At 41.8% G+C, this 287757-nt stretch overlaps 16 protein-coding genes, 1 long non-coding RNA gene and 1 other non-coding gene across 25 annotated transcripts in view; 9 read left to right on the top strand and 9 right to left on the bottom strand.

Moving 5' to 3' along the window:
• The window catches only part of ntm (neurotrimin), a 492089-nt gene extending 460131 nt beyond the window's left edge, over positions 1-31958 (bottom strand). Inside the window, exon 1 of the mRNA XM_085798695.1 lies at positions 31718-31958. Within this exon, the coding sequence (XP_085654821.1) occupies positions 31718-31778 (61 nt within the window). The 5' untranslated portion in view covers positions 31779-31958. The remainder of the gene's footprint in view (positions 1-31717) is intronic.
• Positions 31959-121114: 89156 nt separating this feature from the next.
• lim2.1 (lens intrinsic membrane protein 2.1) lies at positions 121115-125462 on the top strand. Its single transcript, XM_085796886.1, has 5 exons — positions 121115-121252; positions 122546-122727; positions 123383-123532; positions 123961-124095; positions 125296-125462. The coding sequence occupies exons 2-5, from the start codon at positions 122553-122555 to the stop codon at positions 125355-125357; spliced, it is 522 nt and encodes a 173-aa protein (XP_085653012.1). The 5' UTR covers positions 121115-121252; positions 122546-122552; the 3' UTR covers positions 125358-125462.
• Positions 125463-130139: 4677 nt separating this feature from the next.
• Positions 130140-132104, top strand: bsx (brain-specific homeobox). The gene is made up of 3 exons (XM_085798700.1): positions 130140-130412; positions 130978-131168; positions 131780-132104. The coding sequence occupies exons 1-3, from the start codon at positions 130169-130171 to the stop codon at positions 132029-132031; spliced, it is 687 nt and encodes a 228-aa protein (XP_085654826.1). The 5' UTR covers positions 130140-130168; the 3' UTR covers positions 132032-132104.
• Positions 132105-135188: 3084 nt separating this feature from the next.
• On the bottom strand, positions 135189-154615 carry jhy (junctional cadherin complex regulator). Its single transcript, XM_085798687.1, has 10 exons — positions 154528-154615; positions 153738-154120; positions 149906-150608; positions 146465-146560; positions 145255-145697; positions 144637-144934; positions 139969-140031; positions 137538-137645; positions 136482-136697; positions 135189-135273 (listed from the first exon to the last, which is right to left on the bottom strand). The coding sequence occupies exons 2-9, from the start codon at positions 154049-154051 to the stop codon at positions 136488-136490; spliced, it is 2235 nt and encodes a 744-aa protein (XP_085654813.1). The 5' UTR covers positions 154052-154120; positions 154528-154615; the 3' UTR covers positions 135189-135273; positions 136482-136487.
• A 1950-nt stretch (positions 154616-156565) lies between these two features.
• LOC146974963 (heat shock cognate 71 kDa protein) lies at positions 156566-160913 on the bottom strand. The gene is made up of 9 exons (XM_085798689.1): positions 160824-160913; positions 159664-159873; positions 159070-159275; positions 158827-158979; positions 158183-158738; positions 157727-157929; positions 157420-157618; positions 157100-157332; positions 156566-157011 (listed from the first exon to the last, which is right to left on the bottom strand). The coding sequence occupies exons 2-9, from the start codon at positions 159866-159868 to the stop codon at positions 156814-156816; spliced, it is 1953 nt and encodes a 650-aa protein (XP_085654815.1). The 5' UTR covers positions 159869-159873; positions 160824-160913; the 3' UTR covers positions 156566-156813.
• LOC146974964 (small nucleolar RNA SNORD14) lies at positions 159351-159443 on the bottom strand. Its single transcript, XR_015037656.1, has one exon. It is a non-coding gene; the product is annotated as a small nucleolar RNA SNORD14 (small nucleolar RNA).
• A 668-nt stretch (positions 160914-161581) lies between the features above and the next one.
• On the bottom strand, positions 161582-168091 carry crtam (cytotoxic and regulatory T cell molecule). Of its 2 annotated transcripts, none has more exons than XM_085796884.1 (10): positions 168029-168091; positions 166082-166222; positions 165791-165943; positions 165519-165638; positions 164737-164892; positions 164130-164351; positions 163076-163144; positions 162805-162954; positions 162430-162516; positions 161582-161923 (listed from the first exon to the last, which is right to left on the bottom strand). In XM_085796884.1, the coding sequence occupies exons 1-10, from the start codon at positions 168072-168074 to the stop codon at positions 161775-161777; spliced, it is 1293 nt and encodes a 430-aa protein (XP_085653010.1). In that variant the 5' UTR covers positions 168075-168091; the 3' UTR covers positions 161582-161774. The 2 variants fall into 2 exon arrangements, with proteins under 2 accessions (XP_085653010.1, XP_085653011.1); XM_085796885.1 differs by having other exon boundaries at positions 165791-165898.
• Positions 168092-170545: 2454 nt separating this feature from the next.
• Positions 170546-175267, top strand: LOC146974961 (heat shock cognate 71 kDa protein-like). The gene is made up of 9 exons (XM_085798688.1): positions 170546-170761; positions 171863-172074; positions 172269-172474; positions 172569-172721; positions 172795-173350; positions 173471-173673; positions 173781-173979; positions 174067-174299; positions 174969-175267. Exons 2-9 carry the CDS (start codon positions 171870-171872, stop codon positions 175212-175214), a joined length of 2001 nt encoding a protein of 666 aa, XP_085654814.1. The 5' UTR covers positions 170546-170761; positions 171863-171869; the 3' UTR covers positions 175215-175267.
• Positions 175268-177035: 1768 nt separating this feature from the next.
• Positions 177036-177947, bottom strand: h2ax1 (H2A.X variant histone family member 1). The gene has a single exon (XM_085798683.1). The coding sequence runs from the start codon at positions 177846-177848 to the stop codon at positions 177462-177464; it is 387 nt and encodes a 128-aa protein (XP_085654809.1). The 5' UTR covers positions 177849-177947; the 3' UTR covers positions 177036-177461.
• A 217-nt stretch (positions 177948-178164) lies between these two features.
• hist2h2l (histone 2, H2, like) lies at positions 178165-179066 on the top strand. Its single transcript, XM_085798684.1, has one exon. The coding sequence runs from the start codon at positions 178212-178214 to the stop codon at positions 178590-178592; it is 381 nt and encodes a 126-aa protein (XP_085654810.1). The 5' UTR covers positions 178165-178211; the 3' UTR covers positions 178593-179066.
• A 5120-nt stretch (positions 179067-184186) lies between these two features.
• On the top strand, positions 184187-191003 carry LOC146974958 (zona pellucida-like domain-containing protein 1). The gene is made up of 10 exons (XM_085796883.1): positions 184187-184280; positions 185468-185694; positions 185778-185962; positions 187277-187349; positions 187897-187994; positions 188193-188273; positions 188646-188817; positions 188933-189053; positions 189149-189169; positions 190846-191003. The coding sequence occupies exons 1-10, from the start codon at positions 184187-184189 to the stop codon at positions 191001-191003; spliced, it is 1230 nt and encodes a 409-aa protein (XP_085653009.1).
• Positions 191004-193382: 2379 nt separating this feature from the next.
• Positions 193383-212804, bottom strand: hyou1 (hypoxia up-regulated 1). 4 transcript variants are annotated; one of them, XM_085798679.1, is made up of 24 exons: positions 212616-212804; positions 211492-211570; positions 210504-210597; positions 210268-210346; positions 209967-210121; positions 209666-209742; positions 209383-209564; positions 207898-208013; positions 205442-205628; positions 205172-205306; positions 204181-204263; positions 203931-204063; positions 203139-203323; positions 202818-202956; positions 202315-202372; positions 200981-201057; positions 200687-200845; positions 200398-200573; positions 200228-200315; positions 198796-199052; positions 198619-198703; positions 197270-197531; positions 197071-197178; positions 193383-195214 (listed from the first exon to the last, which is right to left on the bottom strand). In XM_085798679.1, exons 2-24 carry the CDS (start codon positions 211559-211561, stop codon positions 195162-195164), a joined length of 2958 nt encoding a protein of 985 aa, XP_085654805.1. In that variant the 5' UTR covers positions 211562-211570; positions 212616-212804; the 3' UTR covers positions 193383-195161. The 4 variants fall into 4 exon arrangements, with proteins under 4 accessions (XP_085654805.1, XP_085654804.1, XP_085654807.1 ...); XM_085798678.1 differs by having other exon boundaries at positions 203139-203303; positions 203908-204063; positions 211492-211568; positions 212617-212804; XM_085798681.1 differs by having other exon boundaries at positions 200398-200570; positions 203139-203303; positions 203908-204063; positions 211492-211568; positions 212617-212804.
• Positions 212805-214627: 1823 nt separating this feature from the next.
• On the bottom strand, positions 214628-227351 carry vps11 (VPS11 core subunit of CORVET and HOPS complexes). The gene is made up of 16 exons (XM_085798677.1): positions 227186-227351; positions 226161-226309; positions 225933-226068; positions 225686-225849; positions 225288-225535; positions 223405-223606; positions 222130-222281; positions 221794-221980; positions 221483-221626; positions 220586-220783; positions 220288-220449; positions 219283-219416; positions 216296-216498; positions 215646-215817; positions 215266-215488; positions 214628-215146 (listed from the first exon to the last, which is right to left on the bottom strand). Exons 1-16 carry the CDS (start codon positions 227325-227327, stop codon positions 214982-214984), a joined length of 2781 nt encoding a protein of 926 aa, XP_085654803.1. The 5' UTR covers positions 227328-227351; the 3' UTR covers positions 214628-214981.
• A 166-nt stretch (positions 227352-227517) lies between these two features.
• Positions 227518-240726, top strand: LOC146974955 (F-box only protein 40-like). Of its 2 annotated transcripts, none has more exons than XM_085798676.1 (9): positions 227518-227610; positions 229772-229808; positions 230861-231437; positions 232256-232737; positions 232891-233070; positions 238619-238860; positions 239421-239552; positions 239649-239931; positions 240020-240726. In XM_085798676.1, exons 2-9 carry the CDS (start codon positions 229806-229808, stop codon positions 240230-240232), a joined length of 2112 nt encoding a protein of 703 aa, XP_085654802.1. In that variant the 5' UTR covers positions 227518-227610; positions 229772-229805; the 3' UTR covers positions 240233-240726. The 2 variants fall into 2 exon arrangements, with proteins under 2 accessions (XP_085654802.1, XP_085654801.1); XM_085798675.1 differs by lacking the exon at positions 227518-227610 and adding an exon at positions 228292-229256 and having other exon boundaries at positions 240020-240725.
• A 5558-nt stretch (positions 240727-246284) lies between these two features.
• On the top strand, positions 246285-249696 carry LOC146974954 (coiled-coil domain-containing 92B-like). 2 transcript variants are annotated; one of them, XM_085798673.1, is made up of 4 exons: positions 246288-246598; positions 247012-247160; positions 247310-247357; positions 248489-249696. In XM_085798673.1, exons 2-4 carry the CDS (start codon positions 247031-247033, stop codon positions 249196-249198), a joined length of 888 nt encoding a protein of 295 aa, XP_085654799.1. In that variant the 5' UTR covers positions 246288-246598; positions 247012-247030; the 3' UTR covers positions 249199-249696. The 2 variants fall into 2 exon arrangements, with proteins under 2 accessions (XP_085654800.1, XP_085654799.1); XM_085798674.1 differs by lacking the exon at positions 247310-247357 and having other exon boundaries at positions 246285-246598.
• On the bottom strand, positions 249130-251253 carry LOC146974953 (uncharacterized). The gene is made up of 3 exons (XR_015037642.1): positions 251156-251253; positions 250871-251028; positions 249130-249272 (listed from the first exon to the last, which is right to left on the bottom strand). It is a non-coding gene; the product is annotated as an uncharacterized LOC146974953 (long non-coding RNA).
• A 462-nt stretch (positions 251254-251715) lies between these two features.
• Positions 251716-269399, top strand: LOC146974952 (clustered mitochondria protein homolog). Of its 2 annotated transcripts, XM_085798685.1 has the most exons (30): positions 251716-251944; positions 252223-252299; positions 253116-254434; positions 254938-255101; positions 255203-255374; positions 256386-256526; positions 256623-256753; positions 256842-256996; positions 258359-258484; positions 258620-258767; positions 258935-259027; positions 259129-259347; positions 260546-260721; positions 260822-261133; positions 261230-261318; positions 262836-262937; positions 263045-263145; positions 263286-263438; positions 264979-265041; positions 265136-265377; positions 265466-265550; positions 266131-266284; positions 266870-267009; positions 267187-267267; positions 267399-267524; positions 268036-268157; positions 268267-268360; positions 268437-268571; positions 268659-268732; positions 268862-269399. In XM_085798685.1, the coding sequence occupies exons 3-30, from the start codon at positions 253159-253161 to the stop codon at positions 268986-268988; spliced, it is 5001 nt and encodes a 1666-aa protein (XP_085654811.1). In that variant the 5' UTR covers positions 251716-251944; positions 252223-252299; positions 253116-253158; the 3' UTR covers positions 268989-269399. The 2 variants fall into 2 exon arrangements, with proteins under 2 accessions (XP_085654811.1, XP_085654812.1); XM_085798686.1 differs by lacking the exons at positions 251716-251944; positions 252223-252299 and adding an exon at positions 252538-252601.
• Positions 269400-270303: 904 nt separating this feature from the next.
• LOC146974951 (lissencephaly-1 homolog A-like) lies at positions 270304-285910 on the top strand. The gene is made up of 11 exons (XM_085798693.1): positions 270304-270438; positions 276711-276999; positions 279555-279639; positions 279744-279818; positions 280108-280314; positions 281524-281692; positions 281965-282067; positions 282318-282546; positions 284035-284136; positions 284219-284375; positions 284493-285910. The coding sequence occupies exons 2-11, from the start codon at positions 276968-276970 to the stop codon at positions 284564-284566; spliced, it is 1233 nt and encodes a 410-aa protein (XP_085654819.1). The 5' UTR covers positions 270304-270438; positions 276711-276967; the 3' UTR covers positions 284567-285910.
• The last annotated feature ends 1847 nt before the right edge of the window (positions 285911-287757 follow it).

Raw genomic sequence — 287757 nt, 5'->3', positions numbered from 1 at the left:
CAATCTTTGGTGTCCTCCAAGGGACAACCGTCTTTATAGATGAATTGAGGACATGAGGAAGAAACCTGTAGTCATTATCTCAACACCACCTTCACTCTGAGTTAAAGTTTTAAGAGAAATACTGGGCCTTCTGGAGTCTACAGCGGATGACAAAACACCTCTCCTGAAGAACAAGTTCTTCCTGAGCTAGTCTGAGCTGGAGTTGGAAACGGAGAGATTCTGTTTACCTCAACATGTTCTGATAATTGGTGATATCGATCTGGTTCCTTCTACAAAGAAAAAGAAACCTAGCAAGCTTCAGAATCGGGCCCTGATGAGCTCCGTGTTTACCATTCTGCAGGTCTGACAGTTTCCTCCTTCATCCTCCGAGTGCACACTGCAGAGCGCTTTTGTGTTGGTAAAAGGAGAAAGCACTGGATTAGCATGAGATGCACGAAACGGTGTGTGTGTGTGTGTGTGTTTGACCCAAACCAACACTGACCAGCTTTATCCGCTGCAGATACTGTATGCATGGCAACAAAATCCTATTATAAACCCATATTTTAAGCCCTCTCATTCAAAAACAGTGAAACTTACCACCTGATTAGACAACGGCTGTGCAGCTCTGGTCTGACCTGAAAGCGCTGTGTGTGAGTGTGTTTGAGAGTGTGTGATCAGTGTGTGCGTGTGGAGGGCCAGAACACAACATAGGTTTAGAAAAACAAGAAAAACACAGCTCTCCAATCCCAAGAAGAAAAAGGAGGAGGACTACATTCAGTGCCAGCTCAACAAAGACATCATGTGTGCGTATGAGAACATAATGAAAAAAATATTGATCTTATTATGTATTTTTCTTCAGCATTTGGGGATCAGAAATAATAGCTGGTATTTCAAAGATGATAAATTGGCTGTAATTTTATTCTACCCTGTATTTCAGTTGTTCCTCAAATTACAACAATAGTCTGGGAATTCAGTAAGCGCAGTTCCAACACATTATGCTTTATTATATCATTATTTCTAACGTGTTCTAGTTGCTAAACAAAATATTAACTCCAGTGCAAGAATCTCCTGTGTCTCATTTCTCAGGACTGTGAGAGCCATTTCAGAGATATTCTCAGCAAAGTGCATGTGAGAGCCGGATTGATCTGAAGCTGAGATTGTAATTACCAACAGAAAAACAAGTTTGCTCCCTCCCCCTAATGTTCTCTCTTCCTGCTCGTCTGTATCAATATAATGTCTTGTCTCTAACATGACAGCACCACAGCCATCTCCCACACTGCCTTTAGACTTAAGATGCAGCTGATGCCTTCATAATTCTCAGGACTCTTACGGGTTTACTGCAGGATTTCCCCTAAAGACCATGCACAGACTCATTTGTATTTTTGGTTTAACTCACTCTCTTTCTCTTTCTCTCTCCTTCTGTTTTGCTCGTCGAGGAGGGGAGGGCAGCGTACAACTTTAAATGCTGCATTTCCAAACAGCAACTGACAAACCCTTGCACAGTGTAGCTAGATTTCCATCAGTGTCTGACCTTAAAATTAGACAAAGTTCAGCTACATCTACTTTTGAAAAACCTTTAACGCTACATCAGACACACACGCAAACTCATTTCCACAAAATAGAAGTTGAAACCAACCCAATTTAGCATCACAAAGAAAGGTCAGGAACTGAACCAATAGTACAATTTTAAGAGATACCAATTATTTGTATATTGTCGGAACTGCTGTGAGCTGAATTCGTCTGTCATTCAACCTTTCAATAAGTGACTATAGATACAGAGTGGAACAGGAAGTAAGTCTGTTCTTTAAATGATCACTGTGGGATCAATTTGTCATGGGTGGACTGTCAAGTTCTACACACACACATCTCAAGGATAATCAAAGCAAAAAGGAAGCACCTGAATACAGTTCGGAGCTACAGTAAATGAGAGATTTGAATTTTAGAATTTTTATTTCCAAAAAAGATGTTTTGTGTTTTGTCATTGTGGGTTATTGACGGAAGATTCATGTATCTTCTATATAAACATGAGTGTGTGCATGTGTGCGTGTGTGTGAGCTTTCAAACTGAATGTGTGCATGAAAAGTGTTTCACGCAGCATCTGCCATCTCTCACATCAAGCAATCTGGATGCAAACTGTTCATGTACATTTGTCCATGTAATTCTAATGCCCCCACTGTTGAAACATGTCGCTAATTTGCATACTGGCACGGAGTCATGATGCAACTCCTGTTATTTCATTTCAGGGAAAATATATGGAGAATGTGGAGGCTGCTGTATGTGACCCAATCCGCCACACTGAAAAATAACTTCTCTCTTTGCGTAACTGTGTTGAAAGCCAAATGCTGCTACATAGGAGTTGGTCCAATAAAAAGAAAACAAACAGATGCAGGTTTCTGAAGCCGGGTGGCCTGTACAGGTGAGGACAGGTGATTTCGCCCCCCACTTTGAACTTGGTACCGCTCGGTGGGTGTGCTCTATATGTACTACAGAAACTGTCTGATTGGGACAACACAGAGAGGACGAGTGCAGGCACAGCATGCAAGACAAAATATTGATGGCCAAGCCTCTACCTCTGGTTTGAGCTGGGAAACAGACAGAGGGGGTGATTGCCAAGCACTACACTAAAGCCACTTCTACTTTATCCCCCAGATGGAAGCCTGTGACACGACTTCACAAATTCACTGCAAATGCTCCGGCACAAGCGAACGTGCACTGGCTGCACCGGACCGCCGCTCCGTATGTGGAAGGCAGGTATAGTATGACTTTCCTGAGCACTAAAATGTGATTTTTAGGGATGCAGATTTACCCCTGCACAGTTTTGCCTGTGTAGGATTTGATGAGAAGCCAAAATGATGCAGTGATTCATGTGAGCACGTAGGCGGGAGAGCCACTTAAGAGAAATCCTAATCACAAGCCTCCCCTCCGGCTTGCTGCAGGGGGTTTGTGGGGGATTTAGAATCACAACCACTTAGGAGTTACTGTTAATTAACTTTACAACTAACTTGCTTGGCTTAGTTAAGCACATGCAAACACCCCAACCCCACACATAGTCCACACAAAACCCATTTTAGACCCTAATTTTACAATAGCCCCGTTAATCCTTACAAGGAAATATGAAACGTGACAGAAGAGTTGAGCTGAGGCAGGAGCTAAGGCTCTGTTTGAGAAAGAGAGCAACTGAAGATGGAGACTAGGTTTGACTTGTATGAATCTAAATTTGCTATGCTGAAGGTGTCACACACCAGGTATTATTTGGTTTGAGTTATTTGGTGAATAAATTAAACCTGAATGGAAAATGGAAAATTAGGCTATTTCATAATTGTATGCAGTGCCTCAAAACTAGTGTCTTTTTTGCTGAATTTTTATTTGTGTATATTTGTTGTTATTCCACCTTGTCACAACCAAAGGCTGTGAAAAAGTATACTGAAAGAAATCACATTGGGTCTGTTCTCCTGTAACAGGCTTTAAAATCGGTATGCCTGGTGATCGCTGTAAGTCAAGCATCACAAAGTATAAGAAAATCAATAGTTGAAGAATTCATTTGACTTCTACTCAAAGGGCCTGTGTTGTTGAAAGTGAGATATCTGTGTGATGTCTTTTTTAAGATGAAGCTGTTTAATAAATACCATCAGAGTATGAAAACGCTCTGTCCACAAAGAAATGCAAAGACCATATTCAGACGGTCACCATGTCACCACAACAGCCGCCACCATCTTCAGCCATGTCCCCAGCACCAGCCCCCACCATGTATTCACCCAGTCCATTAGTGTTGTGTTCTGTGTCTCCAATGATCTTTCCAGCTTTCAAAGCTTTTAACACTTTCTTTTTTCTTGCAGAGATCGTTTGATGAGTTCCGTCTTGCCTTATTAACTTTGTCATTTTATCAATTGTGTTGTTTTATGAGTTACACTTGGACTGAATTCCAGCCATTATAAGGCCTGCGTGTGTGCCAACTGTAAACTCACTCACTTACATACACTTAAAGGATGATATCTACTGTCTGGACGCACAGCTTCAAATATATATATAAAAAAGACCAAAAAAAGATGCTTGTCGGCTGTTATCCAGGTAAAGTATATGTATTCTCATTTCAGCACTGACTAATATCGACATAAGCTTTTACCAAGCAACAGTAGCAGGCTACAATCCAATATGAGTCACTCAGAAAACAACACACGAACACAAAACACCCTGTTTTTGCTGGAGCTCTGAAGAGAAACATGAGATGAGGTGTAGAACCGCACTGAGGTGGATCCTATTCTTCTACTATATGCAATCAGTATATTAGTGTAAGTGTAAAATGTGGGGCCTTGAACAAAATATCAAGGTTGAGACACAATAAGGGACAATGAAGGTGCCTTGAACAGGAAAGTGTATCCTCTGTGAATGGAGCAACATGAGACTCTTTTTAAGAGCAACTCAGAGGACGAGCGCGAGGGCCTCTCTATCATTACATGATTGCAATCTATCTGTCCTGACCTTGAGTTCTTAATGACGTCCTCCTTTTGCTCAGGTTGGAGAGTCTAAAAGGTCAAACATGTCGGACTCTCAGCCTCATAATAAGCCTGTCTGAGGGACCCACGAGCACTGCTTCTGTCTCCTGCCAGTAGGAATGAGTGTGATTATTTCCATTAATTTACTGGTTCAAATTTACATGACCTTCCATCAGCTTATCTACGACATAAAATCTATGTGTTTGGAGATGAGCAGATAGTTATATCAGCAAAATAAAATAATATCGAGAAGTGGTTTAAGTCGGAAACCGGACATCAAAGATGGGAGTTTGTTTTTCCACCTCCAAAGTGATGAAACGTTATTCACAATAAAGTCGCTATAAATGCAAACTGTACGCAGAGAGTTGGGAGTTGTGCCAAAAAAAGTCACTTTGTTCATTTGTTGTCACTTGTCAAGGAGTCCTACACAGCGTCTCCTGTTCTGTCACTACCTGCCACTCCGTCAGACAGTGACTAGCATGATGGCCTGTGATGCATTTCTAACTTTTCTTTATGGCAAGTTTTCCTTTATTCTAATATCAGACTGTGACAGCAAACATGGGAGAAGATGGTAGGGAAACTTTGGTTACTATGTGTGCTTATTAGACCACTGCTTCACCAAGGTGTTCCAGCTGCTTAAACAAGACTATATGGATTATATAGCGCGTAAAGACAAATTTCCAATTATATTATAATAGTTTTCTGTTGCATGCACCATATACTGTAGAAAACTAATGATTGTTTGTTATTCAGCTAAAACTGCCTTGATGTGCTTCTAAATCTACCTTAAATTCCACAAACCTTTGGCCTAACCTTCCACAGATTACTGATGCTCATTAAAACATATGTGCAGAGTCAGGCTGTCTGTGTGGACAGAGCCGCTTCATCATAAGATAAAGGCGTTCACTCAGAAATGGTATATGGCATTTATCAGTGTTTACCTGCCCTCTGAGGAGCAGAGATGACCTAAACCCTCACAACAATAATAAAGACCTCCACATAAAGGTTTAACGTTTGTTGACCATGATATTGGTTTTCTTGGTGTAATCCTCCACTTTGCCTTTGTGCCCAAAAACCTCCTTTCGTCTTGTGTAACCTTATTTTGACAGTGAGGGGTGTTATTGAACATAAATAGAAGGTTGTTTTTTTTGTTTTTTGTTTTTCTCCAAAAAGGTCAATCCTTGGACTGTTTACAAGAAATATATTTCCATACACTATGTGTTAAAAATTGCTATCGAGCATCGCTTCTCCCTCCCTAATTCCAGTAATCTTGTATAGATCACGCTGTCATGCCCTGCATATTTCACATTGAATGTATACGTCTCCTGGGATGCTGGATACAACACAAAAACTTGCACCACAATAAGTGTGGATGTGATACAGTATTGATTCTAATGTTGCAGTTTTTCCCCTGTAAGAAGGCCTCATTTGAATTACCCACTCCGGTTAGGCAGAAATCTGACAATGAGTCAGAGCAAACCAGCCCAAGGTTTATGAAAAAAAAAAGGCGGCCTTAGCATCTCTTTGCATACTAATGCCAATATAATTTCCCTGTGCTCGTGGTACCTAGTTATAGAGCAAAAGGAACCCCTGTGAAAACAACTTCCAAGAGGCCCACCATCTGGTGGGAGAGATACAGCGTGTCAGGATTCTCAAAGAGGCGCGGGAGAAAATGCTATGAGACAGTAGTGATTCATTTCGGTCTCACACGTCCCAGAATTTCCTGATTTAGATATTATTTTAACCTCTTGGCTGCACCACCACAGCAGTGTGTCAGCCTATTGATGATCCCAGTGTGGGCTTGCCTTATTTTAGAACACCGCATACATACCAATGAACCTGTCCACCGTATCTGCTCTGCGTGGGAGAACGTTCACCGAGCGGGGGAAAGGCGGCACAAAAAGGATGCATTTCACCATTTATGATACGACTATGTGCCTCTCTGAATGGGTCTCAGCTGACATTTGATGATAGGGAGACATCATAGTGCAAGCATATTGTAGGAGGAAATCAGACATGCTGAAACCATTAGGCAATCAGCCTTCATACGGCAACACGCACCACAGCTTTTACCATGAGAGAAAATCAGCCTCTGTCAATCTCCAATATTGAGCTAGATGAACACACAAAAGGTGAGTGCCTCAGCCTATTTTTTCCCTGTGTTCCCTGTCTGGGACACTCTGGCGGAAAAAAAATTATGGATGGCACCGGCTGGCGTCCACCCTCCCAGAGGGCATTACCAATGCACGGCCTTCAGTACAGCCGCAGGGTAGCCTCAAGGATATGACTGTCCCAATCTGAGAGAGTTGAAATCTGATTCTGCATCAGCCGTTTTCTAAGTAACTTTAAATATCTGTGTGCATAAATTACAGGATCAGCATTATCAGGTATTTTGTGTCTTTTTTTCACCCGCTGAGAAAGAAATACAGGGATTTATCAAGGGAGTGGTGAGGAGACAGACAGAAGCTCAGTCCCACATACCAAGCACACCAGTCCCCAAATCCTCTATTGTGTCATCTCTGAAATAATCCCCAAATATTCTGCTGTGCAGTCAATATAGTAAGTCACATGGAGTTTGAGCAGTGATACCTGTCCTATATGCCTACAATGGTTCTATTACACTTTATTATAGGGCCTAGGAAATTGATAACATAGTATCTGTCATGAGTTTTGTACTTCATCAGTACAGTGGTTGCAAATCACAGAAGAAGTGGAAAATTGCACGACGCTGTTTGGCCAGAACTATGTTTAGATGTGTGTTTTGTGAAACAGTCTACTCAGAGCACAGAGGGATGATGCAGAAAGCCGACTGCACCAATGTCAACCAGCACTTGAATTAAGGTTAATGGCTAAATTGTGGAAAAGGAAAGAGCAAACGTAGTCGTAGTAGTTTAACCTCGTTAAATGTATGCAGGTGCATGGACTAATATCCAGTAAGAGGATTGTTATTGAAATCCTCCTTCTGTCTCCCTGACTGGCAAAATGTGAGAACACATAAGAATCTATTCTAACAAGGAATGAGGAGTTAAACCCTGAACAGGCGTGGTGTTGAGTGGCAGTCGTCCTCTGTAGTGTCCCCACTTCTCATCCTGATTTTCAATCATTGCATGACATGCATAAAAATATGTTTCAGACACACATAGTGAAGCTTCAATGACTGTATGAACTGACGAGGTGTAAAATGTCCAAAACACAAACACATTAACTCATAACATTATGAAGAAGCTTTGTACTATCATATTAATTACACCTGTCACAAAATTTGATTTAACGTTCAACAATACAGTATCTGAATATTATTTTACAGCAAATTAAAATGCTGACAGTACTTCTAATTTTACCAATATGCAAAGAAAACCAGAGCGGCATTCACAGACTGCAAACATTTACCAAGGCCATCGTCACACAAACCTTACAGAAAAAACACATGAATTTCATATGTGATTCACATGTGAAAAATTTTGCACATGGGAAACATGTGGTTTTGGCCCAATTTTATCTGAATTCCCACGTGAACCCATTTTCCACATGTGGTAACATGTTTTACACATGTGCTCTACATGGTAACATGTGATCACGTGTTACCATATGTGGAAAATGGGTTCGCACAGGAATTCACCTGTGATTCACATAAAATTGGGCCAAAACCACATGTTTCCCGTGTGCAAAATTTTTCACATGTGAAGTTCATGTGGTTTTTCTGTAAGGGAACATACACCAGACATAAAAAAACAGATTCCAATTCAAAGTAAATGATCCAGATCTGCTACAAAACTTGAATGGGTACTTTCCTAACCTGTGCCCCGTCCCTCCATGAAGTTCACTGTAAATTTGTTGAGTGTATTCTTCAGTAATCCCGCCACAAACAGACATACAAGGGTGGAAACACAAACTCCTTGGCAGAAGTAAAAATACCCAGCGGAAATAATATGTGTAAAAAAGTGTCTGCTTGATATTTCAGTCAGCTGTTGGCCAGGTGCGACTTTGAAACTGGCTTTGAAAAACCTCCTTTACCTGTCTCTCCCTCTGCTCCTTGTCTCCCTCAGCCCGTCTCTGTTGTTTGGAGGGAGCTGCCACTGTAAACAATGTGCAGCTCTCACTATGAAGCTTTATTTATAGAGCTCCATCAACCTCTAGAGCTACACCCAACATCCAGCATCCTGCACTCGATATTATGCAAATGTAACTAAATCAGTGATAATAATGAGGCCATGGATATCTCTAAAGAATTCACAGACGCTCAGAAAATGACCCCACATCTTACACACACACACATCACCAACAGCTCCAACACACTGACCACGGGTCAATTAGAAATGTCACTTTTACATAATGTGATCCATCATGATTAAGTGAAGAAGAAATAAACAGTGGCCACACAATGCAGCTGCTGTTCAGCATGAAAGAGTTGAGTTTTGTCGCACCTTTGGACCGAGCCAGGCCTGCTGTCTCCCTGATTCCAGCCTTTATGCTAAGATAAGTTAATGGCCCACTCACTGTGCTCATGCACCACTCATGCAGACAGGTGGTAGAGGAAGAAGAAACAGCATTAGGTGTCTTAGTAACCACAGCAGCATCGGTGCTCCTTGTTATTGATTCTAAGTCTCTGAACTCCACTGGAGGGATTATGATGGTGGTCCGGTGAGTGTCAAGGCCACAGCCTGTGATTCACATCATTTTCATACTCATCACACCTTCAGTGGCCTTGTGTGTGTGCGTGAGTGAACTGTTGCTGCTTTTATTTTATTCTGTTTCTTAATTTCATTGACAATTCATCAAATTCATTAGTTGGACAAACTTCAAATCTGTAGAAATCGCAAATCATGGTCTGATTTTTGATTATTTAGAATAAATAATATACATGTATCGATTTATTATTGAATCAGTAATCTTTTCAGGCAATAAGGAGGAGATGTTCAGTTCATTACGGCAAAACGGGGAATGAAATTAGGGAAAAGACTCCTTAAAGTCAGATGTTGAGATATCATTGCTCAGATTATCGCTGATGGCGCCTACAGAGATATATTACTGTACATCACACTCAGCAGCTGTCTACATTCACGCTGTTTAAGAATTCTCCTGCTCTCATTGTTAACTGGTAAAAATGAAAAAAAAAAAAACTTAATTAAGTTGTTAAAAAATGGAGAAGAGATCAGCGATCTGGGAGAGGAAACATCCAGATCACTCTGGGTATATGAGCACAGGATGTGCAATTAATATACTCCAAAACAAAGAGATGAAAGAGAAGGCAGGCTGCGGCCACCAGTCTCTTATTGGTCTTTTTCTGCCTCTCAACAGATGGCAGCAGGTAAGCCAGAGGAGTAGGTGGAGCAGTTGGAGGCCAATATATGAGGCTGGATTTGAATCGCATCTGCTAAGTGGCCAAATAAGCCAAGTCACCCGTTTAAAGGGAGGCGACAGCTCCCGGCTCTTTGCTGCGTCTTGAATCATGATTTGTTTTGATCAGAGCATCTCTATGAAATATTTTTTTATGCCAAAGATAACATGCAAAAAAAAAAGAGAACCATGCTGTTTTTTCAGCTCTGAGTCAATTACGGGAAGCAGGTATGAAATATTAAAGGCTTGGAGTGATCCTACTCTGAAACAACAACACTGCAAGGAAGAAAAAAGAAGAGGAATTAATTGTGAAGCCGTGATGGTTGGCTGGTCAGTAACACCTGATTGATGAAAGTCCGCTCTAAACATTCTTCACTATAAAGCTTTTATTCACTCAAATTGGATGTTTGTCTTTCACTTTGTTCTTTGATTTTAACAGCAGTAACAGTGTGGTACTTTGTGTACCTTGTGCATAAGTATGCGTGCACAATTATCATAATAACCCTGTTGTGTTTAATAAGGTAACCATGACACCCAAAAAGCAGCACATATGCCACTGTAGGAGATGCTATATGGTAGTTCAGATTGGAGGACTTGAGTCTGATGCAGAGTTTCAGCATTAAAGGGGACCTATTATGCTTTTCCAGCTTTTCAGACTTTTATATATGTTTAAAATGTTGGATAATGGTTCTAGAGGCCGTGGAAGTGTCATATCCTGAGGTTAATGCATTTGGAGGTAAACCCTGCTAGATAATTGGGATTTCTCTGCACACCTGTTACACTCGGTTGCGCTGAGTTTTTTTTGACATGAGCTCGCGTCTACGTCGATGCGTGCCGGACTCCCCTACATAGTCATGCCGAGGTCTCTGCTCCAGCCGGCCCCGCCTCCCCCCGTGCTGCTCTGTTGTGGCTGGTGTCACAGCTGAGAGCGGAGCGGACTACTTCCTGCTTCTTCCCTGCCTGTTTTAGCGCTGTAGCGTCACTTTACTAAGTTTTATTTAGAAGTTTACGCCGACGTTTCATGTAAGTGAAGCTGTACCTGTGTGAGGAGCGACGTACCGCCGGGGCGACGTTGTTCGCCGGACCGACGTAACGCTGGACCGACGGAGCACCGGAGCTCCGGAGCTGCAGCGGCTCCTCACACAGGCAGAGCCCGTCTGCAGGCCTCCTTGGCCGGGCAGGCGTCCGTGCTCATCGCGGTAGAGAAAACCATCGCTAATAAACATACCCGCAGGTTTTTTAGACGTTTACCGCCGTGTGGTTAGTCTATTTAGCAGAATGTTGGTCTCATTGATGAAATCTTGTGGCAGTTGAATTAGTTTGAATGAAAAGTGAAGCTGTGAGAAGGAGGAGGAGAGGAGCAGTGCTGCTGTGGTCTATGTGCACAAATCACCACATTTACATCAATAAATAACTGTTTTACAATGAACTGACCAGTCTGCATATATTTTTAATTTATTTTATATATTTATTTTTGCATTTTTATATTACATGTTACATGGTTACAGTAGCCTACATGGCAAAGACTACTCTATACCATCTTTGGTTAGGGTGAGACTAGGTCATGGGCACATTTCATTACACAATGTAGACTGGTCAGATGCAGACTGGAGATCTGGCAATTTGCCTACTGCAGATTTAGCTTTTGTTTGCATACTACATTTTGGCCAAATCAGTATAGGTACTAGTAGTAGACATCGTCATGGTAACGCAATGCTGAGGGAGTGGTTCATTTGCATTTAAAGGGAGGGGCCACTGAAACAGACCGTTTTGCAGAGCCCTGTTTTTAGAATGCTGTGATGTTTGATCTTTGGGGTATTTTGACCGAAGCACGTCACAGACATGTCTTTAAGACACCCAGGAACTATTTTAGTTTGTGCAAAAAGGAGCATAATAGGTCCCCTTTAAATCTTTTTCTTTTTTTTCACGAGCCTTATGATGTCACAGTGAAGTTGACCTTTGACCTTTTGGATGTAAAATGTCATCACATTTATTACATGACATTTAATCCTATCAGACTGTGAAATTGTGTCATAATTAGCATAGAAAGTCTTCAGTTATGGCCAATGACTTTGACCTTTGATCACCAAAATTTGATCGGTTCATCCATGAGAATGATCGTTTCAAATTCGACCTTACAGACAACCTGAACTCATAATCCCTCCGGCCTTGGCTGCCACCGCCGCCGAGGCATAAAAAACGTAATAAAAAATATGTTTTGTCATTTGTGGGTTTAACAGTGAATTTAATGAAAGCATAAATGGTGTTGAATGTTACAGCTGCAGCACTCTGTCAACCTCCTTCACAGCTTCTGTGAAGTGGTGACACAAGTCAACACAAGGAACATGAATCACAGCGGTGAAGGCTCAGCTCTTCTCCACACTGCACCACACTTCACTCCCCAAATGTTTCCAGCCATCTTGACTTAATCTGACCAGTTGCGTGTGGTTGCTCCAGGATCCAGGCTGAAGCACTGGGGAGACTGAGCCTTTTTAAGCAGCCATCCAACTCTGGAACAAGCTCCCTCTGCATGTCAGGCTGCCCCCTCACTGACTGATTTTAAAATCTGTGTCAGAAAACATTCATTCCTCGTCTCTTCACTATCAGACTTACTGGATTGATCTTTTGTCTTTTAAGCCAGGTATTATTGTGTTGTTTTTATGTCGTTGTTTTATTGTATTCTATATTTTTAATACTATTTTTATTAGTTTTTCAATTTTATGAGCACAGGCATTAGAAAAACAACATATATCTACATATGAAAATAAATAAATAAAAGATGACAGGAGACAGGAAAATTAATAGCACACATGAAATAAATTAAAGAGCCGTCAGCCCTCATCTTCCAGGGACAGATGGTGAATAATAGTTTCTGTAAGAAGGAATGCAATGGTTCCCAGATCCTCACAAATTTGTCCGATCTGTGATTAAGGTCATGAGTCAGCTTCTCAAGGGTAATAAGAGCAGAAATCTGTGATATCCACATGTCGACTGTAGGGACCTGGGGAGTTGACCACCACAGCAAGATACAGTTTTTAGCCATAAAAAATAAAAAATAATATTATTAACAGAGATTTGGTATATGTGTCAACAAGAAGGAGTCAGCAGAAACTGTTTAGTGACCTCCTGAATCTACTCTTTAAAAAATATTTTATTTTCATACTTTTTAATCTTTAATGTGCTTTATGCTGTACATACATTTCAATTACTCAGGTTGATGTAATTAACACTAGAACCGCCAAGACGGTCTCACAGACCGTTTGTGTTTTTCATATGTAAATTAGGTTTGTTTACATTAAACCTACAGGTCTTCCAGTCCGTGACTTTTCCTAAATCAATGTGTTTAATGGTTTCTGAAGCTTACAACTTATTAAAATGAAACACACTCGATTTCTGAGCAATTATACCTCGGACCGCCAGCAGCGGTCCCACAGACCGCTCCATATAAACGGCAGTTATAGATCGCTGTGTCCAGCTGTGATCACACAGCAATTATTACAATGTTTCCATTTTGCAGTTATTGCGCTTCTTTTTTTCACTTATTGTTTTCCTATGTGGCTATATTTATTTTTATATGAGGAGAGAGAGAGAGAGAGAGAGAGAAAGAGAGAGAGAGAGCACGAACGAGACACCGGGTGTATACGGGCAATAACTGAAACAGGCCGGTTAGAAAAGAAAAAGGAAAATTAGAGAATACAGGATATGTCCAGGAGACTCATTGGGACGTGAGGGAGGGATCGGTTGGTGGCTCAGGTAGTGATGAGGAAATTGTAAGCTGCATTCTACACATCTGTCAGCTGTCAGCTGACGTGTGCTCCGTGCAGATGTAACGGAGGTGCGCGGAGCTCCGTTACACAGACACTTCACAAACTTTATTTTGTGGGCTCTGGACAGACTAGATCATGATTAGTCGGTGTTAGATATAAAGCGCCATATATATAGCCTACTCACTCTCGTTTATAATGATTATTGAATTATAACGTAATAATAGCCTAATTATCTCGGCTGCTGTCCAGTCCGGTAATAACGGGTTTCTGTGGGTGTGGAGCCTAAACTACGTAATATCCAGGTAGAACAACTGTAAAACACTGGAGTTGATAACAAACAGGCCTAGAAAAAATAAAAATCCAGTGAACAGCGACATTGACTCTTGACATGAGAGCAGCACACATGTCCAGATGCGTCACTTTCAGCTGTAGGCAGACGTGTGTGCTGTAGGTGCAACAAGCGGTGCTGTAACATCACTCAGTCTACCCCCCCAACCACATCCAATCAAGACCCCAACACAACATAATCTCGAAAGGATCTTGATATCTGATGGAACTGAATGATTTTTCCTAAGAAACAAAAAGAGCAGAACTTCCTACTTCATATTGAAAAATGTAAATCATGGTTTTCATCCACTGTACTGGTTCAGATGACAGATTGTATTTGGTGTTTACTATTCTAAAAGCTGTGATATGGTGTGGTTTATATTCATGATCATTTATATACTATATACACTGTACCAATTTATGTATCTTGGAGTTTTGCAGGTGGCGATGCTGCTTTTTATCTTTGGTATCTATGGTGATCGATATGTCTCTATGGAAACCAGGAATTACCTGCTCAGAGAGCTCACGATCTACAACTATAGAAAACCTATAAAAAATAGAAAAGAATACAAAGAAATTCATCAATTTGACAATGCGCGCTGCAAAAACTCACAACCCAACCAAAGTGTTTCTAGGGGGCACAAAAAAAGTGATGAACCCGGCTGGGATGCATTTAGCTTCTGTGCGCAATTGTTCAAAGCTTTTAACTTCAAAAGTCACAACAAGGCACCGAACAACAAGTGTGTGTCCCAACCGAGTTTGTCACTTTTTTGTGTGTCCCTTAGAGACGCCTCTGCTGTGTTGTGAGTATTTGTAGCATGTGTGTTGTCAAATTGGTGAAGACGTTTTCTGGATTTGTTTGTGTTTTGCCTGTTGTGTCTTTTATTGCAGTTGCAGTGCAATAAACATCTTCAGACACCATTAGAATAATAATGTTGTATGACATGTTGATTCTGATTGACTTGGACTGAGGCTTTCACACAGCCAGAGCCACAACCATTGACACAAAGATGGTTAATTAACTTAATTCCTGAGCAGTTTTAATACAATATGCTATGCAGGAGATCAAATATAGTAAATCAATGTTTCATACAGTCCAACAGTGGGTTTGTTTGTGGCTGTCTCAACATTAAACATCGTGCATCAAAGGCTCCACTTCAGGTGCATTGACAACTGGATGCTGAACGAGGAGACGACTTGACTCACACTCCCAATTACTGTGTGGGAGAGCAGATCACGTAATAGCAGCCGATTTCATTAGCTGGAGCTGATATAATATGGCAGAGTCGAACATTTGAATGATTAGATGGATATTTTACATTTCTCCTCATTTCCACAGAGTACTTAAGTTTCCTCCGAGAACTTTTTTTTTTTTTTTTGTAACTTCATGAGAATTGTTTATTTGCAAATGCAGATTCCTGAGAGTATTTTGAATGCGTCGTGTGCATGTTCTGTATAAATTATAAACTGGTCCCAAAGTTGAGAGTCTCACCAAATAAAGTTGCAACCATCCTCTTTGTTTATCTGCCTGAAGTGAGCCTTCATTCTGACTGCGGAGCCGTGATGCTACTCGCTCAGGCTGAGAAGGGTTGCATTATGGGGATGAGAATAACAAGCTGGATCTAATATAAACCGCGATGAAAGCTGCCTGTCACATCACGCCTCAGGTATGCGGCTGAGTTTTTACATCACTTACAGCACGACGGATAGATAATTACAACATTACGTGGCGTAAACTGTGACTGAAGAGTGGCAACATGTAAGTGCCACTATAAACATACAGCAGTCGGTCTGTTTGTTTCCAACAGATGGACTTGGCATTTATGTAAATCAGACATTTGTTCTCACCAAAACAAGCTCAAATGGTGGTGTATTCCAATAAAGAGGAAGAAAGCAGCTGTGTGTTGTGCTTGGCTTTCATCTCTGCGGGCTCTGCCTTTCAAAAGTCAGATTTACATTCAATGCAGCGGCGCATGCTTGCAAACAGACATCAGTACTTACCACACGGCACAAAAAATAACTACATCACTTGGTAAGCAGCTCATTATAACGGTGACTCACTTACTGTAAATCAGAAAACAGCTATTTACAACCTATAGCAGAATGCTGATATCTGGGTTAAGCACTTGTCAACCTGACGTGTCACCAGTTTTTTTTTTTTATTTCCATGAGAAAATTACACACAGGAGGCGCAGCGGCACACTGCAGGAATATGATGAAATAATCCAAATCCGTCTTTTGTGCCAATGTGAAGTTTGGTAAAACAGTTTCTAGGAATCTAATAACTTGTGGCTGGGTGTATGTAATTTGTCACCCTTAATATTTTCCGCTCTGTTGTATATGGCTCTGTTTTGCATACTGATGAAATTTCATACAGTTCAGCCTTCAGTCCTCAATGACCAAAAAAATACATCTTAAATTATGCTAACAAAGGCTATCCTGCAGGTACTTTGCGTCTGTGCTATTATCTCAATCCCCCGCAGGTAAATCAAGAATCATTCTTACTTTATCACACTGAGATGCTGCAGATGTGGAATTAAAATGGATTTTTCATTTTGCAGTGCAGTGTGATTCTGTCTCTAACAAGCTGCCTATACCTACTGTACAATACGCCCATTTAATCAATCTTAGAATGAGCATTCATGAAAAGTTACATGTTGCAGATTAATATGTGTCATATAAAAAGATGATATGAGGCCTTGTCAGTGTAGAGTAACAGAAAAGTTCATCTCAAGATTTTAAAACTTATCCGTTTTAAGTCCCCCTGCAGTCAAAAATGTTTTTCTCAGTAAGTTAACTTTGATGTTCAGAGGTGGTGGGCGGAGGGTGAGAGGATGTGTCTGTTATTCTCATGTTAAATTTAGAGTTCAACACTTTTGTGTTCAAGCAGGATTTTTGGAGTGTAACAACTCATTTGGAAGCCAATCTGATATGCAACACCTGCTGATGCTGTAAGTTCACAGTGAGGTCACTTTGAAGAGAAAACTTCACAACTTGTGTTATTTTACATTTTTTAATTTCCTTTTTTTCCTGCTGTGTGCACAGGGGTAGAAAAAAGTAGAGTCTGATGCACTCAGCTGATGACATGAGGTCACACAGACCTGTGGTATGTTCAGAGGTTCACGGTAGGACAGAATAATGACTGGGATGTAATACCTGTAGCTAACAGCTGCTAATGGATAATCATGGTTTGGGTGGGGCGGAGTAGCATGTACTGTAGGCAGTTGTAGCTGCATGATTGTGCTCTGAGTTTGTTTTATACTTGTTTTTTTCCATCTTCCAGTTATTATTTGGTTTGGTTGTTGTTTCCTCACACCAGGAGCAGTAATGAGCAGGTTATACATGTGGTTCCACCCTAAAATGATTATTATTGCTCTTGGTCAGGGCCCAATTTAACAGAAAATAGCCACTGGTTTTATATTTTAACTGCACTCCCACTTGCTTTTGTACTTCCTGTAGAGAAGTGACTAGGGAGCCTTTCTTAAGCAGTGTTTGTTGAGTGAAGCTTTTTTTTTTTTAAACTGAAACTACACTGGGCTTTCAGCAACAACACACTGGCAGAGTGATTTTTTACATGTTTTTTGGTCTAAATGAAAAGTGTGTTATAAGAAGAATAAGAAAAAGAGCTTAGTAGAAATCACAACAATGGGATTTTGATTAATGAGAAACATTCATTTTTGTATTGACCATTTAAAAGACTATTAAGATTGCCACTCAAGCGTTGAGCATTAATTATAAAAGCAGGCCTACATAAGCTTCCATGAAATTTAATGAGCATTGTAAAGTCTAAAGTAATGAAAGGAGCTTTGTAGAGAGTCAGGTGGTAAATAAAGTCCTGAAGCGCCAGCCATATCCCATGCCAAGTTTATTTTCAGTGCACATACTGATGATACCTCCTTCTATTTTCTCTGAGAAATTATTGTTATTCATACACACTCACTGCTCACAATTATTACAAACTGCTGAGGAAATAATGACTAATTCTCACTGAATATAAGTAATAATAGAGTATCGCTTCTTTTTAACAATTAGATCTTCTGCAGCGCATTTGTGGTTGGCAGTGTGTGGCATTATTTTTTTTTTTTTAAAAACACCTACCTCACACTGATGTGAAACCCAGACAAAAATAGATTCCTCATATTTTCTTGTACAACCATGTCAACGCAATTAGGCAAATGATATTAGAGCAGTTGCAGCACAGCCGGGTACATTAGACCTGCTGTTGGTCATCAGCGATGTTTTACCACCAGGAAGCACAAACAGACTAAGAGCTGCGCACTCGCTGAGCACCACACGTTCACTCTCATCAGCCTTTTAAATGCCATTAGAGTTCATCTTAGACAGATGCTGCTGATGTGATTGCAATTAAAGCGCTACTTTAGTGCAGGTGGAGGACCACAACACAACACAACACAACACGACACGCCGGCCCAGATGCCGACAAGTTCTCGGATAGTTGCGCGCATGAGCTGGTGTTGTCGCTCTCCATCGGGTCTCCGTGGCAGATTTGTAAATATTCCCAACACACAGGATGAGCCTGTGAATGCCACGTGTTTTGTTTCCTCAGACAATTCTCTCACAAAGACCGTCATAACATCCATTATGTGAAAGATCCTGGTTAAAGTATTCATGAGTTTACACTTCCCGACATCAACAACGAATGTATGAACAAGCAGCAGAGATACAGAGCTGGTGAAGGCTCATAACTCCTCACTGCTGTCTCTCTTATCAGACCTTTCTGACACAGCCAGAGCCCATGGGTCCCTTCCGGAGCTATATCAGCTATATTGATCTATTAACTTTGCATTCATCAATCGCAAGGTTAAGGCAGTGATTTAGATAACATCAGCATACTCTGTCCTCTACCCCCGAGGGATCTGGCATTATGTCACCTTTGTTTGTAGGAGTTACACATCATCTCAGCCGACACAGAAACAAAAGGGAGCTTTCGTAAGAACTGGTCAAACAGTTTAATATTTCAACGACAAGGTCTCCAAGGAGGAGTAAAAAAAAAAAAAAAAAATCTGACTGCATCTTTGATGAAGATTTCCTTCTCTCAGGAGGCTCACCTGTTTCCTATTAACACTCCTCCACATTCTACCACAAAGGGCTTTTGCCAAGGGGCTTCCAGCCCAATCAATGATAGCACTAATTGAAATATTATCTCTTGTGCTTCACACAAATGCCCAGTCAAGCCCCCAATAATTGCACACAGATTATTCCACAGACCACGTGCTTGCTAACCGCTAACTCGAACATCTGCTACCGAAATTGCAGCCATGCCGCCGCGCTAGTTTAACACCCTGTACACAACTACTCAACTCCCAACTGTGAGACATATACACCCTGCTGTTAATGCATGAGGATAGGCCTTATCACAGTGTGTTGAAGTGAAGGATCTGGGCAGGTGAAGGTATGTGATGGATGTGGGTATCTATCTACCGGCTGCTCACCTAAATTATATATCTGTTTGCCTCTCTTGAGATTTCAAATCAGATAAAAAAAAGAACATATGGAAGATTTGGGAAAGTATCTCAGCCTGTAAATGCTCCTGAAAGGCTGGAAAGTCTCCACAATCAAGTGGATAAAGAACGGCAGAAGGAAACAGGTTGATTGTATCGGCACTGAAGGAGGAAGGAGAGGGATATTCTGTGTACTCGGGAGAAAGCCATTACACATTCTAGACACTGAACTACAGGTAAGCTGATTATGATGCAGACAATGGAATTTCCCATATCATGTCAAGCCCACTCTGATCAGGTTGGATAGCAGGACGGGAGGATCTTTTCTTCATCTCAGGGTTCAAGTTGAGGATAGCGTCCATTATTTATACTGGACCGCATTGGCTTCTCGCTCAATAAACTGTTGTTCCAATTTATTTCATTATCCTCTGGCTACTCAGTCAGGCTGGTTTGGGTCCCTCTGTTAGTTACAAGAATAGTCCTCCAAAAAAAATGAAAATACCATTTTCCATTAAAGTTTTTCATGTGTGGTTCCAAAGCTCTCCCGCGGCCGGGGCACGGGAATCAAAAAATTGTTCCAAATGGTCCAAACCATCATAATTGTACATCCCGGGGCTAATCAATTCCTATTATCGAAGCCTGCACTTTTTCTTTTTCTTCAGTGCTGAAGTGGCTCACAGGGTTTGATGGGAGACTTTGATGGGAGGATGAAGCCAAGCAAACACCATCAGAGTGAATTGCAGGAACAACACTCGTTCTGAACTTGTTCTGTCCAAGTTAAATGTCAGCAGGTTACAGTGGGCTAACAGTAAGTGCATCTCTCTGAGCATTGTGTCTTTCTCTGCATGCTGCTTTTTCAACCACTTCCAGAGTCGTTCTCTGTCTGTTTCCGAGAGTCAAAGTACTATTTATTATGTTTGATAAATGCCAACGGGCGACTGTGTCTTTAAACTGCAGCTCGTAAAAGATAATTGCGCCTATTGAAATGTGTGTTTTCCTGTAGCTTCTGTAGGGACCACAGGCAATATGGTGCACATCATTAGAAGACAAGACAATCACCTCCTGTCTCTCAGTCAGGGAGTATTTGCAGTTTTGGTCAAATGCAAGATGACATTGACACTGACATTGACAACTGATTAAATATTGAATGTAAAATATTAATTAGCTGAGCAAACTGGCAAATCTGCACACCTCTCAGTAAATAATAACATCATTTCTTGAGCCAAGCCTTATGATTAGGGATGTAAGTGATCGACTATCAATATTGAGTCGACAACAATTTACTTGATTAAATTAAATAAATTATCAGTTATCGATCCTTTTCCATGGGAGTTTTTTTTCTGTGAAATGTAAACAAGCAAAGCCGACATAATGTAGCGTGATCTCTGTTTAAAACGGACTTGTGTACTGGCCTCAGGCGTGTACGATCGCTAAAACGCTGACGAAAGCCGCCGACACCGATCACTGTCTGAAGAGTTTGAAGTATAACTTCATATGAACGCAGCTCAAACCGACCCGGCGCCTCAGCACGGTGACCAAGCTCTGATAAATACACTAGATCCGCGCCGGTACAGCGTGTCCTCCCGTATCTTAGAGTTAATATCATCATTATCATCATCATAACAGTGTAGTGGCAGAAAGACCAGGCTATGTATCAAATATTGTGTTGGTCATAATATAACAACTTACCTAGAACAAGTTACTGCTTGTTCGTTGATTTTGAAAAGTTGAATATTTCCATATATGACCCATTCAACAAAAATGGGTCACATTGGAGCCTGAACATTATTTAAGGGTTAAATAACATGCTACGTAAACATTATTTATTGTGCTCCAAAAGTAAAGTAACAAATGTTAGTGTAGAGCCTATTAGCAATGTTCAGCTTTTTATGTTATAGACTAAAACCAAGGGAAATGTAGGTTCTCAGGAAAATCGCCGCTTATCAATTAATCGTTAATTGATCAACAATGTTAACCAACTAATGATTAATGAATTAAACGATAATTTGCATCCCTACTTATGATATTTTATATTTTTTTCAAGTACATTTTGTTTGACTGTGTGGCACTTGACTTGGCTGCCTGCTTTTTTCCTAACAGACAATTAATAATGAAGTGTTGAGTTAATCAATAAAGAACTGGTTCAATTATGGCAATTTTCATCTTCAATCAAAAACACAACTACAGTGGCTCCAGTGTTTAGTGGCCACCACTACAACACTGTGTCCAGAGCCTGATCAGTGAGTTTTGACAGTCGTCAAACCGGCACTGCTCCATCCTCTATGAAAAAACATGAAGTAAACAGACCTCTCTGTACAAGCTGTTCAAGGTGCCAAGTTAAGTCCATCTCACTGTTCTGTGTGACAGATATGAACACACACGTGAACACACATTTCTCACAGAGACACACACTGTGCTGAGTGCAAGCTGTGAGTTTCTCAAGGAGGTAGCATTCCTCAGACACGACAACCTGGTGAATGGACATAGTCTGAAGTCACTATCCCCGTTGCTTATTAATCAGCCCTCCCTGGCAAAGAGCTGTGGCCACGAGTCACATGATCACCTCACTGAAACTTAGGAAACTATGTGAGCCGTCTCAATAAGCTCTGCCTTCACTTTTGTGCAACGGTAGGTACTGTCGTCGCGTGATGACACTGCATTATTTGTTATCCAGGAAGTTCAGCCAAAGCCATGTGCAAACTAAAGACTTTATTCAGCACATTCCCATCAGCTGCAGTATGAAAAATAAACAAAAATCAGATTCGGAGAGCGTTTTCCGACCACGACACGTTTACGCCGCAACATTTATCTACTTTTCAAATATCAGCATTTTAGAACTTCCTTCCACAATAAAGTTTGTCTGTCTGTCCATCCGTCTGTCTGTCTGTCTGAGCATGACAGGAGGGAAAGGTAGGATTCACACAGTAATTTAACAATATGTAAGTGCAGTGTTTATCTCAGCATCTCCTAAGATTTTCTGTCCCTTCTCTCTCCCTAGGTGTAGCTCTAAAAGCCATCTGTGACCACAAATTGATTATAGACACGATCAAATAATGAGCTACTTGCTCAGGCCCACATCGAACAATTACAACTAACTTTCTACAAGCCAGAAACGATTTATTTGTGGAACTAGGAAAATACCAAACACAGGGAGAGGAAAAAAACAAAACAAAAGTAATACTTACAGAAATAGAAAGCAACACGGAAATTGCTTCCCACGACAGGAATGAAAAAGACAACTGGATAACAATTACCTCCAATTTGCAATTTGCCTTTTCAGAAAACAAATAATGCCTCTTGCTGTTTCCATGAAACAGGCAAAGTAGCAATTTCACATCTGTGGAGTAACAATTCTCAATTACAGACACTCATCATCTCATAATATCTGTAATTTCCTTAATATTACATTGTGATGGTAAGCACCATGAACTTTAATTGAAAAAAAATATGAAGGAAAAAAAAATTAATATCCACGACAACCTTGTGGAACAACAATAACACAAAGATTGCTGTTGGTGATCAATCTTTCATCCTTTTGCTTCGTCCCGTATTTTTTCTTATTTCATGGATGTCAAGTCCAGATATTTCCAACTTATGCAGAAGAAGTAGAAATACCAATTTTACCTGCAATATCACACTCAACAGACCAGAATGCAATGCAGCCATGAGACAGTCTGTATCTTCAGTGCAGCGTGCGTCACCAAAACTCTCTTGCTCATTTCCACCCTGTTTCTATTGTTCTGCCTTCTGATACTTGTTTTTTTTTAACATCCATCCATTTGCAGCATGTGAGAAAACTTAAATATGGGGTTTGTAATTATCTATCTGAATTCAGTTCATACAATGAGAGAAACAGCCCACAGCTTATTCTGTAGCTTTGTTCCTACTTTGTAACATACAATGGGGGTTGATAGGTTGACACACACACACACACACACACACACACACACACACACACACACACACACACACACACACACACAGAGACACACACCCTAAATGACAGAGACTGACAGACAGGGCTGGTGAGAAGAATTATGTGGATGTTTTTCATGGTCTACCAGCCCACCAATGCAACAGGATTGCTGGTGGTGCTCCCCATGGTCAGTCCGACTATGACAGACAAGTGAGTGAGAGAGAGAGAGAGAGAGAGAGAGAGAGAGAGAGAGAGAGAGAGAGAGAGGGAGAGAGAGAGAGAGGGAGGGACAGAGCGAGGGAGGGACAGAGCGAGGGAGGGACAGAGCGAGCGCAGGGCAAGAGATACACTGATGGCATTTTTCTAGAGCCCAATTCTATAATTAAAAGCTACAAAAACATTGGATGATTGTATTGCATGTTCATAATAAAACATTAACTATTAAAGGGATACTTCACCCAAAATCAATAATTCACCAATTTTCTATTCACTGTCATGCCAAGAAAGGGTTTGGAGAACTTTCTGAGTCATCAAAACGCTTTTGGAGTTCCAGGGTGGGTCCGGCTGGCAACGGGTTTTCATATAAAGGCGGCGGATAGAGCTCACTTGTAAAGTTTTTGATGTTGATGTTTGTGCATAATGCACAGGATTTGCTGTGAGATGTTCTTCCGTGTTTACATCATACATCCAATGGTTTACAACGATGAACGAACATCTCGCAGCAAATCTCGCACATGCGCACAAACATCAACAGAGCCACTGGGAGCTACTGCTACAGTACAAGGATAAAAACAGAGATCAAATTAATTTTTTAAAAACAACTTTTTCATGTGGTGGCTTCAGGACACTTGGGTCAGTAGGACGAACAGTATGTATCTGGATTTTTCATAATGTGTGTTTGGGAGGATTCAAAAGTGAACTCTATCCGCCGCCATTATATGAAAATCCATTGCCAGCCGGACCCCCCCTGGAACTCCAAAAGTGTTTTGATGACGACGAAAGTTCTCCAAACCCTTCCTTGGCATGACGATGAGTAGATGATTGGTGAATTATCGATTTTGGGTGAAGTATTCCTTTAACTGTAAACTGACCGGACTCTGTTTTCTAGTTACAACTCATTTCATTTCAAGGTTGCTGACTTTTGTCCACAGCTTACCTCGGCCACACAGTAAGTATCACGACATGAACCACATCTGACCAATTGTGCTTTTCTTATGGCCAGCACATCAATCACTGAATGGGAAAACGCTGCAGCCACTGCTTCATAATCGATGTTAGAAAAAGCATCAAAACTGTTGCTTTATCCACTGAACAGAAAATGATTTGATTAGTTTTTATTGAATGATTTCACCCACCAAAGCTTCAGAGCATGGGCACAATGGAGCAGAAGGTGAGGACACCGATTGGTCATTATAGCTGTAAATGAGTTTAAAGAAATATGAACAGATAGAGAGATGACGAGAGGAAAACTGACCGCCACCAATGACATTCCAAAAACTCTTCAAAAAACCACTCTGTGCCCTTTACAGTAACATTGCCATGACGACAAATCTGAGGAGTCACCTGTTAGTCAAAGTGAAGATCGTACAAAGAATGCAGCCTGCATTGCATTTAAATTATTTTGAAAGCATTAGGTGTTTGTGCACAATATCCATTCTAACTTTATATGTATAGCGCAGGATCATGGCTCCATTTGGAGAGGGGCGGGGTAAATCCCTATCTGTGGTAAAAGTAGATAAAGAAAGTTCAGGGAAAGTGCATCAGAAAAATAGATCCCACCGCTTCATATTGAAATGCAGTCTCCCAACAAATCTTATTGTGTTTGTGAGCTTGAACTCTGACTCTCCAGCGCGGAGGCTTCTAAAGCACCTCACGGCCAATTTACATGATATTCATTTAGAACATTTTTGATGTGAGGCCGCTGTACACAGATGGGGGATATCTACCTGCCATTGTCTGCCATCTGCCTGCTCTGCCCCGACATCCTGCAGCATGACTTCATGTGGGCCGAGCACCCGAGGGGGAATGGACACAAACTGACTTTTTTTTTTTTACAGCAACAGCTCTGCCTCTTATTCCTTGAGATCCCTACAGAATAGCTGTAGCCCTGTGATAAGAAAAGAACACACTCTACCCATCAACAATGATCCCAATGTCTTTAACAAAAGGCTGCATACAACGAGCACACCACCACGGCTCCCTTACCACCAGCCCTATCCATCTCTGCTCTCTCAGCTGGTCATCCAAGAACAGCTGTTGCTCCAAATTTCGATCTAAACCGGCTATAATTCTCGTCTTTGGCTGTCATGGGCCGACGGAGGAAGGACAAGGGCACAATGCACAGGGCACTGCGAGGGCCTCGGCCAAAAAAAAAAAAAAAAACCTCAAGAGTTTGAGCTGCACCCTAGCAACACAGCCAGCACTGTCTTCTCCCAGCCACATACAGAGTGAGAGGGAGGGAAGCAGCCCGCTTAGACAATGAGGCTGCCTCATTACCAGTGTTTATCTTAAGCTGGATTAATACTCCAGTAAGAAATGCCCTTCTTTTCTTTGCAAAGAAAAGAACATGTTCTGCTTCTTTCGGGGCAGTTTCATATTGGAGTGTTTTGCTGTATTTAAAATTTCTTTTGTTCTTTTTTCTTTTTCTTCACAATTTAGTTTCCTTTTTTCGCAGAAACACACAGAAAAACACCCACTGATGTCATGCGTTTGATTGCCTACCACCTACCCCCTTCACATGTTGGAGTCTGTTCACTCTGTTTCTGGTGGAAGATGATCAGCTGTCTGGGTTCAGATCCCACCTGCTTTCAGGAAACGTTCTGTAGCTACTTCCACATTCAGTCCGCTGACAGAAACAGTACGACCAGCTGCATAAAAGCAGGATCCACTCTTTGTCTGAGCTGCATTTACTCCACAGCTTCACCTCGCAGGAAACACAAAAGGATGTGTGCTGCAAACTCATTTCAGGCACAAATTCCTTGTACAACTCTTTTTTTTTCTTTTCTTCATGTGTGACTCTGGTGTCAAGTGTGAATCAATTCTGTCATGGCGGATGCGTACGGCGGTCTGTGCCAAGCATATTAGATGGGAGAAAATAAAGCGGGGGACTGAATCCATCGCGGTGCACTGTAAAGCTGACCTTGACACATCCACAAATGTTTTTTTCCCCGTGAGAAAGCCAGAGGACAGTGAGTGTTGCGCTCTGATGTGCTGTACACCGCGCAATGTCGATTGCGTCGTTGGAAAGTTGTTAGTGTATAGAAAGTGAAAGAAAAGAAAAAGAAGTAAGGAGGAAAGTACATTAGCAGGAAACTGAAGCCATCTCCACTTTGAGACCCAGCCTCCCACCTTCTGTTCAGTGAGCTGACGCAGCCCCGCAGCAAATTTAGCCTGCGGCTCATCCCCCCTTGAGGAGCGCCGAGGAGCGCTTCAAGCACTTGCTGGTGTCGCCTGCCATCCAGATGTACAGCGCTGGCTGCCACAGCGGCTCCGGCCTCAGCCAGCCAGCTAACAGAGCTTACTGTCTCTATCAATCGCTCCGCATTGTTTCTTGCATACACGCTCCCTATGATCTGCCCCTGCTCCTGCTCCCTGCTCCCTGCACCGACCCAGCTGCCTCCCTCGCTGACCCCTCTGCATATCTCTCCACGCGTCTGTGCACGAGCCAAAACATCATTATTTCTCTCGTAGCGGTCGCAGTGTTTACACGCTGCGTTCAATTCTGATTATGATCAGGTTCAGATCACGAGAGCAGCTACTTGCTATTTTAAAAACATACCCACAGTCTTGCATGTTTCAACAGTCGTGACAGCATACTTGGCAGCTAAACCTCTCCCGCTATGAAGGGGAAAGGGGGAAGGTGTCGAAGAGGAAATATTAACTTTTTACATGAGTAGTGCTGGCTTCTGGCAGCAGACGCTGTTCCCACTTTGCATCAAAATCCTGGTTTAAAAAAAAATGACCTGGATTCAGATTTCCAACACTAAAGAAACTAAGAGTCCATCACCCCACTCATACTGTATTAGCAAAGTGCAACACACATCTCATTCAGGCAATATTGTATAACAGGGGTGTCAGAAAATATCAATACAAGTTTGTGCCCCCCAACGAATGGTAATGTCTTTTCTTCGATTCTATGTAGATGGTTGGAAGAACTGTAAAATACAAATGCAAGTGCAGCTCTTCTGAGTGGGAAGTCATAAAAAATAAACTGTAAGATGCATACAACATTGTGTGTTCTTCATATTACTGTATGAGATTAAAAAGAAACACAATAAACTGCCTTGCGTACACTGTCCCAATATATGCCAATATCACCACCCTGCAGGGTATGGATCATATCACCTGATTCTTCATTATACACAGCCATGTTGTATAATATAACACTATATTTGGCTTCTCAATGTCATGTTTCAAATAAAAAATGTTGCACAGTGGTGGAAAAGTAACCAAGAACATTTGCACAAGTACTTTTTCAAGTTTTCAAGTACTTGCTCTTTGCTAGTCTGCTAGTATTGTAGTTATAAGTGTAGTTTACGACTCCACTCCATAGAGGCTCACATGCTTTGGTATTCTGAAAATATCTGCCAAGATCTATGATGATTGGACAAAGCGTCAGTGAGTTCATGAACTTTATTTGTCAAAAAATTTAACAGGATCTCTATAAACTTTATTCAACTCTCCTGTCGAATCTTTCTAGCTGACTGGAAATTGAGCCGATGCTGTGTAATAATAACAACAACAAAAATGATGGTGATAAAGAAGCAAAACTAAACGCTTTCAATAGGCTTTTTGATCTATGAGAACTGCCTCCCTCTGCTCACCTGTAAATCAGGCTATTTCAATTCATTTCTGATTTATTATCCTCTATATGTTGTTTTGGAGGTTCTGTTTATTTGTAATCTTATCAAAAATTTGCCTCGTTCCTTATCTGTGCCCAATTCTCTTCCTGCAATGACCCATTTTCCCCATGGGCAGCATTTAAGTTTCATCTAATCGAATCTAACACATCTCTGATTCTGCATGAGATGGGCTGATATGCAAATGACTTCAGCGCAATTTTGTTGCTGTCTGAAGAATGGATTGGACTCAAAATGGGGAGAAAAGGGACAATTTCTCCAGGTGTATTAAAGGCAGACATTTTTAATGGTGCAGCGGTGACACGGCACATCGTCTCCCTGGCTGCTTGTTTCCGCGGTAATTTGTGTATTTTTCTAAATATTGTCAGGTAAGCAAAGGTCTTCTTTCATTTGGCGCTGCTTCTTGCCTGCAAAATAATGACTACACTACTTTGCAACATAAGTAATAATATATGGTATTGACAGTGACAGTATGCACTGAATTCTATTAAGTGGGGTTAAAGCAAGCGCTCTCTGGCCTACCAAACCACACAGAATGAGTCATTTGATTAATTCTATCTTTCTCTTACCACTGACACATCTCAAATACATAATTAGGTTGAAAAGTGCAAAGACTCAGCGCCCCAGTTTTTTTCTGATTTTCATCTGCTAAAATAGTGTGTCACGTAACATCACACTTTAAGTTTACCAGTGTCGTTCATGGTGTTCTCATTTAGTAGAGCTGAGGATGGAATAAAATATGGTAATAGAGAGATACCTTTACAATGTGTGAGCATTGGTAGAAAGGAAGAGATGCTAAGTCTGAAAATATAATGATCAACGAGGTAAAACCTGTGTAACCTCATCTGTTTGTGTTAATCAATCATGGTCTTTGATTTCTTCAGCGTCTTTAACACCGTTCACCCTTCCATGGCGAGGCAATGACTGCCACACAGGCTGATGTTCCTCTGGAGTCCTGGACCATGGACTACGATACCAGATCACCTCAGAGCTGCACAGTGATGAGCAGTACTGGACCCACACAGACCACTTTCCCGTCCCCTTGTTACCCCTGTACACACCAGACCTCAGGTCAGACACAGGAACCTGCCACCATCAGGGGGAGGACGTGTCAGAGGGTCAAAAATAGATGGAGGAGGTGGCACGGGATGAAAAATATTTCAGGTGTCCACTTTGAAAGCAGAGCAGAAAGGGTCAGAGCAGGAACCCTTAAAGGGATAGCTCAACATTTTGGCAAATTGGCCCATTACCATACAGTAATCCCCATAGTCTTAGGAGTAGGTTTGTTACCTTTAATTGTCAGTGCAAGCTAATTTTAGATCAGCCGCGAGCCGCAAGCTGCTCAGAGCTACACTACGGAGGCTAATGGGATTTCTTGGTTTCCCTCATCAAATACACAATCCAACACAACAAGTTGGACAAGTTGTGACCTGCACAATCACCACGCTATGAGATAATAACGGAACGTTATGAGACAGAGTTGTTTTCGAGGCAAATGCAGAGGCTGCTTGCTGAAAAACTGCCCCCAACAGGAACGCGCATCAGCTGTTTTGCATGAATTTGCCTCGAAAACAACTCTGTCTCGTAAACGTTCTGTTATTATCTCATAGCGTGGTGAATTTGCAGGTCACAACTTGTTGGATTGTGTATTTGATGAGTTTGATGAGGGAAACCAAGAAATTCCATTAGCCTCCATAGTGTAGCTCTGAGCAGCTCGCAGCTCTGCTCTGCCATTCTAAAAATAGCTTGCACTGACAATTAAAGGGAACGAACCTATAAGCTTATTAGGGATAATGGCATTGGGCCAATTTGCCAAAAATATTGAACTATCCCTTTAACATGTTCCTCACCATGCTGCAGATGTTTCTACAGCCTTCTCCATCTTCTACCCCCTGGTTTGCCGGGGCAGAAATCCGAGGACGACAGACTACCAACAGACGCGACAAAGTGATTTAGTCCTGGGACTGCATGTAGTCTCAGAGAGGAGGATGTTGTCAAATCTACTCTCCATCATACACAACATCTCCCACCCTCTACCCAGCACTCTGGTTGACCAGAGGAGTGTGTTCACACACAGACACAGAAAGGCAAACAGCTCCACTGACTGCTACAGCAGCTGCTTCCTCCCACAGACAACTTCCACAATCTACTGCTAATTTGTGCTCAAATTAATGCAAATTACTTAATTCTTCATCTTCATCAGAGCTCTGCTTTTAACTACTGTTAACATTCCACTGCTCATCCTGGTAACTTAGCACATTACTGTCAATTTACGATTTGTATGTTTCCATTTTTGCTGTGAATTTTGGGTGCTCTTGTCTTTTTGTTTAGGTATATAGCTATGTATCTTTACATTTCAATTCCACCTTTTCCATGCATTTATAAATGTTACTGTTTTACTCTTACTAATTTACCTCTTGTTTCAAATTGTGACATTGGAACAAAGCAATTTTCTTGTGCAGCTCAATAAAGCTTTCTTCTGTTTATCTCTGCCTTCAACGTGCATTTATGTAAGTCTGTATCATAGGGGCTGCTGGCCAAATGAAATATAGTGAGGTGATAAAGAAAACCAACCCCCCACTGGTCCCTGCTTCATTGATTCATCCACTTCATTCGTCTGTTCACACTCCTATTTAACTGTTTACTTTAGACGTCAGGGGACATTATCATGGGAGCATTTCACAGCATTAGCCTTCTCTCCAGTGTCCATTTTCTCATCAAGGAGCTGGAATAAAGGCAAAGGTAACTATACAATGAATTCCTGGGCTGATAAAGACGCCCTTTTTCATCCCCCTTAGTTGGCCTTTATTTGCATGTTTTAAGCGCGACTCTATCCAGACACAATCTACTTATTGGATTGAATTTTTAATGTCAGGTGTAAACAAGGTCAGGAAGACTGAGCTGCTTCGCTGCTCCCCGCTCCCAACAGCAAGCAACTCTTGCCTGCTCGGAGAATACACGGCTTAACTTGGATGACCTGACCACGCAGTCAATATGGATTAAGAACTAATGCTTAATCAACTTTGCAGCAAAGACCTCCCGTCCGGCAGATTTACCATGCGCCTCTGTGATCCGCGGGAAGCAGGAGCCAAGAGCCAAGGAGCGCAAAAAAAAAAAGGACAAACTGCACAGTGCAGGTGCGTTTAAGTACAGAGAGCTGTGTGACTGGAGGCTGGAGAGGCACAGTGATCAATGACATTAGTTCTGTTCCTTTTCCCCACATGCAAAATTACACAACAGAAGCAACGCTGATGCTGCTGGGAATTACCTAGGCAGGATTAAACTTTGACAGAAGAAAAGAGGCTGCAGCCGAATATAACCCGTGTAAAAATACATTCAAAGAGGCTACTTTGAGTCATGCCACTGGCACCAAGACAGCTCAACTGCACTTCACTAATCGCTTCATTTAAGCTGCGGTTTAGACGGCCAAGCGTCGGGCCAGAGACCGTCCGCGGCATGCAGAAGCCACTTAGTGAACTGACAACTGACAAACAGGCGCATCCGAACACAAGCCGAAGGCAGCGATAACAAGTGCTCCATGGAGAACCAAAAAAAAAAAAAAAATCCCAGCACTTACCTTGCTCCATCAGCAGGATGGTCATCCCGACCAGCAAAGCCCAGTACAGAGGATTCTTCATGTCTGCCGATGCGCTTGTCTGCCGTGCGGTGTCGTCAAGGAAAAAATAGCCTGCGAGTCTGTGAAAATCCCGAAAAGTGCTTTTTCTTCAAGTCCGCGGTCCTGCTGTCTGCCTGTAAAGCATCCACCAACGCTGCGCTCCACGAAGTCCCTCCTTCAACTGCGAGGTTATTGGCAGCGCTGCCGCGGACAAGCTGACGGCGATCGACGCGGCTGCTTCCGCTCCGCCTTCTGCCGGTGTAAGGAGCCTCCGGAGGGTCAGGCTGCTGCTGCGTTCAGCCAGCGGGAGCAGCGCTTTTATTTTGAAGGGAAATCTTCCAGACTTCCTGTCCGGACCCGGTTGTTTGTGTGGAGCTTAACGTGGTGATTAGCGGAGAGAGACTTCTTGAGGAGGCGCTGCCCTCCCGCAGTCCATCCACCTCATTTACTCACTCATCGCGGGTATTTATCTTCATTCAACATATTAACTGCGAGCAGAGCTGTGACGCAGAAGCCTCGCCTTGACTTAATCTCAGGAGTTTTATTTTATTTTTATTTTTTTTAATGTTTTCAGCGCCCTTTGGAAGTCAGTAAGTGGCCATTCATTAACATGGCTAATTTTAATGAGCAACAAGTCGAGGAGAGATTCTCAGCCCCAAAACACCACAAGTGACCAGAATCAAAACAGACTGAGTCACGGAATGAATCAGAGGCATCACAACATGAATAGCCTATGTAGGGATTTGTTTTCTTTTGTTTGTTTGTTTGTTTTTTGCTATTGTTGAATTTTGTAGGTGTTTCTGTCATATTCATTTTTTCAAAAGGCTCATTTTTGAACTGCTCAATAGGCTACATCTTGACAGACTGGATAGCATCTCATTTCAGCTGTGAAATGTGTGTGGTCCTCATTAACTCAACTTCCCTCATCTTCTATCATACGTGGGCTATTTGACATTTGTATTGAAAAGTTGTAGCAAATAAAATCCTCTGCACCAGCTGCCTGAATGAAATGTCTAGATGCTATGGTTCTCAAAGTGAGGTCAATTTAGGGGTCCTTGATGTAACCACTGAGAACCACTGGTCTAGATCAGATGCTCCAGCCTCAGACGCCCTGTCAATAACCTTTGGTGACCAGATCATAAGTAGAGGTGTGACTGCACCCAACAAGCTCTGAGGCTGCACACCACATTCAGACCTAGCTCTGCAGCATACGGCTGCATTTCTTTCAATGTGTCTCAGCTGCACTGAAACCTGCACTCAACTGGTGTCTGTTGTGTTTCCGATGTTCTCATCAGGGCCAGACTGAGACATATTTCTAATGAATACATTTTTTAAATAGATTCAAACTTAGCTGTGCCAAGATGGGAGAAAATGTCCAATATGACATATTACAAGGCCACATTGTGCATCAAACATATTGGCTGATTTGGTTGTCTAGGCTACTCCAAGAAATAATCTTAGTATTGCTCCCTCCTGTTGCTTAAAAAGCAACAATACATTAGGTCTCTGCAAATGGAAATAATCTATGCATTTATGTGCATATAGAGCAGAGAATGGAGATCTGATAATAAGTAGTGACTCAGGATACACACATCTAAGATCACCCAGGATGTCTTTTAATACCAGGTACGATCAGGGAATTGAATTTAAAATCAAACAACAGACGAGTGGTGCCCAAACCTGCACAAGAAATCCTGATATATTTGCCATTTAAGCCCATTTTTTCTGAATTCTGACAAGATGTTAATAAAAAGTAAAACTCTCTATGACAGACAGCAAAGAGAAATAAAAAGTAACAGCGGCTTGTTTGCCCGATGCCATCAGTGGTCATAAAATAAAAATTCTAAACTCATCCATGAATTCATGAATTCCTCCGTCAGAAGGTATTTCTGTCTCAAAAACAGGAGAAATAGTTCACAGACTGTTTGACAATTGCAATCCATCATTTAAACTACAGGCAAGTGTATTAAAGCAGCGGCTTGTTTTCCTATCAATACAGCGCAGACTCTATAATGGCAGTTTGTCAAAAGTTGTCCCATTCTGCCATAATAGAGTTTAGTCCAACATCAGAGATGACAGACTTCAATTCCTCACATGAACAATGCAATTTATGTGTCCCGTCCATCACATTACACTCATGCCATTTTTTAAACATGCACTGTTTTCCTGTCCTCACGTTCAGTCACCTTTAGTACAGTGTGTTATCACTTAAATAGAACAACACTTACTTTTCTTTTTACAAGGTTGGGTTGCTTGTGATCTGCATGTTAACAATATCTTGACAAAGCATTGATCAATTAGTAGCTGGGGATGTGAGAAAAGGCACATGTGGCTGTAGGGGCAAATATGGAGTGAAACTAAAATACATAAATACGGTATGATCAGTGTTGGGAAATAAACAAGCGGTTTGCTGTTATGGCTCTGACCTTTTTTTCCACTAAAATTCAACACAGATCTCTCTAATTTGCTGCTTCCCCCTATCATTGATAGTGATTGATATAAATTGTGGGGTGGGAGGAAGTGAACTGACATGCAAAAAAAAAAAAGAAAAAAAGTGAGAACCAGTGATCTAATTCAACTTGTCTGACAGCCATGTCCCTGGATGACACGGCATGTCACCACAGTGATGGTCTATTTAAATGAGTGCAAGCTCACAGTCACTCCTCTGCTGTTTCTGTCTGTTACCTCTGACTCTGCTCTGTCTGGACCGTGAAGCCTCTTTATCTCTGACTTAATTCCATTGGGGAGGTTATTTGCAATGCAATTCCCTCATGTTACTTATAATGTTGCACGGTGTGTTTTTGCTGTTATTCTGCAGTGCCACATAACCTCTATTCTCCAGTACTATAGGTGCCTGTTAATGCAACCTCCATTTTTTTTGCTTTAAGATGTGTTTTGGGTGCTCAAACCCAGTGCTGCATGAAAACTCTTCTGAGCACATTTCCACCCCATTGCCTCATGGGATATGTTATTTTCAATAAAGCCTTGGTAAAAGTGATTAGAGTCATTTATTCAGTTTAGCTCTGTCAGCGAATAATTGATTATTGCCATTAATAATAATCAAAAATCATTTAAAATATGTTTACCAAAATCATAGAAGATTAGGAACGTGCAGTGAAAACAATTTGGTTGGTGTGCATCCCTCCTCGTTCTCTGCTCTCCACAGACCAACAACACCGGGTGAAAGCAAAGCTGAGGACACAGTTGAAAAAGTTGTGGGCCGGCTGTAAACAACTGTCAGTGGAAAGTAGCTTAAGTAGCTAAATGTCACGAGATGACGGATACAATGATATTCACGTTGTCATTGCCTTATCAGAATCCAGCCCATGGTGTCAGCTGTTGCAGCTCTTTATCTGTTTGCTCCTCTACTCCACTCTCACATTCAAATGCAGCTAGACTCACATTAAAGCTCTTCTCAGTTACATGTTTTTCTGCTTCTATTGTCAGACAGTGGACCAAGTTTGAAATATTTTCCTTCTGTTACTTAAAGGAGACATAATGTGGAAATATCACTTTTTGAAGGCTCTTTAACATATATTTGGGTGTTTGTCTTGCCTTCAGGCCCCCAAAATGTGAGAATTGACAATAACATCTGTAATGTACAGGCTCCCGATTGAAATCCATGTGGTTTTACGAGTTGTTCCCTCAGTTTTCTTCCAGTGATGTAACTAGCTTTTGAATTTGCATAACTCCACCCCTACCTGGTACCAGTAGAAGGGGCGGGGCAAGCAGTGTTTCATTTGCATTTAAAGAGACAGGCATTGAAACCAGCTGTTCTGAACAGAGCTGTTTTGAGAGGATGAAAAGAGCTGTGATGTTTGATCCTTGGGGTATTTTGACCAAAGCATGTCACAGACATGTATTTAAGACACCTGGGAACTATTTTAATTTGTGGAAAGGGGACAGAATATGTCTCCTTTAAGGGACCAGTGAAGCCCACAGCTTAAGGGCTGCATGATCATCTATACTCATAGAAAAATAAGTTATAGCAAGTATTTCATGATGTGCTTTGGCCTTTACAGTACACACACATGTAACAATAAGTAAGTCCATCCAACCAACCACACAGTGTCATATGCGTCTGACCTGCACACATGAAAAATATCCATACATATGAAGGGAAGCCTGGCAAACAAAAAGACCTGCTAATGCACTGGAATATTTCTAGGAGTTGATGTGCAAGTTCTAGGAGTGAAGTCAGAGTGTGAGACAGATTTTTTATTTTTGGTGGTTCTGCTTCTAACACCAATACCTGACTTACTGCAGACATCAAATTTCAAATTTGCTAGTTTAATAGTCATGATAAGACAATTGCTCTGGGCAAAACTGACATTTTACATTAATATTTGACTGCCGTAATCTTTGGCCCCTTGTGTAGTCAGGGTAATAAACCAGCAGGCCGGTTGGCCCAGAATGGCTTACTCAAATCTTGACTTTTCCCATTATGAGCCGGTGACATCCCTAACTGTTTGCTGCGGGTCTGACAGCGCTGACTGCAAAGCATTGAACAAGCTCCCACATCCAAAAACATGCTATAAGAAGCATTTCTATATACAGCAGGCCACAGAAAATGCTGAAGACATTTGTAAATTAAATGTGTGGGTTTTCTCGCTTCCTCCCACAGCTCATTAGGTTGATTGGATACTCTAAATTTCCCATAGGTGTGTGTGTAAGTGTGTGTTGTTGTTGTTGTCTGTGGGTCTTGTGATGGACTGGGGACCTGTCCAGGTTGGGATTGGCTACAGGCCCCCTGCAACTATGTGTGGAAAGCCGATGGATGGATGGATGGATGGATGGATGGATGGATGGATGGATGGATGGATGGATGGATGGATGGATGGCAACCACTGAAGAACTGCATAACACACATAATTATGTATCACTTCTCATCAGCCTATCCTGATTCCTGTAGATTATGCCATTGGTAATTATGATACAGTATGCTGCTGTATTTCAGAGTGCCTCTTATACGGTACATGACTGCTGACTGAGCTGTCAGCCAATATGGTGATCAAGTGGAACTGCTTAAAATATAAGTACATACTGAAATTAGACACTGAGACGTGTAATGGATACATTTCCTTTTGTCTGGATTCAGCTGTGCAGAGGAGCTGCCCACTCCCTCAGTCTCTTTACATCCACACACAGATAGCAACGAGGGTTAGGGTTGGTCAGGAATTGAATTATTTACATTGCATGATGAGATTTCTTCCTCAGTTAAAGAGAGATGGGTACAGTGTTATGCATTGTAACACCAAGAGATATCAGATAGAGCCATATACACACTGGCTGGAGGGAGGGGTTGGGTGGATGTCACTCATAGAGTATGGTGGACATGATGCCAAACACTAGCAAACAGGAGGGAAACTTGGTGATTGAAGCACAGGGGGGTGGGGAGGCCAGGGCTTTCCGTTTGCTTCACCCAACTCATAACTCACTGAGAAATGAAAAACTGAAATCTCAGCAGCCATAAATGTAACAGTACTAATTGGCATTAATCAATGCATACCAAAATAACATACAACAGAATGTTTATTCAAGTGTCTCCTGTTCCGTAAAACACTTTGTCAGGTTTTCACCCAAATGCAGACAGAAGAACACAGCTTGACGGGTAGCAAAGAATATTTATGGAAAAATAGGGGCAAACACAAAAAGTCTCTGAACAAAAGTATCAAAGAAAAGGTCAACAGGCCTAAGTCCCAGACAAACACCAAATAGGAACACAGTGGGTCGAAGTAAACATCAGAAAATCCGAAGGAAATTATAACAACTCAAAATAAGACACAACCAGGGAGCCACAAGGATCAGGAAACTGAAGAGAATCACACAGGAGGGTAGAAGAGGGGAGTATAATGCTGCTTTCGAAACAAGTCGGAACTTGGATTGTTCCCAGTTGAAAACTCCGATTTCCAACTTCAAAACATTTGAGACACATCACACCGGGATAACCAAAAACATGGCGGACTGGGACAAACTTTGCATTCAATGTGTTTCACTAAAGGCATAAAAACATTACAAAGGACACAAAACGATTTAAAAAGAACATTTTAATGTATTTTGGCATTTAAATGCATGTTTTACAGTCGGCTGTGTGGTAGATTCTTTTTCTGAGACTTCACCAAGTGGGAGCTCCGACTTGAGGTGGCGTTCGATTACACTTTTTTAAGTAGGTCGGAAAGATCTGAGTCTGGAACACAGCATAAACACAGATAGAGAGACAATAAGACACAAGTGCAACACATTAGGGTGGGACAGGTGCTAATTAAAGGAGGGAAACACAAGATGACAAGATACAGTATATTTGAAAATAAAACTCTGACTAAACCAGGGACATGACAAAATAAAAATACCTCAGCCAATCACCTGATCCACAGTATAGCAGCAGACATACTCCTCACAAGCCCTTAAAGCGCTTTCAGTCACGACATGTACAGTTTATGAACCCAGAGGATTTACTCTTTCAGCCTCTTCCCATCATCAAACCATCCACTGGTGAGGACACAAAGGATCCATCTTTCAAAAACAGACCATTGTCAGAAGGATGCATTGCCAAAGCGTGGGTCAAAAGGTCATCAGAGGATCAAGTAATATGGACACAGGGCAAAATGGGAGTAAACAAGCAAAATCTCCACTCCAGTAATAAGACTTCATCTCTGAATTGGTATTTGACTTATGTAACCACCACAAGGACAGTTATTATCATCAAGATGTGACCCCTGGACTTCGTGTGTCACACAAACCCAAACTGATGTTTCTGCTTTCCTCTCTGTCTCTCTCCCTAGATAATGGAATCATAAATCACAAGGAGTGCTGTTTAAACCATCTATTATACTGCTTGACCATTTAAACATGTTTTATGGTTAAGGTTTTGAATGAGTAATACAAAACCCACGGCTGTATTATGCCTTTTCTCTTTTTAACGGCGCCATTTAGTGGAAATCTTGTTGCATTTAATGTTTTATGGGTCATGATGGAAGGTGGATGTGTCATCTCTGTGGGAAAACTCCAGCTGAAACAACGAGAAAAGATGGGAACAGTCCTTGAGATGTATGTCAGCCCCAAGGGAAATAAAACCACAGGGATCACTCTTTTTTCTTTTTCTTTTTTTTTGGCGGCTTTATACTATTCTGCGTTTTTTTGCACTTGTTTTGCCTTTTTATTTTGTTTTTGTTCAATCTGTCTTTTGGAGAAACCACCCATCTCCAACAAGTAACAGCTACAGCTACACCACCACACACAGTGGATGAGACAATCTGAATCATTTATTGGTGTAGCCACATGTTAAACAGCCAAAACATTTTAATTACAGTTTTTTCACAGGCTGATTAACACTGTTTTGTTGCCCCACTTTTCATCCTTGTGATTATCAGAGATGCATTTACTCAGCAGCAGTAGCAATCAGTTAAGACATTTTATCATTTAGACTGAGTTGTCATCCTGTTGTGTTCCTTTGAAGTAGATTAATAAATGATATAACATATGGCTGGGCCGCCTATGGTCAAATCCTTCTTTTAGAGCTGTGACAGTGTCTGACAAAATCATCAGAGACATAAATTAAAGACAAAGACTAAGCTGTGATCTTTCCAGTGCTTTAAGTGGGCCGGTACTCACCGGTACGGAGTACCGGCACTTCTAGATTTTAACCCCCGGCGTACCGGGACTTTTTACGGCGTACCGGGGAGTACCGGGAGTCTGGACATACTCTGTCCTGTTCTCATTCTCTCTGACCGATTTGTGATAGTGATGCCTCTTTCACCCTGAGCGCCACGGTTCTGTTGCCCTGTTCTCCGCTGCTCCTCTGTCTCTCACTGAGGGGCGGGGCTGCCGCGCTGTGCGCTCTCTCATCCATGACTCTCTCACATGCACGTACGGAGCGCACGCCGCTGCCTCGTCATAGTATAACTCCATGTGTCCAGACGAGATGTGAATGTGGAGCGACTAAAACCTTCGTGAGTTACAGTGTAAAGCCATTTACATGACTTTCCAGTGGTAGCCTACCAATAAGTAGCCTTCCACTTACTGTATTCAACATGCTTAAATGTGAGTCATATTTCCCAAAATGCTTAACACTACTCGTTAACAAGAGCAGAGTAAAATGAAAGCTCTTACTGAGAAACACTGTGAAACTGTTGCTGTCAGCTTGTTAGAACAATGACAGCTGTCTGTGGAGGCTGTTTATTTGGCCACAAATCACAAAAACTTCTTGATTTTAGTGAAAATTTTAATTTGGCAATAATTTAGGACAGCAATTAGGGAAGGATAGAGATACTTTATGAAGTGGGTAAACTTAAAATAACAAATACTGATTCATTTGTCGTCATACATTATTCACAGATGGATTTTAACAAGAAAATACTTTTTAAAAATCTTTCTGGAAAGTTCAATTGAACGTTTTTCTTTTTTTAATCAACATCATATTTGAATGTAAAGTAGCCTGTCACTTAATGATGTGCTGGTATCGACCGCCCACCGCCTAATTTACCAGCCAACAGCTGAAAAGGGGAGTACCGGCACTTATTTTTTCCCACTTAAAGCACTGCTTGTGCCCAATTGGCACGTAAGTGAGCCAGCGGTGATGACTATATTTCTTATTTTGTCTCTCTCTCTCAGCTCTTGTTCCTTTATTTATTCACTCCAACTCCAGAATGTAATGGACTTTTATTAGAGGCAGGTATTTATGTCTAACTCCCCCCTGTTTGATATGTAGAGTTGGTCACAGTCGATAGGACTGTTGACTTCTCTCTCTCCCTCTCTCTCTGCTTGGTGTGTCTGGTGCTTAGTTATTCCTCTGCCTCTTATAATAATAATAATTATACATGTAATGAAAGTAGTTCATTTGCTGTAGAAGAGGCGGGCCCAGTGTATTGTCAGTGCTCCTCCTCTTCCCTGCAGTTCCTGAGCAGCTGAGAACCTCCCAAATACCTCCTGATATCTTTGATGTTGTAATATCCTCCTGTGAGCCAGGTGAAATAAGGTTTGGAAATTTAAATTAACATTTTCTTAGAAAATATAAATATTGTGACAAGTTGCATGTTATACCCATAACTCTAAAAGTTGCTTCTTATCCTAATGGATGATGGATGCTGTCACTTTGTCCATGTTCAGGCTCCTTGAAAGGTGACACATCCTCCTCTGAGCTTTCACCTTCCTGCTCCACTGTCTGTCCCTCCCCCACCTCCTCTCCTGACAGCTCCGAGTCTGACTCCCCTTTTGACAGTTCTGAGAGAAATCCTCTCTGTCTCACTCAGCCCTCTGCTTCCTGATGAAAGGAAACCTGTAAAAAATTGGAGTTGGTGAGTCATGTTGTTCACGACAAAGGACTCTGAATAAAAGTCTTCAAAGGGTTCAAATTACTGCACATTTCTGAAATTTTACTCAACTTAAGACACAGTTTAATTATTAGTAACAGATATTATTTCACGCAAAAAAACAGATCAGTTACCCTTAATGCCATAAAATGACAAAGTTGCTCTTTAATACCCTTATTCTAACTAAATTAGAAGATATAAATGTGTTTGTTTTTTTTAATGTGGATAAACTCCAAACTAATTAACACCAAATTTCATTTTAAAACACTGTTTTAGAATGCAAACAGTCTGTGACAAGTGTTTGAAGTATCTGTTTGCAGATAAATGATCTCTGTTGACACTAACATCTACATATTTTCGTTAACACATACACTCAGCATGTGCAAGGAGGTGGAAACAGGAAGTCTTGTCTTCTATGTGGTTGATAAGCTGCAAAAACCACAAACAAGGAAAAGCAAATGGTTTTTAAAATGCAGAATTTAAACTAAACAGCAGCTGAAGCAACAACAAGACGGTGAGTCACACTTTTACTTCATTATCCATGCTGTTTTCATCACTTGTAGCCGAGCAAAACCCGATAAGGCAGCGACCACAGTTCTTGTACGTTCCAGATGGCTACATGTGTCGATGTGGGATGGGAGACCAAGATACAAACACAAGTTTTTGTGCTCTGAAACATGTTACAATACAAAAGGGATGAAAATTAACCTGGGTGCTGTGTTTACATCCATGCTTAGGTAAGTCATGAGGGAACTCTTTTCCATTGCTGACAAAAACCCAACAATAGTATGTTTTATTTGTGTGTGTGTGTGTGTGTGTGTGTGTGTGTGTGTGTGTGTGTGTGCGCGCGCGCGCGCGCGTGTGTGTGTGTGTGTGTGGTTTAGCCACACCCCTAAGACTGTGACATCCCTAGACAGCTTTCTTGACAGCACCGTAGGGCTGGAAAAAGACTGCATAAATGGTGCTTGACCCAAAGAGAGGAAGAAAATAATTGGACCAGTGTACTAGAAAGCTTAAGTTCATGCGGGAAGTCTAAGTCTAGTCCACCTACTGACTAGGGAACTGCTCTGTCTCTATCTCCTTAAAGAAGAGGTGCTTAGCTTCTAACCTCATTGTGAGCTCCAGGAGGAGTTTTCAAGAAACTTCAAAAGCTTTAAACAGAAGCACTTGATTCATTGAAGAGAAGAGTGAGGATCAATACAACTTAACCAGCAGTGCCATCCCAAAATCTAAAGCTGTCTTCTGACAAGGCTTTTTGCATTCATACAATCACAGGCACACATTCACACAGTCCTCACGATACATCTTCCACTATACAGACATACACACACCTCTGATACACCAGGGATCATCAAGGACACTCCACAATGTGAACCACTGACTTTACAATTAGCAGTGTACCAGCTCTACCTCCTACCTCTGTCTCAAGTGACCGTGAGATGAGCCACCCGAGCTGGTTGATATGGCTATCAACTTCATCACTACTTTCACTGCTCTCCAGAGACAGCGAACCATTGTCAAATACTAAATGGCATGTGAACGACCCGTGTGCAGACAAGAGAATACACACTAATAAAAGAGAGTAGGCTTAATGGAAGAAAATAGTCCTAAAAGAGGAAAAATCCCCCACAAAGCTCTACAAATTGATGTTTTGGACTTGTATAGTGGGAAAAAAACACTTCTATAACTTTATGTCTGTGCTCAGAAATCAAGCCACTGCTTTCATATGAGTGGGTCGGTGACATAACCAACTCAACAACAACTGTGAGTGTCATCAACACTTGTTTCTTTTCCTGTGTTTTGGGGCCAGTCATTAGTGGAAGCAGCCTTTGTAAGCAGTGATTCTTATAATGCATTCATGTTAAACCCTGGGGAGAACGCTCTTATAGGATGATTGTAATGAGCTACTTGAGAGAGAAATACAAAAGAGATATGTATATTTCTTTGTGAAGATATTTGAACAAGGTGTTAGTTCAGGTACAGTAGCAGGTAATTTATGCAGCTCGTCAGGTGGACAACCTGTTGTCATATGAACATGATTTAATCTTTGAATAATTACACAAATGTTTCTTCTTCAAGGTAGAGTCTGTAGATTTATTTGATGCAGTTTGTAAACACAATATTAAAATTGGGCCCCACCTCTTGGGCTCAACTCTTCCCCCTGCTGCTGTTTGAATATTTGCACACACTCACCACCACACAGGATAGAAGCATATAGGTGATGATTAAACAGGATTTCTTTTGTATAAATCTATATATGTATTTTTTTTTAGGAAAACCCTACATACTCTACCTTTAAGTCCCTGTCTGTGCTGCTTCAGTGACTAATAAGGTTGCTTTTTTGTTGGCCTATGAAACTCTCAGTAAGCTGTGTGTCAGAAAATCTGCCACACACTTGTATTGGCACAGAAAATATGTAATCGCTAATACTTTCATATTATTTTCTTGTACTGGATAAATGTTTGACCTGCTGTAACAGAGCTGTGTGTCAGGATGTGTAGAGGACTGGACCTGAAAATGCAGACTTGAACAAAAACCAGTAAGGTGAAAGAAAACGATTTATTTAACCCACGGGGGACACGGCATGGATAACAGGGAATACAATGCAGACAATCTGACAAAGACAATGGGAATACACGAGGACAAACAAGGCACAGGTGGGGAAATCAACACAGGTGAGACACATTAAGTAATCAAACAGGCGGGAAATCTGACAAGAAGACAGGGGTAATGCTGCGTTCGAGACAACTCAGAACTTTGAATCTCCCAGTTGAAAACGCCCATTTACGACTACAAAGCGTTCCAAGACGCACCACGCCAGAATAACAAAAAACATGGTGGACAAACTTTACATTCAAAGTGTTTCATGTAAGGCATTAAAGGTACATTGTGTAAGAATTACTCCCATCTAGTGTTGCGGTTGTATATCGCAAGCAACTCAATCGTATTTTTCATGTTGCAGCTTGCCCGCTCCATGTATATATGAATGATATGAACGGCAAATTCAGAGCTTACCGGAACACTTAAGTTTGTTGATGGGATTGATTACTGATTAATGAAAACATACTTTTTAACAAAATAATCAATTTTCGTGAAGTTACGCAATGTCCCTTTAAAACATTACAAACGGCAAAAAAAAAACAATTAAAGACTGTATATTTCATAATGTTTTAATGTATTTTGGCATTAATAATGCATTTTAAATGCTTTACCATTGACAGTGTTGTTCTGCGCAGGTGCAGATTGTTGTGCGACGTCAGACAACTGATTCTCGGAGAAGTCGGGAGGTTTTTTTCTCCGAGTTTCCTGAGTGGGAGCTCCGACATAAGGTGGCATTCGATTGCACTTTTTCAAGTAGAAGGTTGGAAAAATCCGCAGTCCAAGTTGTCTCGAACGCAGAAACAGCCTGGAAGTAATAAGACAAAGAAAGAAAACTTAACTGAAATCCTCATAACATACAACATTAACTGACTGGTCTTGACACTGACACTGTTTACTTTGTCCGCCTCTCACTGCTCAGATCTAGTGTCATATAACTGAGAAGTTTACATCATCCCCGCCATCTGTATCAGCATGATTCCCCACACCCACAGGGACTGAACAAACACCCTCTGAAGGCAGCGACTGCAACAAGCTTCAAATACTACTACTACTTTAAATGTGTGAGCATTAACACAACAGTTGCATCTATTTAATGATACTGACATATTCTTAAGTGACACATAAGTCATCAAACATTCTTTGTTAATATACCTGGGGGACTTCCCAAGCTAAGTCTGTGTGTGGGAAACACTGATGCAGTCTGTTTTGATGAGGTGGACACAGCTAACATTAACACTGGTGAGTAATTACAGATCAAATCAGCTTGTTATTTCCTCATAATATGTCAGGGGGTCTTATGCCTTATTTGTATTCTACATTCCCTCCTCAGTGTTTTTGTACAATGTGCTTCATCTTATCTTTTGTTTACCCATCGCTTCAATCTAGAAATGGGGTTCAATATTTGCGTGATGAAGTTCAAAATAAATGATAAACACACAAACACATGGACAGGGATGTACTCTACATTGATATGCGCATCATGTAGACTCTTATTTATCCAGGAGCCAACTCAAGTGAAGTGTTTGTGCATTTTTCATTTTCCACAACAGGACGTTAGGACATACACTCACGATCAAAGGCTGCGGTCGTGATGTCCTCTGCGGCGATATACAGCTGAGACGGTCACTGTGACTGGAAAACTTATTCCAAATAGATATTTTATTGTATTAATGAATGCAATTTGTACCAATTTCTCACCAATTTTTTTTTATAGGAAGGACACTAATTAACTGCAACATCCCCAGGGCCACAGAGAACGATATCATTATTGTATTTCTGCTGCTTCCTACGGGGATTTACAGCTTTGAGTTAGTTTATTGAGCTCTACTCTTCTAAAACGATGAGTGTCATCATACAACGTTATACAGACAGACAACATGAAGTGGATTATGCTTTAGGCGTAGTCTGAAATGAAAATGTGGAAAGTGAAGCTGAAATCTAATGATGTTGTCTGCGGTGACAACTTGTTGCCTTTGGAATCCACTCCTGGAAAGTTTTCCACCAACTCTTGTTCCTAATGTTCCTATTACCACTTTGGACTTCTCCTTTCACATCCGATTCAGTCATTCTTTCATCCTCTTGCACTTGTAGTGCTCCTTCCTGATGTTATTGTTAGTTGGGATTGACACATCTATCACAACTGTCCAGTTCTGCTCCCTGTCAACCACCATGTGTGGTTACTTTGCCAGCAGCTACTTGTCAGTCTGGAACTTGAAGTCCCACAGGATCATCGCTCTGCTGTTCTCAGCCACAGCTGGTGGTGTGTTCCACCAGGATTTTATTATATATTTTTTAAATTTTGTATTCATCTGTATATTTGGCATTACGCTGCACTGTGGTACTGCGGTTAGCACTGCTGCCTCTCAGCAAGAAGGTTTGGGGTTTAAAGGGGAACTATGCAAGCCCAGTCGCTTTTCCACTGTTTTGCTAGCCCTCCTCTCAGCCATATGCATTTGTTTACAACAAAGCCAGCAAAAAATCAATACATAGAGTGGTGGATAACGATATACAGTATAACATACAGTACAGGCCAAAAGTTTGGACACACCTTCTCATTCAATGTGTTTCCTTTATTCTCACTGAAGGCACCAAAACTATGAATGAACACATGTTGCTCTGATTACTGCTTTGCACACTCTTGGCATTCTCTTGATGAGCTTCAAGAGGTGAACCGGAATTTCAGTGAGAATCTACAATGTAAATAGTCATGAAAATAAAGGAAATGCATTGAGTGTGTCCAAACTTTTGGCCTGTACTGTATACAACGTGTATATCTGTGGAGTCTTAACTGTCATAAACAAAAGATTACGGGTTACGGAGCGTGTTTCTGTGGCGGTGCCGCAGAAACGAGAGCTGTGACACCGGGGCGGCGACCAGGTACTACACTGTGGTTACAAGGTTGGTTTATAGCCATGAGATGCCAGGTGGAAGGCAGAGAGCCTCCATTCTCACCTGTAAGTCACAAGTCATGCAGTTAACTATCACAATTACTCTGGAGCTTTTTAATTAAGGTAAAAATGTAGCATAGCCATGGAAGAAATCCTGCATAGGTTCTCTTTAAATCCCAGCTTTCTGGGTGGACTTTGCATGTGTGGGCACTAGACTCTAAATGCCTGTAGATGTGAATGTGTGTGTGTTGTTCATCGATATATATGGCAATGTACTGTAATAGACTGGTGACCTGTCCCACCTGGGATTGGCTCCAGCCCCCAAGAGACCCTGCATATATGAATGATTGATGGATGGATGTACTTGGCATAGATGTTTTAGCCATAAACTCACTTTGGAAAATCAGTGATATTTGCAGAGTGCCTTAAAATCACCGAGGCTCTCCCACTGTAACTGGGGTCACACAGGTGAAAGTTCAACATTGGAGTTTTTACTTTAAAGTCAATGGCTGTACAAAGGAAACCAGTCAGTATGGCAAAAAGGCTAAAACTGACTAAAGGTCATACACAAGAGAACACAGGTTATTAAGAATGACTTGAAAGTCTGGCTTACACAACAAAAAGGTAATCGGGCATAGAAAAGGGTGAAGGAGTGTATACACAGAGAAACTAGAAGACACAGGTGACATACACATGCACACAAGGAAGAGATTATCAGAGTGCTATTCACACTCACAGAGCTGATAGATGTGTGGGGAGCAGGCGCCAACACACCAACACTCAAGAGCTGTCATCTACAATGGACCTGTTTGAGTCTGCCTGGTGATAGATTAGAGATACTTTAACCCTTAAACAGGCAGGAGATTTCAAAATTCAAAATATATATATATTAAATATTTTGGATTTTATGAGTTGTATCTCCCGGGATACGTTGCCCTATTAAGGTATAAAAAGAGCCCTAATGCTCATTTTGATGAAGATAAGTTATACATTGTTATATTCCTTGGTCATTTACATTACACATAGACCTTTTAAAGTTGATTTTATAAATTTTTTCCAATCCAACTTTGTAATCTCATTAGAAAGCAGTCTCATTGTATTCTAACATTTTGCACATGGGAATGGCAGAAGATGGCAAAATACTTGCTTGTTTTGTGCACATAGTTAGGAAAAGACTGAAAAACAAAAAGACCAGTCTTGTGGGCTGCCTGACTCAGGTGTTTTATGTTTGTGTCTTAGATAATGTCTTTTTCGCTGTAGTTTCAGCCTCAGCAAGGTAGGGATCTACTTGTTAAAAACAGAATTGTTATAATTGTTATAAGCTAAGAGATATGATTTTGAGTTGTGCATTTTGAGCCAAAAGTATAAAGGCCCCAAGTCAAAAGCTTTCAAAACTTCTATGTATAGGAAATAATAAAAACGAACTAGTGAGATTGATAAATCTGTGCAGGAGTGTTTTGCTTCACAAAGAAAGAATAAAAACACTCTCTCCAACTTTTGCAGTCCAATTGGCTTTATGCACAGTTCCACTACTTCCTGAAATAAGCCAGCTCCTTTATTTCCTGTCTTACATTATTGGACCCACTGATTAATACAGGTGTGTCTGACCATTGTTGTGAGGTCAGACACACCTGGATTAATTAGTGGGTCCAATAATGTAAGACAGGAAATAAACGAGCTGGTTTATGGAACTGTGCATAAAGTCCATTTGCAGTCAAATTGTTTTTCATCAACAAAAATTTGTCACACAGATCTTCATTGGGTACCCCCCCCCCCCACACACACACACTTTACATTATACCGTGACTATTTCATATCGTGAGTCCTATGTCGTATTTCGTAAAGTATCGTGAATTGACTATTTGTTACACCCCTAACTACATACATACCACCAGTTATTATTTATTTTTAGCTATTTATAGTCTGTATTTATTGTTGTGTTGTGTGTGACTGGTTCTGTGACAGCAGTTGACCACATCCTTTCTTTTGTGCATGATAATATCTGATACTGCAGTAATTATTAGCATGCCTTCCAGTTTGAAACAACATTTTGAATAATGAACATTGACCAAATTTCTACCCCTAATCTGGCAACGTATCTCATGGGATACATACATTTCAAAAGCTGCTAAGTAACACCACAAACACAGTTGGAACATTTTTTCTTCATGAGAATGTTTAGACAACTGTTCTAATTCTTTTTATTGAAAATAAGTATGACTAATATATGATTAGTTCCATGGAAGGAAGCAGGTTCTCCACCACTGGCAGCCATGATGTTTTCAGATCAGGCTGACGAAACGATGAAAGATAGCCTGAACCAAATCATATCATCTAGATGCTAATACCAGACAAGACTTTTGATGAATGCAAACTTAATTAGTGAAAACCTCCCAGCACACCCCCTTTAAAGGGATAGTTCAACATTTTGGCAAATTGGCCCATTGCAATAATCCCTATAGTTTTAGGAGTAGGTTCGTTCTCTGAGCAGCTCGTGGCTCTGCTCTGCCATTCTAAAAATAGCTTGCTTTGCTCAAACTATAGGGATTATGTCAATGGGCCAATTTGCCAAAATGTTAAACTATCAATTTAAGTGATTAAAATGATGAATTCAGTTTGAGCATGAAGTTCGCACTTCTGCTTCAGATAATTTCTCTTTTACAGAGTCAATCTACTGCAGATCCTGAGACAGCTCGAGTGCACCATCGCTATATTTTTCTCAAGAAATTTCAGGTCGTTCATAATAAGTGTTGTGCTAGTTACTGAAAAATAGTAACTAGTTACAGTTACTAGTTACTTCATTAAAAAAGTAACTCAGTTAGTAACTCAGTTACTTAAACCAAAAAGTAATGCGTTACTGAAAAAGTAACTTTTTCGTTACTTTAAAACGTTTTTTTTCCAATGCTCCCATTAAATAAAGGTTGATTGAATCCCCCTCTAACTGTCATTTCAGTTCTGTAGCTACTGATGCTGATGAAAAAACGTATTTTTATCTGTAAAATTTTACCATCATGCTGCATGATGTCAGCATGTAGGACAACAGCTTTGACTTAACAGAACTGCAAAAAAATCTTGAGGATAGATCTTACTTTGACTGAGTTACATTCAAGAGCCTGTTTTCAATGACGGAAATAAATTCACTCAGGTGGTAATTTTTTATCGATCGATCAGCTGTGTTTACCCGGAGCGATCAGCTGTGTTTACCGTTTCATGTGTCATAATTCGAGTCCGTCTGTCGGACTCTAACCGCTGCTGCTCGGGTGGAGTGGCTGCTTGTGTCTCGCTGTGACTCTCGAGCTGTGTCCCGGTTCAGGGGCTGCAGCCTGAACTGACACACAGCTTCGTTCTCGGATGCTGCGTTAGCAAAGTTACCTTAGCTCGCCGTCATGCCCTGCCCTGACCTGTCCAGTCCTCTTTATGGAGCGAGTTTGATTAAGTGTGGGACGCTAGACGGCGGCCGCAAAGTGCTTTGTTTTTCACAGTGTCACATTGCGCTCTGTCTTTCTTTCAATTCAATGAAACTTTATTGATTGCTAGGATGTTATGGGACGTGTGTGCAGCTGTAGAACCTCACCCAAAGGAACGGAAAGGAACGGAGTAACGCAGCGTTTGGTAACGGTAACGGAGTTACTGATTTAAAAAAACAACGCGTTACGTTATTAGTTACTGAAAAAAGTAACGGCGTTACGTAACGGCGTTACTAATAACGCGTTACTACCCAACACTGTTCATAATATATTTTGTAAAAGGATAGTTCCAAAAATGTCCAGAGAGGTAAGTGTTGCTTTAACTGTCAACATCTTATGTATGTCTTCAACTAAAATTTGTATCAGTTTATTTAGTTTATAAGTAACTATGCTGTTATTTTACCTGTCCATCCCACTTGATCAAATTGTTCTGTATGTGGCCCCTGAACTAAAATAAGTTTGACAACCCAGTTCTAATTAAATTCTTGGAGGGCACTGTCATGGGGAGGTTTCCTTAAGAAAAGACGAACAGGAAAGCTATTCATTTCATATTCAAGTTCATGAGAGAAGCTATTTGGAGCGCATCACATTCAGGAGTGTGTCCTTGTGAAAAACAGCTCTCATTTTTGGTTTGTTTCTCAGTAAAACCTTTAATTTTCTTGTAATTATCCATGTTTTAACCTTTACTCTCACACACACCCACATGCACAGACAAATTAGATTTTGGAGCTCTTTTGTGTAATTGGACCTATTTTTAATAACATATCGAGGCTCTTGTTACAATAGAATGGGCATAATTGCTTAATATTTTCAGGCTCCTCTGCCTCTGTTTCCATGTGGAGTGTGCAGTGCTGTGCAGCCACTGCGTTGTTCAACAACATCATGATGAAGATACTCCCCTAATCTTAAGGAAGCTTCTGTTTTAGGCCAAACCACAATCTTTACCTAAAGCTCCTCACCTACCTAACTGTGACCATCCCAAAACCTATACTGATGATGACAAGAACCAGGGCCGTTGTATAGGGAAGAAAGGTGATGATAAATCTAGGGGCCAAGCACTAATGGGGTTGTTCTATCGCCACTTTGAATGAAGTGTCATTGTCGATGGAAAACCGATGGACTGGTTCACTGTAGAGTCTGGCGTGCAGCAGGGGTGCACCATGTCTCCCATCCTCTTCCCATCGACTGGGTGATGAGGAAGACCACAACTGACAAACCCAGGGGCATCCAGTGGACTTTGTTCTCACAACTCGAAGACCTGGACTTTGCTGATGACCTCGCTGTACTCTCCACTACATCCACCCACCTGCAAGAGAAAACTGACAGACTCAACCAGCATTCGAAACAAACAGGTTTGACCATCAACGCCACTAAAACACAAGTGATGTGCATTAAGGTCACCCCGGAGGCACAAATCACGGTGGATGAAGAAACCCTCGACTATGTTGAGGAGTTCACCTACCTGGGAAGTGCTGTCAGTAAAGACAACTCAACACAAAAAGACATCAGGGCAAGGCTAGGGAAGGCCCACGGTGCTTTTATAAGGCTCCATCCGATCTGGAAATCGAAGCAATATACTGTAGCCTCAGAACAAAGGTCCGACTGTATAAACAGCAACGTAAAATCAGCTGTACGGTTCGGAATGCTGGCGAGTGGCAACATATGATATGAAAAAGATCGATGCCTTACATAACCGATGCCTCCGCAAAATCTGTCGCATCTTCTGGCCTGAGAAGATCTCAAACAGAGAACTGCACAGGATGACCAAGTGCACCAGTGCTGTGACGGAAATTAATTACTCAGAATGAATGAAGACCGTATCCCAAAGGTCGCACTGAGATGGACCCCAGCTGGAAAAAGGAGTCAAGGCCGACCTAAAACAACCTGGCGACGAACCGTGACAGCCGAACTAAAGGAGATGAACCTTACATGGGACGAGGCGCAACATGTAGCGCACGACAGGTCCCGTTGGAGTCAGATCGTTGCAGCCTTATGTCCCACTGGGGACGAAAAGGATTAAGTAAGTAAGTAAGCACGCAGTAGGGCCCACAAAAAACCCCAGTAGTCTAATCTTTGTATGACTGAATTATTCTGTATAAGACCCTGACTAATACTCATAGTAATGCTGCATTAGCATCAAAACAAAGTAGGCTAAATAAAAAATGATAATACATAGTAGTCTACAAAAAAAAGTGGAAAAGTCAGGGGCCCACTTTAGTATTCTTTCAGGGGCCCCAGAATTCCTAGCAATGGCCCTGACAAGAACAGAAGTAAAGTGTGAGTTCCAGAGGATCAGCACAGTAAAACAAAGACGCCCTGATCAATTACATACAGGAAGAAACACTTTGCTTTTACTTTCTGAATTTTAGAACTAAACCATTCTACCTTAAAATCTAGTCCATGCTCTATGATCACTAAGAGCTGATGATTTCAAGCCCTCCAAATGTTAAGATAAACTATATTAGTGTCTTTAAGATATAGCTTTCCAAAACATATTCCTAAAAAACTAAACTTGAATTGCCTTTATTTTTAATGGCTGTTGATGTGTAAAATTAGTCAAATTTGTAATTTCCCAGCTCGGAATCAATAAAGTCTATCTATCTATCTATCTATCTATCTATCTATCTATCTATCTATCTATCTATCTATCTATCTATCTATCTATCTATCTATCTAAATGGTATTGTAGTACAATCATATTTACTACATTATAAATATGTACTTATTCCCACCTATAACCATATGAAATGAAATTATAGTGAACAGAAACTCTTTATTTTTAGCACAGCTTTTGCTGCTGTGTATTGTATCATTTCCGATTGCTGATGTTTCTATTGTTTACATCCTATTCAGAGATTCTTTCTAACTGCGTTTCTCTCTTCCTTACTGCTTTTTTCCTGCAGTATGTCTTATCTTCAGTCATTCCCCTGTTGCCTGTAGTGATAAGGGTACTTTCACAAATGCAGTTTATTTGCCCTAATGGAAACAAGGTTCACTGAATCGACGGTGCAGTTCCACCTCCCTGCAGTACCTGAATAGCCAAGAAGCTGGGGTGCCCACAGTTCACACACCTACATGGTCCAGCCATGTATAAGATGTATACTTTATGCTATATGAATGTATCTCTCTATATATTTTCTTTGTTTGTATTATTCTGTTTTAGGACTGGATGTTGAAAGTGACTGATGATAAATTCCACCACCTCAAAGAGTAAGCACTGAGTCGCAACACTGATATACAATCCTATTAACCCCCAGCACATGCATTACTGTCATGGTCAAGGTGCTAAAAGTCTTATTTTATGTACCTTTACATAATTACTTTTTGATTTTTTCATTTTTTTACTGGCAGAATTAATTTAGCCAAAATCAAAATACTGTTTTGCTTTGTTGAGTTTCTAATTAATTAACCACACAACCTCCAGTCCTTTCCACATTTTGTCCTGATGTAAGCTAATGCAGTTAACATATAGTCCATGAAAGCAGCCCCCTCTCCTCTAGACACTGAAATACTACAAAGCAGAAAGGGGGTTGTATGGACCGTATATCAACTGCAACGATAAAACTGGGGCAGGGAGTAAATCCACAGAATATTCAGGGGGATTAGGAGGCTGACATACCCACTGCTCAAACAAAATAACTGGTGCAAAACCCCCTTGTTATAATGTGAAGTTAGCCTTAAAGGACACTCAGTGTTAAAAATGACAGTTCAGTTTATGTCAATGATTTCAAAAATATTTACAGTGCGTCTGTGACTGAGCATGAACAGAACAGCTGACAGCTGCTAAAGAGCTGCTGCGGTGTAATCACACAAGCAGGTAGGGGAAGTACATCCACTAAACACTGGCAGGTTATTAGTACACAAGGCGGTTCAAAAGTCCCAGACCTGACCTTTAATATAATAATGAATGAAAAGTTAAAATGTGTGAGAAGTGAAAATGTGAATACTAGAGGGACTTAGTTTGAAATTACAGTGGTCCACTCTGTAATCACAAATAGGATGGAATAAATGACCAGACAATTATTAAATGAGGTGTTCTGGTGGCTCGGTGGTTTCAGTGTCACATCACTGCAGTGGCCTTGGTTTTAAATCTGGACTTGGACCCTTTCTCTTCTCGGTTGGTCCATTTAAAAAAGAAAGGACAATTGAATAATTTACAGCATAAAACAGAAAGTAGCGGCAGAGAGCATGTGTCTAGCTGCCCATTTATTTATGAGCTATATTTGGAGAAATTGTTGAGAGCAACAAAATCACAACAACGCAGAGATTACAACATAAGATTACAAAACCATTACAAATAGTTACTGTGGGAGATAAAAACTAAATAAAAATCACACAAACTCAGGTAAATCACTGATGGATGATCACTGAGTAGATTCCTTGTGCAGAGAGATGCTACTGCACTGATATCAAAAGCAGTTGTTCCAAGGTCAGTCCAATTTGACCAATGCCCCACAGATGGGGGGCATGGTAGCAGCAACCAGGGCTTTATAGATTTACTCTACACACACCATTGTATATTGTGTCTGTCAGTGAGAAACATCAAACCAAGATTTTCATGGAGGCTCCAGTCCTGAGTGAGGAACCTCGGGGCTGAGTGGTAAACAGAATCTGAGGCTTAGTGAAGAGGCAGCAGTGTGTCTCCAGATTACATCCCCACAGCCCAGACTCTCAACAACCCTCCTCTACAAATGATAGGAAAACTGCTTTTGTCTCTACATTTAAAGGCCAATCTTTTGTCGTATTTTGCTGATGAAGTTCCTAATGTGGTGTTTAAATGTACATTTGTCATCAAGCCAAATGCTAAGATAACAATACTTGTGTAGTGTAACCCTTTGGATGTTTAAGCCTCCCACAGTATAAATGCACAGATTGCAGTAGTGTGTGTTGGGGATATTGAGGGAAACACACATTTTGTTTTAGTGCCATCATGTGTCAGTGTTTATTAAAGCAGAAGTAAGCAATCCGGTCGTTTTGGCTAACTTCTTGTCAGCCGATGGAGTTAGCAGTCTCCGCCCTCGTCCCTACGTCACCACATTCAGGCGCATCCCTTGGCTGCACACACAGAGAGGACCGCCCCTTTATGCCGTTCTCTCTCCTCATTGGATAAAGGTTGTAGGATACAAGGAAAGTTTTCTCCTCGGCTTACAGCAGAGCAGAGTGACTGACAGACCCGTGTTTCAGACCAAACACTCTATATATACTTTAAAGCAGAAGTAAGCCAAGGGATGCGCGTGAATGTGGTGACGTAGGGACGAGGACCAATAGATCCATGACGAGGGCGGGGACTGCTAACTCCATCGGCTGACAAGAAGTTATGGTGCGTTCAAGGCAACCCGTAACTCGTGTTTTTCCGACCTGTGAAGTCGTACCAGTTCGATCTGGTACGAGTTCACGGGTCGGAAGTTATGAGTGGCCGTTATAGTGCACTTTCACAGGCAACAGGTTAGAAAAACACGAGTTACGGGTTGCCTGGAACGCTACAAAGTCGTAAGTCGTGACTTGAAGCTGTAACTTACGGTTTCAAAAGCCTGCCTGGAACGCAGCATTAGCCAAAAACGACTGGATTGCTTATTTCTGCTTTAACTTTAAGAGTCAGAATGAGTTCTAGTTCTCAATGGGGCCGGACCAGGCCAAGCAACCCAACCGGATGTGCTGTTTCAGGCCGAAAATATATACAAATGACTCTGGTCAGGCCTTAGGCTTCCTTCTTCTTCTATTTATTTATTTATTTTTGGATGCGTTCAGGCCGACAGTTAATGCCAGTGAGTCGACCCGCGTCGGATCCGGGCTGCCACACCAGCAGTAGGGCCGGGTCGGGTTTTAATTTTCAAGCCCATTGAGAACTCTAAACCCAATGAAAGTCAACATTACATCACTTTACAACATGCTTGCAGTAGCAGGAGGACTTGCATGTATTATTTTTCACACACAATTCAAAGCACTGAGGATCAGTGGTTCTGCTCAACATCACCGGGGGTGGGGGCTGCTTCACTGGATTGCTCAATGACAAACAGAATTCGTTGTACCGATTCGTATAGGTCACTCGGTAGAACAGGCGCCCCATATACAGGCATTAGACCCGGGTTCACCTAGCGGCCCTTTGTTGGGTGTCATTATCTCCTCTGTCTCTCCCCATTTCCTGTCTCTCTCCAGCTGTACTGTCAAAATAAAGACATAAATGCCTAAAGAAAAAAAATACTCAAAAAAAAGAAAAAGAAATGTCTCGTCAGTAACGGGCCCCTGTGGCCCCTTGGCCGGGGGAGTACCACCTTCTCAGTCCCACCTGAAGCCCTGCCCCAGCAGTCACACTTACTCACTTACTTTTAGACAAATTTAGCAGCAACAAGTGAGTTTTTCTTTTTTACTTTATAGTACAGAGAGTATAAATCTGACAGTTTGGGCCTTGTAAATATTCTTTATATATCTTATTTTGAAAAATGTAACAAGTGGCTTAGCTCAGGGAGGACGATGGTACAGTCAACAGACCCACACTACTTTTTTTTTTCCAGCCATAAAAACAGTACCACTCCTATAATGTGATGCCAATCAGACCAGCTGCTTCACCAAACCTATTCATCTCTGTCACCACTGTACTAACCAACTAATATAAAACACAATTTCTTGTTTCTGTTTCTTGGGTTTTGCTCCATCTCATCTCAGCCTTTTTCCACTTGCTGTTGAATTTTAAATCTTCCTCCTATACGTAGAAAACCTTCAGTGACCACGCTCTGTCAAATTGTTTAAGAAGTGGACCTCTATATTCAGGTCTGCTGGTGGTTCCTATCCTTCTTCCTTTAGGCTCCTCTCCTGTGGAACCAGCTCCAGTTTGGGTTCAGGAGGCAAACTCTCCCTCTCTACATTTAAGACGAGGCCAACTCAGGTGAGTCCTGAACCATGCGTTAGTTATTCTGCTATAGGCAGATGCTGCTGGGGATTCCTATGATGTTGAGCACTTCTCGCTTCTTCTATCTTCTCTTTCTCTCTCCCACCCCATGCATAAATATCACACCGCTGCATATCATTAGCTTTGTATTTCCTCTCTCCTGTAGTTTGTGCTTCTCTGTGTCCTCATTCCGCAGGTATCTCTGACTCTGGAACTGCAGGAATCCTGATCTGACACAACTATAGCTGCCTTCACCGACATCAATTTTGTTATTATTATTATTAATTGGTGCTGTGAATCATCGCTGCTGTCATTATTAATAACAATACTGCCCACATTGCGTGAGTGTGATGGCAGGGGTTGGTGAACTGCTGCAGAGAATCACACAGGAGTGTGTAGGGTGGGATGTTCTCTTCATTACGAATTAATCTCTGATTTATTTTTGTCTCATCTCTAAAATGCCACTGTCTCTGCATGCAGCTGCCGAAGTGCTACATACTAAAATATATTTATAGCTTCTCATGTCTGTATTGTTTACAGGTTAAGCTTAGACATAGACACTAGAGGAAGGTGTCAGTTTGTGTGGGAGGTTGCTGCTATGTTGTGAATGTGACGCCAACAGGTCTTCACAGCATGAAAAATAATAAGCTCAATATATGGACTTTCATCAGTTCTATGCTGATTGGTGAGGTGGATGTAAGGTTTGTGCAACTAAAACCTCTCCCACATGTCACTGCTGTAGAAGGAATTTCCAGGGCTCCATAGTCACTATAGTCATAGCAGTAGGTTTGATACCTTTAATTGTCAGTGCAAACTATTTTTAGAACGGCGCAGCAGAGCCGTGAGCTGCTCAGAGCTACGCTACGGAGGCTAATAGGATTTCTTGGTTTCCTTGATCAAACTGATCAAATACACAATCCAACAACTCCAACGGGAACACGCATCAGCGGTTTTACATGAATTTACCTCAAAAACAACTCCGTAGCGTAGCTCTGAGCAGCTCACGGCTCTGCTCCGCCGTTCTAAAAATAGCTTGCACGACAATTAAAGGTATATTTTTTTGGCTTTTTTGCCTTTATTTGATAGTACATAGTGATATAGACAGGAAAGGGGGAGGCAAAGAGAGGGGGAATGACATGCAGGAAAGGTCTGCCCGACGCGGGATTCGAACCGGGGACGCCTGTGTTGAGGACTGTAGCCTCTACATGGGGTGGCCGCTTTAACCACTACGCCACGCACCGCCCCTTTAAGCACTTTTAATCCCCAAAAGAAAAGTCATAATTTACAAAAAAGCAAGAGACCAAATCTCTAGATGACACCGTGCAGCAGCAACAGCAGCCTGGTGACTGGTGAACAAACAAACTGAAGCAAGAGTTAACTTTGGTTTTGCTTCCCACTGCTGGAGACAGCTTAAAATAACGACGTTTCCCTCATTTTCTTCTTTTTGACATGACAAGTTACAGTACGAGTTCTTCACTTGCACTTACCATCTGTCAGACAGCTCACACCAGTGCTCCATAAACAGCAATCACACCCATGCTTTGGTAATATGCTGTGGGTTAAAGCAGTCTTTGCAAAGACCCTCCAGCTCTGTACTCAGCTCCGTCACAAACAGCTGTCATTTGTATGCTTGCCTGCTTTAGTCCCAGAGCTCTTCCGAAAACTCTTAAGCATCTGTCAAGAGCTCTGGCTGCAGTCCCACATGAACCGATCCTTCAATCGATTCCCCGCTATAGCAAAATTGAAGAACTTTGATGTTCCTCATGGACCGCCGGTCTAAATTTTGGTATAGATGCATGCTCTTCTCTATGAGAGTAGTGCCAGCAGTCTTTAGAATTATGATGCCGGGTTGAATGCAGGAGCTCAAATCCATCCCATCTGAAATGGCCTTCTACAGAGGATAAATTGTACCTGCCTTTGAAAAGAAAGAGGAGCCAATTGTTGCCGTATAATAACTCTACCTCTAAAGCATTTGTAGTACTCCAGGATGGTAGATTGGTCATGGCTCCCTGTCTCCATGGAGGCTGTACTGAATTACAAAAGCAAACGCATTTGTATGTGTGTGCGGGTTCATATATGTGTGTGTGTGTGTGTGTGTGTGTGAACCAGAGGTAAGTTTTTACTTGCTTCCCCCGAGAAGACTCTGACCAATAAAAGAATTAATTTGGTTTGATCTCTCCATTCCTCAAGGTCAAGCACCACCTTTAGCGATGTTGCCGTTGATAAATAGCTTCCAAGCGTGTTTTGATGAGACGGTAAAATGCCCTACTGGAGATACCGAAGGGAAGTTCACGTTATGGATGGCGGGTTCCCTCGGCTCGCACTTGCTTCAATTACTGCAGCCACAGGAAGGAGTCAATAAAATCCCCGCTTTGGTGAACCTAGCTAAGTTATGAATGTGTCCTTCAAGTTCAGGTGGCTTGTTCAGAAGACCAGCAAGAGGTAGCTACACTGAGCTGAAGACCAACAACCCAACATTTAGTGAATGAAAACTGTAAGATCACTCAAACATGTTCATTTACAAAAGGCAGCAAATTAAACAACTCCCTCCATGCCTCTGTTCGGTCTCCTCTGCGCAGGGCAAATGTTTTCGGCTGCTTTCTGCGAGAGAGAGAGGGATACTAATGAAGTTTGAAAATGTCAAGCCACTGCAACAGAGCTAAAGATTTACATGATGAAATCTAACGGTTTATCACCTGCAAATCCTCACAGAGCTCAGAATGAAAATGGATACGGAGAGAAGCTCCAGCATCAAAATTGATACAAGTTCTGCTTCTCTGTAAATATGCAATAGTTAATTATTAAAAGAGCATACACGGCTGCTGGTGCACGCAAACGCACACACACACACCCACAAGTCAATGTAGCAAATTATTCTTTTCTTTTTTTTAAACTGGATTTAAAATGTATTTTTTCATTAATACTGAATTTCCATGAATTTTAAACTGGTTCTCGTTCTGTGTCGGCCACTTTTACTTTTGTAATCTGCAGTGTTAATTTGAATAACAGTGGGTATTACTGTCAGCCCTGAAAGCTCTGAACACTTTTGGAATTTGCATGCACAACCGCTCGCTACTTGTTCAACAGACAGCAGCGGGGTTTCTGAAAAATCTGTCAGTCATCAAGTCTTTAGTGTCAACAGCGCTCCAATCAAGCTAAAACGTGTCTGCTGCCGGACTTTTATTTCCCCGCTTCGACGTGTTGAAATGGCTCTGCTTTCTTTATTCTTTGAGATCCTGCTTTTATTTTTAGTTGAAGATTTTTTTTTTTTTTAAATACGCACTGACGTCTGTGAACTCAAATTCCCAAAGATCACCTGTCAGTCACAGAGCTGTAAGAGCTGTGATGTCTTTTTTTGTTGAAATAATCTTGCAAGTTCTGGTATTTCTCCCCAATCAGGGGCAAGTAATTGGAGCTCAGGTGCTCCAACCCGCTCAGCTACTGAACAACACTATGAGATAAATAAATGCTGAAATATGCTGTGAAATAGTCCCCAAAACAAACCAAAAAAAAACATGGAAATAGTTTAATTAAAATGAATTAATTAATTAAAAATAATTAATCAATTTCACTTGCAAAGTGTAACCTCTGCAGTTAGTCATTAGTCATACAATGCAAATTAATTTCCAGGAGAAGACTATTCCGCTGGAAATTAGGCGGAGAAGAGCGTGAAGGAAGAGCCCTATTGCTTTCCACTCCAAGAATCTACCCATGAACACACAATGTTCAAAGCTTTGTCTTGAAACAAAACAACAAAATAAACACCGAGTGTCTCATTTACATTCTGAAAGAGTGAAGTTAATGAGAAACATGCTAGAGAGAGGAATTAGTTTTGCTTAATGAACTCTTAGTCACACAACGTGGTGTATTAACAAGCGATATGCACTGACGGAGCGTTTTTTTTGTTTGTTGCTGTTGTTGTTTAGTCCTTGCAGAAGACGTTCTTTAACCTACAAGAGATGAGGCTGGTTTGAAAAAGAAAAAAAAAGGTAACTGTGGGAGCCTTTATGAATATCACTGCGTCTCTCAGTCTGAAGTTTTATCCATCTTCTCCTCCTGTCTCTCTCCTCTTTGCGTGGTCAGGACTTTTTTCTGTTTGATGTCTGCTTTGACAGCCAGTGTGGTTCACTGACAGCACCTTTTGGGTTTGTCCTTGCACAAGGTAAGATTGTCGAGAAACAGAATAGAAACTGGCCAGAACTGAATCTATGAGCAGAGGGATTCAGGTTTATGTAAAAATAACAATAAAATAGCTTGTCATTGAAATTATCACAACATAATTATAGTATGTGGCTTCAATTATATACGATTTGTGCACATGATGTCTCAGAACTGCTGAAATGAGATAGATACTGGATCATGATGAACAATAACCAACAGCTACAATGGCTCATTCTGTACCTTAACTAACAATATTGCATGTTTCAACACAATGCAACCCACCTGATGACACAACAGAGTGTTTCATCTTGATTTCCTTCCTTCTTAGCCTCAGGTGCCAGATGAGGTGAGTGAATCGATGTCAGAAATCCATCATAACAACATTTCATGGCCTTTGTGTTTTGTCAGAGTTACTTTGTTGTCACATGATGCAGACGCAAGCAGATATTCTTTTAAAAGCTCATCCCAATTATTCCTTCAGGGACGTTTCAACATCTGAAAGCGGAGAGATTCTGAATAGCAAAACATTTCAATGCAACAAACCGTGATCTGTGTGGAATCCTTTGAATTGGCTAGACATTATCCAGATTTGGTTTTCCAACAACTTGCTGCAGCCAATCACCGGACTGCTCAACAGTCGTCAGTGTTTGGATGTCAGGGTGTCAGTGAATGCATCATGAGGTACATGTAAAATGTCTGCTTACTCACTTGCAAGTAGGGCCCGACCGATATGGATTTTTTGGGGCCGATGCCGATTATTAGGGGGGAAAAAATCAGATAACCGATTAATCGGCCGATTTTTTTTTTAAAATAAAGTTTTAAAATTGTATCAATTTAAGTAGCTAATATCTATATATATTATATAATGTATAAATTAGGGCTACCCCCAAATGGCACTGGTCAAAGTGAAAATGGCCAAAATTTCATTGGTCGATTGGTTGCAGGAAAAAAAACAAACATTGGAACCCTGTCTTGTCAAAATTAAGTCAAAATCAATATGACTGAACTGTATATGAAAAGCTAGAGGGCTTTTATTTTAAAGGGCCAGATACAGGAAGTCATGACATGTGACACTGTTGTTGTTTTTTACATGGCACGGTCTCTCTCGCTTGCTCTCTCTCTCTATTTTTTTTTTTTTAATCAAAAGCGGCTTTTTCCAGTGTTATTCCAGACGTTTCTGGTTTGTTGACTCTTGAGCACTGGAAAAGAGAGTAACGACACCACCATTGACTCCCGTGGTAAGGGTTTTGCACCCCGAGTGGCAGGATATGCATGCAAAAGCGCCCAGAAAACTCATTCACTCCAATGTATGTGTGTTGCCCTCTTGCTTGTAAATTGATGAAAACGGCCGTGTTTTTGTTTTTAGGTGTCTTGGTCATATCAAATTATACTTATAATTTGTTTATTACAAAATGTAGATTGAAACATTAATGTAGACAACTGTTTTTTTTTTTGTATTTTACTCCCCTATGTGTTAATGTTCATCTGTAAAGGGTCCTCAATGACGCTATTAACGTGGGTGATCTATAAATGTCCTTAAATTATTGAAAATACCACACTTGCTGATTCACCAACAATGCAGAGTTGTCAGTTCTTGGGCGCTTTTGCAAAACCCATATTCCGCCATCAGGAGGCGCTTCCATTGAACCAATGCGTGTCGTTACTCTCTTTTCCAGTGCTCTAGACACAGCAGGTCTCTCTCGCTCGCTCTCTCTCTATTTTTTTTTTAAATCAAAAGCGGCTTTTTCCAGTGTATTCCAGATGTTTCTGGTTTGTTGACTCCGACGTGGAAGCACGTAGCACTGCTGTTTCAACGCTTAGCGGGTGCTGCCGACCGGCTTGTTGAATCTCGGACCCAACACGATTAATTAATTCACAACCCGACCGCGGTAAAAAAAAAAAAAAAAAAAGGAAAAATAAAGCCAGCGGCAACTCTGGGTTTGAGACAGTTAACAGTTAATCAAGTTGTTAATAAACTGTGTGATGTGTGTGAGTGACGAGGCTATGGCGGAGCGTGTCCTGCTGCAGATCAGTCACTCTGCTGTGCTGTGAGGTGGTTAGTGGATAGTGGATGCAGTTGGATGCGCCCTCTGCAGGATAAATAGCCTAATGTCGGGGAATCTTTTCAAATGGGGGAACATTTTCAAAGTAAAACCAAATCTTATTCCCTGCATTTTATTTCTGAAAATATTGGCGATAATCGGCGAGTTTTGGCCGATTATCGATTATTCTCAAACGGGCTATAATCGGCCGATTTAATCGGCTCGCCGATAAATCAGTCGGGCCCTACTTGCAAGTGCAGCAAAATACAACGCAACTCAGTGTCAGTGGCATGCCGTCAGGACAAACAAGGCAAGCAACTTTTGCCCAAATTAGAACAATACTGAAGCGGAGGCTAACTCTATCCTTACATCTGATCTCAGAACAGCGTTGTGACCCATCCATACTGTCCTCTTGTGGCTGCAGACTAATGTCTCTAGAAGCCAGCTTGACTGTTAGCCGTTCTATATTTTATATCATTTTCATGGGTGGAGCCGTGTCCCATTAAATTCACACACTGGGAATAATCTTGCGATGTTTTACAACTGTAGCCATAGTGTGTTTGCCTATTTGCCCTTGACTTAGCCTCCATGGCGCTGAGATGCTGAGCTATGGCTCTGAATACATTATACACATGTGGAAATTAAACTTCCAAAGGCCTTTCTTGGTGGGTATTAAGCAATAGAAGGTAAACAAGTGAATTACAGTACACTGTGATTTATCATCTGCAAGATCTGCAGTACATTTGAGAAGTTTGAGACAGAATATTGTTGCAAGAGTAGAGCAGCTCCTTTTAAGGGCAAGAGAGACAGCAGGGAGTTAGCAAAAGGGCAATATAGCTCTGAACATAACAGTAAAACCTATCTGTGCTTTTTGCCATCTGTCAGTAAACAAGTACCACACCTCCTAAGGACCTGGTTCCCTCATCTCAGAGAGATTTAGAAATAGATTTATCAGAGAGGATGAGAGTCCGAGGAAAGATGCTGACCCTGCAGGAGAGTGTAAAAGTTCAGATGAGGAGGAGCCAGATGAGGGAGATGGAGACACAGAGCTGATGAGTTGAACCATCGGTCTCTATGGGACAAAACCAAAACGTAGGGTTTGGAGGATTTTAATCAGTGCAAAATGAATGCCTACAGAAACATGTTCCAGAAAATTAAGCCCATGATTTTATTCTTGACTCTAAATAAATGATAAGTCGATGAAAAACATTCATGGATGGACAACAACCCTTTTGTTATGGTATCAAGCAAAGGAGTATAAGATATAACCTGTTTGTCTTTGTCTCTAAAAAGTCTGAATGATCTACTGTATGAAATACCACCTCAGGAAAAATGTCTAATAATGAAATCACAAAAGTAAATAGTATAGTTAATAAAAAAAAGAATGAAAACCCCATAAATTATATTAGTTTATATGTTACTGTACTTTACTGGATAATTCTAGTCTTTCCATCTACATAATAAGCATCAAAATATTGCACAAAATGTGTCCACTACAGTGGGCAACATGGTTGTTAAATTAAAATGGAATTAAGTTTGTATATTTTTTAGATATTCTTCTTCTGTACTCTTTGATGTGTTTAGTGTTAATTGAATGGAATAAGTGTGATAGTTGTTCAACCAGGAAGGAGTGCAGAAGGGTAAAGATGTCCAGACAGGGAGGGGCCAGATGCAGCCTTCCAGCGAAGAGAAAACAAGCAGCACGGGTCATGTGACAGGACAGACCCTGAGTTTAAGAGAGATTAACTCCCATGGTTCTCCAGTACTGGACTGCAGCAGAGTAGCTGCACAATATCCAACAGCCTTGATAAATGTAATAATTAATTGATGTGTATTTTCATAAATGAATGCATGAGGTTTAACATAGAAAAACATTATATGTGAAATGTGCCAGACACATAAAATGACATAAAATGTATTGTACTATAATTTCAGGGATTATTGTGTGGCATGAATTCATAACAGTAGTGCAGTAGTGATGCATATTTCAATGAAAATTGTATGAATTATTTTTTTTAATTGGGTCCCCTGCATTCCCTCTGCACTCTCCCACTCACTCACTGTGCTGGTGTCTATCAAATATTTCATTTGTGAGGCCACCAGATACATTATTGATGCACTATTAGTACCATTCTGCTTTGAAAAACACAACCATCTCAGTAGATAAATATGCAACGAAAGAAATCGTTAAGCAGCCCGGCCAAGCTTGACTGCCATGAAGTTCAGTAAAGTGCAACAGCAGTCAAGCCCATGTGTCTATAAAATCCCCAAGATCAATTCAAGAAATCAGAGACAAATCCCGATTGGAATAGCACAGTGGTTTGGCAAAAACTAAGTCACTGGGGCAAAATTGATTATTTGACAGTACTGCTTAACTCCACACATCAAGCAAAGCCTTATGGATTATCATTACACTCATGGACAATCACTCACACAAATAGTGTGCCGGCTGGCCTGAGGATCAGTAACAGTTACGTGCAGCACAGCAGATAACACTGTTGCAGTGGACGACCGATGTCCAACAATCTGATCTCTACATGTTGAATTAATCGCCAACAACCAGCTTAATCCACAGTATCTGCCTCCTTTCAGCCTCTCCAACACAGAGAGCCTTTTCAGAGCTGTGTGAGAAATTAACCTTTATTTCATTTGAAACTAAACAGAACTGTTTTTTCTAAACCTATACCACAACTAATGTTACTACTAGACTACCACAAACTCAGAGACATCAGAACAGTTAGCTTGGGTACAAAAAAGTCATCAGTGACGCATGCATCCATTGAAATCTGTTATAATAGAAGATTCTATTTTAATAGAAGCTGAAGATCTGCAATGCTGAGGTCACCGGATGGCAGATTTGTCATTATGCAGGACTGAATGGCTTTCAGGGTCAGACCATGGACTGTAAAAAACATGGACATAGCATCCGTGACGTCACCCATTGGTTTTGGGGAGTCGTTTTTGTGACTCAAATATGGCGGCCTGAACAGCGCCATGTTGGATTTTGGTGGGCGTGTACTTTCCATATTTGGAGGAGAGGCGGTAACTCAACGGGTCAACCGGCCGAGAACCCGCCCACTGGCCTCGAAGCAACTGCTCCAGACCTGTCACTCAACGTTTCCACAACCTAATTTATGCGAGAATTAGTAAAACGGTAGAGTTTTTAAAAAAAATCACCCCCCTCAGAGTGTGTGCGGGGGTGGAAACTTTCGGTTGAGACCAAAAAACGTGATGACACCAGGCTTTGATCATGTTTATTGAGGATGTAAAATTGGCTTTCTGACACCAGCCCCCAGAGGAAGCCGAGGGGATTGCAGGTGCAAGTGAGCTTCACTTCTCAGACCGACAACTCTCCCGTTGGGTCACACCCAAGGGGGCAGTTGTGGGTCTGAGAAGTGAAGCTCACTTCCGCGTTCAAAAAACTACAATCCCCTGGGCTTCCTCTGGGGGCTGGTGTCAGAAGGGAGCATTCCCCATAGACCCCCATGTTAAAATCGCCGATTTTACATCCTCAATAAACATGTTAAAAGCCTGGTGTCAGAACGTTTTTTTGTCTCAATCGATAGTTTCTACCCCCGCACACACTCTGAGGGGGGTGAATTTTTTTTTAACTCTACCGTTTTACTGTTATTAGGTTAAAACTCTGACCAATTAGGGCGCGGAAACGTTGAGTGACAGGTCCGAGCAGCTCCGTGGACAGCTGCTTCGAGGTCAGTGGGCGGGTTCTCGCCCGGCCAATCCAACATGGCGCTGTTCAGGCCGCCATATTTGAGTCACAAAAACGACTCCCCAAAACCAATGGGTGACGTCACGGATGCTACGTCCATTCTTTTTACAGTCTATGGTCACACCAGGCAGAGAGCTTGGCTACAAACACACACGACATTCTGGCAGAGATCAAGTGAGATTGCACCAGTTTAAATACTGAGGGACTAATGAGCAAACGAGCTACAGGTGAGGAGGTGGGCGGGGACAAGCAGGTGATGGGGATGAGTTGATTGCTCAGCTTGAGAGGGCGGATCTGAAATGATGGAAGTGAGAGATGAGACCTGGAAACAAATTCAAATGAAGTGTAACTACGTTACAGACCCTGAGCAGCTGGATACAGCTCCTTGATCTGCCAGTTTTTAAATATTGCATAAAGTCTTAATTTACAGAGAATTTATTGCACCACTGTCTGGCTCAAGATAGTCAAGAATTGAAGGATGAATTTGTTATACTATCTAGTGATTAGCCTATATCTGAGCCACAGTCAAAGTTTATCTTTGAGAAGCCAGCCGCAGAACACACTCATATCATACTGATATGCATCACTTAGTTTGTTGTGGTTTTATTATACGACCTAGCCTGTATTCCCTTCACTGACTGTTTTTGCTAAATGGTCTTTCTCTAACTAAACTAAAATATGCAAGACTGACTGAAATATTCAGGTTTTTGTCTAATAGCCACAGGAATGGACAGTACCACAGAGGTCTAGATGCTGATGTAACTTATGTAGACCTTTCATAGCCCCAGCTTTAAAACTTGTTAATGGTCTGGTATTGCTACATAGCCAACATTAGCATTAGCGCTGTTTACTTATTTGTCTAGAGGACTAATAAATAAGCAGTGTTGCTTTCTAATGTTGGAAAGTAACAAACTTATGTATTAGTCTATTATCTGTTGTTTTCGGCCTTTTTCTAACACTTCACCTCTATGAAGGTTAGCATGCAAAAACGACAACAAAACGGCTGCCATCCGACTGGACCATCTGGGCACTTTCCACCTACTGACTAACACTGTAGCCTTCAGTGTGCTGTCTTTCTGATGAAGGATCGCTCAGAGGACGGGCTACAACCTTTTTATTTTAAGAATCTAACAACTCGACTGAAGCTTTTGACAAAACTTGTTAGTAACCTTGATGCTAACGCTAACTGGGTAGAAAGAGCAATATCTGTCAGACAATCTGTGTTGCTGCTCCACTTTCATCTAACAGCTGAGATGTGGACCTGAGCCAAGTGATGTGAGTGTTAGCTGCAGAAGTGATGGAAAAGGTGTCATGTTGGTGCCTCGAGAGTCAACCGCTCAGCTCAGTGACCCATCAATTACATGTCTAACTGCACTAGTTTGCCCTCAGTGTACGGATCTACCAGGTCATGTATCACTGTATGCATATTTCAGCCATCTCAAACCGATGCAGAATTCCTCACAGTAACCTCAACCCCACGTGGCACGACAGCCACGGAGCTGACAAAGTTAGATTCAGTATTTCACGCAGCAGCATTGAAAACAGAAAAATAGTACAGTAGCTCTATTGGTTCTTATGATTCAGATTCCTGAACCTCCCAGAGAGTAAATTGCACTTTGTCATTTTTTTTTTTGCTTGTACATCAGAAAATAGCAACCAGATCTCTGTATTCCCGCAATTCTTCCAGCAGTATTGTTAGAGAAAGAACAATTGTTACCATATTTCAGCATTTCTGGTAACTGCTGAAATCTAGCTGGAGAGAAAGGGATGGGACTGATTTGCAACAGACTAGTTTTGTCGGAAGCAGTGAGAAAGAGAGCAAAAAGATGAATATGTCAGAGGCTCCAACTCCGGGGGCCTGGGGGAAGAGGATGGCATATTTAATGCCAGAATTTTCATGCATTTTTATTCACCACCAGCATCTCTTGTATTGCATACAAAAGCGACCCCCTAGTCATATTAATCCACATGTAAATTTTAGTGTCAGTTCTCTTTCATAGGAAGTGCACAGGGATTTTCAATAGCTGCAAGAAGAAAATGGCAGATGGGAGGTTAGGGAACTGTAAAAATATGTCTCTGTGTGTTTGTTGGGCCTTAAAAAAAAAGGAATCCTATCACTCCGAGCTGGATAGAAATGTTTAAGCTGTAAAGTTTAGGACGTCCAATGCACCTGAGATAGAAAAGAGGGGTCGGAGAGATGGCACAGCGCTGAGAGAAGTGCTGTGCTGCTGCCGCTGAGCAGAGGAAGCCGTGCTGCCTGCTAATGAAGCCCCGAATTCCGTTTGATGAGATGACAGCTGTTGCGTCCATGTGCTTGAACGTCGTCTAGTCATAGTTAATCTTTTTCATGGTAAATGACGCTTCCACCCGAGAGAGATGGATGAATGGCCTGACTTTTTCTGACATTTATTTGTGTTGCTCTTTGGCATGATAATCACCACCGGCCATCTGATAGGCTGGCTATCAAATCAGACCTCACTAACGGCGAGGTTAAGTAAGGAGGGATTTCATCTCGTTGTCAAAGCGCCGGCTTCGTGTCTAATTAGCCGATAAATAATGTGATGACGGTAAAATAGCCGACGGATCAACAATGTGTTTAAATCTTTGCAAAAGCTTGGTTGAGACTAATGGCTTGGTTCAAAGTACAACACATCACAACAGAAAGCGGAGATAACACTCATTCTGTTCACTTATGGCCATTTTCCATTAGCACTACTCGGCTCGACATGACTCAGTTGTTTTGCTTTTGCACTAGGGACGGTAGGCTACCTGGTAACTGGTACTTTTTTTTGGCAACACCTCAGCTGAGGTTCCAAGTGAGTTGAGCCGATAATAAAACATGACGTCAACCGGCTGCCAGCCACTGATTGACCAGAGTGTCATCACTGGAGGAGTCAGAAGTGCAACATCCAACACATGAATCAAACACTGTTTTTTAAAAACGCAAAGGCAACAGCGCCCACTGATCTGTTGGGACTGTTGTTATTCCTTCACCTGAGTTAAATGGCTACAGTGTGGAAAACCACACCGTGGTCCTTGCAACCGACTGTGTTTGGTGGCTGGCATGAAGATCCATAAAAAGAGAGCTAGACAAAGCAACCGTAGCAGTCGTGCTATGGCGACCTTGCCAACATTGAGGAGGTTTTATGAAGTACTTACTTGTAAGGGAAAATGACCAAAACCGAGTTGAGTAGTGCTGTAACTGTATAATGTAAGAGGGCCATTGTTGTAGGTAGGAAAAGTTGTTGTAGTGAGGACCACTCAAGTTCATAAAAGAAAAGTAATAATAATGTGCTTAAAAAGGATCTAAATGTTGCCTCTCTTGTGTCCTCAGGCGTACGGTCGCCTGAGAGGCTCTGCGCTCAAATGACTAATAGACATTCAAATGTATCTTCAAACCAGAGCTCTGCTTGTAGAGCCTGAGGCAAGAAACCTACGGTTTACTCTTTTCAAAAGCAACTAGGAGATTTAATATAGATTCAGGCCAATCCACATCCTGCTTTAAAGTTTAAAAATATTAATTTAATGATGATTTTTAATTTGGATTCTTTTGAAGAGTCTCACTTTTCCACTCTAAAGCCGCAGTGGGGTGAATCACAAAGTGAAAATAAAAGACCATAAACTCACTATTTCTGGTTGTTTTCTAATGTTCAATTTATATTATTAACTTCCTCTGTTCTCCTTCCTTCTCTTTGTCCTTTTTACTACCTTAAAATGATTTGATGGTGCAGGTTCTAAGGTAAATCGGTTAAGGTGGCAGATTTTAAATGAACCCTGACAATCAGTTTGGTTCCTTTCACTGATGGTAAATCTATTGTCAGGGTTATTTATTTAGCCCCAAATCACAGATTTGCCTCAAAGGACTTGTGCACAGCCCAGAACACCCTCCATCCATTGACCCTCGATTCAGATAAGGAAAAACTCCCCCAACAAAAATCTTTAACAGAGAAAGGGGGAATCTCAGGAGGAAGGACAGCACGGGACAGAAAATAGATGTTGCGAGTGCAGCACAAGCAGACATAACAACAGAAAAATTACAATACGGCGAAACAGAATGATACTATTAGATGAGTGGTAAACATAAATGAAGATTATACATCCAGGAGAATGTCAAGCAGCAAGGACCTGAGCCACACTACCTGCTCTGTATCACAAAGACCTTGACGGAAAGAAAACAACGCACACAAACACTGACACAGTCAAGGATGCCATTCATACAGAGGGACAAAAACCTTCTCTGTCCATTGTATTCTCTTTTCATTTTCGGCAAGGCTGCCCCAGCCTAAATAACATTAAAAAAACATTTAGTTATAGGCCCAGAGGCCCAGAAAAGTGTCAAGCCACAACTGGTCATGCTTCACGGCACCGCCATCAGGAAAAATGTGCATTACTATTAGAGGTTTACAGTGGAAACACACAAAGGAGGAGGAAGCATAATACTTTAAACCACATGAAGAGGCTTGAAAATGGATCAGTTCATATGCATGCAGAGTTGGATGGTGTGTTAAACGGTGCTATGACAGGACTTTCACCTATATATTATGTTGCGTCTATACGACAAGGTACCAGCTCGACTCTACTTGCCCTTTTTGCATTTCCATTGGGTAAAAGTACCTGGAATCTGGAATCAGCTGAGCTTCCAAAATGGGTAAAGAGGTACTAAAAGGTGACATGCAAACACTGTAGACGACTGAATGGATGAGAATCGTTATCGCATCATTAATGTGCGGCATGCACGCATGACCTGCTCGGCTAGAAACTGTTTTAATTCCTGCTGTCATGCTACATGTAACTTTAATCATTTTTAATATTTTTTCAGTGCAAGAAAGTAACCGTTAGAGCCCAACATGTGGTCAGTTCCTTCATATATAACGCCTTTTTGGACATTTGCTCTGACGTGTTCAGAGATGTGAAGAGCCTCAATGGGACCAGCTGATTAGCAGCATTAACATAGAACAGTGAATCTCCTGAGGTGATCTGCTGGTCAACCTCCGTCATCATCCCGTGGGGAAAGCGATCTGATGAAGTTACCAGCAGCTCTGTGGAGATTTATCGCTGGCTGAAATTACTTTTGGAAAATATATGTTGGTCTTAAAGGTGAAATCTAACAACTGTGGCAGCCACTGGATGTAAAGTGAGGCTCTACTGTATGTTTGTATTGGGCTGAATGGCAGCACTGTCTCAGGGGCTCTATGTACAGATATCACCACATTTCAATAAATACATGTTTTAAAAGGAGCAGATCAGTCTATATTAACTCTCTATTCCAGAGATGATATTATCCTGTAATGGAAACGACCTCCAGAATAGTACCTGGTACCAAAGCTGAGTCGAGCTGGTACCATGTAGTGGAAACGCGGTATTATGTATAAATAGTTTCCACAGAGAGTTTCCAAAAGGATGATACATGGTTCAAAATATTGAATAAAATATCCAGTAATAGCATGATTTGGGGATCAGTTCGGCTTTCTGGTGTTTAGTGATTGAATTATGCTGCACATTTCTGTTATGATGAGCTCCTAGCCAATTTTTAATCTGAAAACGTCTCATTTAACACAACATAAGGAAGCAGTTGCTTTTTCATTTGAGTTTTCTGCGCAAATATACCAGTGTTTGATCAGTTGATGAAACAAAAACAAAAGCTCATCCGAAAAAGTTGGTAATTAGAGTCTGAGAACAAAGTTGGGCTAACAGCGGAGCCTTTGCAGGAGTCACAGTCAACCTGTGCTGGGGCAGCTTGAAGATGGTGTAGTTCTGTTCATAACACTGATGGAGAAAAAAGAAATCTGGGTAGAATAGAGTCAGAAAATTGGATGGAAATGAGAAGCATAGATATGATTCATTGTCGAGCATGAATAAGATTAAATAATGGGCGAGGAAGTGTTTGAGACGTGTAAATGGTGGACGACGGGGGTCAAATGAAACACTGATGAATTTGGTTCATGCATGTGGGGACTGGGTGGACTGGGGCCATTACACTCACCTTGATGGGCAGCCACCCTGGAGCAGCAGTTTAAATAAAAGTTGTCCATAAGTTTGGCACCATTCATGCTTATTAAAATGCACCCCCACTTACACTGTTCGTCTTTGTGATCAATAATTAAGTTGTCCCTGCAAGTCACATACAGTACCACTCAATGGAGCCATTAACAAAGGCTTCTCTGTTCTGAGCAGAGTATTACGATGTGCATAATGGTCCTGCTGAATCCTAATGCAGGGACAAGTCAGATCTACATACAACAAAGAAGGGATGAGCACGGTATTAGAAAAAACGGAAGGGAGGGGAAGGGTTGGAGAGAGAGTGTTGTTTCAGCAATATGAAGTTCACAGCGCCGCAACAACTTTTTGCCTGTCATGATTTTAAGTTAGTCTCTGTGTTTTCTGTCGGATGCACAAACTGCAGAAAAATACAAACTCTACCAGAGGTCTCTGTGACCACTGTCAGAGCAGAAACTAAAAGTACACAGAAGTGGATGCTTTCCCTTGGTTTTATCTCATTAGATCAATGGCTAATTCCCTTAAGTGAAGTTTATTTTGTCACAACTCAAATTAAAACCTGCAGCAGAGCCAAGCTTTGATCAGAACTGTGAACTGATACTAGAACCAAAACCAACATTTCCCCACACTGCCACTACAAAAACAAACCTTTTATTTTTATTTATTTTTTTGGATGCAGCATACTGTATATCTAGGTTGCCACTCTTACAGCTCAGAATCCTTATTTTCCTATCTAATTTGTGTTTTCCTGTGGCATTAAAACCGTCTGCCGCAATTAGCTGCTGTATATGTTAATGCATATTTTTTTTTACATCTTCATTTAAATGTTCTTCGCTTCATTTGTCAGTTTTAATGTCACTGAAGACGCATCATTCACCATGAATTGCTCTCGCTCCTTATCCAACACCCACTGAGCAGATGTATATACACCGTATCTGGTACAAATAAGATCATATCAGGAGAGAGTTTCGGGTGCCGTTTTCCTCATCTGATCCCACTATAATGCTGAACAGTATTTGCTGCCACACGCCCACAGGAGCAGTCGATGGAGCTGATTAGAAAACTGTCTGATGAGGTTGAGGGATGAGCCTCCAGACCTCCATCATGTGGATAGAGCCTGCAGACGAATCCACTGAACTTCATAAACAAACTCAATCAATTGCAACGAAAAGACCATTTGGATGAGTTTGCTCTCTCAGCACAGGGGAGGAGGCTGTCGGCTGTTTTCAATTCAAGGACATGAATATTTTTGGCTATAGCCACAGATAACTAGAGTTTCTGAATAATGTGTATGCTGAAGCTGCTTCCCGACAATCAAGAAATGAAAAGCAGTTGTTTTTGTTGTTGTTTTTAGTTTTATTAAATTAGTTTTCAAAAAATGTTCTCAGAGGAAATTCAGCTCTCATCAAATCTGGACAAGTGAGCTAAAGAGCTAAAGCAGCATTAAGTGAAGTGGGCCGAGAGGGTCCAGAGGAAGGTGGACAGGACTTGAGTCATGTGACGAGACTTTGACTTGGCTTTGATGCTACTTGAGATGAAAAGTGCCATGTCTGGATGGCAGATGAGAGCAGGCAGCAGCAGCAGGGGGGCAATGAAAAAAGCTGCAGTGCAGTTTCCAGCAGTTTTGACTTCACTTCAAAGAAATATTTACATCCTGTTAGATCAGATCCCCAGCTAATGAAATAAATTCATCAGATTATTCTATTAGTTTATCCTCAGCCTGCACTGATTGTTGTTTAAATGATGTTCTTTGGAGGGGTGGTCCCAGTGGACTCTGGAATCACCACTGGAGCTGCTGGCAAGTAACGTCCAAAGAGACATTTCCAGTCGGCATTGATGGCCACAACGTAATAAATAATCTGGCACCAACAAAATACTGTATGAAATCTGGACTGTATATTTATAGCTTTTTCAAAAGGAGGCAGAGGCCAAAGTTGGCTGTGATCTTAAGTGAGCAGCTTCTAAATTGATGTCAAATACGTGTGGAATAAATTATAATCACATAATTATAATAAACTCAAATAGTGCATTTGATAAATAGTTGACTTGTTGAGGCACTTGATGTAGGAGCAAGGAAATGTTGGGGGTACAGGTTAGTTAGGTTTTGCGCCACTTTCAGGTTTTTCTTTTGTGTCACACTAACCTATGGATGGTGGTGTTTCCATTAAATGAGACATATTATCCCCCTTTCCGCGAATTAAAATAGTTCCCAGGTGTCTTAAAGACATGTCTGTCACATGCTTTGGTCAAAATCCCCCAAGGATCAAACATCACAGCTCTTTTCATCCTCTCAAAACAGTCCTGTTCAGAACGGCTGGTTTCAGTGCCTGTCCCTTTAAATGCAAATGAACCACTGCTTGCCCCACCCCTTCTACTGGTACTGGGTAGGGGTGGGGTTATGCAAATTTGAATCCTAGTTACATCACTGGAAGACAACTGAGGGAACAGCTCATAAAACCACATGGATTTCAATCTAGGGAGCCTGAAAATTACAGATTTATTTTGTCACTTCTCACATTTTGGGGGCCGGAAGGCAAGACAAACACCCAAATATATGAAGAGCTCTTTTCCAAAACGCTATAAATCCATTTTACTAGTTTTCCAGAAAATGACATTTTTTACCTAGACCCACCCATTTTGTTAACCTGTTGCCATTCCGACGGCCCGCCGGCGGGCCGTCGGGGGGGTTTTAATCAGGGAGGTGTCATAGAGGATGTCACCAGTCACTTGAAATAGTCATGCCACATATCGTTGGAAAGCTAAAACTCTTGTGATTAAAGATATGCCGACCATTCCTAAATATAATCATCACAGCAACACTCGAATCAGACTATAAACATGCTAACAAAGTTCGTAAAAAGCCGATATAACTCACGATTTGTGTCAGGGCAGGCTCAGGATCACAGGGTTTCCCCACAAACTTGGTGTCGTTACATTCAGAAAAGTCCAGTAAATCCAATCCAGTAAAGTATTTAGTCCAAAACACACGGTTGTACCGGTAGATAACCTCATCCCGCTGCTGCATCTTATGAAATTACGCATTGTATATCCAGTAAATCCGTTTATTTCTCCTCATAAGTCCGGCGTTTACATGAAAACAATGTTTATTTCACTTCACAAAATGGCGCTGCGCTCTGAGCTTTCGATTGACAGCTCACTCGACCAATCACAAGCTCCCTTTCCCCGGCTGCCGCCTGCAATAGCGAATGAGTGGCTGTGTCTGTATGAGGAACATCCCCTCCGACAGCGCTGAATGGCTTCAGCCAATAGAAACGGATCCCGATGACAACTGGAGCATTGAATAGCCAATGAAATTCCGAAAAAAACGATGTGCTGCATTCACGGTCCCTGGGAAAAGGCAGCACTACCATCTTCATGCGTAACTTGCAAAAGCTGCACTTTGGCGCATGTATTGTTTTGTCAATGGCAACTTTAGGAAAACGCCTAGATATACACTTAGAAAAACATGTGTAAAATACTCATTTTTAGCAGGATTGTTATCAAATTTGAACTGGGGCCAGGTAAGGCTTCATGCTGTAGTCCCATTGTGTTTTCCAGCTAAAATTCTCAGCTACACTCATCTTCAGGCATCTGATTGCAACAAAAAAATTCAGGCGAGAATAAAAACATTCTAATTCAGTGTGCTCCCACTTAGATTACTCAATGATAGTAGCACTTATAGTGATTATTTCAGTTTGGGGAAAAACTTCAGAGTGATACCTTTCAAAAGAGACCAAGCCCATCCATATTCTCCAAACAGTTCAAGAACAGCATTCAATTTACTTTGGGTACGCCTTGGATAGGCGAATATTACAGAATTTATAGGAGTAATTTATCCTGTTAAAAATGATTGTTGGCTCAGTCTGAACATGTTGAACAATGATTATTAAATCAAACAACAATATTGTTGATTAAAAACTAAAAGTTAATTTTTTTTTCTTCAAAACGCTATAAATCCACATTAAAAAAAAACAAAAACTGATGGTTTCTGTCTTGAAAAACCAACCAACAAAAAAAGAGAACATCACTGAGTTGCGTGTGTGTCTCTCTGTGTGTGTGTGTGTGTGTGTGTGTGTGTGTGTGCGCGCGCGCGCGGGGGGGGCGTCGACGGTACTAGTCTGTCCATGGTTACTTAACCAAAAGTCTCTTGACATGTTAAACAAAGACAGCTATGGACTATGGAAGTTAAAATACAGACATTATCATGATGCGAGCACATGTTGCTGTAAACAAAACTACGTCTTTGCTGTAAAAATAAAAAAAAAATCGATCATTGATTCGGAGCGGAGGACACCCGGCGTTACAGGCGGGTGGCGGGGGGGGTATGCGGGGGCTGTGGGGGTATACTTAACGACACAGTGTGTCCACCACATTAACAGATAATTAACACAGAACCCAGAAACTACTGAATGAATGACTGAAAACAGACCTGGGTTCAGAGCACCGCCATGTTGGACTGCATGGAGCTGCTCATAGAATTCTGAGGAGAGGGAGGAGATGTCGCGTTTTGGCTAAAAATAGACTTGGCGCTTATCGCGGTTTGGAGGAGAACTGCATCTTGCGGTGCCTTTTAAACAGGGAAATGTAGCGATTTGACGTGATACGTTGATGGAGCAGTGAATAGGCTCAGTACACAGCAAAATGGCGTGACAAACTAATTTTTTTTAAATTTGGCGTTTATCGCGTTTTGGAAAAGAGCTCTTCATATGTTAACACTAGAACCGCCAAGGGGTCATTTTTACCCCCCTGGTGTTTTTAAATATGTGTAACTCTGTTAAAACAAAACCTCCACTTCTCTCAGTTCATGACTTTTCCTAAAATGGGTTCATTAATCATCTAGTGAATTTTGAAGTCTGTGGGATAAAAATATATATATATATGACCATTTATACCTAGAACCGCCGAGGGGTAATTTTTACCCCTAATAGAAAACAGCTGTTTAGTGCCGTGCTCAACATTCACGCCGCTGTCCGGTTGCTTAGCAACGGCTATTACACGCCGTTTGACAAGTAGCCTAACTATCCTGCTGACCATGCCTGAAGAGAAAAGGAGGAAATGCAGTGTTAAAACGCACTAAAAACAAAATGTCAACAATGTGCATGAAGAGCCTGTGGACAGGCAGTGTGTGGATGTTCCGTATCGGCCCGAATACAAGACGATCGCGCGTGTGTGCAGCGTGTGTGTTGCTACTGAAACTGCAGAACCACGGAAAGCGCCTCAGTCAAACCATACACGTAAGTTTGTTTGTGTATGTGTTTGTGTGTGCCTGTGTGTGTGTGTGTGTGCGTCTGTGTGTGTGTGTGAGTGAGTGAGAGAGGGAGGAAGAGGGAGAGAAAAAACGGCGAATTGTATTTTTGACGTTTTCGATTCATAACGAAATAGCTAAAGCAAATGTAAAAATTAATAACTATCCCCATAGATTCAAAATTTAAAAGTATTTTTATCAAGCACTACTTATTATTTAAAAGAAATGATGAAAATGAACAACTTTACTGCTTAAAAAAAAGGACATCCTTGTGACTGATGACGGAGTGGAGGCGGGGGTAAAAATGACCCCCTTGGCGGTTCTAGGGGGTGTTGGAATGTCGGCGGCTCTAGTGTTAAAGAGCCTTCAAAAAGTGATATTTCCATAATATGTCCCCTTTAAAGAGTCTGTAGTAAAGAAGTAGGTTGATGATTTGACACCTCCCGCTGCGCCTCACTTTGTTCCTGTCCTCCTCTTTGTGCTCTCTTGTTATCAACTCTCTGACCTGTCTGATTATATTCATCATAAAGTTGACTTACTGAATAACAATGTAATGATGTAGGTTCTGAATGCAGACAGAGGCTCAACTGGTAGTCTGGTCCTAACCAGTCTGTTGGCCTGTCTATTGAGAAACGTTTACCTCCTGGTAGGTGGATACTCTGTTGAAGTTTAAAACTATTGGATCTGCTTTTACCCAGTCACTCACATTTTGTTGTGATGCATGAACCAGCCACAACACAGTGAAGCTGCTGCACACTGTAAAAACGTCCCCCATTGCAATGAACAGAGCAAAGCGAGTGTGTGCTGGATGTCAATCAACGACAGCTGCAGATTTTGCTGGACAAATGCAAGTTGCCACAATGGAACGATTGACTACATCTTCAAACTAGGCAGATAACCTCAATGTCATTGTTCTCCGCCACTCCCTCTGTTTGCTTATTGGGCTGTAAAGCCTCTGAAGAAGAAAATCTGAGGAAGCATTTCAATCCCGGGCTGAGTACTAAAGGGAAATGAAAATGGAGCGTAAGTACGTTGGGGACAGAGCTAGTATGGTGAAAAGAAAAAATAATTTATTCAAATTACAGGGATACAAAAAAAGTCACTGGCAAAAGAAAATGCAGGAGCACACAGGCAACACCGAGAAAGAACGTAGAAAACACTGAGGATGCTTATTAGGGTCCACTCTTCTTCCTATGTTCCAGACATGCTTTACAGTTTAAAGTGTTACATTCTCAAAAGACAGCTGTAAACAGACCCCGGCTACTTCCTATCATATGTTCTGGTCTTGTCCGAAACGTGTTCCTTTCCGGTCATCATTTCTGATCCAACAGGATCTGTTCCCCCTGTTCATTTACAGGGGGTCATTGACTTTTCCTCATTATTAGCTAGACACTTGATTTTATTCAAATGAAAGGCTGATAATCCTCCATCACATCCCCACTGGATTAGGGATGTTATGCAGAACCTTAAAGGGGAACTATGCAAGTCCGCTCTCTTTTCTGCCGTTTGTTTTCAGCCGTGAGACGCCAGGTGAAGGCAGAGAGCCTCCGTTCTCACTCGTAATAAGTCACAAGTCATGTAGTAACTATCACAATTACGGAGCTTTTTAATTAAGGTAAAAAGTAGCATAGCCACGGGGAAAATCCTGCTTAGTTCGTCTTTAAACTGGCAAAGATCAGATGTACCCTCAACGGTTCCATCAACAGATTCCACAAAACCTGGGACCCTAATATGTGAACAATTTACCTGGAATGCTTCCACCTGCCCCTGAACAATCCTGTAATAATGGTGCGTCCCAGGCAACCCGTAACTCGTATTTTTCCGACCTGTTCCTATGGTTACCCGTTAGAATGTACAGTCAAACTCTTAACTTCCCACCTGTGAACTCGTACTAGATCGATCTACTCCCAGTTCCCAGTTAGTAACTCGTAACTTGCCTGGAACGCTACAAACTCGTAACTGGTGACTTGAAGTCGTGACTTACGGGTTAAAAAGCCTGCCTGGAACGCACCATTAGAAGTATTAGGTGCAATTGTTTGTTTTGTTTTTTTTTCTTCTTGTCTTTGCCTGTCTGTTGTCTAGTTTGTCATGTTGATTTTGGGTTTGGTCTGTCTTTGTTTATTGTCGGGATTGTTTTTTTTATGGTTATTTGTAATGATGTAATGATAATAAGATTGTTTTACATGATAATTGAAAAGAAAATAGAACACCACAAGGCTCCAAAATGCTGGTGTGCGAGCCGTTCTATTTTCTTTTTAATCTTTGCACGTCTTCGACTCAGCACCTGCCCAAAGTTATTTTTATTTTTCTTCTTCTTTTTTCTTTTTTTGATTACATGATAATTGGAACATTACAAATAAAGTGTTTTAAAAAAAATAAAGCACTGAGGATGAACGCAGACGAACCAACAAAGGGCGATGGGAAAACACTGGTAGAGCAATCAGAAAGAGGTGAGACACAGAGGTAATCACAGGAGGACAAGACAGGGGAACTTCAAAATAAAAGCACCTGGAGACAAGCCATGACAAAGAACATCTAAACCAATCAGCTGTTCGATCAGGGGACAGCCAGGTGTCTCTCACTGTGTCCTTCTGTGGCACCTTGTTGTTTTGCAGCATAGTGGCACCCTGGTCCCAAAGTCACCTGCCTCATGGGTCCCACGAGGTCGTTACCGTTGACATTCACATGATGTCACAGTGAGTCTGGATCAGCCATGTGCATCGTGCAGCGATCACCGGTGATCGATCGTGCGCCGGCTTGGCTCCTCCTGAACAAGCCTAATGATTCAGAGATTGAGCAGGCAATCTACTGTCCCCGACTATCTGCTTACTCTGAACAGGTCTATAGACACATCCGATAAGACAATTTGCAAGCAATCACATGCTGAAATAACAAATTTGCCTCAAAGGGCTTTTACAATCTGAACAGCACTCTGCACCTCCTGTCCTTAAAGCCAAAAGACAACTGTGTGTTGGGGTCAAAGAAGGAAATCATTTTTCAGAGTTTGTTATTTTTTGCGGCTACGCCTAACAATCGCTGATCCAGGCTGCTGCAAGATCAGAAAACGCTTTTGTGTGTTGGAACAGATGGCTGCAACAAACCTCCATCTGAAGATGTTCTTCACGCACTTGAAGGCACAGCGAGAGGTCAAATTAATGATAATAACGATTCCAGATGTGAATAATTCCAGACTTTGTACTTGTAGACTGTGCAAATTAAATGTGAACAAATATCTGTGGTGAAGCAAAGACACAGAATAAAAGAAGAGCTTTATGAAGATGAGATAGATAGCAGGGAACTGCGTGTATAACTCAGCGCTCAAAGTTCCCACACTGTGTCACACCAAAGTTAAACAAGAACAGATTTTATTCACTGTCTTCTTTTCTTTCCAACGAATACAAATCTGTTTTTACACATGTATGAGTTTCATCTTCCCGTGCAAACGCATGTTTACAAAGGCTGATTTGCAAATGCAATCTTAGAACCTTCACAAGCTCAAAAATCTTTTCTGTTCTGGTTTGAGCACATAGATCATCTGCTCTGCTCCCAAGAGGTTTGAAACCAAACCCGACCCCCGCGTTCCACCACAGAGACCACACCTGTCTGATGCTGCAGTCACATTAAAGCTCTGCACACAGCGCCTCAGACAAACACTGCTGTCAATATCCAAATGTAGGGCATTTATGGTTATGTGCAGTAGTAGGACTTGTGGAAGTCATGTGTCTTTCATGTGGGTGTCTGAAGTTATGTGTGGGATAATGAGGCAGCGTTGTGTAGCACAAACGGGACCAATGCAAATCATTCGGACGAGGCAAGTGGGTGAGGAATGTATCTACACCAACAGAAGCCACAGGGGTTATCCTGACAGAGCAGGGGGCTCGTTCTTCACTGTTTGGTTTTCATGTTGAATGCATGAACTGAGTGTTCCCTCCTCCTCCTCCTCCCCCTCTCTTCATCTGAAAAGACTGATGAAGTCAGTATCTGTCCTGCTACTGTTCCGACTGATAAAGAAAACAGTTGTCAGAAATATTCTCTGTTAATCCGGTCCTTGTTTACAGGTTGTAATTCCATAAATCTGCACCCTGAGCTCCAAAATGATGGAAAGACATCTTTAGTGAATTTTATTCTCCTGTAATGAACCCACAATGCCTTTCTCTTTTATTTATCGGTAACACAACTGTTGTAAAAAAAAAATGAGCAGTGTTTCATGTCTGAATGTTGTACAGCACAGAGAGAGGACGGACTACAACACAGCCAACAGACTACTTAGTATAACAGTGGCGATTTGGCCAGCCGGAGGACTGAGATAATTTCCAGTTCAGTCTGCTGAATGAGACGATGCAGAAAGAGCATTGTAGTAATCTGTCTGTTCTTTGCCAAGCCATTTGTGAAAATAATTTAAGAGAAGGACAAGCAGTGGTAATCTTTCCTTTTTGACTACTGATGAGCCACAACGCAGCAGTGGGGAGGCTGCTTTGTTTTTCTACATAAGCCAAGGTGTCAAGTACGATTTTAACCCAGGAAACTTCATGCAAGAGCTGAGCAGTTTCTTTAATCTGAAAAACAGAGAGCGGCTTTAACTTGTGTTTTTATATCTTTTTTTGTTTGTTTTTTTAAATATCTATCTACAAGTATAAAAAAAACTAGACTTTAACAGAACAAGTATCATATTTTCTAGTTGTTCTCTTGGACAGTGGCCAACCACAGGCAGACCGTCACCTGCTGCCATTGGGAATTAGTATGCGGTATGGAACACACGCATTGTATGCTATGGACATATGTTGCCGATAGGAACGGTGACCTTTCAACGCTGGCCGTGCTGCACATGCTGCTGCGTAAACATAAATATCACAGCGGAAATTAATTTATTTAGCATTTTTAAGCATTTAATTATTTATTTTTCTATTCATGTATTCATAATCGTCATTTTTTTGTCCTTCACAGCGGCAACCTTCGTGGTAACAAAGACGCAACATATGGAAGGGTAATGGTATGGTTAGGTTTTGGATCAGGTTCAGGAGAAAATGGCAGCTTCATAGGACCTGTGTCTCTATGGTTACGGTAATAAATGCAATTAAGGTTGTGGAGTGATGGCTGAGTGAGTACATGAATGTACGCAGATGATTTAAAGTGCTTCCACAGGCAGAAATCCTTTGGTTTCATTGATTAAAAAGATGTTCTTGTGTAAACGTATTAGTGACGCTGGACTCCTGAAAACTGCATGACTCTGCTGAGGTCACAGCTCAACAGTTTTAGCTGCACTAAGCACCTTTCCACCTCAGACTGAAAAATCTCCAACATCATATTCTCTCTGATCGCTCTGTCTTCAGTGGCCTGTGGGGCTCCAAGCTCCTCACTGCTGTTGATTAGAAAGTTGTTTTTGTTGCTCTTTAGTTTACAGTTAAAGGGATAGTTCAACATTTTTGGCAAATTGGCCCATTGCCATAATCCCTATAGTCATAGCAGTAGGTTTGTTACCTTTATTTGTCGGTGCAAGCTATTTTTAGAACGGCAGAGCAGAGCCACAAGCTGCTCAGAGCTACACTATGGAGGCTAATGGGATTTCTTGGTTTCCCTCATCAAACTCAACTCTAAAACGCTCTTGTGGACAAGTTGTGGCCTGCACATTCACCACACTATGAGATAAATAACAGAATGTTACGAGACGGAATTGTTTTCTAGGCAAATGCAGAGACTGCTCGCTGAACAACTGCCCCGATGGAAATGCGCATCTGCGATTTTGCATGAATTAACCTTGAAAACAACTCCTGGTAACTGGTAACGTTCCATTATTATCTCATAGTGTGGTGAATGTGCAGGTCACAACTTGTCCACCAGAGCGTTGTGGAGTTGTTGGATTGTGTATTTGATGAGTTTGATGAGGGAAACCAAGAAATCCCATTAGCCTCCGTAGCGTAGCTCTGAGCAGCTCGCGGCTCTGCTCCGCTGTTCTAAAAATAGCTTGCACCGACAAATAAAAGTAATGAACCTACTGCTATGACTATAGGGATTATGGCAATGGGCCAATTTGCCAAAATGTTGAACTATCCCTTTAATGTCCCCTGCAGCTAGAGAACATCACCTAAACTCCAAAAATGCAATCTGGGCAAAGAGGGTCCATCTGGCATCTCATTAGCAGTCCTGGGCCTGTTGTTGCAGCCCCACCTTGTTATTTAGATGGACAAGACAAGTATGTTCAACTTAACTTAACTCTGCTAACTTTAATCACATCTAACCTCCATGGGAGCGCCGACAAATGAGTCTGTGCAGGAGTCAGCGCAGCACGCCACTATTTGGATATATATTGATCTCCAGCTCCAGTCTGTCTCCTACATGAGCTTATCACCTCTGGCAATGAGACCTCCAGGGTGCCATTTTCCACAAACCTGTATCTTGTCGGATAGTTGGCAGTCGGCGCAGTCTGTGATGTATAAGGCAACAGAGGTGAGAGGGGCGAGAGCGTGCAACCTCGTGTCAGATGAGCCAAACCGTGCCTTTGAAGAGCAATGAAAATAGGTTATGGAAAAACTTTCGTTACTACCCTTCTTATTTTATGTGCGTGGAGCTGTGTGCGCTCTCAAAATACAAACTTCCACCACAGGTGAAGCTGCTATGTCTGCATTCACGCCCAGATCTGCTCTCCCGGTGGTGGTCTTTCTCTGCTACAGATGTTTACCTTCATTTGTCTTGTTGTATTATTGATAAATCCATTTTCATCTAACAAGCTATGCAATAGCAGGAGGGAGATGGAAAAAAAAAAACATGCTATATCCTCTTTGTTAACAGAAAGAACATTTCTCTCACCCAGGATTTCTGTTGTAGCCGGCTGAAGAGCTGCCGGGCTTGTTGTCTTGTAATGTTTGAAACACATTTAAAAGGCCTAATGAGATGCCTCATTTAACCTCCTGTCTCCATCTGTAGGGGTGGAATATGATTTTTCTGACTGCAATAACAAATTCTAGTCTTTTCTATTCTATTAGCATAACAAGGCAAGGTTCCCTGTTTATGCATTTCCTTGTTGATATCTTGCAGGTCTGAGTGTGTGAAGCTCTGTGCAGGAGGTTTTTTTTCTGTTATTTCACCAGAATATCAAATCAGAGGCAAAGCCCTGAGGTTAAATTTCACTTAAAGCATATTTACATTCAATGAAAAGGCTCATGTTAATGTATGTAGGCCGCAGAAACATTAGTGCGTGTGGTTGTACTATAATTACATTGTGTTCACTTCTTCTCTGCTTTATTTGTCTCAGTCACACTCAACATTTCACAACGATTTTGGGAAGAAAGACTCACTTCTTCTTTTACAAAAGCAGCTGTCGCATATTGTGTTGACAGGATGGAGACGGCGCGCACAGTCATTTTCAAAGGTTTGAGCAGTGCACCCTCTGCTGCCGCTTCCTGAAAATCACACCTCTGACAGGATTTCATCAGCCATCCATCAGCAGGCCAGTCACAGCATGTGGAATTAGGGCGAGAGGGAAAACACACCTGCCTGGTATCACCAACATCCACAGCAGCACCAACACCTGAGGTGTTCGCGATATACATGTCACGCATGTTGGTATACTGTCAGACGTGCTGGTGAGATCACACACGACAGGTTTTTACTCTATCAATATTTGCAGTTGGAATTCCATCCATGGATGGATGGATGGATGGATGGAATATTTGCAGTTGGAATTGGGTTTTGTTATTTCTCACCATCCGTGTGAGCTGATCTTCACTGCTACTCCCCTTCCCTCCGAGCCCTCCAGTGCCACCACCTTTCCTGTTCAAATCTAATGTAAAAGTTATTTAACAGCAGCAGCAGCAGCAGCAGCAAACAGCAGCAGCAGCAAGTGATTGTGATGTAGCCATGCATACATTTGGACCAAACCTCTCAAGGGTATTTTTTCATGCATTTTACAAGCAGCTTAGAGTTAATAGGGGCTGGGAGGCAAACATTACCTAGAATAACGACTTGCAAATGGGTTGAAATAGTAAACAGTATATCAAATGAAAGGAGACGGAGCAAAATGATGAGATGAGGCTCAGGCTTTGTAACAACAGAGTGATGCTGTCTGATTCCCATGAGGATCTTAGTGGTGGAAATGGCCCTAAATCGAGGCTGAGGTTTGTTTGTGTACTGGCTGCAGTAGTTTAGGGTGAAAAATATGAAATGGAAAAAAAAAGAAAAGAAAACATCCATGAAAAAGAAGAAGGGCTTTTATTTATCTGCTAGCATACAGTCATGCATATGCAGTCCTGCTGTTCTCCGATCAGTGCTCTTCACAAAGTTGTTCAGAGATTCCTGTCAGCCTTTGACTCTCAAAAAATCTCTTAGCAGCTTTTGAATTATTACTTCTTTACCATATTTCCAAGTCCCAAACCTTCATAGATACATAGATAAACCATAGCACAACAAGGATGAGATTCAATAACTAGATTAAGCTGTAATGTCACTGTTTTATTGTCAACAAAGACAAGGCTGTACTGGGGGTATTTGTCGCAGACCAGCTATACTACATTTCACAACATTGTACGGTTGTAGCTACCTAACAAGACGTCCAGCAGAACAGAACGGAGCTGAGCAGAATAAGTGTGAAGAAGAGCTGACAGTTGTAGGTACCGCTAAGGGATGTCACACTAACACGTCATTCCACCGTGTTTATGCTACATTAAAGAGCAACTACACAGGATTTTTAGCATAAGTATGCTACATTTTAAAAGCTTTGGAGTAAATTACGTGTAACTTGTTACAGGGAGAATGGAGCGTCACCTAGCGTCTCTTGGCTGAAAAACAACTTTGCGAGATCAGTGCCTCTGCCCTGGTGGCTTAGCCCTCGTCACTCGACACAAACATGCCCCGTAACCCATAATGTCTTGTTTATGACAGGTAAGACTACCAATGTACACATTGTTACATTGTATATGATATATAGCCTACCATTATGTATACCGCTCTTTTGATTGATTTCTCGCCGGCTACGTTGTAAACAAATGCACATGGCTGAGGGGAGGGTTAGCAAAACAGCAACCGGACTTGCATAGTTCCCCTTTAACTCACACTGGTCTGCAGTCATCTTTTTAGCACGTGAATGTTTTCATCTGCACCATAAAGCCATAGAACACTTCTCAAGTCCATTAGCAACTTAAAAAGACTAAATTCTGAGGGCTATACATATATTGGTGCTGTGGTAATGCCTTGACCTAGTGTTTCATTCTTATACAGTAAACAAGACAGCTGACTGAATGTTGAAATTTCAACACAAATGGTTCTTGGGTCTAAGCAGGTCAGACAAACTGGAGATAGTTTCAGTGTTATGAGGTTAAACAAACAAACCAAACACTAAGGCCAGCATCAGACTGAGGCAACAGCTCGACATACACCTTTGATGTAATGTAGCCCCTATGCTGTGAATATCACATCAACAGGTCTATTTTTGCTGAGAGCTGCACATGGCACGCATGAAAAATGGGACGGAGGTTTATTCTGTAGATCACAGGACGCAGCTAGTGTGTCGACTCTAATCCGTTAACCTGGGCGCCCAAATAAAAATCGATGGAGCCGGCGTGCATGATTCCCTGCAGCAGCTCAACTACCCAGCGCTTTGGTTTGCAGCTGTAAAGATTTGAAATGACCTGTAAACTGCTTTCAGTGAAATAGTTGAGGCAGGCTTGGTGAAAAGGACCTCTGGCACAAGATGAAGGCCGGGAAAGCGCGGTTGCCACGGCGCGCCAGCCACTCAGAGAAAAACGTTCAGAGGGTGCCGACATATGAACTCAGTGAGAGGCTCTTCTGTATTCCGCTCGAGGAGGCAGGTTGACTCAGCTGATTGAATAGGCAGCAATTTTCGACATGCTTGGAGGCTTTTCTTGCGATTCCCCGCTGTGTCCACCAATCTCCACAAACACGCTCCATTGTTGGCGTGGAACTGCTGAAAGGCTTCAAGCGCAAGAGCCACAACTTCCTGTAGACGGACACACAGTGATAACAGTGTTGGAAATGATCCACCTGGAAAGAAATGGCACCAGGCAGCTGATCAATACCATTGACTGGATTATTCATTGTCTTTGCATCTAATAGATCTCCACTTAATATTTCCCTTCCAGGTGTCTGTCTCTGTTGTCAGGCAGCTGGGAGCTCCCTGAGCTGCTGATGTTGCAGTTGCAGCTGGTCACCAACAGAGGTCAATGACAATCTGTCAGAAATAACTCACCTGTGGTTCCAAAGTCCTGATAGTGACTTTGACTCTGAATATTATTCATTTTAAACATTATGTAATGTTAATTAAATATTGATTGATCAGCGTTATGAAAGAGCATGGCCACAAGACACATTTAACATCAACGACAATGAGATTCGGCCACAATCCAGACTACATATAAGGTCACACACTGCCCCCTAGTGGCAAATACATACACTGCATCTAATTTGAGAAGGTCAGAGGCTGTGTTCTCTCGTTTGGTAGTGTTGGACCACCACAGGGCTCCAGTCAGAGCAGCAGCAGCTTCAGTGACTCCAGGAGGGATGAACCATTCACTCCCCTTCCTCAAGAATATATCCCCTCTAAATCTGTTCCCTCATCACGACGGTTTAGTGTGCTGCCAAGCATGTCAATCCAGTCAACCACAGGCGAACAGCTGGGTGAAAGCCTGCACATCATTCTGGTGGATCAGTGACCCACTCTTGCGTGTGGAAACATCTGCATGCACCATGAGTCTCCACTATCTTAAATATCAGTCACTGTGACTGTTGGAAGGAAGGTTTGTGTTGCTAATTCATGATAGATGACTGTCACTGGTTAGTTGCCGTGTTTTACATGAAGTCACACTGGTTTTATTTTATCCCTTCGGCCGGGCACTTAACCTTTTATTGAACTTGACTGTTGGGTGGCAGTCCACACATACATTCATGGTGCAATAAGATCTAGGGGCTGTGGCAATACTAAGGGCAAGATGCAATAATCCGGGTAGTGCAATAGTTATTTACTCCTGTATTGTGAATTTAGTTGTACTGTTCGTCCGTAAGTGTTCCCTGTTGATTGTGTATGTGTGTGTATGGTGTTTGGTTGAATGATTGCTGACTGTAGCAAAGCACGGTACTGATTGTCCAAGACAAATTTCCCTCCAGGAACAATAAAGTTTATTTTGATTGATTTGATTTGATTATAAAACACAACTATTACATGTTGTGTTATATTGTGACTGCTTTTTTGTAAGGTATTTACTTATAGTCTAATGGTCTTTTGCCATGGCCAGAGAGCAGATATGTTATCACATTATATCAGATCTTATATCAATTATATTACTGGTATATTATATATTATATTGTATTGTATTGTTTTGTATTATACTATATTATATCTGCTTATGTAGAGTGACGTCCCTTTCATCTCTAACCAGGAAACTGCAGCTAGTTGGCACCTGCTGACAACAATTCAAGCAATTGTCAAGGACTGACAGAGGACTGACTGTTGTAAAGCAAGAGAGTGAATTGACTGTTTGAGCTCATAGGTCTTCAGTTCTGTTCGGCAGTTCATTCAGACCCACAGTTACTGCCAGGTGACCTGCAGTGCAGAGGAGGAAGTCAGTGGAGAGTGACAAAGGCTGTGCTACAAGGAGGCTGGAGCGGATGAACAGCATTACAAGACAGGATCTTGCTGGAGAACACTGTTTGTTCCCTGTGTCTTTATTATTCTAACAAACTTAAAGGTTCTCACATCTTAAATGACATTTGAACTACTTTTAAATAAAGATCACGATTGTTTCCTCAACCTACTGCTTTTTGTATTTAAACATAATAACCAAACCTTGACTGTTCCACAACCTTAACCATAACATGAGTTTATTATTGGCTCGTATCCAAGACAAGTGGCCTCTACTGTCTTCTGATCAGCATCAACATCAGAACATCTGCATCTTGCTTCTTTATGGTTTCTGATTTGAATCTGATTCATAGGCTTTTTCACATCTTGACTTGTCACAGAAGAAAGAGCATCTACAGTATGTAATGGCATTAATGATGCTCTATTCCAACAATTATTCCAGTGCAATGTTATCAGTCACATCTGGGTTTGACACATTTGCTAAAACGCAGCATGTGATAAATCTGTATCAGCTTTTCTTCTTATGCTATTTATTGTAGCAAAGAATCATTATGTAAACTTTTCAGTTGATATCCGCGCCCCCTCCACCCGCTGATTTATACAATCCTGCATCCCTCATCTCTCCAGCCTGACTCAGCCCTGCTACCTCCTCGGCCCACTTTCCTCAGCCTCTGCGTGTAATCTCATTATCGACTTGCCAGTGGAAAAGGGATTTATTTAATGTATTTGAGGAACAAACCACCAGAAGCTTAAAACTTTTTTTTTTTTGCATTGTTTTCCTAAACCATTTCAAGCCACAAGCTAAGTCTGTTTGACTCCCATCTCTTTTCGATCTCATGCCTGTGTGGCTGCCAGGAGTAAGTCATCACACGGGGACAGATGAAACCTGGAGGAAGAAATATGAAGTGATTAACTCGTAGTCACTTTATTCCCTTTCAGTGGGTTTGGAGAGCCTGCCAACAACTCCCATAATGCCGCTGTCTGCTCTCCTCGGAGGGTTTTAGCATTTAATTCACATTAAGGGAGTGGAATGACATACATCCTCCCCAGCTCTTCCACCAGAAGACAGTTATGACGGCACGATGAAGTTTAATTAGTGTGCGAGTTGGTTGATAGTTAAGGGTTAATGGGTGAAAGGTCTGCTTGTTTCCAGACGTGAGCATTAGACTCCAGTTTCAGCCGGATCTGCAGCAAAGAAGATCACTGTAGAGAAGCCTTGACTAAAGGGATTTGAAGGAGAGCTACTGCAAAGATATCTTATCCCTCTGCCTTTAAAGTGGACAGCTAATTGGACTGTCTGTGTTTTCCAACATGCATTTGTCGATTCACTACGTTGTTACAGTCGGCTGGAAAGTGAAGTAACATCTCTCTCTCAGACTGACACATTGATGCCACTAATCAAGACACAATCAGCCGATAAACAGGCCGGCTGGATCGGAGCACTTCTCCAAGGAACTGATGTGATGTGATTTTATGCAGCAGGGGAGGGACCGTAGCATGAGCAATACAGAAAATCAGAGGAAGAGAAAGTGCCCTAGCTGGACAGACCATGTGTAGAGAACACTTTGCATTAAAGGTCCAGTGTGTAATAATTGTCAAGGTTTATTGGCAAAATCTGAATATACTTCCCATGAATATATTAGTATAAATGTATAATCGCTATAAAATAAAATTTGTTTGGTTTTCGTAGCCTTATAATTCATCTTTTATATTGCAAGGGTCTTGCTTTAGAGTGTCGCCATCTTGCGTCGTCATGTTTGTGCGGCAGCCCGAATGGAAAATCCAGCCAACCAGAGAGCACGTTTCATGAGTTTCGCGTTCATAAATAAACCAACGACGAAGTAGGCGGAAGGAAAGAAGAAGGATTAGGAAAGAGCTGACATATCATCACATCTTCAACTCATCTGCTCTCCCCTACAGTTATGTAATTGCAAATACAAGTCTCAAGTTGAGCCCGGCTCACGGTCAGCAGTACACATGCATCTGTTGACAAGCTGAAGGACAATGACGCCTACCTAACCAGCTAAGACATAACTTACTACTCCAGCAAGAAAAAATGGTGCATTCAGTGTCTTGTAAGTAAACGAATAAAAGCCGGTCCAAGATCGTATCCTCATCTGAACTTTTGCTCGACTCCTCTCTCTTCCTCTGACATGTCTGTCTTCTTTGGTCTCTTTGTCCCCTCTGCCATGATGGACATACTGAGAATAAGGCAAGGCAAGGCCATTTTATTTGTATAGCCAGTTTTTACAAACAGTTTGTCTCAAAGGGCTTTACATGGCATCACAACAACATCCTCTGTCCTTAGACCCTCACATCCACTGAGGAAAAACTCCATGGAAACCCTTTTAACAGGGAAAAATTGGAGAAACCTCAGGGTGAGCAACAGAGGAGGGATCCCTCACCCAGGACGGACAGACGTGCAATAGATGTTGTTACAATAATGAGCTAGCTAGCCTCTTGTAGCTAGGAGGTGTTGATGTCGGTCTGTGCCGTATTGCTATAAGGCAATATATGCTGATGCAACAAAAGTTACATGCAGCAACAGACATGCTGGGCACTGATCATGACATGGTAAAATAGGTAAGTAGTGTAGGTTTAAATATACATAATTACAAAATAAATAAAAGCCTGTATTACTCTAAAGTCTATGAATAAAGTGTTTAATCTGGAGTATACATAAATATTCCTTTTGTGTCCACGGTCTGTATTGTCACAGTTACAGCGTTGAATGAGACTTTCACTCCTCTGCAGTGAAAAAAAGAACATAAAAATAGACATTTATAACAACTCAAACTACATAGCTTCATGGTTCCTTGTATAACTCATAGGCTGTTTTTATTACTTGGCTCACTATTCAGAATGATTCATGAATGATTTTGAATGTGTCACCAAAGGAAATAAAATATATATGACCATCTGTTGTTAACAAAAGAATGACAGCGAGAGCTTCTCTGTATGACTGAACAGCTTAATGATGATTTTAAATATTCTATTTCTACCCTTCACGCTCTTGTCTGTAGTAAAATACAATTCCAATGGCATGGAGCCGCTGGAAATTGCTTCACGGCTGCACAGCCGTCATAAAATTTGTATGATATTGTGAGAATTTTAAATTAAGATGAGGAAACCCAGCATGTGCACTTATAAATTCTGTAAGTAATACTGTAAGTGGGAGTCATGCGATGAGCCAACAGATTAAAAAGCATCCCGAAAAGTTTTAAACACACAGATTTCTAGATTTTATAGCTGCAGTAACTGCATGGGGTCATTAAAGGGATCTCAAGGAAATTTAAGTCAAACGCAACTGTTATGATGACTGACTTAAATTTCCTTGAGATAACTATGACCTGGATGAATGAGAATATTCACAGGCTCATTAAAGGGATTGCCATAATCCCTCTAGTCTTATTTTGAGTTGTTGGAGTTGGATTCTCCAAATCAAGGTAACAAATTTACTCCTAAAACTATAGGGATTATGGCAATGGGCCAATTTGCCCAAATATTGAACTGTCCCTTTAAGCATGTGGTTGGATCTGTGGTCTTATTTGCCAGGGAAAGTCATGAAAACACAAGCTGTTTCAGAACTTGTAGGATATAGTCTAGAAAAGAACAGTATAAATATATAAATATCAAATTAACTATTAGATAAAAAGGATGCCTTCTATCACTTCACCAACACAATATTTGTTTCCACTCTGAGCTTCACACAACCTACAGGATGGAAATCCTCAGGGCATCACACCAGGAGAAGACTTAGACACACATCTGCTGTGACACTTAATATGTAAAAAGTCTTGTGGCTTATTAGTTGTGTGAATGATTTTCTATTTCAGCTTTTTTGATGAATTTGGGATTGACTTCCAGTGTAAGTTTCAGTTTGACTGATTCTACACTAGAGGGCACTGATGTTAAAGCTTAGAGCAGAAACACACCAACGAATGTCCAGTCTGCAACAGTACAGAAACCACATGTCTCTGCTTTTCTTTCTAGTCTACCTCTCCTTTTTTTAGTAGTACTGACAAACTTCAAACTTTAGGTGATCTGTGAAGTCTTCATTGTGTCCAGAGCACATCGTGCCTCATCACTCTGATCTTCATGGACATTTCATTCTTCAGTTCCTATCAGAAGACCTTGGCATACCCATGCATGTGCCACATCGATCAGGGAGGAAATAATGTTCCTCAGCTCACTATGTAGCTGGTACAAATTATACATTCACTTCAACTGGGCACAAACAAATCTGGTGGAGGTGAGAAACTGGAAGGTATACAATATATAAATCTGATAAAAAATTATATCTACAAGCTCAGAGGAAAAAAGGCTGTTGACTAAACTTGTAATAATCTTAATTCAGGGCATAATAATAATATCTGACTGTGGTACAACATATGTTTCAGGCATGAACGGACCTACAGGTTAACTGAGATAAAAGCTTTGTGTGTGATGAGCAGCTGTTAAGTCCAAGCATGTGCATTTACTGGAAGAAAGTATGTTTTACTTTGGCAAAATGGGCATTCATGGGGAAAAAACATAACTATTTCACATATGAGGATTTGCTCTCAATTTGTAACCTACTTTCTGTTATGTTTGCATTGTGACTGTCTGTTGTATATAAATCCCAATACTTACGCTACCTCTCTCTGATCTAAGACCGAGCTCATGGAAATTGAACGAGTGAGTAAACAGAGGAGTCATGGTGGGGGAATGAGGGGTGGTGGGTGGGTGGGTAGGGGGGCAGTAATTTGATCAACAACAAATCCAATTATCTCAAGTTTCTCATACACTGTGCATATAAATGTGTCATTTTCATAGATTGATCATAACATTGCTTCTGCCGCAATTGAGGCGCACACTAAAACAACAGACTGAGCAGAAAGGACTACTTCATAATAAGGTTATTTATTAGTATTATTAAGGATTTATGAATGGGTAATAATCAGTAGTAGAACCAAATAGTTTATCAACACTTTATAAATCATTCTTAACCTGTTTTAACACATAAGATTAAAGTTATGCACTAGCCTCATCGCCATACTCTGCTGTCAGCAGCCGTCCTCACTATAATCACAGGTGTTGATCCGATTGTCTTGCGCGGTGGATATTTACATGGAGATCCTTGTTGTTAATTGGTCTCTTCTTCTGGACTTAAGCTCTGCAGCTGTACCTGGTGAACTGCTCACGGATTCTTTGTCCCACTGTTCACATTGATCTGTGGCCTGCTGTTCACTGAGCTGATTCTCCCTCCGTCGTCTTCATTGTTTCTTCATCTTTTTCTTCATTTTTTTTTTACAACCATTTATTTATCAGTTACATCCGGTTAAAGGAGACTGATGCTTAAGTGTAAAAAGCACCAACAAGTCATCAATAAATGATCATGTGTTTTACATGTGTTTTTACCAATTATAAATATAAGTAGGTATTAAGCTGACTTTTCCAACTAGTGAGCCTACATCAGTGTATGAAAACATGTTATAACATGTTTATAATTGCTTATGATTCTAAAGTGTTAGTAACTTAATTAATAACCCATTTATAAACCATTTATAATGTAGTCTTATTGGAAAGTATTAACAGTAATGTCAAAACATGGTTGAGACATATTTCTTTGCTAGCTCTTTTATTGATTACCAAATTAATTTGAAGGTTTTTAAGCTGCTAAATCTAATTAATTCATTTAAAACAAAAATAAGAATGGTTAAAGCATAGAATTGGTAAGAAAGAAATACGACCACAGCGTTAGCCCCACATCGATAGCAAGGGAAGCTGAAAAATATGCTGTGGCTATATTATGTTAATTTAGTCTTTTCTGCTACAGACCCAGGTTTTGTCTGAGTGGGCTACAGAAACAATTTGTATTCTCAAGTCCGAATTTTATCTGATATTTTCTTATTCCATTGGTTAATCACTTTTAGCAGCTTTATCACAGGCAACTGAGAAACATACAATACCTCTTTAAAAAAAAAAAAAAGAAAAAAAAAACTGGCTTCATCATTGTTATTTTTCCACATAAAATGTCCAAGCAGATGACAATTATTTATGGCAAAATGTGCATGTTTTTTTTTTTTTCCATTGGCGTAGCTTGTACATATTGGTGGAGAGAGTGCAGGTGAAAAGCTTAAATGCACCCACATATGGCTGATTGTCCGGGGACCATAGCTACCTATCTGTATCCTCCTTAAGAGCCAGAAAACAATTAATGCAAAAACAGCTTGTGATGTGGAGCAGGGGCAGACGGCGCTATGGCGGTGGAAGGGGGTTGTCTGCAGTCTCAGGGTAGAGGTAGGGTAGAGGTGCATTAGGGCATACTAAGAGAGCACTTAACAATACTGACGGGGGCCGTCTGAGTGAGGGCGCAAAACTGAATAAGAACACAAAAGCAGAAGAAGTGGTGTTTTAGTGCTGTTCCAGGCCTATAGGATAAGCTCCTGTCAGGCGGATGACATCAAATGACCTTCGTAGCACACATTCAGAGCAGACGCAGGCCCAGAACAGCCACAGTTAGCAGCTCAGGTTCCAATCCCTGGCTTTTCCAGGGAACACACATCACCCCGGCCCCGCTCAAGGTGAGTGTGTCGCTGGCCGAGGCTCCTTGGCCGAGCCACTTCAGCCTGGTCCGTGACAGACAGCTCTGCTCATCCCCATGTGAGTGTCTGCCGCCTGTATCGACTCCCCTCCAACGCATAATTCCATTAATCAGTCCAATTTCCCTGTGGGCAGTGGTTTATTTCCGTCATCAAATGCCTGATGAAATCTTTAGACGCTGTGTATTAGGGAACAATCCCTACAAATAGCTGATAGTGTTAACCAGTCACAAGCTGCGCCAAGGCATCGCTCAGCTCTAATTTGAAAGGGAGTGAGGTGATAATGCGATGTGTCATCCTTTTGTGGGCGTGCATTAATGGCGCCAGCCAAGATGGCAATTGATGGCAAATCAACTTCTTCCAGCGGGAAGGGAGGAGAGGAGGGAGGGGGAGGGGGCCCGGGATGGAGGAGAGCGAAAGAACATTGACTGGCAAACTGCAGAGCCACAGCGGCCTTTAATCCATTACTTCTCCTGATGGGGAAGGTTTAATGCATCTCAGCCGTAGATGGCATGTGCATTTCAGTCTCTCTCTTTTTTACTCCTGCTCTCACTCTCACTCTCTCTCTCTCGCTGCCTGAGCCGCCTGTTACCATGAGGGTTGATGTGCGGTATCCAGGATAAATGCTCTTAATTCATTCTTGTCTTGTTCATTTGATTTTCTTAGCAGGAGAAGTTTGGAAATCTCTATCAGGGCTGAATGAGCATGTTGAGGATGCACGATAATGGAAAACACTTACTTCAATCTTCCTCCACGGCATTTCCATGGGTGAGAAAAAAGAGCAGGTACCGTAAAACAGTACTGCATTAACCTGAAGACAAAGAGATTAATGTGTTCAATTCACAGGCACAAAGCATGTTCAAGACCGGTGGAATTAAAGGAGGCCTTAAGACGAACGCAAAACACGGAACATCAGACGTGGATACAAAGAGACACAGTGTCAGCAAGAGCCACATCGTTCACAGTCTGCTCTCTTCATCAGCTTTAGATGAGCTTCAAGATGAATGCAAATTCTCACCATAATGATCTTGCCAATAAAGGATGCAATGACCTGGAAAAGTGATTGTGATTAAACAATAAACGCTGATAAATGTCTGTTTCCGTTGGTGAAGGGACATTTTTAAAGCCTAATGAGCCTAATGACATCCTTTTAACACTGGAGGCTGAAAGTACATATTTAGGAACCACGTTTAAAGTATCAGAGAAAAAAAGTCTCCAGGCTTTCAGCTTTATAGATTTCACTAATTCTTAAAAATGACCACCAATACGCATTTTTGAGAGGTGAACTGTGTGTTTATCATACCCTAATAAAAAACTACATGACTTGTGACTTAGAATGGAGGCTCTCTGCCTTCCACCTGCATCTCATGGCTAAAAAACAAGTTTGAAACATCAGTGTACCCGTCGCCGCCCCGGTGTCCCAGCTCTTGTCTCTGCGCACAAACGCGCTCCGTAACCTACAATCTTTCTTTTATGACAGTTACTGTAAGACTACACAAACATACACGTCGTAACATCTTATATGTTGTAACGTTATCCACCACTCCATGTATTGATTTTTCGCCGGCTTTGTTGTAAACAAATGCACATGGAAAAACACACAGAATGTCCGCACACTGCTATAATCAAGCTCCCAAAAATGTATTAGGACAACGTTTCGACCCCTTGGGTCTTCATCAGGTCATCTGATGTGTAGGGGGTGGGGCACATAAATAGGGGGAGGTTGCCAATAATTAATATCACCTGTTGCCCTCCCAAACTAATCACAGGCGTTACATCCACACATGTTTGCACATCCATAACAATCCATAATCCCAGGTCAAAGTTTAAAGTAGAAGGCCTGGAACAATTAAAACATCCAAAACATCTCATGGATTGTGTACATCAAAAATCTGAGCGATTACAAAGAACATAACATGATGGGACCCACTTTTTAAAAAAATATATTTTTCTATATCTTTCTACATATTTTTCTATTTATTCTTCTTCTCATAATAGCCTACAATTTTTTGTATCTCTTGTTACTGATCACCTCTTGTTTAGTATCTGATAATATTTTGGGCTATGTGTATATGTGGGTCCCATCATGTTATGTTCTTTGTAATCGCTCAGATTTTTGATGTACACAATCCATGAGATGTTTTGGATGTTTTAATTGTTCCAGGCCTTCTACTTTAAACTTTGACCTGGGATTATGGATTGTTATGGATGTGCAAACATGTGGATGTAACGCCTGTGATTAGTTTGGGAGGGCAACAGGTGATATTAATTGTTGGCAACTTCCCCTATTTATGTGATCCACCCCCTACACATCAGATGACCTGATGAAGACCCAAGGTCGTTGTCCTAATACATTTTGGGGAGCTTGATTATAGCAGTGTGCGGACATTCTGTGTGTTTTTCCTTCTTGTTGTTTTTTGTTTTTTGTCCTGCACCTGCTCACTGTCTTGGATGTGCGTGCACTGTCCTCCCTTGCAACAAATGCACATGGCCAGGCGGAGGGTTAGCAAAACAGCGGAAAAGCGACTGGACTTGCCTAGTTCCTCTTTAACTTGAGGCTGGGATGTTTCCATCTCCATGATAGACTGTGCATACATACTGTACATACGTAGGCTGTGTTCTGTTGTGTGAGCAGCACATCATTTTAAGTGATTCATACCTCTCCACAGCCTCTTTATCTGCCGCCCACCCAAACACCCTCAATCGTGTTTTCATCATAACCGCTGGAGCAGCTGCCATCTGTCTGCTGGCTGAATCCACCTCCCAGCTGGGTCACACCACCCGCTGGATACACAGCCGTCATATTGTGTACAGATACCACATGTACACACATTTCTTCACGCAAGCTACTGGGGCTTGTCTTGACTGAGTGTTGTCGTTCCACTAAAGATAAACCACTGTGACATCTTGTTTTTATTAGACTACTGTGTGATTTACAAGTGATGCCACCGATTCATCTGATCATGATGTGGAAAAGACAACACAAGTTTGACCACTCAAGTGATTTACTCAACTTTCATTTCTACTTTACTTGATTGTTTCCATTGCAGCTACTTTTTACCTGACTACATTTACCTACTCTTCAACGATTTAAGATTTGAGTATATAGTAATTCTTCATTGGCCAGCTTCGACATAAAAGGCTGCTGTCTTCTCTCCAAATAGAGTACTGTATGCTGTGGTAACACAAACTCTGTATGGATCTTAACAACCAGTGGTGTGTCCCAAATCGTGCACTTCTGCTCTTACACTTAATATATTGAGTACATAAGTGCATTCACACTAGTAGTGTGCAAAAATGTAGTGCGCTATGCGCATTCAATTGGCGCACTCAAACGGCCGGAAAATTGAGTATGGATCATTGGACACTTTCGCCATCCGCCATCTTAGTGATGTAGCGGAAGCACGTCACTACTTTTCAAATGGCGGCAGTTGATTTGTAACTGGATATAGTTTGTTCCAACTCTTATTATGAACCCTTACTATGTATTAACTGAAAAATAATCACAATATTATCAGATAATGTTTTACTGTAACAGCATTTATATTGTGATAGAAAATTAATACAGTTCAATCCAATCCAAGAAGATCAATTCATTGAATACACTTGTCGACAAACTAGAAAACAACAAGACATATGAAGGCATCTAGAGCTAATGTAGCTGTATAAGACAGAAGATGCAGAGTTTACTGATGACTGTGGTCCATATTCTCCAGCTCTCATGGTTTTCGATACTGTACGCCGCTGCCAGCATCTGCAACATCCTACATCTGTTCTTTGTGATTAGAGTTGGACACGTCCAATCACGGGGAAAAAGTGACAACAAGCTCTCAGAGCATCCAGCAATTGGACCTTAATATCTGCATTAATATATACACAGCTTCTTATCACAAAGACCCGTACTTCATGCGGCCGCCTCCAGCCTTTTCCAGTGTACACACTAGCACCTTATTTCCCTATGAGAGGCGTCTTTATAATAGCCAATTGTTTCTCCATCACAACAAACGCACAAACCTCAGCCAATAAAGGAATCTGAGTAACCCTATGCACATTTCATCACACACCTGCACTGAGTGTTCCCACAGTATACCATTACTGATAGGCAGGCGTCAGACATGAAGAATGAAAGTAATATGCACAGGTCCTGCCCTTAATTTGTACATACATTCTTCTATATTTACACAAAAAGCAGGTGGGGGGGGGGGGGGCACGGGCTGGGCTTTGCTTAGATTCTCCTCTTTGGCAGCTCTACACTGAGAAAAGGCAACAGCTGTTCATTTGATGCCGCCTGCACCTTTGCTGACCCCATTTCCGTCTGTGCGGTGGCTGAGACAGTGGAGAAATTAGTTGTATTACCCGCTCCCTACCGTGGCAGGTCTAGCTGTGATTCTGCCCAGATTCTGTCCATTACAGCGGCCCCTCTGTCTGATTAGCCCCAACACACTCACTAACATGCCAAATCACTGCTTCGCTCGGCCGTCATGAACCTCCACTCGCTGACACGCGCGCGGAGGAAAACGGCAGCTCCCGGCCAGATAGGCAGCGGTGCGGATGACAAATGTGCTTACTTAAATGCACAAGGCAAAATGAAGTTGTTTTGTTCCAGAGCAAATGTCTGGAACAAAACAAAAAACAGATACATTTGGGATATAACTGGCAGCGTGTTCACCAAGATAATTTAAAAGTGAAACAACATATTAAGACATTGTCATTCACAGAGTCTAACAGCTGGGTGTGTTATTTGTGAGAATTATTTCTGGTTTTAACATTTGCTTTTTTTAAAAAAGGGATGAACTATTCCTGATGTGTTAAAACACAACCAAACGCACTTTGAATGCATCATGTGCAGGCTGAACAAGAGTTTCCAGGAAAAAAAAGAAAAAAAAAAGAAAAAACTAATAATTATTTACCAACACTGATGACTTTGGTTTTAATTACGGCTGATGACGGCTGCAGAGCGCTGATCCTAAAACTCACAATCACATCACTGCTGAGTCTGAGCCTCTGTCCAACTCTAGTGAACTGTCTCCATAATCGGTTCTCACTGCTTCTCCTCACCCTCTGTACTTCCAATGTTCCAGTGTAACAGCATCACAGAATAATTATCATCTTTAAATAATTAAATGGAGCAGAGAAATCATTATGAAATGTGAACACGACACAATGTTTATCATCATCATATGTGCATACTAAATGAATCACTCTTAGTTGTATAGCTGTCTGTGTCCTTTCATACATATTCTTTACTGACTCAGTCTCTGTAATTGTAGAGTTTTGTTGAATTTACATGCAACGTCTTGTACTGTTGTTTGTTAATCACCCACGCCGCACCCCTGTAGTATTTGATTGTATGTCTTTGAACTATATGGCAATTTTAAAAATTACATGCAATGTTTTTCTATGTAAATCTGAAATTGCGAGTGTGCATAGCATTATCTATCTTCAGCTGATTCCAGAAAAAAAACATAGCTATAGATATATTATATCGATATATACATTTAATTTGAATACTCATTATGATATTGTAAAAAAAAAAAAATTTAACTACCTGTGGTGACTTATAAAAACATTAAATTGCTCAGTGTGAACACACTCATGTACTCAAAATATTAGGTGTAAGAGCAGAAGTGCACGATTTGGGACACACCACTGGTTGTTAAGATCCATACAGAGTTTGTGTTACCACAGCATACAGTACTCTATTTGGAGGGAAGACAGCAGCATTTTATGTCGAAGCTGGCCAATGAAGAATTACTATATACTCAAATCTTAAATTAAGAGATGCAGTATCACTTTACATATTTTCTGTATTATTTAATTCTATGATTATGTAGAAAATTAGAAAATAGACAGACATTCTGTATCAAAGGGTAGCTGCCTCAGTGTCATCATTCCCTGTGATAAATATATCTATATTTAACTATAGATGCATATCTTATTACTATCAAGAACATTGTTTGTCATATAAATTACTTTATGTTTAGCAAAGTGAATAATGTGTGTAAAATAAACCTCTGACGCAGTGGAAGTTCTGACATAAATGGAAGGCACCGACTTGTTGCACATTTAAAATGTTAGAAGGAGAAAAAAAAAAGCTGGGCTGGAGACAGAGATAAAAGAGCTGTAGCGTGTGGGGGTCGAGAGGGTCGACAGATCACAGAGGAAGTAATTATTTTTCTCCACAGCTGACATTATTCATACCACGTTATTGTAATTATTGCAACTATTTTCAAGAAAAAACCCATGCAGATTCTACAAATCACATGTAGCGCTACAGTCCGGAGTGTATGGCCTCCACCTCCGTCCAACCCCCGACCATTTTTATTGACTTTATGCACAAGAGACATTTTAACCGAAATACCCTTTTTTAATATTCACTCCCAACACAACAGCAGTCTAAGTCATATCGATTGTGGTTGAATTAAAAGTACCTGATGCAGGGCGTCTCTAATCCGCAGGGTCTTTTAAGAGTCACCTGGTCTGACAAATGGGCCCTTTTAAAGGAGTATAATGTGTTCTTAAATTATTTTATTGATGGGAGGGGGACAGCCTCTCCAGGTACCCATACAAACTGACTTAACACGCTGTGAAAGGGTCAATTTGGCCTCCATTTTCCATTTCTTCGTTATCTGCATTTGGAGTCATGCTGGCGGGCTCGACGTGAGCTGGGATGGGCTTTGAGGAGGTTTGGCAAATTTCAGCATTTGCTCACATTTAAGAGGTTCTTCTATTGCACTAGAAATTTGCTAATAGTCTGTGTTTGCTTTGTTCCAGGCTTGTATAAGGTGATGTTGACTGTTTCAACCTTGCAGAATTGTCATGTTTACAGATGTATAGATTTCTCCATTTATTTACTTAGACATTACATTTTCAAAGGAAAAGGGCAGGGAGCAGTGTTTGGCCTTTTTCATTAGCTTTCACTTTGCAGAATGATGTTTACTGCAAGTGAAAATTAAGGCTCTTTAAATTTGAAAAAGTAAGTGACACCTGTGATTTTTTAATGCACAGGTTGAACCACTTGATTCTCCCGAGCACAGTGAATCTAAAGTCTGCCCCCTCCTACAGCAGGTTAACACATGACACAAAGCTTTTCAACTCTCCCCATGTACGTCTCATAAATCCACTCCAAGAAGGAGCCTCATGCAGCGGCCAGTCAGAATGACATTTTGTCTTTCATAAGCCTGGCAATTTCCCCCTGAAAACGACTGATTAATGTTGAATGGAGGGGAAAAAGGTGTGTAACGCTTTTCAAATCAAGCAGACTCTGTAAAAGGGAGAATGCTAATTATCTTGCTGTTTGTATGACCTCTTCTAAAGTGCATGAAAGCCTCCTACAAACGACAGGTGAAATTGCATTTTCAAGTAACATTTTAAAGGTCCGTGTGGGCACTCTGCCTAATAAAGCCATTTGTAAATGACTCCTCTTTTAGAATCCATTAGGAAGTGGAGCGAGGAACATTTCGTCATAGGATTCAGAGTCAATAAGCATGTAATCAGGACGTCCAGAGAATGTAGCAACCAGTGAAGGGGATAATTAATGAGATTGCCTTATGAACTGCTTAATTACTGACTGTTGGCCTCTTCAATTGTGCCTCCAAGTGCTGCATTTGTTCCCTTGTTGCCATTAAGGCTCTGATTGACAGAGATGGCAACCATGGGAGAGAATTGAGACATCTGAGGGTATATTAATGGGCTATTTGCACACAGAAACCAGGCTGACAATTACTGCGACCAGTGACTGATATGTCTCAAGAGGACAGGTCAGGCGGCAGTGAATGAGCCCTGCTGTGTAAACACAATGCACAAGTGGTCAACAATTATGAGACACTGATATTCGTCTGGATATGACATGCTGTTGTGACTACATGTTTACCTGCATTTAAACCCTGAAGACCCTATTCTGTCTGTGTGTATGTATTTGCTGGTGTAAAGTCAATTAGTTCTATGGTGTTAATATTGTCATAAGAGATAAAGTATAATAAGAAGCAAACAGAGAAAAAAAAAATGAAATAAATTAAGTATAAAATTGTGGTAATGGGAACCAAATGTCATAATGCATTACAGTATTACAATGTTTCAGATTAGATTAGTAAATTGTGCAAATATGCAAATATCTATCTAGCAGGTAGGGAATGGTAAACTATAATATGTAAAATATGACAAGGGACAGAACAAAGAGTCAAAATTCAAAAAACTACAATTAAAGGTCTTGAGTGCCACAAAAACACACACGCACACATTTGTGTTTGTGCTTAATGATCAGAAGAAGGAGATTGAGGGAGAAGAACCTCTCCCAGTTTTTCAGAGTGTGTGTTCTTTGAGCTATAGACCGGGGTTTATTCAGAACCACATGAGTCCTTCCACCTCAAAAGTCCAGGACTGGGTCTGGATATCCACCTACCCCCCCACCCCCCGCACGCATACACAAACACGCACATACGCAGCCTGTTAGCGGGTGTGTGTGTCCGCTGACCCGTGACGACCTGTTCTTTCTGAAGGCAACAAAGCTGGAAGTGAAGGAGGCGTGACACACACACACATTTAAATCAAGTGTATGAGTGCTCTTATTGGTGTGAGACCCACTGGGGCGAACACTGACAATGTCCTGCTTGTTCGCCGCCTCCGCCTGCGTCCAGTCCGGCCTTAAGTGGCCGCGGTAACTGTTCAGCGGATTAAATCATTGTTTTTACGCCGCGCCTATTGTCACCATGTAATTAGTTCAATACCTGTTGAGTAGATTGAAAAGATTGACTGATTGATCACTGGTCTCTGTGACAGCCCTCATCCTCAAACTGTCCCCTTGTCTGTCCACATGCTGTCTTGTCCTGTTTAATGAAGAGGAGGTACAGTACTTAAAGAATCACATTTGTTTAGAATTAGTACAAATCAGTGAATATTTGACACAGGTCTTTCTGCCTCCATGGAGCCCACATGTTCAATATTAAATAAAAAAAAAGACATTGTAGGATAAAATACAAAACATGAATAAATTGTTAATTTGTCATTCATTTTCACAATAACATGTCACAGATCATTTTACATTTTTATGTCAAAGGCAATAATGACATTTTTTTTCCCTACGACACTTTCCTGTCCTTCCATTACACACTTAATTTGACATGACCGTGGCATTATCAACACTCACAACCCCTTAAACTGCCAGAAAATCACATGCTCCATGCCTCATAAGAAAGTCCAACTGCAGACGTCTCATCTGGGGACACCGGGTCAGCAAGCTAATGGTATGATGTCAGAGATCCCACATCCCTGCCTTTTCTAACACCTACAGTTTTTGCTCAGAATGAGTCATATTATATGAGGTGGTTGGTAGAGATGGGAAAGACTCAGATAAATGATTTGTGTGTTTACATCATCTGACCAAGTTCCTCTCACTGCAAGCTACAAACTCCTCCATGTATCAACTCAATGCTGTGTGATGATTGGTTGTTGGTGAAATAAAACGCTGCACACATTGCTCACCAACCATAAAATAAGATTAATATACATAAGAAATAAACTAATAGAAAAATGAAAATCCTGTCTGTCAGAACACTAAAGGGTATTACTTGAATGTTTTATATTTCTAGTTTTGGAGAAGAAAATAAACGCTAAAATCAAACCTCAAGCATTCGCTTGAAAAAAGTAAAAAGCTTTGTTTTTTCGAGTAATTTTTTTTTTCGAGTAAATTTTCTCTCTTCTTTTGGAGTATTTTTTTTTTTTCTTTGAATGGACAAGATCCTTCAAAATCCTGCGAGAAGGTCCCACCTGCAAATAACGTTGAACTGTTGTGGCCAAGCTAGCCTCCACTTCGAGAAATACAGTCAAGCTAGCCCCTCGCATTTTGTCCCTCTATATTCTAGACATTACAGTAAGAGCGTATAAGGACAATCAGGCAACCTTCCAAAACATATTAAAATTGCATAATTTGCAAGTTGTTGTAGAATTTCAAAGTAAAAGCCCACTGCTTTTTCTTATTTTCACTGTGTTCCCTGTAAATTCAGATTGCGACCTGTTATCATAGAAAACCACCTCAAGGTGTCACTCAGAAAATATCGGAGCAATCTGATGTAGCATTTCAGAAAAAAGGCCTGTACAGTCTTCTATATTTAGACTGTGTTCCGTGTATATTTGGATTGATATTAAATGGAAACTATCTGTTATTAGTGGAGTACATGGAAAGTAACCAACGTTAAAGGATAATTTCTGTTTTTTACAACCTGGACCTTATTTCTAGCATAAAATAAGATCATTTTACTCACCCAGACAACTTTGGTGTCATTTGGAGTTGTTTTGACGAAATTAGCCCCAGTGGAGCGGCGCGTATATCCGTATAATGCGAGAACACGGGGCACGCAATGCAGCCTCTAAATAACACATTATCCACTGCAAAACTCGTTCATTTCGCCAATATTTTGTTGCTAGTTGAGATAAAAATGGACCCGATTGCCGAAGCAGAATGATTATTATCAGAATGAGCCGGGCAGCGGTCGGAGATGACATCATCCAGATAAGAGGTTAGTAGGTCAACCTAGAGACCCCGGATGTTGATAACATGCCACCACGGGCTCGGAGGGGAATAGCACTAGTGTATCATAACAAAATATTGGCGAAATGAACGAGTTTTGCGGCGGATAATGTGTTATTTAGAGGCTGCATTGCGCTGCCCCGTGCTCTCGCATTATACGGATATACGCGCCGCTCCACTGGGGCTAATTTCGTCAAAACAACTCCAAATGACACCAAAGTTGTCTGGGTGAGTAAAATGATTGTATTTTATGCTAGAAATAAGGTCCAGGTTGTAAAAAACGGAAATTATCCTTTAAGTCATGTTGTCTGGAGAAGCAGTTCCCAGCCATGAGCTCCACTGTTGAGTCTGCTCCCTGCTGCTTTTAAGCTAACAAGCTCAGCACCTGGTACCACATTTAGCCACAATGAATGACATGGTAACAAATGTAATTGCCTGGTCAGAGGCTACTGAACTGCACCAGAATCACTGAGAGGAGCTTAGAGCACACAACACACATCCTGACCTCAGCCTGTCTCACCTGGGTGTGGGGTCTACACAGAGGGCCCTAGTTTCTTAGACCAGGTGAAGTCTAACATCAGCGCAGCTTCGCCACGCCAACGGGGTCCATTTCGCAAGATTGGTGGGCCGCGCTGTCAGACTTAGACCAGCGCAGCCCCTCCCCTCGTCCCTCCCACCGGCGCAAACGGCAAAGAGGGAGGAGAGAGGGCGGGAGGGAGACAGGAGGAGGAGAAGTGGGATTAACACAGCCGATTCGGATCTTCACCAATCAAAGGAGCTCCTCTCCTCACCTTTAACTGCTCCGCGGGCGATGCGCACTGCAAGTTTGTCATTTTATACTTTGACATGGACGGAGGAAACAGCGACACCAGAGGCCGAACCTCTCCCAGGAGGAAACAGCTGTTTTGGTCTGGAGGTCCGAGCTCAGAGTGACCAATAATGAGTTTACTAATATACTTAACCAGGATTGATCTGATACACTGAGAACCCCTGCCCAATGTAAGAAACAACAACTAATAAACTAATGAAGAAACTCACATTTATTCATTTCAATGTATTATTCCCTGTGTAAGACAGATGAGAGGTGTAGCCTACACTAATCACAACATAAATCAGCGTAAAGAACGCGCTCTCTCTCTCTCTCTCTCCCTCTCTCTCTCTCTCTCTCTCTCTCTCTCTCTGTCCGTCTCTTTTTTCTCTGTGATAGAGATGCTGAGTATACTGTAGTAGGCTATATACTGACTATCTGATACCGAGGCTGTTGTGGTGGACTAAGAGAGATGATGATTTGTGTTTTGTTTTGCGTGACGCGGTCGCTCGAATTAATAAGTAAATAAATAAATAAAGCATCATCACAAGGGCAGAGTGGTATCTCAACACGGCAGCGACATGCAGACATCCACCCTCAGTCCTGCTTGGGACATCCACAGCTGCTTTTCAGTGCCAGTTCGTCCCTGCTGTGTTAATTCAGGTGGAGTTTCCTTTACGCACCGACAGCCTTTGATCTCTGCTTTGATCTGACTCAGATGTGACGGGACAATCTATATAGATATAAATTCACGTGTTGATTCCGTTAGTTGCATTAAATAGTGGTTATTGTGGATATTTATTGCATTGAAATGTGTCTGGAACTGTGGAAATCTGCCTGTGAGGTCTTGGTGACGTGTGTGCACTGCAGGTCAGTCAGCCAAACTTCCACTGCACCTGCTGCACTTCGCCCTGCGCTGAGATTAGACCTGGTTGGAGGTGGCGAGCTTTCAGCGCAACCTCGGCGGGACATTTTCCCACGAAACTTCCACTGCACCAAGCTGAATCTGTGACGCCTCCCCCTGCTGCGCGGCCACGCCTATCTCAGCGCAGCGCGATCTACGAATCTTCCAATCTGACTTTGCGCTAGGCTGCGCTGGTCGAAACTTGCATTAGACCGGCTGCGCTACCTTGCGCCACCTGCGCTGCGCCAGCAAACTAGGGCCCAGAGACACAAAAACATCATTACAACACTGGAGTCACCATTAGTGGATATGTAGTTAAAAACTAACCTTTTCTGGATTGACAGTATGTTCAACATACTCACTGCTGCAAATTCGCTATTAACCCTAGAACACTAACGTCGGGTGATTTTCACCCATGAAATTATTGTTTCATAATTTTCATTATGTTGCTGTTGTCTGAGTTTCGTGGGTCCCTGGGTAGCTTCATACTGCTCAGTGACGTCATTGAAGGTAGGCATGTTACCCTGCTCCCATCCCTAGTTTTTTCAGCAGGCACATGTTCGGGTGGATTTCACCCGACGTTAGTGTTTATGTATCTAAATCTGGCGACCATTTCTGGTGATGCTGAAAATTCTTCTTTTTTCTTTTTACTCCACCAAATAAGGCTCAAATGTCCCACAAATGGGTGGTCTGAAGGACAAAGTCCCAGCTCCATTAGTTTTTTTTTAAGGAAGTTTTTGTTAAAAAAAAAACAAAAAAAACACAAATTTTGGACATTTTTTTATAGGGTCACCAGGATACCTTTTTTTTCATTTTGTGAAACATTGTACAGTGGAAAATTAAGGAAGTGTACTTCAATTTGCCATGTATTGTTGTATTTTAATATACTTTGGTGAGAAATATTTTTTTATGGGTATATTATATCGGGTAAAAAATACCCGGCGTTAGTGATGGTGTTACTTTTTGTAACGTTAGTGTTCTAGGGTTAAGTGTAGAAAATATGATTGGCAGTGGGTCAGTAGCCTTGTTAAATGAAAACAGATTTCACTTTTTTTTCCCCCTTTTCCTAACATTTGCGTTTTATATAAATATATTATACTATTTTTATTGTTACATACATTATTGTTAGTTTATCATCTACAAACCATAACAAAATTGCGATTTATTTATATCTATCTAAAAATATATATATTAAAAAAAGAAAGAAATGTATGAGTAACACCTGCTTAGAGGGTCAGAAAGGCGAACAAAAAAAGCAGCACAGAGAACAAATTGTGTTTTCAGATGTCTCCATGTAAGCGTGAACATTGCCTTAGTTCTACTCTCCTAATTTCAGATCCAGCCCTCTCTGAGACAGGAAATGTCGCACTCGGGGGGGTAGCGTGTTGCCTGAATTGGATCGTTTCCTCTCGGAGCGGCGGTCCCTGGCGTCTTGGTGGATCCCTGGTGGAGCAGCAGAACAGGCCTAAGCCCATCTTTTCTCACTGCCTTGCCTATGGATTAAATGGCTTTTGTTTGCCCCCTCCTTTTTTTTTTTTGCTGGCTGTTGACAGGGGTGGCATTTCACTTCTTCTTCCCATGGCCTCAGCAGATGAAGCAGTGGTTTTCAGTTTTTCTTCTTGCTCATTTGGAAGTAGAAAATGACCAGCAAGAACTCAATTAGTGACATGTTCCCTCCTGGCCGGGGGGTGGTGGTGGTGGTGGGGGGGGGGGTCCGAGGCGCCGCTTGTTCGGTCTGCATCAGAGATCAAGTTGGCCTAAGTGAAGTGACAGCAAGCAGGAGGAAAGAGTAAACGAAGTGCTGGGGGGGGGGGTAGGCAGCATCTGCCCCCATACAGATTTGCTTAATTGGGTTTGACTCCCACAATTACAGGGTAATAATGGCCTTTTCAACCCGGCCACGTCGAAGTGAAAGGCAGTTGCTCCGCGCACCCGCATGCTGTCAGATGGTTTATAGCGGAGAGTGAGCGGCGGAGGGAGAGAGGGGAGAGAGAGAGATGGGGGAATTGGCAATGGACTTTGGTTAAGCAGTGGTTATTGAGTCTTTGATAGGACTCCGGGAGGCCGGGGCAGCAACAATGACAGAATTAATGGGCAAGGCACGATGAGAATGTCAGCTCAGCAGGGGGCTCCTGTGGCCTTTGAGCTGCCTTCTGACGCCTCTGTGATTGTGCTCTCCACAACACTGTGAAAAGGCTTGACCTGTTTGTTGGTGGATCTGGTCTTGAATGCATTTTTTTTTTTTTTTTTTTACAAGCTATTGTGCTTATCGTAGCACAGTACCTGAGAGTTGTCCCTAAATGAGTGAGGTCATCATCAACTGGACGTAAATGTTGCTAATGAGACTGTAAACAGTTGTCAAATAATGACATGCTATTCACAATGAGGTGAAAAACACACAAGCAGATATGAGAGTGGGCAAAGAATCAGTCAAACATCAGCTACACATATTAAACCCTTCAATGTGCAATAGTTCAATAGCTCTGTCCCACTGTACTACTCCAGTTGTAGCCTTTTTATGATTTTTTAGCTCATATGTTTGCTTGTTTTTTAATGTATTTAGTATTTATATGTGATATATATGATATATATGAGATTATTGGGTGCCCTTATCTTAATTTATATTGTAGATAAGTCTGTAATTCTTTAGCTAGATCTGTTTTTTTAATTTTCTGTTTTTACAAGTTTACAAGCGAATGAATGATTCATAACAATTGCAATTTCTGTATAGGATTATTAAAATATCTATCTATCTATCTATCTATCTATCTATCTATCTATCTATCTATCATCTATCCATCTAAATATGCAGTGTTTTTTTTGTTTTTTAAATGAAAAAGTGGTCATGCAGACAAAGCATAGGGAAACTGAAAGTCAAGTAGCCTAAACAGTGAATTTAAACATGTGGTTTACAGCCTCGGTGTTTGGCCACTGGTGAGAAATTGTTTTAATTGAACTGTTTCACTATAGTGGATTGTACAAATGTAATTTAAAGCTAATGACGGGATTAGTTTGGAAATTTCCAATAATCAAATCGTCAGTGTGCGAACACACAACCAGGCTGGCGGCTCAGTGTAATTGTAGTTCAGATACAGCCTCAATTACTGGCCTTATTGGATTAGATTACATTATTAGCTCACACATTCATAGACTGGGATCTAGTTCCCAGGAGCAGACAAGATTAGTTTTCTGCCTCTATTTCTTTTTCTTAAAATTCAAAATCTTTCTATTTTGCTTTTTGTTTTGCCTTTTTGAATAACTACATTTTGAGACGAGAGAAAATACAAAACATCAAAAAAAAAAAAAAAATCTCAGTCTACAAAGCATTAGTGTGTATAGGTACAGAGTGTCACTCTCTGTGGTCAGGAACAAAAAAATAACACACAAAATGACACACTCAGGCACACACACACTCACACAAAAAAGTTTCCAGTGTGGGCCAACTTGTATGGACTTTAAAGCATCCTGCTGCCAGTCATGATTAGCCCTAACGATGGGCCCATTTTGACACTTCAGAATCAAGTCTTGGCAAATAGCCCTGGGAAGAGGAGCCACATGCTACGAGATGGCTTTTCCCTGATATAATTTGTGGCTGCAAATTACAAAACAGAGGCAGAAATAATGTGTAAAGTCAAGTTTGGTGAGGGAGAAAATGGAAAAATTTAGGGCTGTGTGCCACTCTAATGGATATCCTTGTGTCTGGGAGAAAATGGGACTCAATAATGTGTCCTTAATGTCTGCCAGCGCTGTTTCAGGGAACGTATCAGAAGAAATGTCCCCTGCCATTTCTGCAAGCAATCACTTAATGGGATGGGCAAATCTCAACAAAATTGATGTACTGATCTATTTCTGGTCCTGACAGATGGAATGAATCTGTGGCTCTTGGAAGACAAAAAGGAAAAGGAAGAAGGTGAAAAACAGAGCAGATAAAAACAAGCCTTTCACGGTTCACTCAGCTGTGCAGCATGCCGGCGATGTTTGTGTGCGGCTTAAGTGCAGACACTGACAGGAATTTCAATTATTTAATTAGAGAGGGAAAATGAAAAGACTTAAGTGTTGTCATTTCTGCAGTCTTTCATAGATCAATCTAATGTGCACTCACATTGGAAATCAACCAAGATGGAAGAGGGGCAAGTGAAGTAGCGTCTTCCCAAATCACGCAATTAAAATGGCAAATTAGTTTCTTGATATATTCATTTAAGTGGTTAAGTGGAAAGGTTTCTCTCCCCGTCCACGCGGCTGTCTCATGGGTGGGTGCAGAGAGGCAGAGCCGTCCACATGCTCGTATGATTAGAGCTGCCGTTCATTTGCTGAGAAAACACTGAAAGCACTTTTACACAAATTAGCCATTTGAAGGCTTGAAAATTCAATTCCGGGGAGTTGATTCAAGCATTTAGGCGAAGCGCGGCTGGAATGTAAAGATTTAGAAGCATTTTATCGGCTAATGTCGATAACTTTCAGAGGCCATTATAGGTTTTTCTTCTTCCTTTTTTTGACCTTGTGAACAGCACAGCTGGAAAATACCTGTGTTTCTCATTTTTGGTTCAGTTCTGTCTCTATTCTTACATACATATCTATAGGCTGCTTTCCTGTAGTATATTATGTCATTGGGACATGCCGTCCATGATGAAAGGTCGTTTGATGCTCAGTCACTTATTCCACTGGAACAACAATGGATCAACGATGAGATCCATACATGCAGAGAAATGGCCTGTGGTGTTGAATTAGTTGAATGCAGAGATGTATAATGAACTGAAAATTATAGACAGAGCTTACAGAAAAAAAAAACAGACTCCACTGCAGTGTACCAGAATAATTATACAACGTACAAGAAACAAAACATGCATGTGAAGACAAGCTCTCATATGTGTGTTACCCTGGGAAATGCATAAAAACTAAATATCGCAATTAAAAGCTGGTAGCCTAATGGAAACGCCAACATTTCGAAAAACCTTTCAAATATCGCCAAAACATTTTTTACGGACATTTACTTAAATATTTTTTCAATCAGTCGATATTAGAGTGTATCGCAAAAGTGTCATGGAAACACTTTTTTCGCATCCACACAAACACGTGTACTGTTTTCACTCAACCGGGTTATTTTAATAAAACTTTGGCGTGTGAGGTATAATCATTCAACTCAGTCTGATAACTCAGGCGGTGTCACACAATAACATGTCTGTGTGAATAACCAAACAATAGTTCCTTCTGTTACAGTCACGAAACTAGACTTTACGAGAATGATGGCTCATTCGCAAAGCACTTTCAATGGAAACACCTGCGAATAGGAATTGTACTTGTACTACTGAAATTTTAGAAATATCGCTTTTATTTTGCGAAAACCTGCAATGGAAACGCAGCTACTGTCTCCTATGTCGTCCTATCTCTATGTATCGCTTATTCAGTCCAACATATTCAAGCAGGCTCACCACTGCTAATGAAATAAATAGCCATTTAAACACCTGTAAAGCAGACTAATACATGCAGTATAAAGTCCAAGTTATGGTATATTCTATTCTGTTGATATCTCAATGATAGTACAACACGGTTTCCACCTGTAGCCAGTTGGTGTTGACAGCAGTCAGAGGAATCTCTGCCTACAGTACAACACCTACACCAGCTCTAAGGCTTTATGTGCTACTTGTCTCCATCAATCTGCAATATTTACCATGTCTTCATGAAGTACACATGAATTGTGTCTATAGTCAATATCCAGGTCCACCATCTGCATGCAAGTAGTCAATACAATGATAGATAAATAGTCTTTGTCCCCAGACAGACTCGTCCAGATCTACACATTGTTCCACCACAGCTGGAGTCCATGTCGGTCTGAGTCAGTCTGGTATTTTGTACACACACACATTTTGTGATCTAGTCCACTATGGTTGGTGTCAGTAATGAACCACAACAATGTTTCGCTAAGTAGCAGTAGACAACAAATAACAAGACATGTTTGGCTGCACATGGACACAAGAGAGACATGAACAGTTGTATCACATGGACCAAAATGAAGACACAGATGCAGAAGGTATTCACTTTACACCAAATTTAGAATATGTTAGCTTTTGTTTTGTTTTGTGGAAAATTCAAGCCAACGTGGAATCCCTACTAATGTTTGTTTTTTTCTTTGAATTCTGGAGCCAGTCAGTCACAGTGAGTCAACAGATTTTCAAGATGTCCAACTTTACAGCTTGAAGGAAATAAACCTGTTTACAGCCCAGGATGAAAACAGACAACTAGACCACTGTAAGAACACTCTTGTGTTCACATTCTACTATTAGGTTTACTTTTACTTACAATCTAGGGTGTGGTCGTTTTGAGTGACAGCTGATTTCTTTTGCCTTTCTTTTTTGATGTCACAAACGTGTCAGAAAACAGTGGTAGTGAGGTATTCAGCTTGAAAATAACTGTGCAGGGGCTTTGATCTATATTAAAATATCAAATTAATCAGTTAGTTTCGGTCATATTTTGAAATGAATGTGGAATATAAGTATGAAGAGGCACAAGCAGTATGGAAAGAGAGCTTACTTTCCACTGTGAGTATGAGTAAAGTCAACACAGACGTTGTCACTTGCAGCAGCAGGAACAACTGAATAATCTTATTGCTTCACCCCCACAATAGAACAATTTGCTCAGCCCAGGAAGCCTGTAATGCTGTACCTATGAAACCAGGTGATGAGCTCCTCAGTGTGGTGCCTGGGCTCTGGAACAACTCACAATCTAAAGACCAAAAGCGACAAAGGAGTGTGTGGAGATCTTCTTCTGAGAGCTCGTGCAGGAGGATTTCAGACTTGTCGAAGTTTGGTGTCTTTACACAACAATGCAGACACGCCGGCTGCGCTTCACTTTGTAATTACTCTCGTCACATTACCCTTCCCGAGTGCTGCGCGAGCTCCTTACCCACCGATGACACCACATAAACGTAGACTTTCCATAACAAAATTAATCTCTCAAAAGCTGGATGGATTCAAGAAAACGTGGATTTGCTCTTCTGTCACAGAGACATATTGTCCACTTTGATGGTGCATGGGAGTGATATCAAATGCCCTCCTGGCTGCCGCACTCCAGATGGAAGAAAATAGGCTGTGGTCTATAAAAATGAAGTTAGATGTAAGTACAGCACTCAAATCTCAGGGAGAAAAATGCTTTTTCTGGGGCATTTTGTTGTCAATTGGTCTGAGCAACTTGCTGTAATGCAGGTAATGGAGCTACTCTTCTCCTTTCATCTTCGGGGGTTTGTGCCTGTGTGTGCCAAAGCAAAGGAAGGCCTGGCTGGAAATGAGAAAGAGCCACAACAGGAGGAAATACAGCGAGATGATGGACAGAGTGAAGGAAACATCAAGCCAGAGCACCGTGAAGGGATCTGCACCGGTGTGAGCTGCTTCTTCAAACATCTGCCAGCTCCATTTACCTCCATTGCCACCAATTTAGAAAGTGGAATTTGTACGAATTTCAAGTATTTCAGCAAGCAAATGTTGTAATACTAGATAGTATTCTGACAAATGAATGATCACAAATTCCCAGGTCCCCAATGCTGTAACACCGACACATATACATGCACCATGTAATGTTAATACTTGATTACCGGTATACAACAAGTAGCTCCGACCAAGCAATCTGATTGGTCAACTGGAAATTTAGAACGTGCAAATCAGCATAACAGCACGCCTGACTCATCACTAATAATATTACTCCGCCATATCATGTTGTTGTATTACAGTAATCCTGATGGTAGCCATCCATGGATTAGAAACATTATTTTACTCATGAAAATAAATCACAAACCACATCAACCTCCTGTAGAGTTTTCCTGTCGGCTGCCAAAGTCACATTTTTGGAACAATTAAATCAACATATTTTAATTAATATGCTGCAAACTGCCCCGTTTTCACCAAGAGGGTATTCCCTTTGTGTAAATAGCTGGAGAGACAAGCTGTGACTGCGGTGAAAATGTTTTTGCTGAATATCTTGTCAGATAAAGCGGAAGATATTACCTCTCCTTTTTCTCTCTGTTTTGCGACTTTTAAATAATCGTATAATAAAAGTAATCGAAATGTTTGACTTTCTCCACCAGCTGTGTCAGTCAGTACGTTTACATGCAGAGCTTAATCGAGCTATGCTCAAAATTCGATTTTGGCGTCAAGTCGGACTTCTGTCCTTGTCCCAGTTTACATGCAACTGAGAAAACCGAATAACTGACGGGCTCCGCCCCCTCATGCGGCGTCACCCGTCGTTTCAGCGGGTTAATACGCCGCCTGTCCTGTTGACTTCTCTGTCACCTCGTAAAAATACTGAATATAAACAACTTAGTAGCTTAATAATAAATTCTCAACTGCAGTTCCCGACCAGACGCGTCAGTCTGGGCCGGATTCACGCTGAGAATAGGATACAGGCTTCCCCCCCCCTCCCCCCCTCTCTCTCTCTCTCTCTTTTAAAATAAAACACTCTTGCTGGTTGCGCTGTGTGAAATGCATTGAATCGGCGCTGACGTTGGGTTTTTTTTCTTTACTTTGCGGGGTTCGGGCGGCTTCTCTGCTCCACTTTGTGCCGTCTCTACTGTTGTGGAGCATGCGCACATGCATTGTCCAGCTTCAGTCCGACTAAGGTGTATACCTACATGACGGAGAAAATCGAATTCCAATCGCATTATCTGGGTGTCTTAATCGGAGTTCTCCAACTCCGATTTCAGTCGGACTAAGGTGTTTACATGCACTTCAGTTGTCCAGTTATAGTCGGATTAAGGCAATAATTCGGTTTTTTCAAGTGTCATGTAAACGTACTGAGTGACACGGTATTGATTTAGTTGGGGAAAGTCCGAGACTGTGATAAAACATTAACATCAGCTCAAAGTTTACCTGGGACTAGAAAATCCTTTCTGTTGCTAGGTCGTTACTAAGGGTCGGATTATTTGCTGAAGTGGTAAACTATGTTCCATTAGACATAGGAGTCTATTAGTCATATCCCATGTGTTTCCATGGAAACGCAACAGCACTCGCAAAAACTTTTTAAATTTGAAAGCAATTTGTCCATCAACATGGATATATTTTGATTTTAGTTAATTTTATTTTTGGGGTAATAGTTGTATAATCACAACATTGCTAAATTACGCCCTGCCTTTTTCATCATCTATTTGCTGCTTGGTCCATTAATCTAATGTTTGGCTACTTCAGAAAAGCTGTAAACACAATATTACAGATATTGTCATCTCATGAAGTCTTCCCACAAAACAGCTGCAGCCAGAAACCAACAGTAATGAGAGTGAACCAGCACAGCAGAGTCGACTCACATCAGTCAGCTGATCAATGACAAAAGCACAGACTGAAGCTGAATTCTCACGTCCGTATTTGGTCAGTGGTTTAGGACATGAGTGTCCTAACTTAGGTCAAGATAGCAATGATACTGAAGAACTGTGTTTATGGTCAGTGCTCTCGAGTCCAGACTGAAGAGCTAGTTGAAGGTGTAAAAGAGAGAGATGAAGAGCTGAATGAGCACCAAGTGTCTGTTCACGTCTGTGATGGCTGAAATGTGGCCATGTGGATTTAACAGCAAATACGAAATAAATACGACTGACGACCAAACAATTTCACCATTTCACTGATGTGGATATAAATGGCCTCAAATGAACGCTGGAAACTTAGATAGTAATTTGTAATCCATTGAATGACCCACACAGAATGTCAAAAATAGAAACTGAAGCAATTCCATATGTAGGCTTTGACTCTGCCCAGAGAAATATGTATATTTTTTATATACGTATATGCTTAAGTACAGACTGTTATTACTACATACTGCATATGATGTCAAAAATAGAAACTGAAGCAATTCCATATGTAGGCTTTGACTCTGCCCGGAAAAATATGTATATTTTATATATGCTTAAGTACAGACTGTTATTACTACATATATGATTGCAACATCTTATACCATGTGAAAAATCATTATTTTCAGTACATAACATTATGTTATATTTTCTACAGCATTTATAGGCTATCCTACATTTATTTCATGTGAGGGAGCAGCGACTTTTCGATTTGACAATGAAAATTGAATCTTGAATTAACACATTTTTCTGTAGCCCAGCCACTCAATTAAACTTTTATACAGGATTGTTGCAATACACAACTTCACACGCGAGACTATTTTGCATGGAAGGAGAATTGGTGAGAGCTACTAAAACATAATAGCCTACCGGGATGTGTCTGCAGTTACAATGGCATATGACTCTGACTGGGGTTAGAGAGGCCAAGCCGGCTGAATGAATAGCTATACACTGGTAGGCTATTGTAAGCTTCAACTCCCATGCACACACTCTTGACCAACACTACTGCCCTTATTTTTAACCATACATCACTGGCTGTCACATTAATACATCATCTAACAAAAATAACTGTTAATATATCAATCAATCAATCAATCAATCAATCAATCAATTTGTTTATTTCGGGCATGTCAATTTAAATCATCATCATCACACTTCATCTTAGTTCAAATAATACAATAAAAGGGAAAGCGGGAGAAGCAAAAGTTTATCTAGTCCCGCCCCCATTACCCACAGAATAAAAATCTTTATTATAATCTTTTCTTTTCTTTTTGCTTTTTTTTTTTTGTTTTTTTTTTACTATATACACTATTCATAATATAAATGCAACAATAGAATCAACCATTGTAAAATAAAAGTAAAATTCTGTGGGGCTGTTTTGTTCAGTTGCCATACTCTGGCGCGTTGTGGCAGCTCATTAGTAATCCCAAAGGAAAATGTTTCTGTACTCACACTTCCGCTGAAAACGCAGAAAGTCGTCAGTGTCCGTCATTTCAAACCGTCTGTCGAGCCTGGCGATGAAGAAAACACGTGCAAACACACACAACTGGCAACCCCAAGTCCTGGGCACTTGTAGTGCAGCAGCAGGAGGCAGAGTCCGAAGCACACTATCAACAAAATGCATAAACTCTGTTAAACGTAAACGTTCACATAACTTTCAGGGTTGATCATGGATGATTATGGGGTTGATACTGACTCAGAAGCTGCGTAGAAAACGCGTTAATGTTTCCACGTTTCCACACACTCAGTCCGTTCTCCCTCCAGCACAGGACAGGTAGTCGGCTAACAACCGTTTGTGCTAATTTAGCAACATTAGTGATTGGAGAACACTCACTCGCCTGTTTTACAGTTACGCAAACCTATAAACCTATACTTTAACCTAGATGTACACAACAGTAACTTAATAAACATACAAATGTCTCAGTATTTTTCGTTCATGCTCTTGTTCCATCAGTTTCCGCTATTCCTTTAGCCCCGCCCTCCCAGAGATCCGGTAGGTTGAAATATTCACCTTCGACTTGGCTCTGATTGGCTGCTATGACAAATTGACACCTGGCTAGCCACAAAGAAAATTAAACTGAGAAGTTCAATGTCTACTTAAAACATAGGAATTTTCCACACCTCACCAAAATTATGCATATCAATGCAAAACAACATAGGCTAGGCTACTTCTCGCGACTGATTAGGCCTACTGAGCCAGTTCATATTTTAGATTTTCTAATGTCTAAATACTGAACCGAAATACACTGCAAATAAATCATTTGTAAACCAAATGTTAAAAACTATACGTTTGAAGGATGATATAGGTATAACAGGTGACATAAATGCCAGCATCACTCACTTTTCAGCTTTGTTCATGTCCCAATGTGTGCATGTGAAATGTTTTGCTCACCAAACCTGCTGAAATAAAGTAGCCTATTCAATCATACATTTTTAGGCCTACAGCTTTTTACATCTGGTATAGGATAGCATTTTGCATTGTTTAGCCTACTTCTTCCACACTTTTCTCAGCTTTAAAAAATAAAAACTTAAACTGGCCTGACATGAAATGCACACTCACTCACTTCCTTCAACATATTTTTTCAGTTCATCACATGAATACATCCCAATACATAAATAAGTACATACACATACACAAATGCATCCTCCACATTCAGTATACTGCCATGCAACAGTAGTGAGAGCAACTGGCATCATTGCAGGATGTTTAGATGGTCACCTTGACCATTTATTGATTAAATGGAAATCAGGAGTAGCCTAATAGAGATTAACAGGTGGTTAAATAAAATGTTTAAAAAATGCTTCTTTAAAATACGTATGAGTAGTAGTAGTTGTGTTCATTATTTGAATGCCCTGATGTCCTGTTCACGCACATAAACACACACATACACTGCATTACTGCATCTTTGTGATTAGTTTAGATTAAAGTATAATACTAGATCTGTATTTGTGGAACACAGTGTGTGTGGTAATGTCATTTCATAACTAAAATTCACCGCAGTAACTGTACAAACATCAGTCAAATATTTAAACTTAACAGGAATAGATTTAAACAGAGTTACAACATATATTTTAAATGAGTGTAAAATCAGAAGCAGACCATTTCATGCCTGGCTCACCCTCCACTAAAGCCAGTTCAGCCCTCCACTTTCAATTAAAACCATGCAGTCATCAGTATTACTTCAGCTTGCCAAGCTTCTGTCATTTCTGTTTTTTCAGCAGATTCCCAAACCACAAAACTGGTTGATGCTGATTGGCCGGTGTCCATCCCGGCCTATTGTCTCAGCGCTGTGTTTGTTGTAGCCCCTGTTTCCCCCCATTCACCCCATCATATGCTAGAGCTATTAGCCTGCTGGAAATCTGCCTGGGTGGGCATTACAGGATCTTGTTGTATTTTGTCAGGCAGCCCTGTCTTAACACACGTCTTCATTGAAGGGATTAATCACGGTAAGACTATATTGGATTTTGTCCAGTAGCCTAACTCTTTGACTTTGTTTAGTTATATGTGTTTACATTTTGTTTTTATGTCTCTTGCTGCATTTTCCTTCATGTAGAGACAAAACCCTGAAGCTGCAAATATCAGATAGCCTATACTGATCCATCAGAAAAATGTGGACATGAGTTTTTGGTCTCTTATTACTCTTATTTAGGCTACTCTTATACATTTTGGTCTTTTATTGTTTTGTCAAATATATATTGTTTTAAAATGTAATGTGGGTTTCATGAAATGAGAAATAGAGATAGAGAAATGTGCTTCTAATTTCAAAGTGTTTCAGTCATACATAGAGGTTGCACTAAATGATTATTTAACAAATATGCACAGCATTTCTCCTCCTGGTGGGGCCGTTTTCTCACATTTTACAGGACATTTGAGAGAGTTGGAGAATTTCGGTGGAGAGGACGAGTGATGTGATTGTGTGATTGAGAGGAAACCATCAGACCCGAGGTCAGCGGCCGCCGCAAGCAAGGCCTCTGAAAATTAACTTAGGTTAGACAGGTTTCAGGGATTTTTTATCTAGGTTTGAAAGAAAACAGCAAACTTAAAAAAAAAATAAAATAAAATAAAAAAATACAACTGTGTTGGTTGGAAGTAGTAGTTTTCTATATGCCACATAAAATCAACCATTTTCATTTGTTTTACATGCTGGGGTTCAGATTGAGCCAGCTGCTGGAAGTCACCAGAGAGGATGCTCAGGGGGGGAAATGTGATCCAGTGGAAATATAGAGCTCTTCAATGAACACACAGAGCTCTTCAATAAGCATCTCGTTCAGATTTCAGACATAACAAGATATATCTCTCTATCATCCTTTTCCATCCAAAAAAATATCCACGACAACTCTCCATGAGAAAGAGAGGGCGGCTGCAGGATATTGCATCCAGGTGGAACAATGAGCAATAGATGTATCAAGTATCAAAGCATCGCTGCATTTGGTGGAGGCTGGATGTGTGTGTGTTTGTGTGTGCGCATTGTGAGTGGATGTGGGGGGGGGGGGGGGGGTATGTAAAGCCTTCTTCAGGGACTGATCTCTCAGAGAACAAAGTGAAGCACACACACACAGGCGACCCACGGCTCAATCCAGTGGAAATAATATGTTCATTACAACGCAATTACTGACACTTACACCCTCTCTCCCTGAAGTGTGTGTGTGTGTGTGAGGTGGAGAGGAGGGGGCTTGTCCACTGACCACTGAGTCTAAGTAACCATATGTTCCTCCATGTGTGTGTCTGTGTGTCTGCAGGTGCAGGATGTACAGCTTTATGGGTGGAGGGTTGTTCTGTGCAGGCGTGGGGAACATCCTCCTGATTGTTTCCACAGCAACCGATTACTGGATGCAGTATCGGCAGTCCAGCAACTACATGCACCAGGGCCTGTGGCGCTACTGTATGCCGGGAAAATGCTTCCCGCACAATATCAGTATTGGTAAGACGACCGACTTGTGTTTTTTTCACTTGACTAACATGTTAGCATCTCTGAAAGCTGTTCTGAAATCAGTTCAGGCACAGAAAAGTTATCTATGGTGTCATTTTAATCCTGTGTAACTTCCCTGTTCAGATAAACAGCGTCTTCATTCAAAATCTTATCTGAAAAGGTCAGCGACCTGACTCTGAGAGCACATATCAAATGCTACAAAAATGAAAATATTTGTTTATTTATATGGAACTATAGCATATAGCTTAGATTGTGGTTTCATTTTTGTTTCTTAAAAAATAAAGTATTGTTTCTCCTCATAGCTTCTTGTCACAAACATTAGAAAATAACAACACATGTGCTTTTCTTCTGTCTCCTCTTTTTTAATATAACTCCTTTGTCTCTGTGCCTCCAGAGCAGCAGGTGTATTAGTGTTTTTGTATCAGAGTTTGTGTCATGTGTGATCATCTCTGTCAGTGAAGTGATAACACTGTGGTCCATTGATCCAGAGATTTCCATCGGGCAAGTCTGACAAAATGACTCATCTGCCATTCTCCATCATATCTGCGTGTTAACACGGCCTCGGCATGTGCTGCATGTGAGATCAATTCAGCTCCGTCGACTCGCGCTGACCCCTGCGGTGACTGACCTTTGACCTTGTCCACAGCTCACTTAGACGCCACCCGTGCCCTCATGATCCTGTCTCTTCTGGCCTGCTTCATCGGTATCATCATCGGCATTATGGCCTTCATCCATTACTCCTCCTTCGACAGGTTTGACAAAACCTTTGCTGCAGGCATATTGTTTTTCATCTCATGTAAGTTCACCTCTCCTATGTTTTCACTTTGTTGTGGTGTTGTAGTTTGTATTTTACTTGACATTAATTGATTTCAGCATCCAAAGAGTGAAGGCTAAAGGCAAGATTTTGAGAAATAACAATAATGACCTCCTAATCATGAGCAAATGGCTTTTTAATGAGTCCTTTATTGGCCTAATTTCACAACACAGCTGCTTATTACATTCATAAAAACACCTCATTTGTGGCACAGAGTTTTCATCAAGCTACTGCTTTAAATACTATGTTTTGGATCATTCATAGTGGCCTTTATTCATGATAAATGAGATCATTTGTTGCCTGTCTGTATTTAGAGTGAATCACTTGCTCTATAAACTATAACTCCCACGAGCAGCAGTTTGTAAAATCTCTCTCAAACATTTTCTTTTCTTTTTTTTTTTATCTGCCAGGCTTTTTAGTGTTTCTAGCAATGGCAGTGTACACCGGGGTGACCATTAACTACTATGGGAAACGCTACGGAAACTGGAGGTTCTCCTGGTCCTATATCATCGGCTGGGTGTCGGTGGTGCTCACGTTCTTCTCAGGTAAACCAACAGAGCAAAATTCCTCTGGTTCACATTCAGTCATATTTTGTCTAGTTTCATTTTCAGCTAAATCTAAAACTCCATTAAAGCTGTAACCTTGGTGAGTTCCTGGATACACAACTAATGCACTGAGGTGTTGATGAATCTCCTGCTGAGGGGGAACAGATTTTATGATGTCATGGTTTGCAGCTGGCTCAAAATACTTTTCCTATTTACTGATATTTTACACTAAATCCTGTAGCAGTTTTTAAAAATGAGTACAGAAGATAAAATGATGTCCACGTCCATATAATATCAAGGCCTCAGCTCACAACTGCACGTCTGACTAATGGCGTTCATGCTCAGGTGCTGTGTGTAATAAAGAACACAAAAAAGAAAATATGTCCCATGACACAATGCGGCGCTCAGCAGCAACAGTCAAAGCATACATGGGTTAACCCATAGTCAAGCAGCCGAATCAATGATGTGACATTATAAGTAAGTGATGCTTTTAGTAAGTGCTCATCCCTGAATCCTCCGCCATGCTGAGCAGTACCTGCTGATCAGCATGCATTTCACTGCACTGAATATGAAAATGGTCTGGAGAGAAACAGCATATTCAATATTCTGGAAATATCATTGTGAAGTTAAACTGTTTTTTTAGTGAGATCAAAAATATCAGCAAAAATTATCCTTGAGAACAGGAAAAGATGGAAAATAAGACCATGTGTATATAGTAAATATCTATTTCTGTGTTATTTCTCATTATTTTCATTAATTAATTGAAGCCAAATACACAGCAGGTGTATAATGTGCTATTGACTGCACTACAACATTTTTCCACTGAGCAGAGACCCTCAGTGTGTCCTCATCATTCACATAAAAAACAAAGCAGCTCCACACACTCAAACAAAGGGAATGAAGGAATTACATTGGAATTATATCATATTATAGCCTTTTACAAGATTGTATTAAATATTTGATTATCTTGATTATTTTCTCATATAACATAATTAATTTACGAATTACTGAACAAATCCCTGAAGCAGAAAATCACCATCATCTTCATGTTTTACTGTTGAAATAAAATCTCACTGTTTTGTGTCAATAAACTGCGATAAAATATAAATCTACACCTTTTTTTAACGTGTAAAACGTTCATTTGAAAATGAATGCATAAAAATGGATGATAAAGACCTATACCTCCTCTTTTCTTTCCAGGTGTGTTCTACATGTGTGCCTATCGGATGCACGAATGCCCCAGGGGCGCTAACTCTCATTAGATGACTTCCAACATCCTCCAGGAACAAACCATGGATCAGCTGCAGAGTTTAGCTCTGGAGCATGGATGATGACCAAAGTTTAAATGATTTCAATAATAATAATAATAAAAAGATTGCGGAAAATGTGACTCTTCTTTTTCATCCACTGACTGCACTCTGCGCATTTTACTGAACCAGTCACACCACTCTCTTATTAACCTGTTATTATTATTTTCTCACAACTATATTTCTGGTGTCAAACAATGAGATTTACTCATCCATTCTAATAAAAAAAAATGTGGGTGCACCTGACCTGAACCTATGAAGTTTCACCCAGAATGTATTTTTATTCATGAATGGCCCAACATGCCGATACATTTCCCCGTAAGTTTGTGTCCTCCTCTCCTCCATCCCTCTATTCCTTTGCTCTATTCTTCACCTCCACCTCCATCCAGCATGTCCGCTGCTCTGCTGACTGTAAACCCACATAAGCCAGTGCACCGCCGCAACCCTCTTATCCAAAACGTGCCACTTAACGGAGTGACGCACAGCAGCTGACCGGCTCAGAATTTTTTACTTAATGAAATGGCCACAAAAAGCAGCTTAACCGCGCCTCACCAACGGATCCTTAAGACGATTTCATCACCATTTGTTTCATTTACTTTCTAATTTTCCGCTAAAAGCAACTTGTTATCCTGGTGCGCTCCGTGAAAGGGATTGACGCGCCCGCAGCCAGGTGCAGCGGGGTCACCTCCATCTGCTGTGGCCGCCACGTCCTTAAAAAGCTCTTTTCATTTCTCCCGCAGTTCTTTAACTTCACCTGTAGAAAGAAAAGAAAGAAAAGTTTTAAATGTAGAGTTAACTCCTACGGTTTTGTTTTCTTTGAGTATAGATCTTGAATAAAACCGAGCTACTTATTTATAGTCCATATAACCTATATGCTACAGATTATGCACCTTCTGCAGCAGCATTATTACTGTGCCCTGCTATGACATCAGGTACCTCTAATGTACAGCCTTTACAATACCAGTCTTTGATTTGCAGAAAACCAAGTGTGCTAATTTACATTATGAGCATACACGTCTATTTAACACAAACCTATGCGCAGAGCAGAGCAGAGCCTTTTTCCGGCCTAACTGATTCCCAGTAATGAATTTGTTCTGGCTGCATCTGATCAAATAGAAATTCTGTCCTTCAGCCCGAGGATTACAACTTCCGCTCTAACATCTCCCTTAATTGCCTAATAGCATTGCAGCGTGAATTCTGCCTACATTAAGACACTTTCACATTAACTGGCCTGATTGGAAATGTGATGACAACACCATATCAACAAATTACAGCGCACCGCTTTCTTTCGCAAATGGGCACAGGAGCGGCACTTGTACTCTCCCAGATTTTAATACCGACAATTACAGCCAATTTGGGCGGAATTAGACAGACCTGTAGCAGCCTAATCCTCCTGTGACACGGGCTACATCACTTGATTCAAAAGCTACTAACACGGAGGAAGATGGCTGATCAGAGTGAATCTCTCGGACAATTAAAAACACTGCGTGTGGCCGCATGCTCAAGTTCCAAGACAAGTCAATCTAAAGTTTTGCCTCTCAGACTTGTGGAAAGTCATTACAGAAGTAGACCAATCAAAGAGGGAGGCCACGTGAAACCACTGAGGTCCAAGCATCTCGTGATGTTGAAGGAATATCACAGTTATGCCATTGGAAATAAGGACTATAGGGCCTAATAATTATGGTCTATACGTGAGATGGATGCCAGTAAACAAATACACACAATGTTGAAGCCACTGCTGTAGCTACACTGTAAATAAAATAAAAAAATAAAAAATAAAAAAAACAGTCAGTAGAAACTGCAAAACTATGACAGTAAAAAAAGCTGAAAGGTTTAATAAAATCTTATTAACAGTGAAACACTGCAAATATAAACGTGAGTATAACTGTCATTTCTACAGGTTTTTTTTGTTTGTTTGTTTTTTTTGGGGGGGGTACATTGCTCCACAGTTAAATAGCTTATAATAGAAATATACAATAATTAATAGCCAATAACAGCAAATACTTTTTTTAAACTAACTAACTAACTAACAAATAAAACATTTGTCTCTGTTAAGTTTAGCCTTTTGTTACTGCTAGGCCTATAAGCTGTAAATACAACACAATATAAAATGTTATTAGCAAAGTCGCTCCTCCAGAAATTTGTACCATCAGCCACCAGAGAGAGTTGGAATCAAATGTAACAAGGTATCCTAAACATTTTTCAATTTCCATTAGCTAGCATTGCCAGCGAATACTGTATTGATCAGCATTTCAGCTGTGTCCAGATGTTATTAGCTCCAAGCTAACTTATAGCTGGTTCTGTTCAGTTGGCCGGTAGACATGTTTGTTTTCTTGAACCCACAGTGACAGCTGACGTTGATATTTGCCATCAAAGTCAATGTTACGTTGTTGCGACTATTACAGATGGATGCTGTCTCCTCTTTGAAGTGACATCTTGTGCTGTGGCCGTTGAGTGTTTTGACTGTGGCACCATATTTTCCACATAAGCTGTGCATTAGGCTATGTTACTGTTCAAGAAAACTGCATGTTCTTGTGGGTTTGTCCAGGAAAAAGCATTTTACACTGTGAATGAGAAGTTGTTTGCTGATGCAATGCTAATCCAAACACCTCAGTGGTCATGTGATATAATGGACAAGGGGTTGAGTTTGACTGGAAATCCTCTCCCAGCATGAATCCTCACCACAGCCCACCTCGGCTTGCTACATGGTAGTAACAGTTACATGCCCTCTCCCGGATGGTGTCAGGTCCAGAGCTCCAACTCAGTCCACTCAACCTGGTGAAACCCTTCATGTCCACTTTGCTGCTCCCTAAGATCAACTGCTACAGGATGGAGCAGGTAGAAGGAAAACATCCACACTGAAAAAGGACAAATATGTTAATGGAAAATCTTGGACCTGTATCTGCCTCTGGACTATAAGCCATGATGCTAGTTCTATTCATTCACTGTTACGTAAGCACAAATTGCCAGTGGAAGTTCAGTCATCTTAACGATCACAATGAGCAGTGAGTAGCCTAGTGTGTGTGCGTGTGTGTGTGTATTGTGGACACAGCTACTTCATCTGGCACCTGGTTCACCTCCATAGCTGCCTACATTAAGAACCCTGCTCTCCTGCCACTTGTTGTCACATTGTGCTGCCTTCTCAGTGCTACACTTTCAGCCAGCCAGCTTAGGGATATAGAGAAATCTATGTTTTTCTTTTTTTTTGTGCTTTTGCTTACATTGTCTTCTCCTGAGCTCCAGGACTCCTTCTTATCGAGCTATCAACAGACACCACCTCAGCTCTTCTCCCCCAGCCGCCCCATCCTTCTCCTCTGGCTGCTCCCGCTCTCACCACTCCATCCTTTTGTCGCAATAAATCCAACTTATTCTCTACAAACACAAACTGTGTCTACTAATGTGTTCAAATCAACGGCCCTCACATTAACATATTGCAAAAAAAAAAGATGTATTTGACATTTTAAGCCAATTTATTAATATGATAAAGTAATGTTTTATATTTCACACCAACAGAAGCACATTAAAACATTTATTTAGTTGTTTCTGTTGTTTTTTAAAGTAAACCCATCAATTTTGTATTTGGAAATTGGCGGCTGCCAGAATTTTACTATGATAAACAGTGGGCCCTTGTTAGTTATTTTTGATTTCTACAAGGTTATGAATTTAAAACCATATCTTACCATATGAATACAAGTCTTTACCATAGAAGATTGTGCTATTTTGTCATAAAATTCAAATTAAACTCATCTTATTTATATCATAAATGGCAAAACAGTGTTTTGGAATTTATTTATTATTGTAAAATTCTGGCAACCACAGCTGTTCTATAGTGTTAAAAAAAAGTATCTGTATCCTTTTTTTTCTTTTCTTTTCTTTTTTTTTTTTACAGTGTAGTCTATAACCTCATAAAGCCACCTGATGCATGAACCCACTGTTACTTTCTGCACTGACACATACAGTGTATGGAGCTACATTTTTCTACAAGATTAAACCACTGAAGTCCAGTATGAGCCTCCACCTGTTTCAGTCTGGGAAAAAACAAGGTAACCTGCTCTCTGTTTTCTGTTTAATAGCCATTCCAGATGTTGTGTAAAGCCAGCAGTGGACACACAGACCTGAAGTGACACTTAATTAATCTGCCCATAAAGTAAAGTAACTAACTAACAGCTCCATCTTTACACTAAAGCAACATGGCCTAGTGGGCTCCATGTGGGACAGTGAGCAGCCTGCATCTCTTTTTTTATGGATGTAACATTTAATATTAATTCTGTTTGTAAACTATTTGACAAAACATATTTAGGGTACCTTTTTTAAAAAAAAATAGGCTAATTACGTACAGTGCTCGTGAGCCAGATGAGAGCATCGTGGTTGCTAGGTCACCGCACGAGCTGCTCTTGCCCGAGCGGTGATGCTGGTCACAGGTGCGCTGCTGATCTGGAGTCTGTTCGCTCTTTTCACTATAAGCTTCGATCGCGGCTCAGCCAATGGACGCGAGGAACCAGCCCCTCGCGGCTCCCCCCACCCGCCCGGGCAGAGCTGTAATTGGCCGATGTGCAAATCAATTTCCACAATCCGCTAGTGTGTCTGAATAAATACTTGTTGGATGTCCGCCCTCCCACCGACTGCTGCACCACTGAGCGCACACAGCGGCTGCATTTAAGCTGGGAGACTTGGAGGGGAACAGGCAGATGCTGATGCAGGTTTAAAGGCAGAAAAGAAAAAAGAAAACAACAACAACAACAACATAGCAAAAGCAAACTAACATCATGAGTATGAATTACGCATCTGCGGCGCCCACGCAGAGGTCGACATCGTTTTTCATTGAGGACATCTTACTGCACAAACCCAAGCCGCTGAGAGAGGTCATCCCCTCGCCGTTCTGCAGCTCCCTGGCCTCCCGGATGCCCATCCTGGAGTATGGATACCCACTGATGCCGACCCCAATACTGGCGCCACATCCGCACCATCCTCTGCACAAGCCGGAGCATCACCAGTACTTCTTCACATCTGGTAAGCACCAGAGAGGCAGAGGCCTCCCGATGAGGAAACTTCAGATTCCTCAGATAGCTTACCTGTTAGTTACAAATGTAATATTATTAAATGCTCTAAAGTAAATGTAAATCTTCCCATTTTCAAAACGCTGTTTTTATCTGTGCATTTTAGCTGTGTCATAGGATTCACCTGACAAAATGCAGTTAACTGAACAACTCAGTAAATAACTATTACTGATGTCTTATTTTACAGCAGATGTTTAGGTTTGACCTCACCACATTAAAATATAGGTGTAAGTGGAATTAGGTCATACACTTTTATTAATGTGAACTGATGTCAAGATTTAAAAAAAATGTTGGCAAATGGCAGTTTTTAAAAGCGATAGCCTAATCAATCTGCTGCTCTAAAAAATGAGGCTACACTGAGTTTTTGTTATTAAATTCGCCTTAAATCATGTCACATAACCAAAAAAAAAAAAAAACCTATATATAAAAAAGGAAAATTTAGTTAGGAGTTTTCTTTATTTATCTTCATTTACTTATTTAAATCTTTCCCTTTCAAACCACTGTCCTGTGCCCTGCAGGGATGCAGATGCCGGCCTTGTTCCAGCACCACGCAGAGTTACCGGGGAAGCACTGCAGACGCAGGAAGGCCCGGACGGTGTTCTCCGACTCGCAGCTGTCGGGCCTGGAGAAGAGGTTTGAAATCCAGCGGTACCTGTCCACGCCGGAGAGAGTGGAGCTGGCCACGGCGCTCAGCCTGTCCGAGACTCAGGTAACCCACACCAGTACAAGCATGTGATGTTTTAGTCAGACTAAAGATGGATCCAGGGCAGATGCTGTATAGGGAGTCTGCTCAAGGGCACTTCGACCAATGCAGGATGTTTGCGCAAATGTTTCTAAATAAAATTGTAGCCAAGAAGTTCGACCAAACTATAAACACCTCAACAATACAAAAATAATAATACTTACACAACAGAATATGGTCGCAGACACTCAGTAGGCTGCAGGCTAATATAAGAACATCAACTTTATTATTACACTCTTACAATTGTTTGTTCTGACTCATAATAGCTATTGTTGTTGTTGTTATTATTGTTATAATTATGCTTTTATATTATTATTATTATTATTATTATTATTATTATTATTATTATTATTTTCAATATCATTGTTGTTGTTAATGTTGTTACTATAATTGCTGTTGTCACCTAAAACGAATGTAAAATAATTTTGGCTTTATATCTAGCCTTGGATTTTCTTCAGACCACAATATCAGAGCATCACTGTGTCCTTTGTTTTATTTTTTATTATCGATTTATTATCTAGCCTATATAATATTCTTTCAATAACTCAACACACTCTCGTCCTTTTCCCGGCGCGCAGGTGAAAACGTGGTTTCAGAACCGGCGGATGAAGCACAAGAAGCAGCTGAGGAAAGCGCAGGACGAGCGGAAGACGCCCGGGGAACTGGAGCGATCCGCGGAGAACTCCAGCGAGAGCGAAGTGAACGAGGCGAGCGCCGAGGAGCTGAAACACGGACTGCAGCCGGACTCGTACCTGCTGGAGGAAAACGACGACGACGAGGACGACGTGGACATCGAGGATGACATTTGCTCCCCGGACCATCTACTATAGTAGGCTGAGGTTGATTCATAAGCTGCGGCGCGCACCCTGTAAATGTACTGTAGATAACACACTGATTTCCTGTTTTAAACTGGGCTGGGGGGTTCGTCTATACAATACAATGTCAATATTTATTTAAAAAGTGGGCCTATTGATTTTTTGTTTACAAGTGCCCCTTTAACTTTGTACAGGCTGTGGGAATATTCGTCTTACATGTCTGAGAACAGACTATTAATGTTATTATTATTGTTATCATGGTTATTGTTATTATTATTACGACTATTATTATTACAGTCTGCTGTTTATTTTTTTATTCACATTCACACAGAATAAAGCCGAGTAGGTCTTTGCTGTGTAACATAGGCATCATGCTTTTTCAGCCTTTGCACTTATATCAACATTTCCATGCTGCATTAATTTAGCTCATATATCCTGATCTTTGTCTGACATAATTGTCTTAATTTTACAATATTGTTTTTGTTTTTTGTAAAACACTACCTACTTCATTTTTTTTTGTTTGTCTATGCCGTTGGATGTTTCGTTTTGGTCGCACACGCAGTGCCTCATTAACTGCAGTTTATATTTTTGTCTGTAAATATATATATATAGTATATATAAATGATGAATCCTTTACTTGGCTCCGTTTGTTCTGTCACATCTTTTCTACCGGAAAGCAAGCTTCTCTTTCCTGTTTTCATTTTCAAAGTGAGCAGGGATGGTTTAAGAGTCTACCATCACATGAACAGAAACATGCCATAGATGTAGTGTTGTTGTTGTTGGTGTTGAAGCTGCCCATGTGTGGGTGATGAGCTGCTGGCTGCAGGAGGAGACCGTGTTCACAGCGTGGAGCTGCAGCTCTGAATGAGCCGCTGCTGCTGGAGCCCGCTGAGTTTACACCAACACACACACAGAGACACAAACCACGACCAACAGTCGGCAAACAAACTCTGACTTTAGTCCAGACGGTGGTTATGGTCATCTCCAGGCAGGCACGAGCCTCCACTGATCTCTGGTCAGGTTTGCAGTTCAATTCTGCTTCTTGATGAATTTCATCACTGAGCTCTGTTTTATCTCCTTACGCAGAAATCCAGTGAAGTGACCGTCACTGAAGGGCAGGTGGATTAAAAATATTGAAAATTCAAACCCACAATATTTTAATATGCCCAAACATGCATAGAATGTTTAATAATAAAATAAAAATAAAAAAATAAAAAGATATATGCATTTAATGCATTCCTTGTTTTTTATGCGGTTTTTTTTTTTTTGCATCCACTGTTTCAGGCTAAATGTGACCATGGAAATGTTATTTTTTTCTTAATGAAACCTGTCAGAATTGAATTCTGCGGGGATGAGTGTAATTATTACACAGTTCATTTTGCTAAGAGCCAGAAAGATCTGAATAAAACTAAAAAAAAAAATCATTCTAACAAACAGATTAAATACTATTTCAAAACATTTTCTTATTTTTTTGTGAACATTTTAAAGAATGGAGCTGATTATTTATCTAGGGGTTTAGTCTTTTTGTGTCATTTGATTAGTTGATCACATGGAGCTGGACTTTATTTTAATTTGTCCTAATAAATATGGTGGATGCATAAAAACTACATTAAAATCCCTTTTGAGCTGATTCTGTGTTATTTCATTAATGCACTCATAAAGTCATTTGCCTTTACTCTTGATTTCTTGATCAACAGATGTCCATCAACCAGACACCACACTCTGCTCCCTCTGCTCCAATAATCACAGCTGCTGTGGAAGCAGATTGATGTTCACAGAGCTGCAGTCAGCTGTTAACTGTCCACTTATTACTGTGACCACAAGTATTTATGGGCATCATAAATTGAACAACACTTTATGAAAAATGTATTTAAGAGCCACACAAACATTAAGATAAACAGACACACACATACATTTGGGAATCCTCAATCGGCTTTTATTACATAAAGCAAATTGTTGTCCCAAAAGCTGCATCTCTCTCTGGGCTTTTGCACAATAAACCTAGATCCTCTCTTGTCCTTTGCGCTGGATTTTCTATCTGTTTCTGCCTTTTGAAAAGCAATTCACGTCATCTTCAAAATGTGATTCTGATTAACAGGCAGCCGAGGGGTGGGGGGAAACCATGCGGAGAATAGGCCATGCAGAAGGTGATCAATTAAAAGATTAAGCGTTTTGCAACACATGGACGCATCTGCATTTGGGCCTAATAGCAGGGCCATCAGCTCATTTTCAGGAAGCTTGCCGCCTACTGAAAGCGCACTTCTCACATCAAAGCATCCACGTCTGCCTTAGCTTCCCAATGGGCAGAAAGGGATGCTAATTTGGCCCCCTTCATGTATAGCGGTGAAAGACTCCTTCAATTAACTGGATTTCAATGGCAAAAAACGAGTAGGTGGGACCCAAAAAAAAGGATGCAAAGAGACTCAGTCTGGATAGGCAGCGTTTCTCATTAAATTAAAAAGGGCTTGGTCATTTGTTTCAAACAGCGCATCTGAGGACTTAACACTAAAAACACAGAGCTTCAAAGAGTCCATGATGGGTTAAATAGAGACTATAATCTAATTAAAATATTGCACAGAGGTAAATAGTGCTTTGATAATGATCTGAGGGTTCAATTAGTAAAATGAGCTGCTTGGGAGTGTTGTGTGTTGGGGAGGAGTTACTACTTTCGAACATGGCTACAAGACATGGAATCACTGAATGGAATAAAAAAAAAAAACACCACAAACATGGACAGTCCAGATTACTGTGGGTTACACAGTGACGTGAATAAAGTGATGTGACTAAAAAACTATTTGGGAGGGGGTGTGGGGATTAGTCAGTGGTCTCAGACAGTTGGAAGTGGACTATACAATGACAATAAAAAAGGCTTAGAGCTGTTGGTGACTCTATTCTGTGTCACTGTTGACACTCTACCACCATTCAATCTAAGCCCAGTAGGTTTTCAGTGACATTTATCCTGCCAACGACACAATGACAGTCTTACTTTACAGTAATATCCTTCCAATGAGCAGGTGCGTACTTCTATATACAGCCATTAAGTCTGATCACATATATTATGTAGAAATAAGTCAAGTCTATATAGTGGACCTATATTGCATACAACATATTTAATTTTCACCAGTTTGATTCAGACAAAGCAGGTTCATCCCAACAACCACAGTCAGCACTGGTCTTTCTTGGGTCCTGAGCAGTACACCCAGCAGTGTGTGGGTCGTCTGATGTGGAGGAAAGTGCTGCCGCCCCTTCTTTAAGACCTGTGCATTAAAGGGATAGTTCAACATTTTTGGCAAAATGGCCCATTGTCATAATCCCTATAGTTTTAGGAGTAGGTTCGTTACCTTTAATTGTCGGTGCAAGCTATTTTTAGATCGGGGGAGCAGAGCCGTGAGCTGCTCAGAGCTACGCTACGGAGGCTCATGGGATTTCTTGGTTTCCCTCATCAAACTCATCAAATACACAATCCAACAACTCCAAAACGCTCTGGTGGACAAGTTGTGACCTGCACATTCACAACGCTATGAAATAATAATGGTACGTTACGAGACAGAGTTGTTTTCGAGGAAAATGCAGAGACTGCCCCCGACGTGAACACACATCAGCAGTCTGCGTGAATTTGAGGGAAACCAAGAAATCCATGAGCCTCCGTTGCGTAGCTCTGAGCAGCTTGCGGTTCTGCTCCGCCGTTCTAAAAATAGCTTGCACTGACAATTGAAGGTAACGAACCTACTCCTTAAACTATAGGGGTTATGGCAATGGGCCAATTTGCCAAAATGTTGAACTATCCCTTTAACTATTTGGATATCACTTTCCCACATAGATGTCACATCAGAAAATATGATGTGTGGCTTTAAATATGTTTCGCAGACACTAGGCTAACTACTAATGTGTTACAGGTGCTTTATACGTTCTATTCATATGGACAGTGCTTTATTTTGCAACACTTCTAATGAACATTGAAACAGTACAGTATCTACAACCAGGCAATGAAGCCAAACTCAGTGTGCCTTTAGATGTTGTTCTAGTATCAGACAGTTGAAGCTTGTTTGTTCAGTGAATCTGGAGATGTTGAGATCTTATTAATATCACACGTCCTCCTGGCAGTTCTGAGTCACATCCACTCTGGCTTCCCCTTGAAACTAAATCTGTCTTTTGTGGCTCGATGATTGGCAGATTTCAAGAACAAATCCCAAATCCCAGCTTCAAAATGACCACCAGGTGACATTTTTGGTCTCAGTGTTATAAAAACATTTGAATTGATTTTCTGAGCTGTTCACACACAGTTTAACAGTACAACATTGTCTTTATCTTCAGTATTGGAAATAATTTAAGGTCAAGTGAAAAAGTATGTGGGCCTGTAGGTGTGACTCTGGGTCTAAAAAACTTTGCAATGGAGTAAATATCTATCAGAGCCTGGGATCCATGGGTTAGCCTATCAGTCTAATATGAATAATGCAAACTGCACCTGGCTTCAGACAGCATGTACTTTTCTGAGAAGCGACACCGCCTGCTTTTCCTCCTCATGCCGTTTTCTGAGGTGCTCCAGTCTGGTCAGCTGGGCCACATCCAAGTCCTGCAGGTAAGGAGCGTGTTCAGTGAAGCCTTCAGACATCTGTCTCTGTCTCTGCTTTGGTTGAGATGGGACAGGGGGTTTGGCTATGGTCCTGGCGTATTCCAAGGCCTGACAGAGCGACAGATACAAATACAGAGATGTGAGTATGATGATATATGCAGGGTCTGTATACAAACTAGAAGCTGTAGTCAAAAATGGCCAATGTCCTTTACACTTTCAGTACAACATCATTTATCCTCAGCCAGCATTCACAAGTAGAAAGCTACAACAATAAAGTAACATTTCAGGGGACACTGAAGTACATCTTGCATACATATGTATTTAAATTTACCCTCAGTGAATGAAGTTATCTATCTATCTTTACTCATTAATGCATAGAATATACGCAGGTGCTTCAAATACACATGTATTATGAATTTGATTTTTTTTTTAAAGAAGAAAAGAAACTTAAATTAAATGTTTTTAAGAGGATGATTATTATTATGGTTATCATTATTAGCAGTAATAGCGGTAAAAGCACTAGTAATAGTAGCAGTAGTTGTAGTATTCATATTCATACTAGTATTATCATGTTTGTTTAAAACTACATGAGTGTATAACATCCACAGTGGGAGATGGGGACCTCTGCTGGTGACTTTATAGATGCTCTTTATTTGGATAGGGAACATGGAGAAGGGGCATCAGTTTCCACAATCCTGATTAATAGCACTCAAATAAAATAACATCATTATAAGATGCTAATTTAGCTAATCTGAATTTACAGGAAACCAATTTCATTCATAAGGCGCCTTGTTCTACTGACAGTGAAGTTTTCACATATTCAACTTCAACTTTTATACAGATTCTGATAAAAGGGGAAGTAAAGGCACAACATCCCCATATGGACTGAGGTATAGAAAATCAGATACATTTACACAAACTCTCTCAAAAGTAGATACACATACACACCTTCACCCTGGGAACTTTCTTGTCACTGCCTTCCGGGTCCTTGGCCGGTAGAAAGGGAATCCTACTTATCTTTTTGTTCTGCTCACGGATCACATTTGAATACAGCTTCTGTCGTTTCATTTTCTCAGCATGATGACGGTGAAAGAGTGAGAGAGGCAGTGAGAGAGAGAGAAAAGGGAGGGGGGGGGGGGCAGAAGCAGATTATAAAAAGAGGGTTTAATTAACAGAGCCATTTCTCCCTTAAGGCCCTTCTCTTTGTGTCTCCTCCCAGCACAGCCTCTACACAGGGCTCAACAAAACCAAACACAGCGAGCCATTCAGCGAGCCTATCAGCATTTACACATATCATTCACTAATAGGCTTGGCCCTGGAGATGCACAGGGCTCAGTCTAGTGTAAATTGGCCGAACATGCTCACTTTTTACAACTGGGTTTAACAAAAGATATATCAAAGCACAACGAGCACTTAACTTCTTAGGGGTGCTCTTTGCTTTGTATATGTAAGTCTGTCTTTGGACGACATGGGGCCCTTTAAATGATGAACTCCAACAACTGGAAAACGGTCAGTGAGTACACAATGACACTGGTGAACATCAGGATTTGGCCACTGAGAGTTTGGCCAGAAGGAATTACAAGTAAAAATTTCCCTGAAGCTGATATAGCCTGATTGAAAATCTATATAAAAGCATGAAATATAGAGAGCAAAGAATGTTGATGCTAAGTAATGCAATGCTACAAACACCGGACAGTGAACAGGGAGGCTACAGGTCTGATGTGGTTTCTCTCTGCCCAGTAGGAACAAAGAGTGACTCCACCTGTCAGTACAGTTTATTTTTGAGTTTATTTAGTTTTTTTTAATTTATCTTCCAGCAATAAAATCCAACACTTTTCTACATGTGATGAGGGAAAACAAGAGTTTGGAGAGCACGAGTTGAGCTGCCAAATGCAGAGGTATCTTTCTGTGGCCAAACACAGACTTGGCAGTGTGTGTAAATTAGTGTGTATCTGTTTGTTTGGGGTCCATCTGTGGGGGCTTACTTCTAATTGTCCTTTTAATTGTTCAGGTCTATTCATCATTCAGGAGTTTCTACATTTTGCTTATGGCGTGGTTTTAGCTACAAAGCCTGTGTTGGCTTCTTTATGATAAATCTGCTGTTCAGCATCGCACATTCTGTATAAGCTGCAGATTCAATGTATCTATGTTAAGTGAATGCAATCAATGATACACGTGTAAACCTGAATTGCTTCCAATATTATTTTGTGATCATATTCCAGAAAATACAGGATGTGGTGCCACCCTACTAAAAACCAAGGGCAGTATAGCCAGATTGGTTTGGTTTATTTCAGTCTTTGATTTAAGACTACTCAACATTTGCACAATAGAAATAATGGTAATACTTTATAATAAGTACACACTATTAAGCTGTTAGGCATTAAAGGGATAGTTCAACATTTTGGCTAATTGACCCATTGCCATTATCCCTATAGTTTTAGCAGTAGGTTCGATACCTTTTATTGTTGGTGCAAGCTATTTTTAGAACGGCGGAGCAGAGCCGCGAGCTGCTCAGAGCTACACTACGGAGGCTAATGGGATTTCTTGGTTTCCCTCATCAAACTCAGCAAACACACAATCCAACAACTCCAAAACGCTCTTCACCATTCACATTCACCACGCTATGAGATAATAATGGAACGTTATGAGACAGAGTTGTTTTCGAGGCAAATGCAGAGACAGTTTGCCAAAAAACTGCCCCCGACTAAACGCACATCAGTGGTCTGCAACAACTCTGTCTCGTAACGTTCCATTATTATCTCATAGCGTGGTGCAGGTGCAGGTCACAACTTGTCCACCAGAGCGTTTTGGAGTTGTTGGATTGTGTATTTGATGAGTTTGATGAGGGAAACCAAGAAATCTCATGAGCCTCCATAGCGTAGCTCTGAGCAGCTTGCTGTAAAAATAGCTTGCACTGACAATTAAAGGTGATGAACCTACTCCTAAAACTATTGGGATTATGGAAATGGGCCAATTTGCCAAAATGTTGAACTATCCCTTTAATAGATACTGAATTCTTCATTTATAACGCATGAATACTCATTAGTATGAGTATTAGTATATAAATACAGTTAGTGCTTATCAATGATGAGTAAAACATTTTTAACTGTGTTTATAAATTACATAATGAGTATTCATGTGTATTATTACACCCACCCTTTTACAAAACAAGTTAATTTACCCACACACATACAGTACAGGCTACTCACAGCCAGGTTGAAAAAATGATCGATATGCTGGTGCAATATCTTACATCACATTTACCTGTGCATCCTTATCTTAATCTGGACAAAAGTGACCACACAACACAAAGTGGTTGTGTAGTTACTTACAATTCCTGCTGATTAGACACTAACTGATGCTGCAGGTCACTACTTACTGTGTTTTCAGCGCCTGTGTAGTCAGGATGCAGGCCTGTGTCTGTCTTCACCTGCTTGTATGCCTGACAGACAGATGGACGGACATCACATCAACATTACAGTCATGACTGCAATTTTGATCCATTTGGATGTTTCTCATTGGGTTCAACAGGTTCAGTGAAAAAAAAGGGGAAAAAAAGGATCACAAGTACACCAAATACTAGGCAAATGCATGGCAGATATCACAAAACATCACAAAAGACAGAATCTGTGAGTGACACCGACACACTGAAAACTCCTTTATGCTTGTTTGTCCATCTCTGGCAGAAATTTACAAAGCCACTGACAAACAGAACATTATAGTGCTGTGGGGTGTCAGAAAGTGCTCAGCTGTCACTGCTGCTGATGTATGATACACTGATGACGTATACTGCTGTGGACCTATTGTCTATGTAACTATGTATGAAGAAATACGTCTCAGATGACATTTCTTGAGACAAAATCTAATTAAATGGGGCACCGTGACCTTATGTGTTTGTATGAGGGGTGTACTTGACATGAACGCATGAAGCCTGATTGTATTTCATGCTAAACTGCACACTGATTGTTTTTATGTTTTTAGCTCTGCCTGTGATGTGACTCCATGGATAGTAATGATGGTAGGTAGGCCAGTCCACCATTATGGTTAACAACTATCAGACAGATCATCATGAAAAATTGGTTCAGTTGCCCAGTGACGTCAGTAATCCTGTCTTTTCATCCTGACACACTCATCAGGGTTTATGAGAAACTGGACCCAATTACAGACCATGACACTGAAGACAGGTAAAGTGGACAATGAAAAAGATATTTGCTCACTAATAAAAGGCAGGGACACATGACAACAACACAGAGTACCGTATGAACACAGTCAAAGGTCAGTGGGAAAACAGAGCTAAAGTAGACAAAGGAGAAACGAGACACAGGTGGAACAATCAGACACAGGTAGGTAATCACAGGAGGGAGAGCACAGGAAGACAAGACCGGAACTTCAAAATAAAACACAAACTAAACAGGCAACGAAAGACACAAACCATGACACCACTGGTGGTGCTAGATTTTCACTTATCTCAGCACCATTGCCTCTTAGCAAAAGGTTATGGGTGGAGTTCGCCTATACTCTCCCTGTGCCTGGGTTCTCCAGCTTCCCCAGACCAAAGATATGCACACTAAGTTGACTGGCATCTCTAAATGTTGCCTGTAGGTTTGAACTTGAGTGCATAAATGTTGGCATGTTGGCCCTGTGTTCTGATGAGTTGCCATGAAATTTGACATATTTTCCCCTCAGCCACATGATCAATGATTCTATTGATTGAAGTTATTGCTAAAAACATTCCCCTCATTTGTATCTTTGTGTTGCTAATTCGCAAATGTTAGCATGCTATCAGACTCAATTAAAAATGTTGATTATGATGAACCTGCTACTCCTATCATTAACATGTTGCACTGTCATTCTCTGTGTATTAGAATTAACATTTAGCTGAGAGACCATATGACTACACATGCTTGGTATTGTTTGATGATGCTTGAACATTAAAGGGATAGTTCAACATTTTTGCAAATTGGCCCATTGCCATAATCCCTATAGTCATAGCAGAAGGTTTGTTACCTTTAATTGTCGGTGCAAGCTATTTTTAGAACGGCGAAGCAGAGCCTCAAGCTGCTCAGAGCTACGCTACAGAGGCTAACACCCCGTCCTGACATACAGCGATGCGACAGCGACGCAAGCGAGTGAGTGAGGAAAAGTGATTAGAATGCGTACTTTTCAATCAGCCTGTCCTGACGTGCCGCGAGTGACATCGCTCGGTCCAGTGATGTCGCTCAACCCTGAAATTATCGCTCACGTTGTCTCTATCTGGACGACATTTCGCGGTGGTGTCCCACCCCTAAACACTTCTTATTGGTTGAAAAGTACACGCTGCTTTCTGTTGACAAGCAAGTTATCAGAGAGAGGAGAATATGAGAGGAATAACATAAAAAAAACACTCACAGATGTAAAAAACAGCAAGCAGGAAATGCCAGGAATCTCAAAATAGCGCCACAAGTTTGTGTACGTCCCTCGATAATTTGATTGGTTTGGATTCTGAACCAATATACTCGCGACAAAATCGTCACGCTGCATATCAGGACACCTTCGCGCAAGTTTTCGTCGCCGCTTTGCTCGCTCGCTGCATGTCAGGACGCGGTGTAATGGAATTTCTTGGTTTCCTTCATCAAACTCATCAAATACACAATCCAACAACTCCAAAACGCTGTCGTGGACAAGTTGTGACCTGCACATTCACCACGCTATGAGATAATAATGCAACATTACGAGACGGCGCTGTTTTCAAGGCAAATGCAGAGACTGCTTGCCAAAAAACTGTCACCAACGGGAACGCACATCAGTGGTTTTGCATGAATTTACCTCGAAAACAACTCCATCTCGTAAGGCTCTGTTATTATCGCATAGAGTGGTGAATGTGCAGGTCACAACTTGTCCACCACAGCGTTCTGGAGTTGTTGGATTGTGTATTTTAATGAGTTTGATGATGGAAACCAAGAAATCCCATTAGCCTCTGTAGTATAGCTCTGAGCAGCTCACGACTCTGCTCCGCTGTTCTGAAATAGCTTGCTGCGACAATTAAAGGTAACGAACCTACTGCTAAAACTATAGGGATTATGGCAATGGGCCAATTTGCAAAAACGTTTGAGCCATCCCTTTAACCCTTTAACATCACTACTGTGCAGCAGTTTGTGTGCATCAGTGTTTTTCTCCTCTAAAACTCAAATTCAACATGGCACAACCTTCACACTGCCCTAAAGTGTGTGAGCTTTTCATGGACCACCATATACTGAATCACATACAGTGTTTCCCGGTTTGCCTTATTAAGTGATATGAGCACAGACATTTGTGCTACGTACTGTTTTTTGTTTTGTTTTGTGTGTGTGTGTGTGTGTGTGTGTGTGTGTATGTGTGTGTGTGTGTGTAGGTGTGTAGGTGTATGTGCCCATGTGTACATGGGTGCATGCAATCCACATGCTCTCCCAGACAAAGGGGAGCTAATCATTCCAGATTGTACTGGCTCCTTTTAGGAAGGAGGATTTTGGTTTGCTGGAAACAACAGGGTACCTTTCTTTCCAAGCCCTCTACCCTCTCTCCCCAACCCCTAAGTCACGCTCATCTGCTTTCATGCCCCGGCTCTGCAGCCAGACTGCTTTACAAATTGAGCCTGTAATCTTGTCAGACATGATGGCTAACATGGTGTGAGAGATGGAAGGTCAAGGGGTGGGGAAGTGGTGAGCACCGCAGGAGGACTATGGGAAGGTTGCATTGTGAATAACAACTTTAAGCATTTAATCATACGTCCTGTCCTGGACCCACTTATCTTAACTGTTTATTGTAGGTTAGTGTAAAAATGTATACATCATTTTTTCATGTTATGAATAATAAAATTGCTTCTTTTGAATGCTTATGTAACAATAAATGGGGCATATACCAGAACTGTCTTGTTTGCCTGCCCTGCGGTTGGTATTGTAATGCTGTTGAATATGGATAGTGTGTAATTTGCTAAGAACATGGTCAACCATGTTTACGGCTGTTACTGTCAGATTTCCCATCAAACAAAGATCACATTATTTACTTGATTTAATATTTGTATAATTTGTGCTGTCTTGTTTACATTCAGTTAAAACCACTGTCTTGTTTTGCCAACAAGACTCAACCAGAAGAACTAGTGTTTTTTGCAGCACTTAACCTTATTGATCAAACTATCTAGAATTAAGTTGGTTGTGTCAAATAAGAACCCCCTGGAGTCATGGCATGAATCCTAATTTGACTATGTTGTAAACTAGTATACATGTACACATTTATAAGATTGCTGAGTCACTTTCCACTCAATGCCCAACTGCACAGCTCAGCCAGGGGAGAAAACAACAGCAGCCAAATCATTAAATGCAAATGGGCTTCTTTAGTGGCCCTGCGCCTCGCAGACTCTCTCCCTTCTAATCACCTTATTCTCTAACACATCTTCAAATGGCTTTTCAGAGCCTGCAGCCCTGTGGTTTATACAGTCATCATCTTATAGCAATTAAGTGTATCTTAGTGGAGCTAGACAATTAACCTGATGTTTTATGCCCTCTGTTACCAGAACACTCCTGCTGGATTAAGCAGTCCCTGCGTGGAGACAGCTGAGGGGATTATTTGGGACTTCAAAGGGGCATTTATTTGTGTAACCTCTCGTGGATGTGGGGATTAAAGGTGAATGCCACTCAACTGAAGAATTCACATGTTACTTTAGTAAGGTGAAGCTGCATAATGTGTTCCCATTTTTCTAGCCTGAACATGATAATACACCATGTGTTGAATGAGTTTTGTGTCGTTGTCTAAAAAACAGTTGCAAATGCAAATGAAGTGCTTTCTCCAAAACCAACCTATCCCAAGTCACTGCATCAATGCTGATGGCCAAAAGCACAAAGGAAGGGTGCATAATGGATTTATTTGTTAATGATGGGAGTAAATGGTTTTATGGTGATTTGGGATCAAATATTTTCATTGAAACTAGCGCCAACCACTCCACAGAGAGACTCTAACGAGACTGTTTCAGACACACAATTATAAGAAGAAACATGTTAACAGGACACAAATAAAGCTCAGAGACAGCACCAACCTTGTTGATGCCCCTCGCCTTCAGCTGCCTCTGTTTCTCCATCTGAACCAGGTAGCTGTCGGAGCTGCTTCCAGGGACGGGGTTGACTGTGTTCACGCTTTGACCTGAGCTCGCCTTAGGCCCCTTTCCTGCAGTCGGCTTCCCTATAGGGGGAAGAACTGTGTACGAGCCCTGGCCCTGTGATGAGGCAGTTGTTGGTGTCCTGGTGAGGTGTTGTGGCAACTGTTTGGTGTGAACCTCATTAGAGCTCCAAGTCTGGTCCTCTCCTTCACAGGATAACGGCCACTGTAATGTAGGTCTGAAACACAGTAATTGGTGGATTGGTGAATAAAACCACCTGTAATAGAAATTTTAGATATTATAATAGATCATGATCATGACAGGATTTTCATAATATTTAACTAATTTTTCTTAATCTTATTGGGAGTGCTGTCATTTTACTACAAGTTTGCTCTCTATTATTTCCAATTATTGCTGAAGTGTGTGCACAACCTTTTTCTTATTTTTTGCTTTACTTTCTCTATTTTCTATTCAGTGCCATAGTCATCCAGTTTTAACAACTTGATCCTTAGAATCTTTCCCCTCTCTACTCCAAAACAAACAGTTTGACTGGTTTACCTTTGCCATGGTTCAGGGCTACCCTCCAGGATTTGTCGGTGAAGCTGAGCGTTTAGCCTTTCCTCAGACATGAGGGGGAACTTTGGATTTGTTTGTTGAAACCTTGGGTGAAAGGCAAGTTGTTGTTCAGATGTGGGGCTCCATAGAGGATGACCATGAGGAGACGCTAAGTTGATGATAGCATCCTGGCCCTTCTGGTGGAGTAATGAGAGAAGATGGGAGGACGCGTTGAGGTTAATGTTGAGCTGGATGGTCGGGGGCAAAGGCTGCGGCGGGGTCGCGTCCTGAGGCCTTGGCTGAGTCACTGCGGCTTGTAAGGCTAAAGGAGAACTCAAACAGTCTCTCCGCTTAGCTCTGACTGCCAGGGCAGGGGCCGCCTGCTGTCGAGAGGGGCCGGGGTATTCTTTCCGCTGGGCTTTCTTTCCCTTGTTGAGCTGGGTGACCTGGGGTTAGAGTAGGATTAACAGTTTCAGGTTTTTTTTTCTTTTCATTAAAATAGGATGTGTATATATAAAGCACAGTGTTTAATCGCATAACTCAAACATATGGTGTAAAGATTTATATTTTTCACTTCCCGGTGTTTCTGTGAGATATGATAACCTATAACATTTAGCACTGCCAGCTATTTCTGAAGGTGGATAGAGGCACAAAGGGAAAAATCTAAATCTAAATCTACCCATTTACAACACAAACAAAGCAACAGCAGACAAAAACAGACAGGCTCTGGGTAAGAGGCACAATTCTTTCCCAGGAATAAGAAGAGCTGGTGCTGTTCTTTGCATGATCTGAGCAAATTATGTAGCGAAGGGCCATGAGCTTGTATCTCATGCATCTAATGTGTCTGATTTGGCAAACGCCAGCTTTTCCCATTCCAGCGGGAAAACATTTACACTCCACTGCTTGGCAGTGTGAAGGTGGCTGCTCAAGTGCTCAAAATAAAAATGCTTCTACAATCCCCTCCTTTTTCACTCCGACTCTCTTTATTTCTTCATGTTTTTTTTGTCGTCTCTGGAAAGCCCCAAGTGAAACTATGCCATTAGTGACTGGCTCCACATTCCCTGGAGCAAACTAAAATCTGGGGTACTATGCAGCCATTAGATGGACCTTGTTAGGAACCCACACCCACAATACTGCAAAAAAAAAAAAAAAACTGCACTGATGTTTCAGAATACAGTGTAAACCAAGTGAAAATAAAAGAGGGGAGTCCCACCCTCAACTGCTGCGTCTTCTGGAGCCACCTCAGCTCAGGGTTGGAGCTGTCCTCTGGGTTTGCTACAGTAGCTGTCTCCTGAACAGTTTCATGCACCTTTAAACAAAACGCAAAGGAAACGTCAAGAGTTGATATAGTAACATGCTGAATAAGCCCTTTATATTTTAGTTCTGTCTACACGCTGGAAAAACATTTTCATAAAGACCAGCACCAGCTTAATAACACTATCACATTCACACAGGGGTGTCAAGACGGCATAATTATCAGTGTTTGTCTTCTCTGACTGCATCGTGTTACATCAAATTACTACTTGAGTTGTTTGCAATCTTTCTATTTGTCGCATGAAATATGTTGTGTTAATACTGTAATGAAAAATCATTTTGTTAACTTCCGGTGTTCCCCTGGGGGCAGAGGACCATCTGAGTGGATCGATAGTATTGACAGGCTGAAGACTTTTCACTGAATGCACCTAATTCTGTGTGGTCGAATCGGTGAAGGTCAGAGGGAACAAGTGGACCCAGGTGTAATATTTCTATCAATAAATGTGTTTGTGATTTGATTTATTGGGCTGAAATAACTGAAGAATTCATCCCACCGCCCAGCCCAGACGTTGTTTCAGTAGCTTTGGAGCTTATTTTGATGCTTTTTCAACGTCCTGAATTTACAATTATAATATTTTGTTTTTTACAAATAACTTCTAATCATATTGCAGATGAACAAGCTGTCTCAGGAGCAGATGTCAGTGACTACTGTATGTCCAGCAGTGTACGCACTATGCACTCCAACAGACACACAAACGCTTTGCCCCTCTCACCTTCACCCATTCCCCCTGCCGTTGCCTTTTGTCGCCCATTATAAAAATCCCAATCAGTTGGAGCAAATCATCAAGCCTGTATTGCATTTTGAGCATGGTAAGCTGTGTAATATCTTTTCTACTAAATTGGGAGGCCCGTAATTGCTTCTCTGCGAGACGATGTCACAACAAAGTCTGGCAATTGCGGCTAGCTGTATTACCTCCTGTACCCGGGAAACATCTGCTTTTCGCAATGAAGACTTCAAAGGGGCTGTGGATCTTGAATTGCATTTAGCTGCTATTGTGGCCAGCCCAGGTAATCTTGATTAGGTGTTTAGACTGAGGCAGGGTATACAGTGGCAGAGAGCTCCCCAGAGCTTTGGTCTAAAGCTATTAAAAGATTGTACATTATGTTCCCCTGGCTTTGAAGTGAGGGCCTGCAAGAGGAGAAGGGACTCTGAGGGTTGAGTGCAATAGCAGAAGATTGATCTGCTACTTCTGTCTTTATCAAAGGAGGCCCATGCCCCGATGGATCCAATCATTGCTACCGCCACTCTGCCACTTGTCCGGGCTAAACATTTGCTGCATTAGGAAGTTGTGTACATTTAATAACACGTCTAATTATGACAAGTTGCCTTCAGATGGCTGCTCTCTTCAGAAGGCCCAATGGGTTATTTTAAAAGGGTCTCGTAACAACTGGCTCGTCTGGACTCGTATTGATTTGTGAAACTGATGCGATTTGTACATGGAGTGTCGCTGTCATTGCGAGGGGAAACGGGCAAAGACAGGTTGAAGAAAAAGCAAGTTTTGTGATTTTTTTAAATTTTTTTTAAAAGTGTGGTTATCCTAATCATGACAAGATTTTTTGGTCTTTGGGGCTCTCTAACATTCACATTTCAATTTTTAAAAAAATGCAATATATCTATTATTTCTTTGATTGTCAATATTCAATTCAGTGTGTGGGAACAGCTCCTTTTCAAATCATGAAACCAGAGAACAAACCTCCAGTCTGGCTAAGAGTTATAACCAGAAGTTGCTACCTAAATTGCTAAGTAGAAACTTTGTGCATTTCCTTATGCAGGAGCGACTGCCACAAAGTTAAATTAACTCACTGTCATATTCATTAATTATTAAATAAGTCAGAGCAAAGAGAAGCTCCTAAAGAGTCTTGGATCTTTGTTTTTTTTGGGGGGAAAAAAAAACTGTCCAAACTGATGCAGGTTTCATGTGTGAATTCTGTTTGAGGATGATCACAGTGCTGCTTTGACACAGATTGTTTATGGTTTTAAAAAAATGAACCACATTTCTTATAAGCTTTGTTGATATGTTTCTGCCGTAACACATCTGATTCATAGATTAATCCTGTAATGGCACAAGAAACAGACTACATGCAAATTGGTGCCCCCTTCTTTTATGCCCTGTGTCCCTCATTAAGTGAGAGACGTCTTTGGGGAGACAGAGAAATGGAAAACTAACAAGCAAATTCAGAGGGAAAACGACAATACACAAGGGTTCAGGAGAGGGAAAGGCTCTGGCTCTGTTTACCATTGCACAAAGCTAACGGCTCTTGACTATGTAAATGGTGATGATATGAGACATTGTAGAGGGCTGGGGCTCAGATGGGTGAACAAGGTTGTTGGTATTATAGCCAGCAAACAGTCTTGTGGCCCAACAAATGGGGAATGCGGGCCATCCCGACCAATTATGCCACTGTGCCAGGTGCAGGGATGTCTAAGAGCCTATTGGTAACCATGCGTCTCTGATGTTCTTGTTGTACACATCAGCTCATAATAAGCACTGCATAGCCAGACATGGCTCTTTTCATAAGGTGGAGGAGAAGGCAGATGAAAACAGCTATGCTCCTTTGCCAAATTAATTTTCCAGACTGGGCCAGAGCAAACATCATAGGGTATTCTCTTAGTTGGGTGAAATGACAATACAAGGCTTAGAGATCCCCACAATTTTGCTAAATAAGCATAAGCTTGGCTGAGACAGAGGGAAAAACAGAGCAAAACACAAAGAAGCTTGTTCTGCTCATAAAGCAAGCTGCATTCAAGCAATTGCCCATTAATAGTGTTCAAAATTAGAGTAAGCTTTCTGCACACAAATACAGATATAACAGTCAAAATGAACAACAGCATGTATTGAGCAACTCTGTTTACACTGTTAATGAATGTAGCCAAGGTGCTGTGCTTTAAGTCACTGCAAAGCCCCAGCCCACCATAATGAGGGTCCTTAATACACTTTATAATAGCCTACGACAAAAGTTACTGCCTAAAATATACATCACAACCTCATAATGAGAACTACAACCACAATGTTCTGCTTTTATTTTTAATCTGAAACAACCTAAACTATAAAATTGTAATTTTAAATAATCATAATTTTTTATTTCAGTATTTCATATGGTCTGTCCCCAGGCAAAAATATTTTTAACCCATGTACCTGTAACAATAGCTGGACGGCCCAAGAATCATTATCAATGCTAGTGCAGCTCCTGGTGTCTGTTTCTGTAATTGCAACCTGTTTGCAGTGAATGTCTGTCTGAGGATGAGACCTGTGCTGCGTGAGTGTGTGTCACATTTCAAAGTTAAAATTCTGATCAACAATAAGGAGACCCTATTAGTTGGGAAAACAGTAGTTCTCACCTCAATCACAGTATGGGGCATTTCCTGTTTAAGTGAATGCACCTTCACATAGGAGCCATGTTTGGATGTGGTGCGCCCCAGAGTTATTTTGTTGCGCTCCACTATGTCTTCTGTCAGCGTTCCAGGCTTTTTGTTCGCTTTAGGACTTGTCAGTGCAGATGCATTTGTTTTCTGGATGGGTCCTCCTCTTCGTGTGCATCTCAGCTCTTGCTGGTTGTGGGTCTGAAAATCTCTAGCAAGTATCTCCTCAGTGAGCGTAGTAGACCTGCTACTATTTGTACCAGCACCATCATAGTTCTTCTCGCGCACCTGCCCATATTCTCTCTGTGATGTGTTGCCACTCTCATCTTCAGTGAAAATCCTGGGTGATGTTGAAAGGTCAGTTTGTGGTGATCTGCGGTTGTGATATGGCGTAGATGTTTCTAAAGTAGTCTGACTATCTTGAGGATGTAAGCAATATGGCTGCTGAGAGTCCATGCTTGTCATATGGGAGGTTTGCATAACAGTTGGGTTTCTGTCCACAATCAGTTTGTATCCTCCCTTTATATTGCCATACGACTGACTTGAGTTCTCCACAGGGACTTGGTAATATTCCTCAACAGAAACCTTTGAACTGTCATTGAAGCGGCCAGTTTCCTTCAGTTTGGTCCTCCAGTTGGGGTCGTAGCGGAGGTCAGAATAGTCGTCATCTGACAGCAGGAGGCTGTAAGGAACAGAATGAAGATCATTTATAAAGCATATTATTTTATATGTTTTTAATTTATTTATTACCTGCTGTTTTAAACTGTGAAGTCTATTGTGTTGTTTTGCTTTCTTTTATCTTCTTTTAAATGCTTGGAGACGCACAAACAAGAATTCCAATGTACCTGTATTATGACAGTAAATTCTATTCTATTTGTTCAAAAACAACCAAGAGACTGATATTTGCATAACTTGTGGCTAAGATCAATTAATTATACAAATACAAAGTAAGAAATGAAATGCGATCATGAAATAACATGTACATATAATTATACAAAATATATTTAAATGTTCTTAAAATATTACTAGCAGATGACTTAATTGTTGGTAAACTACTTTAATAATAACATTTCCATATCCAAAGGAAGTTTTACAGACATCTGAATGTCACATAGCCCTGTACTGAAAGGTCAAAGGAACAAGAGGCATTACACCATTATTAGAATGATGATGTCCTCAAACAAAGTATTAGGCCTTATCAGAGACTTCTGAAATTGAAACAGATGAGGGGGATTATGAGCCTGTATTTACAGATAATTTTCGTATTTTCACCTCCAGGCTCACTAATGAGAGTGTATTTGAGAGCTACTAGCGGGGGAATGGTTCACAAACGGCAATTTTCAGCTTATGAAATGGCTTGAAAATTGCGGGCTAAAATGCTCTTTCTGATGGTGATGAAAAGATCTCATTAAAATAAATAGCAGAGAGCCTCTTTGTTGTGCTTACTGGGAGGACGAGGGGAGCCTAATTCTCCCGCCGTGATGTTGTGCGTGGGGGGGCGGGTTGCCTAGGTGTAGGGCCCTTCACTTCGATGAGGCCAAAAGGGTAAGGGATGTCTCTCTAATGACTGAGACTCAAACAAGTTGGAGAATGCATTATAGACAACATGCAGCTAGACGTGATGCCTCTAACACTGGCAAAACACCACAGCCCATTATTTCTTGCCCAAGATACAGACACCTAAATACAAAAGCCAGAGAGATATACCGACAAATATTGAATGGGAAAACGAAAAACCGGTCAGTCAGAATATACTCAAATGTCATTTTGCAATCTTGGAGCAAGATGCGTGTAAAATATAGTGAGAAGGAATGAATGGAGTTGCTTAAATAGGAATCTTTTGCTTGAATAAGGAATGCCCATTGGGTTTGTAAACTATGCAGTGGCATTGTGTGAATAGGCTTACCCGCTTTGAGGAGGGAGTAGAGAGGACTATGAGAACATGATAATGGGAATGAGACTGTGTCCACTGCCTTAGTTCTATGAAATGGAGCCTTTTGTGAGAAAATGTCATGTTCATTTTCCTCTGAAACAATGTACTTTGGAAGCAAACCCACACTTGGTGGGCATCAATCTGCACAGGTTAATGACGGGAAAATGGAGAATGCCCCTTTCCTATTTTGGAGGGAGATGACTATCAGGCGGGGGTCTGGAGGAAAAGAGAAGAGGAAACAACAGTACGAGTCGACAAGATTTCAAAAACAGATGAGGTGTTGTCCTCGCTGTGGACGTCTACCTCATCCTCTCAAGAGTGAAAGCCAGATCTCCTTCACAGCAACAATGATCCATGTTAATGGACCACGAGTGACCACTTATTGTGATCCACCCAAACAAAACAAAAATCTAATTTCCCTGAAATGAAAGCTGTTATTTTGAAAGCACCATTCTCACTACAATGTGCGTTGGGTGCCTGCATCTCATTAAATAACTGACACAGTTTCATTGTTAAGTGGTGAATGAAGGCTATTTATCTTTTATCATCCATGTGCTGTTTGAAAGTAAAGGGCTTGATTGCTGCTGCATTCTCCTCGTTGCAGTCCGTGTAAGCAGCACTATTATCTGCTTAATTTTAATTAATTTGCCACAGCCAGTGAAAGTGACAGTCCAGATCAATGGGCAAACTGGACAAGGTCAGGCATCTCACCACGGTTAATAGCTTTATATTATGTTACATGTTTAGAGAATAACTGTGATAGACAAGGCTATACAGCCATTAATGTGCTCAGTCTGATTGTCTCCACAATAGCGTGTGTCTCTACAACCATGCCGTGTGAAAAAAGTTTTAATCACAAAATGACAAATGATTATTTTTGATATATTTTGGAGATATAAAGAAAAGGCTGCAGGTTCTATTTTAACCCTTCGCTATTGAGCAACTGACATCAATTACTGCCATCTACTGACCAAACTGCAGAACATCATATCAGAGTTAACCATGGACCCACTAGTGATAGGCTATTCTGTATTTATCTTATTGTCACATGTCCCAGTGAAGGCAAATACATTATTTGTGTTTATTCAAAGCCTGGTATCACATGCTCCCATGAAACAGAGCTCCACTGTTGTTTAACAGCACCAGTGAGTGGACAAAAAAAAAAGTAAAGTACAAATATGTGACCACATTTTCAAAGACACATTAGGAACTAATGAGTTTGATAGGCTTGCAAATTGTTTTCATGCTTTCTTTACAATAGTTGTAAAGTTGTAACTTTTCCACAGTTGTGGAAGTGTGTGCGGTGGTCGTCTTTTTCTATTGAGTTGTGGAAGTATGTTCATCACAACCTGATATTATTGTTAGTTAGTTGTTTCACAGCTGTTAACTTGCAACCAACTCCAGCTAACTGATGCAGGTGTGAATATGCCAGGATGCAACTTTGAAAACCATGATTTAACTAAATCCAAGATAAAAAATCATGGCTTAAATCAACCCAATCATGCACCCATCAATCATAAATTCAAACATTGGCTCAAAATCCACTGGTTTGTAATCTTGTTAGTGTTGTAACATTGTGATTTGATTGTTGCTGTTGTGTTTTAAGAGTCTGAAACTATGTTATTGTTGTTGTCTGAAAAGGCTGGTTTTGTGACAATGTTTTTATATTTGTTTGCACATGTGCTTATTTGTTGTACTATAGTGTTAGATTTTAACACTTCATGTTCTCTGTTCCTGCTCAGGGACTAGGCTACAGATGACAATTAGCTAGTAGCTAACTCTGGTATGGCTGAGAGCTGTGCACTGTCCCTTTTAAAAATAAACTGCAACCAAACCTGTTGCTATTTGCAGAATTATTATAACAATTATGCAACTTACCTTTCTTCTCTTTCATTTGTTTGTGTATTCAAATATCTGTTGTGAGTGGGTTCCCTCTTGCCTGCTACTTCGAGGCTGTCATAAACTTGAAGATAATCATCATTTGCGTGTCCATGTGCTCCATCTCCCTGCTGTAAGCTTGCAGCATTCTCCTTTTGAGTCTGTATGTATTTGTTTTGATCATGGTGGCCAACACGCTTCTGCAGCTGCTGTTGGTAAGCTCTCTCCTGGGCCAAGCTCTCTGTGTCTGAATCCCCAGAATCCCACTGGTTGGCTTGTCTCGGAGAAGGGAGCCTATTCCGCTCAGTCTTCATCACTTTGGATAGACAGTCTGCTTCATGGGTATCTGGTGATCTGTGTGGTTGTGAAGATTAACAGGGGGGCTGCAAAAGGAGATTAAATATGCATTTATTTCATTGCTTTGAGCAACACATTTCTGTATGTGGAAAGTACAAGTCTAAAAAATGGAACAACAAATCCTCACAGTCCAACCGTAAAACCGCTGTTTCAAGGTCACAGTGTGATAGTTAGTTCATTCAGAAGCTATAGGAGAGACTTGTATAGGTCTGCACTTTGTCAGAGTAGGAAAAGCAAGTATGGAAAGAGAGGAAAATCTAACGGATCATATTAGTATTAATAAAGTCTTTTATCACTATTATTATTATTGTATGTAACTGCAGGGTAGATCCACAGATGCAATGTGCAATGAGTGAGTTATGGAGCAGTCAGACACAACTTTGTTTCACAATCATGTCTGTGTGGAACAAAATTAGACATTTTTTTGACTGACCTGCCTCCTTCACTTTGCAGCGCTCACTCTGATAGACTTTTGACTTGCTAAATAACAAAGAAAACTCTTCAATGTCCAGTAATTTGCTTGGTGGTAGTGGTGGAAAGAAAAGAGAAGATCTTAATTCCAATTAATTGTAACTGGCCTGTCATTCCACAAGGTGGAGCCATATGAATTACTTTATGGGCACGAATCCCCTTCCAACAGAGCAGCTTTTGTTTATGAAATAATCTCAAATTCTCTTGGACTAACACTAGATATAAACAATAGATTTTTGTTATTCTGAGCAATATACAAGGAGTGACATGCATAAGCTTATTTGGATACACCCTCAGATGTGATCAAGGAGCTTCAACTACAGGTAAGTCAATACAGTGTAATGAAGACAGACTCAGACCTGATCTGGATTACATATGGCTCAAAAAATGTTCTCCCTACATACAGTAACTTGCTTCCTGAGGCCATTCCTCTTGATTTTTGAGTAAGGGGCTGGCCAGAAGTGTGTGTTCAGTTGGGATAGTATTTGTAACACCCTCTATAATAACTCATTTTTGACTCATGCCTCTACGAGAGCCTTCAATAGTTATTGTCAAATGCTAGAGGGTTTTAAAATATAGAGTAGCCTACTGGCATAGCAACAGAGTCTTAAAACTAGGAAATAAATAAGATATCCTCATCCCACGCTCAGTGGGCTTCTTGAATTTTGATTTTGGTTAGATGTCTGAAGGTCGTGGCTATGATCACAAGACATTTTTCTGTAGTTGTTTTTTGCAAAGGGAATAAGTGACATTGATCTCCAGATTGGCCTAAAAAAAATAGCTAAGTCATTGTACAGCATTGTTGGACATAAAATATTGATCTACTCCCAGCTCTGCCAAAAGCACGACCACTCCTTCCTGCGTGTTTGTTCGTGCATCTCCAAGGGAGGTGAGTTTTGGGCTAATGCACCATAAGTGAATGACACCAATGTGATATAGCATCTATCTATCTATCTATCTATCTATCTATCTATCTATCTATCTATCTATCTATCTATGCTCCCAAATTAACGTTTGGCAAGTGGAAAGTAGTTGAGTTTTTACCTAATTAACGTTTGGCGGAATAAATGCTAACATGTTTTCCTCAGTTCGTTTCGCATCCTGTTGTGCCAAACTAGCGACCATGGTAAAATATATATATATATTTGGAATGAAACGGCATTTTCGGTATTTACATAAACAGTAACAGTTGCACTAAATGATGTCTTTCATTAAACCTAACACTGAGTTAGTAAAGTCGAGTTATTGCTTCAAATACTCACCTATTTCCCTCTGTCAGTAGTTGTGAGCAGCACTGCAACCATGGAAACGTGACGCAAACATGCGAGGTAACATGTTGCCAAGATGAGCCCAAGACTCGCGAGGAGAGAAGAGGTGGGTAGGAGTCGGATTAAACTTCACGTGACCTGTGAGAGGGCTTCTCGTCAGGGAGAGCTCACTTTCCGTGGGTCGTGCTGTCGAGTTTCACAATCTGGTCAACTCACGAGTGACACCTCAGACTTTCCACGTAGCCCACTTATTCATGGTGTAGTAGGCGTAAGTTCTATGCACAAGTCAGTAATTAATTATTGCGTGTTGCTTAACAGGTGTGCACAATTACCGGCAAGTCAGTAGCCTAATTGTTGCCGCTTGACAGGTGTGCACAATTAAAATACTTTGTAGTATAGGCTTCATCCCCCCCCCCCCCTTGACATCTACAATTATTTTTGACATTCAGTTTAGACATACCAGGCTGTAGTTTTTTTGGTTTTTGGAAGTGTCTGTACCACAAAATATTGTTTTCTGTACATGTGCTGAAGTCACCGTCTTCCTGCCTTATTTTGAAATTCTCCTTGCAATGTTTCCCCAACTCATTTTCCCAGCATTACACACATGGCAGTTCATGATTTACATTATGTCACTTGGGCTTCTACCAATTTATAATACTGAGCTAATTATGAAGGTCATTTCAGTTCAAGTGCTAGCAGATTTTTAAAAAAGAAAGAGAGATGAACAAATGCTCAGAGGGTTACAAGAATTTTATTGTCAAGGCAGTGACATCTCAATACAAAACACTTGACACGTGAACCAACATTCAAGTAAACCAACTAAAGCTGTTCCCAGTTGTGTTGCAAATGGTGCAATCGTGTGATCCCTGAACCCATTTTTACTTTTGTTAAGTGCACTCTTTAGCTCGATGAAACTTGTGCTAGAAGAGGGTTTCGTTCTTTGACAAACATCAGAGGTAGCCAGTGAAATGAGGGAATGTTTAATCAACCTCCTCAATGGTTGGTCCAGAGGAGCCACCACCGGGAGCGGCACCACCGGCTCCAGGGAAGCCGCCGGGCATGCCCTCTGGCATACCGCCGGGCATGCCGCCGGCGCTCTGGTACAGCTTGGTGATGATGGGGTTGCACACCTTCTCCAGCTCCTTCTGCTGATGCTCATACTCATCCTTCTCTGCGGTCTGCAGAATACAAAAAGCATATTTTAGTGTCCAACCTTAGTATTGAAATCCATGTAGTCATGGAGGAAAAAACAAAAAGGCCATTTACCTGGTTCTTGTCAAGCCAGCTGATGACCTCGTTGCACTTGTCCAGGATCTTCTGCTTGTCGTCATCACTGATCTTGCCCGCCAGCTTCTCGTCCTCCACAGTCGACTTCATGTTGAAAGCGTAAGACTCCAGGCCGTTCTTGGCCGACACCTTGTCGCGCTGGACATCGTCCTCTGCCTTGTATTTCTCTGCTTCCTGGACCATGCGCTCAATGTCCTCCTTGCTGAGACGACCTGTCAGTCACAGCCATGATTAATCACCTGTTCAGATAACACTAAACATGATCAGTTAAAGTAAACTGGTTCAGCAGCATTTCATACCCTTGTCGTTGGTGATGGTGATCTTGTTTTCCTTTCCAGTGCTCTTGTCGATAGCAGAGACATTCATGATACCGTTGGCATCGATATCAAATGTCACCTCAATCTGGGGAACACCGCGAGGAGCAGGGGGGATGCCTGTGAGCTCAAATTTACCCAGCAGGTTGTTGTCCTTGGTCATGGCACGCTCACCCTCATAGACCTGTGGGAGAATACAGGGTTAGACATGATGAAATCTGTCCACAGTTCTGGGAGATAATCTTTGCCCTCAGTGGAAACTATGAACAGCACAGATGATGGTTGTGTTTACCTGGATGAGCACACCAGGCTGGTTGTCAGAGTAGGTGGTGAAGGTCTGGGTCTGCTTGGTGGGAATGGTGGTGTTACGTTTGATCAAGACGGTCATGACGCCTCCAGCTGTCTCAATACCCAGGGACAGAGGGGTGACGTCCAGCAGCAGCAAGTCCTGCACGTTCTCAGACTTGTCACCAGAGAGGATGGCAGCCTGGACAGCTGGAGACAAACAGGACAGACGTTACAAAGCTCAAGGTCACCAACAGTGCTGATGATTGATATATTTTTTGATTTATTTTTTTGAATCATCACATTTGAATCATTTGTGACCTATGAAGCTGGTGAGTGTCATGTAACAGATAAATATATATAGATAAATATATATTTATATGAATATAGATATATAGAGAGATATGGTAAATATCTATCCATCTATTTATCTATATATATTTATCTATCACATGACACTTACCAGCGCCATAGGCCACAGCTTCATCAGGATTGATGCTCTTGTTTAGTTCCTTTCCGTTGAAGAAGTCCTGCAGCAGTTTCTGGATCTTGGGGATACGGGTGGAGCCGCCGACCAACACGATGTCATGGATCTGCCCTTTGTCCATCTTGGCGTCACGGAGAGACTTCTCCACGGGGTCCAGAGTGCCACGGAAGAGGTCAGCGTTGAGCTCCTCGAAGCGAGCCCTGGTGATGGAGGTGTAGAAGTCGACTCCCTCGTACAGGGAGTCGATCTCGATGCTGGCCTGGGTGCTGGAAGACAGTGTGCGCTTTGCCCTCTCGCAGGCGGTGCGCAGACGACGGACGGCCCTCTTGTTGTCGCTGATGTCTTTCTTGTACTTGCGCTTGAACTCGGCGATGAAGTGGTTGACCATGCGGTTGTCGAAATCTTCTCCACCAAGATGAGTATCTCCAGCAGTGGACTTGACCTCAAAGATGCCATCCTCAATGGTCAGGATGGAGACATCGAAGGTGCCACCACCAAGATCGAAGATGAGAACGTTCCTTTCTGACCCAACCTGGATTAAATCATTACATTTTTTAATGCTACCCATTTGATGAACTACCTAAATTAATTCAAATCCAATCATGTCAAGTTGAATTTACCTTCTTGTCCAGACCATAGGCAATGGCAGCAGCAGTTGGCTCATTGATGATACGCAAAACGTTCAGGCCAGAGATTGTGCCGGCATCCTTGGTAGCCTGGCGCTGAGAATCATTGAAGTAGGCGGGCACGGTAATAACAGCATTGTTGACAGTCTGAAAAGAGAAGAAACGACAACCCAAGTCAATCGTCAGAATTCACATTAAAAAAGGGTGTAGTTTTCAGAGCCATGCTACATTACTTACTTTTCCGAGGTAGGCTTCAGCGATTTCCTTCATCTTTGTCAGCACCATGGAAGAGATCTCCTCTGGGTAGAAGGACTTGCTCTCTCCCTTGTACTCAACCTGAACCTTAGGGCGCGTGTTGTCGTTGATGACATTGAATGGCCAGTGCTTCATGTCTGACTGCACAACGCCATCGTCGAATCTGCGGCCAATCAGTCTTTTGGCATCTGTAAGAAACAAGAGATTTTTGTGTTTAATATCAAAATAAAGATTCTGCTACAGAATGATTTCCATTGAGAAGTTCACTCAGACATCCAAGGAAGGTTTGTGCCATCTTTGGTCTTTCAACCTCTGGTGGAAACTACGAATGGCAGGAAAAAGCATCATCACAGTGATAAAATTCTTTGATAGGGCAGTGTGTCTTGGATCATTCTTGTCACAGTCAATAAAAAGTTCAATTTGCACAGGTGCCAACCACAATAAGTCGGTGTGGATGACTCATCAATTCCCGATTATTCTCAAAGCAAAAAAATCCTGCCAACTTTCAGCAGGCGAGTGTGCCAAGAATGATGCAAAACAAACTCGCCATCGTTGAATATAAGACTTAATTCTTACCAAAGACTGTGTTGGTGGGGTTCATTGCAACCTGGTTTTTGGCTGCATCTCCAATCAGCCTCTCTGAATCTGTGAAGGCCACATAGCTGGGTGTGGTCCTGTTGCCCTGGTCATTGGCAATGATCTCAACTTTGCCATGCTGGAACACACCAACACAGGAGTAGGTGGTCCCAAGATCAATACCAACTGCTGGTCCCTTAGACATGTTTCCTAGAAGAGGGGGGGGGGGGGGCAGCATTCATTAGTGAGTCACATTACATTTTGAAATTTGTGCAATTTAAAAGATGAGCCCATCATAGTGAGTCTAAATCACGTAATATTTGCATTAGCCTTTGTTGTTGCCATTTATTATTAATTTTTACACTAGACCTAAATAAATAAGGTTCAGCAATGTTAAATAATTCATTTACATGTCTTAGTTGCATCAATGACAGGTGCATAAATAATGTTAACAAAAAATATAATTAACACATAATGTAACAAAAAAACAACACATTTTAGCAAATAAGCCTTTGCTGGCCTTCATGGAGCATCTTACACCAAGGGCCTACCGCCTGCTGAAATTACGCAGTGAGGAAGCATGGCGGTAGGTCCGGCCATGTGATAATGACGCATCAAGTTTACCACTGCAAGATCATACCGGAAATGGGCAAAACCAACTTCAATATACGTACAACACAATAAAGCCTACGCTGAATGAGCTTAATCATTCAGCAGACATACCAAAAAGGCGAGATGACCATCAAAAATAATAAAATCACGGTGTTCAGTGATGCAAAAAGGCTTTTGTTCTGAAAATATGTAACCGGAAGTGTGATTAATCCCGTCGCCTTGACGCTGGTCGTTCGAGAACATTCTCGAACATCCCCTCCCCCACCCGCTCCGCTCTGCTAAGATGCTAACGTTAGCTCGTGCACCAACTGATCTCGTGATTGAAGCCCTAGCATGAGCATACAAGACGTTATTTCGACACAATTTGTCCAAATAATTTGTGACCAACGGTTTTCACACGAAGGCAAAAGTAAAGCAACATTTCTGTGAGAAAACGGCAATGGCGAGTGAGCAAAATCTCAAGGTTACTGCCGCCGTTGAAACAAACCACGGGGCAAAATGTCACAGTGATTTCTGTAACAAGCGGGGATAAAAGAAGAGTAACTTACCGAAAAGCTGAACCGTGTATGACTGTAGATGTTGTTGGGATGGAGGGCGGCTAGGCTGACTTGTCCCGGCCGGTATGAGAAGGGAAAGGAGGACAGAGATACCGCGGGACCTTATATATTGCCGGCAAAGCAGCCAATCACAGGCCGCGTCCTGGAGTCTTTCCGCAACGGTCCACCAATGGCCGTTGGCCGACGCCGTGACGGTTCAAATCTGCTTCCTGTTTTATTATCTGACTGCATTTCGTAACTCTCGAGCATAACCGCATGGCTCGAGACGGCAGACAGCCATACTAGATGGAGATCGACAAACACTTATTTCTCTCTGGTGTTTTATGGCATCATGCGTTTAATTAGACACAAGAATAAGGTCACGGTGTGCTCTCACTCAGGCGAAATGTAGACAATGTAAAAATATAAATCAATGCGTGGTTGTAGGAGCTGACCGGCGAAAGGGAAACAAACGCCTAACGGAATGCATTAAACATATAAACCTAGATAGCCTAGACTTTTTTATTACTATAATTTACCCTTATTCCGTAGTCATGCTTTCAATGCTGCCCATAGGCTACTAATTTGTGATTTGTGTTGTCATCCCTCTCTCTCTCTCTCTCTCTCTCTCTCTCTCTCTAATATTCTACTGTTTATGAAGATGATTCTTGGGATATAACATCTCATGATGGCACTTTGTGAAAGACATCACTATGGATGCAGATGATATATGCAAAAACATTTTAATATTTCCATTAAACACCAGTACATTCATTGTCTGTTTTAGCAAAAATATAATTTATTGGCACATAAGATATATACAATATTTATACATTACAGTACAATCAACAATGTCATCACATTCCCTTCAGTGTAAACATGCTCTCTTTTCATAAGTGCTGTAAAAAAAAAAAAGACTATTTAGCTTAATCTGTGCACACAGTGCCACATTGTTGCTGATCGTTACAGCTCTGTCTCCTTTATGTTGGCTGAGTCCTGAGGTTGAGGAGTTTGCTCTCTATTTGCAATCTCTGCTGCTGTCATTGCGCCCATGTTCACCACTGAAGTTGGTTCTTCCACGACGTACTTTGTGAATGCCGTGTTGAAGATCCCTGAGAGAAAGAGAAAGAAAAAGCATGTCACAATCAGTGAGTCATTCCAGAAAGATCTTAAGTTGTCATGTTGAATTCAGGGCCCGGTTAGAAATTATTTGCAGTGGCTTGAAATTGAGCACCACAATGTAATTGATATGCTGTGTATCAACTACAGTTTTATAAGATATTTTTAATAGAATGAAATCTGAATGAAAATCTGGACATCAGGAACTTTTATCTAGAGATAAAGTGAGAAATGTGTCTGTTCAGTGAGCAAACCCGTTCCACCTAGCTATGTTTATGAGCTTTATTCATTTCCTGAAGCCAAAGGTTCCAATCAATGATTATCACATTTAATTTTCAACCCACAAGATTTGATTCAGAAATGATTCATTTTTTTATTTCACAACACAGCTCAGTGGATGAGGAGGAATTCAAATCTCTGCAGTGAGTCTGTGCCAGCACTAACTTCTGTGCTTCCTCTGCTCTGAAGTTTTAAACATCATGCTGAATTATCCTCGTACCTCTTCGTCTTTGTCCTTGGGAGTTCTTCTCGTCATGGCTCGACTTTGATTTACTGCTTTCCTCTGATGGATCCGATTCTTCATTTTCTGTGACAATAAAAACTGTCAGATATTTCTTAAACATACATTTCACAAAGAAAATACATGTTCTTGAGGTGTACACAATATTAAAGCCTATGTAAACCCTAATTTATATATTTTCTTTCTTTCTTTCTTTCTTTCTTTGTATAACACAAATTAACCAAAAACAAAAGTAAAACCAGCACTAAGCGCATGCTTCATTCATTTATGGCTCTGCCCTGACTAAAGTTCAAACTAAGCAGCTTCAGTCTGATACCATGGGTGTGATAACAGAAACTGGGAATATGATCTTACCTCTCTTCCAGGTGATGTGAGCTCTCCTCAGCTTGATGGCAAAGAAAATGACCACCACCAGAAGACAGACGATCAGACATGTCACCAGAAACACCAGTAATGATGAACTTCCTTCTCTTCCTCTTTGCCTCTCTTTGTCATTATTGCTCCCTGGAAATAGACAGAACGCAGCTGTTACTCGCCAAAACTTCAATCACGTTTAAATCCTGTTACAAAAAGACAAGACAGTTTCTCAACCACGCACTAGAGCTGGTTAACAGTGTGAAATTACCAGTTTTGTTCCTGTCTGTGCTGTTATTGTTATCGACCTCCTCTGTTGTCCCGAAGTCATCTGTCCAGCCTTCAAGAAAACATGAAGAGGGAAGAAAAGAATAATTAACACACTGAATAAAGCTGCTGCAGCCTAGGCCAGCCCTGTTTTCTGTCAACACATCCATAGTCGTTTAGAAATACCACTAGGTGGCATCAGACAGACACTTTATAGTGGATATCAGTACACTGCATACATGCATGAGCTGCAGCATTAGTGACGGTGTTCTTCATCACCCTAGTTGAGCCTTATAATAAGGTTTGTGTACCATCTGAACTAAATTAATACATTTTAACAAAATAAAAAAAATGAAAAACCTAAGAAAAAAAAATTGTGTGAGTGAAATGTTTTATTTTTTGTAGGCGACAGTTTCACTTTCACTTGAGGACAAGCACGTGAATAACTACCGTAATTGTTATTTCTGAGGTAAATATGTGTAATTTGTCAAATTGATTCATCTCTTAACAAACAGTTTTTTGAGTTGGGGTAACAAATCTTTGATGATGTTGTGCATGTATGGTGGAAAGGTTTTTCACCTACATGGAGCCTCGTGCTCCCATCTTCAGAAATTATGAATACATCTCACACCACTGAGTTTCATGCTACAGTCTGTGACTTCCGCCACAGGAAACAAAACCAGTGGTATCACAACTACAGTGGGGGTTAAGCAACGGGTCTAAACACTTTGTGAAAGCTGAAATGTCTGTAATTTCCATCCCACATAGTGACAGTTCATATGAGGTGCACAGGTGTTAACGTTTTAGCAAACTTATAAGAGCTGTAGTAGATCTAGATCCCGTGACGGCTCATTTATCAATGACACACTGTAAGCCATTTACACTATGACTTGATTGATGTGGCATTTACTTGTACAATGCCAAATAACATGAAATAACCCTTATTTTCTTGTGTTTTTGGGGACTACTACTGTTTGTTTCGGAGGTTCCTCTGCACAAATGTTAATCTGTCACTTAAATGCATAAATGAAAATACAAATGAAAACAGTGTCACTCACCGGTGGTGTTGAGATGTGAGTCTGTGGATGTAGCAGGGTCCACAGTGGCTGTAACTGTCTTTGGCTCATTGGAGGAGACAGGTGGTGACTTGGTGGAGCTGCCTGATGAAGACCCAGTCACATCTTTGTTTGGGAAGTACACGGTTGTCCTCCCATGTGTGGACCAACTGGTTGTCGTTGGCCCCTGAGGCCGAGTGGTTGTAGTACCGTAATGTTTTGCTTCTGTCACAGAAAAAAGGGGTTTAGGATTATTATATTACATAGAAACAGTATTCAAATCAATTCATGGAACCTCAAAGTCAAAAATGGCAACAACATCAGAACAGGAAACCAGAATATTTACAACAGAAAGAGGAAACGACATCGGTCTGTTTACTTGGGTCAACTTTCACAGTCTGGTGATGTGGACAGCGTCATGGAGAAACTCTTGAGAAAAAAACCCTTTCCAGTGTTTTCCCAGTTTTGTGACGACACAACTATGCTTTCACTGTTCCTCAATATCTCTCGTTATGCAGAAGTACTTTTATGTAAGCCAGATTCAGTGAAACCAGAGGCCATTTCAGGCAAACGGTTGAAATAGAGCGTGGAGAAAGAAGTTTATACTCACTGTTTGGTCCAATTTTGACAAAGCGCATCAAGGGTTGTATAATCCAGGTTGGATGGTGAACCAGACATTTCACTGTGACTCTTTTCCTTGTTTTAAGAGGAAGAAAGTCTGTAGAGGTGTATTTTATATGGTCATAATGGGCCTGGTGGGGGTGACCTGTGGAATGGGCAAACATCATTAGTATCCAGTGACGATGATCAAAATAATGATTCACACTTTTCAAAGAATTTTAACTCCTCAATGATGGCATTCAAGATGAGTGTCGGGATATGTCATTAAAAATACTTAAAAGGGGGGCTGTATTTACTGTATCAGGGCTTAAAATAACATTTGCCATCCCACCTAATGTGGGAAATGATGCATGTTACTGTGGCAGGTGAGCCCACTCTGTGGTTTCTGAGTCTACATTTGACATTTACAGTACATAAGTGCAGCCCCCATTAACAAGAAGTCTGTAAGTTTGTTGGCACCTCTTATTTGTTCGCATGTGTGCATCAACACAAAACCACTGGATAAAACATAAACCACAAGGTCAAGCTGGCTGTCTCACACATTTGTGCTACATGACAGAAATATCTTGATAAAACCACAGCGGAGTTCAGGCCGCTTAGAATAAAATGAACGAGCTGCTGCACCAAAAATATGCTGCTATAGTTGGCAGGTGAAGCACCTCTGTGGTAATGTCATGTCACCTATAATGGCTCGCTTCAGCTCACTTCTTAATCACAGTGTAGCTTTTGCTGTTAATTCTCAGTTCACAACTTTGGTGATGAACAACTTACCAAGAATTTCAGGCCCGTTGTCCAGCATCCAGGAGATCTGTGGAGCGTGGTGGGTCGCTTCAGCACTGCATTTTATGATGGTCTGTCCTTCATGCTTTGTTACTGACATTTTGGGATAATCTTTAAAAGAATCAACATGTAATCAGTATCATGGCATGCTCAAAACCAGCTAACAGTTTGACAGTTTGTAGCTCATTTACTCAACCATAAAAGCCCAATTTTTGGTGTCTTCAGTGATAACTGAATCTTATAAACTTCAGCATTAAACTCACCCGCCACTGTCACCTGCACCCGCCTCTCTGCTGTTTTGTGGTGATACTGGTAGCATGTGTAGATGCCTCCGTCATTGAAGGTGACATTGGAAATGCTGATGGCGAATTCTGTGACAGACAGTGTGTTAATACTGTAGCGTTTGTCGTTTACAGCTGGAGACAAGTGACAGAACAAAAACAACAACAAAAAAAAAGATGTTGGTGCAAAATTCTGAGAGATTCTTGCAATTTGTCAAACAGCAGTTTAAGTTGCTGCTGATACTTTAAAGCTCAACATTATGTGATGTTCACCTTTAACGCGATTGAAGAACATAACATGTCCTTGTGGGTTCTTCCATTCCACGTTGGCCTTGTGAGCGTCAGTGACTGGACAGCTTAAACTGAGTGTACGACCTTTAATCACTGTCACCTGCTCCAACAGCGCAAGTGAACCTGGAATTGAATAAATAGTAACATTGATGTTATTGAAAAATTCATGCTGACATACAGTAGTCATTTCCATACCAATGGTTTGGTAGCACATGAATCGATTAACAATAGTCGACTGGAATTAAAAAGGAGGTGGAGTAGTGAAAGTTTCCCTCCCTCGCACACAGAGGTGTCCACACTTTCTCACACTTTGACTCATCTACTCCACTCTGGGTGGTGACGGTGTGTTCGAGTGTGAATATATGTGTGTGTATGCAGCTGCAAAAGATGCAGCCCTCCGCAGCATCCCCCACGACCTCGTCCCACATCTAATGCCTTTCTGTTGTGACAGGAAGTGATGTGGTCACTTCTTTCATGAGAGAAAAAATATACATTTGCAGTGGGTTGTTGAAGGGGGGCTTCAGGGTCTGACGAGGTGTTTGGAAAACACATTTGTGGGGGCACGTTGACACCAGCCAAGGGGGCAGTGGGCTTTTTCCTACACATGGGTGTGATATGTGTACCTCACCTCAACAATGGAACAACAAGGTTTTGAGAGTTTCCTCTAAACCAGAGGTTCTCACACTGTCTCAGTTAAAGGACCCCCGTACTGACGCAAACTGGACCCCGAGTTTACAAGTTATTGTCAAAGGTTTCCTCTGGCTAAAAGGAATAGTACTATTACTGTATTATAGAGATGGGATTTATGGCTGTTTGAGGGGAGCCGGATCTTGGTGAGCCGTTCCTTTCAAAGAGCCGTTCAAAAAACTGGCTCATTTGACTGATTTTTATATTTATTAAGTTTTAAGAAGCCAGCCTGGTGGTTCATTTTATCTTGGAAATAATGGGGTGAGATTTGGAACAAAATAATATAAAATTAGATATCCCACTAATATCTGAGTTTGAATTATTCTGAAATATTGATTATAACCTCATTTGATATGTGTGGACTAGATTTTAACGTCTGAAATGGATTCATTGTAAATATTAAGACCGTTGTTCTATGTAGTTTTTACCTGTTGGAGGGCTGCATAGCGGCGCATTGAGGAAATAAAATAGACCAGCTGTGCAAAACAACAACGCCCGCGCGGGTGCACGCCACTTACGTGGCCGGTGGAGCAGCTTCAATTGACTGCTATGAACACACAGAGATGTAAAAAAAAAAAAAAAAAAAAAGAACGGTTCCCAGCTGCGAGTCGGTTCCCATCGTTCATGTTAACGAGCCGTTCAATAGAATCGGTTCGTTCGTGAACGTCACAACACTACTGTATTACAGAATGTGTTTTTAACCCATAACAGTCACATATTCTTTCATTTTGTTGTGCATTTTGCATTATGCGATTCTATGTTGGGGGCCCCAGAGACCCCCCTCAGTGACGCCTGGGGCCCAAGAACTTTTGAGAACCACTGTTCTACACTTAACCTCAGTGGCTTTGAGGATTTTCTTTTCAATGTTTTAAAACCTGATTCATAAAGAACCTTTCATTCCACAGACAAGACAATGTAAAATATATGCATCACATTAAATGTATTAAAATGGCACTGAGTGAGAGTCACGGTTACTGATGACTAAATTGTGTGATGTGTAATGCAATGTCTAAGAAAGTCTCAGCGAGGACAACAAACTTTTACAAACTTGGATTTGTCAGAGTCAAAAATTTTATTTCCCCCTAATTTTCTACCAAAATTAAAATATCAAACACAGTTGACACAAGTCAACACTTCCAATAGCTTTTCGTGATTATTTTCAGTTCCTTGTCTTATTTCAGCATTATCTACTTTACTTGTTGACTGTTACAGGCTGTTGAAATGAAAAGTAAAGACACTCACCCTGTATGAGGAGCACGAAGACGCAGAGCTGCAGCTTCAGTTCCATCTCTGTCGCTCAATAACAATCACACTGTTGCATTTCCTCCTCTCTTGATCTATTTGTACTTGACTGAGGGACCTTCCGTGACATCACTGCTCTGTGGTTTCCACAGAGCTTTTTCAGTTTGAGAATTTTCATACAATTCCTACAATAAACTAAAAGTAAATGATAAAAATGTATTTAGCCTATTTAATTTTTTTTTTCAGACAAATAACTACACCCAGTAGCTTGTTTTTGGCAAAGGATACTGTTGGTTTGAAAATACCTTAAAAGTTTAAGCTTAGTACTTAAGTATTTAAGCAAATAAGTAACCCTAACCCTTACCCATTTTTGTTTTTTGTGTTTCACACATTTTTATGTTTTCATAAATGTCCCTGTAATGTCATGTGTAAATTCTCTTAATAGTTTTATATACACATCTTTGGGGGGAATTGTTTTCTACTGTACAAAGGGGGAAGAACCATGTATGGTAACTTCACTGACCTTGAACTTAAGTGGGGGGAAAAAAGAGAAAGAAATTGAAACTAACAACAAAAACTCTTCTTAAACCTCCAATAATGGCCCAGGGTAAAAATTTGGAAGCACCCAAGTAAGGGATGGAGTTCTAATATGTCATGTTCATCCCACTGAATGTGGTACCTAACCCAGCAATGATTTTTTTTTTGTTCACTCATTCACTGTTTTCATGACAAAAACTGTGTTTCATGTATTATCTTTACTGCTTTTTGTTCTATTGTTTTGCTATTATAGACATAGAAAATATACAGTAGTGGTTGTCTTAAGCTGAAATCAAAAAAATAACAACTAAAGTCAACTCCTCATCAAATATTTGAGGGATGTTTTGGTAAAGGACAACTCTGGACCAACAAGTCAACAACAATGTGATGTTGTCCAGAGCACTAACTTAGTCAACCAACTAGCACTGTTGTCTGACTGTTGTCAGTCATAGTGTGGTTTAACCTCTTGACCTTCAGGTTGAGGGGCTGCGAATAAACCTCTGCCTATTCCGTCAGTCAGCTGAGTCAGAGCCACCATGTGTGAGCTGCTGAACAGAGTTGTGAAGGAAAGTGACTGCTCTCATTCGGATTGCGGTAGAAATTGAGCGCATACAGTGGTTAAAGAAGCATTAAGGGACACCCAGACTCTCCTTCTGTCGTTATTTTTAGGTTGACATTTCAGTTTTCCAGTGAAATCTTTCAGTTCAGTAAACAATGTGATGTTAACATACATGCATGAAGCCTTTGGTGATCCGTGGATGCTTCATCTAGTTGCCACCAGCAGATCTGATAATCTGATAATTTATCTAAATAACTCAGCAACATCTACCAAATAAATCTGACTGAATCTAAAATAAATAGTGGAAGTTCAGATAGATGTTGCTGAGTTATTTAGATAATTTATCTAAATGACTCAGCAACATCTACCAAATAAATCTGACTGAATCCTGGTCAGACATTCAGTAGTCTAACAGAATCACTGAAAGAAACTGTTTTACTGCCACTATTCACTTAGAAAAAACAGGTATTGGGTACCAGCAGTAACCTACAGTGTAGGCGTTACAGTATATGATCTCTGATATTTCCAGCCCGGCTGTGGGAAATAACAACAGACTATCATTTCCTCTTTGATCTCTCTGTAAGTGTTACATTAAAGTTGAACTTTCAAATAAAATGGAAGTTAACCGTCAAAACTCCAACTATTGTCTGTATTTTGCGATTCTCATATGCAGTTGTTTAAAACTGATGACCCAGAACCTGATAGGAGATTCCTCATTCACTGAAAATTAACTGTTCTGTTGTCAAATGGACAACATGATGACACTGGTACTGATATGAAGAAGGATGATGGTAACGCAGCAGCAGTTTGACTTGTGATAATGGCATCAGATGACAAAGTGACTCATTAAATGTCCAAAATAATCCAGTAACCTGTGATACTGTTATTACAAAAAATAAAAGTCCCTCTGTTGTAAGGATGAAGCTACAATTTACAGGATACCACGTGTCATATTATGACATATGTCACGTGGTATAGATTTTAACAACACAGCCCAAAATAGGTGTAAGAATGCACTTCAAAATGAACACTAGTGTACGTTGATAGTGGAAGATAAAGTCATCAAAATCCACACTGTCACTTCCTCATTTCCACATTATGATTGCACCACAGGCTGTGATCATCACATGGTCAAGACTGTTTTTGTGACAATATGACTGGTTGTTGTTTATAGTATATTGGTTACTTCGCCTGATGATTTGGATTAAAAACATTTAACATTCAAATTTATTGACCTGTAATGAGGTTTTCAAGCAAACACTGATAATTAGACAGTTTTATTACAGCCTGTTTATCATTCCTGTCAGGGAGGGTTGCTTCTTTATCTCAGCTGAAACTTCAGCAGTCTTCGAGGAAAGCCCTGGAACTTTCCTCTGCTTTTTCATCTCTCTTTACTCTAAGATATCTTCTTTTTTTTTTTTAGCTGTCCAGGTTTTAGCCAATCAGATGAGGAGGGCTCACAGGGAACGATAAGGCTGAGGCAGAATGTACTGGAAGCTCACTGCTGTTCTGTAAGCTGATTGGCTCACGCGCCACTGGGGAAGCTTGTGTAGCAGAAGTGAGGCCGGCATCTGCTGCCTGTGTTTATCTGCTGGAGGAGTCAGACTGCGGCAGTCCAACATCAAAACATCATCCAGGTAGGACCACAATGTCTTCCAATGGGCTTTTGCTTATGCATGTTCCGCTCTTACATGTGTGGTCATGCTTCCAAAGCCAAACAGTCCATTTGTAGGATGTGTGTGGTTATAACTTTATAGTCACATTATTCATGTTTTTCCTCCTTTCTATCACAATAATATTCTTATGCCATTCATTAAGATGCATGTAGCAAGCATCTAAATGTAGCATGATTGTCTTTATTGTTTATTTCATATTTATTCAACTACTAATCTTATCACAAACTACTAATCTTATCACAAAAAATCTTGAATTAAAAAGTTCATCACTTGTTATTCAATGTATTAAATGAGATATATAATAATGCTACTGTGACAATGGTCTTATTACCAATCCATAAATATTGGTGCATAGATGCTGAAGTAGCTTTATACAGTAGCTGGGCAACTTTGTCCTTCAGTTACAGGCAGTAGGAGGAGGAGGTGTGAGTGCCTGTCTCTCCCAGCTGGTCCAGAGATCAGCAGTTTGGAAAGAGCTCCAGCATGATGCTGCAGAATGCTCCCTGGTCCAGGACCCTGGCCTAGTTCTGGCTCCTGGACATAAGAGCTTCACAATCCTGCTCTGTACAAACTGGTGCAAACAAATGTAGATTGCACTGTAATATATGCCGAAACACTTTTACCAGGGACCTTTTTTAACCTGTCTCCCAAAGCCACTTTAACTTTTTGGGTTGTGGAAATATTGTGTTTCCACAGTTTAACATTACCTGCCTTCTACTAACATCTGGTCCCCGGTCCCCCAAACTCCAGGCTATTGTATAACAGCTCATCCACCTGAAAGTTGACAGGGCTGTTGGAGTAGATAGATTTTCTGTTAAATGTCATTATAAATACAAATACATAGAAATGTTAATACATATTGATACATTTAACAAACATGTATTTCTTACAGTGATGATTGTGCTACTATTTAAAAGTTTGCATATATGACTAAACTCGAAACTACTTTATTTAGGCTACTGCTCTTAGTAACATGTGCAGGCAGACTTCACAACCATATCCACTAAGTGTTATTGCCCCCTGCTGGATTAACATTAACCATGAATTGTTTTTCTTGTTCAGTGCAATCATGTCCAAAGGAGCTGCAGTTGGTATTGATCTTGGGACCACCTACTCCTGTGTTGGTGTGTTCCAGCATGGCAAAGTTGAGATCATTGCCAATGACCAGGGCAACAGGACCACACCCAGCTATGTGGCCTTCACAGATTCAGAGAGGCTGATTGGAGATGCAGCCAAAAACCAGGTTGCCATGAACCCCACCAACACAGTCTTCGGTAAAAACAGAGTGAAATGATATGTCTAATGAAATATTGATTTCTTCCTAATGACTTCATGCAGTCAGTACCAGATCACATGGATGCATTAAATAACTATGGCCATGTGTTCAAATGATGTGAAAATGAAAGTATAAAAAAAAAACTGAAAAAATGTGTCTTTTTTCTATCATATTTGTTCCTTGGGTTTGCAGATGCTAAACGATTGATCGGCAGACGGTTTGAAGATCCAGTAGTTCAGTCTGACATGAAGCACTGGCCATTTAATATTATCAGTGATAGTGGACGCCCCAAAGTGGAAGTTGAATATAAAGGTGAAACCAAAAGCTTCTACCCAGAAGAGATCTCTTCTATGGTACTGACAAAGATGAAGGAGATTGCTGAAGCCTACCTGGGGAAGGTGGGTCTACTAAATGAGTCTAAAATAATAACATGTGAGACGATCGACAGTATTGTCAGCGTGTTGATTAAAACACATCTCTTCATTTCCTCAGTCAGTGTCAAACGCTGTAATCACAGTACCTGCATACTTCAATGACTCTCAACGGCAAGCAACAAAGGATGCTGGAACCATCTCTGGTCTAAATGTGTTGAGAATCATCAATGAGCCCACTGCAGCAGCTATCGCTTATGGTTTGGACAAGAAGGTGAGATTTGCGGTCAAAAGTTGATATACCATGATTTATATCATGGCTGACATCTGTATATCTATTTCTCCAGGTTGGGTCAGAGAGGAACGTTCTCATCTTCGATCTTGGTGGTGGCACCTTCGATGTCTCCATCCTGACCATTGAGGATGGCATCTTTGAGGTCAAGTCCACTGCTGGAGATACTCATCTTGGTGGAGAAGATTTCGACAACCGCATGGTCAACCACTTCATCGCCGAGTTCAAGCGCAAGTACAAGAAAGACATCAGCGACAACAAGAGGGCCGTCCGTCGTCTGCGCACCGCCTGTGAGAGGGCAAAGCGTACACTGTCTTCCAGCACCCAGGCCAGCATCGAGATCGACTCCCTGTACGAGGGAGTCGACTTCTACACCTCCATCACCAGGGCTCGCTTCGAGGAGCTCAACGCTGACCTCTTCCGTGGCACTCTGGACCCCGTGGAGAAGTCTCTCCGTGACGCCAAGATGGACAAAGGGCAGATCCATGACATCGTGTTGGTCGGCGGCTCCACCCGTATCCCCAAGATCCAGAAACTGCTGCAGGACTTCTTCAACGGAAAGGAACTAAACAAGAGCATCAATCCTGATGAAGCTGTGGCCTATGGCGCTGGTAAGTGTTAAATGACTTTATTTCTCCTTGCATAATCATCAGCATATTCATAGTAGCTGACCTAACCTACTTAGTAGCCATTTGTAAATGAAAGTCTAACATTATTTTTTGTCTCTCCAGCTGTCCAGGCTGCCATCCTCTCTGGTGACAAGTCTGAGAACGTGCAGGACTTGCTGCTGCTGGACGTCACCCCTCTGTCCCTGGGTATTGAGACAGCTGGAGGCGTCATGACCATCTTGATCAAACGTAACACCACCATTCCCACCAAGCAGACCCAGACCTTCACCACCTACTCTGACAACCAGCCTGGTGTGCTCATCCAGGTGAACACAACCATGATCTTTGCTGTTATAGTTTCCACTGAGAGCAAAGACAACCTCTCAGAACTGTGGACAGATTTCATCATGTCTAACCCTGTATTCTCCCACAGGTCTATGAGGGTGAGCGTGCCATGACCAAGGACAACAACCTGCTGGGTAAATTTGAGCTCACAGGCATCCCCCCTGCTCCTCGCGGTGTTCCCCAGATTGAGGTGACATTTGATATTGATGCCAATGGAATTCTTAATGTCTCTGCTGTCGACAAGAGCACTGGAAAGGAAAACAAGATCACCATCACCAACGACAAGGGTATGAAATGCTGCAGAACCAGTTTACTTTAACTGATCATGTTTAGTGTTATCTGAACAGGTGATTAATCATGGCTGTGATTGACAGGTCGTCTCAGCAAGGAGGACATTGAGCGCATGGTGCAGGAAGCAGAGAAATACAGGGCAGAGGACGATGTCCAGCGCGACAAGGTGTCGGCCAAGAACGGCCTGGAGTCTTACGCTTTCAACATGAAGTCGACTGTGGAGGACGAGAAGCTGGCGGGCAAGATCAGTGATGACGACAAGCAGAAGATCCTGGACAAGTGCAACGAGGTCATCAGCTGGCTTGACAAGAACCAGGTGAGGACTGGTGTATTATATGTGATGTAGTAGTGGTGATCAATAGCAAGAAGGGTCTGGGACTTTTCTGGGTGTAGTTTGTATGTTCTCCCTATATCTTTGTGGGATCTCTTCAGGTTCCTCCCACAGTCCAAAGACATGGACACTGGCTCTAAATGTAAGGTGTGTGTGTGTGTGTGTGTGTGTGTGTGTGTGTGTGTGTGTGTGTGTGTGTGTGTGTGTGTGTGTGTGTGCGTGTGCGTGCATTCATTCTTATGTGATACTGGCAACCTGTCCAGCTTGTACCCCACCCTCATCCTATGTCAGTTGGGATAGTCTCCAGGTCCTCCGCATCCCATGCGTGGATAAGCAGTATTATAGACAATGAATAAATGAATGGAGGACATCTGTTGTTATATCAACTCAAATGTTTTATTGTGATTGTTTAGCAGGACAGTTGCTGCACAGACTGAACTGTCGCTCCAAATTGCAGGATTCTGCAGGATTACACATCTGCTAAACCACTTAGACTCTATTCATGTCACCAGAGAATAGTGATTCCATGTTTAACCACCAGTGTGGTGCTGTATTATCCTCACCTGTGTTGCAGCTATAATAGAGCTTAACATTTAGACTGTCAGGTAATTCCTTCTGAATATGAGAATGTGTGGTTTGATCTCTTTGTGCCAGACTGCAGAGAGGGATGAATATGAGCATCAGCAACAGGAACTGGAGAAAGTGTGCAGCCCCATCATAACCAAACTGTACCAGAGTGCCGGTGGCATGCCTGGTGGGATGCCGGGTGGGATGCCCGGTGGGATGCCTGGTGGGATGCCGGGTGGGATGCCCGGTGGGATGCCTGGTGGCTTTCCTGGAGCTGGTGGTGCTCCGACTGGAGGAGGATCCACCGGACCGACCATCGAGGAAGTGGATTAATCAGCGTCTGTTACTCCTTTACACCCCTGAGTAATAAATAAGCATGAACATTACCAGCGACATGGTGCATTAAGCCAGACTAATGATGATAAATGATATTTGCTGCGTGAACCAATGAACCCATAAAGATCCTCAAGCAAACAGTCTGTGTGTTCTCTGTCACGTCAGTGTCCACAGGAATAAATCATGACTGAAGCATGTTTCTTGACAGGTGTGTTGTTGTTGTTGTTGTTTTTTTGATGACATGCTGTGACACATTTATCCACTTAATGTTTACTGAGATGCTTCTTGCATCAGTGACCAAATTCTACAGTACAATATGTTGAGAATTTCAAACTATTGAAATATCTATATTAATATTGATGATAGTTAATGAATCTAAGAGGATGAAAAATGCAGTATGACATATTTGAAGTTCTTTGGAAGTTTTTGTTACTGTGGAAAGCACAGGATGTTACTAAGTTAAAAGATTACAGCATATGTATAATTTACATGTTTATTAGTCATTAAACTAGTTTTGGAACTCTTTAAATAAATAATGTTTCATATAAAATCTGAAATTGACATATATAGCTATTTTAAAATGTCAGTGGATATAACAAGTCAGCAGGGAAGAACTATGCTTTGTGAAATGTGTTGAGTTTCCCTCTGTCTGCAGGAGCTGTGCTCTTCATCTGCCCCTGCACCCTGACCTCCTTGAAACCAAACAGGAAGTCTGTCAAGCACAGAGCGCATTAAATACGTAGCCTATATTATAAAATAGTCGGTGATTTCCACACGGGAACCACTTAAGAGATGTAAGCTCCAGAATTTGCATTTTTCTTTATCGGTTCTTCCTTTCAACTTGTCTCGGATAAACTGAGCAGCAGAGAACAGGCCTAGACTGAGAAACAGTACTGAGAAATGCAGAACGAGAGTAGAGATGGTGAGGACGCCCATACACTTATGTAATACATGTACATACTGAATTTCTATGGGTGACATAGATGTAAACATATAAAATAAAACCATATATGACATGCTGACATGTCTAGTCCATGTATGATTATTACATATTGTATATCCATTTTAAAGCCTGTGAATGTGTGTTTACAATATACTGTGGGTTTCTAAACTGAGACCACCTTACAGAATATGGAAGTAACCTTGTGTAGAAATGTAATATGTTTTTTGTTTTTTTAATAAACTTGCATAGGCCTACATAAATGATATGAATATCATCTTTTACCAAATAATAATCATCATATTATGAACCTGTGATGTGAATTTACTACCTGTGACATAGGCTACCATCATTCATGCTATTTGGACATGTCATATACTGTATTACATTTCTGTATGGGGTTTTAGGACCAGAGAAATGTTTGATTAAAGAGAAACAAAGGCAAAGAAAGACTGTGTTGTGAGGAGAGAAAGGAGGCCTCTGTTCACAGCTGCAAACACAGGTTTCAGCTGGTTCACTCAGGCTGGAAATGAGTAGCATGGTGTTAAACTAGGCAGCAATACAACGTCCCTGAACACACTGAATAAATCTCATTAATATTTCCAGACGGGGGCAGGTCTAACAACATATCTGATCAGGGCAGCACCATCAGCTGAGGCAGAGAACTAAAAACAGGATCATGTGGTTTTTTCTTGAGCAAAACATTCCTCACCATTGCGGATCAAGTCCAGCTCACGTGTGACATGAGATGGGACAATCCTCACTGCTCACACAGGCTTCAGTACCCTACCCAGAGAGGCTGCGGCTCATTCAGCGCCTCCCTCCCCTCACAAAGCCCCGAGTCTCCCCGATGACAACAACAACACGGACGGGGCTGGATTCGCCCTGTGCCGGGAAGGCTGCAGGACATTTATTGAAACACGACAAAACAACACAACAATTTTTGCACGATTTGTATAGCAGCACTGCGAAACTCAAAACCACCCCTCCCCTTCACAATTGGTCCATATTGAGAACAGGATTTTTTCCGCACGGCCTTCATCTTCCAGAGCGCCTCCATTTTCCCAAACCCGAGAACACAACACAACAGTGGCGACGGAGCAGTCTATGAATAGTCCGGATGAGAAGCGAGAGAATGTTTTCATGTAGAAACGGCAAAAACACCAAACACTGCCCTCCCCTCCCCCTATTTGAAAGGTTGTTTTATCCAAAAAACGAACACCGATATGAAAAAAGTGGCCGCGGCTCCGAGGTGAGCCCTTTGTCCCGACTCCGATCCGGGGCCTTGCGGGGGGGAAGTCTTTTTACTTGCTCTTGGCCGGTTTCTCCGTCTTCTTGGGCAGCAGCACCGCCTGGATGTTGGGCAGCACTCCTCCCTGAGCGATGGTCACTCCTCCCAGCAGCTTGTTGAGCTCCTCGTCGTTGCGCACGGCCAGCTGGAGGTGCCTCGGGATGATCCTGGTCTTCTTGTTGTCCCTGGCCGCGTTGCCTGCCAGCTCCAGGATCTCAGCGGTCAGATACTCCAGCACGGCGGCCAGATAGACCGGGGCCCCGGCGCCGACGCGCTCCGCATAGTTCCCCTTGCGCAGTAGCCTGTGGACTCGACCCACTGGGAACTGAAGTCCGGCACGGGAGGAGCGAGACTTGGCCTTCGCTCGGGCTTTGCCTCCGGTTTTACCTCTTCCAGACATGATCGTTCAAAAATATGACTATAGAGGAAAAATAACAAGCGATTTTCTTTTTCTTTTTTTTGACGTGATCGCTGCTCGCGCGAGCTTAAATCTCTACGTAATAGGTTTGTGCGTAAAGGAATATAAACCGCACGGGTTTCACCGATTGGCCGGGTGAAACTGAAACGCACGGACCAATGGAGGAGCGCGTCCTGCGGCGGCGCCGGTCCTCGGACGCAGTGCGCTCCAATCGCGGACAGGCAACGGCACACGCTCATTTGCACAGCCACCTTATAAATAAGGGAGCGGTGATGGGGCGGCATCCTCCACAGCCGCGTCCCTTCCTGTTCCACTGACGTTTTTTCCGTGGAAGAGAGGGAAAAAATGCCTGATCCCGCAAAATCAGCCCCTGCGCCCAAGAAGGGCTCCAAGAAGGCTGTGACCAAAACCCAGAAGAAAGGAGACAAGAAGCGCCGCAAGACCAGGAAGGAGAGCTACGCCATCTACGTGTACAAGGTGCTGAAGCAGGTGCACCCCGACACGGGGATCTCCTCCAAGGCCATGGGCATCATGAACTCGTTCGTCAACGACATCTTCGAGCGGATCGCCGGGGAAGCGTCACGGCTGGCGCACTACAACAAGAGGTCCACCATCACCTCCAGAGAGATCCAGACCGCCGTCCGCCTGCTGCTGCCCGGGGAGCTGGCCAAGCACGCCGTGTCCGAGGGCACCAAGGCCGTCACCAAGTACACCAGCTCCAAATAAGAGGCGGACACCGTGCAGGAGGGGGGTGTGGGGGGGTTGGTGGACGGCAGGCAGGCAGGCACCACACCGCCGCTGACATGATCCTTCAGCTCCCCCTCAGTCACTGTGTTGGGAAACTGCGTTTGTGATTTTTGCACCATTGTCGTTTACGAAGAGACTGGGTCGCCAGTTTGAATCCAGGCCTTATACGTCTTGAATGTGTCGAGATATAGTGGGACTGTAGCCTGCCATCTTGTTTTAAATCATTGTTTGAGATTGTTATATTTTTTTCTGAGCTGTGTGACGTTTTTAACAAATCAGTGAATAAATCAGACTGAATGTATGTCGGTGCTCTGTAACTGTGGAGGTCTCATTCGCTTTGCACCATTTTAATACTGATTTATACATGCACCTTAGAGAAAACGGCCAACTTAATTATACGTAATGAACAGTGGATACAAAGAGATTTTGAGATTATTAAAGATGTGACTTCTACCACTGAGTGGTTTGTGTTTCTGCCTTGTGATGACGGTTTTCTGCTTTGAACGTGCAGGGGGAGAGCGACACCAGGTGGAGGCTGGGTGAGAGAGTGAGGTATAAACACTCACATTGGAGTTGGGGCATGTAAATCTGTCAGTGTGGTTCGACTTAATATCAAACATAAACTGACAGAATTAAGTGGAATTAAACATTTAAACTGATTACTCCAAATCATGTCAGATGTCAAGTTCACCAAAGCCTACTCATCACCAGACAACATATGCAGCTGTTGTTTTGGCTCATTTTTCCAGTCTTAACATTCTCTAACTTTAAATGCAATTGTCACAACATGTCCACCAAGGGTCACAACTCACCAGAACAGACATTTCACACCCCCCCCCCCCCCAAAAAAAAGTTGTTTTGTTTTTGAGTCAAAATGTAACGATGCCTTTTCACAAGACACAGCAATGACATGATGACGACAGATGCAAAATAACATCGTTGAGGAAAAAGCCAGAACACAAACAGAAGCACTCCAGTCCAGTCTCCATGCCCCGGAGCCCTGAGCACTCACTGACTTAATTGACTTAATTGCCATCAGCTGGTGAGTGATTAAGTGGGGGAGGCTGCAGCTGAGGAAGCTGATGATCAGCTGCATCTGCATACAGGCAAATGATCACTGTACTTGTTTTTGTCAGAACTGCATCATTCAGAGAAAATGTAAAGAAAAGGATTTCTGTGCCATCTGAGTTTGAATATGAATTTCTTATATTGAAATTTTACAGCATCAAAGTCAGACTTTGAATTTTAAAAACCATCAAATTTCTAGCACTGGGGTTTTTTGTTTTTTTTGGGGGGGGGGCTCAGATTTTTTTCAATGTTGAAATAATTTCAGTGTAAAAAAAAACGAATGTCTCAAAATATTCAGTTTTTCAAAATTCAACATATAAAGAAATTGAACATCTAAATAATAAATGAACCCAGGTGTGTAATGTACAGTAAGTTAACCTATGCTTGCATTCCTCTGATGCCATGTATTTGGCATTACCTGTATGTAGTGTCATAACACTATGAACTGTGGGAAATTTCCCTCAGTCAAAGTCAGCAGTGTTGCAGACTTCTGTAAAATCTTCACTAAGGGCTAAAAAATGTCTGGGAGCCCTCATGTACTTGTTGATTTCATAGTGGGACAGCCCTAAGACCCCGCACTTCACATGAATGTACCTCAAAGTAACTAAGTCCAGTTGCTTTCGATTTAACCTCCTTTGAGATACTATGACCTGGACAAATGAGAATATGCACAGGCTTACCTCAAAGTCTTTGAGTGCGGACATTCTGTCTGGCCAGAGATTTTTTTGACAGCATCACATCTGATGGTTTTTCTTGTGATGCACTGGGGACAAAAACTCCTTGTGTGGCACATTGATCACCTGTGATCATTTGCATGTCATGCTCAAACGGTGAACCAATGTTTATAAGTAAACCAACAGATCAGTTTTGATCTTTGTGCAGATTTATAGTATTGACTCTTCTGCACACGTGTACGAAACCACTGCAGTTTGCTCAAATGAAATTCTGATCTGTTGTAAACTGCAAACTCTTTTGAAAAATGCTTTTCTCATTTGAGATCTGAGCCAAAGTGAAAGAAATTTCAGTCAATTCAAAGACCACAATGAACATCGTAGTTGCACAGAACAAAAAAGACTCCACATATTCAACAAATCAGATAATAAATCAATACCAAAAACAGTCGGGAACTCATCAGAGGTGATGAAGACAAGGAGACAAAGATAAGAAAAGCCATCATGAAACCGAACACCAGTGTGTGTGATCATCTTCATCTGTTTTCAACTGTGTAGGTTAAGGTTTTCCTTTTTCCTTTTTGACTGGGTTAGATTACCAGAATGGCCACAAACAAAGAAAGTCAAAATATTGTCTTACTAGGCTACATGTCATCAAATTTGGAAATGGGGCACAATCACAGTGCAGATTCACTTTTAAAACATCATTCAGACAGTCAGGACATAAAATGTAAAGCTTTATTCACTGGTGTTTCAGGTCAGAAGAAAAGTCATGAGTTACTTTAGTGGTGGTTTAACAAGTCATGTTGTGAGGGTCAGTTGTTGCCGGTCACCCGGAGAAACGTTCAGAAAATACCTTCAAGTGAGTAAATAAAAACTCCAGAGCTAATTTATTTGAATCATATGTGATGGAAATGTATTTTCAGTACTGTGAGGTGCATTCAGGGACTCGCCTGAACAATTATAGACGTGGGTGACAATCCTTGATGGTTGATGCAACAAAAGCAGAACACGATCATTATATCAGGCAGATCCAGTTACTGCAGTGGACAATGAGAGCAGCAGCTTCAATCAGGGGTTAATGGATGTTAAGGTTGCGGTGCCCTCAGGTAACGGGGACAGAGGAGAGACGATGAGGAGCGGGACCTTCACTTATTCCATGATAAATAACAGCAGCTCCAGCTGAATGAATCAAATGTGACTCATGAAAGAGTTTTTCCATGTCATACAGAGACCTCCATACCCTGTGCAATCATCATCAACCTCATTAAAGGGATAGTTCAACATTTTGGCAAATTGGCCATTGCCACAATCCCTATAGTCTTAGCAGTAGGTTCGTTACCTTTAATTGTAGGTGCAAGCTATTTTTAGAACGGCGGAGCAGAGCCGCGAGCTGCTCAGAGCTACGCTACCGAGGCTGATGGGATTTCTTAGTTTCCCTCATCAAACTCATCAAATACACAATCCAACAACTCCAAAACGCTCTAGTGGACAAGTTGTGACCTGCACATTCACCACGCTATGAGATAATAACGGAACATTATGAGACAGAGTTGTTTTAGAGGTTGTTTTAGCCGAAAAACTGCCCCGACGGGAACGTACATCAGAGATTGTGCATTCAATTTTTGTAACGTTTAGTTATTATCTCATAGCGTGGTGAATGTGCAGGTCACAACTTGTCCACAAGAGAGTTTTGGAGTTGTTGGATTGTGTATTTGATGAGTTTGATGAGGGAAACCAAGAAATCCCATCAGCCTCCGTAGCGTAGCTCTGAGCAGCTCACGGCTCTGCTCTGCCGTTCTAAACTTGCACCGACAATTAAAGGTAAGGAACCTACTGCTATGACTATAGAGATTATGGCAATGGGCCAATTTGCCAAAATGTTGAACTATCCCTTTATGATGTGACACTCAGGATTAAGAAAAGTAGACCTCAGTATAACCCACTCAGATGCACTTATGGCTGCTGAATGGGTAGAAGGACAGACGGGACATGCTCCTAATGCTGAGCTTTGTGTCAGCCCGTCTCAGCTCCATTGTTCAGACCAGGCTTCAGGGTTCCTGGAGGGGGTCTGGGGGGCTCCGTGGCTCAGGTGACAGCTGTAGTAGGGTGTGCCTTTCTCTCCACGTCTGAGGTGATGTGAAGGAGACCTAATTTTTCAACAAAGGGTGGTGGCCCCCGGCAGTAGTGGGGGGAATTTGACAAAAAAACATAGTGCTTTTGTGAACGGAATTGGTAACGTGGCTTTTTAGATGCTCTTGCATAAAAACAGCTGAAACAATTGTTAACATTATGGTTATGTAATGACTACAGGGTAGGTTACCATAAGGTTATGCTGTAAGGTTAAGTTTTTTTCCAGTTTCCTGTGGGTTTGGATCTGATGTAGACTACCTGGTATTTGTGTACAATATTTTGTGAAATTTAATTTTAAACTGTATGCATATAGCTTGAAGAAAAACCTATAAATAAGTATGTATTGTAATCTAATCTAAACAATAATCACTCTGAATGAAATAATAAACACAATAGCAGTAAATATGATCTTGTCTTAAGTCAACCGTAGTTTCCCTTCATGTTTTCTTAAACACAAATCCATGTGTGGGTCTGACACTCACGGCACATTAGGACACTTGCCTGCAAAAAGACTGCAGCTGAGGTCATTGCTGAAGCGACAAGTTGAATTTATAGCCGGCTTGACATAATGTTGCACCAGAGCAGAGACGTAGTATATAGGTTCCCCTATTGTTCCATGTCTGTCAGATGATCTGGTTGTTGGATCCAACCAGCTTGTGTTGCTCTCTCTCTCTTTCTTCTCTGTGGGCTTCCTGTCAGCTCGCTGCAGCCAGAAAGGAGGCCAGTATAAATGTCTGTCATAGAGGAGGGGCCGCAGTCTGTCACCATCCACGCAAGGTAAGGAATTACTTTTCAAATCTCACTGTGGGAAATCTGTTATTATTACTGTCATTATTTTATTTCATTTTTTTAAGACAAATGGTTGGCATTGTTTTAATTCTCAGCTCTAACCTGAGTTGGAATTTGATTAAATCTGTGCTGCTGCATTTTACTTCAGTACTTTTTGCTTGAATTATTTCTCATCTTAGTGCAAAACTTTGCACTAAAAATGGAGCTGAAGTCATTTTGTTCCCTCTGAGGATCAAAGAAAATTACAGATCTGTGCTCTGTCCAAACATACTGCAAAAAAATCTGATAAATCGTCATGACGTCTAGACGTGAACAGCGCGTTGAGACTATAATTTCAAATCACTTCAGTTTTGAATTGGTTTCTCCTCATGTATTATATTAGTTTTGGTTATTGGTCATCACTCATCTCAGCAGGGAAACACAGTTAGTAGCAGTGAAGATAAAACTAGATTCCCTCAAGTACCTGACCAAAGTACACTTTTGCAGTACTTTCACTTAAATTATTTACATCTAATTCCACTTTATACATATTGTATTGTAGGCCTGTACTGTACATTTACTTCATCACTGCATTGCGCTGCATTCATTTTTTAACAGACATTCTCACTGAAACAATAAAACTCTCCTCAGGCAGTGGTGACTCAGTTAACAATCATGTAATCTATGATTCATAATATAATGTTAGAGGCAGGAAAAGTACTTTTACCTCTAGGATTTTGAATGTAATAGAGTTTTGTTTTTGTATTTTGTTGTATTGGAAAACTTAATGTACTCAGTACATCTTCTATTATAGTACAATAAAAGATAATGTATTGAGTACATTTTATGAAGTTTTTTTTTTTAGGTTTTTAACATGTGAAGATTGAGTGAATGTCTAATTTCTGTTCTCAGTGTTTTCCAGCAGTGAGGACAATGTGGCTGGTCATTCTTCTATATCAACTCTCCGCTCTCCTTCTCGCCCACGCTCAAAATGCCTGCCTTGGACAGTCCACGTTCAGAAGTCCAGGTCAGTGAAACCAGTTGTGCTCACACTCTCATCCTTTTCATCCAGCTGCTGCACTAACCCCACCCACTCAGCTTCCTTTCACACTTTTTCTTTCTGCTGCAACCGGCTGCAACCTAATCAGCATCGGCACAGTGGCAGCCCGGCTGTCTGAGGAGTGGAGTTACATGTAAGGGAAGGTAAAGACACTGAAGGTCCTCAAGGTGCATTCCACATAGTAAAAAAACAGGGTCTATATGTTCAACTGCACGCAACTGTAGCTGGATATGTTATGTTATGTTATATATGTGTTTTGCACTGATTATGTGTCATCAAACTAACAAAGCTGCTACAAAACCGCAAGAAAAGGTAACATTAAAAAGATTCATAAATAAGAGCTCAAACATGCACACACACAATACATTCTGATACACAAACAAAACATCTCAAATCATTTAGTTTTAATTATGAACATTTTATGAATTATAAACATCATAAGCACATTGATTCATCATCCAGGAGATTTGAGCTCATGCATAAACTGAATCTGGCTCAACCAATATAGAACTTTTCATTTTGGTGGCACTGGCCAAAGAACTGACACAAACACTAGGATATGAAATGTTTTCAGTGACTTATGACCTTTTACAAACATATTATAGAGTTTTAAAGAACCCATAGTGTAACAACTGCACTAACTGAGAATGTTAAGACTGTTTGGAAAAATGAGCCAAAATGGTTCCCCTCAAAGCAGGCCTGTTGTGATCTGTTAAATATGTGGAGTGGCTCTTTACTCTAAGAGTTCAGTGTTAGTGTCATTTGCACTCTGACACTTTGGGGGTATGTCTGCTATTTATCTATTCTATTTATTTTATCCCAGTGCACGATCATACTTGATGATCGTGCGTCTTTTATCAATCCACTACCATTCAGTGTTTTTATTTTCCAATACTTCAAGGTTGTCATTTCATTCATTCATTTTAGTCATTCTTAGATGTAGTTACATTTTATTTTTACATTAATTTTTTTTAGCCAGTGGTGACAAAATTTAATTCCACTTTGTACCTGCGGGGTATACTGTGAAATGACAATAAAGAAATCCTGAATCTTGAATTTTGAATCTTGAAACTTGAATCAGCCCCTCAAGCAACAGATCGATTCCTGTTCCAGGCCTTCAGAGCTGATTCTGGTCTTCTCCTCACTCTGTGCAGCGAACTCAGACATCCAGGTCTCCTGTGGCTCCCAGACGGTGGACCTTCAGATCCTGCTCTGTCCCATATACTTCAATGGATACAACGAGTCCCTGCTGTCCCTCAACTCGGAGCACTCCAAGCACGAGTGTAAAGGGACTCCTGACTGGACAGCCGATCCACCTGTTCTCAAATTCAACTTCTCCATCACAGAGGATGGCATCAACGCCTGCTCCAACCAGCTGACGGTAGGTCACCTCAGCCTGAAAACACCCAGACCGAGGATGGCTCTCACACCACAGCAGCACACTTACACTCTTTGTCCTCAAAGGTCACCGAGGAGGCGGGAACTGGAGTGTTCGCCGACTTCTCCCATGTCCAGTACGTCGGCATCTCAGGGATGGTCTGCTCCAAGGACCCCGGCACAGGAGCCATAACTTATCACCAAGAGGTCATGTACAGGTTCTCCTGCCGCTACCCTCTGCAGTACCTGGTCAACAACACCCAGATGAGCGTGTAAGTGGATCTGATTTGCCTTTTTTTTGCCATTCACTCATCAGAAATGTATTTTTCATACTTTTAAATGCAGTTTGTGCAGTTATCAAAGCACTGACCCACTTATGCAAAAGCCTCTCAAACAATTAAAGCCTTGTTTCCATGTGTCAAAACCTGCAATTGTCACCAGTGAATTAATGATTGGATGACATAATGAGAACAAAAAACAATGTGACACAATGTTCAGACACAAACTGTTCTACAATTACTAAAGTAAAGGACAAAGACAAAGTTTATTCTAAAGCAGATATGTAGCACTTTTAGGTGCAATATTTGGATCAATGTGTATAGTTTTTTTGATTATTATTATTTATCTATTTATTTATTTTTAATGAGAAAAGCAGTTACAGTACATATTTGCCTTTTTGTGTCGTATAGCTCACTGGATTGAGCAGGAGTCCCCATATACAGAGGCTGTAGTCCTCGCTGCAGCTGGCCCCTGTTCAAATCCCCCGGCGGCCCTTTGCTGCGTGTCATTCCCCCTCTCTCTGCTTCCCCATTTCCTGTCTCTCCCTGACTGTCCTGTCAAATCAAGGCATAAAAGCCCAAAACAATTCACACGCTCTTCCTGCAGAAAGCAAAATGTGGGCGTGGAAAAGAAAATATGCACTCAAACTCAATACAAAGCATCATAGTAGAGTGAATTCATACCATATCCAATTTACATACATCCCCACACGGGGTTGCGTGGGGCTGAAGTCAGTTCCAGCTGATTATGGATGAGGGTCTTGGAGCTCTGGTTAGAAGGTTTAATTAACTGATGACTCTGTTGAAGTGATTGCACACAAGGTCTTGATTTTGTAGAAGCTTTTGCACAGGACAGCTGCACTGAGAACAGCATTAAGACTGATGAGAATTGTGTTTCTGATGTATAAACTGCATCAAGGCGATTGAGAAAAACTGTAATTGGAAGTGTAGTGCATGCAGTAATATCACCACAGTGAGTTTTTATACCAAAATACTTTGTCTGAACTGGTTTTAACTCCATGAGCCACAGTCTCAGTTTGACAGTCATAGACAGTTAGGTCAATAGACGGATGGATTGATAGACAGATGAATGAACGTCAGACTGACTATGTAAGACAGTATCAGGTTGTCATATTTAGTTGAAGCCAGTGTCTTCAGTGGTGTGTGTTACTCGTGTCCAGTTTCAGAGGCGTTTGGATCTCACCCTGCCGTGTTGTTCCCTCATGTATCATATGAATGATGACCTGATTGTTTTCCTGCAGTCACTTCCAGCTTCTGACTTTTTTTTTGTTTTTTTTTGTCAAACAGGTCAGGAGCCAATCTGGCAGTCAAAGACAATAATGGGAGTTTCGTCAGTACGCTGAGCATGCAAATGTACTCGGTAAGAGGAGCGAGAGGAGAGCTGTTGAGAGCTGCTTTACATCCAGTCAGCACATTTATTTAAAGCAAGGAAACCATTTACAGGATCTGTATGTGTTTACATCATTTTACATTAGAGGGAGGGAGGGAAATCACACAACTCGAGACGTTAGGCCAAGGACTTATTGATGCAAAGATCTCAAATATGCCACCTAGGTGACATCATATAACGAACAGATCCAATACACATCTATAGTTCCATAATCCATAATTTATCCATTTTTAAAACTGAGTGGTTATTATTTAAATTTGCAATGGTCTAGATCTTGTTCCTTTTAAGCTTAAGAACATTTATGAATAAGGTGTCCTGATCCTGGTCTGGTCTTTTGTGTAATCTTCTCTAGTTCCGAAAAGAAATCAGCTGAGGGTTTAAGGTAAAATGTAAATTCAGGGAAGTAAATAAGATAAATAGTTTATTCAGTGTCAGGGTCCTTGTATTGTTCACACTGACTCACTGTGACTTACTGAGACTGAGATCCTTCCCTTGTCTCCTGTCACTGGGCCTGAAGGACATGAGCTACTCCTCCAGTCTGCTGATCCCTGCTGGAGGTTTGGAGCTGAAGACCAGGATCTTTGTAGCAGTGAAGGCATCAAACCTCACCAACAGGTACCGTTTCAGACACTCAGCTAGAATGTTTATACCTTGACCATTAGAAAGGTTTGCTCAATAAAGCACATAGCACAAAAACGTTGAAGAATGGTCTCTGCCATTGAGAGATATGAAGCCTTCCTGAAGCCATTATAATCTCACCTGGATATGGGTGTTTCTTTTCTTTTCTTTCTTTCTTTCTTTCTTTCTCTTCAGATTCAATGTGCTGCTGGACCGATGTTATGCTTCAGCATCCCCTTTCCACATCAACACAACATTTTATGATCTCTTTATTGGGTGAGTGAGCTGACTATAGAGGTAGAACATGAAATGATGACATGATGAAGTGAAACGATTCAGTCGTTAAGAAAAACACAAAGATTATGTTTAGAGGCAATTTAGGCAAAGGAACACTAACTCTGTCAGAGCCTTCAACCATATCATGAACCATTCATAACATAGAACATGTCTACCTTCCAGGTGTGTTGGCCATGATGCAAATGTTGCCAGTTGTGTTTTGGATTATGCATGAGTGACCTTTACAAGGTCAAAATCACGTTATCTCTTTTAGTGGTAATCACCTGGTAACCAGGCCGATGCTAAAAGAAAAAGCTCCTGGACTGAAAGCAGGTATAGAACTGAAGGATGACCACCTGTCCTCTCTTCAAGGTGTGAACGTGATGGTCAGACAATAATGGGAGTTAACGGAGAGCAACAGGAAGCACGCTTTTCCTTTGAGGCGTTCCGCTTTGTCCAAGGTGGAGAAGCAACTCTCTCCACCTACTACATCCACTGTGCCACCCGGCTCTGTATGAGCACCTTCTGCCCCACGCTGATCCAGGTCAGTCTCTGCCTCCACGCTCAGTGCTCAAACCGTGTTTGGCACTAATAATCTCAAACAAGCTCTTCCAGAAAACTGTCCAAACCTTAGTGACAATCACCTGCTTCACCTGCAGAACTGCACCAGTGGCAGCAGCTCGAGGAGACGCCGCAGTGTCAACGACAACAGCCAGGACACCGTAGTGAGTGACATGGCCACCATCAGTTCAGGCCCCATCATCACCCGCTCAGCTAACGGTGAGAACTTCAGTGGTCAGTTAGAGTTCAGAAATAGAAGATACCAGATACTAGATACAGATATTTGACTGGAGGTTTCTTCTGTCTTCTTGCAGGTCATTTACTGGCATCTGAAGGTATGTACACGCATGAGTTCATTCCCTGTTATCTTGTAATTTCATCAACCAAAAAAAAACCTAAGAACATTGGACAACAGCGCTTTGTAGATACAACTTCTTAAAGGTGTACAGAAATGGCCGTTTGTCCTGTTTGTCGCGCCGAGTTGTCACGAGCTGCAACACGAGTTTACCCGAGTAAGGAAAACGAATTTGATTGGTCGTTATCGAGCGGGCGGGATATTCAAAGCTTGGGGCGAGACCGAGCTCCGTGTGTGTGCGTGTCTCAGACGTTTGAATGACGGATGATGGATCCAATATCAGCGGCTGATGAATCGTGTACAGGCTGACGTATAATCCGTGCGCCTGCATTATCCAATGCGGAAAAAAAAAATACACACTTTCATCCCGGATTTACTCAAAAATAGAATTTTGCACAAAGTTTGGCCTACATCGTCTGAAAGATGAGTTATCACATTCATTTTATGATCCAGAGTGGGCTCAAATTCAGTTTTCTTTTCTGTACACCTTTAAGGCCCTCAGAGAGGATGAATATTCAGCCAGTCTGTGCTGGAAGGCTTTCATAGTGCTGCTCTCTGTGGTCAATACAATAGAAATGGTTGAGGTATCTGTTAGCTCAACATTCAAAAGGAAAAGTTGGGGATAGTTCAACATTTTGGCAAGTTGGCCCATTGCCATAATCCCTATAGTCATAGCAGTAGGTTCATTATCTTTAATAGTCGGTGCAAATTATTTTTAGAATGCTATGAGCTGCTCAGAGCTGCGCTACGGAGGCTAATGGGATTTCGTGGATAAGTTGTAACTTGCACATTCACCACGCTGTCTGTCTCATAACATTCCGTTATTTTCTCATATGGTGAATGTGCAGGTCACAACTTGTCCACCAGAGCGTTTTGGAGTTGTTGGATTGTGTATTTGATGAGTTTGATGAGGGAAACCAACAAATCCCATTAGCCTCCGTAGTGTAGCTCTGAGCAGCTCGCGGCTCTGCTTCGCCGTTCTGAAAATAGCTTGCACCGACAATTAAAGGTAATGAACCTACTCTTAAAACTTTAGGGATTATGGCAATGGGCCAATTTGCCAAAATGTTGAACTATCCCTTTAATATAGAGTTCAGTTCAGTTGGGTGTATGTTCTGAAACTCAAACAGTTAAAAGGATTGTTCAGGTTATTTTATGGGGTTGTGGGAGGTAGAAATGTATAGTTGGTATATTAATTGCAGTAGATACTGATCAGTGCCCTGTCTGTGAGGAGAGCAGCCACCAAACCCTACGTCAACACCTGAACTATTCCTTTACTGAGACTGTCCTCCAGTAAAAAACAAACAAAAAAAGAAAATCAAACCCATAGGTCATTTGTTCAGCAGCTTATTATGACCCAGAGCAGTGACGTAGTATAAAGAGAGTGTAATTCCACACCAGAAGAACCCTCACCCCTCATGCAGGGGAGTGAAGTCTGACTTCCAACCCTGACCACATCTACGTTTAGTGCCTAAACCTACAGTAACCAAGTAGATTTTGGCGCTGTAGGTGCAGTATTTCAGGAAACAGTCATAAGGGTGATATGAGAGAGTAAAAATAAAGACGTAGGTGGCAGGTGAAAAAAATCTGCTCATCAGTATAGAAAGTGTACACTGCTCTTTCAATACTAATCCTCTGTGTATCTTTCCTTCCCAGGCTCCTCACAGACTGATATGACCAGCACTGTGCTGGCCGTCTCCGTGGTAGCGGGCGTGGTCGGGGTCGTCTGCATCAGCCTGGTGGTTTTTGTTATTTACCACATGAAAAAGTCCAAAATCATTTCCAGCAGGACAATCCTGCGCTCACAGGAGTGAGAGGGTCAGGACAGCTTGGAAAGGATCGTGTTTTGTTTCATTCATTCATACAGTACGGTTAACAATACTGTAAATGAGTGAGAGCAAAGGTCAGAGGTCATCCAATAACCTCTGGCTTTGCAGTGATTGTTGATGTCATCATGTCTAAGAGTTTTCTTAAATAAGCTTAAAAGGGGGAGAAGAAGGCCAGAAAGTATCTTTTAATCTTTTTACTTAATTTTCACTTAATGTGTACAGGTGTATCTCAGGACTGTGCATGCACTCATAACAATATAACCTTTGTTCACTTCTCTAGGTTTGTGTTTTCATTTTGGTTACATATTACTCTGATGGAGGGATTTGTGGGCTGTTGTGGGCTGTGTTACTAATGCAAGGTGATAGGTACTCTACTTCACTCTCAGGGTTTTTTTTTATGATGAATATTTTTATATTTAGTCAACTTTGATAAGTTTTTATATTTCCATTTCCACTAAAGGTGTTTGATATGTTTTTTATGGTTGATGTTTCTTATGTTTTATGTATGGTTCAACTTCTTGCAGTCATTTCACAGGATCTAACAGTGATACTGTGAGTCCTTCATGTTATGGATGTGAGAGTGTTTCCTGTTGACATGACTGCATCACAACACATCGTTTCTGCTGATTTGTCAGCTGCACATTCAAGCTGCCAATCTCCTGTTCTCCCAAATCCCAGAGGATTCAGGTCAGAAGATTGAGGACGTTACTGAAGTTCAGTGAAATTACTGTTATGGTCTTAAAACGCTTTGTTACATGGAGCATTATCCTGTTGAAAGTGGCTGTTCAAAGATGCTAAATTGTCCACAAAGTGATGCACATGGTCTAGACTCTGTAACAATACTCCACCTCTACCATCTGACCAGCAGAAATCCAGACCCACTGACCAGGTCATGTTTTCCAGTGTGGGTGAGTCTGAGTCCACTACAGCCTCGGGTTTCGGATCTTGTTGACAGGAAGTGGAACTTGATGTGGTTTTCTTCTGCAGCTGTATTTCTTCCACCCCCATGTTGTTGACTCTCTAGCTCCTCTGCTCACCACATTGTTATTTCAGTGGCTCCAGCTTCTCTGCCAGCTGCAACCAGACTGTTCAATCTCCTCCTCGACCTCTCTCATCACTTTTGCTAATTTATTAAGAATAAAAAATGTAAAATATCACATCAGTATCCAGACCTTTTCCTCAGCACTGAGTTAAAGCTGACACATAGGAGGAGACACAATGGAGAGAAATTCCTTGAGGACATTTCCATAAGGTGCACTGTCTTTGCCAGGCCTCAAGCATCATCAGAGACTCTTCAACCTGCTACTTCTGGAGATACTACTCCTTAACCACTCACACCTCCAGATTCCTGACAAAACTTTATCCAAGTACCCTATAGCTATAACCTATCCTGAACATGTAATACCACTACTATAATACCATTTGTTTTTGTATAGACTATAATTTGTCCACTTGTCTGTAGTTTTATCTTACTGTAGTGGATACATTTGTTTGTTGTATACTGCAATGACAATAAAGGCATCGAAGAACCTGGATTTCAGAAGCTCCTCTCAGGCTCAGTCAGGTTGGATGGGCACCATTGGTAGATGCCAGTTTCAGGTCTCCATTGATGTTCGATTGGTTTCAAGTCAGGACTCTGCCTGGACCACTGAAGGATGTTACTAGGATGCTACTAGTCACATTTACACAGTGCTGTCCTGTCATACACAACCCAACAGTCTGGGTTTCAGTATCTTGACCATAGGAACTGGGGATCAAACCACGACCTTCTGATCAATGAACAACCTGCTCCAACCCCAAAGGCAAGGCAAAGCAAGTTTCTGAATTATATCAAAGTGATAATGGTCACACCAGATACTGACTGGTTTTCTGACCCTCCTGACCCCCCAAATACAGTAAAACTGCACATTTAGAGTGGCCTTTTATTGTGGCTAGCCTAGGAACAACTGTGCAATATCATGCTGTCTCATCAGCATCTTGATATGCCACACAGGTCTGTGAGGTGGATGGATTTCGGCAAAGGAGAAGTGCTCACTAACACAAGTTTAGACAGATTTGTGAAGAATATCTGAGAGAAATAGACCTTTTGTGTACATATGTACATAGAAAACATTTTAGATATTTGAGTTCAGCTCATGAAAAATGAGAGCAAAAACAAAAGTGTTGCTTTATATTTTTGTTCAGTATTTGTCTCTGACATGGGGTGTGGAGAAAAATTGTAAGAACTCAAACATTTGATTGGAAAAATTCATTTAAATGATTTCAGGATAAGTTCACTAGTGTCAGAGTCATGTGCTCCAATACAGCAACCTGAAAGTACCACAACGTAAAGAATGATAGAATACCAACAACATGACAAAGCAATTAAAAACAAAAAAAAGATTTTTATTAACAGTTTAGAAACACAACATTTTTGCGTCTTCCATTCCTGCCTTTACTTATATTTCCCAGTTCCACTTTCAAATAATCCAGAGTGCTACAAACACAGAAGCGCAAAACTCACCCACACTTTTACTCCAGAGCCCACAACCCCTCCCTGTTCTGATGACGGGGGTATAAAAAAAAACAAAAAAAATATGGAGTCAACACCCGGGCAAGAATGTGCACCACAGGGCATGTCGAGGTAAAGAGCAGTGACAACACTTAACACACCACCTCCTCTATGATGTTCAGTAGCTTGTGAGACTTTGAAAACATTTTGTCTGCTGTCACTGAAACACATTCAAGCACTTGTCAAAGTTTCTATTGGCATTAGTAGAAAAACTAATTCATGAGCCATTTTGGTTTCCAACGACTGATGGTCAGCAGACATGTGGAGACGCTGTTGAAATGTTTCCCTATTTGGCAACTCAGTTTTATGACCAGCTCTTGGTCTGCACAGGAGAACCTGAGCAGTCAAACACCAACACTAACGGCTACACCATGGACCCAAGTATGTGCTTCTTTGTTTTTTTAATTTTCTTTTTTTTTTCTTTTTTTGAGGTAATCATGATTCTTTTCAGTAAGTTATTACATTTTATCTCTAAGTGCTGGTGGTGAGTATGAATTTAAGGGGCCATTCACTAGTAAACAACTTCCATCAAGTGAGCAAAAAGAAAAAAGAAAAAAGAAAAAGGAACTGTACTGTAGGTGACGTTTCCCTCCAGTGGATGTGTTGTACTGTAAACCTCCTTCTGCACGTGAAGATATGATGCAGCAGCATTTCTGGTCGTGATGTGGACATTCTCTTATGTTTCTCCACAACTGACACAGATGTTTTAATAGAAATGAGTCTGTGATTTGACAGATGCTTTTGAAATGTTCAGTGAGAAATAATAGTGCGACTTGCATCAGTAGTTATGAGGACAGATTCACCAGCAAGTTGTTTTTCATTCAAACCATCAGACTTACAATACAGTGTAAACCGTATGTATGAGAGATGTGCTTCCACATTTTCTACAATGTACAGTATCAGTCTAAAGCTTGGACTCATTTCTTATTCATTTGAATTGGAAAGTGTATCCAAACTTTAGCCTGGTGCTGTATATGGTATATTTAATTATCAGAGGTTGGGGAAAAAAAAGAAATCTGTCCTCCTGAGGACTCTAGTGCACTTAACTCAGTTCCCATGTATAATGAATAAAGGGGAGGGCGGGACAAACACTAACCTCACAACAACACATCGTAGTTGAGGATACAGTGCAGAGGATCAAACAGGAAGTGAAAAGTTCATGAACGTTGTGAATGACGATGTCTGTCTACGGTTATTTCAGTACGGACATGCACGGCTCCTTCTGCGTCAGCATCGATCGGATCATTTGTTGGATGTGAGGAGGTTATTTTGGTCTGGACCATGCGTCAATCAATCACAGCTCAGACACAGTCTCAGGGCTTCGTTTTTTTGTTAAACCGGTTCTTTCTCCACAAAAAAAAAGACAGAGGAGCCGAACGGCACAGGAGACACAGGAGGGACGAGGTGAGTGGTCTCCAATCCTTTTCCCCTGAGCTTCCAGCAGTTCAACAAACGGGGCACAAAAAACAAAAAAAAAACAAAAGGAGGGTGAAAATAAAACTCAAATGGAAAAAAAAAAACAGAGCGAGAAGGAACTTGAACATTTATACACTGTCAATAAATAGTGATTTTTTTCCCCCCAGTTCCAGCTGTTATAATTCATCCTCTATGTGGTTGTTCTCAGATTGGGCATTCTCCACTGGAGCTGAAAATGAGGACAGAGATGGAGAAAAGGAAGTGAATGTGTGTGACATAACATCACCTCTGTTCAACAGGACAAGAGCACAAACTCTGTGGACTTTCAACTACAAGCTTAGTAACTCCAGCCCACATGTACTGATTTAACAACAGGAGCTGAGGCCTTGAGAAGCTGGAAGTGAAACTGCTGCCTTCTTTATCTAGAGGCTTGTCAGAGTGTAAGATGAATGCTCAGGAATGTAATACAACATTTTAACAAATGCAGAATTTATTACTTTTCAACAGGTGTCACACCAGAAACCACACACACACACACACACACTTCACATCTCTGTTATCAACAATGAAACTATCTGACCACAGTGCTCAGCTTCTGTTAGCCAATCAACAGGCAGGTCAGTTGTCAATGTTCAGGTGCATCTCATTAAATGAGAATATTGACAGTCTTCTCCATGATAGTGGAGCTACTGGACCAGACTAAGATAAGGGACCATTATAGGGCTCAGGAAACCTTTGCACTTGTTTGGAGATAATCAGCTGATTAGAGTGTGACATCATTAGGTTACAATAGTGAACTTTTTCACTATTTTCTCATTTATTGATTTACTAAATGTTGGGTTTTCATTAAATGTAAGCCATAATCATTGTAATTAAAATAAATAAATACATGAAATGTTTTAGTCTGTGTGTAATGAATCTATATAGTATGAGTTTCTCTATTTGAATTAAACTACTGAAATGAATGAACTTTTTGATGATGTTCTAATTCATTAAGATGCACCTGTATTTGTGTGAATGAAAGGGAAAGTGAAAGAAGGATACGATCATGTAAACACACGTGGTCCAGATTAGAGTGCTGGAATAAGAGAGTAATGTCACCCATTGGTCAAGCAGAAAGTTGGTCACGCACCTCCTGGTGTCGGGATATGGTTGGCATTTCTACATTGTTGGTGAACAAGTAGGCTAAGTGTGGTATTTTCAATAATTTAAGGACATTTCTAGATCACCCACATTAATAGCATCATCCTGGACCCTTTAACGGATAAATATTAACAAATAGTGAAATAAAAAAAACTGTTGTCTACATTAATGTTACAATCTACATTTTGAAATAAACAAATTATAAGCATAACTTAATATGACCAAGTTGCCTAAAAGCAAAAACACAGCTGTTTTCATCAATTTACAAGCAAGTGGGCAACACACAATAATGGGCTCTATGCACAGCTCCACTACTTCCTGAACTTAAACCAGCTCCTTTATTTCCTGTCTTACATTATTGGACAAACTGATGTGTCTGACCATTGTGACTACTCAGACACTTTCTGGGAACTTTTGCAATACCCATATCCCGCCACTAGGGGCGCATGAGGCTTATTTCGGGACTCAATGAAAGTGATGTTACTCTCTTATTCCAGCACTCTAGTCCAGACCACCTCTGAATGTGACCTCAGTGATCACACCAGTATTCAGAGCTCGACCACAGATCAGCTGAGATGGATGTTAACAGCAGGTCTGAACAGGGTCTAACTGGTAGATCAAGCCTTCATCATGTGCAGCTGCTGCAGGACACTGTGTTTGCTCTGAGCAGTGAGCAGCTGGAGTTGACACATCATTAGGGATGGGTACAGTTTACACTCACTAACTCATACCTGACCTGACCTGGGCTGGGACTGACATTATTACTGGACTAAGTGTGAGGACGATCCTGCGGTGATATAATGATCCAATTGTGTTGACAGTGTGCGTGTGTGTGTGAGTCATTTCTCAGCCTGTGGTTCAGTGTTGTCTAGAGCGTTGAGATTATTTTGTCCCCTCTCTAAAGTTCTCCTTCATTATCAGCGACAGGTGTGGCGGACCGACCTGTGGTTGTCGTTTCTTCTGTGGGCTCTGATTGGCTGTCTGAGTCTATATGTACGGTGCTCTCCTCGGTGGGCGGATCGTCGCCCGGCTGCGCCTCCTCTGGCGTTTCTGTGTTTGAATGAAAAGAGACATGATCGTTATCACCATGAGCTTGTTTTCAGTCGTACTGCAGCTGGACGTGTTGTAGTGTTGGACCCACCACTCTTTGAGTCTGTGCTCTCCTCGGTGGGAGGGATGACCTTCTCCTCAGCTGTGCTGTTGGCCTTGCTGCTTTTCTCTGAGCTGGTGCTGTTCTTGGCCTTGGCTTTAGCCTTGGGCTTGGCGAACTTGGCCTTGTTGAGCAGGTAGTTGACCTCTCGATCCAGCAGCGCCAGCTTGGACTCGATGTCTTTGGACAGAAGGATCGGCCGCTCTTTTGGAGAGCGTTTGTCCTGCTCTGCCACCGTCTGGTTTTTCCACGTCTGGAAGACACAGAAGTTTGACTCATGAGGATCCGTTTACTCGACACAAGCAGGACTAAACCAGCCTGGAGTCTTAGGCTTCAAAACTACAGATTTATAGGGAAACGCCTGAATGGCCTGAATGTATGGGACATGTGAGAAGATGGCATCCAGTTACATTATGAAAAATGTGTTGTTTTTTTTATTTGACCCTTACTAGAGCCTGAAAGTCAGAGCTCTGCTGCTATTATTTTTTATTTTTAACCTGTTAGTGAGAAGAAAGGCAGAGGACAGAGGAACTTTCAGGCAGAAAATGAAAGAAAATGTAAAACAAATGAAAACAGTCAGTGCATTTAAGTCGAGCTAGGCCCAGTTTACATGTAACAGGGAAAATCGAATAACTGACGTTAAGCTGCGTTGTTTCAGTGAGTTAGGGACACCTGTCTGGTTGGCTTCTCTATCACCTAAATAAACTGATATATTACAACTTAGAGTTCCTCAGCCACAGATCCTGAGCGGACGCATCGGTCCGGGTCAGGTTCAGGTTCAGGCTCAAAATATATACAAATGACTCGGGTTGTGTCGCTTTCTTTCTTTTTTTTTTAAAACACATTTTCTTGTTGGTTGCTCTGTTGAAATGCACTGAATCGGCGCTGACGCATCAGCCCAGGCTCTTTTTTTTTAATTTTCCTGGCCGGTTCAGGCCGGCGTCTCTGCTACACTTTCTGCCGTCTCTACTGAACATGCATTGTCCAGTTTCAGTCAGATTAAGGCGTATAAACATGCAGAAGAAAACCGGTTTCCAGTTGCATTATCCAGTCAGATCTGTAGAAGTCCAGTCTTAGTCGGACTAACATGCACTTCAGTTGTCCAGTTATGGTCAGATCAAGGCCATAATTTGTTTTTTTCTACTGTCATGTAAACGTACTGAGTGACTGTGACCCACTGTCAGTGGTGTGAGGACCATGTGACAGCACCAGGAAGTAAATAAGTACATTTTACATCTTTAAATCAAGTACTCCAGTGCTATAACTGGTAAGAAAGGACACTGAAAAACTTTCACTCATATTGAGGAACTATTGAGCAGCAGGATGACTTCACCACCTACCGTTGTTTCATTGATGACTTTTTCCAACATGTTCAGCTCAACCTCAGTAAAGATCTGGTCGTCCTCTGGGATCAGTTTGGCACTCCTGTAAAACAAAACAAAAACACAACAACCATGACACCACGTTCACTTGGCTGCATTAAGTTCCTCAGCTTCTTCCAGTTTCTTCACACCGACCTGAGGAAGAAGCTGGAGGTGTTGAGCATGCTCTCCAGAGCGGCCAGGCGGTCCGGCCACTTGCGCCGCTCCTCCACCCTGAAGAACATGTCCTTGCACAGGCTCTTGAGCTGAGACAGCCTCTCCCTCAGCTGCTTGGTGGTGGCCGAGTAGCCGTCCTCGTCCATCCACTCGGACGCCTCCGTCAGCTTGGCCGCGATCTGCTCCTTCTCCTCCTCCGACACCACCAGCTGGTAGTCGTCCTGGTACAGCTTGTCCTGGACAGATCACATGCTGAGGTCAGGGATTGTTTTTGGGAGGAGGCACTGGTGACCAGGTGTCATATCACTGGATGCAGGTGACTGCGACCATTACTTAAAGGGATAGTTCAACATTTTGGCAAATTGGCCCATTGCCATAATCCCTATAGTTTTAGCAGCAGGTTTGTTACCTTTAATTGTCGGTGCAAGTTATTTTTAGAACAGCGGAGCAGAACCGCTAGCTGCGCTACGGACATTAATGAGATTTCTTGGTTTCCCTCATCAAACTCATCAAATACACAATCCAACAACTCCACAACACTCTGGTGGACAAGTTGTGACCTGCACATTCACCACGCTATGAGATAATAACAGAATGTTACCAGACAGAGTTGTTTTCGAGGTAAATTCATGCAAAACCGCTGATCCCGTCGGGGGCAGTTTTTCGGCAAGCAGCCACATCAGGGCAGGCACTTTTTTTTTCTTATTACTTTTTTGGCCAGGTTCAGGCCGGCTTCTGTGCTACACTCTACTGTTGTGAAGCATGCGCACATGCATTGTCCTGTTTCAGTCCGATTAAGGCGTATATACTGTACATGCAGAAGAAAACCGGATTCCAATCACATTATCTGGGTGTTATAGTCGGATTTGGGGATGTGCAGTCTTCGTCGGACTAAAAAGTGCATTGTATTGCTTTGTTGTGTTTTTCTTTTGTTTTGTATCTATACTTTTATATTTGTCTATTGTACTTGTTTTTATAAGACCGAAAAAAACACATTAAACTAAACTAACGCATTTACATGCACTTCAGTTCTCCAGTCATAGTCGGATTAAGGCCACAATTCGGTTTTTCTCAACTGTCATGTAAATGTGAGGAACACTCAGCCAGAGGCAGACTGTCCTCAGGTTGTCCACGTGTCCCATTCTCGAGGACACCTTGACATAATTTCGCTCACTGGGCCTCAAGAATGAACTGAACCACTTCTGAGCCATAAATCAAGTCTTTCACACAGCGATTCTGACAAATGCGTAATATTGTATATGACACTGGACAAACAGGGATGTGAACTCCTGGCAGAGTCAGCCAACTGCGATGTAGATTCTCCTGCTTTTATATTACACGATCGAACATCCTGGAATAATGCTCGACTTCTGAGTGCTTGTTTAAAAAATAAAGAGCTTCTGTTTCTTACCTGTGCGTCAAAGATGAAAGCTTCCAGGCTGTTCAGTGTCTTTTCCCGCTCCTGTTTGGCCAAGTCTCTATCTGTCAGATCCTGCAGCCTGAAAACATACAGAGACCGGTTTTAGCAAAAAGACCTGAGAACCAAAACAACGACAACAGAGATGAAAATCACTACTTTACTTTTTTTTAGAGGAAGCGAGGTCGTCTGCAGAGGGATCAGAGATGTCATTGATGACCAGTTTTGCTGTGATTTCCTCTGTGATCTTGGACTTTTTCTGAGGTTTCGCCTTCTTCTCCTCCTCCTCCTTCTCCTTCTCTGCCTCTGCTGTTCCAGATTTCTCTCCATCCTTCTCCTCCTTCAGCAGCAGGGACATGGTTACTTGTGTTGTTTATATAGACAGATTTACACCAACTTATGTAACACTCTCGCAAGTGTTTTCTCGGAGCGATTACGTGCGATGAATCTTACTTTGGCATCGCTCTTGCCGGCTGCCTCCTCCGTCTTCTCTTGGCTTTTCTCTTCCCCTCCACTTTTCTCAGACTCGTCCTGCTTCTCCTTGGCGGCCTCGTCCTTCGGGGCCTCGTCCTTGTCTTCCTTTCCTGACTCCGGAGGCACTTCCTCCTCATCCTGGACACAACAAACCGGGGGACAACATCAGCTACAACCTGTGTGAGTGATGTAACCAACACTTATGTGTGTCGGCGCAATGTAGCCCTGATGTTGCAGGCCGTACTGTTGTGCTACGGACACAGCTGCAGTTACCTGGACGGGTTCAGTTACATTTGGAGCTGGTTCTGAGGATCCTCCTCCGAACAAGGTGGAAATGGTGTTCCCCAGTTCTGAAAAACAAGTATGGGTTCAGTTATGTAATGAGTCAAATATACAGTATGACACAACAGGTTTCAGCCCTGCAGGAATCAGTCAGAAGGTTAATGAACCCTGAAACCTGATGTAATGTTCATAAACAGACCAGAGTTCACACACCCCATCACCTCCGACGTGTGTAGAGTGTGTTTGGTTATATGGGAGGGAGCAGCCTGGTGTCGTTACAGGTCATTTGATTTAATGGAGGTAATGGCAGGGTGTGTGATTACACAACACTGGGGCCAATCAGAGGCCACTGATTCCTCAACATGTGGCCTGCTGCCTTCAGACGGAGCAGAAGATAGAAGAAGATTTCACCGAGCTGTGGAGACTCAACACATCAATACAGGAAGCTATAATAACATTCCTGCTCTGAGCGCATCATGACATTTATTACATGTTGTTTTGTGATGGTTTAACAATTTTCAGTTTAACTATTATTTAGTGAATTATTCAGAATTTAGTCGTCAAAAGACAGTGTCATGAACATGTTTCAGAACTTTGTCTCACTTCACACTGCCTATACTTAAGTTTTCTATGCTGCTGAATGTGGTTGCTTCCTGGGAGCAGGTGCAAGACACGAGGACAGAGCAGCTGAGCAGCACTACGTCTTCAGGGCGGACTGGAGGCTACAGTGAGCAGGTGTACATGCGCACTAATAAAACGAATAATCCGTTAATGCCAATAATATGTTTGATGCGTTTGCATGATCTTCAAAGAAAATGTTTTTTCAACTCGGTGGTGGAAGGAAAAGGTGAAAAGCTTTCATACGTCGAGAGGGAGAGGGAGTTGCTGTGTTGATAGAGTTCTGTGATACTAAACGGCATGGCGATTGTCTGTAAAGCTGTGTGGAGTAATGAGCGCGGTCATGAGCCTGTGTGCGTCCTGCCGTGCCTCTAGAAATGCGACTGGCTAAAGCTCTACACACGGAGCCACACTCTGTCACCTCTGCCCTGCTCCGGCTTTGTTGCTACGGTACCCCGAGACTCACTCTCACAGTTTTACGCTGCAGAAACCACTTCAATTACTTGTGGTTTGTTGGTTTATCAGTTTGCATGTAAACACACTCATTGCTATGCAGCAAAAGCAAAACTTGGAACTGTCTCCTTTAACGAAGTGCCTGTCCCTCTCTCCCCTCCTGTGCACAGCGTGATGGGAACTAAAACACCACACACACGGACAAAGCTGATGTCATGTTAAATACCACATGGTTGCTCACGTGCAATACCTACTAGTTAATGTGGACTCCTCTTCTTTCTCCTCCACTATTGTTTCAAAGACAGACTCCACCTGTGAGTGACAAATACAGAGATGATGTATTAATTTCAATGATTGGTACAAATGAATTCAAGTGATTCATAAAAACAAAAGCTCATTTGAAATGTATCCCATGGAAGCTGTACAAGGTTATTATTGTGATGCATAAATCCTTTGGTTTTCATTGTTATTAATCTTCTTTGAGTAAAGCCCATTTTCTTGGAGTCAGTTGTTTTTGGCTTCAGTTCAATAGGCTTCACTGACCTCCATGGCAACCAGGAGGGACCGGGTCCAAGTCCAGACCAGTGTGTCTTATATAACAGAAATGAGTTTAACCCATGATTCAGATGTGTCTAAGAAGAGAAGAGGCGTTCTGCTGCTGTGTGGTGCAGCAGAGACGTTGAAGCTCTGTCTCAGAGACTTTTACCACTGTGACTGTTAAATGAAGAAGCTGCATCAGCGAAAAAGTGGAACTGACCCGGTCCAGCAGCAGGACTCCACTCTCATCCATGTTGAAATGGGCTTTGATGCCTTTTGACTCTGCGTCTGTGTGTTTCTGGAAGCTGCTGCCCACTCCAGACAGTTTGACTGTGGTCAGGTTCGGAGAGCCGAACACGCTGCAAGACACAACCGACAGAGACATTAGACAAATAAATTCAATAGCTGTGGCGTACATTTTCTTTAAGTTATTTTCTCGGCTTTTATCTTACAGTATATCTTTTTTTTTTATAGAAATGCCATGAACATTAAAGGTTTGTGTTTTTTTAAGAGCTAGTGTCGACGCCAGCAGCTGTCCAACCTGAGATCTTCCTGACTCAGGAAGCTGAGGTCGCCGTAGTTGATGTTGAAAGCAAAGTCGTCGCTGTAGCGGTTGAATGTGATGACCTTGCGCTGTGGGTAGGGCGCCATCCTCTGGAACAGGATACGCTTGTTCTGTTTCACGGTTTTGACCCCCTCCTCCTCCGTTTCCCTGCTGAACTCCACCTGATGGAATAAATTATATGCAGGCAGCGTTAACAAGAGTGGTGGTCAGGATTTATTTGACTTTTGTCCTGCACGCCTTTGTACAATAAGAGATACTAAAAGACACAGCATTTTGGACACATGATGGTCCCCATATCTGAGTGTTATTAGAAGACAGTCGACTGTTAAACCAAAGGGTTACCACTTAAACTAATGCTTAATAGTGTGTACTTATTATAAAGGGATAGTTCAACATTTTGCCATAATCCCTATAGTCAAAGCAGTAGGTTCGTTACCTTTAATTGTCAGTGCAAGATATATTTAGAACGGCAGAGCAGAGCCGCAAGCTGCTCAGAGCTACGCTACGGAGGCTAATGGGATTTCTTGGTTTCCCTCATCAAACTCATCAAATACACAATCCAACAACTCCACAACGCTCTGGTGGACAAGTTGTGACCTGCACATTCACCACGCTATGAGATAATAACGGAACGATAATTCTGTATTTAATGCTTAACTAATGCTTAATAGTGTGTACTTATTCTAAAGTGTTACCAAGCAAAGCTTCACCAGTGGTTTTCTAAAGTCATTTAAATTCATCTCAGCAGCCAGCGAGCCACCTACTGACCTGAATGGGGAAGACAGCTGCGTCTCGGACCAGGAAGGGTTTGACCTTGAAGGCCTTGCTGAGGGCGGCGGCCTGGTACACGGCGCCCATGGCTGCTGCCTCATCTGCATTGATGTTCTTCCCCAGCTCCTCTCTGAAAGGAGAAAGTGCACGATTAACAAAGTGCAGGTGTCCTTGCCGCGAGCGCGCTCACATTTTTGGAAGTGAAAGTCATTCAGACGAGCGCAGCATCTCTGCGGTCGACACTTACTTCCCCACAGCTTTGAGCAGCACTTCCTGCACTTTGGGGACGCGGGTGGAGCCTCCCACCAAAATCACCTGCTCTATTTCATCCTGGTGGCAGAAAGAGGAGAAATGTGGGTCACAGCGGCGACACAGACATCCATTCACTGACACTGATAAAACATGATTCTGCCTGACAACAACACGTATATCTACACTGTCATCTACTACTTTTATTACTTCAGTGGGTGTTCAACATGTATTTTCATTGAAAAGAAAGAGGTGGTCAAAAAGTCTTGGGTAACACTTTATAATAAGAACACACTATTAAGCATTAGTTAAGCATTAAATACTGAATTCATCATTTATAACACATGAATACTCATTAGTATGTAGTTTATAAACACAGTTTAAAATGTTTTACTCATCATTGATAAGCACTATCTGTATTTATAAACACACTAATGAGTATTCATGCGTTCTAAATTAAGAATTCAGTATCTATTAATGCTTAATAGTGTGTACGTATTACAAAGTCTTGGTTTTAGAAAAGTCATCGGTCCGTGTGTGTATTTTAAACTATCCCAGAATGCAAGTATCAACAAGAGGAGCTAAAACAAACTTTACTCTACAAGTGTTTTTTTATCACTTCATAAAGTTTTGATGATTTTTCAGGTGAGAAAGTGAGCGCATATTTAAAAGCACTTGAGGACCGTCCTAACATGGGGAGACCAGTGGTCACATCAGTAGCTCGCTTTCCTGCTCTTTTGGGATGGTTAAATCTTACTCAGTACTATTTTTACTCAGACTGTTGTAATAAAAAGTCATAAATTCAGTGGTGAACTCAGAACAGCAGCATATCAAACATATACGAGTGTGTAGTCTACTGTAGATATGATCTCTCCCCTTCCTGTCTGATCTCTTTCCTGCCTCTACGGTGACAAGTGCCTTAATCTGCCCAAAGACATCATTAAAGTTTCATCGCATCCCGTCATTTGAGACGATCTGAGAATACCGACCAGCTTCATCTCCGCGACGGCGAGGGCGTCCTGCACCGGCCGAGGGACTCTCTCGAACAGATCGGTGCACAGCGCCTCAAACTCGGCCCTGGTCACCTTAGATTTGAAGTCAATGTCATCCATCAAACCTTCCACCTGCGGGAAAAAAAATATTTACTGCAATGGCTCCGGGAGGATCACTGAGATGATATCTCACATCAAAGAGTGAATTTAGGCCTTTAAAATGTTTGATTGAACAAGCAGCAGGATGGACTGAGTCTCTGCACCGACCTGGGCCATGAAGTCCACATTTGCACTGAGCACCGTCTTGAGCCTCTGGGCCTCTTTCAGCAGTTTGGCCATGGCGCGGTGGTTTTCCCTCACGTCTTTCTTGCTCTTCTTCTGCTCGTTGAACAGTTTGGCCAGGTGGTCCCGGAGCCGCAGGTCCATCTCGAAGCCTCCCAGCCCACGGTCGAACCTAGAACCAGAACCAGAGAAGTCTGCTTAGGGAGCGTTTGTGAGGACTGAATGACCAAATCAGCCCTACAGTCAAAAGATGGAAGCATTTACTGGCTTTTTGTCCACATGAAATATCTCTAATCCTTATCTGTAGATGTGGGAGGAACATTTCAGCTCCACACATCAATACAAACTAAACTAAGAAATGGCAGTAACGCCACAGAGCAGGTAAGACAAATTATTATGTTGATGCCAGCGATAGACTGTAATGGACTGGATGGATATTGACATGTTGACACGTTGTTAGTGTGTTTTTGAATTGATTCTTCCAGTTTTGAGTTTCAGACAGGATGGGTGATGGCGCCTCACATGAAGAGGTGTCAGAGGCTGCTGAGAGTCACTGAGGTGGCGGGCCTCAGTGACTCTCAGCAGCCTCTGACACCTCTTCATCCACTAATTAAAATAGTTCCCAGGTGTCTTAAAGACATGTCTGTCACATGCTTTGGTCAAAATACCACAAGGATCAAACATCACAGCTCTTTTCATCCTCTCAAAACAGCCCTGTTCAGAACGGCTGGTTTCAGTGCCTGTCCCTTTAAATGCAAATGAACCACTGCTTGCCCCGTCCCTTCTACTAGTCCCAGGTAGGGATGGGGTTATGCAAATTCGAAACCTAGATACATCACTGGAAGATAACTGAGGGAACAGCTCAGAAAACCACATGGATTTCAATCTAGGGAGCCTGAACATTACAGATTTTTGTCAATTCTCACATTTCGGGGTCAGAAGACAAGACAAACACCCAAATATATGTTAAAGATCCTTCAATAAGTGATATTTCTATAATATGTCCCCTTTAAAGGTTCTGACTTGCCCCTCTGACCAATCACAGAAGGTCAAAAGTGGGAGCTATTGGTTGTCAGTCATTTATGCAAGTGCTTCCTACCATCTACTGCTCATCTCTCACCAAGACTTCACTCCACTGTTATCTGTTGTTGCTACGGCCAGATCACAGGATAGCAACCTGATTCCTGCGTTGGCTGAGGGAGTGAGGATGCTGAGTGGAGTGTAACAGAGCTCTGCAATGAAATGCTCTTCAATCTGTTAACTTCTACAGACAGAACGAAGCACTGAGCAGGATACTGCAGGTGTTCAGGTTAGAAACTGGGGCTGGTTAGGATTTTCAGATTGCACTGAACACACTGTGTTAATGTTGACAGTAGAATCTCAGTATGACAGCGTTTCATCTTGATGAGTGCTCCTACACTTCAGCATTTCTCTATGTTTCCACTCTTTAATTCACTTGAAAGCACTTTGTTTGAAAAGTGCTCTATAAATAAACTTATCATGATATCTGGCCATTTTCAGTATCAGCTAAGGAGATAATACTTTATGAAACTCATTACTTGATGAGCTGTTATTTCTCCATTCTTACTTTCAGAACAACTACAGTTCTTTGTACAGTGGATGTGTTTCACTATGAACATTTACATTTTTATCTCATACAATCAGAGTTCATGTCAGAGCTGTCAGCAGACACCACTCACCCTTCAGCCAGTCACACTCCTCATAGACCCACAGCTGTGTCTTTAGTTATATTGCCGTTAAGGCTGCACCTTCTGCCTCTTCAGCATGTTTACACTGGACCAGACACTGATATGATGCTGCATCCTGGCTCTGTGACCAGTCCTGGCAGAACGGTGGACCAACGCCTTCTAGACTGAGCTGAGACTGTGTGGCGTGCGAGGAGCAGCTTTCCAATCAAAATGCTGCCAGCGCAGCTCTGGATTAACTAGCTAGGTAGTGGGTTAACATGTGTAAGCTTGTTGAGTGAAATAAAAGAAGACGTTGGTTGTTGTGTCTGTGTTTCTCTACAGAAGCCTCCACTTGGTTGGTTCATGGTTACAGTAGCTCTGCTCGGCTGTAGCTAACACGAGTTAGCAAACGTGGGCTGCTCTCATGATGAATGATGAAACACACACACAATATTCACAATATTATGGTATATTTTAAAAGGTTAATTCAGTTCTTCTGTTTAAGTATGTATTGGTTACATTATTCATATCACTTTATTTCATTGTTTCACTACAACTTCTTAATTTAATATTTCCCTTCTCAATACACACAACAGAATAAACTTTAAAATGGGAATTTGTCAATGCACTGGCCTAAAGCTGCCACCTCTTCTCTCCTTGTCAGTTTTTTTTTTTTAGATGTTTTAGAACTAGGCTGCAGAGCGACAGGGTGCCACATTATACAGAGGAAACACTTTACTGATGTAAACTCACCCAACACCTCGGATCTGTAACTGGGGCTGAGTGCCAGACTCCTTGGTTTTGACGGTCTGATAAGTGACGATGGTGGCGGTGGTGCTGCCTGAGCCCATGTCATAGAACATCACATTCTGCAGGAGGAGAAGAGAAGAGGTTCACAAAGTTAAACATCAGCCTCGTAACAGTAATTCAAATAAATGAGTGTAGATTACAATTGAGGATAAAGGTGGCATGCATCTTTAGCTTTAGGTGGCATTCAGTCCCTCTGTCTTTTTTGATTTGCTGATCATTTTGGCTGTGTTACAGCTAAAGGTATGGATTTCAGCAAGAAAGTTTCTATTTTGAAATCTAATGTCAGTTACTCTTACAGGTCATTTGTACACTGGTAGTCTGGTAACACTTTTTGCATCCTTTCGGGTCCCTCATGTCCAAAAATGGACGCACAAAAGAACTGCTATAAAATCATCATATATGAATATTTCTTTCTGCTTTTTTTTTTTTTTTTTTGCATAAATCTCTTAAGCCACTTCAGGTCTGCTCAAAACTACCAAACATTCAATCATTTTCAGAATTTTAACCCCAAATCCCGAAAATTAAAGAACATTTGGTAGTTTTGAGCAAAGCTGAAGTGGCATAAGAGATTTAGGAAAAAAAAAAAAAAAAAAGAGAGAAAGAAAGAAATCTTGATATATGATGATATTATAGCAGTTCTTTTGTGCATCCATTTTTGGACGGCATTTTTGGATTGAAAAACAACAAAAACAACATGTGGTGCATCTGTTTTAACCCTCTGACTTCTCAGTCTCAGGTTTAAACCCATTAGTTTTTGTTACATTAAAAAGAACCTAAGAAAAACTCAAACAAGAGAAAACTGTGTGTTGGTTCAGGGACTATTTTCAGTGGTGGATTTACACACATACTCTGGTGAGTATTGTGGGCAGCAGGATGAGACCGAGTCAAAATAAACAGTGTGTGTTCATGGTGCTGGAGGAACATGTCGCCCGCAGCAACATTTCAACCATTAAACAGCTTCTGGTAATAATTTAGCTCTGAGGCTGAGAGGAAGAAGACATGTCGACATGGTTTACAAGCTGCAGAGGTTCTGTAGAGGGTTGGTAGGACCAATCACTGCCCTCTGTCCAGGACATGTTTGAGAAACCTGAACATGGTCAGAGACTGCTCACACCCTCTCTGCACTTCCTTCCAGATGTTGCCCTCAGAGAACCGCTGTCACAGCATCAGGCTGCTCCACAGCTGTCTGCCACAAGCTGTGAGACTTTGAAACAAAAACTGAACTTCTCGAAGAAACGTTTTATCTTTTTGTTCTGACCTTGGTAAGAACAAAATGACAAGAAAGTTTGATTTGATTTGAATAAGATACACCAAGTCAGTAGTTATTACCAGAATACAGTTACTGTTCGTTTGTGTCTGCTCATGGGATTTGTTGACAAAAGGAGACAACAGACAACTGTTGACAAAAGTAAATGAAGAGCAGTGCACCTTCGATGTGTTATCGATGTCTTTCCTCCTGAAAACGCCGTAGTTCAAGGCCACAGCTGTGTTGTCGTTGATGAGCTGCAGGACCTTTACACCGGCCATCTGTGCAGCCTGCAGCACCGCCCTGCGCTCCGCCTGGTTGAAGAAGGCTGGGACGGTGATCACCGCATCTTTGATTGGTTGTTCTGGAGATTAGGATTAAAAAAATATATATACTATATCATGCTTGACATATTCAAATATGGTCACACAATGATGCATCTTTTTCCTGTTGAGTCCAACTGACCTGCAAAGTCCTGAGCCAGTCCACGAGAGTAATTGAGCATCATGCCAAGGAGCTCCTCCGCTGAGAACTGCGACTCTCTGGAAGGAACAAGCCAGGTTTGATTCCTCTGTTTTTGTCTAGGATATAGCTTATCAATCATCTTATTGGAAAAGATTCTGAATGATCAGTTAAAAACTAACACATCTACATCAGAGAGCAGCACAGCCTGATACAGCCAATTATGTCTCCGCTCTGTGACAAAAGATGTCCTTTATGCATTGACTGTGTAATGTGAAGTAGGGGACGGATGAAGAAGACTCACTCTGAGTTTTTAAAGTAGACGGTTCCTCTCTCCTCGTCCTCCTGCAGCTGGTGCTCAGGGAAACGTTTCTGGTAGAGAGCCACGTGGGGGTTGTTGTGTTTTTTGCCCAGGATGCTTTGGAGGTGCCGATAAACTGTTTTAGGGTTCTTCACAGACTGAAATATACAAAATATGTGTGGATTAATGACATAAAGAGAAAACGTTGGCTCCATTTTGAAGGGATTTGGCTGTGAAATCGATACTCATATTCAACTGACAATCTCTAAGATGCAATTTAATGAATTTAAAGAACGTGCCGTACCACTCCTAGTGCATTGTCTCCAAAAAGTCTTTCATTTTCTTTGAGACATACAACTGTGGGCGTTTTCCTCCTCGACTCCCTGAAGAAAAACACGACAGACAATAATGTTAAACTCTGAAATGTGACATCACATTGTACTCATCGGAGCATTTCCTTCAGTTACACTTCCTCTAACATCCAAATCATGTGTGGACTGCCATTGCGTCACGTCAGGACAAACACTCAGTCACGCTCACCTGTTGAGGACGATCTCCATGGGCACGCCAGGTTTCACTATCGCCATTTTCATCCACTCACTGCCCAGGTCGATTGACATGACAGCCACCGTCACTGTGAACACAGAGACATGAAGCTGCTGAGGCGCAGGGGAAACACCTGACATCCTGAGGTTTCACCACAGATGCACCCTATTTATCTCCAAGAGCTGATCAATAACCACTGTGTGTGCGTTCACCAGCACCGCACTGTGTGTGCACCACTCCAGTCAATACTTCATGTCGGTTGGGTGCAGAGCTACAGACTAACTTTTTTTTTTCTTTTTACTAGGAGCACAGTGGCCCCTAACTTCAAATTTTAGGAGCACAAACTGAAATTTTAGGGGTGCACTCTGTAAATGATGAATATTCACATTTATTTACATTTATTCACATTATCTTTTCATTCATTCATTCATTCACGCACATTGGCCTGCCACCTTTCATGACGGATTCCCAATTCTTTGAGTCGTCTCTTCCACTTTTCACCAATGTTAAAAAAAACAACGCAATTTTACTGGTTGCACATGCGAAAGTGGATGAAACATTTACTTGCAATGTCTTAAATTTTAGGGGCAAAGCCCTGGGTCGTCTGCAATAGGGCTGCAACTAATGATTCTTTTCGTTATTGATTAATCGATTAGTTGTTTGGTCAATAAAATGTTAAAAAATGTTGAAAAATGTCAATTAGTGTTTCGCAAACCACAAGGTGACGTCCTCAAATGTCTCGTTTTGTCCACAAACCAAAGAGATACTCATGTATTGTCATAAAAGAACAAAGAAACCAGAAATATTCAACATTAAAGAAGCTGAAATCAGAGAATTTGGACTTTGTTTTCTTAAAAAAATACTCAAACTGATTATTCCATTATCAAAATAGTTGATTTATCATTTATTATTATTGATTTTTGTTCAATTAATGGATCAATTGTTGCAGCTCTAGTCTGCATACGTAGCTAGGTCACATTACCTGTGTGAGAAGGCAGCATCGCCAGAACGAGGCAGAACAGAGCAGCCAGCGCCAGCTTCCTCTCCCCCATGGTGAGCAGCTACAGAGATGAACACATGAAACAGAGGGTGAAAACATGATCATCAGAGTGAATGAGTCAGATCCTCAGCTCTGATGTGTCTTTTACAGGACTTTTCATCACACACTCCTATCAATACCAAACACTTTGTTAATGAATGTGTGTAACCTTGACCCCCCCCCCCCCTGTGCTGCAGCTCTCCGTCCATCTGTGGCAGGTGCAACATCCTCACCACAGCTCCAAACTGGGCCAGTTGCATCATGTTCACTTTACTGACAGATGTGCAATCACTGTTCACATTCACTTGTAGCTCTTTGATGCTGATGTAGCTGTGATTACCATAGAGCGGTGCCACTTGGTATTGCCATCCGTGCCCTTTGGCCAATGATATGCCAAGCACAGCGCACCTGGTCCCACCCACATAGGTGTGCAAACACGTGGCATTTAAACCTTTGTCAAGCTTAAGGTGTTGCTTAGGCTTCGGTATTTGCATGTTTTTTATATGTCTGTTTACTTTTCTTTTTTTTTAAAGACTTATGCAAATGCACGCAGGAGCCACAGCTGTCCATTCAACCACAACAGTGTGTGTGTACTGTATGTGTGTTTTACGTCCAGGGAGACAGAGCAGCACACACCGCATAGAAACTTCTAGCCCCGGTGAGCCAGTGACGCATGAATGCAAAATGGATGCACAAGTCAAAACCGTGATGATTAAAAAAGCATGAGTCCTTCAGCTTCTGAAAATGACTTGTGTGAGCCGGTAGGTCAGAGGAGAAGTTGCTCATGTGTGTGTGAGATAATGGGCTAAGTTACAGACTAACACTAACGTTACAGCCGGTGTTCACCGTTTACCTGCAGCCGCTCCAGTCGGAGGGCAGCGGGCGGTGTGTAACATCTGTATCCCGGTGTGAACTGCAGAGAGAGCAGCCCCGCTCCCCTGGAGGAAGCAGCGGTGAACTAAGTTGACACCTCCTGGCTGTTAGCTAGCTCGGTCACAGTCACACAACCATCAGGAGGAGAGCATGACAGACGCTGGGGCTGTGGCGGCGGCAGCAACTTAACTTACCTCTCCCGGGGCGGCGCGGTGGTTCAGAGGGTGTAGGGGCTCCCAGCGGCCTCAGCGGCTTATCGGCTCACTTTCCTGGGTTATTCTGGAGTCACAGCCTCTTTGTTGTCACGCTGGCTAGTTTTTTAGTTCCCCCTTATCACCGGCTTGCTCTCGGCGGTCGGGCCCGGAACGCGGCGTCACCTCATTGGATCCAGTGAAGCCGCTGCCGGAGGAGGAGAGGCGCCGGGCTGCCCGCACTCAGACAGGCTGCGTCCGGCTGGCGTTTCACAATAAAACACCCAGGCAGACCGACAGACAGCCGCTTTATCTGTTTTAACCGGGTGCCACACTGAAAATAAAGAGCGAATACTATCAATATTGATCGAAGTAACGACACAGCGCATTTTATACACATGTTTCTTGTCAATTACAATCTCTAAATAAAGTTGTATACCCATTTTAATTGATAAAAGACACTCCAGGGCCAGTCAGGGAAATCTCCTACATACAAGCAGCACACGTCTGCTGTCTTGGATGAAAAAAAAAATAAAAAGTCATTTCACAGTTATGTAACGACAATATCATTATTAATAGTATTTATTTCTTACAGTGGCCCTAATAGTCCATAGTAGTGGCAGACAATGTATGTGCTCTTATTTCGAAAGGAAAGCCTGTCTGTTTCCGGTGGGTTACTTCGGTTGTCTTTATGAATGGTGCAACAACAAGCGATGACCCTCCAATCCAGAGCCCGCCCACCTCGCTCCACGCACTGCTCTGTGATTGGTCCACGTGAATTGAGTGGCGTCGACAAACGATTTCTGGCCACTTCCTATTGGGCCACGTCCAGATGGTGGGCGGTGACTAGAATGACGACATTTCCAGGTAAAGTCTGGGTGAACCACATGCCTGCTGAAAATTAATTATTTTTTTAATTACATTAATTATATCTTATTAATTTTGCTCTCAATGAGCTGTGAGGTTTCTACAATATATATGTCGTTAAGAGTCATTGTGTATTTGTCCCAATTAAATACATCCATGGAATGTCCTCTGACCTGCACACAGCAACATTTTTATTTCTGCAGTGTGGTGACAAGGTAAATAAAATAAAAAAACACACACATGTATTAACCACAAATATATTTATTTATGATTAATAAAAAACAAAAAAAAACAAGTTGATGTATAATTGTAAACAAAAAAAGTGGGTAACCAGAATATTTGCTGTAATAATTCTGAGCAATACGATTTTGCATGAAATCTCAAGGAAGTGAAGGAGTATGACAAAAAGGACCTCACACTTACACGCCTGTTTACTCTCCACTGGTTTGGGTGGGTCGAGTCTGGGAGGTGAGGAGGACCTCAGTGACAGCCTGTATTTTATAGTCTTTCCTGCTGGCTGGCTGCTTGTTTGAATAACCACCTATTAATTATCCTTGCCTTACACAATCAGATTCTATTGGCTCAGGATGTAGCAGACTGATGCTTGAATCATAGGCTACACCTCATATGTAGGTTGTCATCCTGTCAGAGCCTCTGGACAAGCAGGACAATGTCATAGTGATGCCCTCTCATTCAGGGACAGCAACACTTTACTAAAACGGTGTGGTCTATTTTCTGCCCAAAAAGAGAAGTGTGAAACTTGGTTACTAGAACTGAAATTATCAGAAAGACAACAACACAATGTCTGGTGCTGATTTGTGTATTTGATAAATTTACATGTTTAGTAACCTACCTGCCAATGGCATTAATGCTTTTAAAGTTTGGAAATCATACAGTCATCAGACAAGAAGTATGCCAAAACCAAACCTTCACTGGCAGTAAAAACATGGGACATCTAGTGCAACATTACATACCAGACCCTGCATGGGCTGGGCCCTGTTCATACAGCAAAGATGTTGAGTATTACTGTGGGACTCAGCCTCTCTGATCTGATTATGTATCCTCTTTATGTTCCTATTTCAAGTCCATAAGTGAGTTTTGAAGATTAAAGTAAAGTAAATAAGGGACATCAAATATACCAAGACAAATACACTTAATAATGACTTTATTCAATGTTTTAATCCTCAGGTTAGAGCGTCAGGCATCAAATAACTATGCTGATGGCAGATGGTTAGATTAGTTTAAGATTACCAATTATTATTGATTGAATACAAGCAAATGCGCCACAGTAAAACTCTCCAAGGTGTGATTTGGATTTTAAGACGTTTTCAACAAAAGTATATTTATACAGTCTCCAGTGAATCATGACTCAGACTAGGAACACAATTATGCAAATACTTCTACCACAGGTAGTAAAAGCAGGCAGATGCATGCAGCAAAGCATGTGGACACAAAGTGCCTGCTTAGGCAGGAGTCGGACCAGAAGCACACTGATGATGTCTCTAGCAGTTTCTCTTGGTGTGGATGAGCAGGTCTCTCTGCAGGTTGACCTCTAGACTCCCAACAGTTTTGTTGCCGGGCAGGTCAGTGACCAGAGTCAGTTTGTTAAACACTCCTCGACCAAAGTAGTCGGCCACGACTGAGAAGCCATCATTAGAGCAGCGTAACTGAAAACCACAAAAAAAAAGACACAAGAACTTAAATTAATTTCATTTTCCCCACTGGAAATTCAGTAGATAATTAGAAGAAAGTCAAGATTCACACAGTCCAGCTCAATTCTTCTTACCTGTCTGTTGAAGTGGTCATGCAAGTCACGTTTCTGGTCCTGGGCCCGCAGCATGTCCATGACTTTGCGGTTCTCCGGAGTGCACGTCGGGCACTCGGCCTCGCTCTCTGCGTAGCTTTCGAAACAGTGTTGGTGGAAGGAGTGGCTGCACAGGAAGTGAACGGACGGCAGCTCCAGGGGACTGTTGCACATGTTACACTTGGTCTTCTGGAATATCTTGGCACTGTGTGGAGACACAAGAGTAAACATTGGTGGTAACACTGAGACTTATGCAAGCAGCATCATCCCTCATCTGACAGTAGCAACAATCAAGGTCACAAGAAGGAAAGAATTCTTGTGCGACAGTTTCTCCAGAAAAATCCGCTCCCCGTGTGACCGACCTTGTTTTGAGCTCTTGGATCTCGGAGCGGAGGTGAGCCGTTTCCTCGCGGTACTGGTGGATTTTGCGCTCGTCGTCCTCGATCTGCTGGCTCTCCCTCTGCAGCTTGTTGATGAGGTAGTCCTTGATGACGGACAGAGTGGCTGTCGAGTTGTGCGCCAGCGTCTGCACCACTGTGGCCAAAGGAAAAAATCATGGATGATGAGATGCTGTCCGCACAGCTGCTTTTTCTCAACAAGCCTGCATCAGATAGATACAGGGTTCCTACACACTGGAAATTTCAAAATTCCATACATTCTCCAGACCCTAATTTCCAGACTTCTTGGTAAAAAAAAAAATCAAATAATTTGTGACATTTGAGTAATTAGATGTGTATCATGTACAATTTATGTAATCAATTTTATTTATGAATTTTCATTATTCTGAATATGTATGCCATTATGTCATCAAATTGTAGCTATAGGTACAATAGCGCATACACAATAATTAACCCAAATAATTTAAGATAAGACCAAACCCTGATCAGTATTAAGATAAATATATTTCCATACAATACTTTCCATTTTCCAGACCTGGAAATGTATAAAATCATACTTTTCCATACTTGTGTAGGAACCCTGCAGATAGGAAATAAAGTGGATACCAGCTCACCGAGTAACGGAGGCATCAGGTTGTTTTGGTCGATGTGCTGGAGGACCTCGCTGATGTAGGCCTTGCAGTCCTCTTCTTTTCTGGCAAAGTATCCCAGTGCTTGCTCCCAAAGGCAACTCTCCTGGTCTCCATAGCGCTTGCAGGCCTCCACCACTTTCCCGTACTCCTCGTTCTGCATGTGGTAATGCATGATCTGCTGGTACCTGCACACAAATGCAAATAAGTTATCAACAGTTATAACATTATGGGGGATAACAAATCCCTAATAAACATGTTTAATACCCAAAGATCCACAATGAATATACTGAAGCTTTGACAAAATATTATTAGAAATAAATAGAACATTGCAGCAAACAGATTAAAAACTAGCCTTTCTTCAAAGTTAAATCTCTTTTTACAGTATGAACTTAAAGGTCCTGTGTGTAAAATGAGGGGAAAACAGTGACATCTAGCATTCTGATTCAATTCTGATTCTGCCTGGTTAAATAAAGGTTAAATAAAAAATAATAATTATTTATCTATTTAATAATTCTATTGTTTATTTATTAACGTGAAACTCTTGAAACGTGCTCTCTGGTTGGCTGGATTTTTGATTCCGTACAAACATGGCGGCGCAAGATGGCGGCACTCTCTAAGCAAGACCCTTGCTATATGTATACGGTATATAAAAGAAGAATTATAAGGCTGTGAAAACCAAATAGATTCTATTTTATAGTGATTATACACTTATACAAATATATTCATGAGTATACCCTAACCCAATAAACCTTGACAAATATTACTGGACCTTTAAAACAAGGGATAAAAATGAATGGTGACACCCAACCTGATACACAACCATGGGCTCCTCTAAAACACTGAGTAATGACCAAGAAAACTTTGAGGTGAACTGCACATGTGCTGAGCAGAAAGTCAAGAACACCTCCATGTATGTGACCACAGAGGAGCTGTAGGAAGGTTCATCATTCTACTGTGCAGCACAAATGGGGTCAACATCAAAGAGAGATCAGCGGGAAACCTCACCTGCAACCTCATCACAAAAATCAACACCTCACAGCTGCAAAGCAACACGTGGATGTTTTAGAGACAAACTGGAAACAAGTGGTGCGGTCAAATCAAGTTGAAACTTAGCCTCAGGGCGTGATCACTAAATAAGTGTGTGTGGTCAAAGTATTTGATGGAAACAACACCTCAACAACAGTTCAGCCTGAGGTGGAAGTTTTCTGCTTTATTGCCGTGTGGCAGGAAACTCCACAGACAGAGGCGAAAATGTTTTCCACTGAATATCATCTGATTCTGGCGGCAAACTTCCTGCAGTCAGTCAAGACAGTGAGACTGAGAAGTGGACAACAATCCACAGTGGACCTGGACCACTTCAAAAAACACAGGCTGAAGCTCCTGAGACAGGCCCCACTCACCCCTGACCTGACCTGACCTGAGATGTGAAACCTGCTGCGTGAGCACAACAGACGGAAACTGCAGGAAGAGCCTGAAAAATCATCAGTCAAAGAAAGAAAAGAGTTTGAACTGCTACAAAAAGAGTCTGATGTCTGGTTAACAAGTACTGACTTAGTGAGGTGCTCACACCAAACAATTATTAGTTTTTTTTAGCTGATGACAGAAACTACAATCACCTCCTTGTGGTCGTCTGCCTGCACCACTTTCAGGTTGCATCCTGTTTATTTAGATTCATTAAATATGAATGTCGTCAAAATATCTGTGTGAAGTCTTGAGCAAAGACTAAAAAAGGACTCACTGACTTTAGTCGCCTTCATCTCTTGACTTTAAAGTCAATGGCTTCAAACCGACTTGGTTGGATAAACCTGAAGCGTAATCATCAAGTTTGCACTAGGCATGGGCATTTTGAGTAATTAACCTAACCTGGTCTTACCTGGACTTACTTACTGGTCTTAGTAACCAATTACTGGAGCTTGGAGTTTAAGATGCACATATGGCCCATAGGGCAGAGGGGAAAACTTTTTTTTTTTCAGTCATTAGCGGTGCTAATTTATTAGTCCACACTACATTTTGGCGCCTATGCTCCTCTCTGCTCCTCCCTATTTTCTAACAGACTTGATGATACCTATTGTCTCCCTCCCTACAGCTTACCCCAAGGGAACCACTACAGATTCTTGTAAAAGGTTACTTTGAAAGCAAAAATAAACTGTTGGCATGATTATGTAGTTTGATCCGATGCTAGACTGTGCTCTAACATGCCATTTTTTTTAATTCTAGGTTAACCGGGTAATAATTCTGAACCGATTAGCAGATTGCCTACTCAGGTACTCGAGTACCTGGGTAACTGTGCACATGCCTAGTTTGCACCAGTGTGAATGCTACATATTAATCTTTATCATTATAAATTCATATTAATCAATCATAATGAATCAAACAACACTGATCTCATCACACCTGGTTTGCCTCTTTACCATTAGAAATGTCACTCAATATCAACTGCCACATGGTTAGTGAATGTCTGTATGAAACACTAGGTAGTATCTTATTAATGTATGGAGATAAGGCTCTGTGCTGCTTGATGTGTGTCTAATGTGTGTGTATAATTAGCAAGGCCAACATATTGATTACCAAATATATTATTTTATCTATACAGTAAGTAACAGTACTGTATATTGCTGCTCTGTGTGAGTCTGTACAGAGCTGTCTGTTGTTGGTCTGTGCTGCCTGTGTGACTTTATGTACTGTACTAGTGTTTGTTGTTGTGTTAGTGTCAGTTTTCTGCCTCCAGCTGCTTTGCTTGTTCTTGTCGTCCTCTGTGACATCTCTGTAAACGTCATTGTGTTGATGGTCCTTGAAACAGCTTGCCTAAAGACTGCTGCTGAAAACCAGCCAGCTGGCTAACATGGACACGTTCAATAAATGAAATAAAAACATGGAAGCAGCAAGTCAGAAAATATTAAGAGACGACGTGCTTCTCTTTCACCAACTGACTTCATACATATTCAGACACTGGCGTCTCCCACACTTACAGTTTGCCCTTCTCATACAGGTAGAGGACGCCTTCTTTGAAGTTGTGCATCTGGCAAAGGACCAAGGCTTTATCAAAGACCGTGTTGTCGCTCCTCAGCAGTGACACAGCCTCCCCCTGCAGGACCTTCTTCCTCTGACACACATAAGAAAAGAAAAATTAAGTTAGTATAAGTTAAAGGGATAGTTCAACATTTTGGCAAATTGGCCCATTGCCATAATCCCTATAGTTTTAGGAGTAGGTTCGTTACCTTTAATTGTCGGTGCAAGCTATTTTTAGAACGGCAGAGCAGAGCCACGAGCTGCTCAGAGCTACGCTACGGAGGCTAATGGGATTTCTTGGTTTCCCTCATCAAACTCATCAAATACACAATCCAACAACTCCAAAACGCTCTCGTGGACGACAAGTTGTGACCTGCACATTCACCACGCTATGAGATAATAACGGAACATTACAAGACAGAGTTGTTTTTGAGGCAAATGCAGAGACTGCTTGACGAAAAACTGCCCCCGACGGGAATGCGCATCAGCGTTTTTGCATGAATTTACCTCGAAAACAACTCTGTTTCATAACGTTCCGTTATTATCTCATAGCGTGGTGAATGTGCAGGTCACAACTTGTCGTTGAGTCGAGTTGTTGGATTGTGTATTTGATGAGTTTGATGAGGGAAACCAAGAAATTCCATTAGCCTCCGTAGTGTAGCTCTGAGCAGCTCACTGCTCTGCTCCGCCGTTCTAAAAATAGCTTGCACCGACAATTAAAGGTAACGAACCTACTCCTAAAACTACAGGGATTATGGCAATGGATCAATTTGCCAAAATGTTGAACTATCCCTTTAAACTCATTACGTGTAATGTTATACAATTATTTTTCTCTTGTCAAATCAATCTGCAAACATTCTGGTTTTCCTGAAGCTACATGAAAACATAGGAATCTCTGTACTTCAATCTCTTTTACAACTGTATGACACAAGGACTGAGAAGCAGTTTGTGTGATTCACACTGACTTGTGGGTCCCGTTCGTGTGCCCAGTCCTGCAGCCGGAGCTCCAGCAGCGTGTCGTACACACCCTGGGGAGAACGGGGGTCCACCTTGATCATGTGCTCCAGGAAGGCTTTCAACTCCCGCGGGTTGTTGGCAAAAATAGGGATGAATTCCTCAGAGTTGGCCTTGAACCAAAACAAACATAGACGTTGTTTTTATGAGAAGGTTTCAGAGCACTGTAAAATGCATACTGACTTTTGGCGCACCATGTGCCAGGAATTAGCCATATGCACAGACAGAGCAGCAGTGCTAGAGGCTGACCTTATTGACCCGGCTCCTCTCTGGGCTGTCTCTCTCGGCCGTGTCTCCGCTGGGGTGGTAGTTGGTGCACAGGCCCTTCAGGAGCAGCGTGGTGCCTTCAGGTACGTGGTGCATGAGCGTCTTGCCGTAATGCTTCATGGTGCTCTCGGCTTGTTCGAAAGGCAGACGTCCGATGTAGCGCAGCCCCTCCTGGTAGTTCTGGGTTTTTGAGGCACAGAATATAAAATCTACATCAGCACAGAAACAAGGCGAGGAGCTGCCTGCTCCACAGCTTTGTAGAAACTCTCTCCACTGCTTCATTCTCTGTGTTAGATAGTTGTTTTCGGTCATCTCATATTTTAATCATGGACCTATACTAATCAATTTAATATTTCTATGGATGTTGCAATGGCCTGGCAAGTAGGTGCCATTTACTACATATCTCTCCCTCTCCTTCACCCTATCTCCTGCCTTTATCCACTTTCTCTATCAAATTAAAGGGGAACAATGCAAGTCTGTTGTTTAAGTGTTGTTTCTTGTTAAGGTAAAAATATAGCATAGTTAAAATAATAATCCGGCATAGTTCCTCTTTAAAGCATAAGAAAATTTACAAAATCCCAACTATACCATATCTACTAAATTAGACTAGTCCATATGAATTTATATCTAAAGAAATTGATTCTTTATTATGATGACGTTTTCTTCTAAATTCTAAACATTTTAAAACAGATCCTCTTTGTTTGCTTTTTCAAGCTGCAGCTCTGAGGATTATTTTACTCTCATGTCTGGCAACAGACAAACACACACCTTGGGAAAGGTACCTCATGTCAGTTTGGAGCCTCTGCGAGAACATTCAAGTACAGATCAGTGACTGCTCAGAGAGTCTAAACACATCTCTGACAGAGGTGTGTTGTCTACCTTTAGGTCTTCGAGCTGGATCTTCAGGTACCACTCATGGTGCATGTGTTTCTCAGCCAGGAAAACAGCGTGGCTGTGGTAGCCGGCCTGCCGAAGAACCTTGATGGCGATCTCAACGTCAAAATGGACCTCGCTTTCACTACACTGTTGAAATACAGCGCAGGAAGACAGTGGTGTTCAGTATAACACAGCAGCCATTAGTGACCAGTTCTTTAAGAAAGAAAGATTCATTTGTTCTCTAAAAGGAAACCATCAAGTATTTTAACTCCACATCCTCATTCCTCCAGCGCCCACTTCAACAACTCCGTCACCTTGATGAACTCCTCCAGCTTGGAGCTGTCCTTCAGCTTGGTGTAACAGTTGAGCAGCAGTGTGGTGTGGTCTGCGTTGGCCAGGGACTGTCTGTGCAGGGCTTGCAGATACGCCGTCAGGTTGTGGATCCTCTGTGCGTCCAGGAATTTCCTGATAACGTATGACGGCTCCAGTTTTCCAATGGTGCTGGGGGAAAACACAGAGAGTTAGTTAAAAGGGAGTCATCCTTCTCCTTCCCTCCAGCATACTGACACAAAAGCCACACACCTACATCAGGCCAATCTATGGCAACACAAACAACTCAACGTCAGGTAACCCTGTGGTGGAAGAGTTACCGAATGTACTGCTGGATGGCTCCGTCATGATCTCCTTTAAGGTAGAGGTGATCGCCGTACTGCCTGAAGATCTCCGACAGCCCGTCACTGTCCAGGTGCTGGCTCTTAGCCAGGTTTATGGCCATCACAAATAGGTTCTTTTTAAACAGCATCTTCAAAGACAAACAATGCGGAAACATCAATAATCTACAGTAATAAGCAGTGATGGGAATAAGGGTGTTATAAAATAACGATGTTATAAAATAACGGCGTTACTAACGGCGCTTCTTTTTTCAGTAGCGAGAAATCAAAAAAATTACAGTTTCCCCCGTTTTAACGCTGTTACCGTTACTGACAATAAAGTGTGCCGTTACTTGACTCAAGAAGTCCCATCACAAAATAATTCTGTCTGTCAACTTAGTTGGAAAAAAGACGTTTATCTGGAACTAACCAACTCACTCAGTATCCCTCCGCACAGGCAGACTCCGCGACGCCTGACTGTGCGGAGGGATATTGAATGAGTTGGTTAGTTCCAGATTAGTCTGGCCTGACGGAAGTGCGTTGCTGCGATTAGCCTCTGATTGGTCGGAACGAGCCACCCGGCGGAAGTCCCGCCTCCGTGCTGCAGCTTTCACAGTCCGCCCGGTAAAGGGAAACATCAACAAACAACAACAGGAACCGAACCATGGATCCGTGTCATGAACCGAACAGAAGAATACATATCTGTCAGTGGTTGCCAACCGCCCTTAAACCGAACAAAATAATAAATATCCGTCGACGGATGCCGACCGTCGTTACACCGCGGACCGAAATCCAGTTTCCAACCGGCAATATTTTGCAAGCGCGCCGTTGCTACGGCGCTGCTACGGCGCCGACCACAATGATTGTGACTGGTTGAAAGAATTCCAAACGGCCAGAGCGTTTTTTTCTCTGATCGCAGAATCATAGGCGGAGCAGCCAGACTCTCCTTCTTTTCTGGAGGAGGGTCTGGCAGGCGAGACTAGTTCCAGATAAACTGGAGGTTAGGGTTATGGTTAGGGGGTTAGGGGGGCGAGTCCAAGTAATTTTACATATTTGAGCATTTATAAATAAAAAGTAATGCAATAGTTACTTTTCCTGGCAATTAGTTGCTTATTTAATGTAGTAATTCAGTTACTAACTCGTAAATATAACTCGTATATATAAAATACTAGTAAATATAACTAATTACATTTTAAAAATAACATGCTGAACACTGGTAATAAACAGTCAGCGTGTGGATCTGTAAGAGGTTGGACTCCTCGGTGTGGGACTCACCTCCAGTTTGGTCTGTGTGTCTTTCTCTTGAAGAACAAACATTTTTCCCTCTCTGGTCAGGATGTAGAAGGAGCCCCACTCTGCCACCACATCGATGACGTCATCAAAAGAGGCACTGTAGGCGATGAACTTGTTGTCCAGGTCGTAGATGGTCAGGAGCTGTTTGTCTGACGGAGAGCTCTCCCTGCTGGCGAACCCTGTCCTGAGTTACAGAGATAACACAGTCAACACTGTGTCAGAGGATTATCAACCAGAATGAAACCTTCACTCATGCTGCACCAGACTGCTGATGTTTTCATGTCACTGTTGAATAACATATTCTGTTTGAGACAGTGTTCACAGCTTTAATAAGAAAGACTTCATTTACTAATGACTATGTTACAATGATTATTGCTCTGGTTGTGTTGTTTAACCCACAGCGCAACAATGCTTCAACACTATAAATATCGCTATCAGTGGAGAGCAATGTTGGGTGATTTTCAATTTAGCAAAAGGCATTTTCTAAAATTATAAATGTTAAGTGGGCTGAGCTGCAGCTCATTGGGCGCCACCACAGAGATCTGCTGCTGTTTTCACACAAACTGAACAGCGAAGGACTGGAGCTGTTGTAACAGTCTGGAAAAACCGAGGGAGCAGGAAGCTACAAGAGGAACAAAGGCAAAAGAATGTGGAAAAATAAGTGTGGACCCCCTTGGAGTTACTGAATGCAACTTTTAATGTGGTCACCGAAAGGTTTTAAATGACTCAGTGTTTCTCTGTGTTTTTTTAGGATCTCTCTGCCTGGGTGGAATAAAATACTACACATTTATACCTGCTTCCCCCAAATATTAAAAGACTGTTTCTTGCCGTGTTCAATCAACACTGACAGTTGAGGTGCAGTGGCTCCTCTAAAATTTAGCAAATTTTGACAGACAACACACAACATTGGTTTGGGATTGGCTTGAGCCCTGCACAGATGAGAAGTGTAACCGATGGATGTTTAAAGGGATAGTTCAACGTTTTGGCAAATTGGCCCATTGCCATAATCCCTATAGTCATAGCAGTAAGTTTGTTACCTTTAATTGTCGGTGCAAGCTATTTTTAGAACGGCGGAGCAGAGCCGCGAGCTGCTCAGAGCTACGCTACGGAGGCTAATGAGATTTCTTGGTTTCCCTCATCAAACTCATCAAATACACAATCCAACAACTCCAAAACGCTCTGGTGGACAAGTTGTGACCTGCACATTCACCACGCTATGAGATAATAACAGAACGTTACGAGACAGAGTTGTTTTAGAGGTAAATTCATGCAAAACCACTAATGAGCATCATTTGTATCAATCATTTAAATTAATACATCATCCATGTACTTGTCACTCACAGGTGGAGTCTGTCTTTGAAACAATAGTGGAGGAGAAAGAAGAGGAGTCCACATTAACTAGTAGGTTTTGCAAATGCAAGTGAATGTGCAGGTCACAACTTGTCCACGAGAGCGTTTTGGAGTTGTTGGATTGTGTATTTGATGAGCTTGATGAGGGAAACTAAGAAATTCTAGTACCTTCCGTAGCGTAGCTCCTGCTCCTCCATTCCGAAAATAGCTTGCACCGACAATTAAAGGTAAGAAACCTACTCCTAAAACTGTAGGGATTATGGCAATGGGCCAGTTTGCCAAAATGTTGAACTAACCCTTTAAGCACTAAAGAAGTGCTGCAGCCCCTTACTAAACACCCTCCATCTGTGGAGTGGGTTTCTCATCATATTTTACTTTCAACTTTAAAAATAACCACTGAAAATCTGAAGAATGAGAATGTAAAGTGACATAAAAACAACAAACTGACTCGACCGTTACTGAACCCCCATGATAATCAGTGCATCTTCATCTCATTTACTCCGTTGTGTTCTTACTTGTTGGGCGACTTTGCGTCCCTGATAAGTAAAAACAGATATCCACGGTGCCAGTGAGCCAGCATCTTGTGTCCGTCGAAGGCGAAGCAGGGCCCCCGCTCGTCAGGCTGGTACAGATACACGCAGTCATCACCGGCCACGATGAACTGGGAATCCTGGGAGGGGTCTGCCAGCGAGGAGCAGCGCAGCCCGCAGCCGTGTGTGTCCAGCTCTATTTTAGGATACTCCTTGATTGACAGGGTGTAGCACTGAGGAGGAGCCGGGTGGGGATGGCAAGGATGGGGTTGACAGCAGGGAAAAGAGTTAAGTTCAGGTGAAGTCATGTGTCAAATACATGATGATTACGCTGGAAGTTGGAAAATTCTCTCCTCTCCTTAGTGCTGAGTGATCAGACTTACATGGACCTTCTCCAGAGTGGCAACAAACAGATGCGTGACCTTTGCCACTTGGCGGAAGGCGAGGCCTGTGACCGGGCTGCTCCCCTCGTGGAGAGTTAAAGTTTTACTGTGACGATCTCTGGTGATGTCACCTTTGGTCAACACCACACTGCCGTCTGTGAAGCCTGTCGAGAAACAACAACACCCACTGTAATTAAAGAGGAGAGGACTTGATACGCAGACAGCAGATCCTCCATGTGTGTCTTACCAATGGCCATGAAGTTGAGGTTCTCGTGCACACTGAGGCAGGACACTTCGGTCGGCTTGTTGCCAGGGATTGCAGGGAAAATCCTGGTGCAGAGAGGATTTCCACTGTCTCTCTTGTCTAGGTTCCAGACCTTTACCTGGAACACAAGAACCACTTCTGTTCAGTAATGTTGCATTTAAATGATTGACAGATTTTCTTTAGACTAGCTCTGGAGAGCTGCACACTTACTAGAGGGTTAATTCCTTGTTCATCCTGCCCAACTGATACCAGGATGCTGTGCTGCTTCAGCTGGTAAAGGTGCGTTACCCGCAGCTTGTAGGCCTGAAAACACGACAGCTGCAGGGACCGTGTCATAAGCCAGATCTTACCGTCCATATGTAATATTTTATGTTAAGGACAATTACAGACAGCTGTGGAAAACCAGTCTTTTCTTTGTTTATATCTTTTCATTTCCACATGTATGTAGCTTGTATGCTTGATGATCATCATGCCATTGTTTATATTGGAATTGTACACTGTAACTATACATGTAAAGCATAACCTGTATATTGTTTGAAAAGCCAAGTATTGAATGCACAATAACAAGGTATAATACAAGATGTAATATTAAACACACTTTTATAAATTATATATAGTAGGGGGTCCATGTCCATCTCTCCATCAGTTTGGGGGTCCTTGGCCTGAAAAAGGTTGAAGACCCCTGCTTTAGGTCATTATAGGAAAGGCCAATCAATCTCTTAATCACTGAAAACTCTATATACTGTGAAGGTTTCAGCTCCACAAATACATAAGAGAACACATCCTCCTTTTCAGTGGTAGGTTTGTGTCTAGATCTAAATAAAGAGGAACTTGTTGTAAAATGCCAGTGTTATATGACAGGTACCTTTTTGTTTGATTCAAAGATTTAAAAGTGATTAATACGGCACACACATGCCAATCTCAACCCGCCGTAACACTACCTCAGGTACCTGCTGTTTTCTCTGACTATCACTACAAACTATAACATAGTAGATTCAGTTATTTAACATGGTGTTATCAAGAAGCTAAAAACACAGCATACAGGTCAAAACCACACAGCATTATGTCAAAACAATGTCCAGCCTTAAAACAGACCGCTGGGATCGAAATCTCAGATTCAGTTTGCTAAATGAACGTTTGTATCGATGCTAAAGAGAAGTCGTCATTTCCAGTCAGCTGTCAGCGATGTTAGCACAACATTAGCACCGTCAGCTGCCCGGGCGGGTAAAGGATATCTCCCAGGACGATGTGGCCGCGGCCAGAGTCACACGCAGATATTCCGAGAGGAAGAGCGAAGTTTTTCCCATTGTCCCCCGGGTCCTTCACCGTGTCTTTGTCAAAGAAGACGAATTTTCTCCACTGTAAGAACGCTGCCATTTTGTTAGCGCGAGCTAAGTAAGTTGGTTTCTAGACCGTAGTCAGGCTGAGCAGGGCGGGGTCATGTGACACCGGAGTCACGTGAGCGCAGCCAACCGGTGACGAGCCCTCAAGTGGTTGACACACACAGTGGTGGTCGCCTGTTGGAGCGCTGCCCCCCCCCCCTTTATAATGTAGCCTACGGCCCCAGCTGCTTTTATCTGGAACAAACAGTCATAACATGGAATAGTGTTGTAGTCAAGAAGACCACCTAACCTGAGACCGAGTCAAGACCAAGACCGGGGTGGGTTATGCATTGCACACAATGCTTTATTCCTCAGCTAAAAAGACAAATATAATGGGATATCTAAACCATATTTAATTGAAACAAAGTTTAGATTGAACAGAAGAACACCACTCTTGACATGGTTCAATTCAGATGGTTACATAATACTTTTGTAGAACAAAAGTAGCCTAATTAGTCGTGGAACTACATTACATGAACCATGTGACAGAGAGACATTTATGGTTTAAAAAAAGAAAAACTGCAGTTCTTGACTGGTCTTGAGGAAAAATCCAGAGTCCAGCTCGACTGAGACAAGATCAAGACCTTGAAGACCAGTCATGAGACCAACACCGGATCTAGATAATAACTATGACCATATGCCTTTGTCAAACTTTAGCATTTTTTCTAACCCTAACTGTTGCATCAGGCATGAGAATTGTTTTGGATGTTTGTGTTTGGCATGTCTAATATCCTCGTTTGTATTTGAAAACTAGACTATAACAAAATGTATAGGATGGATCAGCCTATATATCTCTTTTGCCAATATCTTCATGACTGAATTATGTTACCTGCTCTGTCTATTATAACCAGGGCCGTTGCTAGGAATTCTGGGCCCCCTGAAAGAATACTAAAGTGGGCCCCTGCCCCCTGACTTTTCCCCTTCTTTCTTAGACTATGTATGTATTATCATTTTTTATTTAGCCTACTTTGTTTCGATGCTAATGCAGCATTACTATGAGTATTAGCCAGGGTCATATGCAGAATAATTCAGTCATACAAAGATTAGACAACTGTTTTTTTTTGTGGGCCCTACTGGGCTCTGGGCCCCTAGAATTATCACCTTTCTCCCCTATACAACGACCCTGATTATAACCAATCCAGTCCTTTTTACCAATTGGAATATTTTTGAGACAATAATCCATGGGCCGTAGCTACATCCAAACATTTTCCAGTATCTTCCTCTTGGACCAGTTTGTTTTTTATTTGGATGCCCTGCAAACAGATCATGATAATGAATTTCAAAGTCTCATAATACACAGCTTGAAAAATAATTGCATGTAAATACACCACGTCATGATGCCTGAGTCAGTGGGTCAGCCTGTTCCGTCTTCTGTCTCTGTATTGAGACATTTTGTGTGTGCGTGCATGACATGTGCATGCACTATTAATAGAGCCGAGTACTGACCCAGAATGTCACACAGGTGGTTAGCAACATGGTTTATGTTACCAGTCCACTCTGTCATCAGTAGATCCCTCTCACCTCCTTCCCTCTGATACACATTGTTCTGCTGCTGCTAATTGATTTCTACCTGTGTAGAGAACACAATGAGTCTGGTTTAACATTTAAACAGTGTCCTCTAGTGGAGAGTTGAGGCCAATCAACTTGTGTATTTTCTTCCAGTCATATACAGAGAGGTTTTCCTTACATGAAAATGAGTTGAGAATCATTGATTCAGCCTCAGAATGAGCAGCTAGACAGGATCTGATACTGTTGATTGAATCCAGTGCAGCAGACAGAAAACTGAGGGGGGGGAGTTACTTCTCCTGCTCAACCTTCTTGGTGCTGCTTGGCTAATTTTAACCTGCCAGTTCAAGGAGCACAGGGACTGAAAGCAACTCTGTAAAACCAAAGGGAGGAAGAAGACGTCTGTGGTGGCACCTTGGTAAGACCTTTGTTTAGATGAGGTTCAAACCCATTGTGAATGTGTTAAATACTAAAATGTTAGTTATCAGCAGGTAGCCTACTCTTCATGTTTAATATTTCAGTACTTTTTCTGCTAGTTTGACTTCCTCAAAGTGCCATGGGACATAGGACTGAACAGTGCTATGATGTTATAGAGATAATCAACTGTATGACATGGGTTCATGACCAAACATCAGCTAAATTAATGTTGTATTTAGTACCAGACAACTAATATCAATGCTAACACACTAAACTGAGATGGTGAATGCAAAACACCAGTAGGATGGTTAGTAGACAGCACGTAGCTCAAACTAATGCTGTGTCAACATGCTAAAAAACAGATGGGAATATAAATCAATCCTATTGACCCAGTTATAGTATTCTGACAGTGTTTGACCTTTGACAATGAAGCAATTTGTTTTTAGGGATCACAGTGATCCGACTGCCTGTTTAGGCCTGAGAATAGATTAAGATTTAAATCTGTTTTTCTTGCAGGATTACAAAGCCACTGAATCACCAGCCTGTAAATATGGTGAGTTACATGTATAAATCTTCTCTAATTTTAAAACCTTAATGCACTATGGTTACAATGTTTTGTTTTATAAAAAAAATCATTCAAAGTTATATTGATTTTAAATAGGTTGATCCAAGGCGGATTAAAATATCACAACATTCTATAATAACATTTAATGGTTATAGGATAAAGGAGATACGTATAAGAGAGGGCATGAAAATACGTAAATCATAATCCTCCACAAAAATGAATTAATACTTTCTAATAAAAGTAGAAAAATAGAATAATGATTAGAATAACCACCCCAAATAGTTTCCTTGGTATTGTTTCTGTCAGTTGTCCTGAACAGCACTGATTCTTATGTCTGACCCACACTGTCCCTCTCTCTCCTCTCTGGGTGTTCAGTTGACTTTCAAAATTGCGTTGTAGGTGATACCCCGACCAAAACAACTGAGAAATCTGCTCTTCTTGTGTTATGTACACAATGCTTCATGTAATCTCTCCTTAATTACTCAGTCATCTTAAATGCACTCCCTCCCTCCCCCTCTCTCTCTCTCTGTTTCAGACCCGAACCAGTAGATATGAACTAAGAGGGACTCATGTGTATACAAAACAAACAAATGTGAAACAAAGATGTATATCAATTACAGGAGTCAATCAATGGAATAATCTAGAATTAGAAATCAAACTGTGCAACACACTTAATAGATTCAAAAAGTTATTTAAAAATAATATTATTAATAAATAGCTATAAAACTGATTTATAAATACCAGTGTGCTTATAAACTGCTGTATGTAGAATATGCAGGGTTTTTTTCTTTTTGTTGTTGCTCTGTAAAAAAAAATTTAAATTGAGTGAACGGAAAATGTTAATTTAAGAAGGGTATAGGCAAAATAAGCTGATGCTTCAGCCTACACCTTTTCGGTCAAAGTAAATTGATTTGCTTGTTGTGTTTTTGTTCTGATTTGTTTTGTTTTGTATTTATACCTTTATATTTGTCTATTGTATTTGTTTTTATGAGACCGAAATAAACATACTAAACTAAACTAAACTAAACTCTTCCAATCAGAGTCATCGCTCTCGAGCCTCCAGGCAGCGCCAGCATCATGTCCACTGTGACTCCTGCTACAGCCGGCGCTGCAGGGCCCGGGTGGAGGCCTCTGTGTGCTGTGCGCTCGCCCCCTGCCGCCTGCAGTGTGGAGCCCTCTTCCACCTGTGCAAAGAGGAGGATCACCTGCTGCTCTGCCCCAACGTGAGGGTGCCTTGCCTCAACGCCGCTTACGGCTGCCCGGCCCACCTGCCCCGCTCCTCCCAGGCCGCCCACCTCCCGGTGTGTCCGGCCAGCGTGGTGTGCTGCACCATGGAGTGGCTCCGCTGGCCGTACGACGAGACACACCCACACAGCAACATTGTCCTCCAGGAGAACGTGATGAAGGAGAATGAGGGGCAGGCTGAGGCGGCTCTGGATTACGCCATTGCGATGGTTGATCAGTCAGACCTTTACAACCGCCTGAAAATGAAGCCTCTCTATCCAGAACTGATGGATAAGGAGGAGGAGGAGGAGGAGGAAATAAAGGAGGAGAAGAAAGAAGAGACGGCAGTGGGAGGGATTGTCAGTGATGTCACAAACAATGAATCCAGTGAAGGTGAATCATGGCACTGTTTCACTGACACTTGACTACTTTTAAAGGGATCGTTCAACATTTTGGCAAACTGAAACCCATTGCCATAATCCCTATACTGTAGTTTTAGGAGTAGGTTCGTTACCTTTAATTGTCGGTGCAAGCTATTTTAGAATGGTGGAGCAGAGCCACGAGCTGCTCAGAGCTACGCTACGGAGGCTAATGGAATTTTTTGGTTTCCCTCATCAAACTCATCAAATACACAATCCAACAACTCCAAAACGCTCTGGTGGACAAGTTGTGAGCTGCACATTCACCACGCTATGAGATAATAACGAAACATTACGAGACCCAGTTGTTTTTCGAGGCAAATGCAGAGACTGCTTGCCGAAAAACTGCCCACGACGGGAACGCACATCAGCAGTTTTTCATGAATTTACCTCTAAAACAACTCTGTCTGGTAACGTTCCGTCAATGAGAGCGTTTTGGAGTTGTTGGATTGTGTATTTGATGAGTTTGATGAGGGAAACCAAGAAATTCCATTAGCCTCCGTAGCGTAGCTCCAAGCAGCTAGCGGCTCTGCTCTGTTAGCTTGCACCGACAATTAGAAGGTAACAAACCTACTGCTATGACTATACATAGGGATTATGGCAATGAGCCAATTTGCCAAAATGTTGAACTATCCCTTTAATCCAAAAATACTGAGAAGAAATTTGGAAATCTTTGATATATTATATATTACAGATAGTCTTTCAAACCGCATAGCATATTCCAATTTGTTTATGTGTTGTGTTTCATTTTTCCTTCCTGTCTCTTGCGTCTCCACACATCCATGTCTTCAGAAACAAACAGCCTGTGTGAGAGCAACGTCAGAGAGCCCGTACAGAACTGTGTGGCTGGCCAGCCCACAGTTATCAACAAACAGAAATACGACTTGATGGAGATGATGTTCAGCATGGACAAACGCGCCTGTGAGCTCGCTCAGGAAAACCTGGACAACGCCAATAAGCAAAAGCAAAATCCTGGGGAAAAAGGGAATGACCAGAGTGTGAATAACACAAGTGTAAACCTCACCGACACAGCAGAGAAAGATGAAAACAGCCCAGAAGCAGACACAAGTAAGACAGGACAGGCCCCGTGGCAGGAGGGGGTGCTGGAGCGTCTAGGGAAGGAGCTCACCCCGCACGAGTACAACATGTACGTGGTGCATCATGGGCGTATGCTGCTCTCCTTCGGACAGATCGCGGCCTGTACGCCGAGGGACAAGGATTTTGTTTATGGCAGCCTGGAGCCCATCCCAGTCCAGACCTTGCGCTCTTTCAAGGTGCAAGACATATAGCTTTTCAATAAGAATATATATTTATAAAATATAGTGCTCCACTAGTACACAGATGGACAATTTACATAAGAAGTTTGCACTGTAATCTCTCACCTGTTTTTGTAATGTAATGTATTCTGATGCATTTCTTCCTTTAAGGTCCCTGACAGCTATCACTACAGGCAGCGGGTTAATCTGTACGACACAGTAGCCAGGGTTCAAAGTGAACCTCGCAGTGTGGACACATCAGACCTCGAGTTCAACGAAGAAGACTGTTACAGTGACGAAGCAGCAGCCACGCTACTGGGCTATGCTGAGAAGGAGGTCATGGGTCACAAGGTCAGTCAGATATTTGACAGAATGAAGTGCATGCATGACCAAATAACGAAAATGAAAGTGGAGCTTATTAAAACTTTTTACTATCCAGTGTGCTGCACCTAGCAAGTGGCTAAATGAGGCTGCAGAGGTTGACACATTGAACACAAAAACCAGCCTGCTCACTCATCTGCCTGAATGTGTTGATACTTGTACCGCTAACTTTATAAGAGGAGAGGGTTTTATAGACGTGTTAAGCATGTTAAAGGACTAAAGACACAAAAAACAGGAAATGATTTAAATTTAACCCTTGGATGCATGAGCTACCAATACCTACACTCTTCCATGAGTGGGGTCAAAAATGACCCCAATTAGAATCAATGCGTTTTTGCAATAAATGTCTTTAATTTTGGTTAAAGATGATGATTCTCATTATATTTTGGTCAACAAAAGAATGATTTCATTGATCACAAAACAATCAATCAGGTATCAAAAAATGTCAAAATCCATTATTTGTGTGTCCGTCTGTCTGTTTGACTATGGAGGACGAACAGAGAACATTCAGTAGATCTGGGGACCATAACACTGTCCACGCATAAACACACAAACATCTTCTCTCTTCTCTCTGTGTGCAACAGGATCATTTGTCGGGCAAGGCCCTCAGTAATCCTAGCTGGCCTCCTATAGCAGCCATGATACTTCATATGAGAAAACATAAAAAGGACAATGTTTGAATGGTACACAAAAATACTCTATAAATCAATACGTAGCCATGAAGTAAATGTCTCTGCATTTATATGTAAGTAAATACACAGACATGCATGCGCGCGCGCGCACACACACACACCATATACATACATCACATCAATAATCGACGTATAACAGAGCTACCTTACTAAACTAGCTAACATCAAAGTACTAACATTACTTTGTAGTTAGCTAAATAGTGCCTCATTTGTAACAACAAAGTAGGCTAATTTGATGACAATAATACTAACGTTATACTCTATCACAGAAAAGTCATGGATGTTTAAAACAAGTTCATAAATGAAGATAATACTTACATGTATGTTGCTGTGTAAAAATGACCTCCTGGGTGGTGAGACTGCTGACATTAGATGTGTAAGTGGGACAGTAACAGTATACTGACAGTCAGTGTTGATGAGAATCAAAGGTTCCTTGGAAATTCCATAGGAAATGCTTGGGGTCATTTTTGACCCCGCTTATGGAAGAGTGGGGTAGTGATACAAAAACTGCAATTTCTTAAAATTAATGAAATCTTTTTTAAAAATACAAATGGCCTCATGTCACAAACATGTTTTATGAGGAATACCTGGAATATGAAAATATAAATACTTTTAATTTCAAAGATTTTGAAGAATAACAACCCCTGGTGTCATTTTTGACCCCACTTGTGCATCTAAGGGTTAAACCCAAACAAGACTAAGTAAAAGCATAGTGTATAGCTGAACTGCATAAAGTCATTGTTTCCAAGTTGTGGAAACACATGTTTAATTTGTTTCCACAAAAGATATGCTGGCCATATCTTTGATTCTTCTCAGTTTATTCATAGTGCATTTGCTCCTTCTGAATCTGTAGAATCAGTGGATGTGCCTGTCTCAAACTCTGGCTTTCACCTTACCCCCTTCTCAGCATCTGAAGTCCTGCACGCTTTACAAACGTTAGATCTTAAGAAATCTGCAGGGCCAGATGGTCTTGATCCATCTCTTCTCAAATCAGCAGCCCCAATCATAGCAAAAACTGTAACTGATATTTTTAATAATTTTAATTTATCTCCACACAGGCATTTCCAGTTTTATGGAAGCAAGCTTTTGTCATGCCCTTGCTGAAATCAGGTGACTCCTCAGATTTAAATAATTATAGACCCATTTCTAATCTCTCAACCCTTGCAAAATTATTCGAGTCCTTGGTGTCCACCCAACTCCATCAGCTACTGGAGTCCAATAACATACTCAACCCTTCACAGTCTGGGTTCAGACCAGGACATAGTACAATCACTGCCACTCTAAATCCAGCCTATTTTTTAGGCCTTTTCTCGAAAATTGCATATCCATAATAAAATGAGTATATCTCTGCAACCACAAGGTCTATTTGAATACTTTTGGTGTCATAGTAAAGGGAAAAAAATGAGGAATTGCTGAAATGTGTAAATTTCAGTATATCTGTTACTGGTTGGTTTCACCGGGTGCGTGTGGCACACAGAAAAAAATTAATAAATTAATATTCGCCTAAAAAAAAATCATATTTTTGATGAGTGCCCTTTAGAATAATGCAGATGAAGCTCAAACTCTCTATAAAATCATTGTACAACATGTGGAACATTTTCTCTGCAGTGGTTGATTCTGATTAATTGAAGCAGGACAAAATGATTGTAGATTTTACTACTAAATATCCAGGCGAACTTTCCAAAATGTCCATTTTTGTCAGCTTGGAACCACCTGCTACTATACAAACTATTGTTTAATCTTTATTTTCACACAATTTGGATAAACTAACTGAAAATACAGATCTACTGGAAAATGGAAATAACTAACATAAGTGGATTCAGTCTCTCTGCGTACTGTTTGCACTCTCAGAGCAGCTTTTTCGGGATGGTTTTCATGAATTAACAGCCTCTATCTCTGCAGCGCAGTGGTCGATTCGAGTGAGGGGCGGCTCATTTTAACCAATAGAGAGAGAGGAATGACGCTAGACCCAGGTCGATGTGATTGGCCGCACTGGCAGCCATGTGACAGCCATGAACCAGTCAGATCAGCAGATCCACGTGCAGGCCAACGTGGGGTTGTATGCGCGCGCACCAGGCTTCCGTGTAGGGTCCTACATCCATGGTAGGGTCCTAGCGCCGTCGGGTTTCGGCCCGGCTAGTTCAGATGTACACACTAGGCAGAGTTCAACTGGAAATATTGTGGATTTACCCATAACACAACCTTTTCACGGCAAAACAGCAAAGGTAAGAGCAAATGTACGACCATGTTTTGGCCACGCAGTGTCTGTTTTTGCTCGACTTTGCTGGTTGTTGTCTTCTCCCTCTGCCGTGCTGCTGCTAGCAGCAGCAGCTAGCAGCACGTTGAAAGGGACGCCGCCGATGTTCACGTTCAGATGAGAGGTCGCTGATGTGTTTTGCATAATGTACAGTAGTATACGAGCCAGAAATGTGGCGACTGGGTCCACACAGAGGTGCTTCATGAAGTTTGATGTCTAGTTGTTTGTTTGAGTAGTGTTTGGGCTGTTTTCATAAATGACCAAAAATGAACACAAGCAGATTTTTTAACAAATTGTAGCCCAGCTTCTGCTGTTTAATTTGACGTATAATATGACCATATTCTTTCATAATCAGTGCAGTGGGGGCTTTGTTATTGTTATGCATGTCTTCAAGTCCCCCATATGGGGGACTCTGGATTACTAAAGTCCTGGATGAAGTACAATCAGCCCTTGATAGCAAGAAAGTCTGTTTAGCCTTGTTTATCGATCTTAGAAAGGCTTTTGATACTGTTGATCACGGTCATCTTCTGAAAATTATCCAAAATATCGGATTTAGTAATAATATGGTAATGTGGTTTAAAAGCTACCTAACAGAACATGTCCAGTCTGTCCGTCTTGGTACAGTAATATCCGACCCCATCACTCTGGATAAGGGGGTCCCGCAAGGGTCAGTTTTAGGGCCATTACTCTTTTTACTTTATATTAACAATATCTGCGATCAGTTGAAATTCTCTTCTTATCACATGTATGCTGATGACACTGTTCTTTACACCTCTGCCTCCTCTTTAGAAGCAGCATTTGCCAACCTGCAAGCTGATTTTACTTCCTTGCAGCGTTCTCTCTTCGATGCCAAGTTAGTCCTCAATGCTAGTAAAACCAAAATGATGTTCTTCCATCACAACTCCACAGTCATCCTGCCCTCATTTATGGCACTGGATGGTACCATCATAGAGGTAGTTGACACATATAAATATCTTGGCATCTGGCTAGACAAGGACTTAAATTTCAAGCATCATATCTCCTACTTGTCAAAAAAACTGAAATTCATTGTGAGTTTTCTGTACAGATTTAAATCTTGCTTTTCTGTCACTGCCCGCAAGCGTCTAGTTAATAGCTTATTTTTATCACAGCTTGACTACGGCGATAGGTATAGGATTGCTTGTCCGACCACCCTAGCAAAACTGGATCCCATTTACCATGCTGCTCTGAGATACATAACAGGCTCAGCCTTCAGAACCCACCATTGCACTTTATACACACTTACAGGATTTTCTTCCCTTAATACTCGAAGGGTATTGCACTGGTACACCTTAATTTACAAAGCTATTTTAGGCAAGCTGCCGCATTACATCTGCTCTAAGTTTATTGCTGTCCAGTTGACACACAATCTTAGAGCCAACAGTTGGCTGCGATTTAAGGTCCCCCATATGAGGACCGAGTTAGGGATGAAGACCCTCTCCCATTTTGGGCTATGGTCGTGGAATGACCTATAAGCCGGGCTGAGATTGGGCTCTCTCATCCCTCTTTCTTGCTTCAAATACTCAATCTCAGAACTTTTAGTCACCAGCTGCACCTGTGACAATTAACTTAATTCTGTAATTGTGCTGCTTGTTTTTGATGTCTGATGTCTCTTGTTACCTTGATCTTGTTGTGTATGTTTGCTTGTATCTGTATTTCCTCAGGACATCCTCGAAAAAGAGATTTTTTAATCTCAATGGATCATTCCTGAATAAATAAAGGTTAAATAAATAAAATAAAAATTTAAAGTAGTTAAAGCTGGTGGGAAAAACTGCTAAATATCACAAGATGATGAAATATGTTAATTGCCATATTCTATTCCCAGCCCTTCAAATATGCATGTTAGACAGAAGTTATTTCTTCAATATCAGCACTTGTGGTCTCCAGAAAGTAGTTCAAGTTTGTCCAAAGTGTCACTAAATCTGCTGCTAGAGGAAAAAGTCACTAAGTAGGTGAATGTAGTTCAGTTGGTTTAAACTAGTTAAGTTTTGATAGAGCAACATGTGTAACATGTGGAATTGAAAGGAAAACAGTGGCATCTTGGGAAATGTTTATAAGAAAATGCATGGAATTTTGGTGTATGGTGCTTAAAGGGATAGTTCAACATTTTGGCAAATTGGTCTGTTGCCATAACGTTACGAGACTGAGTTGTTTTCGAGGTAATGTGCTGATGTGCGTTCCTGTCGGGGGCAGTTTTTCGGCAAGCAGTCTCTGCATTTGCCTCGAAAACAACTTGGTCTCATAACGTTGTGTTATTATCTCATAGTGTGGTGAATGTGCAGGTCACAACTTGTCCACAATAGAGTTTTGGAGTTGTTGGATTGTGTATTTGATGAGTTTGATAAGGGAAACCAAGAAATCCCATTAGCCTCTGTAGCGTAGCTCTGAGCAGCTCACGGCTCTGTTCCACCGTTCTAAAAATAGCTTACACCGACAATTAAAGGTAACGAACCTACTCCGATTATGGTACTGTAATGGACCAATTTGCCAAAATGTTGAACTACCCCTTTAACTTATAATTACTGTATGTGATCAATTGGTCTCCATGCAGATCAGTGAGTCAAAGGCAGCCGACGGGCTTTTCGTTGATGAGGGAACACAGACGCACTCATTCTGCACGGCTCCGTTCAAAAGGAAGACCACCCTGGCGGAGGTGATGGTGGACCGGCCGCTGAAGCTTCGCCTGCAGCTGCAGGCAGAGAGTGTCAACAGCAGACACACCAGAGCCAGCTGTGTGTTCACCTTCTTCTGTGGCCACTCCTTCCACCGCAGAGAGTTCGCCACACATGTCAGGTGCGTGGTATGAATGTTACTCCTTTTGACCTTCTTGCATCTATCACAGACAGATACCTCAGTAACGCCTTTACACGACTTCACTAGGACTCAAGGATGAACTATTTAGAATTTGGTGGTCAAAGTCACAAACAGTTTTAGTTATGTGAACACCTTTGTGAAATGTCTTCAAATTTGGTAAAAACATTCACCTGGACTGTGAGCCACTGACCTCACAAAATATGAATTTGTCCCTCTAAACACAATATCTCCAGAACACCTCAAAGAAACCTCTTCAAATTTGGCACAAACACTCACTCAGGTTTGATGATGAATAATTGATCAAGGACATGGTGACCTCACAAATAACAATTTTGGTGAAATTCTGTGTAACACCTTGAATGAATGCAAATTTGGACTGATGAAACTGATTAGATTTTGGTGGTCAAAGGGTCAAGGTAAGGGTGGCCTCAGAAAACGCCTTTGCGCCATTACTCAAGACTTCATACAGCAATTATGACAAAACTGTGGGACATGGGAAGTAGGTTTAATGAATGTATTAATCACCATTTCCTTTCCAGGAATGTCCACAGTGACATCCAGACATGTCTTAGTGGATGGTTTGAGCAGAGATGCCCCCTAGCGTATTTGGGATGCACCTACAGCCAGAGGAGGTTTCGGCCGTCCACCCATAAGGCCACAGTCACTTACAAGTGAGTTCCAGTGTCTGGGTCTACAAATCCCAACACTGCTTTTGTGCTTGTATTTGCTTTATTGCACAAAATAGCAACCGTTTTCTTCCACTACAGTCAGCAGCTGAGGTGTTTCAACTTACGTCCGACCTGCAAAGCTGCTCACAGAGATAGTGGAGATGAGCCAGGAGGAGAGGAGGATTCTCTCAGCTCGCTGCCCTACGAGGTGCTCTGCCACATGGCCAGTTTCCTGGACTGTCTGTCCCTGTTTCAGCTGGCTCTGGTGTCCCGGCTCATGAGACAGGTGTGCTCCACTCAATTACAAGAGAGAGGGATGGTCACCCTCCGATGGGAGAAGAAAACCTACTCACACGGAGGAGCCAAGTGGAGAGCCAAACCTGTGAGATTATGCACATTAAATCACCCTGCCCATCAACTGTGATCAATGGAGTTTTTTTCTGCTTGACTCTTCTCTTGTTTCTCTCCAGGTTTGGGAGTTCAGCCGACTCTTCTCCTCAGTGGATTCATGGCATATGGCCGACATCCCCCCCATATCTGCTCATCTAAAAGTCTGTCCTTATTATGAGGCCTCTGTGCACAGTGAGCCTGTTCCCCTCCCCAGCATGGGCAAGAAGGAGGGGTGCAGCCAAGAGAGAATGAGCCTTGTCAACCATTTCACAAGGAACAGATCGCAACAATGAAAAAACCTATGTAACTCTATCTGCTGTGTGTTCTATAAATTATTGATTTGTACATTATCTACAATAATGGCACACTTACACTGGATCAGTATAAAAATGATGTCTTGTCTCAAAGACCTACGAATAAATTAATTACCTGAACTTAACTTGTGCTTGTTTTTCTAATAGATTTAACAGTCTTACATGTGTAGCTTATTTTTTTGTATGAAAAAAAAAATTCTGATATGCAAATGCTAAACATCCACGGTCTAATTCTTCTGTTTGTAAATTTTCTCTGACATCCAATGTGGTTTCTTACTGTTAGCAGGTGGTGGTGATTGGTGCTCCACAAGAGCCTCGTTGAGAGACCATAGTGATGGGAATAATGACGTACGGCATGATGTGCTATGGTACAGATGGTATTTTCCACTTGTGACCTGGTATTTACCAGTGCGTTGTGTTCATGTGCTTTTGTTGTTGTACAGAGAAAATAAAGATGGTGGACACACAGATTCAGACTTGTTACTTGGGTAAAATCATAGATATACACGTGCGACATCTACATGTATGGGGTAAAACAATCTTGGATTGCCTAGTTCATCTCTTACAGCAAGAAGATGAATTTTCAAAACTCAAACGGTAAATATTAATATTCATGGAGATTTAGCACTGGCTATTTGGCTAGCTTTTTAAAAGCGTTTTTTACTGTACATGCAGGCATACATAAAGTGAATAGCTGCTAACTGTTTTCTAAAGGCTTGCCTTGCTTACCATTAACGAATCTTGCGATGCTCGCCGCCATGTTGAAAAGGTCAAAGGTTATTCTCATCTCGGCAACTCGGGCATCAAAAAATTCTACGAGTTGCCCAGTGGAAAATACCACATGAGATGTTGTTCATGCATGTGCACTTTTCAAGTCGTCTTTTGGTATTTACCATAATTACCATAGCACATGAAGGCAGCATAAGGGCACTACTTTTTTCAGTAGTAACGAGTTGTCAAAAAAGTTACTGTTTCCCCGGTTTTAATGCCATCACTGAATGCACTGCCACTTTTTTTCCCCCAGTCAACTAGTTGGAAAAAAGCTGTTTATCTGGAACTGCCCGTTTTGACATAGTTGACACAGTTACTTTTCTTGGTAAATAGCCTACGTTCTACGTACTTTACTAATGTAGTAATTTGGTTACTAACTCAGTTACTTTTGGTTGAAAGTAACATAGCAATTTTTTTAAAGTAACATGCCCAACATTGCACCAGAGCCTCTTCAGAGCAAACTGTCCGGAGGCTACAGTGAGTCACAGAAAATGACGAGGTGGGTCTAGCTCATAGGTCTAGCTATTAGCATGCTAACTTCAGTGAAAGAAAAGACCTGATGGAAATAACATGAAGACAGCCCCTTGTGATGACGTTTTGGAGGTCACAATGTTTCTTCTAGACCTGTGGTAAGTAAACAGCACAGGTAGGCTAAATGCTAACATCAGCTAGCCTATAAACCCCCCCCCCCAAAAAAAAAAAATTTGGAAGGATGGGCAAAATAAACCAGAAACCTTGACAGTGCCGAGGGTTAGCAAAACCACTGTCAGCAACTGACAGGAACAGCATAAATAAAATATGCTAACTGTGCTATTTTTCAGCTTCAAAAAATCAAAATGATCTACCTCCACCATATAACACACAGACAAGTAGAAGAGCATGCTAAAGAGCATTTCCCTCTTGAACTCTGAACAGGGTAGGAGTCGTAGCCTACCTGATTGATTGATTGATTGATTGATTGATTGATTGATTGATTGATTGATTGATTGATTGATTGATTGATTGATTGATTGATTGGCATTCTGTGGTTCTGTTCTTTGTTTCTTGTTTCTTGTGATGTTGATGATGATGGCAGAAATGGAGGATACGCACTGATTGCACTTTCCCTGTCACTTATGGGCTTTTTTTTTGTCGTGCCACTGTTGTTGTTTCAACACACTGTACTTTACCCCTCCCCCCCCCCTCTGACTTTTAAATTGTGTGTTTTGTATCTGTGTTGTTTTCTACTTGCTGCAACAATAATTGTTGTGGGGACACAAATAAAAAACCTTGAACCTTGAACCCTGCTATAATGTAGATAACACAGTGAGGTGGAGTGAGTATAATTGAGACATGTGTAAGACCCTTAGCCTAATATCTTGCCCGCACTGCAAGGCTGAGCTGCCATTTTTACTCAGCACATGCATATTAGCATCCTCTTTGGTGGTGGGAAATTTGAAGAATGTAGCTCCAGTCCAAAGATATCAGCAAAAGTCTTTTCACTGAGGTAAGAATTTCACTTTACCATGTACCTTCCTCAATGAATAGCTGTGACCATCAAACATAACTTAGCTACATCATAGCAAACGTTATTATGTGCCCTAAAAACTCACATATTTCATGCTATCCTAGCATGTTAGTTCACTGCACAATCTAGAGAAATACACAAAGTGGTTAGTGGGGTACAGTTGAGACACAATGTCTCAAATGTACCCGTGATAGAGTTCTATTACATCACATGCTGTCAAGTTGTGCAGCCAGCGTAACGATAACATAATAAGACCACAAACAAAGAAAATGAAAATAAAATTAAATAGTTGTGATACTTGAACAGTGTTGTATTGATGGACATTTTAACCATGAATGATATAAGGATAATTTAGTGTGTGGTGTAGCTAATGGGCAAGGTGGTAGAACGGGTACAATTGATACAGCCTTTATGGGATGTGCAGCCTAGCCTACTTCAGAGTTTAAAAATAAAAAAGGCATGCAGTGTGTGTATGTTAGCTATGTTGTGTAGCCATATGGACTTTTTGTTTAAATGTTTGTATTCTTGTGCTATATGCCCCGCTTCAGAGCTAGGACCACAAATAGGGGAGTAACAGGAAGGAGGTTAATTAGGAGTGTAGCTAAGGAATTTTGCATTCCTGTTCCTTCACTTGCTCGATATGTCAAAAGGAAGAGAGCGTTGGCTGAACAGGGCTCAAGCATGTTGCCCTCAGTAGGGTACAGGAGCTGCAATGCAGTTTTTACTGCTGAACAGGAGCTCAGCCTGGTAGCCTGTATCAGAAATGCAGCAGCCTTATACTACGAGCTAAAGCCCCCGAAAGAGGTACAGTAGGAATACAGGGAGAGACCAGGTCAAATACAATGACAGATAAGCGAGTATCATAATACGTAACAGATCTTTTCTTGCACATCAGTTTTCTGTAATGCATTTTTAAATAGCCTTTCATTTTAAATCATGAGATTATTCAGTCGTAGCATGAAACATATTAGACTAGTACATTATCAAAGTATATATTTTTTAATTGTTTTAGGTTCACAAATTGGCCTTTGAATTGGCAGCTTTCTACAGGCTGCCTTGTCCTCCACACTGGACAGAAAATGGCATTGCAAGGGCAAGTTGATTTACCGACTTCATGCAGAGCTACCAACGTCTGTCCATCAGGAGGCCTCAGGCTGCAAGTCTAATTTCAATGAGTTGAATGTGGCAACCTTCTTTGATAAGCTAGCCTCAGTCTACAAGAAGCACAACTTTGAGGCCAAAGATGTTTGGAATGTTGATGAGATGGGACTCATGACTGTCCAGAAACCTGGCTTACTTGTCGCCATGAAGGGAGTGAGAAGAGTGGGAGCAGTGACATCAGCTGACATCAGCTGAGAGAGGGGTCCTGGTTACGATGGTATTAGCAGGAAATGCTCTTGGCAACACCCCCCCCCCATTTTGTCTTTCCCCGGAAGAAGCACCTGCCACATTTTATTCGTGGTGATCCTGAGGGGTCAATAGGCACAGCCAATGGCAGCAGATGGATGCAGGAGCAGGACTTTGTCATCTTCCTGCAGCATTTTGTCCATCACACTAGGCCAACTCAAGAGAGGAAAGTCCTGCTTCTGTTGGACAACCAGGCTGTCTATAGGCCACTTAAGAAGCACTTCAACAGCGAGATGGGCAAGAGGCAGCAAGAGCATCCAGGGGAAACTCTCACCATCTACAACCTGCCACAATTGCTGAACAACATCTTGCTCCTGGCAGCGTCAAGGGTTTCTCAAGCACTGGCATCTGGCCCTACAAGACAGACATTTTCAAGAAAGATGATTTTCTCCCTGCATCAGTCACTGACAGGCCCCTTCCAGAAGCATCTTTCCCTGAGTCATCCACTGCTGCCCCCACAATATCTGGGCCATCTGCTGCTGCCCTCACAACATCCGGACCATCCATGGTCCACCTGAGTCCACCTGAGCTGTTTTCTGTTGCCCTCACATCAGCCGGACCATAAACTGTCATCCTGTCATCGTCCACTGCTCTTCCTAGGCCTGTCATAGGGTGTTCAGGAAGTGACCCTCACATTAGTTGATTTTCCTCTGTCTATATACAAGAGGATTCTGAAAGTTAAATATTCACAAATGTGTTTCTGTGTGGTGTGTGTTTTCCTGTTCACTATGAGCCCGTTCCAGACTTTTCTCCTGAAATTGTCAGGACTCACCCGAAAGCTGGCCCCAGAAAGGTCAATCATCAGCAGCAGAGGAAAAGGATTAGCACCATTCTCACAGATACCCTTGAACAGATGGTCCTTGAAGAAGAGAAGAAAGAGTCATGCTTGAAAGTGGAAAGAAAGATCCTGGCAGAAAAGAAGGAAAGAGGGAAAAGAAGAAAAGCACAGAAGACACCCAATCCCTGGTGTGCTTGGAGTGGAGTGGTTTTCCAGGTCAAAGCCAGGAAAGCAATGGGGTTTGTGCTCCAGATGTGGCATTTGGTCTCATGTAAAGTGCACAGCTGGCAACCAAAGTTACAAATGCCATCACTGAGAGGAGTGAATTAATGATTACGTTTTTCTTTGTTGTTTGTTATTTAGTTATTTAGTTTTGTATTATTGCTTGTTTACAATAATATTCCATTGTCAACTGTACCATGGTACCGTCTCAACTGTACACTGTAACATAATAACTTAGTATACAAACAAATTCACACCTGCAAACTGGTCACCTTTTGGCTACAGTCACCCTTTTTTTATGTCAACCAGGGTAGTAGAAGTGAATGAAGAGGATTTTAGTTTTGTATGTTGTCACATTTTTCACTACTCCAGAGTTCGTAGGTCTGCAAATTAAACAGCATGAGAAATCACTTATTTTCAGTGTATAGTTTTTTTTTGCAATATCTGTTCAAACATGGAGAAGCAAAAAGTGTCTCAGCTGTACTCAGTCTACCCTATAATATAATGAGAGAGAGTATGTAACCCTTGGTACTGCACATAGAAATTGACTTAAATTGAATTAGTAATAGCTCTGCTGTTTATCTCCAGTTAGCCTGGTGTTTGGCTGCACTTTGTATGTATAAAAAGAGTAAACAATTGGAAGATCTAACCATCATCTGAATGCCGATCAGCTGAGCCAGAGCGCTGTACAGCAGTAGCATTGTGTGTTTGTTTTTTTTAACATCGGGAAGAAAACAAACATTGTCAATCATCTTCTCAATCGCTGATTGACACAAGCCGATTAGGGATGACAGATGATAGACAAAAAAATATATAATAATTAAAATGAAATGTCATGCGATCTACCCACGCTACCTTAGCCTGGTCAATTGCAATCGACGAATTGTCTTCGGAGTTCACAACCACTGCCTCTGTTTCTTTGACAAACAAAGATTTCCATTTTCATTTGACTCTTTTTGGAGGAAAACCATGACAAACTACACAGCAGAGTACGTGTAAGATAAGGACTTCATTTGAGCCCTCCTTACCACGCTACAGTATTTATTTGTTTATTTTAATTGGCAGTATTCAAATGCTGCTAATAGCCTACTTCATTATAACAAATCAATATGGTCATTTTAACTCTGTAGGGACCCTCTTTTGAGTAAAGCTTACTTTGTCTGCCTCTAAATATAGATAAACAGCCTCCTATTAGGCTGGAAATCTATATTTATGTGGGTTATAATTTCAGGAAATTGCTGAAACAGTATTGATTCCTTTCTTTTTTTGTAGCAGCTGGTGGTCTCCCATCATTTGCATGTAGCTCCTCCTCCGGGCTGCTCGGTGGCACTGATCACCCCTCATACCGGGGCTGCTTGTTGTGAACCCAGCAGCGGCGGCACCGTTACTGCACGTACAACCAGAAGGTTAACGGGAGGTTATTTCGACTGTGACTGCTGCAGGATCCGTTCACGCTCAACGGAAACGCCATCCGGCTGCAGCAGTGAAACATCTCAGCCGAGTGCGTGGAGGAGGAACCAGCGTCGGTTCGCAGAGCGGTCGTTGCGCACGGGTCTTTTGTTTTACTCGCATCTCTGCAGCATCAAGGACGGAGATCTTCTCGGGGCGATACGAGGATCCATGAGAAACGCTTTGAATAGGATACCGCCTCAGTATCAAGGTAGGCCATGGTCAGAGTGGTCCATTTACAGTTACAGGTAGACTAGTGACCGACCGTGCACAAATCAGGACGATTTAATGGGCGAATGAATGAGATGAAATCAGATACTGGGATGCAGCTAATGAGCTTACACGAGGATCTTAGAAATGTTACAGAAAGCAAGCACTATAATATAGGTTATAGGTGTGTAGTGGGGGTGATATAATATAATCCTACCATTGAGAAGATGGTTTATCTTTCCATTTTCATCTGAAAGGGGTATTTTATGTGTTTGTTTTGGAATTGACACTAGCACTCCTCCATGAAAGAGCTCAAACTGTCACCGCTGTGATAGTGGTGTCAGCAAAAGACAGAGTCTAAAGAGCTGTGCAGGGAAATCCTAAGACATCCAGATAAACAACATCTGTTTGCAGGTTGTGTGGGGGTTCAGCCATGGATGCTGGGAGGCTGGAGCAGCAGGTGGCCAATGTGGAGAGGGGCATTGCCTTCCTGAAGCAGGAGCACCTGGCCATGCTGACGGGTCTGCAGCTGGAGATCACACACCTGAAGAGGCGCTGTCATGGTCAGTCCACTGGTGACCAAACACTCTCCAGCTCTTCATGTCTTTATATCTTTATCCCTGTGTGTCATTTCTATCTCTAAATGTCTTTGTATCTCTTAACCTTGTCCTTTTCTGTCTGTCGTCTGTGCTTCTGCCGCTCCTGCTCCCAGAGCTGAGTTGTGAGCTGGACTCCAAGTTTCCTGACAGAAACACATCAGGTAAGATATCACCGCTTCATGCTGACGAGAGAGGAAATGATACGTGGGAGATGCTGAGATTTCTCTATCATCATCACTGAGAGCAAAGGCAATGCAGAGAAGCTACAGTGATGAGCAGAGTGCTGCACAACATCTCAGACTATCTTTACTCTTATTAGCTCTGTAACGTTCCACATGGGCTTTTGTCGTTACAATAATCAAAACAGGGATGCACCAATTTGATTCACCATCGCCTGCTCTGATATTGACTTTATGGAGAAACATAATCTGTACACTTTAAATACAGTTTCATCCCATCGTGGTGTTTTTAGTGCCACAGCTTCCTTGGCGTCATTTCACCTTTATACAAACATGATCAGCAAAGAGTGCCACATGAATACAGGCACTGAAACCCTGAGCTGAGGATTCAGCATCAGATAGATAGATAGATAGATAGATAGATAGATAGATAGATAGATAGATAGACAGACAGACAGACAGACAGACAGACAGACAGACAGACAGACAGACAGACAGACAGACAGACAGACAGACAGACAGATAGATAGATAGATAGATAGATAGATAGATAGATAGATAGATAGATAGATAGATAGATAGATAGATAGAATAGGTACTTTATTGTCATTCAAATACACAGTGTGCACAGAACAAAATTTCGTTTCACTGACTCTTGGCACAAAACAAAAAATATGTATATATAATTATAAATAAATTAAAAACAGACAAGTGAGATAGATAGATAGATAGATAGATAGATAGATAGATAGATAGATAGATAGATAGATAGATAGATAGATAGATAGATAGATAGATAGATAGATAGATAGATAGATAGATAGATAGATGTGCAGAATGATCTCTGAGTCATAGAGCAGTAAAATTACTCAATATATGTGTATTATTTATTCATAATACATTTACATCCAGGTTGCACTAAGTGATAAAGCAAGTGAAGGAGCAGAGAGCAGCACTATGAAAGAATGAGAAGGACTGATAAAGCTGTTAAACTGAAAGATGCAGAGAAACACACCAAAGAGTTATCTCCTCATTATCCACACTGTTTTGTGTGTCTGTGCCAAGTTCATGTCCACTGCAGTCCTCACTGTTTGTGTTTATGTGTTTTCTCAGAGGAGGAGGCGGAGCTGGCAGCCCGCTGCGAGGCTGCAGAGCGTCTCCTGGAGGACCAGCAGTGTATGATGGTGGCCGTGCGCGGGGAGCTGCGGGCCGGCCGGGCGCGGACGTCCGCCCTCGGCAGGAGCCTCAGGGACGAGGAGCGGCGCTTCCTGGACGAACTGAAACGCCGGAGCCACAAGATCACGCTGCTGAGCCGCGAGCTGCAGCGCCAAAATGTCACCACCACGACCCTCTGCCACGAGCTCCACACCGCTCGCTTAAAACTGTTCCAGCAGCGGCACAGCGCCAGCTCTGCTGCAGAGGGAGAGGAGGGACCCAGAGGAAAGGATGAAGAGGAGGAGGAGGAGGATGAAGAGGAGGAGGATGAGGATGATGAGGGGGGGGGCTCAGACTGGCTACTGTCTCCACCGCCTCCGGCCTCTCCCAGCCAACCAGAGGCGAGACACAGGAGGCGTGTCACCCTGAGGGAGGAGAGGGTCAGAGCTTGCGTCCCGCAGGAGAGAGTGACATCACCGCGAAGGCCACACCCGATGCCCGACCCCGCCCTCTTCCTGGTGCCACTCAGATACCGCCTCCTCCGCTTGAACCAGCCAATCAGAAGCCAGGGTGCGGAGGGGATGGAGGACGAGTGGGAGGATATAGAGGAGAGCAGGGTGCACAGGAGGGTGGACATGGGAGCAGGAGAGGGAGAGACGGCTCTGTGACGGGGACGGAGAGACGGCGTTGTCTTCCAGCAGGTCTCGGCATCAACATCTGCTGCAGTTTATTCCAGAAAACTCTTAAGAGGAGAGAGATGTAACCTTGTGATTATCTGTAGATTTCAGGAAGTGAGTTAGATATGTAGAGTTAGCTGCACAGGAGTGTGTGACCTACACATAGACGTATTAATGGAAATCCGTACACTGATGGTACGACATGCTACTTTGAGTGAGTGGGTCGAGAAAAAGACTGAATAGTGGTACCGTTTCATATGGATGCCTTTTGATTTTAACACTGTTGATCACAGCTTTTGCCTGTAATTAGTAGCCTTGCCTCTTGAGTCTATGAACAATGAACACTGTACTGTTCAACGTGGCGACTGCTTTTTCACTGCAGCGGCCGGATTCCAGGTTCAGAGAGTCACTCGAGGAGGTGTAGGGACATTTTGTATGATTTGCACTTTATTAAATTCATGCAATGTGCCTAGTAACGGCAGAACAGTATTCCTACTGTCATGGTGTCTGTTTTCACATTTTAAATCACATCCCTATAGGTTTGATGTTTTGAGGAGAAGCAAAGGTGTCAGTAATAACATCAACGGTGGCTGTGCTCTGTTGAAGTGTCCCTGCCAGTGTTGACAGCGAGCCAACATGGAAATACCTGCAGCCAGACACCGAGGCAGCGAAATGGAACCCAGCCATCCTTAATCTTATTATTTGCACCTGTGCTGTCCTCACTGTGACATTTGGTCGTCATGGTGCTTGGTGTTCTGTATCAAGACCTCGGCTGACGTTTTTATCGATCCATAGAGACATACAGTCGTTGGCAACTGCTAATCAATTCATCACATTATGTCAAGCAGGAAAAGCAGACACTTATTGGTACAAGAGGATTTGTTGCTTTTCCTGTGTTTTATTACTACAAACTGATTGATTGCATTACAAAACACACATTTCACTTTTAATTAAGAAAATAATTTGCAGATTAATCAATAATGAAAGTCATCATTAGTCACAGCCATTGACATTAACATAACCCCCAGAAGCGGTTTGTACCACCCTATGCCGGTATCAGCTATACTATCCCATAATATATTAAATGTACAGTATTGTCATTTACCATAACTTTATATACATATTTTATTTATTTACAAATGTGTGTCTGCCCACAAGAGGGAGTTTTAATAGGCTACTTGAAAATACATAATGTGTGCAACTGTAGGGGGTTATAAACACGTTATTAAATGTTTATTTGCCATTTATTAATGCTAAATATAGAAGGACTTGAGGATAAGTGTTACCCCTAAACCCTGTCACTGGGTGGCAGTACAACCTCATGTATAAACTTAACACTGACTGGGATGAAAATAAGCTCAGATCTGCTGCAGGCGACACAGAAGCCAAAACTAAAACTCTTTGCATACTGTATTTAAAGTGGCATTCATTTGTTTAAGTAACATGGCATCATAAAGCAGCATACTGTTCAGGTAGTTAGACCTTTTAATGTAACCAGCTCCTATTATAATACATGATTCACGTGGTACACAAACCCTTAGATCAATGATTTTGCTGGGTTTTTATAGTTGGATGACTGGAAAACAAAAAAAACAGAGGGAGTGGAGAGCTCAGAGAAGTCAGAGGAGGAGGTGTAGGCTACAGAAAGATTGTGATGACTCACATGCTGACCGTCCTTCATCTGGGGAATCTGCATCTTGTTCTGCTGCACAGACTTATATTCAACGTGGCACAGTGTCCCACTGAACAAAAGCTACAGTCCAGACCTCTGTGGAGGTGGATTTTTATTATGATTGACCAGTTACTCAGCGATCGAAGGATCTGCAGCGAACAAATTAAATGAAACTGAGTGAAATCAAATTCAACTCACCGTGGTGATAAACTGTGAGTTGGTAGCTACTAAACAGGAAAATACACAGATGAATTGAGGAAAAAAGAAACAACTTACAGTGACATTCTTCTCTTAACTTTATTGACTCTATGATTAATCTATCTTATTGATTGATAATTAGTCTGTGAGGTGATACACAAAACACTAAACTACACTCTGTTGTCAAGTGTGTCATACACCTGCAACTCGTCTCCTAGCAAACGTCCCATTCTAGAATGTTCCCACAGTTGTCTTGGAGACCGTGCTCAGAATGTTAATGCATCTCTGCAGTGGTGCCATGGCAACCAAAAGAGCTGTGTTCCAGCTCATGCCTAATAAAAGTGAGCAAAGTGACCGCACGACGTTTCCAGGACTTTGCGATGGGGAGACGGACGTGCTGTGTCATTTTCACTAAAGGGGCAAACAAACGTGAGGTGGTCCGAGCCCCCCACACCCCACCCCACCCCACCCCCTGCTGCTGTTATTTATACACCTTGTGCACATGCTCGCATTCAAGGTTGATAGAGAGTGCATGGACTGGAGTGTGAGCACAGGAAGTTACATCATGAGCAGGAGAGAGGTTGCCCTCTTCTGGACTGGGATGGGTACTAAAGTGTGTTGGATGTGCATGTGTGTGGTGTGAATAGAGGGGCCTACAGGCTCTCTCTCACAGCTCCTCTCCAGCCATGAAGGGCAGATACACACACCCATGCACTGACACACAGTTTGTGTAACGTGGTTTCGCAACGAGGACGGGGAGAGACCTCCTGCTCTGGAGGAGAAGCCTGGGAAACTCAGTGATTTCAGCACAGCAGCCTGGAGAAGATGACACAGACTGGCTGTCTCCCCCTCTCTCTGCACTGGCTGGTAGGACCCACACATTGATTTCACCAATGTCATGTGCTGTTTTATTCCTCTGTTGTATGAGAGACATGTACACACTGTCTTCTGCACCTGTGTGTCCTCATTAGCTTGGAGGGTGTGTTACCTTGCTAAAAACTCTAATAAAGGCCATATACATTAATATACAGCTATTTAGTAGGCTATTTGGATTTAGACAGTTGTGAGTGGTGAACAACTGTAAGATAGAGGGGTTTTTTTTTGTTTGTTTTGTTTTTTAAATTTTCCTCTCACCTGTTTTCCAGGATTCCCACATTTCCAGCATCATCCCACAGCTCATGTGATGAGCCTCTGTCTCCAAGCTTTTCCAGCTGGTTCCACTGTAAGGTGACACCGCTGCAGGAACACTTCATAATCTTCCTGTCATCAGCTGTTAAGCTGCTTGTATTCACACATGCCACACAAGACAAGACACACACACATGTGACGGTGACAGTCACAGTCTTTTGCAGTTTACACTGAGCAGCTTAGCTCAGAGTGAGTGTGCATTTGAAATTGGGATGAAAGTTTTGAGTCAGTTTCACTTGTAACTGCACCCAGCAGTGGTTTCTCTGCTGTAGCTGTGCTCTCACCTTGTTGTAGCCTACACTGCTGCATCACTGCTCAGAAGTTGATCCGCTGGAGGTTAGTGAAACAAAGCTGCTGTTGAAGGAAAAAAAGTTTATTACATCTTGGATTTTGTTTTGCTTTGTTTTTATTTTGAAATTATATCAGTTGTGATACCATGGTACTTCGCAAATATTGTTGAGATCTATTCTTTTTGCATTGTTACATTCTTTTCTGGGCAAATTGAATCGTAGGCAACTGGGAAGACGTTTTGCCTCTTATCCAAGGGGCTTCATCAGTTCATACGCAACAAATCTCACTAGTCCGCACTAGCTAGACAAAGACTAGTCTTAGTCTTTGTCTAGCTAGTCTCGAGACTTGTTGCATACGAACTGATGAAGCCCCTTGGATAAGAGGCAAAACGTCTTCCCAGACAAAGTCCAGTTGCCTACGATTCAATTTGCCTAGAAAAGAACAATGACCTGGATGAATGAGAACATCCATAGGCATTGTTACATTATTCTAAACTTTATAACCAAGTTTCTCTTCACAGCTTTGACTCACATAAACTCTGTGGTCTTTTCTCTCTTAGGCCTCTTGCACAGTTGTGTTGATGTTTTCTGCACGAAGGCAACATGGGAAACATAGTTGAGTGTTGTCAAGCGCTATCACACTACTTTAAGTGTAAGGATGCGGCAGCCCGGGGCGAGGTGGAGAGATCCGCTCTGCTGTCCAGTGAGGAGAGTGAATGCGAGTCGCCATGCCTACCGGACGACCTGGAGGAGGGTCTGCTACCCAGCTCCACCGCCGGCATTGTGAACCCAGCCCTGGAACCGGAGCACTTCCTGTTCCCTGACATCATCCTGAGCAGCAACCCGGGAGGGGACGTGACCCTGGTGGAGCCCATGGTGTGTCTGCTCGTGTCCCAGGAGGAGGAGGAGGAGGAGGAAGGGGGAAGAGGTGAGCGAAGACATGACGGACAAGGGAGGAGCGGCACGGAGAGGAGCCGGGGTTATTCTGAGGTCGAGACCCAGACCGAGGCGGAGACGCAGATCGGTACGGGGGTCCAGACTCAGACAGAATCACAGGCAGAGGTTCAGACACAAACAGATATACTGGTGTGCAATAGTGAGAATGTAGGTAGACTAACAAACACCGTCGCTGCAAAAGATGTGGCTGTAGATGTCAAGGAGGAACATGAAATATTAAAACAGGAGGATGTGTTCCTGGAGGTAGAAACAGATACACAGACATCACGAGGGAGTTCAGAAACTGTCACTACCACGCCATCAGAGAAACAACATGAAAGAATACTTGGCTCAGAAATCTGGTCTGACGTAGAAGTTTTTGCACAAGAGAAGGTGGAGAAAGACACACTGGCCTCCAGAGAAGAAGATGAGCAGGACAAGAGGAATCAGATCCATGAGTTCAAAACAGAGCAAAAAGAAAAGTTAGACACTGACGATGAAGAAAGCGTCTTTCAAATGCAACAGAGGACACAGAGGGACGTAAAAGACGGAGGAGGAAGGCTTCAGTCAGAGTGCACTTCAGTGATGCTGGCTGAGCACAATGTAAACAACGTGGATGAGAACATCGATAACAACGCTGAAAGCCTGGAGACCTGCGACCGTGAAGACCTGACGCCACAGAGGAGTCGACAGAATGAACAGATGGCCGAGGCATCTGAGGTGTCGGATCACAATGTAAATGAAAACAGCCATAATAACTCAGACCATAATCAGTGCCAGGAAAACCTGCATCCACCAAAGAAGGAGGAGGAGGAGGAGGACGAAGGCAAGACCGGTCCGCAGCAGACTGTTCTGCCTCAGGTGGAGGAGGACGGAGCTGAGATGAAGCAAATGACCCTGTTTTTAGTTGACAGGCTGTTTCTGGCAGCACCGTATGGAAAAGGTGTTTTACTCGACCGGGCCGTGTTTGTGTTTGTTCCATTCATATTCAAGCATGTCTGATCATCACCATGCATGGGATCCTTTTACTGGAAAATTAAAAGAGGATGTTACATTTTATTCTCGATACTTACTTGAAGATGAAGGTGAAGATTTACTGCAAAAAAGAAAGTTGCAAAGAGGATAACGGAAAGCCTAAAGTGAAATGTTAGGTACCAGATGGAAAAGCACAAATCAATTTATTGCAATTAAGCTTTTAATTTTCCATTGAAGGATTTGATATTTCACTTTTTCCCCACATGATTTCTGGTATTTGTTTGTCATTTCGCCATTTAGTTGTGTTTTTTCAGTTCCTTCTTTCAGTTCATTCACCCTAACCCTATATTCTTATACATTGTCATTTTAATTTTACATTTGAATTATGGCTGGGTGTAGAAATATCTTTTCTAATACACAGACATCTTATATACTCACACCCTGTATTTGTCTCTTCTGCACTGTTGTCAGCTGCACCTCTGATTCAAATTGAAGAAAGCCCACAGGATGATGATGTGGAGCAGCCTGATCCTGATAAAAGGGAGCAGCTCACCATCCGTGACATAGTTGAATTGCAGGAGACGAGCTTCATCGTCAGAATTCAACCTCCCGGATCAGAGAGTTTTGAGCTCCAGGTTCGGCTGAACTTCTGTTACAGTATTACTTTCTCATTGTATATCTCCGTGTCTCTATCTTCCCTGTGAATCACTTTAATACATCCGTCCTCTGCTTGCAGGTGTCGGGCCAGATGCTGGTGGCAGAGCTGCGCCAGGTGCTGATGGATCATGAGATCACCTGCCACCGCACGTGCTTCTCTCTCCAGCTGGGGGGCAACACACTGGACAGCCTCACAGAGCTCCACTCTATCCAGGGCATCCAGGACCGAGCGCTGGTCAAGTTGGTGGAAGGTAACTGCCTCCATCTTTTCCTCTTCTTATTTTTCTCACAGTTAAATGTGAAGATTGTTAAGACAAACTGGTAGCGTGAAAAATTTCATTTCATCCATCTGTGGAGAAAAACACAATACATATAAATACTGAGTCTAGGTGATATAGAATAATAAAGTTTTCTAGAGTTTTTATAGATTCTGTGTGTTGTGTAAATTTTAAAGGAGACATATTATGCCCCTTTTTCACAAATTAAAATTGTCCCCAGGTGTCTTCAAGACATGTCTGTGACATGCTTTGGTCAAAATCCCCCAAGGATCAAACATTACAGCTCTTTTCATCCTCTCAAAACAGTCCTGTTCAGAACGGCTGGTTTCAGTGCCTGTTCCTTTAAATGCAAATGAACCACTGCTGCAAATTCAAAATAGTTACATCGCTGGAAGACATCTGAGGGAACAGCTCATAAAACCACATGGATTTCAAACTAGGGAGTTTGCACATTACACATATTTCAAAAAGTGCTATTTCCATAATATGTCCCTTTTAAGGTCTGCCTGGTGGGAGTCAAAAAAACAAGACTAATGAAAATGAATGCGCAATGATTTAATTGTCTATAGAGAGAGACACAACAGTAGCTCAGGGTTGTTGCTCAACCAGTGGTTGCAGCCCCTGGCCTTCTCCTTCCAGTCATAAGGTAAGATACAGGCAATAAAGCAATCAAGATACAATAGACAATACTGTCATAAGTCACATGGTTATCTTGTGGTCATCCGGTCATTCTCACTCCCAACAGATGGTTTATCTACCAGGATACGATAGGTTATACAAATCATTCAAAAGACTTTCTCGAGAATAAGACACCATCAAAATTTCCACCACATGTAGTCTCGCTGATGTTGACATTTCATTTTACTGCCATATGGCCTTGTCTTGTACTGTATTGCTGTTTCCTTTCTGAAATTCAACACAGCAGCAAAAAAGATTAAAGCAAACACTTTGAAAGTTAAAACACTACTTCTGATGTCGTTGCAGATTCGTATTCGGTGCGTGATGCTCGTCTGCATCTCAGACACGTGTGTGATCTTCTGAGGAGCCTCGACCTTACAGACGCTTACAACGGAGTGAACGGCAGCTCTCTATCTTACCTCACCTTTTACACCAGAGGAGACAGAGGTAGCCTTGTTCTCTCACACGTCTTATCGGGCTTTTGGTCTTCTCATTTCTGTCGGTAATCATCTGATCCATCCACCTCCATATTTGTCCTCTCAGATTATGAAAGTGTTGCGAAGAAGCGAGCCACAGAGAAGGAGTGTGTCGACTGCAGTCCTCCAGAATTCATCCTCCCCGGATGTAAGGAGCGACCGCTCTCCCCACTGCAGCCCGTCAGAGATGACTGGAAGGTGACAGATCAGATTATGTAATGATGGATATAATGCATATTCATTCATATTGAAGCAGCAGTGGGATTTCATGGAAGCGTCATTTCAGCCGTTACAGTGCCTGCGGGTTCTGACCATGAGCAGCTGGAACCCTCCTCCAGGGAACAGGAAGATGCATGGAGACCTCATGTACCTCAACGTCCTGACGATGGAGGACAGAGAACTCAACATCACATCCTCCACACGTGGCTTCTACCTCAATCAGTGAGTGTTGAACCGTTCAGCTGTTGCAAGTTTGCTGGAGTATTTTTTTTTTTTGTCAAGCTTGTGCCAAGAGTGGCTGTCTATCCACCACTGCAATGTTTCAACAACGACTGGATACACTCACTGTGTCGAAATCCCCAGAGTCCAGAGATCCTCTTTTTATGTTCTTTCGAGAATCTGGGTCGACTGAGCAGAGAGATTCTTTTTCATATGACATCTTACAATTCCATGATCAGAGCATGTCCAGTCCAGATTTCATCTCACAAGGGGGAATAGTTTGAAACAACAGGGAAGCTGTAAGACTTGAAGATTTCAAATGATCGCCTCACATTTGTGTCTCACTTGGAAAAATCTCAGAAGTATTGGCAAAGAAAAGTTTGTACAGACGTTCATGGTTCCCAGATACTGGCAAAGTTTGGTGATCACTTTTCATCTGACACCATCAGGCCAAAATTGCAGTTAATTGGTTTTAACTAATATCACTGTCATCAGCCTCAGGTCTATGAATGAATGAATGAATGAATGAATGAATATTTATTTTTGTTTCCCATCGCATATGGGATTACAAGACACATTTACTGACAAATCAAAACTAGACAGTCTTCCCTACCTGCCACACAAGTGCGACACATAAATAAACAACTTCAGATTACTTTCAGTACTCATCTCTATATTGTTCTTCGTCTCATTGCCCAGGCCTTTTCAAGAAATGAAGAAAATGCTAATATTTTCGACTGAAAAAGATGTTTTAGCTTCTCAGCATCGTCTAACCACACAAATGTGTTATTTGGATCTACCTTACTAAACAGTTTTTGTCTTATAAAGTCAAAGAAAGGACAGTATAACACAAAATGCATTTCCACCTCTTAGATATCACACAAAGTAGAAATTCTGTTGTCTTCTGCAGTGCCAGCATATCTGCCTGTCTCAATATGAAGACCAATACCAGCTCTAAATTGAGCAATGGGGACTTTTCTTTTTTGACAAATTATACAAAATGTAATTTTCTGGGCCAAATACCTGTTTTATTTCACAGTACTCTAAGTACGCAGCTTTGGTTTACCCCAAATATCTAGTGCCCATCTATCTTTACTTGTTGAAAAATAATTTATTTTAATACATTAACCTCCACTGCTTTGGGTTTAGTGTCTGTCTGATATCAGCATGTGAGCATTGCCATTGTTAGCATTCAGTCCAGGCTGCTGAGTCACAGCCACAATCAGTGACACTTTTTGTTCTTATTATGAATTTCCTCTGCCTGCATTTCTTCCTCTTCCTAGTTCCGACACTTGTGCGATGAGGTTTGTAGAAACTTACCTGGGTTCATTTTGTGCTACAGTTTGTGTGTTCTGACTTCTGCAGGTCAACTGCCTTCAACTTCAACCCTAAACCTGCCGCGCCCAAAACCTTCTGCCACTCTCTTGTTGACCTGCTCAATCAAGTCAGCCCTGCTTTCAGGAAAAACTTCAGTGCCCTGCAGAAGAAGAGGTAAGCAGACTCTTTGTGATTAAAATGGAAAATAAATTCATCCAAGCGACATGTAACTTTATTAATATAAATCCAATAATACAACTATCCCAATGGAACAGAACCTCTCACTCCATGTGAATTCCTTCTATCCAGAGTCCAGCAGCATCCTTATGAGCGGTTCGCAGCACCTTTTCAGGTGTTCACCTGGACGGCCCCTCATGGAGACCACGCCCTCGACTGTGTCAAAGCAGAGGACACACACGCCAGTCACATGGGCCAGGACAAGCACACAGCTGGGCAGGTTGCAGCCGCAATACACAGGCTATATTTTAGAAATGCAGATGTTTGAGCGTGTGTGTGTGCATTTACACACTAAACAAACACTTTACACACACGCATCTAAGAATAACTGACTAATAGTAATTGTGATAATGATGCTGATATTTAGGTTGTGTACTGTGACCACAGAGTCGGGACTGGAATGAGGAGCTGCAGGGATGCAAGGAACTCCCCAGGAAATCCCTCCAGGAGCGTCTGCACAGAGAGAGGAGCGTATTTAAGGTGGGAGTCTACAGATTTATTTATTTTTTTAACATCTATCATTCTCCTAATTATGTTTGAGAGATGCAGACTCATGACTGTGACATCACGCCTCCATCCAGACCAACAGTGACTTTGTTGCCGCTGCGACCCAAGGCGCCATGGCCGTTATCGACGGTAACGTCATGCCATTAAACCCAGGCGAGGCGCCTCATATGCAGATGTTCATCTGGAACAACCTCTTCTTCAGCCTGGGCTTCGACATATCTGAGCACTACCGCCCACTGGGGGGCAACACCGCCGCTCACGCTGCTGCCATCTGCGACCTGAGAGGAGCACAGGTAGAGATCCACAGCAGTATCTGCATAAAGAGTCTTAGATGTACGGTTTAATATTACATACAGTAGTTCTGAAACGTCGTAACATGTGGATATTAAAGGGAAATAATGAGCAGCCATTAATAATCAAGATAATGATCTTCCCTGCAGTTGGTTGGGCTCTGATTTTCACTTTCTAATCTTATTCACTCTCACATTATCTGTAGCTGTCATCTCATCTCATCTCTCATGTCATTAAAACAAATATAGACAGATATAGATTTACTCCATTTTTGAGGAGGTCGGGGAGGAATACTTTGTGTTGTAACGTTAACTCCATTTAAAATAAGCTTCTATTGAAATTTGAAGAGAAATGGTTAGAAAATGTTCTATTAAAACCAAAATTAAGGACATATATGCAGATTAAATCTAATTTTGGCCCTGAATTATACGTTACATCACACTTACAGAGAAGTCAAAGATCTTTAGTTGTACAGCTGAGATCTGGTGTTCTTCCTCTGGCCATTGAGGTATTCCCGAGGAGAGCAGAATATGTGAAATGTGTGAGTTAGATGAAGTAGAAAATAAGTCTAATTTCCTTTTATATTGTACAAAGTATGATGATTTGAGAGAGGTATTATTTCATGAAATCTGTGGACAAGACCCAGAAATATTTTGGTTCTCTGATGAGCAGAAGCTGGAGTGGTTGTTTAATGGTGCGTTCCAGGCAGGTTTTTGAACCCGTAAGTCACGACTTCAAGTCACCAGTTACGAGTTTGTAGCGTTCCAGGCAAGTTACGAGTTACTAACTGGGAACTGGGAGTTGATCCATCTAGTACGAGTTCACAGGTGGGAAGTTACGACTTTGACTGTACGTTCTAACGGGTAACCATAGGAACGGGTCGGAAAAATACGAGTTACGGGTTGCCTGGAACACACCATAATTCCAGTGTGTTTAAGACTGCTAGTTTTATTTCTAAAGCCTGGAAAAGAAGAAACTTGTTTAACTAATTTCTGATGATTTCCTTTTAACCTTGGCATAGTTTTTCTTCTCTGTTTTTGGATAATGGTTTTGAACCCCTGTTTGTTTTCTTATTTCTTTGATGTGTTAGGATGTGCTATGGTCCTGGTTTGTTTTCTTGGTGTCATACAGAAGTATGCATGACACAATAATAAAAGTCATTCATTCATTCATTCATATAATGAAGCTGCTCTACCACAGGCATATGCATCTGTAGACACAGAGGGGCTTCACACACTGGGGACAGCCGTGGTGGATTATCGTGGAATCCGTGTTATCGCTCAGACGATTGTTCCTGGGATCCTGGAGAAGAATCAGGAGCAGAGCGTAGTCTATGGCTCTAACGACTATGGAGTAACTGTTTTTACACACCCCAGGTGAGACAAAACAATCACGTCAAATATCAAACTGGCAACAATGACAGGTTTGATTTTCCCAGCATTACTGCGTTTCATCAGAGGTGTTTGTTCACTGCAGGTTTCTGGAGCTTCTGGATAAAACCAGTAAACCACTGAGGATCCAGCGTCACCAGGTGCTCGACCACAACGACGTCCCGGTGGAGCTTTGTTCGGGCGTCGAGACCAAAGGCATCCTGGGTAACGACGGACGATCCTACATCTTAGACCTTCTCCGCACCTTCCCCCCGGACCTCAACTTCCAGTTCTCAGAGACAGGGGGGACGGGGGAGGAGGTGCCAAAGGAGTGTCAGAGCTTTGGTTACCCACGGCGACATCGTCACAGCCTGGCCAGTCTGAGACCAGAGCTGATAGAGGCCTTCGTCCAGCACAGGTGAGGAAGAGGAGGAGGTGTGAAGCCTGTTAGACCGACAGGATGAACTCAGAGTGAGAAACTATCAAACCTCAAACCTTGTGTTTTCTGTCACAGGTATGAACGTTATGTCAAGATGGTGGCTCAGGAGCTCAGCCAACTGGAAGAGCAGGATGCAGCCACAGCAACACCTGATGCTGATGAGGGTGAGTATTAAAGGGATACTTCACCCAAAATCAATAATTCATCAATTTTCTGCTCACCGTCATGCCAAGGAAGGGTTTGGAGAACCTTCAGAGTTATCAAAACGCTTTTAGAGTTCCAGGAGGTGTTGGGCTGGGAACAGATTTATATATAATGGTGGCGGATGGTTTTCACTTTTGAATCATCCAAAACACACACTATGGAACATCCAGATACCTCCATACTGCTCGTCCGTACTGACCCAAGTGTTCTGAAGCCGCGAGTCCACGACATGAAAAAGTTGTTCGGAAAAAAATAATTTGATCTCCTTGTTGTAGCAGTAGCTCCCAGTGGCTCCGTGAGATGCGCAAGATTTGCTGCGAGATGTTCTTCCATGTTTACATCATACATCCAATGGTTTTCGCAGCAAATCTTGCGCATGCGCACAAACATCAACAGAGCCACTTTGGCTGTTTGGATGTTTCAGAGTGTGTGTTTTTGACAATTCAAAAGTGAGCTCTATCCGCCACCATTACTGTATATGAAAATCCGTTGCCAGTCGGACCCCCCCCTTGATCTCTAAAAGCATTTTGATAACTCCAAAAGTTCTCCAAAACCTTCCTTGGCATGACAGTAAGTAGACAATTGGTGAATTATTGATTTTGGGTGAAGTATCCCTTTATGTGACATCATGAAACTAAAGTGATAAAGCAGCAGAAACTGGGTCACTGCCAAGATAAACTAGGTTGAGAAGCACAGCGTGATGAGGTACAAAATTAGTCAAAGAAAAGACATGCTGGTAGCACAAAGACATTAAAGTGCATTGCATTGTAGTATAAAGACAAGTTTCAAAGTTACATTGGAAACACTTCAAAATGTTAATTCCATCTCCTTTTTATCACTAGTTTTAATTCAAATAGAGAAATAAGTTAGATGTTCTCTTACATTTGCATGTTTCAACTGTCAACCTACAGTCTCCTAACTCATTTGTCAGTTTAAAAGAAATAGTAAAACTAGGTGGCAGAGAGTTTCTTTGCAGGATCCCTTTATAGGAGTTGTTTTGTAGAATTAAATCCCATCACACGATCTTCTTCAGCACTTTACTAAGTTAAATGTTCAGTTTTTCAATCGCCTTGAGAACATCTCATCCACATTTCCAGATACTTTTTACTCCATTACATCCACTCTCTTTTCTTTTGGCAAATTAAGATTCTACAGACAAAACATTTGATGATTTCTTAAAATGAGATGCATTCTCCACAGTGGAAAAAGTCTGAAATCAGCTCCCACTCCACCTACTACTGCATTAACATTCTGCCTACAGACTCATGCATCAATATTAATGAACCTGTGCTACAATAGATGACAATAGAGCTATGTCAGGGGTCATTCTTGGCCTTTAAACCAATGTGAATTTCAAGTGGTTGATCAACACTCCAAATGCATGAATATTCACTGTATACAGTAACTAGTGGATGAGGCTAAAGAGAGAAATGCCAGGTTGCTGTGTTAATAATGTATTTGTATTTTGCTTGTGTAGAACTCCAGAGGAGAGATGTAATCATGAAAGCTTGTCAGGCTGTCGGATCAGTGAGCGACTGTCGCTTTGACATCCGCTTCAATCCTGATGTTTGCTCTCCAGGTATTAAATCCAACTTTGCGCACACACTCGCAAATGCACCTTGTTTAAAAGTAGATTTTTAAAGGTCAGACCAAGAGTAAATGTGTGTTTGGTGTCTTTTTTTGCAGGTGTTCGTTTCTCGGCTGAGTGTGTTGAGGAGGTTCAGAGGCAAAGGAAGATGTTGTGGGATGCTGCTGCTTTTATTCTGTCCAATCAGATTCCAGCTGTTGTGAGTTCAGTGATGAGCATTAATGTTCATTCATTTGATCCTGTCGTGTACATGAACCTTAAAATGTGTAATGTTGATGGGGGTGATGTTGGTGTGTGTGTGTGTGTGTGTGTGTGTGTGTGTGTGTGTGTGTGTGTCAGCTGAGGGACTGTCTGGACCACACAGCAGTGCCGATGGATGGAGCCACCCTGATCTCAGTGCTTCATCAGCATGGTGTGAATGTGCGATATCTGGGCACTCTACTGAAGGAGCTGCACACAGTGGAGGAGAGACAGAGACTCGACCATGTAAAGGTAATTACCACACTAATTAGTTATATGTTATTAACCACAAGATAAATGTGTTAAGTTGATAGAGCTGCCTACTTCCTTCTGTTATTCTTTCTCTGGCGCTGGACTGACAAGGATACATTATCTATAAATGAGTCATTATTGTTAATAGAGGAGGTACATGTAGTACTAGTATCATTGTAACATTTATCTAATCAAGTAGTCTGTCTTGAATAGAGACCTTTCTTGCAAGAGAGAAAGTATGAATTCAGTAAACACTGATTTTATGTATAAATTTGTCTGAATATTTTTCATCCCATCTGCAGCCGCCAAGTGAAGTAATATACATAAATTCTCAATTCATGAATATGAAAATTAAACATATTAAACACACTCCACATTTCATATTCATACATTATACAGTATATTACATACTGCTATAGTGGTGGTATTGTGAGCATTCATGAGGAAGGGTTTAACTGACAGGGCTGAGTGTCCCCAGATGTGTTGGACATGTGTTTAACTGCAGGAATTCTCTGTCACACTACACTCATTTAAAGTCTTCAATACCCTTTGTGATCAGTAATCCTTTTCACTCTGGTGAAATTTGCTGTATGTATAATTTATCAGTCTGGGGAGGAAGAACAGATGCGCTTGGAGAATTTTGCAAGCTTAATGAGATGAAGTCGGATTATCTTTTCAGAACCTGAAATAATTGAATATGCTTCACGGTAATACAATCTTAGATGTAGTCTTTTTCAATCAGTCAATCAGACTTAATTTGTGTATATTGTGGAGCACTTTTTATGCAAACTATTGTTTTTTTTTTTCTAAAAAAAAACAAAAAAAAAACAACAACAACAAAAAACCAAAAATTTCCCAACCCCTCACTCAGACATTATACACTGACACACAGAACAATAACTTTTAGACCAACTGGAGACAGAACTGGTTTGAGTTTTAGTGAAGATGCCTGTCTCTCTATAGTGATTAATGATTAATCTCCAATCCAATCAGATTTAGATAAAAAAATAACTAATATGAAATACGATATCCACTTAATATCATTAAATAGTCTTTCAGGACAACCAAACTACAGGATTTGGCTGAAGATATAACTGTGTATCATCTGCATAAAATAAAGCAATATGTTGTACCTGCTAATTATATAATGAAATGGCATAAACTGAGAAAAGAAGGGGCCCCAGTGTTAACCCTTGAGGTACCCCTTAAAAACGGTTTCTAAATGGGGGGAAAAAACATTACCAAGCTGAATAGTACAGTACCTCTCAGAACTTGAAGTACTGGTTACAACATATTCTTTTTTTCTAAAGTTCTTAAATTATAATCTTTGTATTTTGTGATGATTGATTTCCACCAATGGAAAATGATCTGTAGCTCACTAAGACATAAAACACGAAATATATGCAACATAAGTGGCAACAAAGCACTGAAAGCAATAAGGATACGAATAAGACATAACAAAATAAAAATGCTATGGGACAAGATGTAGCTCAGGTTTGTTGTTTCCTGATCATATAACTGATCAAATGTTCCCCCACAGAGAATTTCTATCAGTGAGATCTTCATCAGAAGTGCTAAACACATCTTCAGGACCTATCTACAGGTGACTCATGATGCAAACATGGAAAATAACAACATTAACATTTAAAATCAAGCAACAACTTTGTGGTATCAATTTGTATCTTGTTTTCCCTCAGGATGTGGAACCTGCAGCGTTCTCTGCTGCTGTCAGCCACTTCCTGAACTGCCTCTTGAGTTCCTGTGTCCCCGACTCCTGCTCTGATGAGCTACTCACTCGTCGCAGAAGCCGACGTCGGCGGAGCCACGGGAGCCGAGTCCCCTCACTGACAGACAGCGTGTGGGCCCGACTGACCCCCAGTGAGCTGTGGGGCAGGATCAGGACCGAGGCTGGGGATTATTACCACCATACATTTGACAAGTATGTGTCTGTCTGCAGATATGTATGAGTGTATGTGTGTGTAGATATGGGCAGCAGGATTTTACAGTTCCATCCTCTCTGTGTTCAGTGACAGTGTAGATCAAGTAATAGAGAAGCACGGCCTTCAGAAGATCTCCCTGCTGAGAGAGATTGCCATCAAGACTGGCATCCAGGTAAGACACCTTCTCTTCATAATGCATTGAAATATTCTGTCCATCTTAAAAGGATAGTTCAACATTTTGGAAAATTGGCCCATTGCCATAATCCCTATAGTTTTAGGAGTAGGTTTGTTACCTTTAATTGTCGGTGCAAGCTATTTTTCAATCGGCAGAGCAGAGCCGTGAGCTGCTCAGAGCTACGCTACGGAGGCTAATGGGATTACTTGGTTTCCCTCATTAAACTCATCAAATACACAATCCAACAACTCCAAAAACGCTCTGGTGGACAAGTTGTGTCACAACTGTCTGGTCACAACTTGTCGTCCTCGAGAGCGTTTTGGAGTTGTTGGATTGTGTGTTTGATGAGTTTGATGAAGGAAACCAAGAAATCCCATTAGCCTCCGTAGCGTAGCTCTGAGCAGCTCACGGCTCTGCTTTGTCGTTCTAAAAACAGCTTGCACCAACAAATATAGGTAACGAACCTACTGCTATGAGGTATTATGGCAATGGGCCAATTTGCCAAAATGTTGAACTATCCCTTTAAAGCTGAACACTGTAAATCTCTTTCTGCTCCATCCTCCTCCCCTCCATGTAGGTGCAGCTGAGGGAGTATGTGTTTGAGTCCCGGCATAAGCCAGTGTTTAGCGAGGAGGACGTCGTCAACATGTTCCCTGTGGTCAAACATCTCAAACCTACAGCAACAGATGCCACACGGCTTGTCCAACAGGCACAGGTGGCAGTACAGCAGGGTGAGACACACAACAGGCTAAAACAAACATTCAACTGCACTTAATACAGAATATTTGTTTATATTCAACATTATTTATAAGTAAATGAACATTGATAGGAAGATATATTTAGCATGTATCACCTGATATGCTAAATACAAAGGACAAAAGGAAAAAAAGAAAGGGATACAGTTAATAAGAAAAGTCATGTCAGTGAGCTACAAATCTCACAATATAGGAAATAGTTAATGATACAAAAATCTAGATGATTTGTGTTATGTATAAAGAAAAAAACATTTTTGATCCCAGCAGAAGCTACTGTACAGCCAGCCCTTCAGTAGTCTGAGTCAGAAAGACAGGCAGGTATATTCCAATAGTGCTGTTGTTTGGGCTCGAAATTCTCACTTTTTGTTAGTCAGTAGTTTATAGAATTAAAAAAAAGTGTTTATTTGACTTAAACCTTAAACTATGAATAATAAAACCAGAGAAACAGATCATTTTGAAGTGGTTATGTCTCCATGCAACATTGATTTACATAGATTTGGAGCAGATGTAATTAATCTGTGTATTCAGAGCTCATCGGGACTTTTTTATGTTTGCATTTAGGGCTTCTAAAAGATGGGTATGAACTGATCAACCAGGCCCTGACTCTGTTCAGCAGCGTATGTGGGGTCCTGCATGAGGATGTGTGCATGTGCCTGCGTCTCCTGGGACGGCTCAGCTACATCTTGGGGGACTATGCAGATGTGAATATGGTTTCCATTCATTTCATGACCTTTTTATCTTTTCAGACTTATGAATCAGCACCCACATGCCAAGTTTGATCAACGCTATTATACAGTGTTTGACTATTATATTATGAGCATCTGTGAGTTTTCATACCGTAAATAAACCTTGTCTTAATTTGTGATTTCGTCTCATAGGCCCTCAGCCACCAGGAAAAGGCTGTTATGAGCAGTGAGAGAGTTCAAGGTATAGACCATCCACAGACCATACAAGACTATGTGAGTTTCTTCACCTTCTCATCGGTTGACAGACTGATTGATTTCCCATAAAACATCTTACTTGACTCCGTTAATGTAATATCTCCTTAACTGTGTCCTCATATGACTCTGTCCTCCTGTCTGTGATCCAGACGTACCTGGCTCTGTACTGCTTTGCGGGAAGCCAGCATTTCACCTCCCTGCAGCTGCTGTATCGCGCTCGGTACCTCACCCTGCTCGTGAGCGGAGAAGACCATCCGCAAGTCGCTCTGCTGGATGTAAGTGAGACCTCATCTCCAGAAAGTTGGATTATTCTAAAAAATAAAAATGAAATTGCTGTTATCATTTTTTAGCCAGTGCTTTGTAGGATTTGGTTTTATAGAAAGTGATATAGAAAGAGGCAGTGTTTGAGATACTTTTTTATGATTATTGGTGTTTGATCACTTTGAAACTGTAAACTGTTTTCTTGTCTGTAACAACATCTATTGCACGTCTGTCCGTCCTGGGTGAGGGATCCCTCCTCTGTTGCTCACCCTGAGGTTTCTCCGATTTTTCCCTCTTAAAAGGGTTTTCCATGGAGTTTTTCCTCAGTCGATGTGAGGGTCTAAGGACAGAGGATGTTGTTAAGATGCCATGTAAAGCCCTTTGAGACAAACTGTTTGTAAAAACGGGCTATACAAATAAAATTGCCTTGCCTTGCCTTGCCTGATCAAGATCCAGTGTGATAGAAAACGTAGTTACATCTCACTCGTGATCTCTTAACACCCCTCATGTGCTCCTCTGCATCAGAGCATGCTGGGTCTGGTGCTTCATGGACTGATGGAGTATGAGCTCTCACTGAGTTTCCTACAGAATGCCTTAAATTTAACCTCCAAATACCGCGGTGTCACATCGCTGAGAAACGCACACAGGTAACATTACATTTAGCATCATCATCATGTTTTTCTATACTCTTATTTTCAGAAAGACGTTTGCTTTATATCAGCTCTTTGCCTCTCAATGTCTGTGTCTTATGTACAGTCACCACCTGCTTGCCACTGTATATGAGACTAAAGGGGAGTTTCGATCAGCTCTGCAACACGAGAAAGAGGCTTATACAATATATAAAAGCCAGGTATGTTTTAAATGCTGCTGCAGTAGCATCTTTGCTGGTGTTATGCTATATCGTTCTAACTGACCTTATATTACAGGTTGGTGAGAGCCATGACAGTACAAAGGAGAGCTCAGAATACCTGAGGAGCCTCACTCAGCAAGCGGTGGTCCTTCAGAAAGCCATCAACCACATCTACAGCAACACACCGAGTGCCTGTATCCCACCTCCAAAGGTGAGTATTGTTTGGCAAAATCCACCTGCCTATATCAAGTCCATTCCTGATTGTGTCATACTTAATCTAATCTGTGCTTCTCCCCAGTTTTCCACTCCAAGCCTTCCCACAATCCTTCAGCAGCTCAACCTGACATGTGGAATCATTCTCATTCCCCTCAGGTGAACATTAAATCATTATGCCATCAGTAATAACCACTAATGTGGTATAGTATGTGATGGTAATTTCACCTGATGGTTATTCTGATAAAAGCCCTCCTCTCACTTTACATGTGATGTCTTTCTCTGTAGTGCAAAAGAAGTTGCAGACCTGAGGACTGAGATGAAAGGAAAGGAAAAGCGTCAAGTGGAAGAACTGGAAAATCAGTTATTAAAGCAAAAAGACTGCAGGACTTCACACAAAGAACAACCCCTCTGAACTACAGACAGTTACAATGCAACATCTGTGTGTGTTCTGTCTGGTTTCTGAAAAGGAGTACAGACAATGAGCAATGGTGGAAAAGGACGGCCAGGTACATTGCTGGTGGTTATATGCAGGTTAGCCTACTTTGGACAACAACTACAGATTATCTAAGGAACAGACAGGTGCAGACAGTTTGTTTTGCTGCTGTCTGTGAAGGACTGGATGTTGGAAAGAGTCTTATATACAGGCCATTGTTGAAATATATGGAATATATTAATAAACGCTGGGGGCAGAAACATTGATGGCAAATACATAACTAGCCTACTCATTTTTGTCAGAAAAATACATAAACCTTAGACTCTAAATAGAATTGAAGTTTATACCACTAGGTTAAAGGAAAAGCACAGTATGTTTGGAGCTGACAAAGCATCTATGAACTGAAAGTCCAAATTTCTATTATTTTACCATGTTGATGTCTTATTGCAATTCCCTGTGTGTCCACTGGGTTTCAGACTTGTGCCATGAACAATTCTCAGAACATGACAGATAATTTATCTGTGCCTGATTATTGAAATTATCTCTATGAATGTTTTTATGTGTACTAGCCTACCACTGTACTTTAATACACACTCTTGTCATTAATATTCAGATGTCTATGGGAAAACAATAGCCTAACAATTCTCTCAGAAGTTGTTCTCAATTCAAAGAGATCAAGTGGGTTTAGGCCTAGTGGTTTATAAATTATATGCAAATGAAAGCATTACAGTTTGAACTGGTATTGAAATATTATCAAGTGACACTTTCTGGAGTTGGACCACAAAATGTAAAATTGGAATTTGACTAAAAGTTAAGTAAAATTCATTTTAGATATTTCCAAAAAATATCTGCTATTTCACCGTGTGGCTTACAACTGTTGATCTGAAAATGTATTCAAATGGTTAGTGTAAAAATGATTAGGAGGTGGTTTTGTTTCCTGGGAGTTGTTCCATTTTTTTAAGCTTTATTTGTTGCAAATGTACAAAATATCATATGTGCTGTGATGACATTTGTAATGTGCTGAGATAATAGAGTTGTTCCATAATACACCATCTATGGAACAGCTGCATGATGTCATCATCACTACATTCTGTCATATATCTGTTGCTCATCTCAAAGTTGTTTAAGTCTTAAAACGTGTGTACATAGCAATAAAGATAACATATATAACTTAATCTGGTGTGTTTTTCCTTTAATAACAAGGAGTGCACGGTGCGCGGCCCCGCTCACCTCTACGTGCGCGCGGCCGATATCCAATCGCGACCGTTAGCTGGGGCCGGGCGAATGCGGTGGTACCAAAGAGGAGAGAAATCAGAGCGGCCGTGCCACCACTGTGATGTGAAAAGTCACAATACCGCATCAAAACCAGGCTTTTCCGGCGCACGTTTTGGCCTCCAGAGGGGATATGAGAATCACCATTTGTCCGAAGGTAAGTTCGCTGTTTCTACACGCGCCTGTACTGTTGTTCGGCACTTAGAAAGACTTGTTATTTTTGACGACGAATTGCCTGCAGTGTCTGCGCTCCACCGTCCCGATCTCAAAATGGCGGAGAGGCCGAGCGCTAAGCTAAGCTAAGCTAAGTGGCAAAGTTGGTGTTCGCAAGAGCATCGACTTTGAGGCTGAACGCTGAAATAGTCTAACGATGACATGGCTCAACTGTGCTCAGTGTGACTGTCATCTTGAAACCGGTTGTGCTCCTCTGGGCCAGCGCGGGCCTCGTCCTGAGACACTTGTTGTGAAGCCTAGCTGATCATTTGTCTAACGTTAGCTACGGCTATTTATGGAAGTTGTGTGGGGACGAGCTAACGTGGTGCGTTAGCCGGCTAACTGAGGTGCTGTCAGTCTGCTGCCATGTTTTCTACAGCCCGGGGTGCAAATATTGTGATGTTGGAAAACACGAAAATGAAAAGCCTATCCTTAGGGAAACCGTGGTTGTCGGGGAAATCATTCAACTGTGTGAATGCTGCTGCGCCTTGAGGTTAACCAGTGATGTCTTGTATTGACGAATAACAGCTAATATCCCTATAATCAAACTTGGGCTGCACACCCCGTTCTCGTTTCTACATCTACACGGGGAAAGACTGCGTTATTTCCAACGCTTGCCTGTGCTGCTCGGCTACTTGTTGGTGTGTAGACCAACGCCCATTGTGTGTTTTTGTACGGTGGCTGTGTGTGTGGTAGCATAAATCCAGTCTGCTCATACTGACAGCTCCAGTAAACGCGTAGGTTACCGTGCTAAGCTAACGTTAGCTGGAAAGGGCGTTGTTGAGCCATTGCTGCAACTTTGCCCTTGTGGCCAACGAAGGCTGGGAAAGACGTCACCCGGGCCAGATTGTTTGCGATCAAACCAGTACATCATAAAGCAAAGAGGCCCTTAATCAATTTGCATTGTTTTAATGCATGCTGCAAGATCCCTTGAGGTAATCTGGCCAGGTTTGAGGATTCACGATCAGGGTGGAGTCTACGCAAGGATCAGCGCGAGATGATGATAAAGAACAAGGCTAACGGACACAGATTTCATATGAAATCTATAAAATGTCTCAATTTCACTAGCTAATTGATCGTTTATGATTTGTGTAGCAGAGTCTATTGCAAAAACCATTACCGTAAAGGCTCAAATCCGTAGAAAACGCTATACTGTTAACTGTTCTTGTATATGCTCTCAATTTCTTAACATACTCTATTATATCAAGGTTTTACCAATTCACAGACAATAAGACCTCGTTGATAGTGCAGTTTAGATTTTTTTACCTAAATTGCCACTGATTCAATTGCCCCTGAATTAGGAGAACTCATTTACTAAAGTGAAATAGTTTTTTAACTACGTGAAAAAAAACAACAGTGTTTTAGCAGCATGTCACTGTCTGCCACAGTGCTGTATTTGACAACACATGTGGAATATGGAAGATAACCCTTGAACAACTTTTGAGCTGCCTGATTTTATTGTAGGGCAATAAATTATTTGCTTACTGTCATAACAAGTCCTGGTATAAACCAGCATTGTTGCTTTAAAAAAGGTAATGAAGTACTGTGGAATCTCAGTTAAAGTAAAAAAAAAAAAAAAATCTGATTTGCCATGCAGTTGAAATTGTAATCAAACATTGTCTTGTCAGTTTGTGCCAGCAGGGACTTGTTTGGCCTGAAGGTCACCCATAAGGAGGGGCATTGCTCAGCAGCTTGACACAAACAGAGCGTGATGACTGAAAGCTTGATGTGCAGCCAAAATTAATGCTTGTGGCTGTTTTGTATTTTTTGTTTAAATTGACCATCTCTTCCTCCTTTGTTAATGACTTCTGCCTTCACACAATAACTGTGAAAACAATTCAGAAATTGTATTCAGAAAATGTAATGGCATATCTAGTGCACTTGTTTTATTCATTAAGGCAGCTTTGACTCAAGATTTAATGATCGTGTCATAACAGTGAGTCACGGCATGTGCATCCTCTGGCTCTGTCTGAACGACATATACACTGTATTCAGTAATCCAAAGTGAAAAGTGCCCATCGAAGAATTAGAGCATCCATTGATTTCTTGGTCAACAGGAAACCAGTCAACAAGTTGATCTATTGATTGTAAAAATCAACAATTTAAGCAAGAATAACAACCATTCAATGGTTCCAGCTCTTCCTCTGTAAGGATCGGCAGCCTTTTCAGAGTATGACATGGTATTATTCATTCAAAAGAATCAGAAGCATGTAAGGACAACACTACTACATTTATGAATGCATTTCTTCACAATGTTAAAGGACGTTAGGATTGATGTGTTGCTAGGATTGATAACTGTTGTTGTCATTTGGGAAACAGAGGTAAAGTCTTGTGTCACAAGGCTTGTTAAAATGAACGATGCTCTGTTGGTGCTCTGAGAAAGACAGATGAGGCATCATTGACGTCACAGTCTGATGCCTGATATTGAGGCCTGATGGCAGCTTAGTCAGCTAATCGTTCCACCTTTTTATATTTCACAGATAAACCAAGATGATATGGTTTGGGAACATTTAGTTGGTCTTCGGTTGGAGCAGGAGAGGCATGTAAGACGTTACGTAGGCTCTGTGACTGTGAGTGGAGGCAGAGAGACGGCAGGCTGCTCCGTCTCCCAGTAACATCTCATTCACCTGCCAGTGAACTGAAGTGGGCATTATGGTGTGTTTGCTCTGAGTCACCTCCTTGATTTCATGTGGTCAATGACTGGATTGTTTCTTCATCTAAAAAGCATTATTATAACTAGGGCTGACCCGATTATCATATTTTGGTAATCAAAGCTTCGTGGACATACGGTAAAATCGATTTTAATCGAAGCTTCGACGGCCGGCGAGGTGCGTGATGGGGGGGCTGGGGAGATCGTAGCAGAAATAATGAAAGTAATGGCAAACAAACACTGCATATCTCCCAAATCAGGCAGGTTTCCAGGATGTCAAGTAGCCTATTCATTGTAATGTAACAAGTGCCGATGATAACCGGCGTCAAAAAGGAAAAAAGGAAGAAGAAAAAAACAATTGATCACGGACTTCATGATCGAATTTCCATGGCAACGAACGAAGCTTCGATTTTTTTGGGCCAGCCCTAATTATAACTCTGATTTTAGTTTCAAGATGTTTAGTTTCAGACGTAAGCTCTCTAACTGGCACATGACTGAAACATGTATCACAAAACCACAAGTGAACGATACAAAGATCTGGTATGAAGCAATTCTGATAAAATCCTCCACATTTTGATAAAACATTTTATATAGGAAGTTGTATAGTAAAATGGTTTGCCCCCCTCCCTCTGTGTTGCTGACAAGGTCAGCCAGGTCGTTGTGCCCCAGGTGAAGGAAGGGGTCAGGTCAGGGTCTTGCTAGATGATTGACCTTAGCTCATGAGGACACTGGGGATCAACTGAGGCTCTTTAGTTGGGGGCATGCTCTCTCTGCCACTAGACCATAATGTTGCAGCCAGTCTATTTTGGAAACACTAAGGGCTACGTACAGTAAGACTAATGACTAAATACTATAGTGGCTCTTTGAGCATGGGCTCCTGGTCTTGATGATCTGTCTTAGGGAAACAGAACAGTTTATTTTAACGATCTGGCTGGTTGGTGCTCCAACTTTTTATTTGTATCTTAGATAGAGCTGCAACCTTTGGTATTGATTCATAAAAATCTGTCTGTGTGTGTGTTTTTACTACATATTTTAATGGCTCAGTCTTGAAAATGTCAAAGTGAAAGTTGACATCATCACAGTTCAGCATAGTCTTAGGTCATGTTTTCAAATATCTTATTTGGCAGTCAAAACACTGACTGATATTTAGTTTCCAGTGTAATAAAACTGAAAAGTGGCAAATAAACACTCAGTCTTGCTTTACAGAAAGGTTTCATTATCTATTGGTAGATTGTAACGTATACTGAATTGATAGACCCGCAGCAATCACTCACTGCCTTTTAGGAGAAGTGCACTAAGCAGGCAGACAATCAGATAAGTCATAAACGCTACGTTATTTCCTTTTGATAAACATGATACATGGACGGGACCTTGAACCCTTCCTCTTGATTTACGACTCTGGCCATGCTCCCTCCAAGTAGCCGCACATTTAGCCTTTGAATTCAACGTGTGTGTTCCTCAAAACATGTCTCACAAACACAGTCGCAGGTGGAGCCACAGAGTCTCAGGCAGGTGCAGAAGCTGTCAAGATTGTCTTTGTTACGTAAGAGTTTGGAGGTCGGTCCGTTTGGTCAAATGGCTATTTTTGAATCACGCTGAGAGTGCCGCTTTGCTAAAATCACTAGCTCTGTCCTGTCAGCTCACAGCACTCATCATGTTTGCATGCAGGGAAGAGAGTTCTTTCTAGGACAACTGAGACGCGTCCCCGGCTGAATGTTTTGTTGTCCATTGCGGCGGCCATGCTTCAGCGCATGACGGCAGCAGCAGTGGACAACAAAAGAAAAAACTGCTCTGTAAAGCAGAATACACAAGAGGAGAAAACATCTGAACATTTAGACCAGCATCTGAATGAAAGTTTAGATTATTTTTTATTATTTGAAATGTTTTGTGTTGGCAGCACCTGTCAACTGACAGAGAAACTGAAAAGAACAATGCACCAGACACTGATACAGACAAGGGCGGATTGCTGTTAAGGTCTTTTCTTAATGTCTGGGGTTAATCCTGTTAGCTGCCCTCCAGTCCCTTCTTTACATTGCTCTGTCAGCTGTATGGACGACTTGTGGTCTCTATCACTTGGAAACACACACTCACATACATACACACACAGACTGTAGGTTGCCTGGTCTAGCCACTAAGCAGCTTAGTGCTATTGTGGCCTCAGGTGCCAGCAGCGTTGAAGCTCAGGAAGTGATTCCTTGATTAGCATCGTAATCACTGAGTGGTGTGTTGTGATTTTTGCAGCGTGTGCTGTCGATCTCTCGTGTTTGGTTTGTAGCATGATCACACTGTCTCAAAAGTCTAGGCTGAAACTATCATCAATGAAAAGCAGTCAACAGCTGCAGTAATCTCTTAAAATGACCTCTTACTGTATGTGATGAATCGTACAGACTCAGAAATGCTGCCTTTTGCAACATGGAGGGGTGAGGAAGTGTCCAGAAGGTGGAGATCCCTTCACTCAGGCTGAGCTGTTAAAAACAATATTTCAATGTGCTTTTAATGTTCACATGTCATGTAAAATCTTTGGCAGCAGTGCAGGATTTCCTGGATTTGAAGATGCATACACACACATGCATGAATAAACAGGAAGACAACAGAGAACCTAGAATGTCGTTGTTCCTACTTCACAGCCCAGTGTAATCAAGCATTGTTGTCGTGTCGTGTCAGCGTATGATGGTGATCGACGATCAACAGAGTGATTGCCAGTAGCTCATTGATTAGCCTTTGCAGATCTTCTGACTGTATTTGACTTGTTTGCCCAGTAATGTAGTACCACTATTCTTTGTAGAATTGGATAGAATTAGTCCTGTCACATTTTCACCTAACCACAGATAACTATACACACAACCAGCGGTGTACACACATAATTGACCAGCTGATTGTACTGAAGCACAGGTTGCTTTGTGTCGGTGCTGCTCTGTGATTGAAGAGCAGGGATCAGTGGACAGACCACGTCGTTCAGTTTGGGTTCTCAGTCGATTAGAGAGACACAGCGTGATAACAATTATGTTTTAACAATGTCGTAAAATGTTTGTGTTATCTTGCATTTATCCCTCAGTTTATCAGTTAGAGAGAGAGAAAGACGAAAGCAAAATGGGGCCCACTCATTTTGGTTGCTCCTTTTTCCCCTTTGTTGAGTGTAAAATAACATAATTTGATGCATGATTTGACTGTGGTGAAGTCTCCACACCTTTAGGTCATTGTACTTGCTGACTTTCTTACCTTCCTGCTTGATTTACACGAACCTTGTTAAAGGTTTTAGTGTCACTTCTTGTATAAGAATAGAATTTGTCAACAGTTACTTTTCTTTGTCTTGTAACTTAAGCCTGCCACACACATAAAGATAATCTGGCTGACCACACACAATACGATCAAAACTGTTCAATCAGGGATGTTTTATCTTCATGTGTGGGGTCTCTCACAGATAAAAAATCTGTTGAGATTTAGAAAAGCTTTATGTGTGTAGGCTTTAGCTGCACAAGCAGCTGCCAACTGACTTCACTCACTACTACTGTAAATATGCTTTTTTGCCAAACTTTGTTTTCTACCCATTTCTCTCTCGTTACCAGGTGATGGGCACGTCTGATCAGTGAGCGAGAGTCGGGCTGTTGTGAATACACGTGGAGCCTTGTACCAGCAGTTGATTGACAGCTGTATCTCCAGTTGACCTCCCTCTGCGTGGCACTCCTTCCGCCACCTCTGAGTCTCCGGAAGAACAACATCGCCGAGGGATCAGACACCTCCCCACCACACACTTCCTAGCCAGACTCCCTCAGCACATCGCCTCGCCCTCAACCTCCCCGAGAGGGAGAGAACAGCAGCCGCCATGGTGCTGTCACAGAGACAAAGAGATGAACTGTGAGTGGATGTAAATATGTGGATGTGCAGGCTCATTACATGTGCAAACAAGAACAGACATGTAGAACCAACACAAACGTAAACAAGTTCAACTAGAAGTGCATTGAAGCAGGGTTCCTACACAAGTATGGAATTTGATTTTATACATTTCCAGCTCTGGAAAAGTATGGAAAATGGAAGCTATTCTCTGAAAATATATTTATGTCAAAGGGGAATTGCCGTTTTTTACAATCTGGACGTCATTTCTAGCATAAAATACGATCATTTACTCACTCAGATAACTTTGGTGTCATTACGAGTCGTTCCGACGAAATTAGATCCAGCCGAGAGCTGCGTATACCCGTATAATGCAAGTCTATGGGGCAGCGGAATGCAGCCTCTAAATAACCCATTATCTGCCACGAAACTCATTCATTTCACCAATATTTTGTTATGATACGCTAGTTCTATCCCCCTCTGAGTCCGGGGTGACCTGTTATCAACACCCGGGGTCTGTAGGTTGACCTACTAACCTCTGACCAGGATGATGTCATCTCTGACCGCTGCCTGGCTCATTCTGATAATGATTCCACTTCGGCATTCAGGTCCATTTTTAGCGCAACTAGCCAGAGCTTTAGTGAGTCCAGGTTGCGGAGAGGAAGCCTGTGGAAGCTGAACTTCGTCCAGCTACTCATTTTGTTTTCACAATTTGGAAACACACAGAAACAAACCATAGCATTAGCGGTAGCAACTTTCAGGTAAACAAGCCGTGCCGTGCGGCGCTCGACATCATCCAGGTCATCCAGGTTCCTTCATCAAACTCATCAAATGTACTATACACAATCCAACAACTCCAAAACACTCTCGTGGACAAGTTGTGACCTGCACGTTCACCACGCTATGAGATAATAACAGAACATTATGAGACAGAGTTGTTTTTGAGGTAAATTCATGGAAAACTGCTGATGTGCGTTCCCGTCGGGGGCAGTTTTTCAGCAAGCAGTCTCTGCATTTGCCTTGAAAACAACTCTGTCTCATAACGTTCCGTTATTATCACATGGCGTAGTGAATGTGCAGTTCACAGCTACAAGAGCGTTTTGGAGTTGTTGGATTGTGTATTTGATGAGTTTGATGAGGGAAACCAAGAAATCCCATTAGCCTCTGTAGCGTAGCTCTGAGCAGCTCGTGGCTCTGCTCCGCCGTTCTAAAAATAGCTTGCACCGACAATTAAAGGTAACGAACCTACTGCTAAGACTATAGGGATTACGGCAATGGGCCAATTTACCAAAATGTTGAACTATCCCTTTAAAGTGTATGCATGTAAGCTTTTTAGCAATACCTCGAAGTCAGCCCACAAGCATGGATACACATCACATGTTCTGGATGCCAAACAGTGGAATTCAATCAGCTGTGTGGACTAAGTCATCCAGAAGAGGTTAATGTAGATGTTGTGAGAGAGTGCGTTCCTTTACAAGAGTCATTGAGGAAATGTGACAAGATGTGGCCTTCAAGGTGGTTCACTTGATAGCTCCTTAGTGAATATTTCATAACCCGCAGGACAGGAGCACAGAAGTGAGGGGGATGGGAGAGGAGGAGGAACTTTAAAAAATGATGGTGGGTTAATGCGAGCCGCTCTGTGCAGTGGTATCTGGCTGGCTGATCGTATGGTATGCATCCCCTCTCAGCAGACCCCGGTTAAGACACCAACTAGTAGACATTGTCCGTTTGTTGTCGAAACTCTTGATAATCAAGCAACTTGCACAGTTAAAACTGTTGTGTTGAATAGGATTTGATCAAGAGGATCTAGAGGAAATCCTTTAGCCTATGGTGGTGTAATGTTCAAAAATCCGTAACGGTTTTGTTAGTGTTACAATTATAAGCAGTTTAAGTAACCCTGAAGCTGCATCCTAATTTTAGTACAGTTACTCATGAAATATTCACCCTTCATCTCATAAAGACGCTGTTCCGCTCATTTATATAACTCCTTATGTGTGGGAGTGTGTTTGTGTGTGCGTGTGTGTGTGTTTGTGCGAGCCTGCCTGCGTGCTTAAGGTTGTTTCCATGTGCTTGTGGTTCCCCTCGTCCTCGCATCGTCCATGCTCTGAGTTCTCTCCTCGTGGCCAGGCTCTGGTTTCCAGGCAGCGGCGCAAAACACTTCCCCGGCGATGGGCCGCTTACGTTTTTGTTTTCTTCGCTGGAGGATTGTAATTTCTTCTGGCCTCGAGTCAGATTCGCTGACATTTAAGGTGGAACTGTGAAATTGGAATCTCATCGCTCCCATCTGTTAGTCAGGGTGTGGTCTGCTCTCTTTTTAAGGAGGACCCAGCATCTCTCTTAAGGTGGAGTTCGTGTGTAATAGATGACAGTCCCATTCATGATTACATGACTTTGTCAGCATGTAATTCAATTCATTCATAACAGTTTTGGGAGTGATCAAACGAAGCCGCCCTGATCGCGGCCATGTTAGATTGACAGTTGGTTCGTGGTAGCGTCTCTCAGGACCAAACCTGTAACTGTTGATGAGATGAGGCCTGAAACTGAATTTCAGAAACCAATGTTGTTGTACTCTCTCTCAGAAACCGAGCTATAGCTGACTATCTTCGTTCCAATGGATATGAGGAGGCTTATTCCACCTTCAAGAAAGAGGCAGAGATAGATATGGTAAGGAGCAACACACACACGCCAAAATACTGAAACCAGTGAACAAATTACTTGTGATTTTTTTTTCTTCTCTCTGAGTGTCTGTGTCTTTTCTTTCCTCATAGAATGAAGAGGTAGATAAAAAGTACGCAGGGCTTTTGGAAAAAAAATGGACCTCGGTCATCAGATTACAGAAGAAGGTAAGGAATGTCTGTGTGTGCTGATGGTGTACTTTACATTTGCCTGAAATGTTGATACATGGTGCACAGTTCGTGTGTAAGCCAGACATGTCCAGTGTTGTATGTCAGTGCATGACACCATAAACCTTCAGCTAACCCAGAAATGTTTAGATACCTTTATTCAACCAGCTTTATAACAATCCGAAGCGTGATTGTGTTAAATTGTTGCCTGTGTAACTCAACAATGACACCAGAAGTATCTACTGATCAGAATGTCTGAACTCTCTGACTCCCCTGCTCCTTGTCTCAGGTGATGGAGTTGGAGTCCAAATTGAACGAGGCCAAGGAGGAGATGACACATGGAGGGCCTGTGGGTCAGAAGAGAGACCCCAAGGAGTGGATCCCCCGTCCCCCAGAGAGATACGCGCTGAGCGGCCACCGCGCTCCGGTCACGCGCGTCATATTCCACCCCGTCTTTTCTGTCATGGTCACAGCCTCAGAGGACGCTACCATCAAGGTGTGTGTTCACAGACAGCACTGTCAGTTTATTGAGTAGAGTTGGCTACACCCGACACAACGTTCCTACTCACGAATCCCGACTCTTTTCCACCTGTCATACTCGGTTTATGTTGAGACTGAAGACCCAGCTTTTATATCGGTGAGGGAAGAAAACACATTAGCATTCACTCCGATACAGTACTGTCCACACCGCTGAGGCCTCCAGAATCCCCAGAGTTAAATCAATATCTTTTGGACAGTGTAAACAAAGAGCTTATTGCAGGGCTTTTATATGACTTAGTATATTATATTATATTATATTATATTATATTATATTATATTATATTGTGTAGTATGGGACAGTTGGTATTTGTATACTGCATAATAACGGCTTCAACTTTGGAAAACAGTTCTCCCACAAATTGAAGTTTATTTATACATTTGTGTACTGTATCCTCAGTATGTGTGTGTGCTCTTTGAAAACGTTAAGGCTTCCCTTGCCTTTCTGATGTACCTCTGGGATGTCTCTTTGAAAGTGGGTTCCTAGCAGGAACGTTGAAGCCTGGTGACGGCTGAAAACAGCAGCCTTTACAAGCACAATCAGCGAGTGTTACGGCTCACCACAAACATAGCCTCTGCAGCTCTGACCCTTTAGATCAAAGCTGTGCTGCAGATCTGAGGCTGCGCTGCCTTTTTATCCTCGCTGCCTCTGCTCCTGCATGCCTCCCCCTCCCTTTCTCTTCCATCTCTCCCTCCCTCCCTTCATCCCTTCCACCATTCCTTCCTCCCTAACTCAGTTTCTTTTTTTGCTTTGTCACTGCTCATCTGTGTGAAGATGGGCTGATGCACTTGTTGTCAGAGGCAACACTCTGGGAAACATGCACTTCTTCTCTCAGCCCCCCCTCCTCCTCTCCTTTTTTATTAATGAACTAAGCTGACAGTTAACTGCTTAATGTTCATTATTTTAACTAAATGATTCTGTGTTTTTTTTTTTAAACCTACGCATCTAATTCACATTTGAGTTCAACCTTGTGACATATTATGGACTCCATGCTGCCTCTTAAAAATAAAATCGGTGTAACACTTTTTTGTTAGGGCACAAGACTGAATAAAATTGACCAATTTTACAGATATGATCGACCGTTACATGTGGTGCACATCTGTCGTTTAGAGCAGGACAAGGTGATGCTGCGTCACACCAACTGACTGTTGCTGTCTGTACTTTTAGGTGTGGGACTACGAGGCAGGAGACTTTGAGCGGACCCTGAAGGGCCACACAGACTCTGTGCAGGACATCTCCTTTGACCAGACAGGGAAGCTGCTGGCTTCATGTTCAGCTGACATGAGCATCAAACTCTGGGACTTTCAAGGGTTTGAGTGCATCCGAACAATGCATGGTGAGTGATATGGACAGAAATAACAGCTGTCAGCTCCATCTACATTGTTATATACAACCTGTTTTAGAAATGGCGTAACTGCTTCACTGCATTATTTTCAGTTTTGTGTAATGATGCCTTTTAAAAAGACCCAGCAGATATTTGTAATACAAGTTCTATTTTAGAAATCTTAAAGTGTTTTTGGACTGTTGTTGAACATGTGTTGGTTTGAGTATTGAGTATTAAGAGTATTAAGTAGTTAAAACAACTCAACTGTCTACTGTGTCATCCAGGCCACGATCACAATGTGTCGTCTGTAGCCATCATGCCAAATGGTGACCACATAGTGTCTGCCTCCAGAGACAAGACCATGAAGATGTGGGAAGTGGCCACTGGGTAAGTGATGGGGAAGTGAAGGGGGGGCTCGTTTCAACTTTCACTATCACACGCTCTCAGAAACTGAGAAAGGTGGAATGTTACATCTTGGAACGGAGTTATATTTTGCGCTTTCTTTTGTTTTCATACTCAATTTTCAAACCCCTGGTCTTAATTTCATCACTGGTAGTGACTGTTTACAATCAGTTTATGCAAAAACCTGCTCTTTCACAATTTAACTTGGTAATATAATGAATATTTCCATCCTCAGGTACTGTGTGAAGACCTTCACGGGCCACAGGGAGTGGGTGAGGATGGTGCGTCCCAACCAGGACGGCTCATTGATCGCCAGCTGCTCCAACGACCAGACGGTGCGCGTATGGGTGGTCGCCTCCAAGGAGTGCAAAGCTGAGTTGCGGGAGCACGAGCATGTGGTAGAGTGTATCGCCTGGGCCCCTGACAGCGCTCACCCCACCATCCTGGAGGCCACAGGCTCAGAGGTAAATACAGCTGCTGCAGCATCTGACGTTAACCTACAGAGGACGTTTGTATACCTTTGGTTCAGCTGCAGGGTTTCCCACTATTGTCTCTACCAAAGACACATGTTGTGTACTGAGATAACGACTGATTCATAAGACATTCAATAAAATAGAGTTGCCACTGTCTCAGTGAGACCTGATTTTAAACTGAATTGATCACTAAAAATTAAATGTTAGGGCTGGGCGATTATGGCAAAAATCTAAATCAAGATTAAAGGGATAGTTCAACATTTTAGCAAATTGGCCCATTGCCATAATCCCTATAGTTTTAGGAGTAGGTTTGTTACCTTTAATTGTCGGTGTAAGCTATTTTAAAACAGCAGAGCAGAGCCACGAGCTGCTCAGAGCTACGCTACAGAACATTACAAGACAGAGTTATTTTCGAGATATCCAAAAATAGCTTGCACGGACAATTAAAGGTAACAAACCTACTCCTAAAACTATAGGGATTATGGCAATGGGCCAATTTGACAAAATGTTGAACTATCCCGATTACAGTGTCATCATTGTCGTTGACCCTCCCCCTCACCGAACAGTGTGGAGTGTAAACATGAGCACAGAAGGAGAGGAAATAATAAACAAACAAGGACACGTTAGCTCGTATGTGTCTTGTGTGTCTGTCTCCGGCTGTGCATCTGAAGCAGCAGTAGCAATAATCATGTAGCTGCGGCCCGCCGCCACTTAGCAGAATACATTATAGAAACCCTCCATTATCTTTTTTTGGAGCTGCTCGATTTGCACAGTCAGCTTTCAGTCAGTTTTCCTCCCTGTTGCTTCCATGTAGTGGACTGGATGGGGCGGTGTCACATGACTACACAGCCAGGAGTGTGTCGTTCAGGTGACATCAGGCTCTAAATCTCGGTTTTGATTATTTTTCGATCAACTGCCCAGCCCTATTAAATGTCATCTGGATTTTTGGAGACTTGACTCATCAGATTCAACTGATTGGTCAGGTTTTGACATCACGTTTGTTTTGTGGTTAACAACTGAAGATGTGAGAAGACGTCACCGCGCGTCTTTGTCTTTAGATTGTGAGATTTTGAAAAGCACAACATTTACACCTGTGTGTGGGTGTGTGGGTGTGTGGGTGTGTGGGTGTGTGGGTGTGTGGGTGTGGGGAGAGCAGTCTGCAGACAGTGGGGCTGTACTCCGGTCCAGTGGTACACTAGAAATGCTCTCATGTTTTCAGTGACAAAGCTAATATGCTGATGTTCAGCAGGTTTAGTGTTAGCATGTTTACATCTGGTTATTAGCCATAAACATAAAGTATATCTGGCTAATGGAAATGTCATTAGTTTGGTATGTATTTAGACACAAAGCAAACTGATTTGGCTAACATCACCCTCCTTTGAGTCTTGTCACTGTCATGGCTGAAAATTGCCTCCTCATCTTTGCTCTTTTATGTCACTAGTGGATGTTTCTGACATCTGTGTTGTATCTGTTCTACAGAGCAAGAAGAGTGGAAAGCCTGGCCCCTTCCTTCTCTCTGGCTCCAGAGATAAAACCATTAAGATGTGGGATGTCAGCATTGGCATCTGCCTTATGACCCTGGTGAGTGGTAGAAACAGCTGTGTCTGTGACTGCTTCAGTCTGTATTCAGTGAGCGGTGGGTAATGCTGTCTCGGTTCTTCAGGTGGGACATGACAACTGGGTGCGTGGGGTGTTGTTTCACCCTGGAGGAAGATTCATAGTGAGCTGTGCTGACGACAAAACCATTAGGATCTGGGACTACAAGAACAAACGCTGCATGAAGACCCTGTGTGCCCATGAACACTTTGTTACCTCTTTGGGTAAGACGGTTGTTAATGGAGTTGATTGTGAATCTCCTGCTTCCTCGTTTGTCTAATAATACTTAGTGGTGAACTTGTTTGAATCAACACTGAACAGATGTTGCTCCCCTCTTGCAGATTTCCACAAGACTGCTCCCTACGTGGTGACGGGCAGCGTCGATCAGACAGTCAAAGTCTGGGAGTGCCGCTGAGACCGCCTCCGTCTCTTGCCCTGTCCTGCTTCCTGTCCCCCCCCACCCCCAGATCCAAAAGCAGCCCTAACCCCCCCCCCCACCACCACCCTGTCCCTCCTCTACCCCTGCACCTCAGCCCTTCTCCTTCTGTCCCGACAGCTAGCCCCGCCCCTCACCCCCCGCACTCCAAACCATAGTTGACCATGGCGCTTTACCTTTCTCTCCCCGTCCCCTCCCCTGCCTCCCCTCTCCTCCCTTACCTCCCCCTACATCAGTCCAGCCCTATTAAGATGACTATTGTCCTTTTATGTAAATTATTCTGGATGTAGGGTACGCTTAATAAATGTCACGCAATCTCTGACACATAAACACACTCAAAAGATAAGAAATATTCCTTGCATGGTGAATCAATCAATCAAAAAAGAAATTGTATACTGTTAAATTTGCCGAATTTGCATTTTTGTCATGACTTCCCATCGGGTCAAAGGGTAAATATCCTTGTGTGCTGCCACAGATGGATTCCAGTGAACTGACGGTGCACGAAAACCAATGGCACCCCTCGCTGAAGGGGTTTAGTTTTTTCTTTCCTTTTTTTTTTTTTTTTTTTTTTAGTTTTGTTTTACTCCATGCCTCCATTGTTGTGGTCTGTCACTGCACAGATGGTGATAGAGAAGATGTGAGGAAAGTGAGTACATGAGAGAGAGAGAGAGAGAGAGAATGAGTGGAAGCTGTCCAGGAGGAGACGATAGTAAGTCGAAGAAAAACACAAAAAAAAAAACCGAAGCAGGATGCTGCTCCCTAGGTGAATCACATGAGGTTCTGTGGTCGAGTGCACGTGTACATGTGTGTATACATGGCGTGAGTGTGTGTGTGTTTGTATATTACGACAGGAGAATCTCTCCGCCGTCTCTCTGCTCTGGCGGTCAGAGGAGAGGGAGAGGAGGCAAAGCTTCTCACCCACTGTGTTCATTCATACTACTTCATCTCTTTTAACAAACTTGCTTTCTAGTAGACACTCACAGGACCTTAACGATCCCTACGCTGCTGAGAGCACAGGCACACACCCCATAGCAAAAGTGTGTTTTACAGAGGAAAAAGTCTGCTCACCTTTTGAGGTTTGTGTGTGTGTATGTCGCCCCAGAGAATCGCCCAGTGCCCTCTTGCTCGCTATCTCTGCCTTGTTAACCCATTGAGGGCTCCCTCACGGGATTTTCATTCTGCTTTCTGTGGTCTCACTGCTCTCTTTACACACACATACACATACACTCACAAATGCACATACACGCACAGTAAAAGTTGTGTATCAATATATCTGGATGTCATTGTTTGCAACATAATGAAATAAAATTCTGTAAATATAAATCACCCATGAGTGTGCTTTCTTTTGAAGGAAGGAGAGGAGAAATAAGATGGGGAAACCTTGTGGTAGCCACTCGTCAGACAGGATTCTCACACTGAGGTCATACAGCAGCACTCCTTCCTGCCCCATACCACATAAAAGAGCTGAGGAAACTACGGCGTCATTCAGTTCTCATGTCATCATCTGTATCACCAGCATTGTGTTTTTTTTTTTTTTTGCTTTTCCCATGATGGCACCATCTTGTGGTCAATCTAAAATAAAAAACCTCAAGGAGTAGACTACAAGATCAAAAACAAATCTTGTCTAGTTTTTAGGCGAAACGCTTGTTTATAAATGTCTATTTGAAGCGGTCTGCTCCACAGGAACTTATATTATTATTATATTAAGTCCTTTCTTCTAATAGCACTTCAGTGTTCTGAGAAACCCATCAAATAAAATTTGGCTCAATTAGGAAATATCTCCTCAAGACAGCCTGTGGTCCACGAAATTAAATGTTCATATTAAAGCAAATCTAGGAATCATCGGAGTAAAGTCTTCAGAAAGAAATGGGTCACTAGACAAAACTTTGAAGCGGCTGCTCTGGAAACAGCAAATATTATTTATGTATAACTATCTGGCTCTGGCGCTGTGCAGTGGTCTCTCAGCATCAGCTTGAATCTGAACACGGGTCAGATACTGTCACTGCTCTTACCGATGGAGACAGAAGCCAAACACATCAGTCTTGACCCAGTAGTTTTGTTGATCAATGAGTTGTGAGACGAGGAGGAAGAGGATGTGGCAGGAAGTCCTAAAGATGGTAAGAGAAGAGTCCCAACACGCTGTGACGTTTATTCCTCAGGATAAATCTAATAACTTAAACTGCAGAGCCCCCCCGCCTCTCCTTATCAATTATGTACTGTACCCCAGCCTTCCTCTGCACACACACACACACACCTGCTCGCTCACCCACACAGCAATTACTCTTTCCTCTGTGCTCTGCAGTATCCTGGCAACAGTTACCAGAACGGCAAGCGTGTTAAGTTAGCGCCACACCTTGCTCTGTCTTTTACAGGTCTGAGGGTGGAGGAATATGGGAGAACATTTGTGTCTTTATTATTCAATCAAAACAAACTTCACTTCAATAAAAAAAATAAAATTTTCAATCAAAAAAAAGTGTTTGAATGCCCCATAAATATTGCCCTTTTTCCTGATTGAAAAGGTTTTTTTAAATTGAAGTGAGTTAGTATTTGATTCAAAATATCCTTTTTGTTTAAATCAACTTTTTTTTGATTGAATTATAAGGACACAAATACCCTACCCATAAGGCCCATATAAGAAAAGATGACTTTAATCCCCCAAAAATACTTTCGATCAAATAATAACTCACCTCAATCAAAAAAAAAAAAATGTTTCAAAGAAAGAAAAGAGCTTGAATGCAATTTTTTTTGCATTCACACACCCTTTTTTATTTATTGAAAAGGCTTTTTTTGATTGAAGTGAAGTTTGTTTTGATTGAAAATATCTTTTTTCTTTAAATCGACTTTTCTTTTGATTGAATAATAAAGACACAAATGTACCTCCATAGATAGGAGGAACAGGGAGTGGTGGAGTAAGGCATGAGGGCAGGATGGATGAACGCCAAAAGAGAAGGTGGTTAAAACCCAAGGTTCATCATGCAGTAAAAGGAAAGTGATAACGGGAACACACAAACACACAGTGAAGGGACACTCAGACGTATATGCACAGAACTGAGAGGCGGCTTCAGACGAGTTAATGAAAGGATAATAAACCTGTCTCACTCTGAAACTCTGGTTTCTCAGCAGAGGAACTGGAGTAGAAACATTGGCCTACATCCGCTCACCGCTGCTCT

This window comes from Trachurus japonicus, chromosome 14 (assembly GCF_045865225.1).
Source record: "Trachurus japonicus isolate A0001 chromosome 14, Traja_1.0".
Taxonomy (NCBI): Eukaryota; Metazoa; Chordata; class Actinopteri; order Carangiformes; family Carangidae; genus Trachurus; species Trachurus japonicus.
This window is presented reverse-complemented; position numbering and strand designations above follow the sequence as displayed.

What these genes read in the sequence shown, in the direction of transcription:
- lim2.1 (XM_085796886.1), top strand. Translation starts at nt 122,553, where the DNA reads ATGTACAGCTTTATGGGTGGAGGGTTGTTCTGTGCAGGCGTGGGGAAC. An exon ending in CCCGCACAATATCAGTATTG is followed by an intron (nt 122,728 to 123,382) that starts GTAAGACGACCG and finishes CCTTGTCCACAG; the next exon opens with CTCACTTAGACGCCACCCGT. An exon ending in GGTGCTCACGTTCTTCTCAG is followed by an intron (nt 124,096 to 125,295) that starts GTAAACCAACAG and finishes TTTTCTTTCCAG; the next exon opens with GTGTGTTCTACATGTGTGCC.
- bsx (XM_085798700.1), top strand. Translation starts at nt 130,169, where the DNA reads ATGAGTATGAATTACGCATCTGCGGCGCCCACGCAGAGGTCGACATCG. An exon ending in CCAGTACTTCTTCACATCTG is followed by an intron (nt 130,413 to 130,977) that starts GTAAGCACCAGA and finishes TGTGCCCTGCAG; the next exon opens with GGATGCAGATGCCGGCCTTG. An exon ending in TCAGCCTGTCCGAGACTCAG is followed by an intron (nt 131,169 to 131,779) that starts GTAACCCACACC and finishes CCCGGCGCGCAG; the next exon opens with GTGAAAACGTGGTTTCAGAA.
- jhy (XM_085798687.1), bottom strand. Translation starts at nt 154,051, where the DNA reads ATGAAGACTGAGCGGAATAGGCTCCCTTCTCCGAGACAAGCCAACCAG. An exon ending in ACAAATGAAAGAGAAGAAAG is followed by an intron (nt 150,609 to 153,737) that starts GTAAGTTGCATA and finishes TGTTCCTTACAG; the next exon opens with CCTCCTGCTGTCAGATGACG. An exon ending in TGCCCCATACTGTGATTGAG is followed by an intron (nt 146,561 to 149,905) that starts GTGAGAACTACT and finishes TTTTGTTTAAAG; the next exon opens with GTGCATGAAACTGTTCAGGA.
- LOC146974963 (XM_085798689.1), bottom strand. Translation starts at nt 159,868, where the DNA reads ATGTCTAAGGGACCAGCAGTTGGTATTGATCTTGGGACCACCTACTCC. An exon ending in AGCTGTGGCCTATGGCGCTG is followed by an intron (nt 157,930 to 158,182) that starts GTAAGTGTCATG and finishes GTTTGTCTCCAG; the next exon opens with CTGTCCAGGCTGCCATCCTC. An exon ending in AGCCTGGTGTGCTCATCCAG is followed by an intron (nt 157,619 to 157,726) that starts GTAAACACAACC and finishes ATTCTCCCACAG; the next exon opens with GTCTATGAGGGTGAGCGTGC.
- crtam (XM_085796884.1), bottom strand. Translation starts at nt 168,074, where the DNA reads ATGGAACTGAAGCTGCAGCTCTGCGTCTTCGTGCTCCTCATACAGG. An exon ending in TCACATCACCTGGAAGAGAG is followed by an intron (nt 162,517 to 162,804) that starts GTAAGATCATAT and finishes TTATTGTCACAG; the next exon opens with AAAATGAAGAATCGGATCCA. An exon ending in CCAAGGACAAAGACGAAGAG is followed by an intron (nt 161,924 to 162,429) that starts GTACGAGGATAA and finishes TCTTTCTCTCAG; the next exon opens with GGATCTTCAACACGGCATTC.
- LOC146974961 (XM_085798688.1), top strand. Translation starts at nt 171,870, where the DNA reads ATGTCCAAAGGAGCTGCAGTTGGTATTGATCTTGGGACCACCTACTCC. An exon ending in AGCTGTGGCCTATGGCGCTG is followed by an intron (nt 173,351 to 173,470) that starts GTAAGTGTTAAA and finishes TTGTCTCTCCAG; the next exon opens with CTGTCCAGGCTGCCATCCTC. An exon ending in AGCCTGGTGTGCTCATCCAG is followed by an intron (nt 173,674 to 173,780) that starts GTGAACACAACC and finishes ATTCTCCCACAG; the next exon opens with GTCTATGAGGGTGAGCGTGC.
- h2ax1 (XM_085798683.1), bottom strand. Translation starts at nt 177,848, where the DNA reads ATGTCTGGAAGAGGTAAAACCGGAGGCAAAGCCCGAGCGAAGGCCAAG.
- hist2h2l (XM_085798684.1), top strand. Translation starts at nt 178,212, where the DNA reads ATGCCTGATCCCGCAAAATCAGCCCCTGCGCCCAAGAAGGGCTCCAAG.
- LOC146974958 (XM_085796883.1), top strand. Translation starts at nt 184,187, where the DNA reads ATGTGGCTGGTCATTCTTCTATATCAACTCTCCGCTCTCCTTCTCGCC. An exon ending in AACAACACCCAGATGAGCGT is followed by an intron (nt 185,963 to 187,276) that starts GTAAGTGGATCT and finishes TTTGTCAAACAG; the next exon opens with GTCAGGAGCCAATCTGGCAG. An exon ending in TCATTTACTGGCATCTGAAG is followed by an intron (nt 189,170 to 190,845) that starts GTATGTACACGC and finishes TTTCCTTCCCAG; the next exon opens with GCTCCTCACAGACTGATATG.
- hyou1 (XM_085798678.1), bottom strand. Translation starts at nt 211,561, where the DNA reads ATGGGGGAGAGGAAGCTGGCGCTGGCTGCTCTGTTCTGCCTCGTTCTG. An exon ending in ATGTGGACTTCATGGCCCAG is followed by an intron (nt 205,307 to 205,441) that starts GTCGGTGCAGAG and finishes TTTTTCCCGCAG; the next exon opens with GTGGAAGGTTTGATGGATGA. An exon ending in AGAGGAGTCCACATTAACTA is followed by an intron (nt 201,058 to 202,314) that starts GTAGGTATTGCA and finishes CTTGTTTTTCAG; the next exon opens with AACTGGGGAACACCATTTCC.
- vps11 (XM_085798677.1), bottom strand. Translation starts at nt 227,327, where the DNA reads ATGGCAGCGTTCTTACAGTGGAGAAAATTCGTCTTCTTTGACAAAGAC. An exon ending in CGGCCACATCGTCCTGGGAG is followed by an intron (nt 226,310 to 227,185) that starts ATATCCTTTACC and finishes ATAAAATATTAC; the next exon opens with ATATGGACGGTAAGATCTGG. An exon ending in GACGCAAAGTCGCCCAACAA is followed by an intron (nt 223,607 to 225,287) that starts GTAAGAACACAA and finishes TCTGTAACTCAG; the next exon opens with GACAGGGTTCGCCAGCAGGG.
- LOC146974955 (XM_085798676.1), top strand. An exon ending in AGGAGGTCATGGGTCACAAG is followed by an intron (nt 233,071 to 238,618) that starts GTCAGTCAGATA and finishes GTCTCCATGCAG; the next exon opens with ATCAGTGAGTCAAAGGCAGC. An exon ending in AAGGCCACAGTCACTTACAA is followed by an intron (nt 239,553 to 239,648) that starts GTGAGTTCCAGT and finishes CTTCCACTACAG; the next exon opens with TCAGCAGCTGAGGTGTTTCA.
- LOC146974954 (XM_085798673.1), top strand. Translation starts at nt 247,031, where the DNA reads ATGGATGCTGGGAGGCTGGAGCAGCAGGTGGCCAATGTGGAGAGGGGC. An exon ending in CCTGAAGAGGCGCTGTCATG is followed by an intron (nt 247,161 to 247,309) that starts GTCAGTCCACTG and finishes TCCTGCTCCCAG; the next exon opens with AGCTGAGTTGTGAGCTGGAC. An exon ending in TCCTGACAGAAACACATCAG is followed by an intron (nt 247,358 to 248,488) that starts GTAAGATATCAC and finishes GTGTTTTCTCAG; the next exon opens with AGGAGGAGGCGGAGCTGGCA.
- LOC146974952 (XM_085798685.1), top strand. Translation starts at nt 253,159, where the DNA reads ATGGGAAACATAGTTGAGTGTTGTCAAGCGCTATCACACTACTTTAAG. An exon ending in GAGGCCTTCGTCCAGCACAG is followed by an intron (nt 261,134 to 261,229) that starts GTGAGGAAGAGG and finishes TTTCTGTCACAG; the next exon opens with GTATGAACGTTATGTCAAGA. An exon ending in TCGCTGAGAAACGCACACAG is followed by an intron (nt 268,158 to 268,266) that starts GTAACATTACAT and finishes TCTTATGTACAG; the next exon opens with TCACCACCTGCTTGCCACTG.
- LOC146974951 (XM_085798693.1), top strand. Translation starts at nt 276,968, where the DNA reads ATGGTGCTGTCACAGAGACAAAGAGATGAACT. An exon ending in GTGCATCCGAACAATGCATG is followed by an intron (nt 281,693 to 281,964) that starts GTGAGTGATATG and finishes TGTGTCATCCAG; the next exon opens with GCCACGATCACAATGTGTCG. An exon ending in TGGAGGCCACAGGCTCAGAG is followed by an intron (nt 282,547 to 284,034) that starts GTAAATACAGCT and finishes TCTGTTCTACAG; the next exon opens with AGCAAGAAGAGTGGAAAGCC.